Source organism: Lontra canadensis, unplaced genomic scaffold (genome assembly GCF_010015895.1).
Source record: "Lontra canadensis isolate GAN:19392208 unplaced genomic scaffold, GSC_riverotter_1.0 scaffold110, whole genome shotgun sequence".
Classification (NCBI taxonomy): domain Eukaryota; kingdom Metazoa; phylum Chordata; class Mammalia; order Carnivora; family Mustelidae; genus Lontra; species Lontra canadensis.
In genome coordinates this window covers 2,987,722-3,270,359 of record NW_022631104.1, presented here as the reverse complement: position 1 = coordinate 3,270,359, position 282,638 = coordinate 2,987,722, and the positions used below count along the sequence as shown (strand labels likewise).

The window sequence follows — 282,638 nt, the reverse complement described above, 5'->3', positions numbered from 1 at the left end:
AGAAACAAGGATCCGGGAAAGTGAAAGTTACAACCGAAGGTCCAGGAACCAGAGAGAAACACGGACGGCAGATTGGAGTATAAAGGAGCCCGAGAGGGTCAGTCATTGGTTCTGCGCCCCCTGATGACAAGAAGGAAAAGCAACACGTAGTTCTGGTACCAAAATGAGAAGACGTAGTTGTGCTCAGAGCAAACATTTTCTGGTGCTTCACTCCAATTGAAATTTCCCAAGGAGGCTACAGAGCGTCCCAGGGCACTGACGTCCCAACGACATCCCTGACCCATCCATGCACGGGCTCTGGAAGGCAGCCACTTATCTAGAATTTAGGAGCATGGTCCCACGGTACACCTTAAGAAACATGATTCTGCAAAAGGCTGAATCTGAATTCAACGGTACTGTGTTGTGGAAGGTCCAGAGTGTTCCTTGAACGAAACCCAAGCTTTCTGGAGTGCCATTTTCCTAATAGCGCTTGGCAAATCCTAGGACCCCAAGAGGTGGGTAAGTTTCCTGTGGGGGAACCAAAGGAGTTCATGGGCTAATGGGTTTGGGAAACTTTCAGGGAAGCAAAGTCAAATGGTCTTTGCTGTGGTCCTGCCCTGAGACTCTCCACGCAGATAACGTTTCTAAAGCTAACTTGACACAGAACCCTTTCTGGGGGCGTGTGTGATGACTGGTTAAAAGAACACAGTTTGGGAAATTCTAGGCTCGTCTCCTCTGTAACCCTGGGGAAGATAGTTTAATTCACTGACTCTTTCCTTCCTCTTTTGCAAAAGCAGGAATTGTATCCATAATAGCAACAGTATTCCCGGGTTTGTTAAGAGTTTGGGACGGTCTGTGTAGTCCCATCTCCAGGAACATTCTCGAAAAGAAGAGACAGAACGGAGGTCTTAGAGGTCATCAAGGCCAGCCCTTCTCAAGATAAAGAAGCTGAGTCGCAGAACAATGAACTGATTTCCCCAGAGCCGCGTCACGAGACCAGGTCCCCACGTGGCGCCTAGAGCCCATGTTCTTTGAAACCGAAGCTGGTGAACAGAATTCTGGCTTCCCTCCGTGACTCAGGATTGTCATGATGGGCATCAGTTCTGGGTTCCAAGTACATGCCTTGCTTGAAGGCTATTACATTGTGGGGAGCTGTTTCCCCCAACACTGCTGGCCCCCACCTTCCAGAGGCTTCTAGGCTTCTAGTGCCTGGGTCAGCTCAGCGTCCCCTCACCTCTCCCCTCCACCAGACTGTCCACGGTTCTTTTTCCTGCTGTCACCGTGTCAGTCCCCAGGAGCTCCCTGTCTGTGCCTACTGGTCTGCTAGGCCCGTTGCTTCAACTAAAATGATTGTCAAGTTAGGGAAGGTTAAAGCCTCAAGAAGTCAGTCCCAGGAGGGCAGTGGCTCCTTCCAGGTTATGTCCAGATGTGCTACGTGTGAGGACAGGGTGGCCTGGTGCTAGGTGGGCTAACTCGGGTCCCTTGGCCTTGTTAGATCCAGCAGTTCATTCAGGATCTGACGGACATCTGGGCAGAGGTGAGGAAGAAGGAACAGCAGCAAGTCCGGGTTTAAGAAGCAGCCGCGGTTCCAGAACGTTCTGAGGCGGAGACTGAGAGAGGATAGGTTTCCGGTGAGCTCGCAGTCCCGTCAGCCCAGTTCAGCCATCTGGGACCCCTGTGCCTTTGTGCTGTTGAACATCCTGCCATTTCCCCACCTCGGGCCTCAGTCCCTCCCCTCCCTGAAAACATTAAATTCTGTAAGGTGTTTCTAAGTTCTGCCTCTTTTTTCGCTTATTCACGGAGAAGATGGCCCACTGCGGGGGGAGAAAAACATCCCCTCTTGAAGCTGGTCACTTGGGCGGCCCAGGGACTAGAAAACAAGTCTCAGGCCTGACATGTCGGAGGCTTTGGACTTGCACAGAGAAACAGACCAGCAGTGGGGTGAGTACCCAGGACCCTTCTTTCCTCTATCACTTCAAAAAAAATTTTTTTAAGTTGGGGGTTCCTAAGTGGGGTTCAAAGACTCACACTGGGGCAGCTTCCCAAGTCAGAGTTCCGTAGGTGGTGAGTCAAGGACTGTCCCCAACCTAGGGGCCAAGCCCTGCTCCCCTGCCTGCTGGGACCCTACAACACGCATTGTGGTACCAGCCACGCTAACATGGGACTAGGCAGCAGGCCGGGAAGGACGCATCTCTCAGCCGGCGGGAATGATGGTTGGAAACCAGCAGAACTCGGGGCACCTGGGTGGTCCGGTCATTAAGCCTTAAGCGTCTGCTGGCTCAGGTCGTGATCCCAAGATCTTGGGATCCACCCAGGTCAGACTTGCTGCTCAGCGGGAAGTCTGCTTCTCCCTCTCCTCCCCCACCTCGGAATCTCTGTCTCTCTCAAATAAACAAATAAAATCTTAAAGGAAAAAAGAAACTAGCAGAACTGAGTAGAGATAAATGGAAAGTTTCACACTCAGGGTCAAATGCTCCAAATTATCAGGTCGGATCAGAGACCAGACCAAAAAAACAAAAAAACAAAACAAAGAAAAAACCAAACAAACAAACAAAAAAACACCACAAACAAAAAAAAAGAACAAACGAGCATTTCTTAAACGTATATTCGCGCACACATCATCCGGGTGCAAACCCCACGGGGCTCCACTGTCCCTGTCTCCGGGAGCAGCGTGCCTGCTCAGGGGCGCTGGCTACAGATGACGAGGTCAGGATGCACAGTAGGTCTGCCAGCCCTGGGCCGGGGCTCCCTCTGCCAGGCGGGAGCACGGTTGCTTCCCCTCCAAAGCCTGTGGCGGAGCAGGACGGAATGAGGAATCCAGGGGGCCTGCGGGATTCCCGCCGGGAGCACTGGGGCAGCCTCCCTGCGGGGGTTGGGGGGGATCCCGCTGGGGGCGGCAGGTAGCCCTGGCTTTGTCTGCACCAACTTAAAGGGGCAGGTGCGCTCCCGGACCAGCCGCAGCCACGGCAGGTGGAGCTGATTAGAAATGCAAATTTCCAGGCCCCGCCCCAGGGTGGGGCCCAGACCCCCCCCCCCCGTTTTTTTAATCAGCCCTACAGGTGCTTCCGGTGGCCCAGGCTCGGGTGGGCGAGGCTGGAGGGCCCCCCCCCCAGGGTGCCTCAGTCCCAGCCTCACGTGGCTGGGTGTGGGCTTCACTCCAGGGCCCCCCAAACGTCCCACAGAGTCTCGCCAGGACCCCCCGCGCCCCCTCACCTGAAACACCCAAAAAAGAAACTCGGAACTACAGGGCAGTCCTACCTCAAGCCGCCCCTGCGGCACAGGTGAGGGCCGCGGAGGTGGCGTTCCTGGCCCAAGGGACTTCTCTCTGGAAGGGGCCAGAGGCAGGGGCCATCCTGGAAAGCCGGGAGGGCAGGAGGGCGAGGTCCCCGAGTGCTGCTCTGGGGAAGGGGGGTGTCGAGACTCTCACTGGAAGGAGATGGAAGTCAGGGCAGCCAGAAACAGGTTTGGTGGGGGGGGAAGGGTGTGTCTCTAAACTACCTCCCCTCCCCTTCGAGGGTCCTGGGGTGGGAGAGGGTGTGGGACACAGGGTTCCCCAACACACAAACCCCCTTTCTGCTGTGTCCCTAAGGTGGGGGTTGAGATGTCCAGACTTCCAGCACTGAACCGGCTTCCTGGGCGGGCTTCCTGGGCGGGCCTGGAAGCCCTCAGTCCTGGCCAAGGCCCTCCTTCTCCCTGCCCCTCCAGCCCTCCCTACCTCTTTATCTTCCCTCTTCCCCCCATCCCTCTCCATCCCCTCCCCCTCACCTCCCTCTCACCTTCCTCTCACCTCCCTTTCACCTCCCTTCCCCTCTATCCCCCTCCTCCCCTCTCTTCTTCTCTCTCCGTCCCCTACCCCCTCCATCCCCCCACCCTCTCCTCTCCTCCCCTTCCCCCCCTCCCCTCCCTTTTGCCCCCTCTCTGCTTCATTTCTCCCACTCCCCTCCCTCTCCCCCTTCCTTTCTCCTCCTCCCTCTCCCCCTTCCTTTCTCCTCCTCCCTCTCCTCCTCCCTCTCCCTCCCTCTCCCCTTATACTCCCCTCCCTCCTCCTCTCCCTCCCTCCTGGCCCTCCCACTCCTTACCCTTGGAGTGTCAGATTTCCTGCTTGACTGACAAGGTGGGGGGGCTGTAAATAGAGTCACACTTAGAATCCCTGAGATCACACACAGGCTTTATCTCACCCCACACGTGTTCACACATGTGTGGCTAAGTCACTCTGATACTGCGGCACTTTTCAAGGGTTCCAAAGGGGCCCAGCCCTCGCCGGGAAGAAGAAATTCTGTGAGTCTAGGCAGATTTCTTGATTCCAGGCAAAGCCACAAATCCGCAGACTCCTTCCCCAGCCCACAGACAGGGGCAGAAATGCCCCGGGTTCCCCCAGAACCTCTCACTGAGGAGCAGCAGAGAGCAGCGGCCGCAGACAGACCCCCACGCCTTCCCCCAGCCCGTCAGCACATCCACCCTGTGCCCAGGACCCACAGAAAGAAGCCCGAGACTGTGGTTAGGGCAGATTTGGGCTCCCAGACGCAGGAGGCCACCTTCCAAGAAAAAGATGGAGTGAAGGGCCCGATTAGAGCGTTTGCAGCAAGAAAAGACAAGAGCTCGTTGAGGCAGAAAGAACGGATTTGTTCCCGAGATGAGTGGTTCTCGTCAGCAAAGGCAGGAAGTAGGGTTCTGGGTGTTTTATGGGTAAAGGGAGGCAAGAGGAAGGGAGACCTTCGAAGACTCCCTCTCTGGGTTAGAACACACCATTCCTGTGGGACCTGTTAGCTCTTCCAGATGGAAAGGAGGGGAGGAGGGGAACAAGAAGGAGCCCAGCCTGCACACAGCCAGGCAGACGGACATCCTCACGTCTGTCATGTGTAAGGCCACACCACACACACAGCCCCTGATGGCCCAAAAGCTGAGGACGGGATTCGAACAGAAAGTTGAAGGATTCTCGGAGCGACTTCTCTCTCTCTCAAGTAGCTGGACAGTCCATGCTTCTGTGGGATTAGTTGTTGGCCCTTGAGATCAGGACACCCCCCCTCATCCACCCACCTGATCTTACCCTCCCTGTCCCTTCCCAGACTCCAGGCCGGGGTCCCACATCTTCTGTGCAAGCTGGAGGCGCTCTGGACCCTTCCAGGCTTCTCTCCCCCTTCTCCCACACTGAGGGCCATGTGCTTTCCCTCTCTGGAACTTCTAACATTTGGACGTTGAGATAGCTCCCACCACAGACCAGGACTGATAAGAGGGCGAGTGGTCATTTGAGGAATTTTATCCAGACGATCTCCATTTTACCACAGAACATGGGAGTAACGCCAGGGAGTGAAGGTTGCGGGCGCCATCTTGAAACGCTGCCTTCCACCCTTGATCAAGAAAGGAGTCAAAACAGCTTGAGAAGGGAGGGGGAGGGGACAAGAGGGACTGTGGCAAGGGAGGGGTCAAAGGCCAAGATGAGGTGTGGAGGGAAGGAAATATTTGAGCTGTGCACCTGACCCACTATCTGTGTATTAGTGATAGTCTCGTACAGCATTCCCCTGGGGCTTCTTGCCCTCTGAGGGGCTGATGAGTGGACAGGAATCTGTCTGGGACTCTCCTGATGTCTGATGAAGCTTTTATGTACTCGCATCTAGGGATTTTTCATGAGTGAGGGACAGGGGGACGGAAGCAAGAGAAAGTCCACATCCATCGGTAGGTTCTTCTCAGATTCCTGACGTGACAATGTGAGGACGTACTGCTTTTATTTATTTTTTTTTAAAGATTTTTTTTTTTAAATTTATTTGACAGATCACAAGTAGGCAGAAAGGCAGGCAGAGAGATACAGGAGGAGGAGGCAGGCTCCCTGCTGAGCAGAGAGCCCGATGCGGGACTCGATCCCAGGACCCTGAGATCATGACCTGAGCCGAAGGCAGAGGCTTTAACCACTGAGGCACCCAGGCGCCCCGGACATACTGCTTTTTAAAAAATTGAACAGCCTTATTGAGGTAGAACTCCTACACCGTATAACTCGTTCATTTAAAGTATACATTGCAGTGGTCTTTAGCAGGTTGACAGAATCCTCCCAGTCAGTTCCAGATGTTTCCATCCCTGCTCCCCCAAAAACCCACCATACCCATTACCCATTTCCTCCCAAACCCCCAGCACTAAGCAACTAATAACTTACTTTCTATTTCTCTGGATTTGCCTCTTCTGGGCATTTTGTATAAGTGGAGTACACTGTTGTTTCTTGCATTTGGCTTCATGTACTTAGTACGTGTCCAAGGTTCATCTGTGCTGTCGTGTGAATCAATGCGTCGTTCCTTTTTATGGCTGAGTAATATTCTGCTGTATTGGTATACCACATTTTACATACCCAGTCATCACCGAGGGACATTTGCGTTGACTCTCCTTTTTGGCTGCTGTGAGCGGTGCTGCTGTGCACACTCCCAGGCAAGCGTTTCTGTGGATGTCGGTTGTCCTCTGTCTTGGGTTGTGCTCACAGGGGTAGACTTGCTGGTTTGGACGGTAACTCTGTTTCCCCTTTTTAGGAAGTGCCGAACTGTCTGGAACGGCTGCATGTCGAGGTACTCGGGGGACACGCACTTTCATGTCAAGGATTAATGGCCAATTCGCAGAAAGAAAGGTCAGCGGGGGAGGAAGAGTCCAAAAGAAAACCCAGACTTGATGAAAAAATGACCCAGGAGCGCACTTGGAGATCAAAGAATAAAACACCCGATTATGGGCTGTCCAGGCTCCGGGGAAGGAGGCTGGACCACAAGGTAGGGACCAGGCAGCCACCCAGCCCTACCCATAGTTCCCTTCGCAGCCCCCATGTGTGCCGTCCATCCTCCCCACGTGCTACCCTCACATCTGGGCTTCAGAACCCTCCTGCCGATCGGCAAAGAGTCGAACCCCTCCTGTACACCAAACGCAGAGGGAAGCGAAGGTGACAGATTCGGAAACAGTTGGTGTGGGTTCCGCCTCTTGGGGCTTATGGTCTCTTGGGAGAGACATTAAACCAGTAGTGATAAATAGTTACATAACTAAATAATGATGGCTCCACAGCTGTCAAGAAGTGGCGGGTGCCAGGATCACGTAAGGGGGCAAAGAACCAGCCAGACACTCTGAAGGTGCTGTGTAATGTTTGGGATGAGACTTAAGGGATGGATATCGGGGTTTTTTGCAGACGGTGGTGAGAACAGAGTCAGACTGTCCTGATGCAAAATGGGAACACCCCGGGTCTGGAAGGTGTGACTCGCTCAGGAGGCCGGTGTTGCGGTACCAGAGAGAGGGAGGGCAGAAGGTAGGCAGTCCCGGATCTCGCCGGGGCCTTTGGGAAGGTCCTTCCAAGGACCCTGTGCTTTCTTCTAGCCTGAAGAGTACACAGAGGGCTGTATTAAAGGAAGAAATTCGACACAAAAGGCCAGCGGTTGACCTCGGAGTCAAAGTTTACTTGGTTTTGGTTTTATAGCGAGAAGCTTAAAAGCTCAGTTTGGGGGATGCCTCAGTGGCTCAGTTGGGTACACATCCGGTTCGGCTCAGGTCATGATCCCAGCGTCCTGGGATTGAGTCCTGCATCGGACTCTCTGCTCAGCAGAGAGTCTGCTTCTCCCTCTCCCTCTTCCCCCCACAACCCTTGCTCATGCTTGCACTTTCTCTTTCTCTCTCAAATAAACAAAATCTTAAAAAAAAAAAAAAAAAAGCCCAGTTTGGCACCAAACCAAGGATCTGGGGAATGAGGTTTAAGGGAGTAGACCTTTAGATCTGAAAAGCAAAACAAAACCCGCGAACCTTCTCTGTCCTGTGCTAGAAAGGCAAGTCTGGCGAAATCTGAGCTTCATGGTCGGGGGGGGCCTGCAGGGTCTCATCCTGGCAGGTGGGACACCTTCCCTGGCGACTGCCCCACTGTTTGATGCCAGGCACGGTGCCCGGCTCAGCATAGCGGCTCCCACTGCTGTCCACGGTCTACACAGCGTGTCAGTCTTAAGCCGGGCAGAGCACAGTCAGATGTGCCTTCAGAAAAGCGGTCTCTGCCTCCTGTGGGTGCAGAATGGACTGGGTGGGGGCCAAAAGGAGGGTGACCAGAGTGGCTGCAAGGAGACTATATTCATAAAGGAACCTTTATTTTTTTTAACTTAAAAAAAATATGACTGCCATTTAGATATGCAATGCACGCATCTTCAAGATTGTGTTGAACTCCTCCATTGAAGGACCCAGTATGACCCGGTTCAAAGGAGAATGTCAAAAACAGACACAGAGACAGACGGTCTGGAAAGCTGCCGCTACTTTGCTCGCAGACGCCAAGAATGGTCTCCGCTGCAGGACGGAAGTCAGTTGCTTCTTCCCTGCACAAAACTCACCCGAGTTTCAATGACCAGAAATCCTCCGCCTCCCCTCTGTAAGTGCCCTTCTGCCTCTAGGGGGTCTCAGGAACATATGCAGCCTATTCCTGGTTTGGAAGCCGGCCACCAGTGTCGCTGGCAGCCTGGGCCAGCTGTGGTGGCCTTTGCAAACCTGGATGTCGGCAGAGGAACAACATGTGATAGACCCCCGTGGGGTCTTGTAGTGGGACGGGGGGTGGTGGAGAGCCCACAGACCTCCCCGCTCCCCACAGCAGATCCTGGGACACCTCGGGAATCCAGTGTGAAACTGGTGCCCCAGTGTCTCCTGTGTTCTTGCCTGCTTAGCGTTGTATGCTGTGTGGGCTTTCTAGTTTCCTAAATCTTAATGCTCAATTATTTATAGGTGATTTATAGGTGATTTCAGTGCCGCCTCCTCCTTGCAATTTACATTAAAGACGAACCGTGCAAGTTTGTTTAAAGTTTATTTTATTTATTTTGTTAGTAATCTTGATACCCAATGTGGGGCTCGAACTCATGACCCTGAGATCAAGCGTCCCAGGCTCTTCTGACGGGCTCAGCCAGGTGTCCCTGTGACCTGTGCAATTTTTAAGAGGCAATCTAGCGTGATGGTTTTGCACACAGATTCTTGGATCAGGCTCTGAACGCCATGGCGTTCGGCATTTTTTTTTTTAAGATTTTATTTATTCATTTGAGAGAGAGAGCACAAGCAAGGGGAGAGGCAGAGGCAGAGGAAGAAGCAGGCTCCCCACTGAGCTGGGAGCCCCACATGGGGCTCCATCCCAGGACCTGGAAATCATGACCCCAGCTAAAGGCAGGCGCTCAGCCCTCCGAGCCACAGGCACCCTCGGGCATGTTTCTCAATCTCCGTGAGCCTGTGTCCTCCTCTGCAAATGGAGATCACAGCAAGCAGCACCCAGGGTCGCTCTGAGGATTATTTCCATTATGTACGTACATTACCTCGCACCGAACCTGGGACACGGCAAGTGTGGGGTGTTTTCTGTCCCTGTGATTCCGGTGACTGGGTGAATTCAGGAGCATCATTCTGTTTCACTCTGCTGGTGAGGAGGGGTCCGTGATGCCTGTCTCCAGCAACACTGGGGTCCTTAACGGAAGAGCGAGCCTCAGGAGTGAACACAAGAAGGGTTCAGCCATGTGCACAGATGGCAAGCGTGAGAACCTACAGCACAGCCCCCACCACATACCTACTGATACCCCCAAGTGCGAGCGCGAGTGCAAGGTGCCAGAGAGCAGATGCTGGAGACAACGGGGTCCCACCCCACTGGGCAGCCCCGGCCATCCCAGGGAGAAGCAGTCACCAAAAATGTCACGGTGGCCTCTTCCTTCTTGGAAGTGATGACAACAGAGGGTAATGGTTGTTTCTAGGCCAAGTTTTGGCCCTTTCTTCTGTCCTTCCCTCACAATCTTCTCCTGCGGATGTTGTCAGGATCCCCTGGGCTAGCTGAAGGTCTAAGCGGTACCCCTCCTCCTGGGAGGTACCAGCGGTGTAAAACACTCATGCTAATAATTATCAAAATCACAAATCTTGTATAGGACTTCCCAAGAGTATTATTGAATCTCTGCTCATTCCTCATAGACATGGCTTGAGCCCCCCGTCCCTCGAGTATGGGCTGGACTCAGCAGCTCGCTCTGGAAGAACGAAACGTGGCAGAAGGGATGGTTTTAGACCTCCAAGACCAGGTCATAAAAAGCATCATGGCTTCCTCCTTTCTGTCCCTCTGGGTTCATTCAGTCCCCAGGGAAGCCAACTGTCGCACCGTGAAGACACTCCAGGGACCCCGCAGAGAGGACCACAGGGTGAAGATCCAAGGTCTCCCACCGATAGCCATGCCGCAGGTGTTGGAAGTGGGTCCTCCTGCCTCCGACGAGTCACCCCGTACCTGTAGCCCTGGTCAACACCTTGACTGCACTTCAGGAGAGACCCGGGCCAGATCCCCCTGCTAAGCGGCTCCAGATTCCAGCCCCTCCGAAATCAGGTGAGATAATAACATTTTGGGGGAGCGAAGGAGGGTTGGCATTTTTTTTTCTTTTTTCTTTTTTGTGACCTTCCTGTTCAGCCCTTTCTTGGCTAACAGCCTAATCTAAAGCAGCTATCTGCTCACTCTCTAGGATTTAAGTGCATCGTATTTTTTTATACAGCCTATCACGACGTAATGTCCTTATTTGTTCATAATTTAGCTAGCTCGGCTGTAAGTTAAGCTCCGTGAGAGCGGACAATGGTTGTCTTAATGAATCAAAGGAATGAGGTGTATATTCTTTCATGGAAGGACCTATGATGCTCTTTGGATCTCCACAATTCTGCGTGCAGGAGCTCGAACATGACCACGGCTCGATTCACAGTCCAGGCCAAAAATACTCTTTGTTCGTTTTTCGCCTCTTTGCTGTTTTACAGTGGGAATCCCAGAATTCCTCATACGACATGTGCGATCTTACTGTTTTATGCCTCTGAGTCTGAGCTCATTGCGCAGTAGTAGACCACTGTTACGTGTAACTAGGGTTTTTTTTTCCCCTGTTATTCCTAATAATTTGAAAATTGTTGCAGACATCAGGACCCTTAGGTCTAAATACTTCGGCATGTTTTTCTGAGAACAATAACACTGAAGAATTTTACTGCAATTTATTAGGAATTATCAATTCCTAATTCAATTAGGAATTGAATTAATTAACAATTAATTCAATTAATTAATTGAATTCAATTAATTAATAATTAAATAATATCTAAATTAAATTTAGATTTAGATTAAATAATATCTAAAATACAGTTTACGAATTTGTCCACTTCTCCCCCAAATATCCCAACGGTCCCCCCGTTCATTTATTTTTTTTTTAAGATTTTATTTATTTATTTGACAGAGAGAGATCACAAGTAGGCAGAGAGGCAGGTGCGGGGAGGGGGAGGGGAGCAGACCCCCTGCTGAGCAGAAAGCTCAATGCAGGGCTGGATCCCAGGACCCTGAGATCCTGACCTGAGCTGAGGGCAGAGGCTTAACCCACTGAGCCACTGAGCCACCCAGGCACCCTCCCCCCCCCTTCATTTAAAGTAAAAGACCAAGTCCTGGCTGAGGCATGAAGCCCTCCACGGTCAGCTCTCACTGCCCCCCAATCACCTCTCTGACCTCCTCTCCTACCCTCCCCTTGTCCATGCCTCTCCAGCCTCACCACCACCTTCCACAACCACCCAACGCACACTCCCCCCTCCCAGCCTGTGCCATTGCTCTTCCCTGTGTGCACGATTCCCTCCCACCCCCTTAAAGTCTTGGCTCAAATGGTTCAGATGTCTCCTCTTCCAGGGAGCCCACGATGGTTACCCATTCTCTAATTGCCATCCCCACCCCTGGCGCTCCCATCCCCCGGCCTCGCAGATTTTTCTCCATAAAGAACCCTCTCAAAACATACTGTGGGATTTGCCTGTTGATTTTGAGTAGTGTGCGTCTCCTCTACCAGAACGTGAGCCCCATGATGACGGGGGTTGTCAGCCGAGTTGGCTGCAATGTTCCACTGCCTAGACCTGTGCTTGGTTGCAAGCATCAGGGGACATTTGTAGGATCGGTGAGCAAGGGAATGAAGGAACAAGCCCAGAGCAATGCCTCCTGTGAGCACTGGCAAAGGGGACGCTGGGACGGGGGTGTAATGATAATGAGTGGAACGCTACCCCTGCTGGAGAGTTTGGCTATAATTGGGGGGACCCCCAGACACAGTGAGGGTGAGCCTTGCTGGCCAGAGAGGGACCAAGGGCCAACGGTGTGTGGTGGACATCTTACTCTGGCCACCGTGACATTCTGTCTCATATCCTGCGTCTCCGAACATCCCTCTTACCTCTGAACATTGTTAGACTGTCCTTTAAGAAAGGGTTAATAATCCCTGGCGTGCCATATAGAGTGTTCTCCGTGTAATGGTCATGATGCCAAACCCTTTAAACCCAGTGTCTTGGATGTAATCCTCTCCATAATCCTACGAGGTGGGTTTTACCATAAATCACATTTTCTGGACAAAGATGATTCAGAGGTTTAACTGACTTTAAAAATTCATATTTAATTTGCTGACCTTACAATTCAAAACATCTAAGTTCTTCCTTAAGCTTCGGCTTACAACTCTATTTCTGTCCAACATATTTTAACTCTCACTTCTGAAAGGAGTTTGAATGGGTGATCCAGGGACAAAGTTAAACTCCCTCAAACGTTTTGAATTGCATGTAAACATTTATTGTGTCCGGTTTCCTCCGATGTGCTTTCGCATCTGACAAGACAAACGAAATCTTTCCAAGTATATAAATGTAAATTATTCGTCCAAAAAAAAACACCGAACTTAAAAATATGGTGAACTTCACGTTCTCATAAACACTCTGATATTAGATGTAAAGTCTAAGATATTTTCAGTTTAAAATTGTGAATCTGAACCAATGACATACTTACTTGTCCACTGGAATTCCAAGGATGTTTTTCAAGTTTATTTATGAATAGTTTCCACGCCTGAAGTGGGGTTCAGACTGATGACCCCAAAATCGAGAGTCGCGTGCTCTTCTGATAGAATCAGCTGGTGTCCCGGAATTCCAAGATTTTTACTCTAAATAGGCCAAATCCTACTGGGCCCTAAATACAGAAAGACCAAATGTGCAGAGATCCTTTTACCAAAAAATATTAATGCTGTGATTTGGAATCCCTTAAACTATCTATACTTATATTTTAAAATCTTTAAAGATCTCACTCACCAAGGAAACTCTCATCTTCGTTTTGGGTGCCATTTTGGGTGTTGCCTTCTTGACTCTCCTAAGATCCTAGAACTTCTCCTCTGCCCTATCACTGCTCTGTTGGTGACCCCACGACCCAAGGGAGGTGCCGCGTGACCTAGGGGGCTGACCTCTGAGTTCGATGGTACACCCCTCCCCAACCCGGGAAACTCCACCGTCCCATCTGATTCTGCATGTTTTGGCTTTTCAGGTAAGTCATTTCTGTCTTTGAACCAGACAGAATCCTACATTCTCTCATACTCCATCAGATTCTTTAGACCAGGCAAACCTTAGAGATGAGAAACTGGTATCTGGTTGAACCACAGTTTATGAATCCATTGTTTTTCACTTTGCGGTGAAACGTCAGGCATCCGTCAACGATGGGAAGGGACTTGGGGTGGGTCATCAGCTCCTTCCCAGGTCTGTGACATCACACCCCATCCTTCTGTGGCCTGGGAGGTCAGCCAGCTCTCGGGGCAGGAAATAGGGAGGCTTCCTTCAAGAGTCCTGAGTTGGCTTCTCTCCTGCCCTAGAGGATAAAGTTCATACAGATGGGACCAGAAGACCTAGAAGCTGCAGGATTGCAGCTAGAAAGAGGAAGCTCAGAGGGGCCCTAATCCGCCTTTCTTGATCTCCTTTCCTTTTTTTTTTTTTAAGATTTTATTTATTTGACAGAGATCACAAGTAGACAGAGAGGCGGGGGAGGGGGTGAAGCAGGCTCCCTGCTGAGCAGAAACACCCCCCCCCCCGCCACAATGCGGGGCTCGATCCCAGGACCCTGATATCATGACCTGAGCCAAAGGCAGAGGCTTAACCCACTGAGCCACCCACGCACCCCTTGATCTCCTTTTCAATGCCAGTAAGTCTGCTGAGGCTGCAAGGGCAGCTGGCTCTGCTCCCGGTTCTCATTCACTGGACAAATATTTCTTGGTCCTGTATGATGGGCAAGGTCCTGCCTTCAAGGAGCTCATGGTCTCCAGAGGAAACCGACAGCCAGAGCTGGGGTTGAATGTAATCTGCACCCCAGGAGGGACATTGACAGAGGCAGTGGTCATGGGGATGGAGAGTGATCTCCCTCTGGAGGAAGGAGATCGGAGAAAGCTTCCTAAAGGAGAGGACATTTGATATTCAGCTGTGTTTACTGGGCACCTACTACGTGCTGGGGTCAGGGGGGCTTGGGGATGTACAAGAAAGGTCTAAGCAAGATAATTGGAGGTTACAGGGAGCTAACATTCACTGTGACCTTACGATGTGCTGACAGTGCTCTCGTGCTTTACCCGGATGGACCAGTTTAATCCTCCCAGCCCCTGTGTCGCAGGAAACCATCAATAACCCCACCTTTGTCATGCTGCCATCCTTACACAGAAACGGGGTTCACATCACTTTGCTCAAGGTCATCCTGCTAAGAACAAGGCCGTGGGCATCAGCAAGGTGTAGGTGAGACCAGAAACATGGAGGAGGACAGGGAAGGACAAGGAAGCATGTGTGTTCAAGCCCAGAGACGTGACCTCTGGAGGGTCATTGTTCTGGCTGCTGGTAGATAAGAACAGGGTGAAAAAGCGAGACTGGGGTTAGACCATGGGGGATCCTGGGCACCAGGCTGGGCGAGCTGCACTTGACTCTGTAGGCAGTGGGAAGCTACGAAAATGTCCAGAGCAGGAGAGTGACTCGTCCTGGACTGCGCTCTCGGGAGACTGGGAGGTTGGCCTCCCATTAAATGCAGACTGTCTGGGGGCATGATGCTCTTGGACCTGGAGAGCATAGGATGGGAGGAGAGGGGCAGGTACGAAGGCAGGAAACATCATGGGGTGGGTCTGACCTAACCCAGCAACCCGGTATTTTACAGGTGAGGAAGATCCACGCTCTTCTGGGAAGCTCACTTAGCAAAGCAGCTAGCAACGGCGGAAGGTAAGAGGCCAACAGGTGGAAGTGTAAGTTAGGGGTGGGGCCCCTGTGTCGAGATCTTTGGACCCTGAGTCCATTCAGACACCATGGCATGTTCGTGGTGGGAAGCAGGAAGGTTGGGGCTCCATTGACTTCTCTGAAGGGTACATTGGCATCAGCCTCGTATGGGTGTCAGTGCGGGGCACTGTGCAATGAGGGGATGACCCATCTTGAACCAACAGAAAGAGCCTGCCCCGGTGGGTGACAGGCACTCTTCCCTCCCCAAGGAGTGGGGCTTGGGCCAGCGGGGGCTGGATGGGGGCTGGGTGTGGACGGGGACATGGAGGCTTCCATTTTGCCATTTCCACACATACCCAGAGTTGCTCTGAGAGTCTCTCTGCATAATAAACACTTTTTAAAGCAGTGGGAAAGAGAGAAGGGTGGGGGGATGAGATAGGCAGCTGTTTCAGAGCTCCTACTTTGAAAACACAGAGTTTAAAAAAAAATCAAAACAAAACAGGAAAGAGCCTGGTTGATCTCATTCTTAGCATCTCTGGCTGAAAGGGGCCTCCCCACCCCCTCCGTCCTAGTCGCTGCCCGGGATCTGTATCTTCTGTTCTTCTGACACACTTTGTGTGGGGAGAGCGCATTTTGGCTCCCTCCAAAATTGGACTCTAAATTTAGAACTGGCCTCAAAACTTCTGATCTTTGAGCTCTACTTGTCTGGCTTGGCCTGGCCCGCGGCAGCCTCCTCTTATCACCATTCATGTCCTTCCTATCTGGTTCTCCGGTTGTCTTGGAAACGGGAGTTGGTATGATGGGTCATGGCCAAGAAGCCGCAGCCAGAGCCCACCAGTCTCCCCGGGGAAGGACCTGGTCCCTGTTCTCCTTTTAAATAACGCTCACTCAGAGCAGAAATTGTTTCTCCCTCACAGCCTCCGAGCTGGGCCCCTTGGGCACGTTCCAAATTCCTCTGGTCTCTCTCCCTTCTGTGTCAAGTTCCTTCCCTGTCTTCTCATCTCTGCAATCACCAGAAAGGGGAGGAAGCCCTCTTGGTTTGTGGCCCGGCCAGCTGCTTGCCATCTGGACTCAGGCCTATTAACCCCCGACCTCCAGCCCTAACCCTTCCTGTCACCTCCTTCCACGTGGCCACTTTGGGGGATGAAGCCAAGGGACCTCCTAGTCCCCACCCGGTGGCCTTTCACTTGGCCCATTCTAGCAGAAGAAACGCCATCTTCCTCAGAGCCCAGCACTCTGTGACACCCATGATGGGACTGTACCATGTTCCGTGTATCCTTTCATCCACCCGTGATCTGTGATATGCGGCAGGCAGCTGGGTCTACACTCTGGGCTCTGCCCCTTACCTCCACGCATCTTTGGGCAAGTCACTTGACTTTGTAGCAGTTTTCCCTGTTTAAAATGCATAGTGCACAGTGCGCCCCACTTAAAAACAACCCATGCCTCGATGAATGGGGCCATCTTTACCAGAGAAGCGGTCCCTTTGGCATTAAAGAGAGGACGGTCATACAGTGTCATCCAAACAACCCTGAGAACAACAGTTGTGGGACACGTTAGAGTTCCAGTACCCCTCAACAAAGCCCAGAGGTGCAACCCCCCAAACTCAACTCGGAATGGTTCCGCAGGAGGCCAAGCCCGTCTGGATCTCATCTGCGATCATTCTGAAGGGCCACGGCATTCCAGAGATGAGAGCTAACCCCTCTACAGCAGTGTTTCCCGCAGTGCTCTCCATGGGACGTAGGATCACATGTGGACTTGGCCCGCATCGACCTGTTGTCCATTAAGTTTGGGGGAAGCTGGATTTCTTTTCTGCAGGATTGCTCAGAGCCTTTCGAAGACTGATGAGCCCCAACTAGAGAGCCACAGACATTCTGCTTACCCTTCATAATGGCGTTTGTTTCTGCCATTTTGCTATTTCCATGAGGCTCAGAGAGGTTAACTGACTTGCCCATGGTCCTGCAGCTCGGGAGTGGAGTTGGGATCTGAGTCTAGAGCCTACATTCTTAACACGCAGCTACGTTTCATCCCATGTTCATAAGTTCCAGAAAGAAGTTACTGACCCTGAGAGGCTGCCTTTGTCCCAGCTGACACAGCTCAGAGAGCAGAACAAAAGGCGGGTTTGGGGGGAAGGAGCGGGGATAGTAAGGGGACACATTATGTGTATATAAAATCAGGTATAAGGGCCTGTGGCTGGTTCCGGCCGATGGGGACTCACAGACATCTACACTGTTTCCCACAACGGGGACCAGGCTCTGGAGCCAGTCCGATGGAGGTCCCCTTTACAAGGAAGACACACAAGGTCTCATGGAGGTTCCGAGATATCCATTCTAGAAATACCCATGTGCATGCAAATTTGTACTGTAGAGCTCCCCTCCCCGACGTAGCCTCCTCGGGGAGTCTGAGAGACTGAACTGTCACCTGTTCACGCTTCCATTTCCCTCCCAGGCGCTGTTTGAAGACAGTGCCCTGCATGGGAGACACAGTGGCTAGGGAATCTAGTGCCCTTGTTCTCAAGGAGAGACAAACTTTAAACACAAATCATGCTCGCAGGTGGTTTTGTGGCGACCAAAGTAAGTTCCCTGAAGGGAAAAACGTGGTTCTATGGCAGTGTGGTCAAAGGAACATGATTCTAGCCAAACTGCGGAGATCCCAGATTTCTATCGGCAGATGAATGGATAAAGAAGGTGAGGTGTGTGTACACGACGGAATATTATGCAGCCATCCAAAAACCAAAATCTTGCCATTTGCAACAATGTGGAGGGAACTAGAGGGTGTTACGCTAAGCGATTAAGTCCATCAGAGAAAGACCATTATATGATCTCACTCCTGTATGGAATTTGAGAAACAAAACAAGAGCATAGGGGAAGGGAGGGAAAAATAAAATCAGAAGAAATCAGAGAAAGAGAAACCATAAGACACTCTTAACTCTAGGAAACAAACTGAGGGTTGCTGCAGGGGATGGGGTGGGGGGCTGGGTAACTGGGTGACGCGCACGAAGGAGGGCACGTGATAGAAGGAGCACTAGGTGTTCTATAAGACTGATCACTCACCGACCTCTACCTCTAAAACTAATGTCACACTGTATGTTAATTTACTGAACTTACATAAAATTAACTTAAATTTAAAAATGGAAAAACAAAGGACTGTGATCCAGTTTAGGAAGGCATGTGTCCCTGGAGGGTGACTGGTCACTTGTCCCTTCAAGAGGCCCTCCTGGCAAGAACGTAGTTGGCCGAGAGCCCCCAACTGCCCCAACTTCAGATCAACCCCAGTGTTCACACCAAGGCTACTCCCTCCCCGAGTAGCTTCTCGCCAGTGACTGAGCATAGTGGGCCACCCTGCTGGCGGGGGCACTCTTGAGGCTTTAGTGTGGCTCGAAGCTTGTCCTGCCCTCTCTCCTTTCACGGGCTCCCACCCTCCCCCTGACCCCCTTCACATCATTTGGACACCTGCTTCTTGTAGAAAACATAATTCAACCGAGTACATTTCAAAGATCTTATGGGCTTTGGTCAACAATTTGTGAACCGGACAGCATCCCATTTCCCAGATAGAAGGAGCTCTGAGTTGCCATACATAAGAAAGGACTTTCATATGCAGAGCAGAAGAAAGGAAATTCTACTTGAAAAAAGCGGGCTGGTCATTACAAGATCACTTTCCTTTAACGGATGCCTGGGGACCTACCAGGCAGTTGACCCAGCTAGTGCCATCAGGGGATTCTTGACTGGATCAAGATTCCATTTCTGGGAGAACCAAGACTGTAATTAAGTTAAATCTCAGTTTGGTGGCGTGGGGCTTAGCATAAGTGACTCCACTTGGAGCGTCTTTTTTTCCTAAGACAAGGAAAATTAGGAAATAAATATTTTGAGCTGAATGATAAATGAACATAGAATCCATCAGAATTTGTAGTATATAGCTCGAGGGGTGCTCAAGAGAGAATATCTAGCTTTATTAGAAAAGACGAAAGATGTATGAGCAATGGTCTGAGATTCCATTTCAAGCTAAAGGAAGAACAAAGTCAACCCACAGTACATAGAAGGAAGGAAGGAAGGACATAACAAAGGTAGCAAATATTGGTGACACAGAAAACAGAGAAACAAAAAAGGAACAAAGGCCAAAGTCGAGTCTTTGAAAACATCAAGAAAACTGCAAATTCCTAACTAGATTGACCAAAGAGTGAGAGGGACAATAAATTATGAATACAAGAAATAAAAGGGAAGATACCACCCCAGAGCCTATAATAAAAATGAGACAACAGAACAGGAAGAAAGCCTTGTGAACAACTTCATGCCAATAAACTTGACAACACAGATAAGGGGACACATTGCTTAACCATTTACAACTGACCAAAAATGATACAAGATGAAACTGAAAATCCAAATGGTTTTTTCTGTTAATTGTCAAAACACTTCCCACAAAAACAAAACAAAACAAACAAACGAAAAACACCTTTAAGCCCAGACAGTTTTACTGGTGAATTCTATCAAATATTTAAGGAAGAAATCACACTAAACTACTCTGTCAGAAAAAAAAAAAAAACCAACACAAAAAACAAAAAACAGGAGGGGACACTTTCCAATTCATTCTATGAGGCCATCAATACCCCACACCAAAGCTTAATGAAGACATTATAAGTAGACAAATGGACGGACGGATGGGTGGACAGTTGGACGGCTGGATAGAATTCAGATCTCCGTATCTCAGTTCAGTAAGATTTATTTCCTACTATCCTATATATCCAAAATAGGTCATCAGGAAGGCTTTGCTTGTCATAGACCCTCACACCCAGACTGATGAAACACCCATCTTAACACATGCTTTCACTAGGATCAAGAAAGAAATGGTAAATTGCCTGACGATTCTTTTTTCTTTTTTTTTTAAGAGAGAGAGAGTGTGTGTGTGTGAGCAGTTGGGGTGGGGAGAGGCCAAGGGAGCAGGAGAGAGAATCTTAAGCATGTTCCACACCCAGCATGGAGCCCAGTGTGAGGCTTGATCTCATAACCCTGAGATCACGACCTGAGCCAGAATCAGGAGTCAGACGCTCAGTGTCTGCATACTGATTCTTAAACCTTCTGCCCTGAAATGACGTATTTCGCTCATGCTCAAGTTCACGACCATGTCCCGAGGAGATGGAGAAGTCCTAACATGTTCTCAGCAAGGGGAGGAGAAGGGACAGTGACCATCCTTGTGACAGACATAGTAATAGAAGAGCCTTAATACCTAATGCAGATGATCTGACCGGTGAGAGAGGACGGAGGGGACAACACGGGGACTCGGGGGCCTGGCTTTGAGAAATGCCGCCAGCCTGAGAGAAGGGAAGAGCCTGGGAAGGAGGCTGAGATGGAGGGATGGGAGAGGGACCAGATGACTTCATGAACAGATGGTTCCGCCACGTCTAACGCAATTGAGGGTTTGTGTAAGATGGGGATGTGGGCAACTAGGGCGTTGCTGGGATTCCAGTGGGGTGGCAGAGGGGGAGGCCAGAGCGAAACGAAAAAGGACTGAGTGTGAGGTGGGGAAGAGAACACAGAATATCTTGGGACACCCTTTGAAGACTCAGATTGGGAAGGGGAGGTGGGTGGTGCCTGGAACGGGACGTGTATTCAGAGAGGACCTGTTTGTTATGTCAGCAGGAGAACCCAGGGAATGTTCAGATGTCGATGGGAAGAGGCTAGTTTGGAAGAAGTGGTTAAATACGTAAGAGAAGGGGGTCAGGGACGCTATGGGGCTCCTGGAAGGTGGGGCCTTAGAATTGGGAGTGGGGGAGACAAGCCAGCAGAGGAAGCAGGGGAGAGGCTGTAGGATGGCGGGAACCTAGAGTGAGCCGCGGTAGGAGGGAGGAAGGCTGTAACACCGCCTTAGTGGTCCCTGGGGTTGCTTCCGTTCTGCCTTCCTGTTCTAGCTCTGGACCTACTGTGTCCTCCCAACTCCATTTTTCTTGAAAATATTTTATTCATTCAACAAATATTTATGGAGCATCTGCTGTGTGCCAAGCCCAGTCCTGAGCACCGCACAGAGCACGGTCAACGGGACAGACGTCATGCTTGTGCTCAGAATCTGTTCCCGCATCCAAAGAAGCCAAGTGGCCCAAGCTCTTCGGCAAGGCAGATGACCTCAATCGAAACCGATTATTGGGTAGCAGCAGACAGACAGAACAGATATGGGGGTCAGAGGGAAATGGACATAGGGCTGGTCATCAGGAAAGTCTTGGGGACTCTGGGGAAAGAGGGCATGTGTCCAGTTATGTTTCTAGGGCAACGATGCCCAGAATCTCTCTGTGCTTTGAGAGTACTGTGTGCACATGACTGTGGTTGACCATGAGTGTGCAAAAAAAGACCCACAAAGTGACACCCTCCTAGAGGCATCCCCAATCTGACTTTTGGGGGCCGGTTTTCACTCCGTTGTAGACATTTGAACACATCCATGCAGAAATGGACAGAATAGCGCAGTGAAGCTCCAAGATCCAGCATTCTGTCTCTCGGACGGACCTCTTCCTCCTCCAAACACTTCTGACCTGCCAGTGCCTGCCCTTTGGCAATTTATGGTGTGATTTCTCCTAAAATCTTTATTTAGGCTATTCCTGAAACCAGGACTATTTCTCTGGGCTTTTCTGTTACGTGAGCCAACAAATTTCCTTCTATTCTTCATCTCAAAGTGAATTTTTTTTCCCTCTGGCAATGGGAAGAATCCCCTCTAATATAGAGACCCAGAGTTTAGTCCCACCCAACCTTATCTGCCTGTCACCCTGGGCACAAGTCCCCTTGCGAGGGCATTCACCGTTTTGTTATCTATGGCTGCTTAACAAATTACCCCAGACTTGGTGACTCTGGTAACCCGCCTCCAAGATGGCCCTTAAAGATTCTCACTTCCTGGTAACTGTGCCTGTATGTAGTCCCCTCCCTTATCCTATCACAGTGGTTCCGCGAGGCCAACGGGATATAGTGGAGGCGATGATGTGTGACTTCCGGTCTGGGTCATAAGAGATCCTGAGCTTTGCCCCTTGTAACCGCTGGGCACATCCCACTGTGCTGTGGTGTCTGAATGAGCCCAGAGGAGGGGGTAGGGCCTAGCCCTGGGAAGCCAAGGAGGGCTTCCTGGAAGAAGCAGCAATTGAACCATACCCTAAAATATTATCCTTCTCTCTGAATGCTCAGGGGACATGAGTCTCTAAAGGCTCGGTCAGTGATGACACTCACCCCTCAGGACAGGCTCTCATGCCTTCAATAATGTCCAAGGACACATCTGGTCAGTGTAGGCACCCTGGTGGGCAGAAAGCCAGGCAGGGCCCCCAGACCCTATTTTCCTGTGGGGCTACACACAACAGCTTCTCAGGGACCTCCTGCGTCCAGTGTCCCAGCCTCTGTCATAGCTCAGAGAAGGCGAGCTGTAGGAGGCGCCAGGAGTGGCGGCTATCAGAAATTGGGTGTTGACCCCCCCCACCACCACCACCCTGCACACACACAGACACACACATCCTGAGCTGAGCTGGTCAGTGGTGGGAGGCTGGGCTACAAGCCTCTGCTTAGGCCCCGCACCCCACCTCTGCTGATCAGCTGTCTCCATTCCCGTCTGTGCCTTCCTCAAAGGGGGAGCCCGAGGAGCCTGCCAGAATGTAGGTCCCCTTCCAACCTCGGCTCTCCTGCCCACGCGCCCGGCTTCCGGGCAGAGCGCCTTCCCCAGGCCCGCCTTCTCTCCTGGGTTCTCATTTGTACTTCATTGTGCCCTTCGTCCTTCTGCTACATTTCCTTGTTCACGGGACGACGGGGCACTGGGTGGCCATGAGCACGCGTCTCGGCGCACAGTCCTGTGTCGTGCGCGCCCGCATGCACGCGTGTGCAGGTGCTGGCCGCTGGCCGTGGGTGCTTGCCTGTGCTCGAGGGCGTGGGCTCAGGGGCCACAGCAGGCTGGGGAGTAGGCAGAGGTCCAGCCCCTTTAGTGCGTCCTGGAGAAGTTTCCCAGCTCGGGCCTCTGCCCGCATCTCCCCACACTCACCGGACTCTTGCTCTTTCTCCTTAGCCTGGAGACCAGTGCCTGTCCTGTATCCCCTCCTCTCAGGACCCTCCTCGGCCCCCGTGTCTGGGCTCCATGTCCCTTGACAGCAATGGTCAGGGACTCATCTCTGCCCCAGGGCGAGCTGCTGGAGAGGGCCAGGCCCTCCTCTGCGCTGGTCACCTTCCCCCAGCACCCAGCAGTAGCGCCCGGCCCAGAGTGGGGACTCAGGGCGCCGGGGTGAGCCCAGCGGTGAGATTTGGCTGTTGCAGACAGGGCAGAGGGGAAGAAAGAATTAGAGAAGGTTAAAATTTTTTTTTTCTTTAAGCAATCTAGCGTAAACGTTCTCCTGGTGGGTTAAGGTCACGGGGATTGCAGAGATGTCCGAGGAATGAGGGTTCATGATATCCTTGGATTTGGGGGTGACTGTGCCCCGTCACCCATTACCCACATACGCAGACCCCACACTAGGCTGTTTTCCGGAAAGAATGTGGGTTCATCACCCAACTTCTAATCTTCCTGGTTTAGGGCCAGGATCAAACACACCGCCGCAGCGTGGGGCCTCCCCTAACCACCGTCTCCACCCAAACACGCGGCTGAAGTCTGTCCCGGCCTGAGCTGGCCGGGCTGGGCGAGGGGTGGAGGCCCCGCCCCCCGCCCCCTCCCTCGCATCCCCAGCCAATCGCTGAGCCGCTGGGGTTTCCGGAGCCAGGCTCGGGGGCGGGAGGCGGGGAGCCGGCCCGGGAGGGGTTCGAGCCAGGCAGCCTGCGTGCTCCGGGGGCTGACGCAATTGGAGAATTTGGCTTCTATTTTATCACATATATCATTTTGCCATATATGGTCACCGAAAGCTACTGGCTGCGAGGCTCGGGCCCAGATGGTGGGCTCCCAGAGCGAAGTGAGCCACATACCAGCCCAGAACAAACAGACCATCGCTCACTCCGCTGGACAGGTGGGTGGGCAGAGAGAGGGGTTATATATAGTTCTGGTCACATTCCTCCACTAACGCACGTTGGCCCCCAAACACGCAAACAATCTCCATTTCTGGCTCTTTTTACTGAATTTGCTAATTGCTATTCTTCTATAACCAAGGGAACGAAAAAAATTCTGGGAGGAATGTGGGGGAAGAGATCTGCTGGCCAGTTCCCTTCGTGGATCCTGTGACCCTCCCTCCTCCCGCCTCCTCTCCCCTTCTTCCCTCGGAGCCCCCTGAAATCCTTCCCAACCCGCCGCCGCCCCCAAGGGCCGCCTCTGCTGGCTCTCCTCATTTGTGCCCCGGCCAGAAGACGCTTCTTCCCCGCACCCCTCCAGCCCAGGTGAGGCTGGCCAGGTGCCGATGAGCCCGAGGCTGGGCAGGATTCGAAGTGGGGAGCCACCGCAGACGCCATCCCCCAGCTCCCAGAACCTGTCCTGGCCAGAGGTTGGGGGCTCAGCCTCCCAAGAATCAGGTAGCCACAAGGGCAGGACAAGAAGCCAAGCCCTGGGATTTTGAGAGACCCACGTAAATATTGTAAAGATCAGCGATCCCCCAGAGCCACCGCAGGGGGATCTCACTGTCTCCTTCCAGCCCGAGGTGGCAGGATTTCTGAGGAGCCCTCTGGAGCCCCAGACTCAGGTGTCCAGAGGCCAGCCTCAGAGCACACTCAGGATGAAGGGTGGCTTTGGTGCCCCTTGTCTTCTATTTACTCCAGACAATAAGGACTGCCTCTTGCAGGACCGCACTCCCTATGCCTCGGGTACACAGGGAGTGCCCCGTCCTGCTGACTTGAGAAACCCAAGACAAGCATTATAAACTGCGGGTGTCCAGCTCTGGCACCTTCTGGCATAATGGCCTGGGGTAGGTCTCGGTCCTGTGCTGTCATCTACAGCTACACCCCCAGCTTCCCCGGTGATCTGCTGTGTGCACAGCTGTAAAGCAAGCTGGCTCTTCCTGGGGCATCTGACTCAAGCCCACCAGCTCCTGATCCCCCAGCCTGGACCAGCCTCAGGTCCCCCAAGTGAAGCCAGGAAGGTTGAGCCCTGGACTCCCACCCGTTTCTGCCCTGAATTCCCAGAGGCACCTACTCGATGCTCCTCATTTCTTAAAACCTCAGTCTCTTTGACCACAGACTCTGGAGCTAGAGCAGTTCTCTGAAGACCAGTGAGATGACTTCCATTGTGGTAACGCTACTGAACAATTACCATGCCCCCCCCCAATACCGGGGGCTGAAGACATGTCATGACATGTTCTACTAATCTGCCCACTTTAAAGATGAGAGAACTGAGGCTGAGAGGAGCTAAATCACTTGGCCGAGGTCCCACCAACACTACTTAATGCTACTTAATGTGCGGTAGCAGGAACATAATTCCAGAGCTTACGCGCCTAAACATAATTGGTGGGTACACCCCAGACTTATTGCTGGTTGTCTTTTCGGGGATGTCAAGGTTGACCCAGGCAGGACCAGCTCGGGGAGGATGCTTGAGGTCGTGGAGAGAAAAGCTTTCGTTACACTGCTCGATTTTGGTACAAACCACATGGTGCCTCCCCCTTGCCCTCCGCCGCTGTGCGCTGCCAGACAAGGGGTTTCAAAGCTTGCTTCTCCACAGGATCAGCGCATGAAACAATGGTTGGCCCAAAGGTGAGATGATGTCAGCCAGTTGAGAGAAGACCGCAGCCCCTCTCTGCCCAACAGAAAGAAAAGAAAAAAAAAACAAACCAAAGGAGGATGGCCAAGTGGAGAGGGGGCCTGTCGCCAACCCAGAAAGTCGGGGGCCTATAGGTTCAGCCTCCCTGAGTCCTGCCACTCCCCGTTCTACCTGCTTTTGAGCAAAATCAGAAGGCGGAGGAATCTGAGCTTGGAAGAGGGTTGGAGGTGAGGGTAGTGTTGCGAGGGAGTGCGGGCAGATGCAGCAAGCCGGGGCGTGGGCACCGGAATGAGCAAGTCCAGGAAAAGGCAAGCGGTCAGGTGAGGGAGGCCAGGGGAACGGGTTCTCCCGAGTGTGATCTGTCGACCCAATGGACTTGGACGTGAGAGGTGAGAGTTCAAGAGGCGGATGATGGCCTCTGATGCACTCTGCCTGCAAGGAGTACGGGCAGCCTCAGCGGGACCCGTGTCGGGGTGTTCGAACAGTCGCTGCAAATCCAACACCCTCCCCTCTCGTCATTTTTAGGAAGCATTCACACGTACGATGCACAAGTTAAATCAAGAAACCCGACTTTGAGAAACAAGATCCCTACAAGGCAAGACACAGACGCCCCTGGTTCCCGGTGCACAAAGGCTACACTCCCACGTTCCTGTCCTTCCCCACCTCGGTGATTCCAGCACGAGGCAACTCTGCTTTTTTGCTTCACTGACTTGATCTGTTGGCCACACTCCTCCTTCCCTTCCGAGAGATCTGTGGCTCAGTTCTTTGGCCACCCTTGGAACTCATTTCCCTGTTGTTGCATTCCAGCACTTTCTGCAGCACTGCGAAAGGAGCCAGTGGAGGGGGCCATGGAGGCAGCACTGGGGACACCATAGGCTAGGTCTGAAGGTCAGGTCTGAAGGTCAAAGGGGCCAATGCTTGCCATGGTTCTGACCATGAAGCTTCTTGCTCCAGGGCAGACGAGGGTCTCAGTACGTTATGGAGGATGGGAAATGTCAGCCACGAGACACTTCTCTGGGTGGAGGAGGAAGAAATAGGTAAGGGAACCTTGGGAGGAACTCCTTTAAAGCTTCAGGAACCAGGTTCACCCAGAGAATGGAGGTACTGGCGAGGCCCAGGTGAGGTGCGGTCAGGAATGCCAGGCGTGGGATCAGCTCTGGTCTCCAGATCCTCATGGATACGATGGTCCATCCTTTTTTTTTTTTTTTTTTGTAAGATTTTATTTATTTGTTTGAAGGAGAGAGCACATGGCAGTGGGGTGGGGGCAAGGGGCAGAGGGAGAGGGAGAAGCAGACTCCCAGCTTGAGCAGGGAGCCTCATTCAGGGCTCCATCGCAGGACCCTGGTATCTTGACTTGAGCCAAAGGCAGATGCTTAACCGACTGAGCCACCCAGGTGTCCCCCACCTTTCCACCCACCCCCACCGCCCCAATCGTCCTTTTAAAACGTTTTCACATGGCACCTAGCTGGCTCGGTCAGGGGAGCCTGCAACTTTTGATCTCACGGCTGTGAGTTCAAGCCCCATGTGGAGTTTCGAGATTACTTAAATAAATAAAACTGAAAAAAAAATAACAAGCAAAAAAAACTAAAAACGTTTTCATTATTGAAATTTTCAAACCTCTAGGAAAGTTGAGAAAATAGTACAGAGAACCCCCTTGTACATGCCGTCCCATTTCAATAGTTAACAACATTCTGGGCTCTTGCCTCATCACACACGCTTTCTTTTTCCCCCCCTGGAATATTTAAAGGAAATTTCAGATGTATTATTTCATCCATAAATACGTCAGTATTTATCTTTAGCAGATAAGGACTTTTTTTTTTAAACAACCGTCATACCCATATCACATCCAACAAAACTAACAATAATTCCTTATTATGAAATAATCCATGCTGTTTCCTCTAGTCGTCTCAGGAAATGTCTATTTGGGGTTTGTTTGAATCAGGGCCCAAGCAAGGTCTGCACAGAGCATCAAACTGACATGTTTCAAGTCTTTTCACTTATCACACTTTCCACTCCCCTGTTCTGGTTTTCATGTCATTTTGCTGCTGAAGAAACTGGGTCATCCGTCCTGGAGAATTTGTCACATTGGCTGGTTGTATCCCCACTGGGTGATTTAACCGCTCTTCAAGGAGAGTATCATACATTCAAATTCAAGTACTGGGTCTTCTCAACCCTGGCTGCACAGCGCTTGTCACCTGGGGACATGTTAAACATTCCAGAATTCATGCCTTTGTCCCTGGTGGTTCTGTTTCAGCAAATGTAGGGTAGAGCCCAGGAGCTTCTTTTTTCTTTTCTTTTCTTTCTTTCGTTTGTTTGTTTGTTTGTTTGTTTTACCTGCTCAGTTGAATCTGTGGTGCATCCTCTGGTTCAGAACCACTGCCTTTCCTCAAAAGGGCTGCTCATTATCTGGAAGGAGGAGAGAGAGGAGGGGAGGGAGGAGGAGGAAATGGAAGGGGAGGGGAAAGAAGGGGGAGGAGAAGTTGTTTTTCCATTTTTTATTTTGTCTTTTTTCAAAGATTTTATTTATTTGACAGAGAGAGAAGCAAAAGAGGGAACACAAGCAGGAGGAGTGGGAGAGGGAGAGGGAGAAGCAGGCTTCCCAACAAGCAGGGAGCCGGATGCAGGGCTTGATCCCAGGACCCTGGGGTCATGACCTGAGCCCAAGGCAGATGGTTAACTGAGCCCCCCAGGTGCCCCAGGAGTTGTTGCCAGATAGCTACTGAGCATCTAGCGCTAACTTAAATTGGGATGGCATTGTCAAGAGAGAAATAAAAGAAGTTCAATTTACTGGCTTAGAAGTTTAGACAATGGAACCCAAACTCTGACTGTAATAAACAAACAAACTTCAAGTCCAACACCTAATCCATGTTTTAGTGCCTTGTCCCCCAAACAAACGTAGTTGGGAGATACCAGGTTATGGTGCGAATAAGGAAGAGTGGGGAGCTACAATTTCCACCCACATTGGTAGTCTGTGCTCCCATGGGCCCTGTGGGTGCCCATTTTCCTCGGAGTCCTGAGCCCCCTTGCCTTGAAGCTGGCTTTTATATAATCCTGTAGGTCATGTTCATCCTTTGTGAGTCTGTGAGCAAAAGAAGACTAACAGACAGATAATGCTTATATGCTAAGATGCTCTGTGACAGGCAGCACATGGGCTAAATCCCTTATGTGGTATATGAAGAAAGCTGTGTTCCACTATAATGAGAAGAAAAGAAAAATAACTTCTTTCTGTCTTCTTAATAAAAGTCCAATAAGTATTTAAAGAATAGCACTTTGGAAGGGCCCTCTTGATGACTGAATATGAAAATTTCTCATTATTCGTAGAGGTGGGTCTGATAGTAGGCATTCAAATTAGGGGGAAAAAGCATAAAGGAAAAACTCACAAGTTTGACTCATTAAAATATAATGGATTTCATGCAGACTCAAAACACAATTAAGGGAAAGGCAACAGGTTAGGAGAAAATATTGGCCACAATTTTTTCCAAAGCAAAAGAAAATCTCCAACAAACCAATAAGAAAAGAATGAGCAGCTAAGTGGGCAATGGGAGAAAAATGGGGACAAGTAATTCACAGATAAGGATTTCCACGTGGCCAACACATAAACACATGATTGGCTGTAGGAAGAAGTGCAAATTAGAACAGCAAGAAGATGCAATTCTTTCACTCCTAAACTGAGCAAAAACTTACATGTATTCATGGCAGATGCTGGCCAGAGAGGAAGTGAATTTTCTCGGGTATTACTCATGGAAGTAGTTCCAACCCACTTGAGTGTCCTTCAAATGGGAAATAGTTTTAAATATGCCCATACTATAAACTTTACATAGAATTTTAAAAGGATGAAATAGGTCTATATGGACTGACTTGATGGTGAGTTCTCCAAGATGTGAAGTTATAAAGTAAAAAAAAAAAAAAAAAAACCACACACACACACAAGAAAACATAAAACTCAAAAATTTGCAATTCAGTATGTAGAACTTAATCCCATTTACATAAATAAATAAATAAATAAATAAAAGTACCATGTTATATATAGATACATGAATGTATGGAAACAAAGAGAACACACAGTGAATCGATAATGGGTCACTTCTCAGCAGGGGCAGGTATGAAAGGAGAGCCGAGGAGAATTTTTTGCTTTTTCTGTATGGTTTGAATTTTTTACAGTGGGTATGTTTTTTTATAAATGCCTAGCATATTAGAAGGAACAAAATAACTGTTACAGAACACAGAAGAAGATGGAAAGCTTCCCAATTCAATTAACAAAACTGGCATATCCCTGATATCAAAACCCAACAACGTTAGCACAAATAAAGAAGACGGGAGATCAATGTCACTTATGAATATGGATGGAAAATTCCTATGTAGAACATTAGCAAATAGAATCCAGCAGCATATCAAAAACCATGACTAAGCAGGGTTCATTCCAGAATCACCAGGATGGATGGATATCAGAAGCCTATTCATACAATCTCTCAAGATAATCAGTACTGCCCTCGGACCACGACATCAGAGCCCCCAACCCTGACCGCCAGGTTATGGTGGGAATAAGGAAGCCCTGCTCCCTTCTCAGCCAAGAAGACCTGTCCTGTGTTCCTCCTTCCTATTAGACCACACTTTCGGTATCGGGGCTCCAAAAGTACCTGCCCAGATGGCCCTAAGTCCATTTCCAGGGTCTACGCCAGTCTCTTCCCTGGTTCTGTGCCCTCAAGGGTGGATCTGGTCACCAGGGTGCTGTGTGGCCCAAGGTCTGAGGGCTGGCCAAGGTGAGGTTGTTTGTAGGGATGGCAGTGTAATAAAGTGGAGCTTGGGTGTGAAGGTGGGGCTGTCCGCAGCTATGTACATGAGGCGCCTCATGGTGTAGGATGGAGCTGGGGGTAGGAAGAGAAGAACAGTGTGGGGGGACCTGCAGCTTGGTCCTTGATATATGCTTGGCCATCGCCTTCCCTCTGCAGGATGGAGTGAGGAGTACGGGCGGAAGGAGGGGTGGAGGAGAGACTCTATGAATTTAGAAACTTTGAGGGGGTGGGAGTGGGGACTGCAATTTAAAAATTAGGAACAACTTTTCTGTTCCTGAAGAGGGAGCTTGCAGTTTCTCTTTGAGGCCAACTGCATTTTGTCATTGTTTGTCTTGGAAAAACACACTAGAATTGACCCCATGTCATGCAAGTATAAAGCAGGTACCCCATCCATTCTCACACCAACTGAGCAGTTCGCACAACCTGAATGCTTTGCTAATTGTGGTGGTTTCCTCGTGCCACATTCTGTGTCCGCTGAGTCAGACTGCATAAGGATGTGCCACTACTCTGGCCTTTCTACGGAGAGGTGGTTTCGTATTTATTTTTAAAGGAGCTTGACTTCTGAAGATGAGAGTTGAAGGAACAAACACCAGAGAAGGTACTCTGAGTTTTCTAAATAGTCTTCTGTCTTCAACCTTGCCCCCAGTGAATGACTTTTCTCTTTTTAAATAGCTTTATTAAGGGGCGCCTGAGTGGCACAGTCAGTTAAGCATCTGACTCTTGGTTTCAGCTTAGGTTATGATCTCAGCGTTCTGGGTGCAAGCCCCATGTCGGGCTGTTCCATGCTCAGTGAGGACTTTGAGATTCTCTGTCTCTCGCTGTGACACTTCCTCTCCTGCTTTCTCTCTCCCTTTCTCTCTCTCTCTCTAAAACAAATGTATAGAATCTTTAAAAATAAACAAACAGCTTTATTAAGGCATAAGTTACATACCATAGAATTCACACAGTTTAAAGGTACAGTCAGACAATTTGAGTAAAATTTATACAATAGTACAACCATCACCAGAGCCCTGTTTTCAAATTTTTCCATCACCCCAAGGTTTATTTTGTGCCTACTTACCGTCAGCCCTTGTTCCCACTGCCAGCCCCAGGCAACCACTGATCTGCTTTCTGGCTCTGTAGTTTTGTCTTTCTTAGAAACTTCATATCAGTGTAATCAAACTCTATGTAATCCTATATAATGGGGCTTCTTTTAATTGCCATAATATTTCTGCAGTCCTTCGGTGTCGTAGAATACATCAGTACTTCACACTGATGTTGTGTTCATACTATTAATGAGTAGTTCTTCACGGTGTGGACATAACCACATTTTGTTTATTCATTCATCAGCTGATGAATATCTGGGTGGTTTCCAGGTTTTGGCTGTTAGGAAAATCATTGCTCTTAACTTCCGGTACAAATCTTGGCACCAACACATGCTTTAATTTCTCTTGGGTGTACACCTGAGAGTGGAATTGTTGAGTCATCTGGGGAGTTTATGTTATGATGTTTAAGAATCTACCAAACTGCTTTCTCAAGTGGCTGTGTCGTTTTGATTCCCACAAGCAATGGCTGAGGGTTCCGGTTCCTTCACGTCCTTGTCAACACTTGGTATCATCAGTCAAATTTTTGACCATAGCCATTCTGATGGAACATGTCATCGTGGCTTCAAGGTGTGTTTTCCTAACATCTAATGATGTTGAGCATCTTTTCTTATGCTCATTTTCCATCCAAATATCTTCTTCAGGGATGTGTCTACTGAAGTCTCCTGCTCATTTTTAAAATTGGGTTATCTTCTTTTTTTTTAGGATTTTATTTACTTATTTGACAGAGAGAGAGAGATCACAAGTAGGCAAAGAGGCAGACAGAGAGAGAGGGGGAAGCAGGCTCCCCCGGAGCAGGGAGCCCGATGCGGGGCTTGATACCAGGACCCTGAGATCATGACCTGAGCCGAAGGCAGAGGCTTAACCCACTGAGCCACGCAGGTGCCCCAGGGTTATCTTCTTATTAAGAATGATCTGTTAGGGCACCTGGGTGGTGCGGTGGGTTAAGCATGCAACTCTTGGTTTCAGTTCAGGTCATGATCTCAGGGTCGTGGGATCGAGCCCATGTCAGGCTCCAATTCTCTCCCTCCTTCTGCCCCCACCCCTCTCTAATAATAATAATAATAATAATAAATAATAAAAAAATAAAAACACAAATTGTGTCATGATGGGAGAGATGGTGCCCACGAGGAATTCCTTCCTGAGGAACAGTCATCCAGCTCTTGAAGTGAGTGTCCATGAGGAATTATCACAGATGAGATATGGAGAAAGCTCTGTTGTGGGAGAGGCTGTGGGAAAAGCCTCTGAGAGATCCCCTCTCCCCACACCCCAGGTCATGCATGAAGAATTAGCTAGAAGCCAGCATTGTCAGGAGAGCCCAGCAGAGCTCCCACCTGGGCATGTGTGGAAAATAGTCTCTCAACCTCTTTCTCTCTCAGCCTTGTGTCCTTGTCTCTATCATCACTTAGAGGGAAAACATCTTGTTGGTGATTTTACTTGTTTGCAGTAACCTAACGTTAGGCAAAGTCTGGAATCAGTTGATGCGTTGGGTACGATACAAACTTTTTGAAATGTCAGTCTCAAAAAAAAAAAAAAATCGAAATGTCCTTCCATGTCCCCAAAGGAGATTCTCCCATATTATATGTTTCCCATGGGTTGGTGGTCTTGGACAGAAGAACTCTTTGAGTGGGAATCTCTTTTATTTCTACAAGCCTGTATGACTTTGGATGACAGAAGAGAGCAAGAGGACTGAAGAAGAGTACAGTGTGACCTGGGTGGGGTCAGCTGTAAGCTGGGTGCTCCACACTCCACACCGGAAGTCCCCAAAGGCCACGGGGATGAGGGACAAGGTCCCCCAACCAGGTCTTGATCTCTGGCCAAGCTTTAAGATCTCCAGCAGATCGCAATTAGGAGACCCTGGTAGTGAATAGTGCCTCTTAAGTTGTGGGAATTGGCTTCTCCATTCTTAAATGCCCAGGGGAAAGAGAATTGCTAAAGGACACACCAGCATCTATGGTTACCTATTATTAGGAACGGGAAGAGGGTTCAGGGATCAGAGGCAAAATTTTTACTAGGTAATTTTAAAGGTCTCAATTTTGCAACAATCTCAAATGTATAAAAAAGCTGCAAGTAGGTTTTAAAAAATTGGTTTTTTTTTTGAGACTATGCTGTTGATAAGATGCTCTTCATTCCCGGACACTTTGGTGTGGATGCCCTATAACTAAGACCTCCTCTGACACAGCCACACACCATCAACATAATCAAGAAATCGACATTACACACATTTCAACCACTCATGTCTCACCCAACAGTGTCCTTCCTAAAAATCAAAGAATCCGGTTCATAATCATGTGTGGCTTTGAGTTGTCCTGTGTCTTTGGTCTCCTTCAGTCTGGAGCAGTCTGCTCATGTCTCCTCAGCTCTCGTAGTCATAAAGATGACAGTCAGTTATCCTACAGAAGGTCTACAGATGTGGGTGCCTCTGATGTTCCCCATGCACGGATCTGGGTTCTGCATCTTGCGTAGGACTATCAACCAAAGGGATATGTGATCGTCTCATCATTGTGTTCTACCGGGAGGCCCATGTTGATGTGATTCTCCGTCGTTAACCTGAACCACTTCATTAAGGTGCCATCTGCCAGGATTCTCCACCGTAGACTTACTCTTTATCCCTTTTTAATGAATATTTTGTGGGGACATCCTCTGAGACCATGTAAATGTCCTGTGCCATCTCACATTTTCAATGTATTCATTTATTCACGTACAGATTCATAGTTTCCTATTTCATTACTATTTAGTGTCTTAAGCATTACTTTTTTTGGAACCAGGTGAATGTATTGACTATTTTCAAAGCTAACTTTTGGGGCATCTAGGTGGCTCGGTTGGTCAAGTGTCTGCCTTCAGCTCAGGTCATAATCCTAGGATCCTGGGATCGGGTCATGCGTCGGGCTCCCTCATCAGCGGGGAGTCTGCTTCTCCCTCTCTCTCTGCCCCTCCCCTGGCTTGTGTTCTCTCTCTCAAATAAATAAATAAAATATTTAAAAAGAAAAAAAAAAGAAAAGCTAACTTTTTTAAAAGAAAGGATCTTACGTCTTAAACCTCCTGATCATATGACTTCATCAAATCTATCCCTATCCTTTGGCCAGGGTTAGGACATGTGCCACCCCTACCCCACAAAGTGCCTGGGCATGTGTATGGGTTAGGGATGGGTGTTACCGACCCCAGTGGGACCCAGGGCTGAGAGCGGGGAGGGAGGATCAGCTCCTGGGAAAGGCGGACAGTGTCTTAAAAAAAAAAAAAATAAGCAAACCCGTGTCTTGGTACAAGACTTTCTCTGATGGAACAACCCCCAGAACTTGCTAGTCATGCTTCCCGGAGGTGGCCATCAGCCCAGCGTTTGACCTTGGCAGAGAGGCTGGTGTGGAGAATGTTGTCAGCCGCGGGGCTCTTTGGAGACCCCGTTTTTTAAACACAGGAAGTATCTGCCACATTACATGAATTATGCTTAATGCCACTTACTCTGTGCCTCTCCCCCAGGCTTTTCCCTCCCCACCTCTCAGCCACAAATCCATGGAGTCTGCTTATCATTTCTGCGTGCACGGATATTTTGGGAAACCGTTCGCATGTTGGCAGCTGTCCCTAGCCTGACCAGAGCACACCTCCGCAGACAGACACATTCTGCAGATTTCTAACAAAGAAAATATGTTGGTTTTGGCGTAGGTTAGCCCCAACTTATCAGACTATATTGCTTGGTTGACTAGGAGAAAATATCTAGGGAAAACACATTTTATGATTTTAATTGTTATTATAGGTACTCTCAAAAAATAAATCTGTGACCTGCAATATATTTCAGTGAAAGTACTCACATCTGGTTCCAATTAGCTGTGGAGTCTGTTGGCTGACTGAGCACGGGAGCCTTTTCTGGAAGTCAGCTCTCTGTCTCAGGGATTTTGTTTTCACCCAGAGAGGCACAGTGGAGACCTTGTTCCAACACAAAGGCATTAACTGTGAGTGTGACCCCTCGCAAACATGGCAGCGCCAACCAAAGACCTTAACGCGTCAGAATCCCCATCCTGGAGAACTGAGGCTAGCAAGTCTGAAGGCAAGGGCAGAATGGATGGAGAGAGATTTCCAGAAGAGCTCGGCAGACTCATTGCCACTTCAGCCTCCATTCACAGGGAGGACCAGTGGAAGCTTGGATGCAGACCATGGGGCACTTCTCACTCTTGATCTGGGCAAGAGGACCAGAATCCAAACACGGAGCCATGTTCACTTCTGTTATGAGCAAGATGGTGGAATCTCTAATAGACGTCTACTGGGATGGTTTGCATTTTTCTCACGAGATGATGAGAGCTAATACACACGGTGCTACATCTCACTTTCTCTATGGACAAGATGGCAGGATGAATGATAGAAATGGGTAGCATGAACCCAACACAGCCAATGTTACACCAGTTCTGAGGAGTCCACAGAGCACCTGTGACCTGAACCCTGGTGATGATAAAATCTGCTGGTACCAGCAGTTTCTAAATAACATGGTATCGTGGCTCCTCCCACACCCTTCTCCACGGGTAGGAAGAGCAAGCGAGCTATGGGTTCCCATGCCTCCCATTCAACACACGTTCTCCCCATTGACATGCGGAGCCATGTGGGAAAATAGCTTCCCGTTCCACTCCTGGGACATGAGTGGGTCTTGCTTGGGGACCTCCCCTCCCTCTTCGTCTATGTGGCCCTTAGTCCCCCTAATCACACCCTTCAGAAAGCTTTTGATGAGTTGCCCCACATGAGGCTCCATGAGCCATTGGATGACTACTTGCTTTTGTCACAAGTAGGGAGCTACTTAGGTGCAGGGATGGAAAGGTACGAATAATCACTTTTTAATGGCCAACACTTATGGAGTGCTTACTGTGTGCAAGGCATTGCTCCAAGGCCATCCTTGTAGGGGAGGTGCCATGAGGATTCCATTTCACAGGCCAGGAAGCAGTTCCAAAGACTTGGTGGAGGCAACCCCACTGGTTCCAGAACCATCATTGGTAACATTATAATAATTAACTTATATTTTATAGGAAAACTTGTTGTAATGTTTGCAAATGACATAAAATTCTTAAAAGCACTGAAAATTCCGTGAGAATTTTCAGCTCCTGGTCATAGTTTTGGCCCTGCCCGTCCTCAGTCTCCTGGTAATTCTAACTGCGTCATTTCTAAACAATGTCCCTTCCTTTCCAAGCCCCAGCCACCCACCCTTATTCAGGCCTGACTCCGTCTGCCCTGAAATCTTGTAATGGGCCCTTCACGGGTCTCCTGGCTTTCTCTTGCTTCTGTTCTCCAATTAAGTCACTGCCTCTCTGCCAGATGGAATTAACACAGTACAGCTCTGGCCTGGCCCAGGCCAGCTCACAGCCCACCGATCTCTATGTTCTAATGCCTTCCACGGCATGCGCCAGCCAATTTTTCCAGCACTGCCCTTGTGATGCTCTTTGATTCCATATATATATTTTTTGAGGAAAGACCATGAGCCAAAATGCAGTGGTAGGTGATGGCAATTCAAAGTTGAAAGGTTATAGTGCTTGTCCTCAAATTGTTTTTCACAGTGAGATGACGAATTTGTAGACAGATGCACAATCATAATCATAGGAATGTATAAAACACATTTGCCCATGGCCATCACAGAGGGCTTCCCAGGCAGGGAGCTTTGAGCTGGGAAAACGAGCCAGGAGAGCAACTTCCAGGTGGAGGACACAGCACACAGGGACGGGGAACAGAGTGTGAGTGTGTTTGTGGGAGGACACATAGCTAAGGCTAGTGAGAGCATAGGGTTTGGTGAGAGACGAAGTTGAGAAAACAGAAGTCCGATAAGAACCTTTCGTGATTGTGAGGACATAAATCCAGCTGAAAACTATGAAGCGACTCCAGAGTTCGCCGGGAAAAATAAGTGTGAGGATTGCCAACCTTTCTGAAGGAGAAGAACGAGGAAAGAAGAAATATTGCTTCGCTAAATATTACAATATAGAATCGCAGTGGTTGGGAATCGTGTGGTCCTGGCGAAGATTAGGAAGATGAAGGAATAGAACAAGAAATACAGAAATGGGCCCAAATATTCATTCCCAGACGTCCAGATAGTGTGAATGTGATGGCTCAAATCAGGAGCAAAGCAAGGAGTTATTAGGACATGTTGGGACAACCACCTGAACTGTTTTGAAAGAAAGTTGGATTTCCTACCATTCTCCATCCTTCACAAAATAAATTCTAGATCTGACCTGTCCAGTCGAACTTTCTGTGATAACAGAGATAATCTGTATCTGTAGTAGCCACTGACCACCTAGGTATCGAGCACTTCAAGTGGGGTTAGTGCACCGAGGACCTGAACTACCTATTCTATTCTGTTCTATTCTATTCTAATTAATTTTTTTAAAGATTTTATTTTTAAGTCATCTCTGCACCCAACATGGGGCTTGAACTCACAACCCCGAGATCGAGAGTCGCTTGCTCGACCGACTGAGCCAGCCAGGCACCCCCCTGAACTGCTCATTTTAATTGTTGGAAATTTAAATAGTTGTTTGTGGTTGAGGCCCCCATACTGAACAATGCAGTTCTAGACAGGCTAAACGTATAAAACTGGAATAAAATATAAGTAAAATATACTCTTGGGGTATAATCTTCGTTGGTATCATATCAGAAGCAGAAATCATAAAAGAAAACCTGGCACTACCTAAAAACATTGAGCCACAATACATGAAATATACTAGGACAAGTTAAAAGACAAAGAACATAATTTACCTCACATATGACAGATAAAGGGTTCATTTTTTATTTTTTATTTTTTTTAAAGATTATATTTATTTATTTGACAGAGATCACAAGTAGGCAGAGAGGCAGAGAGAGAGAGGAGGAAGCAGGCTCCCTGCTGAGCAGAGAGCCCGATGTGGGGCTCGATCCCAGGACCCTGGGATCATGACCTGAGCAGAAGGCAGAGGCTTCAGCCCACTGAGCCACCCAGCTGCCCAAAGGGTTCATTTTTTAATATATGATGATTATACATTAAGAAATCAATTGGAAATTAATATTGTAAAAATTTTTAGATTTTTTAAAAAGATTTTATTCATTCATTTGAGAGACAGAGAGCATGGAGAGAGTACAAGAAGGGGAAACAGCAGAGGCAGAGGGAGAAGCAAACTCCCCGCTGAGCGGAGAGCCCGATGTGGGGCTCGATCCCGGGACCTCGGGATCATGACCTGAGCCGAAGGCAGCTGCTTAACTGACTGAGCCACCCAGGCACTCCAATATGGTAATTTGATAATAAGTGAAAAAGCCTCAGAAAACCAAACAAAGGATATGAATAAAAAAAGTCACACGTGAAGAAATACGAAAGTCTGGTCAATTTGAAAAACCTTCAGCCACACCAATAATCGCAGGTTCGGCAATCAGGGCAGCTGATATTTTGTCAAACCCGTGATGCCTTTAAAAATGTTGCTGTAGGCATTATTTTTTTAAGGTTTTTTTTTATTATTATTTTTAAGTAACCTCCACAGCCAGCATGGGGCTCGAACTCATGACCTCACGATCAAGAGTGGAACTGACGAGCCAGCCGAGCGGTCCTCCTATAAGCAACACTGAAGAAGGAGAAGGGACACAGGCACTTTCCCAGGTTTATGCCCGAGTGTAAATGGATGCAGCCTTTCTGGAAAGTGATTCAGCAATACAAATCAAATGGCACATTCTTGGGTCAAATTCTAGGTATTCTTATATTCTCCGTGTTTATTTTATGGGAAACCCCACACATTAAGACCCCCTGGATGGGGCGCCTGGATGGTTCAGTGGGTTAAGCCACTGCCTTAAGCCACTGCCTTCGCCTCAGGTCATAATCTCAGGGTCCTGGGATCGAGCCCCACTGCTTCCTCCTCTCTCTGCCTGCCTCTCTGCCTGCTTGTGATCTCTCTGTCAAATAAATAAAATCTTTAAAAAAGAAAAAGACCCCCTGGATGGCCTGCGTGTGTGTGTGTGTGTGCAGTAAATTTTTAGTTAAATGAATTGAGTATTTCTTGAAGGCCAATATTTAGACTCTGTGATGCCTGTAGTCAAGGGCCCATCTTGGCGTATTTGGTGGCATTCCTTGTGGCAAAGTGGAGCCGTGGAGAAGTGAGATATGTCCTGAGAGCTCAGGGAAACTTGTCATCACTACCATCCCGGGAACATTCAGCGGGGCACCAAGCTCTGGACACAGCCTCTCATTTAATACTCTCCTCCTGAACCAGATACTGTTATCCCCATTTTACAGACGGGAAAACAGCCCTAGCTGGGTTCAGCGCTCTCCCCAGGCAGCCAGAAAGCCAGGGTTGGAAGCCAGGTCTGTGGCTCCCAGCCATGTTCCTCCTCCTGGCAAGGACTCCAGGACCCAGTGCAGCATCGAGGCCCCCGTGGGACAAGCTCTGAGCCTGGGCTCTTCCGATCTGCGGCAGGAACCCCACCGGCAAAGACAGGCAGGCAGCACACCCAGTGATCTATGGATCTCTGGGCTGCCCCTGTCCTGGGAGCCGAAGGATAGAAAACTCATGTCAATATGGGTGGGGAGGCGCAGGGTTGAAATGCACTAACTTGTTGAGGCTGAGCCGGGGTAGAGCTCTCAGAAAAGGAATTTGGAGAATTGAGTGTCCTCAGACTTTTCCATCTGCTCTTTGAGGAGGCTCTGCCAAGTGACCACGGAATGCTGTGCGTGTGCCCAGCCTCGTCGCGGCTCATCTGTCTCCGGCGTCCTGCGTCGGCCTGGGGCTCAGGTTCTGCAGCCGGGCTGGGTGGGGGTGAGCTCCTGAGAGAGGGGGAGCTCCAGGCTGCCAGCTCCCTCTTGCAGCATAGTTCCAGCCTGACATAGTTGTGTGCTCAGAAGGAAGTAGGGTGGGCAAGCAGAGCCAAACACCATGTGGTCTCCATCAGAGTGCAGGAAGAGCGCTGGGTCAACGCTGCAGGGAGAACTGGGTCTGCAGCGAGGACGATGGCAGCCGGGACATTTCCTGGGGTGGCTGGACCTCCCAGGGGAACCTAGAGAGAAAGATGGTCTCCCCTGGGCGGGGAGGGAAGGAACGGGGTCGGTTTGCTGGGTCGGATGGAGAGAACCCTACAGATGGATTTGTATCCAGAAACTGACAAGCCTGTATCTTTCCTCAAGGAAAAACATATTCTGCTTCTGTGTCTGTTTTAAAAGCAGCTAGAAAAAGTAGCTGTGTGGATCTGGACGATCACTTTAGCTCTGTGGAAATTCATATCTGAGAACTAAACAGAGGAAATCCTTTCAGTCTATGGTCTGGGATGCTCAAACCTTCCCAAGTCCCACCCCAGACTTACGGAGTCAGAGTCTCCAGGGAAGGGGCCTGAGAATCTGTGTCTTATTTTATCACATATCTAACTTTTTAGCAGAAAGGGGTACTGGAGCTCTATTTATTTACTGACCCCACTTTATGGAGGTATAATTGATACACAGCATCGTGTAAGTTCAAGGGGCACAGCGGAAGGACGCGATGTATATACATGTTACAAAGTGATGATCACAGTAGGTTAACACCCATCACCTTGAATAGTTACCAAAAAAACTTCTGTTTTCCCTGTGATGAGAAATTTTAGGATCTACTGTGTACGATATAGTTAGCTACAGTCCTGCTGTCGATGACATCCCCCAGAACTCATCCGTCTTCTAGCTGGAAGTATGTACCTTTGGACACTTCAACCCAGTCCCTCCACCTCCCACCCCAGCCTCTGGCAGCCCCAAATCTGATCTCTGTTCCTAGGAATTTGGTGGGTTTTAGATTCCACATGTAAGGGAGATCGTGCAATGTTTTTCGGTTTGTCTTAGTTCCCTGGACTCTGTTTTAGTCGGGACCCCCATGAGTCTTACTCGGGAAAATTCAGGAATTACCAGAAGGGATGGGGCATCTCCAAACTCCCCCTGCCTTGTTTTAGAGAAAGAAAGAGAGGAGGAAAGGCTGGGAGCACCAGCCTTGCGGGGCTCCGTGATGTCAGGAACAGGGAGCCTGCCATGCTGGGGTCTTTCTGTCCCCCGTGGGGTCTCCCATTGGCTGATCAGCAGCCCAGGGGCTCTGAGTCTCTTTGATGAACTTGCTCACAGATCCGGGAACCCAGAAGGGGCAGCAGGTGATCAGCACAGGGTCTGGGGGACATACTCCAGACCAGGGTCTAAGAAACGGGTTCTGACTCATCTCTGCCACTGATCTTGGCAGAGTCGCTCTGGGGAGGTTCAAGGCAGAGTGGGACTTTTCTGAGCCCTATTTCTTCAGCGGGAAAGTGGGGGCGATTCCCAAGCTCACCGACTGTACTGTAACCAGTAAATATTACTGAGGTCTGACTGTTAGGGACTATCTTTAGGGCTTGCTGGCAGTGATAGAAGTACTTGGAACGGCTATGAAGCTCTTTACCAGCATTTCCCAGAGCGTGGCCCATCATGCAGGCTATGAATAGCGTCCCGTGAAAATAAAAGGGTCTGTATTCAGTTGAGGAAATGCTTGATTAAATTGAATTAAACAGTCTTTGATTTAGGATCTGAGTCCTTTATGAATGCACTGTGCTTGGCCAGGGCAGAGGCTGTGGGGGAGGGGACCATAGTGGGGGAGGATGCAGAGCTCCTCCGGCTGGGTCATTCTGTGATACCCCTAAGTAGGAGAGCGTCTCTTTCTGTATGTGTGCGGTAAGGCAGACACAGCCGGGGAAAAAATCACATTGTATAACGATCACCACCATCCCTTTCCAGAACTGTTTCATCTTCCCAGACGGAAACTCCGCTCATGAAACAGTAACTCCCCTTCCCCCTCCCAGCCGCTGGCAACACTGTTCTTTCTGTGTCTATAAATCTGTAGTTGTCTAGGAACCGCCTGTAAGCGGAATCCTATAGTATCTGTCCTTTGGTGACTGGCTGCTTTCACTCAGCAGAATGTCCCCGACATTGATCTGTGTGTGAATTTTTCCTCCTTTTTAAGGAGGAACGCATCATATCCATTACACACACAAAACACATTTCCTGTGTCCGTTCATCCATCCTCGGCTTGTTTCCACCTTTCTGGCCATGGTGTATGACACTGCTGTGATCACCGGTGACCAAGGGTCTGTCTGAGTCCCGGCTTTCAATCCTTTGGGGGCGTATGTCCAGAAGTGATTGCTGGAACATCTCTTGAGCTAGTGTTCCGTGGAACACACTTTGGAATCGGGGCTCTTTATAACTCTGAGGGAGCGCTAGGAAGCGAGAACATTCTCCAGGAACATTCATGCCTTAAATGCTTCAGAGAAAAAGCATCCCAGGTTAGGAGCTAGAACTCACATTCCTCCCTGATGAGGACCTCTGTGGTCCTAGTTTCTGCAGCAACTAATTAAGAGTGATAAACCAGATGACCTCTTGCAAGCCGAGATTCTCGGACTCAGTGGGGTCCCCCTCCCATGTGATGGGGCATCTGGATAGAGCATGGGGGGAGGGGGGAAAGGGGCAAGTCTGGGTCGGAGACACAAGCATGCAAGTAGGGGCAACTTACTGTTGTTTTCCTTCCGTCTCAATATCTTTTTTTAAGACCTATTTCCTTGGGGCGCCTGGGTGGCTCAGTGGGTTAACCTCTGCCTTCAGCACAGGTCATGATCCCAGCGTACTGGGATCGAGCCCCACATCAGGCTTTCTGCTCCGCAGGGAGCCTGCTTCCTCCTCTCTCTCTCTGCTTCCTCCTCTCTCTCTCTCTGCTTCCTCCTCTCTCTCTCTGCCTGCCTCTTTGCCTACTTGTGATCTCTGTCTGTCAAATAAATAAATAAAATCTTAAAAAAAAAAAAAAGGCCTATTTCCTTTTAAGGGGGAAAACGATAGTTAGCTTTTTCCCTGACCTTCATGCTTCAGGATCCAAAGGCTCCGGGACAGTTCTCCCTTTCTTAGAGTGGCCCAGTCTCCAGAGTTGGTGTCTAACTTGCAGACTGCCTCTCCCTCCCCAATCAGGAAGGCAGGGATGCTGGTATCCCCTCTTCCTGGTCCCTCCTGGAAGGGTGGCTTGCCTTTCAGTCCTGTCCTCCTTAGAAACAAAAGAAAGAGTGGTCTCCTACATTTGCCTTCAGGCCACCAATGATGAGCCTCAGGGACTGTCCTGTCCTCTGAGACAGGAGTGATTTCCCACTTTCTTCTTCAAAAGCAGAGTTTTCCCTCATCTGGTTAGGACTCTCTGGCTGCTACTTGAATTTTAAATATAATAACCAGGTTTATACATGAAGCAAGCTTTCCCTGGTTCCCTTGGCAACGGCTCTAACTTTTATAGCCTGCCCGAGCTCATTCTAAAGGAACTTGAAGATTTCATGATAATAACATCTCCCTGATCCAGAAGGGAAGAAATGTTAGCCTTTCAAAATGATGGAAATGTAAAACTAAGCCACAAAGCCAAACAAAACCCCGAGAGCCCCTAGATAACCTTAACCAAGTCCCGTACTAAAGACCAGAGCTTCATTTGTGAGAAAAGTGTTTAAGAGCCCTGGAAATTCTATTTACCTCCTTTATTTTTTTTTTTCCCAAAAAACACATCTTTCTCAACAGAGTGACAGGGAGAGGACTTGATAGAGAGAGTGCTAAACCATCTGGTTGCCCTGGGGAATAGGGGACACAGAAAAACTACTAAAAAGCCACGTAGTACTGTGCTGTGACATGTTTGACAGACCCCAATCAAAACGAAATTAAAATGAACGGTGTTGGTTTTTGTAAAGATGAGCCTCAGTTACCTGGAAAACTTAACCTGTTTTTGAAGAATTGAGTGCCAGAAGAACTATATGAGAGAAGCGCTGTTATGTTTTGAATCAAAAAACCTAGCAAGACGTTCAAAGATTAAAAAAAAAAATCTATCAAACGGATGAATGCCCAGGGGTGTCTACAGGGGCAGGGGAGAGGTGACGTCTTGGGGAAGACTAACTCCTAGATTTGAAGAAATTTCGATGGTTCTGTGCAGGGGAAACCAACATTTCAAAGCACAGGCCATCCTCTGGTGTAGGCTGAAACTGAGATTTTAACCCCAGGGCAACTTGCTGCATTGGTGTAAGGAAAACGCTCTAATTGGGTCTTTGATTCTGTGAACATGTCACCTGCCAGGGAATGGGGAGTTTTAATTCCCTGCATGAGACAATGTGAACCAGTGTCTTCCCCCGGGGACAGAGCTGTGGATAGGCAGGTCTGAAATTGTGTCTTCTGGGGAGATGCCTGGTACGTTCTTGTCCAAGACTGGGAACAGTTATCAGACAGTCCAAGAGGGATGCCCAGAGGCTTATCTTCAGTGTCAGGTGACAGAGGTCCCTTAAAGGCAATGAGACAGGCATGACCTGAGGCACCCCTTACAATTCCTTATAAGTTAGATTATTCTAGAACAATTGTGGCATCTAGACATCAGGAAATGTGCTGACTCCAGAACCCTTGGGAACAAAGGACAAGACCCCATTCTTCTGGGTGTGGATGGGGTTTCCCCTAAAATGAACAGATGTCCCAGTGATCAGTCATGGTCCTGGGGGCCCCCAAAATAGGAACTTGGAAGGAGAGCCTTAGGCTTTCCAAGGGGAAAACGTTTCTTGTTCTTGGAGCCTTGTGAACTGAAATGCCTGAACCCGGGGGAAGGAGGGTTTCTCCCATTCACTCCCACTGTGGGAGGTTGAGTGGAAATCTGCCATGGGGGATAGGAATAAGGCCCACAGAAAAACACCAGGAGGGGACAGAGTTCCCAGCTAAAGTGCTGGGAGGACAGGGTTCCCTGTCCTGGATGCTCCGCTAAATTAGAATTTCAGGTGGTTCCTAATATTGCATAGGACGTACTTACACCAAGAGAAATTATCTGTTTTTTATTTGAAGTTGAAATTTGACTGGGGGTCCTGCAATTTTATTTGCTAAAGGTCTACGCCACACTTTGGGTCAAGCTGTACTAAGGGAGGGGCGGTCCTGGAGGGAGGGGAGTGAAGGAGTCACCCCGAGTCATAGGGCTGGCTGGGATGAAATTGGGGATCAGGACAGATTTGTAGTTCTTGTGAGGAATGCTTCTGGAGTCCTAGAAAACTTGCAGAGGGGAACCTCGTAAAAGTCTGCGGCCGGGGAGGCAGGGGCCCTGGGCTATTGGAATTTGGGGATTGAAGTGCCATGTGACCTCCTGAGCAGGTGGCATCTGCCATACTTGGGGTTCAAGTCAAGCTCGAGGCATCACGGTTAAAGGCTGTGATATTGTGACTTATAATAAAATAGATGTTTGGTCTCTAGGAATATCCTAATTAAAGAGAGCCATAAAAAGGTGTCTTTGGTTTTAATGAGGCAACTCCGGGGAGTACACCTGTGAGGGGGGCGGTTGTCAGGACAACCAGCCCTAAGATTGGGGGGTTGGAACTTCCATTCCCACCCCCACGTCTGGGGAGGAAAGAAGGGCTGGGGCTTGAATCAATAGCCAAAGGTCAATAATTTAATCAAGCGTGACTCTGTAATGAAGCCTCTGTAAAATCCCAAAAGGATGGGCTTCAGAGAGCTTCTCAGTTGGTGAACAGGTGAAGGAGATTTGGGGAGAGGGAGGTGCCCGGAGAGGACGGGGAAGCTCTGAGCCCCATCCCACACAACTTACCTCCCCCACCACTGCCACCTCTTCCATTAGGCTGTTCCTGAGTTCTGTCCTTTTACAATAAACCGGTAATTTAGTAAATAAAAATGTTTCTCCGAGTTCTATGAGCTGCCCTAGCCAATTCATCGAACCCAAGGAGGGGGTCACTGGAACCTCCGATCTCCTGCAGGTTGGTCAGAAGCACAGAGGATAACTTGGACTTGCCGTTGGTATCTCAAGTCACGGGGGAGGGGACTGTCTTGTGGCTAGTGTCTGAACTGAGTTGCATTGTAGGATACCCAGTTGGTGTCTGAAAATTACTTGTTAGTGTGGGGTCCCCCTCCCCCACCACATACACACCAACGTCAGAATCAGGTGCAGAACGCTTAGATGGACATTGCTACACAAGAGCGTCCTTTAACCTCCAAGTTGTCACACGGGACATTAACATGCAACTTCTCCTGTCGTCTCTGAGCCCCCCAAGCTGAGAACATAGGATGTCAGGTGCCCACATCCTCTAAAGAAAGGCTCCAAACCATCATGTAGAACTCACTAAAGGGATCTGAGAAACTGGTCGGGGGACCCTCAGAGCATCAGCCCTTGCAGGTCGTGCAGGGGGAGCTAAGTTATGCATGGGACACTGGATGGGGAATGTTCCACCAGAGTCATTAGGATCAGATGCAACCATGAGCCAAGCAAAATGGATCTTCAAGTACTTCAAGAGCCTGGCCGTGTCCCCAGGGCGGCCTCACCCCAGAGCCTGCCACACCTCGAAAATGAAGGTGGGACAATGGCTCAGATGCCTGGGAGGGGCCGCTCTTGGACCGTGTGACAGGACACTGGTGAGTGGGCTTTCCCTTGGAAAGTGGCCAGGCTTACATGACTTGAAATGGGCCTCCCTAAAGAACCTAAAAAGAATCATGGTGAGTTGGGGCACCTGGGTGGCTCAGTGGGTTAAAGCTTCGGCCTTGGGCTCAGGTCATGATCTCAGGGTCCTGGGATTGAGCCCCACATCGGGCTCTCTGCTCAGCAGGGAGCCTGATTCACTTCCTTTCTCTCTCTCTGCCTGCCTCTCTGCCTACTACATCCCGATAAAGCTGTTTAACCGAAAAAGGACTCTGGGTAGGAGGGTCTTCTGTGGAGAGCTCTGCCTCAGCAGACAGAGGCAGGAGCAAGAAGCTGGTGGAGAAGAGGGCTAAGTCCTCAGCGGTTAACCAGGTGGATCCTTATCCAGGCCAAAAAGTCTCGCTGTGGGCTGTCCCCAGTGGGAGACTAGGGAACTCATGCAAGAGACCGGTGTCACAAAAAGCTGGCATTTGACCACCTGCCACAAGCTGAGGACACTAAAGCCAAGAAAGACACCTCCCCCCACCACCTCTCATTCCCCATGCCACCCCAAAAGCTATTCTACAAGAGCCTGAGGAAATCAGGGGGACTCCTACCCCTACCCCGTGACCCCTTTCCCTGTTACAGATTCCCAAACCTGGGGCAGGAGACAAGCTTTTAAATGGATCAGAATTCTTACGCAAAATTTGATTTCAGATGCTCAATCTCCAATGATGAAATCGTTTCTTGATTCCTGAGTGTGGAAAAAATTAAGTTCTTTCCTGTTTCTGTACCAATGAGTCTGGCTCACTCAAGAACCACTTGTGTTTTATTGCTCAGAGTCTGTATCTCCCTAGTCTGCTGTCAACCCCCAAGGACCAAATGATCTGCTGGTTAGTCTTCATCACCTCCCTGGGAAATGAAGAAAAACAGAGTGTGCACGGGGATCCTGGCAGCTAAAGGAGTCTTGCAGGAAACCGACAAGACGTTTTCAGAGGTGACGATGTGGGGAAGTGGTCAAGAGCGTGGACTCCACCGGGCTGTCTGGATTTCAGTGCGGGTTGCATGACTTCGGGCAAATCGCACAGTCTCCGGGCACCTTCATTCTCTCCTCTGTGGAGTGGGCACGAGACTAAAACCTTAGGCTCAGCTGCACTACAGTAACAAACAGCTCTGAACACTCTGTGGCTTACAAAAGAAATAAAGGTTTATTTCTTGCTCGTATCACATTTGCATTACAGGCTGGCTTGGGCTCTTCCCCTGGGACGAGACTGGAGGAGCAGCTCTTATCCGGAAGGTTGCTGGTGTTAGGGCAGCGGGGGATGGGGGTCGATAGTCTGTCAGCGCAATAGCTCTTAACACCTGTCCTTGAAAATGACCTGTGTTGCTTCTGTTTGCATTTCCTTGGCTGAGCTTGATGTCAACGTAGTGGGGGAGATAGAATTCTCCCACAAGGAGGGACAGAGAATATCTGGGGCGATCCTACCAGTCTGCCACAGTACCTACCTATGGAAAATGCTTGAAATAGTTCTTGATAAGGCCATGCCAGTGCTATATTAGGATTGCTATTAATATTTCCTTTTCCTCTTGAATATTTTGGTAGTTTTCCTAGGGAGGCCTGGGGCTCTCAGACCCTGATTTAGGATCAGTCCGTACATCAACGGTCCAACTGAGCATGAGCCACCAAAACACCGGAGAGAAACCCTGAGAGATTGGTGGAACTGAGCATCCCCCCTCTCCGCCCCATCCCTACCCCTCCACTCTACACCCCCCCCACCAGCCTGATTCGAGGTCTAATTGAAACATTCTAATGAAGAGGAGTAAACGAAGCTGTGTTTTCCTGGACCACTCTCTGCAAGTCTCCCCCCTCCCCCCAAAAGACAGGCATCAAGGAACTGGGTGACAATTTCTTAGCTATTTCAGGATGAGTATGTCTCCGCGGTGTTATTCTTGTCTGAGGCAGACAGCAATAGCTCCACCTCCCTTCAAGCTGAAGACCACGGGGGCCGGAGAACGGGGCTCGGTGCTGGGAGCAGCCCTGTGTGGGCCCTGTCACCTGCCCCAGGTTCCCTGTGAAGCATGTGGGCTCCACACCGCCCCATCCGGGTTTTACGACACACGGGTCTTCCTGCTGTGTTCTTGATCTTGGGTTTTCAACTGGGCTGTCAGAGACTGGGACTGAAGGCTGTCACAGAGTCATAGGGAGGGGGGATTTTTCACTGTCCTTGAGCCTCCGCACCCGGAGAAGGGCCCCTCTTGGGTCTCAAAGACTCTTCCCAGGTCCTCAGGGCATTCCAAAGCCCTCCGACCCAGAGGATGCAAGTGGGGAACAGGGGTCGGTGAGCGGCAGGCAAAAGAGGGTAAGAGAAACGGACATTTCAGTTATTAGGACCGACTTAACTTTATTCCCTTCTGACGGCTTCAAAACTGCCCTAGCCCGCCCGGTACAGCCACTCTCTCGTCTCTCATCTTACCGCTGTTCTCCTTATCAGCTCAACTCGAAATGACAAACACTTCTCGATTATTTGCTGACTTGTAGAAGAAGTACTCGCCGAGGGCTCTGGAGCATTGAGCCGAGGTTTAAATGCCGGTCCTGAGGCTCACGAGTGAGAGGGTGTTCACAAGTGCCTGTACTGCGGGGGCGGCGAGACAAGGCTGCAACGGGGCTTCTCAGCAGCCCCAGATGTTTGAGCCCCAGGTAGGTGCTGAGAACTTCTGCAGGACGTAGCATGGCCCCCCAAAAAACTTTCCTCAAGTCCTCACCACCATACCTGCCAATGTGACCTTGGGTGAACATCGGGTCTCTGCAGATGTATGATCAAGTTAAGAGAGGGGATCACATGGAATTAGGCTGGGCCCCCATCCAATGACTGGGAAATCCGGACACCGACACAGACATGCAGGGGAAATACCATGTGACAACGGAGGCCAAAGTTGGAGTGACATGTGTACCAGCCAAGGAACTCCAACAATTACCGGCAGCCGTCAGAAGCTAGGAAGAAGGACAGAAGGATTGTCCCCTGGAGTATTCAGGGTGATAGAGCACAGACCTACTGAAACCCCGGGTCCAGATGTGCAGCCTCCATAACCACGAGAGGACAAATTTCTGTCCATGCAAGCCCCCCTGGCTCGTGGTAATTGATCAGCAGTCCTAGGAAACCAGTGTGGTTGGGTAGGACCATGAGAGGCAGGAAAGAGACATCACTCTGCAGACAGAGTGGCTGGGAGCAAATGTAGGGACTTTTGAACGCAGAAGGGGTCCTTGTGGAATAATTATTAATTGGTTGTGGCTGGAACAAAGGCAACGGGGTAGAGGCAGCCAAGTGTAGTAGGAGATGGTGGAAATACAGCCTGGGGCTTTGAGTGCCAGGATGCAAAGTTTGGCCTTTGTCTTGCATGGGACAGGAAGCTATTAACATTTTTGATCGGAGTCTGAGCTGTCCCTGGTGAATTACTGTCATTAATCAGGGGTAAGATATGGCCTTCCAGTACTATATGGGATTTTTTTTTTTTTTTTTTTTTTTTTTTTTTGGTCCTCCTCACTAGTTTTGGCCCCAGTGATGTTAGATGGTGCTTAGCTGAGAGCCACGGGGTGGATGGCTGAAAGGTAGGGACAGAGCCTAATTTGTCCCTGTATCTCCAAAACAAAGTGTAGGTAATACGGTGTATTATTTAGGACGTTAGCGGTAAGTAACAGAAACCAGGGAATTCACTGGCTCACAGGACAGGGGAGGAAACGAGAGGTGTATTAGTTTGCTAGGGCTGCTGTGAAATTATGACTTACAATAAGAATTATATATGTGGTCTCCGTCCCAGGTCCTGGCACAAAGCTCCTAAAACGCTGGGAATTACCTAAGTGATGAGAGCCATAAACAGTGTCTTGTTACGTTTTTTTGAAAAGCCCCTAGGTCACCTAAGGAAGAGGGGCGGTTTCCAGGACAACACGTGATTAGAGGGTTGGAACTTTGCACCCCCCCCCAGCCGCACCCCCCACCCCCCGCCGACCCCACCGCGGACTTCTGGGGAGGAGAGAGGACCTGGAGGTTGAATCAACTGTGAGAGACCCAGGATTTAATCAGTCCTGCCTGTAATGACACCTCTGTAAAGACCAGGAAAGAGGGGCTTCCAGAGAGCTTCCCAGTTGGTGAACACATGGAGATTTGGGGAGCAGGAGGGGTCTGGAGAGGTCATGGAAGGTCTGAGCCCCTTCCCGCACACCGGCCCTCTGTGTCTCTTCCATCTGGCTGTTTCTGAGTTCTGTCCTTTTATAATGAACCGGTAATCGAGTAAATAAAAGGTTTCTCTAGTTCTCTGAGCCTCCCTAGCAAAGTGCTCAAACCCAAGGAGGGGTCGCTGGAGCCTCCACTCTCCAGCAGGTGCATCGGAAGCAGAGTCTGCAGGGTAGACTTGGGGGGCTGAGCCCTTACCCCTTAGCTCGGGGGTCTGATGTGGTCTTCGCGTGGATAAGTGCCAGAACTGAGCTGAATTGTGAGATGCCCAGGTGGTCCCTGAGAATCCCTAGGTGTGCGAGAACCCCCACATCTGGTGTCAGGGAGTGTGTGCTGGTCGTGAGAGGCGAAAAGAGAAACACAGGAGTGGTGTAGGTTTCCTCCGAGGAAGCCTGAAGGAATGACCGCACATTGGGTTGTCACATGGCGTTCTCCCTAAGTATCTGTCTCTGCTTCTTACGAGGACCCTGGATGGCTTCCGATGAGCTCGATCCAACCTGCAAAGATCTTAATGTCCAAGTCAAGTCACACAGGTGCCAGGAGTTAGGGCTTCACTGTGTCTTCATGGAGAACGCCAAGTCCACCCACCATGGGGCTATGGCTACCTTGAGGGGCTCAGCAATATCACTGGGGGTCTCCTGACTGCTCAGAGAGGCTCTCTGCCCCAGGGCGTGAGCGTACCGGGATGGGACGTGGAGGCTTGGGCAGGGAGGCCCAGTGTTACCTGCTCATAGATGTTAAGAGCCAGGAAAGGTGAGATCAAAGCATGTCAGGTGCACCGAGGTAAATCAGAGACAAAGTCAAGTTAGTCTGGACGAGGAGCAGGGATGGAGGAGGTGGGAAGCGCCAGTGCAGAGCTTTCACGGCCCCGACACCCTGTCCCCTGGTCGGGCAGGGCAGCTCTTTTGAAAGGGTCCAGTAAAGAACAGGTGTGGAACATGACCTTGTTACCTATACTTCCGTGATTAAAATAAAGAGCAGGTGCCCAAGGCCAGTCGGAAGGAAGGTTACTCTCTTTCTGTACAGCTTCCCATCTCTTCCCATCTGCTGCTCTCCCTGCCCTGCTTCCAGTGCCCATTCCCTCGGTGACAACCCCATCACCCCCCACTACCGCCTCACTCCGGCTCCGGGCATCCCCTGAAAACCCCAGACCAGGGCCATCCGCGCGGTCCAGCCTCCCCTCGGCCACCGCGATTGGCTCTGGAAAGGCTTCCCGGGTGTCTGCTGGATCCTCATCCGCAGACTTTTTCTGGAACTCCTGGTACAGAGAAGCGTTCTTTTCCGCGGGGGTTGCTAAACCGGGGGGGTGTAAGTGTGAGGCTGCCGGGGACCCATCTGTGGCGCCACCTGGGAGCGCCTGCTTCTGAAAGAAACCAAGACGGAGGAAAAGGGGGCTGAGAAACGGGAGAGAACCCAGGCCCCGCAACAGGCTTGGGGGAAAGTTGGATCTGGCCCCGCCAGGCTGGGGGAGGGGAACCAGTAGTTTACAGGGATGTGACAACAGAATGAGACCCCAGTCATCCCTTTGTCCACCTGTCTGTCCAACAAAGACTTATGCGGGGTCTTCCCAGAGCCAGGTTCTTTGCCAGTTTCTTTTAATCTTTTTATTACTGTTTTTGCTCATTTCGATCATGAGTTTAAAATAAGTAAGAGGGCACCTGGGGGTCTCAGTTCCTTCAGCATCCAACTCTGGGTCATGATCTCAGGGTCCTGGGATCGAGCCCTGTTGGGTTCTACACTAGGTGCGAGCCCGCCTGGGACTCTGCCTCCCCCCACCCCCTGCCTCTCCCCACCCCACTCACACTCCCTCTCTCTCTGTCAAAATAAAATAAAAATTTTAAAATAAAGTAAGTAAATAAGAAGGGGGCCCTGTCTGCTAGTATTCCCTGCTCTATGAGGAAGGCTAAAGGCATGTTTCCAAATTATAATGTTAAATGGAGGCTCGTTCCCAGAGGAGGAACTGCCTGAACAAAATAAAAGCCATAAAGTGACAAAGGGGGCAGGCCAAAAGTTACACGCCGTGAAACATAAGAAATCCAAGGGGAGGAGCGCCTGGGTGGCTCAGTGGGTTAAAGCCTCTGCCTTTGGCTCAGATCATGATCCCAGGGTCCTGGGATCGAGCCCTACATCGGGCTCCCTGCTCCGTGGGAAGCCTGCTTCTTCCTCTCTCTGCCTACCTCTCTGCCTGCTTGTGATCTCTGTCTGTCAAATAAATAAATAAAATCTTAAAAAAAAAAAAAAAAGAAATCTGAGAGGGGAATCAGACAGCCTTGAAAATTGGGCTCAGGGACAGGTCGTGGAAGACCAGTGAGGCCAGCGGAAGGGGTTGGGCTGCATTCTGTTGACAGTAACTTTTTATTTTATTTTATTTTTATATTTTTAAAAAAGATTTTATGTATTTATTTGACAGAGATCACAAGTAGGCAGAGAGGCAGGTGGAGGGGGAGGGGGAAGCAGGCTCTCCACAGAGCAGAGCCTGACTTGGGGCTTGATCCCCCCTGAGACCATGACCTGAGCTGAAGGCAGAGGCTTAACCCTCTGAGCCACCCAGGCGCCCCGACAGTAACTTTTTATTTTAAAGCAGGAGCCTCGCGTGGTGTCCCCAGAAGCAAACACCGAGTAGAGTGTGGTCACAAGGGCAGGGATCAAACACTAAACACTAAACACAGGGAGCAGTGTTGTGGGTAAGAAGCTGTAAGTTCCTGCTCAGGTGGGGGAATGTTCTGGTTATCAGTTGCTGCATTATCAAATCACCCCAACATTTAATGGCTAAAGATAACAGTTTTATTATATCTCATAGTTTTAGAGATCGGGATTTCGGGCTCAGCTACAGGTGCACAGACCCGCCCAGGCTGCCTGTCAGTCCCCATAACGCCAGCCCAAGTCACTCAGGGGGGTTCAGCCAGTGGGCTTGGAAGGTCTGGAGTGTCCCAGAGAGCTTCTCACTTTGCTTTGGCTCTTTGGCAGGAGTGGCTGGACGGCTGATCTCTGTTGGGCTCCTCTCCCTCTCTATGCGTCACAGGGTCTGTCTGCAGCCCACAGCTCTCAGAGAGAGTGTTTTCAGAGACAGAAAGCAGGCATTGCCTAGCTCTTAAATCCTGGGCCTGGAGACAAGCACAACATCCCTTCTACTGTATTCTATTAGCTGAAGTAACTCAGTGTCCTCTCTCGTCTGGGGATCGAGACCTCCTGGTCTCCACCCTGGGTATAGGGTCTGCCTAGGATTCTCTGTCCCCCTCTCTCCATGCCCTGGAGTGGGGGCATGGATTTTGCACCCCAGTGGGAGCATTTCCAGAAATGCAGCCATCTCTGGGGCACCTGGGTGGCTCAGTCGCTTTTGGCTCAGGTCATGATTCAGTGTCGTGAGATCAAGCCACACGTCGGGCTCCCCGCCGAGTGCTGAGTCTGCTTGAGATTCTCTCTCTCCCTTTCCCGCTGTCCCTCCCCCTGCTCATTCTCTCTCTCTCTCTCAAATAAGTCATCTTTAAAAGCAAATTATGGCCATCGTTCATCACCGCAGGTAATAACAGTGGGAATGAGAGATGACGGATTAAAGATATGTCAGAGAGGGAGAAGTCACAGGACCCGGGCAAGTGCCTAGTCTCTCCTCCACCACATGCCGGACAATGTCACAGTCGGGGGGACACAGCAGGAAACAGAGAACCCCTGCTCCCTCGGAGCTCTACGAGCTGCTGGATTGCAGCGCAGACGAGACACCGCGTTTCCCGCTCTGTGTACTGGGCAGGATGGTGTTGCCATCGTCAGACAGAGGGGACTGAGCAGGCCGGTGTCGATCGAGCTTGACAGCATCACTGAGAAGCCGGGTGTCGGGAGTCCCCCGGCTGCAGGCATCACACAGTCACATCTGACTCTAAGCTCTTGCGGAAACCCAGGATTTGGCTCTGACCACAGGCAGTGCCTTCAGTATTACAAAGAGAAAGACGGGCACTGTGTCAGCTCTGTAGGTTTCCAACCTTTGTTGGCCAAGAAAAGCATGTGGAATCTTGTAAATGCAGAGTCTGCTGTTGGCCATACCACGGACACAGAGGCCTCTGATGTCAGATCCCCCCGTCTGACATGCTCAGCTTGCGTTCCCCAGGAGTGTTTACTGGAGAACCTCTCCAATGACCCCTATTTTATTTTATTTTATTTTTTAAAGAGGCTGCATTTTTATTTATTTACTTATTTTAAAATTTTTAATTTATTTTTTACTTAAATTTTTTTTATTTTTTCATTTTTTTTTTTTTCTGAGAGAGAAAGAGAGAGTGCACACACCCAAGCCAGAGGTGGGGGGCACGGAGCGAGAGGGAAGGAGCGAGTCTTAAGCAGGCTCCACACCCAGCGTGGAGCCCGACACGGGGCTCGACCTCACAACCCTGAGATCATGACCTGAAGCAAAATGAAGAATCAGTTGCTTAACTGACAGAGCCACCCAGGCACCCCACTGACCCCTATTTCAAAGAAACAGAAATTGCTGGCATTAAGAAACTGTTTGGGGGCTCTTTGAGAATTCAGATGCGTTTTATTTCCGGGTAGACTCAAATGCCCGTGATACATTATTGAGCTTCAAGAAAAAAAAGCAAACCAGAGAGCAACACTTAGAACATTTGTGGGAAAAGTTTTATGTACGGCTGCATAGCAAAAGGCATGGAAGGAAACTGTATCAACCGGGAGAGGGGAGGATAGATCCCAGTGATGAATCAGTAAAGGTTTACTGTGTATCGCACGCAGTGTATCGTGTGTGGGGTATGGCTCTGTCGTCTTTACTCTGGGATTCAACCTTCTTCTGGAGCATCACTCCTCTCGTGGCAGAGAGAAAAGAGAGCTATGTGCTGGTTCTTCATTGGACTGGTCACTTCTGCTCATAGGTTCATTGGTCAGACGAGTCCAAGTCTAAGCCTGACATGAGTAGGGAGCGGGCGTGGGTCCCCTCCTCAGAGCAGCACAGCGACGATGTGTGGTGGTAATTCAAAACACGACGCCAGAAGCCATTTGAGCCCTGGTCATTCCTCCCGAGGTCGTGGTGCTGGGGAGTGAAGGAAGTGTTGCTTTTCACTTTCTCCACTTCTGTCGTATTTAAATCTTTCCAAAGGCACGCACTATTCATGTAATCAAAAATACCTTTTTGGAACCTTATTTATTTTTGACTGTATTATGGAAAAATTCAAACACAGGCAAAAGCAGAGAGGAATAGTATGGTAAGAACCACCCCCCATTACCTATCAGTCCCCCAGCTTCCAACAATTTTTTTTTTTAAGATTTCATTTATTTATTTGACAGAGAGAGACATAGTGAGAGAGGGAGCACAAGCAGGGCGAGTGGGAGACGGAGAAGCAGGCTTCCTTCTGAGCAAGGAACCCGATGTGGGGCTCGATCTCAGGACTTTGGGATCATGACCTGAGGAGAGGGCAGACACCTAACGACTGAGCCACCCAGGTGCCCCAACAATTCTTAACTCATGGACAAACTTGGTTCAACAGTGACTATCCACTCCTTCTCCCAGATTATTTTGAGTGAGTTCCAATATTGTATTATTTTCTCTTAAATATTTAAGTATGTATCTCTAGATTCTTTGTAAAAATAACCACAATATCAAAATCATACCTAAAAAATTTATGATTCCTTATTATCATCAAATAGCCAATCAGTGTTCAATTTTTCCCAATTTTTTGTATATAATGTAAACACATACATATGTTTTTAACATATATTTATATATAAATTTTTTTTACAGTTCGTTTGACTCAAGTTCCAAATAAGGTCCATACGTTATGATTATTGATAGGTCATCTCTTGACCCTGAACTACAGATCTTACGATCCCTCTTGCTCCCTTCTCCTCAATTTCCTTACAATTTATTGTTGAAGAAACTGTGTCCCCAGTCCTACAAACTTGCACGAATCTTGCAGATTGCTTTCCTGTGGTGATGTTTAACATTCGTGTCTGTTCTTTGTATTTCTGGTAAGCTGATAGTGAGACCCAGAAGCTCAATTGGATTTAGGTTGGTGATGTACATATGACGTTACGGTGTATATTTTATTTGGATCGCACACTTCTACCACGAGACACAAGGTGGGTTGCTTTCCTCTTTGTGACTTCACATCCATTGACGACGATTGCCTCCATCCGATGTCTTCAGGACTCGCAAAGAAGCACCATTCCAGCTCTATCAATCCTTTGTCATTTTTTCACTGCGATACTTCTATAAAGAGAAAACGTCTCGCTCCTCCACTCTTAGGCTGTCTCCCAAGGTGCGGTTCGTACAAGGAAAGGCAAGAGGAACACTTGATTTTTTTTTTACCTCTATTTTACCTCTGTTTTCCAAATCGTGACATTGTTCGCTTACCTAAGTCTTCACAGTTAACCAATGAATTCCCTTTTTTGGTTGTTTTCATCTCTATGAACTCATGTATCTAAATTCGTATTTAACATGTTTCGATGCACTGACATCATTATCAGGACGCCTGGTGAATTAAAATTGTGCCTCCCAATTTAATTCTGAGTCCTTTTGCCGTAGCCTTAGTCTTTGATATTATGTTTCCAAGTTCATCTTGTGTATTCCTGCCTCCGACCTGGAAGGGGTCATTTCTTCAAGGAGCACTGCTTTCTTTAATGGGAAACGGTATGTGTTTACTGCAGTTTGTATCCCCGCCCCCCCGGGTGTGCTCATTGTTTCTCGGCTTTTCTGGCGGGCAGAGCCAGGAAATACAGCTGAGCCTTGAACAATGCAGGGGTTGGGGGCACCCAAGCCCCTTACAGTTGAAAACACACGTACATAACTCTTGACTCCCAAGAAAGGTAATGGAGGCTTAGCCCGAGGCAGACCGGAAGCCTTACCAGTAACAGTCAACTACCGCATACTTTGTATGTCCTACATTTCTCTGCTGTATTCTTACATAAAGTAAGCCAGAGAAAAGGACATGTGAAGAAAATCATAAAGAAGAGAAAATACTTGTACTGAACTGTACTGTGATGATCAAAAAATTCCACCTGTGAGTGGATCCACACATTTCAGACCTCCGTGGTGCTAGGGTCAGCTGTATTTTTTTTTTTAATGACAAGATATTATCATCAATTCTTGCTAAAACTTCTGATTCAAAGTCAATATTGCAATGTTTTTCCTTAGCCTTGTCTGTCTTCTGTTGTGAACCTACACAGATCTCCTACACGGAAATCCTGGTTCGGGATAATGTAACAGAGTTGCCCTTACATCGATGAACCGAGCATCAACACTACCACCGACAGTGTGATTATGGAAATGGTTCAGGATTACTCTCCTTCCCCCTTCTTCCTTCCGTCCTTTCTTCTCCTTCTCCTCTTCCTCCTCCTCCTCCTTCTTCTTCTGACAATCCTTTTGTCCTTGGACTATCCCCCTAGGAGAGTACACTCAAGTTTCTATGCTTTCGAATTACTTCAAATAGCTTTTCTCTATGCGGTTATGCCTTGGACAAAGAGTTAGGTTAATTTCTTTTATCTACTGTAGGTTTTTAGCGATGACTCTTTCCCAAAACTTTCATTTGGTTATAGTTATATCAAGTATTTCCCTGGTTCCAAAGTCATATCTACAAAACAAAGTATATTTAGAAAAGCCCAACTTCTCTCCTTGTCTCTCGACCCCAAGCCCTCTCTCTCCCTCTGGGTACTTAAATATATATAATATAAAAAATACATATTATAAATCTATAAAATATTTATTACATATACATATATATGTATATAGCATACACTTTATGATCAAAATTTTTTAAAAGTTGTCGTGCCTGTGTGGCTCAGTGGGTTAAGCAACTGCCTTCGGCTCAGAGTCCCAGGATTGAGTCCCACATCAGGCTCCCAGCTCCATGGGGAGTCTGCTTCTCCCTCTGAACTCCCCCTGCCATGCTCTCTCTCTCTCTCTGTCTCTCTCAAAAAAATAAATAAAATCTTAAAAAAAAGAAGCTCCTAATAGATTAGAGATATGAACCTTTTTGTCTGCCAACACCTGCCATCCTTCTCTAGACTAGACTCCAGATTCAGTTTGCAGAACTCAACAGAATATAGGCACCATCTGTGCCCCCAAAGGAGCTTAAACAATTCAACAACAACAAAAGATATAAGCAGTTTGATGAAACAGTAAGGAAAGAGAGATCTCGAAGGAGAACAGAATTCATTGCTGGGTATAATGACTCCCTGCCTGCCGCAACATGGGGCTCGAACTTAGGATCTCAAAATCAAGAGTCACATGTCCTACCAGCTGAGTCACGCCCTCCCACCCCCCGCCAAGGACTATTTAAATCCTCAGATCAGACAGAGAGTCCATTGGATTAATTCACTTCACCCCATCACAGGTGAACGGAGCCGGCCAGAGACTTGGGAAGAAGACCAGATTCGTTATAGATAGAATAACACATTTCCGTCTTCTTACACTTCTCAGTTGCAGTAGCGCTAGAAACATCAGCCCAGCTGTCTCCCAATACCACTTGCTAGAGCTGTTGGAAGGATGATAGGGGCTCAGCACAGCGCCCGGCTCGTAATGAGTACCTAGCACGCGCTAGCCGTCATTATTAGGGGATCACAAAGTAGTTGCTGAGGGAGGGAGTGAAAACAGAATCAAAGGACAAAGGGCAAACCCATTGACAACCATCCTCGGCAGTCACGGTAAGCGCCACGAGAGGGTCAGGCAAGCCCAGTGCCCCGTGCCCTCCTGCTGAAAGCCACGAGCATTCCCTGCCTGGACCCACATTCCCCAGCAGGAACCGCTCTGTGCCACTCTGGCCCCCAGAGCCCTTGGCTGTGTTTCTTTGACAATTATAACTGAGGAATTCAGCTTATTTTGGGTAAAATCCCTGGACGTCCAAGTTCAGATCTCCATCGGAGCCACATTTTCCAATGAGTAACCCCATCCAATATAACTCCTGGCAAGCGACCCCATCCGTCGCTGCTGCAAGAATGTGCCGTCATGCGTGGTAAACAGTAAGACCGCTGCATGGGGCTTGACTCATCTGTCAGGGCAGGGGTATTTTGAAACCTTGACCTCACTCGCAAACATGTGTCTGCACATACCTTTTGTCAGATGCAAATTTTCCGTTCCCAGTTTAGCTCCTCCAAATTCTGCCCCCTGCAATGAAAGATGTAGCTATGAAGAGAGATAGAGGAACTTTTAATAGACCTTGACTCCAGGTGTGTCCAGGAGAGCTCATCTGTCTCTCGGCCAACTTCCTGTTGACTCAGGAGCTGGGACGAGGGAGACAAGGGAGCAAGAATGACAATAGCTGTCATCTACTGAGGGGTTACCTGCTTGCCAGGCACCAGGCTTACCCGCCCCTGAACCTACATCGTGACCCTGACGTGCAGGAAGTTGATGCAGACCCAGAGAGGCTGAGGGACTTGTCCAAGTTCAAGTCCCTCCCAAGCTGAGGTTTGAGCTCATGCTGCGTCTCTAAAGCGTCTCTGTTTAACCAGTATGCTAAATGTTCCCTGGATATTACCTGCTTCTAGCACAAACCCAGCATCTGGCCCCCAGCTAGGGATCTGGAAGAAGTTTTAGGCATTTTCACAGGCTGTCAGGCATTGTAGGGAAGATAACTGGAGGTCTCTTTGATTCACGAATAGACACTTTGGGGAGAAGAATGGGCATCCTTCTATTTGAGTCTTCCTCAGGCTTCTCGATGTAGCTCCCACTATCTTAACGCTCTTTGCCCACTTCTCCATACTTCTGTCCAAACTGAGCACCAGCGCCATTTCCCTGCGCTCTTTCCCGACCCTCCCCAACCCCCCACCTAAACACATTAGCAACTCGGGAATTCTGTGACCCTTCCTGAGATGCTCTGCCCTACTTTTTTGCCAATGCCGACGATGCCGACGTGCAGAGAACCCCGGGTGGAGAGTGGGCAAGCGGTTAAGGGAGATTTCTGGCTCAGCCTGACCTGCTGTGAGCTCCCTGGCAAGGCTCTGACTCGGTACCGCATCTGTGAACCCGGGACCGAGGGCCTCCTACAGCCTCCTCTACCCGTAAAGGTCCAGATTCCTTCAACGGAAAGTCGCATTGCTATCAGTGGGCTCACAGCCATTGATGCTCTCAATAGAAGGAAATTAGGAAATCTCCTTTTATGAGCACATCTAAGGGCAGAGCAGGAGCTACCATTTCCTAATGGGCCCAAAATGCTGCACAACGAACTGTGAAAACTTGATTTTAACATTGGCGGGGGGGGGGGGGGGGTAGTGAGGGCGTTCGCGTGAGCTCCCCAGCAGTGTTTCTCACCCAGGAGAGTTTCCGCAAGGCTTCCTGCCACACCATCCCGTGATCCCGTGGATGGCTTCGCAGCCATCTGTGGCCAGACTTCTTTCAAGAAGAAAATGAGTCAGGGGATCTGGAATATTCCTGCTCAGATACAAACGGGATCCCAACAGACATCTTTCAGGCAACCTGCCAGGTGCCTTGGGGATATGAAGTTAAGCAAGGAGTGTTGTTGTTGTTGTTGATTGTCCCCTGAAGATGCTTGTAATCCAGAAAAAAAAAGTCTTGAATAACCTGAGCACTGGAAAGATTATGATCAATGTTATAAGGAAGGGACCCGGGCAGGAACGGAACCTGGGTCCATGAGCCTCCCTCACAAAATTAACTATGACGTCGTGTGTGCACCTGTGCCTTTGAAGGGTGAGGAGAGACTGTCCACAGGTCCCGGGAGAGTCTCAAAGTGTGCGGTGATTTCCTCCCGCCAAAACTCTAGCAGAATTTGAGACTCTAGAAACAAAAAGAAAAAAATAATAATTACATTTGGTTGGGCGGGAGGGGGGATGGGGAGCAGAGGTGAGGCCCATTGGAGGAGGAGGTACAAGAGACAAGCTTCCAAAAATAGACGGAATTTTGGTAGGTACAGATCTGGGGAAGGCCCTGGAAAGAGAGAGAAAGCATTGAGACCAAATCAGGGTGGTTGGTGGCCAAGCCTGAGGGTATGTTCGAGGAATTAGGATTAATCCAGTTTGCTGAGTCATCAGGACAAGGTGGAGATGAGAATACCAGAGCAACTGGGGGGATTTGGGATCACGAGCTGAACCAATTATCGGCTATTGATTACATATTTGGAGGACGGGGCCATACTCTGTGTTCTGCCTTCAGGGAGGGACGATACTGCCCTGAAGAAGCTTGAATTGTAATTTAGAGGAGAGGTGTGAGCAGGCAGGAAACAAAGTAGGCTTAAGGACAACAGGAACCCAAAGAAACTTTGGCTGGAGTGTTGCGTGAAGCTTCGGGGAGGAGGGGAGTTGGCTCAGCCCATACGCTGGGGAGAACCTGACCCGGTGGCTGAGTAGAGAAGGGGCCTCTCCAACTGGAAACAGCACCAGCAAAGGAGAGAAAATGGCCAGAAAGAAGCAAAGTGGGTGGGGAAGACCAAGAAGAGGCCATTATGGGGAAAGCCACCCTGTTGAAAGGGGAGGAGACAAGAATTTGGACAGGTAAGTTGAGACCACCTTGGGCGGGGTTGTGAACATCACGCTGAATAATTTCTTATTTTCTCTAGGATCTCATGTCCTTTCCCCTAAGATCCAGCCCTCCCAGTATAAGTCATATCAACAAAAATGACTTTTGAGGGGTGCCTGGGTGGCTCAGTCGTTGGGCTTCTGCCTTTGGATCGGGTCATGATCCCAGGGTCCTGGGATCGAGTCCCGCATCGGGCTCCTTGCTCGGAAGGACGTCTGCTTCTCCCTCTCCCACTCCCCCTGCTTGTGTTCCCTCTCTCGCTGTGTCTCTCTCTGTCAAATAAATAAATAAAATCTTTTTTAAGAAAGGATCTGTAGATGTTAGTTATGGAGGATTTCAAATATATGCAAACGTAGAGAGACCAGTAGTACAGCAGAATGAATGTTTACGCTCCCCTGCCAAGTTTGTATGTTGAAATCGTAGCCCCTCCTGTGATGGGGCTAGGAAGCAGGCTTCTGGGCGGTGAGTAGGTCCAAAGGGCGGAGCCCTTGGGAATGAGACTGGTACCCTTTTTAAAGACCCCGGAGAGCTCCCTGCCCTTCCAACCATGTGATGACGTCTACAAACCAGGAAGCGGCCCTCACCAGACAGCAAATCTGCTGGCTTGGACTTCCAGCCTCCAGACTGTGCAAAATGAATTTCTGTTGTTTATAAACCACCAATTCCATGGAATCCTTTTAGAGCAGCCTGACTAGACTAAGACAGGTAATCACGAACCCCCTCTGCCCAGCGCCCCACTCAGGAACTCGGGGACAGTCATCTATGCCCTCTCTTCTGTCCCTTTGCCACTTTACTTGTTTTCTTGGATTTTTTAAAATTTATGTTTATTTTTATTTATTTATGTATTTATTTTAAAGATTTTGTTTACTTATTTGACAGAGACACAGCAAGAGAGAGAACACAAGCAGGGGACAAGAGGGGGAGAAGCAGCTCCCCGCTGATCAAGGAGCCTGACTCAGGGCTCGATCCCAGGACCCTGGGATCATGACCTGAGCTGAAGGCAGATGCTTAAACTGAGTGTCTTTTTACTGACGCCACCCATGTGCCCCATAGATTTTTTTTTTTAAAGTTTTTAAGTAATCACTACACTCAATATGGGGCTCGAACTTACATCCCCAAGATCGAAAGCCCCATGCTCTTCCCAACTGAGCCACCAGGTGCCTCCCCACCTTTGTCATCTTAGAGTAAATCCCGGACACCATATTCTTTCATCTGTAAATATTCCCATGCACATCTCTAAAACAAAAGGATTCTTTATTTTTACATGACCATAATACCACCACCACACATAAAAAGTTTAATAATAATTCATAGTCATTCTGTATTCAGTCAACATTAAATTTCCACTCGGATCATAAATTTTATATTATGCACATATGTACATATATATGTCAAATAGAGTTTGTTTGATTGCTTGACTCAGGATGCAGAAAAGGTTTACACATTTTGCATGGTTGATATGCCTTTTAGATCTCTTTTAATCTACAGCAAAGTCTCATTTTTTTGTTGTTGAGTATTTTTTTTCTTTGCAGTTTTTATGCTGAAGAAAACCAGCTGGGTTGTCCTGTGATGTTGCCCACAGTCTGGGTTTTGCTGACTGCATTCTTCTGGTGTGGTTTAACGTGTTCTTCTGTCCCCTGTGTTTTCTGTAAATTGATGGTTGGACCCAGAGACTTGATCAGATCCCAGTTTGAGCACTGCAGGATAGCTAGATTTTTTTTCAAGACTATTTATTTATTTGAGAGGGAGAGCAGGAGCAGCAGGAGAGCTGAGCAGGGAGCCCGATGCAGGACTTGATCCCCAGGACCCCAAGATCATGACCTGAGCCGAAGGCAGACGATTAACTGACTGAGCCACCCAAGCGCCCCGAAAAGCTAGCTTCTATTGAGAAGACTTTCTAGTAGTCAATGCTCAGCCAAGACTTTGCAAACATTGTCTAATTTAATCCTTTGGACAATCCTGTGGGTTTCATGCTATCATCCTCCCCATTTTACAGGTGAAAAGCTGAGGCCTTGAGAGGCCGTGTCACTTGGCCAAGGTCACGTTGTTGTGAGGGGTAGAGCCAACTCAACTGATGGCTGAGTCCAGACAGTCTCCCACTGTGTCACACTACTCGCTGTGAAAGGCCCCATGCATCATCAAGGTGCATTGTGAATGTTGGAGTTATCGTTTACCCCTTCATGTTTCTCTTGTTGAAATATACAGAGCAAATGCTCCTAAGTCTGTAGCAGTATCTTCAGGTCTGTCAGATTGGACCTTTGTGTAGCAGCTGTCTGTGTGATTTGGGTCTGCATATTACTTCCAGTTAGCATGTTTGTCTATCTTACATTCCTCATTTACCTTTTGTAAGAACTTTGATAGCTTTAGATGGTTTTCTTTCTCTGCAGGTTGTGTATTCATCATATATCTTTTTCCCCCCAAGAGAGTGTGCAAGCAGAGTGGGAGGGAGGAGGCGAGAGAGAGAGAGAGAGAGAGAGAGAGAGAGAATCTTTACCAGACTCCCTGCTAAGCGTGGAGCCAGACGCAGGGCTCGATCTCACGACCCTGAGATCATGCTCTGAGCTGAAATCAAGAGTCTGATGTGTAACCAATGAGCCTCCCAGGTGGCTCCCTCATGTATCTTTTTTAATATACATCCGTGGAGAGCCATGGAGGAACGCTGTCAACTCCTGGGGAAAGGTTGTGTATAAGTCCTTTAGAAAGGGAATGATACTGATGACGACTGTGCTTGTAATAATAAGGAGCAATGTTTCTGTCTGCTAATTGGTGCTGAAAGCTTCACATGTGCCACATGTTGTGTTTAACCCTCCTGCAACCCTGTGAAGTGGGTGGTGGTGTCCTTGTTTTGCATACAAGTAAATTAAGGCTCAGAGAGATTAAGGATCCTCCCTGTATCAGAGGGATATATTTTTTTAAAGATTTTTTTATTTATTGGTTGGAGAGAGAGCACAAGCAGGGGGAGCTGCAGGCAGAGGGAGAAGCAGACTCCCTGCTGAGCAGGGAGCCCAATGCGGGACTCGATCCCAGGACCCTGAGATCATAACATGAACCGAAGGCAGACACTTCGCCAACCAAGCTGGCCTTATTTTATTTTTTTAATCTTTAAAAACGATTTATTTATTTATTATTTTAGCGAGAGAAAGAGAGAGGGAGCGAGCATGAGCAGGAGAGGCAGAGGGAGAGGGAGAGAGAATGTCAGGCAGACCCCATGCTGGGCTCCATCTCACGTCCTGAGATCAGGACCTGAGCTGAAACCAAGAATCAGACAATTAACTGACTGTGCCACTCAGGAGCCCCCAGACAGGATATTTTAAACAAAACACGCCTTTGATTAAAAAAAACAGCTTGAGAATCTCCAGATGTGTAGGGTTGGCTGTCAGCTTTCAGCAAACTCCAAGATCACCTCCCACCTTCTTTTCTGGTAAAAAGTACGTGCTGCCCATACTTTAGTCAAATGTTGTTACTTCCCACTGTTTCCCGGTATTGGTTTTCCTTGCCTGTGCTTTGGTCCCTTGCTTCCTGGCTCTGGCAGCCCACCATTCTCAACTGCTGCGATCCTGCACACCTTCTCTGACTCAGCTGAAGTGACATCTGGGAAGCTGGAAGGGATGTCCTCATCCATGCATCCATCCTTCCATCTGTCCATCCATCCATCCATCCACCCATCTGTCCGTCCGTCCATCCATCCATCCATCCATCCATCCTTCCATCCATCCATCCATCCTTCCATCCATCCTTCCATCCATACATCCATCCATCCTTCCATCCATCCATCCATCCATTTTCCATTCATGCCTTCAAACATGCATCCATGCATCCATGCATCCATCCATCCACCCATCTGTCCGTCCATCCATCCATCCATCCATCCATCTTTCCATCCATGCCTTCATCCATGTATCCATGCATCCATCCATCCATCCTTCTGTCCAACAAGCAGTTTCTGGGCATTGACTCTGTATCAAGCCCTGAGCTAGTTCCTGGGAACACCAGCTGAACACACTGGCCTTGCCTGTAAGGAGTTTGCCATCTAGCACTGTGCTCTGTCTTCTATGGTTACCGCTAGCCACAGGTCACTCTTGAGCATTTTATTTTTTAAGATTTTATTTATTTATTTGAATAAGAGACAGAGAGAGCATGAGTTGGGGGAGGGGCGGGAGGGGCAAGCAGATGTGCCACTGAACGTGGAGCCCCACGTGGGGCCCTATCCCAGGACCCGAAGATCATGAACTAAGCCGAAGTCACACACTTAACCGACTGAGCCACCCAGGCTCCCCAACTCTTGAGCATTTAAAGTGTGGCAGGTCGGGAATAAAATATGCTGTAGGTCTAAAACACCCATTGGATTTTGACTCTTAGCACAAGGAAAAGAATGTATAACATCCTGGTAATGATTTTTAATTGACTACATGTGGAGATGTAATAGTCTCTCCACGGTGGGTTAATACTTAATTCCAGGGGCACCTGGCTGGCTCAGTCGGTAGAGCATGAGACTCTTGATTTCAGGGTCATGAGTTCAAGCCCCATGTTGGGCGTGGAGCCTACTTTTAAAAAATTAAACAACTTCAGTTATTTCACATTAGTTTTGGAATACAGCTCCTGGAAAGCTTAAGCTGACATATGTGGTGTGTGTGAATGGCTCACCTTCATTTTCATGGGACAGCACTGGTCTTGGTGGAGGGTACAGGGACGAAGGCAAAAATGCATAAGGAGTTTTAGATAGGTCTTTCTATAAAAATGTGTGTGCAGGATTCAGCAAGGGAGGGTTTTTAGTTCAGGACACGAAAGAGGAAGGGAATCCATTTATGATGCATCAAGCATTGTAAAAGGCACTGTGATCCATCCATTCATGCATTGGCTTGGCATTTAAAATACCTCCCTTAATCCTCGCACCACCAATCCCCACAACCCACCACATCTTTCCAGCCTGCTGGGACCAGGTCACCAGCATCTCTCAGCCTTGGCGCAGCAGCCTCGTACCCTGGTTCAATCTCTGTAACCAGAGTGATCCTTCCAAAACACAGACCCGGTCATGGGTCCTGTTACTCTTCAAATTAAAACTCTGCCGTCATCCCCCTTGCTGTTTTCTCTGAAAGAATTTTCCTCCCCTGTTTGTCTGGCTCACGTCATATTCAGATTATATTTTCAAAAGAAAAAATTTCTCTAGGGAAACTTTCTGGAACTTTCCGCATCCCCACCCCTGCCACCATTCTGAGTTAAGTGTCCCTCTTAGGGGTCCCTGGATTTTGCTGTATTTCCCATAGTATAGTACTTGTCATACCATGTTGCATTCCCACAAAACTCTTTGGACCAGAGGCCTGTCTGAGAATCTGCAAAAGATCTGTAGATCTCCCCAGAAAAAAAGAAAAGACAAAAACGTGCAGTAAACGTTGCATACAATTCAAAGTTTTATAGAATTAAATTCTTTAGGTTTCCATGGACTCCAGATTAAGAACCCCTGCTCTATAATCATATCGTTATCTGTAATTATAATTATCTGCCTATTTGCTCATATTTCCTGCTAGATGGTATGCTCCTTAGGGGTAGGGACTGTGCCTATGTTGACATAGTCATTTCCTTGGTACCTGGCACCATCCCTAGACACAAAAGACACTCAATAGGCATTTGCCAAAAAAAAAAAAAAAAAGTATTTGCCACAGGTGTGACTTGCCCTAAGACATTAGGATGCAGGAACTCTCATGCTTTCATTTTTCTAAATCACATTAGATCTGACTTAGCCTTATCCTGCATGATTGGACAGAAGTCTTACATGAGGAAATTTCAGGCTCGTTTGGTTTTTTTCTTTCCCCTCAAAATTCCAGAGTGTAAGAGGCCCAAGAAAATTCTAGAAGGATTTTTTCTTTCTCAGCTCATGGGAGTCTCTGCAATGGTTTTCCCATTACTCGTGCTGATTGAAGATGTCCACAGGTGAGCACTGAACCCTCGGGTCCGTCCGGCATTATTCCCCAGAAGAGCTGTGTCGTGGTCATTACAATAGTTTGTGCCTCAAGATACTCCTGGCCAAAGAATCGTGTTGAAAAGGGACCCCTATCAGTAACTCTTGTGGACACTCAAATTTAAACCTCTGACTTCTTCACCACCGTCAGGGAAACACTTCTTTTTCTTTTCTTTTCTATTTCCTTTTGGTAGGCTCCTTGCCTAACGTGGGGCTCGAACTCAGGACCAAGAGTCGAGTGCTCCACCCACCTAGCCGGCCAGTGCCCCCAGGGAAACAGCTTTTCAACTCAAAAATACCACTCTTCTATCTCTCTGGAGTGATCTGGCCTGAAATTCCTCAACAGGAATAACAAGGACTGAAAACCTCTTATCGATACTTAAAAAGACCAGGCAAAGAATGTCACTGAGTAAAGCAGGTCAGCTCTGAGGGACCACGGGGTTCGTGGTGGCTGAGGAGCGCTGGGGCCACGTGCTTTGCCTAAGAAGGAGCGGCAGCTCAGGCACCACCCAATTGTCCTCGAATTTCCTGATCTTCCGATTTTTCATGGGAAACCGGAAATGTGGATTTTCATGTGATAGCTCTTTTCCCCCCTATTTTTTAAAAAAGCACTTTAATAAGGTTTATTTTGCAAATCATGTCACTCACAGTATAAAATTCAGTGGGTTGTTTTTTTTTTTGTTTTTTTTTTTAGTAAGCTTACCGAGTTGGGCAACCATCACGAGTCAATTTTAGAACATTTTCATCATCTCAGTAGGAACCCTCATGTCTATTTCCTGCTAATCCCCATGCTGTCCCTCCTTCCCCACCCTGGCCCTCACCCCAGGCAACTACTGTGATGCTATTTCCCAAGTTTAGTTCTTTACAGATATTTCATATAAATGGGATCCTACAAAACATGGTGTCTGTGTCTGAGGGTAATGTTTTCAAGGTTCACGCACACGGTTGCATTCCTTTTATTTTTCTAGGTAGGCTCCATGTCCAGGGCAGAGTCAAGCTTGGGGCTTGGACGATGAGGACATCAAGATCTGAGCCCAAATCAAGAGTCTGACACTTAACTGACTGAGCCACCCAGGTGTCCCTATAGTTAACTTTTTAAGAAAGTGGCAAGTGGGGGTGCCTGGGTGGTTTAGTCATTAAACGTCTACCTTTGGCTCAGATCATAATCCCAGGGTCCTGGGATCAAGCCCCACAGAGCACTGGGCTCCCTGCTCAGCGGGAAGCCTACTTCTTCCTCTCCCACTCCGCCTGCTTGTGTTCCCTCTCTCGCTGTGTCTCTCTCTGTCAAATAAATAAATAGAATCTTTTTTTTTAAGTGGCAAATGATTTCTCAGAGTGCCTACACGATTTTCTATTCCCCCCAGAAACGACTGAGCGTTCCCATGTCTCTGTGTCCTCACCAACATTTGGTATTGTCTGTCTTTTTGATTCTGGTCATTCTGGTGGTTGGGAAGTGGTATCTCCTTATGATTCTGGTTTGTGTTTCCCTGCTGGCTAATGGTGTTGGATAGTTCTTGATTTGCAAATTTTGGAATTCATTCAAATAAAAAAAAAATGCTTCATATCAGCCCTGTGCAGATGGAACAAAACAGTTTAGAACAAAACAGGTTCATGGGCTGGAACCACCCAGAGGGAAAGAGTTTGGACTTATGACCTAGACTGTGCAAAACAATGGTCTGTGAACTTTCTCATTTGGGGGCAAAGCAGCCTAGACTGCCAGGAAAAATTACTATGGAGAAAGACCTCTCTCGCTTGTGAATGAACTTGTAGACTAAGAAACAAGTTTCAACCTATTGCATTTCTCGATGCCTCTTCCCCCCTCCCTCCCACTACATTGTCCTGTTAATATCCATTTGAATGAGTCTTTTAAGTCTCCATTCCTATCCCCCTTTTTATTTATTTTTATTTTTTTTAAGAATTTATTTATTTGACAGAAAGAGACACAGTGAGAGAGGGAACACAAGCAGGGGGAGTGGGAGAGGGAGAAGCAGGCTTCCCGCTGAGCAGGGAGCCAGATGCGGAGGCAGACCCTTAATGACTGAGCCACCCAGGTGCCCCTATCCCCTTTTTAAAGATGACAGTAAGGAATTGGTCTAAGTTTCAACATCTAGTAATGGCAGAGATGAATTCAAAGCCAAGTTTACCTGGTTCAAAAATCCTGTGTCTTCCTCATCCAAATAGCAGCACATTCTGGAATAGATGTCCATGGGGTGAGATACAGAGGAGCCTGGCTGGCTAGATTATGGGGGTTGAGAGGGATAAGATACTGGAGCCATTGGAGACAAAGGAATCAGGGGTTTCAAGGCTGGTTTCATTAACAGACAAAGGGAAGTTGAGGAGAGGGTGAGTTTGGGTGACGGGATGAAGTGGAAATGGGAAGAAAAGGGGCGCCTGGGTGGCTCGGTGGGTTAAAGCCTCTGCCTTCGGCTCAGGTCATGATCTCAGGGTCCTGGGATCGAGCCCCACATTGGGCTCTCTGCTCAGCGGGGAGCCTGCTTCCCTTCCTCTCTCTCTCTCTGCCTGCCTCTCTGCCTACTTGTGATCTCTGTCAAATAAATAAAATCTTAAAAAAAAAAAAATGGGAAGAAAAGAGAGGGCCCAAGTGTTGGGAGTGTCACCAGGACTAGACATACATTCGCGGACATTCTTTTTATGACTGGTTTCTCATTAAGACTAACATCTTTGTGATGTTTAATTCTGGTGAGTTTCCTGCCCTCTCTGATGATCCAGGGTTTGTTTTCAAATTGTGAGCACCCCTGGAGTTGGTGGCTAACAGGGCTGTGTGTGTGTGGATGGATGCTCTTGGCCAGGAACACCGCATGGGGAAATGTCCAGTGGCCGACAAAGCTGAGATGGGTTACAGACAGAGTCTTTGGTCCTCTCTGAACACACTTAAAGATTCAGAAGAGGAATATCACTCCGATATTTTGTACAGTTCACTCATACTCCATGCGTACACAGCATTAAGGGCAGTCCAATTCATGGGGACAAGTCACAAGATGCCTGGACAAGGGGCAGCTTACCCCACAGCATGCTGGTGGGGGTGGGGGTGGCAGACGAGAGTCACTCTACTATACTAGGACAAAGCACAGACACAGGACCTGACTCCGACTTCCCCAGGAAGGACTCTGCACTCAGCTGCCTCTTGGAGCCTTCTCTGAATTCCACCAACCATTCCTTATCATTTCCTGATTTTTTTTTTTTTTCCTTATTCACTTTTTACCAGACTGGAAGTTTCCATGTATCATATCACACGCATTAAAGCGCACCCATTTCCCACATTAAATAACTGCATTTTGTTGTAAAATTTTTTTTGATGATGTGCCGGTTTTATAATTCATTTTGATCTCGTGACTTACACTGTATTGTATTTATATGTCATTATATAAGAGCCCTGTTGCAGCTGACTCGTTTCTGCGGATATTTCATTAACTATTCATTGACTTCAATTTATTTTTCCAGTTTCCTTATTTTGAGCCTGACCCACCCCCCTCCAGCCTCCCTCCAGCCCCCCCAGTTCTCAAACGTTTTCTAAGGCCTCCGAGGGGCTCATAGGCCCCAAGGGTGAGGACAGCTCGGCAAAACCTCCTCACAGGCCCCTCCCGCGTAGGGAGCTCCGCGTGATGAATGAACGAATGAATGAAATAAGGAACGAATGAATGAGGTGAGCGAAGTCCTTTCCCCCACGTCTCCTGTCCTAGGCCGCTCGCCCCTCGTCTGGAATCCCGCCGCAGCCCGCAGCCTGGGGAGGGAGGCCCCGCCCCTCGCAAACCCCGAAACTGCCGCAGCGGAGGAAGGCGTCCCGCGCTCCGCGGCCCAGGCACCGTCACCCCGCGGCCGGAGCGCGGCACGGGCCCCCGCAGAGCCCGCGCGCATGGGCAGAGCCGCCGCGAGCCCCGCCCCCGCCCACTGCAGGTGAGCCGCAGAGCCGCGGCCCCCGCCCCCCGCCCCCCGCGGCTCCGGGGGTGACGTAAGGCCTCTGGACCGCGCTCCGGCCCCGCCCCTGCAGGCAGCGCCGGGGGCCCGCGACTCGGCGGTGGCAGCCGGTGCCGCTGCGGAACACGCCGGCTGCGGCGGGGACAGGGGCCGGCGAGGCGGCCCGACGCCGGCACAGGCGCGTCCGGGGGCGGCTCGGGGCTCCCGCCGCGGGTCACCTGCCGCAGCGGCCGCACGGCCGAGGCCCCCGCGGCGTCCGCAGCCGCTGCCCCGCGGGCTCGCCGGCGCCCGGCCGGCCTCGGCTGTCCATCTCCGCGGGCGCCGGCCAATCGCCCGCCGCCGGCCCGGCCGCACCTCCCGGAGTCCATGACGGGCGCGCGGGGCGGCCTATGAGGTCGGGGCGCCGGCGGCCGGGGCGGGCAGCGGGAGCCAATGAGCGTCCTTCCAGGTGGGTGGAGGGAGCGGCCCTCGGGAAGGTAGCTTCGCTCGGGTTGCTAACGTCTTCCCTTGGAGATGGGCGCGCAAACGGACCAGTGGGTCTGGGGGCGGCGGTGACGGGCGTGGGGCTGGCCCAATGAGGGTGGGAGTGGGTGGGGCGGCGCGGAGCGGCAGTGCTAAAGGAGCCCGGCGGAGGCAGCGGTGGGTTTGGGACTGAGGGGCCGGATCTGTGGTCGCGGCTGGGGACGTGCGCCGGCGCCACCATCTTCGGCTGAAGGTGAGAGGTGCGGCTGCCCGCGTTCGAGCGCCGCGGCCGCCGGCGGGGGGACGGCGGCGGGGGAGGGAAGGGTCCCGGGCTGGGGCGGAGGAGGGAGGGACTCTGGAGCGCAGAGCAGAGCCGAAGCGTGAGCACGGGGACGCCCGGGCGGCTCTGCGTGGAGGGCTCGCACTGCGGGGCGGGAGATTCATGCGGGGATCGACCCTGGGGAGGAAAGCGGGGTAGGTAACCGACCCCAGCGGCTGGAGAGAGCTCTGGAAGGGCGGGGAATGGGGTCCTGAAGCTTGAGACCCCTGCAGGGATCAGGGCCTGGGTGTGCTGGGGGACGACCTCTGGGGGTTGGGGATGTAGATCGAGGTGGGGGGGGGTGGGCATGCAGGGACCTGGCCCTCGGCGTGTCGGGTCCGTGGGGGCGCGGGGGACGGGGAGGCCTAGTGCCCTGGTGGGGGTCTCGGGGCTCCGGGGAGGGGAGGGAGCCCTGGGGCGGGCTGGGAAGAGCGACCCTGCTGTTGGTGGGGGGCGCCGGACAGGAAGGGCCGGCCCCTGGGTGGGTTCCCAGGCGGGTTAGGCCGGCCGGGCAGCCCGGGTGCGGTCGGGGGTTCTCAGGGCTGGCAAGGCGGACGGCGCCTTGGAGTGGGGGGGACCCAAGGGTAGGGGCTCCTCCGCACAGTCCGGCAGCGCGCGGCGGGCGAGGGTCCGAGCCGCGGCCGGCGCGCGGAAGGTGGGCTCTGGAGGAGCTGGGGGCGGGAGGGCGGGCGGGGGCCGCCGGGGCCGGGGCCGGACGCCCGGCGAGGCCCGGGTGGGGTGGGGGGACGGGGCGGGAAATGTGGCGGGGGCGCGCTGCGGCAGGGCGGCCGGGCGGGCGGGGGGGAGGGTCAGCCCTCGCCTCGGGATCCCTTTATTGTGTAAGCGATCCGGGCACGGCTTGCCGCGGACTCCCTTGCTGGCCTTCTGCAGCTGGGGTCACACCCTGATCCCGTGAAATGGGACTGGAATGGGGTTGGGGTGAAGTGGGAGCGGCGGAGTCGTGGCGTTGGCGGGCGCTTTGTGGGCCCGCGGTGGGCGGGTGCGGCCCAGGGACCCGGGAGGCCCCCTGTCTGGCCGGCCTGGGCGCCGGGGCCTGGGAACAGAGGCTGGCGACGCGGCGGGTCTGGGCTCCGCGGGTGAGGCTGGGCTGGCGTGGCCTCCGCCTGTGACCGTTATCTGTGTCTTCGGGCCTCTGCGGCTCCCTGCGAGCCCACTGCGGTGGATGCAAGGGGGTGGGGTGGGGTGGGGTAGGGGAGAGCAGGCGGGGTAGATCCAGCCTGCCAACCGAACAAAGGCTGCTTTTTCGCTGAATAATATAATATACTAAATGTAATACCTCGGCGTTGCCGAGATTTTGATTTTTGGGTTTGGGTATTTTTTTTGTTTTGTTTTGTTTTTAAACGCTGGAAGTGAGGATTCTTTGAGTCGGGCTTCATCGTTCTCCATAGTCGCTCAGTCTGGGAAACTCTCATCTGTTTATTGTTTTATTTCCTTTCTGGGTCTGTCCCGACCGAGTATTCTTGTAGTCCCGCGCTTTTGACGTTGAAGTATGCCCTGTCTGTCTCGGATTCTGGAAAAGTGGCCATTTTATTTGATGCATCGCTTGACATCTTAAATTTGGTTGCATCTTAAATTTGGTTCTTGCCCGTCCTTATCTGGAGACGGCACATGCTGTCATTGTGCGATATGCAGCCCGAGCTTCGGCAGCGAAGGGATGTGACCCCAGAGGCTGGCTTTTTATTTGGGCTCCTTAGGGAAATCATCACAATGAAGACAGACAGACTGGGAGAGCAGATGAACGGAATTCTGAAGGGCACATTGCGGGGGGGGGGGGGGGGGGGGGGGGGAGACCCAGTGCTTCAGAGGGTTGTGTCCTTTCTCATCCTATAGGAGGGAACTGAAATTCCTGGCCTTGCGTCCGCATTTTGGAAATATTTTAACCCAGCCTGCAGATGTTCCCTGAGAGATGGTGCCCTTTAGCGTCTGGGGTGTGTGTGTGTGTGTGCGCGCGTGCGCGTGCGTGCTCTTTTGGCTGAGATGAATTTGGGTAGATGAATAGGTTTGTAGGTCCCTGTCGTCTTGAGTGGCTGCAGTGGTGGTGGTAAACCCAGTGGGACGATTCTGGTGTAGTTCCTCTGTTACAGAGGGCGGTGCTATCGCGGATAATTGATCCATCATTTTCGTTTGGCTAGTTATACACAAGATATTCTCAAAATTGGGTTGTTTGCCCCTCTCTGTACCCATAGTAGATGCTGGGAGGCAGCAGAGATGTTTCCCTGGTGGCATTTCACTGGAAGTAAAAAAATTTGGCTGTGGGGGTGGGGTGGGGAACAGAGCCCCAGGGTGTGTCCAAAACCAATGAAGGGGATGGGCTCTGGCTCTGTAGGGGGCTCTTTCCTAGACACATGAATGACTTAGCTATAAGCAGATGCTCATTTCAGATGACACCAAAAACCTTCAGATTATCTTTCCGTCTGCAGCAAAGATCTTGCTCCTTACTCCCTTTCTTCCAATATAGAGGTGTTTTTTCTATTAAATGTAAAATCCTTGCCAGATGGTGCTGGTGTGTTCAATGCTGAGCCTCCATTCTTGGAACCGTAATCGATAGGATTTTTATTTAGTGGAGAGGCAGCGGGGAGCACTCCACGCCCTGCAAAATCCGCTCCCCGCCTCACCTACCATTGCTGTAGCCTGCATTCCTGCGGGAACTCTGGGGTTAGCCCAGCTCTGCTGCTGGTGAGCTCCGTGACCTTGGGCTGGCTATGGGCTTTCTCTCTACCTTGGGTTCCTCATCTGTAGAATAGAGATATTAATAGTACGTGCCTCACAGGGCTGTTGGGAGGACCGAGTTGGTAAAGGTAAACTGCTTAGAATAGTGCCTGCCCATAATTAATGATACAGAACAGTATTTGCTATTTTTAAAATCGTGGTATTTCCCCCCCCCCCCCCATGGTGTAAAATGAGGCATTTGGGAGTGGCTCACTGTTAAACACTGGCATTATCAAGCTCGGGTACCGCATGTGCAATGGCATAGAAAAAATACCGCATATCGGGCGATCACAGGTGAAGAGTTAAAGTGAAGGAAACCTCTTCACGGGCATCCCAAACTCTGTCAAACCAGACCTGAAAAGAACTTCTCAGGGTGGCATTTGGGGCAGGATGGGAAGGAGGGGGTAGGTGTTTGGTTGTGGAGAAGTTGAAGGCTTACTGTGGGGGTGAGGACCATGCATGCGAGGCTTGCTCAGGAGGTGGAGATCCCCCCAATCCCAAGAGGACCCAGGAGCCATCTAGATGCTCACCAGATAGCCAGGAACAGGAAGCTGTCCTCTCAGTGTCTGATCAGTCATAGAAAGCTCTGGAAAAGTAAAAAGTAAAAGTAATTTGTAATCTCACCATCCAGTGGAGACCCAATGACCGTCTGTTCCTTTTTAAAAATATTATTTAATTAATTAATTAATTAATTAATCTATTCCTTTAAAAAAAAAAAAAGGCACATGCATATGTAATTCTCCCCTCCTCCCCCCAACAAAGGCGGGAGCATTTTGCAGTTACGTTTTTTGCAACCTGTTGGTTTCTTTCCCTGAAATTACCAGAATTTCCTCACCTAGAAAAAAATACCGATAAATTTTAAATGTACCAATTTGGTGAACTAATTTTTAAATGTATCATTTACTTTTTTTTTTTTAAGCCTGCCGCAGAAATGACCTGTTGAGCTGCTCTAATTTACAGCCGTCCACGAAATTTAAGCATATAATTACATGCCCAATGTAAAATTAAAGAAATGTGTGTGCACACGCCTGCTGGCAACAAGACCTCTTCCGAGGTGTCGTGCGAGATAAACAGTTCCTACCTGTTAACGACAAGAGTAACTTGTTACCGTATTTTGTGATCACGGGAAATTTTCTCTTCTAGAAGGCCATCCATCGTAAAGGCGGAATGCGTGTCCTGTTGTCCGTGTCCAGATTTATCTAGGACGATTCCCACCTTAGAGTCATGCCTCCCTTCTCCTGAGCAGTTTTGCAAAGTATAAGTTTGGAAAGACAGAAAGTGTGTTAATAGTCTTACGAAAGCCAGTCCCTAGAGGTAATGATGGGCTTTGGAAACCATTTTCCAGAATGTACATGTGCCCTGGGAATATTTTCTGAATTGCCAGCCCCACCTCCCCAAGCGAATGCCTAAAAAGGCAAATAAAAGTTGAGTTAGAAAACGTGTTAGCCTTTTTATTTGTAGAAGTCTTACTGTTTCCTCTTTATGTGATTTTTGGGGGGTTTTGTTGTGTGATTTTTTTGTTTGTTTTGTTCAAGTCCATCATTTAAAAAACCTGAGCATAGCCCTTAAATCAGGTTAGGAATTAGTCTAGAACATTGGTTTTCAACCCTTTTTTTCCTATTCCAGCATACCTGTTAATGACATTGGCTCACCATGGCAACCGGAAACCATGGAATGATGGTTCTCAAAGTGTGGTCCCAGGACCAGCTTCCTCCACTGCATCTGGGAACTTGTTAGAAATGCAAATTACTAGGCTTTGCCCCAGACCCTGCTGAATTGGAAACTCTGGAGAAGGGGCTCCAGTCCGTGCTTCTGTAAGCCTCCTACATGCCGCCCATGCCCATACCATTGTCTAAGAACCATGACCTAAAAACCATGCCTGTTTATAACACATTACATTACAGCAAATGCTTTCTAAAGTGTCCATTTTTATACCATTTCAGGGACTTTATGGAGCTTGAAGTTTGTGGACTCAAGGCTGAGAGCTTCATAATAACTTTGGGACTACTTTATTTTTTTTAAAGAATTTATTTTTAGGGGATACCTTGGGGGCTTAGTGATTAAGTGTCTACCTTCGGCTTAGGTCATGATCCCAGGATCCTGGGATCAGGCCCCGCATTGGGCTCCCTGCTCAATGGGGAGCCTGCTTCTCCCTCTCCCACTCCCCCTCCTAGTGTTCCCTCTCTCGTTGTGTCTCTGTCTGTCAAATAAATAAATAAAATCTTAAAAAATATATTTTATTTTATAAAATAAAATTTTATTTTTAAGTACCCCACGTGGGGCTCAAACTCACAACCCCAAGATCAAGAGTCCATGCCCTTCTGACTGAGCCAGCCAGCCAGGTGCCCCTGGGCTAGTCCATGATTAGCCTTGCAGCCTTCTGTCTTTTGCCTAGGAAGAATCCTCATCCATTGGGGGAGGGGGGTGGTGGCGGCAAAACCCGGGAAGATGTGAACAGAAGAAAACTAGTTACTCAGTTGGCTTCTTGCCTGGCCTTGCATGAGGTCCTGGAGACCATGCTTCTGAGATTTGTACTACCCTAGAATTTGGGGTGATCACAAAAGTGTTTAATGATGGTATCAGATTCCAAAAAGACATTGTGAGGCAGGAGTCCAGAGTCACCTCGGAAAGGTGAGTGATGACTGTAAAATGCCGTCATTTGATCCAGAAGGTCAGGACCAGAGGTAGCTGAGACTAGCGTGTCTGGGGCCACAGATGAGCGGGCGAATGGCAAACAAGTGCTCAGTAAACCAGTTAGGTCTTGAGACGCATTCATTGTGAACACCCCAGAAACTGTTTCTCGATGGAGCTGAGGTTAGTGGTTCTCTTTCTTCTGCCTGGGTCAGATCATTATCGGGAACACTCCGTGTTTGCTTCTGGGCCCCACGGCCTGCAGGGGCACGCGTGGGCACACCAGAGTCTGTTCCGCGGCGAGAAAGCAGGGTGGTGGAGGGAGTCTTGATGAATGATGGCGCACCGCAGGGGAGCCAGAGAGCGGAGCAGCTGCAAGGAGGGGGAGCAGCTGCAGGGTAGGGGTGAGGCCTGGAGAGCTCCCTTAGCGTGCTCGTGTAGCTGTCCCAGGAAGCCAGGTCACACCGTGGCATCATCTAATGGCATCGAGACTACTCGCACCCCCAGAGAAGCCCCCCGGGGGACGGAGTTGGGGTGTTTGTACGGAGGAGCTCTGAGTCTCCTGTCAGAAGGGGGGCCAGCACAGACCTGAGGCTTTGCTCTCCTTCGCTGGCCGTGCATTTCCTAGCTCCGTCCTCGTGGCCACGCCTGGATCTTTTACTTCGCACCTTTGTTTTCTTTATCCTCCATCCCCTTTGCCTTCTTAACTCCCTGGTTAATTTTGGTTAGGGTGCAAGGCAGGATGAAAGTCCCCATGGAGCCCTGCCTTCCCCCCGGTGGTTTTTCAGCCCTCGGTAACTGAGAGCGCGTCTCACGTGGTCTCTAGCTGACCACGGGCACGATTTGTGGTCAGCCCCGAAATTCCCCCGGGACACTCGGTTAGCGTGGCGGTGGAGCCCATCACTGCCCTGCTCCTCGACAGAAAGGTTCTCTCTTAAAACCCTGCCAAGAGTGAGAATCTGCACATCGTGGTATGTTTTTGAACCTCTAACCTTGTCCTCCTCCTCCTCTTCTCTTAGAGACAATTGTAGTTGACTCCTCCTGTTTACAATGGCCCAGAGAGCTGGACTCGAAGACCCAGAGAGGTACCTCTTTGTGGACAGGGCGGTCATCTACAACCCTGCCACCCAGGCTGACTGGACGGCTAAAAAGCTTGTGTGGATTCCGTCCGAGCGCCATGGTTTTGAGGCAGCGAGTATCAAGGAGGAGCGGGGAGATGAGGTTATGGTGGAACTGGCCGAGAACGGGAAGAAGGCTATGGTCAACAAAGACGATATTCAGAAGATGAACCCGCCCAAGTTCTCCAAGGTGGAGGACATGGCAGAGTTGACGTGCTTGAACGAGGCTTCTGTCCTCCACAACCTGAAGGACCGCTACTATTCGGGACTGATCTACGTGAGTACGCCCGCCAGTCGCGCTCGGGAATGCGTGTAACCGACACGGACGGGCCGGGTCGATGAGAGTGGGGGGCACCCACCCCATTGGGTGCTCTGCCCCGTGTTGCTGTGTGCGTCAGAGACCGATTATCCTGTGCTTACCCGAGTCTTGCCCTGCCTTACGTCGTCACACGTGACTGTGCCTGATCCGATCTGCAGTCGAGTGTATGAATGTGGCAGTTGGAGACCTGTTGGAGGGGTTCGCCGGGACGTGATAGGACAGGGAGAGCCTGCGGCGGAAATATCGGGGGCCGGGGTGAGAGTTGCATGAACAGTAGGATGCAGGTGGCACGTGTGTCCTGGAGTGTGGCGTGAAGCCAGGGCCGGGGGTTCAGCCTGGAGCGCGAGTATGGGGATCCCCGGTGTGGGGAAGTGGGGGACAGGGATGCTGAGGTTTTTCAGAGGAAACCGTTCGGAGCGGGATTGAGACTGGGTCGTCCTGTGGTTAGTGGTTGACACGTGCGTTGTTGTCACGGACGGTGCCGCTGACCGTGTGGAAGAAATTATCGAACATACTGGGGTTGGGGGGGCGGGAGCGCGGAAAGACGCCAGCCAGGTGCCAGAAAGCTCTAGAACAACAAAATGGCTTTGAGGGACTCTTAAACGCAGGTGCAGTGTTTTAAAGGAGGCAATCGAGAACTTCAACGTAGAATGAAAAGCAGAGAGAAGAGGTGGCTTTGTACTGGTCCACATTTGGAGAAGAGCGGTTGGGTTTTGATGAAGGGTGTGCCGCTGGGGCTCGAGGCCCTTCAGAACTTCTGCAGATCGGGCCAGTTTTATTAGCATCGTTAGCGACTATTCCTGAACACCTGTGTTCTAGGTGCTGGGGAGGGTGTGGTGAACAGGACAGGCCAGGTCCCTGCCATCCTGATACACCCTATAAGGAAGGGAAGCCAGGCTGTGGGATAGAATAAGTAGGGGAATGACCCACGAATGGGCCCACGAAGGGCTCTTCGAGAAGGTGGTGTTAGGGCCGGATCTTTCTGCTAGGAGGCAGCTAGCCAGGGGAAGCTCTGAGAACTGGGTAGTTCTTCCCTAACCTTTGCCAAAGTAGGCACGGTCAAGCCTCATGGCCTCTCTTTTTTGTTTTTCCTCCGTGAGGTCAGGCGCAGCGGAGTAAGGCAGCAGGGTTGGGAAGACAGCTTGAGAAAGGAAGAGGTCTGGGGAGGAGAAGCCGCTGGTGAGGACAGCACAGGGGAGCAGCTTTGGGACCAGCCGAGACCACGCCACAAGGTGTGTGCGGCACCACGCCCGGCCGCACCTGCGGAGTGAGGGAGCGCGATGTGTCCAATCAGGAGCTCATGGCTCAGATTTGGTGGGGGGGGGGTGAGTTTTGGGTGCCGCCTGGGGCTGGAAATGCGACCGCACCGGGGTTGGGGGACTGCAGTGTGGAAGGGAGCCGGAGCTCTTTCTGCCAGCCCCTTCCCCATTGACTCCCCGCTTTGGACCTTGAGGCTTCCTGCAAGGCCAATAGAGAGGAGGAAATACAAAAGGGAAGGCGGCTGTGGGCCAAAGAGAAGGAATCAGCGGAAAGACACTTCTGTTCACTTGTGGCCATTCCTCCAGAGGATTCGAAGGCTTTGCAGATGTCTTTTATTGAGTTTGATTTTTTTTTTTTCCCCAGCTGAACTCAGGAACCCCAAATGATGTCTGAGTTTCTTTTCAAAGCATGGCCCCCCTTTACTCTTTACAGAAGGGCGACCCGAGTTCTTCTGGAAGCATTAAGGTCCCAGCAGAGCCAGGAGTTTGGAGCAGTGGTGTGTGCAGTTAGTGGGGGTGGGAGAAGGGGTTCCCACCCAAGACTGGCGTTGGAGCACTTGACTTTAAAGAATCCTGGTAAGAAAGTGGGGCTGCAGGGAACCACGATCGCGAGGGATGTGACCTGGGATCTGACCCCAGTCAGGTCGGGTGGAACAGCAGAGGTGCAGTGATGTAGAGCCCGTAGTAACTTAGGAGGACCTTTTGGACCCCTTTCTAGAGATGAGCTCTGACGTGCGTTCACTTATGTAGCTTACTTTGCTAACAGGTGTACTTTCGTTAAATCCTTATATTTTTTTTGGATGGATTCTTGCTGGCCTCCCAACTTCTCAGGTCATGAATTTTCATCCTCTTTCCTAATGAAAGCATTTGAAAACTGTAAATGTCTCCTCTAATAAGGATTTTAGCTCACCTCACACATTTGGATGTGTGGCGTTTTTATTACTCGGCCTAAATATTTTCTGTTTTCTGTTAGGATTTCTTCTTTAACCTGTGAGCCCTTTAAAAGGATACTGTAAAAATTTCTGAATGTGAGTTTTTAAAGTTATTTTATTACTGATTTTTATTTTTTATTTTTTAAAGATTTTATGTATTTATTTCTGAGAGAGAGCAGAGGGAGAGGCAGAAGGACAAGCAGACTCCCCACCGAGTGTGGAGCCTGACACGGGACTCGATCCCAGGATCCCGAGATCATGACCTGAGCCAAAACCAAGAATCAGGCGCTCAACCAACTGAGCCACCCGGGCGCCCCTTGCTCCTGATTTTTAAATGAATTGCATTGCAGTCAAAGAACATAGTTCACATAATAGCATTCCTTGTTTTTGTTGAGGCTTTAATGTAATGAGTCGTCTCATTTGGTGAGCGTTCGCTGTGTCTGGAAAGAGCATTAATTCTGTTATTGTTGGCTATGGGATTCCATCTGTGGCCATCAGGGTAAGCTCTTAAATTCTGTTTAGATCTTCCTCGCTAATTTTTCTCTGCTTGCTCTCTTAATTACTGAGAAGTGTTTTCAAATCCCCTGGTGTGTTTTATCAACTAAGTATGCATCACCTAACCAATATAGTTTAGTTTTTCCTGTTTATGAACTTTTACAAGAATGAGTCTCATGGTGTATGGCTTTCGTGTCTTCCTTTTCACTCAGTATTAAATTTTTAAGTTTCATGTCTATTGCTTTTCGTTGGTATAATTCAGAAGTTCTCCTGGTGTGGCCTGTGGACCCTCAAGGTTTCCCTAAGACTCTTCCAGGGGGCCCGTGAGGGCACAACTGTTCTCATGATGATTTGAAGACATGATTTGCCCTTTCCACTGGTGGTGATGCAACTGATGGTAGAAAAGTAATGATGGGGAAACCTCATGTATCTTACCACAAAAAGAGGCAGGGACCCTGGGCTATACTAGTGGTCATTTTAATCATTGCACGTGAGAACGACCTTGAGAAAGCAGGAGAGATGATCGATTTTATTAAATGTCAATCCTGGAGTACACTTTTTTTAATACACTGTGTGAGGGGCGCCTGGGTGGCTCAGTTGGTTAAGTATCTGCCTTCCCCTCAGATCATGATTCCAGGATCCTGGGATAGAGTCCCGCATTGGGCTCCCTGCTTGTCTGCTTGTCCCTCCCTCCCTGCCATCCCCCTCTCTCCTGCCATGCACTCTCTCTCTCTAATTTAAAAAAAAAAAAAAAAAAAAAAATCTTAAAAAAAATTAGGATTTAGGGAAATTGTTTTATCACTGTGAACGTGACAGCTTGTCATCACTTGAAACCCTTGCTGATGAGATAGATGGTGATACTAATGACTGATTTTTTTTTTTTTTTAATGTCAAATAGCAAAATGTCATCATTTGGAAGACTTGCCTAGGAATGCCTGGGTGGCTCAGTTGGTTTAGCATCTGTCTTTGGCCTGGGTCATGATCCCAGTATCCTGGGGTCAAGCCCCACATGGGGCGTCTTGCTCGGCAGGAAGCCTGGTTCTCCCTCTCCTCACTCCCCCTGCTTGTGTTCCCTCTCTCCCTGTGTCTCTCTCCGTCAAAAAAATAAATGAAATCTCAAAAAAAAAAAAAAAGAAAGAAAAAGGAAGGCTTGTATAATTCATTGAGCCAATGGTTTTGTTTTTTAGATCTTTTTTAAAAAATTTATTTACTTGACAGAGAGACATAGCGAGAGAGGGAACACAAGCAGGGGGAGTGGGAGAAGCAGGCTTCCCGCCAAGCAGGGAGCCCTACATGGGGCTCGATCCCAGGGCCCTGGAATCATGACCTGAGCCAAAGATGCTTAAGAACTGAGCCACCCAGGCGCCCCTGAGCCAGTGTTTTCCAAATGATGTGTACATTGTTACAAAGTCACAGAGGGGTAAAAGAGTCTTTCCACAGGCAGGGTAAGCCAGTGGATTTTGATGTAGGTAAACAGCATGCAAGTTCATGGTTAGGATTTCAGACGCCACCTTGCCTCAGATCTTGAACCAGTTCTCACTTCTGTGGTTTTGATGCAGCATCAAGGACGTAGCTCCACAATCGCGTGAAAAGGCAGTTAAACTGCACTTTCCTTTTCCAACTAAGTATCTTTGTAAGGCTAATTTTTTCTTCAGACGCTTCAACCAAGACAACATAGCACAACAGGTTGAATGTGAAGACATATGAAAATGGAGCTATTTTTGTGAAGCCCCGTAATAAAAAAGACCGCAAAAACACGAAACACCACCACCTTTCTCGCTCTGATTTCAGAAAACATGGTTATTTTTCATGAGAAATGCTATTGATGTTAACATGTATTGTTATTCTAAATACACAATTGCAAAAACTTGGTAATACATATATAGTTATATAAAGCAGAAGGTTTTCGGAGTCTTTGATTTCTAAGAGGGTCCCAGGGCCCTGAAATTAAGAAGGTTGAGTTATTTCGTTCCCCTTGTTAGAGCGTACTGTACCAAGCTTCTTGACCCACTTTATGCTTTTTTGGGCATCTGTGTTTCCCAGTCCGGGGCTCATCCCTGGGGCACACAGGCACGCCTTTCTGTGGATAAGGAGGGGAAATCCTGCATGCTGGAGTACACGTCTGTCTAACTCACGCATTCAGGTTTTCTGAGTAAAGCCTGATGTGGTCCAATTCCAGCGGGAGACAGAAGGTCCTCGAACCGGGTGTCGTGAGAGCTCAACCAGGGGACAGTTTACCCACACGTGAGCAGAGTTCCGTGGACAGGTGCGGGCCGGGCCTGGTGGGGTCCTCGCCTGGCGATGGCCGGGCCCATGCTACAACCTCCATCTTCAGGGACAAGATGGGCCTGAGCTGCTGCCTCAGCTGGGGGAGGGGGGCTGTGGGGGGAGGCCTTCCCCCTAAGAGCTGGGGCCTCCTGACCGCCCAGAGGGAGGGACCTGGCCGGGTGGGAGGCAAAGGTCCTGACTTCACTCTCCTCCCACCCTTGGTCTGAGAGGGGAAAGTGATGCTGCCTTTCTTGGGGTTAGCCCCGCTTCCACTTGGAGTTGGACTTGGATTCTCCATAGTGGGTGAGATGGGGGCAAGATTCATCTTTCTCCCAGATGGCTGTCCAGGTGACCCAGTGCCATTTCCTGGTAGAGCCCTTTCTCTATGGCATGTGTCATGTGCTCCTAAGTTCATGCTCAGCCCATGGTTCTGTATGTGGTCCATGCGTCCATCTTCTGGCTGAGATCCCGCTGTCTCGGTCATGCCAGCTTTCTGGTAAGTCCTGCTATCCAGCATGGCCTGCGCTCTCATTTTTGTCATTCTTTAGGGTGTCGCTGTAGTTGTCAAAACCTTTGCGTTCGGATATTAATCTTAGAACCCGCTTGTCAGTTTCTTGCCCACTCCCACCCTTTCTGGGATTCTGTTCGGGATTTTGTTGATTCTGCAGATCAACTGAGAGATCTGGGAGAGAACTGAGATATTTGACATTCTGGTTCACGTATACCCACTGACTTTGTTCTTAATTTTTCACAGTGTGTTTGATTGGTTTTCTCTGTAGAGGCCAGTACATCTTTTGTTAGACTTATTTTGGGGTATTTGGGTTTTTGGATGCTATTAAATGGTGGTTTCAGCATTGTTTTCTTTTTTCTTTCTCATTTTTAAGATTTTATTTATTTGAGAGAGAGAGAGCACACGCGTGTGCACACGTGCACGGGGGAGGGGCAGTGGGAGAAGCAGACTCCTCACTGAGCAGGGATCCCAATGTGGGGCTCGATCCCAGGACCCTGAGATCAGGATCTGAGCCGGAGGCAGAGGCTTCACCAGCTGAGCCGCCCAGGCGGCCCAGCATTGTCTCGTGATCGATGCCATTATGTAGAAATACTGTTGTCATGTTTTGTTTTTTAAAGATGTTATTTTTAAGTAATCTGTCTGCCCGTCACAGGGCTCAGACTCAACCCCGAGATCAGGAGTCACTCGGTCCTCCGTACCCCGTTGTCATGTTTTTTACAAACAAAATCTTACCAAGATCACTTAATCGGTTATAACAGTTTAGCTGAAGATTCTTTTGGATTTTCTGTGAACACGCTTATGTTGTCTGCAGATAATGACAGTTTTCTGTTTCCCTTTCCAGTTCTGACACATTTTTTTCCCCTTGCTTTATTGTGCTGTGTAGGACCCTCAGAAAAGTGGTGATCACGGACGGGCATCTTTGTGTCTTTCCGGATCCCAGAGAGAAAGCTTCAACATTTCCCCATTAAGAATGATGGTTGTTTCCATTTTGTATTGTTTTTAGTCTTAATCAGATTAAGGGAAGTTTCCTTCTGTTCCTAGTTTTTATCCTGAATGGGTGAACTTTTTAAAAATCCTGATTGGATGTTAATTTATCAAATGTTTTTCCAGCACCCAGTGAGATGATAGTGTGATTTTCTTTTTTTGTGTGGCTATTTTATTATCATGGTGAATTATATATATTTTTGAGTATCTAAATGACCTGAGAAGGACCAGATAGTCTCTTTATATACTATTAGATTCCTTCTGCTTGCTAATATTTTGTTGAGGATTTTTTTTTGTAATTTTTTTGTAAAGATTTTTATTTATTTATTCTACAGACAGAGATCACAAGTAGGCAGAGAGGCAGGAAGAGAGAGAGGGGGAAGCAGGCTCCCCGACGAGCAGAGAGCACGAACCCAGGACCTTGAGATCATGACCTGAGCTGAAGGCAGAGGCTTTAACCCATTGAGCCACCCAGGTGCCACTTGTTGAGGATTTTTGCATCTATATTCATGAGTGAGATCGACTTAAAATTGCCCTTTGTTGTCATGCCTTGTCATGTTTTGCTGTTTAGATTACGTTGGTTTTAGGAAATTAATCAGGGAATATATCTCAACCTTGTGTGTTCTCAGACACTGGTTAGCTAGGATTCATGTTATTTCTTTTTTTAAATAACACTCTGGTTCTCTCTGTGGGCAGGTTTTTCTTGAATACATGTAGAACTTCTCCGATCTTTAGTTTCTTGTGTCAAGTTTGACAATTTGGGAATTTTTCGGTTTCATCTAACTTTCCAAATTCACAGGCATAAAGTTGTTTGTCATCCTCATTTTCTGTAGGATTTGTAGTGATAATTCTCTTTCATTCCGGACCTGTGGGTGTAGGTTGTAAGCTTTTAGCTGTATTATGCAAGCGTTAGTATGTTGTCTTGTCATGACTGTTCAGTCCAAAATAACGAGGGCGCCTTCATTGTACCTCGTGGGTTATTTAGAAGTAGACTGCTTAATTTCCAAATGTTAGTGATTTTCAGGTTTATTCTGTTATTTCTAATACCGTCCCCTGCCCTGGGTCGCAGACCATATAGCCTGGACGATTTCAAGCCTTTGGAGTTTGCTTGCCGTCCTATGGCCCACCACGTACGTGCTGGGGCTGGTGAGAGGTCAGTGGGGTCCCTCGTGCGCGGTGTCGCTTGGTCTTGTATAGATCACGCTTTCCCATGGTAATCCACTTGTCCTCTATCGGGGACCGTCGCTTTTGCTGTATGTGTGTTGAAGCCATGTTATCGCATGCAGCTGTGGGATTTTTTTCTCTTTCTGGTGAATCCTCATGAAATTTGTTTAACAGCTCTTTGTTTAACAGCGATGCCTCTTGGGGCGCCTGGGTGGCGCAGTGCGTTAAGTGTCTGCCTTTGGCTCAGGTCATGATCTCAGGGTCCTGGGATTGAGCCCCGCATCGGGCTCCCTGCTCAGCGGGAAGCCTGCTTCTCCCTCTGCCACCACCTGCTTGTGCTCTCCCTCTCGCTATCTCTCTCTGACAAATAAAATCTTAAAAACAAACAAATAAAAAACAGTGATGCTTCTTGCAAAGGATTAGCTTTTTTTTCTTAGTGTTTGCTCACTTTGTTGTTTTCCAAACTTTTACGTTCCGATTTCTTATGTCCAGCTCCGTGAGATGGTATGTCTCTTCTAAGCAGCCGGTTGTTGTTATTTTGGTGCCTGATCTGACAATATCAGCATCTTATTTTTTTATTTTTTTAATAAAGATTTTATTTATTTATTTATTTGACACACAGAGAGAGAGAGAGATCACAAGTAAGCAGAGAGGCAGGCAGAGAGAGAGGAGGAAGCAGGCTCCCCGCCGAGCAGAGAGCCCGATGCAGGGCTCGATCCCAGGACCCTGAGATCATGACCTGAGCCGAAGGCAGAGGCTTTAACCCACTGAGCCACCCAGGTGCCCCCAATATCAGCATTTTAATCAGAATATTCAGCTTATGTACATGTACAGTTTGACTGAGATGGACTTTCTGACTCCTGGCTTCCTCCTGGTCCGGCTAGTTCTGTGCCCTCCCCCCATCCTGATGAGGCCACCTTTCTCGTTACTGTTGGAGCTTCTTGCCTCTACCCCCGGGATATGTTTTGGCCCTTCTCTTCGTTGTTCCCTCGACGCCGACCAGAAACATTGTAGGCCCCTGTCGAGACTGAGGGTTGGCTCTGGGCCCCCGGCCCATGTGCTGCCGCTGCTCTCTGTGTCTTCACATACATTTCCGTCTCTCTCTTTTTTGGAGAGAAGGGAGGGAGGAACAGGGTTGGGGGGAGAGAATCGCCAGCAAACTCCCCGCTGAGCGCGGACCCCCGAGGGGGGCTCGATCCCACAACCCCGAGACCACGAGTTGCGTGCCCTGCCACGGGGCCAGCAGGTTCAGCTCCGATGTGCTCGGGCCGAGTTTTCTTCTCTAGATGAGACTTGGAGCTTGGAGCTTGTTGCCTGTGGCTTGATGCCTTTGGTCAGTTTGGGAACATCCAGAGCCGTTGTCTCTTCAGAGACGGCTTTTGCCGCCTGCCTTTGTCGTCCTCCTCGGACACAGATGCTCTCGGGTCACCTTTTCATCGTGCCCCATGGAGTCTCCTGTATTTTTTTTTTTTTTAAGATTTTTATTTATTTATTTGACAGACAGAGATCACAAGTCGGCAGAGAGTCAGGCAGAGAGGAGGAAGCAGGCTCCCTGCTGAGCAGAGAGCCCGATGCGGGGCTCAATCCCAGAACCCTGAGATCATGACCTGAGCCAAAGGCAGAGGCTTCAACCCACTGAGCCACCCAGGCGCCCCTGTGTTGCAGTTTTCATCTGGTGTTTTCTTTTTATGATTTTTTTAAGGCTTTTTACTTATTTCTTTTTACAGCTCCTCTTTTATGATTTTTCTTTTAATGGTTCCCAGTTCTCCAACAGAATTCTCGACCCATTTTTCACTCACCTGAACACATTCGAGATGATAACACAGGGCAACACAGACGGACTCACAGGGGACACGAGGGTAGCCTGAAGTCATAGTCATCAGCGTCGTGTCCTCCGTCGATTGCCAACCGGGACCGTGATTTTGCTGCTCTTGGTGACCCAAAGCCCGTTCTAGAGGTCTGCTCTGGGAGGGCAGTCAGGTGAAGGGGACGGGCACGGGGAGCCCGCCAGGGGTTGGCATCCCCCCCAGCTGGGCTTTGTGCTGTGTGAGGCCTGGTGTTCCTGGGACACCCCTGACTCTCGGGGTGTAGCCGTGAGCAGCCCAGGGGGGTTGGGAGGGAAAGCTGGGGGTGTCCACCCTCCTCCTGGCCCTTGTGCGCTGCTAATCACTCTGCCCGGCCTCTTGCTTCCCTGCCACAGCGTTGGGGTTTGTAACGGCCGTCTGCGGAAGACGGGAAGAATGATTCTGGAGCGTCACACGCTTGGTCGCTGTCACGTGGTCTGTCCTTCTTGTAAACGTGGAGCGTGGTTGGTTTGGTCTGTCTGCAGCCGGGTCCGGGCGTGCTCACCTTACACAGTTAGGCCTTGTGTCTCCTGTAATCCGGACGTTGTCCCTGTCCTGGCGGTAGCCGTGTCCTTGCGTGCCATTACCCTGGGGGTCAGGCCGCCAGTGGGGGGCACTGTCCACGTGCATCATCTCGTCGGAGCCTGCGCCCCCGTGTTGGACGGCTCGATGGCTTCTGTCGGGGTGTGCGTCCACACCACCTTGCACATTTACAGACGCACGCACGCACGGGGCAGTTTCACGTGTGCTTGGGATGATCGCTCTTTTTACAGAATTTTGGCCTTTCTTCCCCCAAGGAAGCAACAGCGGTTCCTGTTTTAGTGACCTCTGCTTTGCTTTCTGTCTTCATCTGTCCTTGAAGTATTTTTGTCGTTTACCCTCGTGCCTCCTTTCTCTGCATTATGCACCTTCTTCCTACTTCTCATTGCAAAGGGAGCTCCCAGGATAAACATGCCGGGTCTGTCGCTGCATTTCCAGATGCCGCTCTGCTCCTTACTTTCCCTGCTGTGGAGTTTTGGTTTTTTATCTCGGATCACTCCCCACAGGTTTTCCCGCATGTGCTTCTGTTCCGGTACGTGGAGTCCCTGCTCTCAGTCTGTTTCTGAAAATATTCTTTTAGCTTATCTTAGTGGTGATTTCCGTAGGTAAATGCTTTCTCTGAAGCCTCTGGTTGATGATGTTTTCCTTCTTTTATCAGGTTTTGGTTCGTTTTTTTTTCCCTAGACACACATGTGAATTTATGTGGGTGCAGTGTTTGCAAACGGTGTGGGTGACCTCTCTCCTTCTGGGTGGTGGCCTGATGTCCCCCTGAGAGCTCTGGCAGGGAGCGGCATGTGTGAGGCCCCCAATTCCGTCCCATGTCTGCTCTGTGCCCCGGCCTTGACCTCTGTGCTCCCTTGTTTCCTGGTTCCGCATCCTTCGAACCTTGAAATAATGTGTACGCACATTCCTGTCTTAAACAGAGGCCTGGCACTCACAGGGTGGGGAGAACCTCCTGATACTGGACGGGAGAAGGCCATTCCAGGCAGAGCGATCTGCGTACATACAAGCCTAGAGGCATAAAGCAGCATAGCATGTTTGAGAAATGGCAGGCTTTTTGTGCAGATGTGTTACTCTGTCTCCCTTAGGTCAGCTCAGCAACAACAGGAGCTGGGGTCTTAAAGGCTGTGCGGACACCCCTCAGGCCTTTGTCGTTCTTCAGAATGTTCTCATAGCTTCGGCAGTCAGTGTGTCCGGCTCTCACTGGGTGTTCTCCTGCGCTTGCCTGCTGTAGTGAATCCCCTTTCAGCATCCTGCCATCTCAGTATGCTCCAAGGGGGTTTGCTCTCTTCCCCACGCATCAGATCATTCTTCCCATCCATCAGTAACATTTCCAGCCTCTCAAGCTTGATAACGTGGGGCTCTCGTTAGCTTATGTCTTCTGTGGCTTTTATACTCAGAGTTTCTGAGTGCCTTTGAGTCTCCCTCCCACCTCAGTGTTCTCAGGACTCTCCGCTTCCCTCTCACTTGCGCCCGGTCACTGTGTTGGGACTGGTGCAGTAGTCTCCACTCCCCACTCCTCGCTTCTTGCCCTTTAGTGTCTTTTCCATGGAGCTGCCCGATCTACACTTTACAGACATGCTTTTTCCCTGCATCTCCCCTGAACCTCTGCTAGCGGATCCCCTGTGCAGGACACATTCTATGTTGTTGAGTCAGCCTTTCTAAGCTCCCGCCGCCGTGCACTTCCATGATACAAACTACTTTCAGCGACGCTGAGCTTCTCACTCTGCCTTGGCTATATCCTGCCACCCAGTTTTATGTTTTAATAGGAATTTCTTCATCCCTTCTTTTGACTTTTAAATAGTCTTTGAAAGAACATCAGAGACCATTGATGTCTGAATTTCATACCTCGTTTTACAGTTTCTGACGAGATGGCCCTGACTTTCAGGGTCTGGGGTTGGTTGTGTGTTCTATTCTGGAGTTTCTGTCCTATTTATAATCCTGTTCACCTTTCTCCTCTTCTTTTCGTACCACTTTCTTTTTTGTGCCTTATTTTCTGTGTTTGTTGTGTGCACATTTACTGTCTTTGTACCTAGAGCGTGTATTTCTTGAAGGTAACGTCTCATGTGTGTGTTCAGGCATTGAATGAGGTCTGATTGGAACGTCAGGGTCTCAGAAACACATTTTAACAACATACCACCCTCCTGCCATGTGCCTTGGGGAAGATAAAGGGACACAGTATCGCTCCCATTATCAGTTCTACAGGAACCCGGTACTGGAGCCAACTCCCAGATAGTTCAAAGGCAGCTCTTGAAACCGTAAGGTTGAATACAGTATTGCATGGAAACATTTTTAACACTCCCTGCTTCACAGGCACAGGGTACCGGTGTGATTTAACCTTGTTTTTAGATGACAGACTCATATTTGTGAGACTGAGTCATCTTTGTAATCCTAGACCTCAGAAGAGCGCCCCCCACGTGGGAGACACATGTGTTGGAATGATTTCTGATTTAAGTGTCGTTAAGACCTGCTACCGCGCCACCCGTGCTGCAAGATGTTAGACCGAACTTCCGCATTTTGACTTTCTTGGGGGTTTTCTGTTTGTGTGTTTGTTTGGTTTGTGGTTTTTTTCTTTCTGGCCAGTCTGTAATTTACCTCTTTTTTTTTTTTTTTTTAAGATTTATTTATTTGACACAGAGAGAGAGAGAGCACAAGCAGGGGGAGAGGCACAGGGAGAGGGAGAAGCAGGGAGCCTGATGTGGGACTCAATCCTGGGACCCTGGGATCCAGACCTGAGCCAAAGGCAGACGCTTAACCGACCAAGCCACCCAGGCGTCCCTGTAATTTACCTCTTATAAAAGTGAAATGTAGGGCGCCTGGGTGGCTCAGTGGGTTAAGCCTCTGCCTTCGGCTCAGGTCATGATCTCAGTGTCCTGGGATTGAGCCCCGCATCAGGCTCTCTGCTCAGCGGGGAGCCTGCTTCCCCCTGCCCCTTTCTCTGCCTGCCTCTCCCCATACTTGTGATATCTCTCTCTCTCTCTCTGTGTCAAGTAAATAAATAAATAAATAAAATCTTAAAAAAGTGAAATGCAGACTGTGTAACTTCGTGACAGCCTGTGATCTCATTTCTGAACAGAACAGTGGTGAGGTACATAGAAAAATTCATTGAGGTAGATCGTGGTGGCTCGTCTACTTGTCTGTATACAAGTTAAATGCAATAAAATGTGAAATCGAGATTGCCTGGCTTTAGTTTCCTCACCCTTACAGAGACCCCTGTGCTTCTTGCCTCCCATTGCCTTTCTGCCTGCAGCAGCACAGGGAGGCTGTCCGGGAGCATGTGCCACGGTGGGGAGGCCCGGAGCCGGCCAGGGTTCTCGGGGGACCTGAGCTGCCCGGACGAGACAGAGCTAGGGTCTGAAGCCCCGATGGTCAGCGAGGGATGGACAGACACTTACTTGGGTCTCAGGCTCAGCGTCAGCTCAGAAGTGAGGCAGGCGCCCTGCTTCCGGTGAATGGGGGGCAGAGCCTTTCGCCTTTTGTCCTTTCTCTGCCCCTCCCCCCAGTGGGAGGCGTGATCCGTGACCATGACTCTGGGGAGGCTGCGGGGGAGCAGCTCGGACGTGGTTCTGACCACTTACCTTCTTCGGGCCGGCCTGCGTTTCCTTGTTCAAGTGTTCAGAGTCCGGTGGTCTCTCGAGAGCTTTCTGGTGGCAGCTGCCCAGGGTTCCCGCCTGTGTGAGCACAGCTGTTGTCTCTGCGGAAGCGGGCCCTGGCGCTGGACACCATCAGTCCCCAGTGTCTGGGGACGTGGTCCCCCAGCTCCCCTTGAATAGAAGGCCTGCATCACGGGGCCATGGGCTGCCCTCTCCCAGATGCCTCGGGCCCACCTGCCACCACCCTGGGGTGAGGGGGACAGTTTTGCGCGCTCTTCTCAGAAGTCGTTCTTAAGGAACTTAAACCCCCAAATCAAAAGTGCGCTTGGTATCCATTCTGAATAGTGATTATTGTGCTGATCAGGAAAGGTTTGTGTGTTCTGGACTAGTAGCTCGGAAAAACCCGGGGACCCACGTGTTCCTGGCTGCCTCAGTGGGTGGAGCACATGACTCTCGATCGCAGGGTTGTGAGTTCGAGCTGGCTATGGGGAGGACTTTAAAGCAAAACCTTAAAAAAAATAACAATTGAGGCTCTCCCCAAAGAGTTTCCGTGTGGGTTATGTTCATCAGTACTCACTGTATTCGAAACGATAGCCAAGTTAAAACGTCTTTACAAATACGCTTAAAATAGTAAACCATTGCTTTCTTTAAGTAAATGCATTTCAAACAAATGTATGACAAAGGTAACATAAGTAATAGATCTTTCATGAAAAAAAAAAAAACTGAAAATACCGAAGCAAAAAATTTAGAAAAGTTTTAACATTTTTGCAAATCTCTCTACCAACCACCTTTTCAGATCATCAAAGGCCCCTGCTCCAGGCGCTGTGTGGTTTCTGGCCGTCTGATCTGTTCAGGGGTTTTGGGTTTTCTTTTTTAACACTATTTTATTTTTCTTCTAGACTTACTCTGGACTCTTCTGCGTAGTCATAAATCCTTACAAGAATCTTCCGATCTACTCTGAGAACATCATTGAGATGTACCGAGGGAAGAAACGCCACGAGATGCCGCCACACATCTATGCAATCTCAGAATCTGCTTACAGGTGCATGCTACAGGGTAAGTGGGAGCCTCCGGGGCCCAGATGCGCACTTTCCGGAGGGCAGGTCGGTGTTTCCGTGTGTGTGTCCATCTGTTCTCCAAAGGGCTTTCAACTTAAAAATAAATAAATAAATAAAAGTGTAACAGATGTTTATTGTAGAAGAATTTTGAATTCTTAAGATTGGAACGGGCAGCATGGTCATTTTCTGGAGGAAGTTAGGATTGCCGCCGTCACTACGCCATGTTCGTCTTTCCACGAAGAAGCGTCTAGCTTTGGGTATATTTGCTCTCCAACCAGCGCAAGCCAGTGTGATTAGAGTCTCTTGCACTGGGAATTAGAACCCACAGGAAGAGCCACGGGAGGAATAACAGAAAAGGTAGAGGCTGCATTGGGGAAAGGAAGGTCATCAACTATTTCTGTCTTAAAACAGCGGAAGTTAGAAAGCACAGGGTAAGTCGGTTGTTCTCGACTGTTCCCCTTTGGATTTAGGATAAAATATGCATGGGAAGAGTCATTCATTTGCATCATGACTTTAGACGCAGTGTTTACGGGGGGACATTTTCCTGGAAGCCAGAACATTGCAGTTTCGAACACATTTCATATCGCTTGAAAAGACTGCATTAAACGTGGGCCTTCCTGGTGTCGTGTGAGTTCTCCTGTAGTAACGCTCCCTCTCCTTTCATCTTTTCAAAAAGAAACTTAATAAAGTGTGATAAGACCTATTGGTTCTTTATTCTTTTTTTTTTTTTTAAGATTTTTTAATTTATTCTTTTGAGAGAGATTGAGAGAGTGGGGTGAGGGGCACTGGGAGAAGCAGGCTCCCCACTGAGCAGGGAACCTGAAGTGGGGCCTCGATCCCAGGACCCAGGGATGGTGACCTGAGCCGAAGGCAGACGCTTCACCGACTGACCCACCCAGGCGTCCCAGATCTATTGGTTCTTACAAAATAGTTGGGTCATCTTCGGGAACGGGATCTGTTGCTTCCGCATGTCACCGTCTTGCGGGTGGCGGAGGCTGGATCTGAATTTGAAGGGCAGCGTGAGGGCGTTCACCAAGTGCACTGCCCATCCCCCACTGCTCGTTTGGCTCAGGTGTGCTTGAGACCAGATTCCCTGGCAAACGGGAAGTACTTCAAACCTAGGAGAGCGTCATCGATGGGTGAGGACAGGGGAATATCCAGAATCTGCTCAGGGTGACAAAAGATGACGTTTAATTGCCCTTTCTTAGCTTCAGGGCCAGAGAGTCCTGAGAAAGGCCCACAGCCGTGGGGAGTTGCTGATCGTGGAGAGAGGACGGTCAGCTGCTTTGCTCTCGGTTCTGTGTCTGCGTGAAGAAGCAGCCTTATATACGCAGAAAAGCATTTGTAGGAATGAGCAACCTTGGCCTTACAGGGGAGAAGAAACTGGAGAAAGTATATTCCTTCTCTCATTGAGTCTGTATTTCCCATTGAAATGAGTCCATTCTCCCGGTCGGGATGGTTGACCCTCTCTGGTCCCTGAAGTGTTTATCAGGAAGGGGAGTTTCCAGAAGGCAGTGGGGGGTGGGGGGGTGGGGTCACGCGATAATTCTAACTTCTCGCAAGGCCAGGAAGTTTCAGGCTGTTAAGCTTCACATACCCACCAGGGAAGGTTCTAGAATCTATTGCGAACAGCCCAAGAACAACACGGAAATATGCCCCACATTCCTTTAGCTCAGCGGGAAGGGAAGTTATAGGGGACAGTGTTAAGAGAGAATCAGGACGTCCCCATGCCATTCCATGGTCTTCTGTGACATCCTCGTGGCTGTTTTGGAAAGGGTGCCCGGAGGTGCTGGTTGGTGATGGACGCCATCTAGTTTGTCAGGGTGTCCGCCGGCGGGATCCCATTGGGACATTTCTATCCGTAATATACTTGACACAGGACGCCTGCCCATAAAATGTATAGATGACGTGAAACTTCAGTGTAGTAAATACAGTTGATGAAAAGAAACAGAATTCTTCAAGTGATCTTGACAGGTTGAATAGGAAAATTGAATCTGACCAAATAGTTAAGAGTGATTAAATGTTAACGTCCCATTACTGGGTTGCCCGACCAGCCACATGCCTACAGAGCAAGGAGAGTGTAGCTTACCAGCATATCACATTATCACTGATACCATCATCAATGCCAGAATGAGCATTTACTGAATATTACTGTGTGCCGGGCCCTGGGCTAAATGTTTTAAGTGTATGATGTAATCTACAACAGCCATCGTCTAAAGTCAAAAGAATTGGCTGTCCCTACTTTACTGAGGCACAGAGAAGTTAAAAACTTGACCCAAGAAAATGTAGGTAGTAAGAGGTTATGAACTAGGATTCAAAACCAAGGCAGTGGGACATCTTCTTTTCCACCATAATAAAATTCCATATGAGAATTAAAAAGAGGCACCTGGGTGGCTCAGTGGGTTAAGCATCTGCCTTTGGCTTAGGTCATGATCTCAGGGTTCTGGGATCGAGTCCTGCATCAGGCTCCCTGCTCAGTGGGGAGTCTCCTTCTCCCTCTCCCGTATGTCCCTCCCTGCTTTTGCATATGCACTGTCTCTCTCTCAGATAAATAAATAAAATCTTTTAAAAAAAGGAATTAGTTGATAGCTTTGATTACATAATAGTTGAAAAGTGTGACACAAAATACAAACAAAAAACCCCCTTCTAAACAATTCCATCGCATTCCACTCTGTAGGTTGGGGCTACGGGCTGATGTCCTACATAACCCAGTTGGGTTGGGACACACGCTACATTCATCAAAGTATGGCTCACGGTACCTACCAAAGCTGCTCACGTAGGTTTCCAGTTACCAATGTGAGCAAAGCTGCTAACCAGGGGAGGATTCAGAGCATAGGGTCCCACCAGTCGGAGTTTGCTGCTTTAATGCACAAAAAAAGAAGAGAGCTTACCTTTTTCCCTAAGTTTGGATTCTCGGGGATTCCGTATTAATAAAATGCAGAGTGTGTCTGGCACATAGTAGGTGCTCAAGAAACAGTCATTGAATGAATAAATGAAAGTCGAGTTCTCGGACACAAAGTTGATGGCAGAAATCACAAACTCCTTTCTCATTAGATTTATACCTACGTAAAATAATACCTTAATGTAAGTCGGCGTTACATGTTTTTTAGGACTAAGTGGAACTTTAAACTTAAAAATTTCCAGTTGCGCACTGCTGATACATAGAAATATTTCTAAGTACATGTATTGGCTTTGTATCTTACAACCTGGCAAAACTCACTTATTCTCGAAGGTTTTCTGGGTCGAGTGTTTGGGATTTTCCGTGGAGACCATCGTGTCCTCTGCCAACAGAGACATCTCCATGTCCTTCCCATCTTACACTTTGGATGTTTTTCTGGCCTCGTGCTGTTGAATAGACGTGGGGACAGCAGACATCCTGAGCTCGTTCCTGGTCTCAGGGACGACATTCCGTTTTCCGCCTTTAAGGAGGGTGTTGCTGCTCTTAACCAGATTCGTGAAAGTCTCTTATATTCCTCGTTTGCTCAGGCGTTTTAAAATCTTGAATGGATATTGAGTTTTGTCCAATGTTTTTCTCTATCTGTTTGGATGACTAGGTGACATTCTTTAGCCTGTGGGTACAGTGAGTAAGAGTGCCTTTGGACACTGAACTAACCTTGCCTTGCGGGACAAATGCCACCCGTTAGTCCTGTGTCCCCCTCTGTATATTGCAGGAATGGATCTGCTAGCACGTTAAGAATTCTTGTGTCCTTGCCGATGACAGATATTTGCCATTTTTGTGTATTATCATGTCTCTGTAGTCACAGTGTCAGGGTGAGGCTTATCTCTGAGAATGGGTTGGGAGCTACTCCTTCCTCTTCAGTTTTCTGAAAAGTTTGATAAGATTTTTTCCTTAAATGTTTTGTTGAATTCACCAGTGAAGTATGTTTTCTTTGTGGGAAGGTTTTTAATTACACATCCTGTTGTTTTTTTTTAACTGAGGTATCATGGACATTTTATGAGTTCCACAGATTAAATTTCTTTAATAGATTTGGGGCCAATCAGGTTATTTCTTCTGGAATGAGCCTTAGCAGTTTTCATCTTTTTAAAAAGTTGTCCCTTTCATCCTGGTTGTCAGGCTGGGATTCGGGGTAGTTATTCTCAGATATTGGTAATTTGTGTCTTTTTCCTGATCCGTTTACCTAGAGGTTTATCAACTGATCAACTGATCACTTATCAACTGATTTTTCTCTAAGACCCAGAATTTAGTTCTTTTTTTTTTTTTTCTTTTTCCTGCTCCCCATTTCATTGATTTCTCTTCTTTCTCATTTCCTGGCTTCTATTTAATTTGAATTCCATTTGCTCTTTTCTGGTTTTTTAAGGTAGGAGCTGAGGTCATTGATTTGAAACTGTTTCCGCTGTTGACATAGGATTTAACTTTTAGCGTGGGTTTATGGAGGTCCTGCGTGTGGGATTCTTGGGGTTGCTTTGGAAAACACTAAGCTAGAAGAGTCTGTAATCTTCAGCAGGCCAGTTGCATTTTTGAAAGTGAAATTGTTCCTGTATATACCAGGGGGAGGCTTTGTTTCCATTTACAGGTTTTTAGAGGTCAAGGTCATTGTGCATTATTATAGTGCTTTCCTTGGCCCTTGAAGGATAACGAGGATTCATGATGCGGAAGAGAGGGATGGTGGGATCACAGTTGGAGAGAATCTTGGAGGTGATCAAGCCCATACCCTTATTGCACAGCTAGGGAAACTGAGGCCCGAAGCCGTACAAGACCAGACCGACAAACACAGAGAGTCGATAAGTGGGGCAGGCAGCGTTGTTCTGGTTTTTGTTGGGCCGTGGGGGTGAGAAGCGCGGGGAGTGAAGGATGCTGCAGAATTGAAGGGTGGGCTGTGGTTGTGCAGGTCTCCAGTTGGAAGGAAGAAAGCCATCTGAACTAATTAGGAGGCAATTAAATTTTGGTTAATTTGTATGCATTTTGATGTTTGTAGTATGAGAACCAGTTTGGAAAGGCCTTAAAAATCATGGCGTCGTGGAGTTCTATGGAAGTTGTTCAGGCAGACCTGGAGAATATAGGGGGCTTGGGGCTCATGTTCGCAGTGAATAAGCAAGGACCTGATAAAATCCCAGTATCTTAGGTCAAGGTGCTGATGCCAGCAGGTGTCGGCGCCACGTTTAGAGATGCAAGGTGAGTTTGCAGCAGATGGGGACCAGCACCCAGGGGTCCAGTGCCCTGTGCTCAGTCACCCTAATCAAGGCTAACTGTCACCGTGGGAATAAGGACAGAAGATAGCCTGACCTCGGGCAGCTCGTTCTAGGGGACAGGCAGCCGGTGGTATCGTCTAATTCCAGAACAGGGTTAAAAGAAGGACGCATTGAGGACCCAGAGGGAGAAGGTCTGGGAAGCTTCCCCAGCGCTCGCCCCTGGCAGCCGCCGGGCGTGGGCGGACTCCCCCACTGGCTCCAGGAACATTTCTCACCTGTTTAGCACACAGGCAGGCTCGGAAGTGATTGGAGGTCCCACGTTCCACACTGTGGCTTCGTCCGTGGGCCGGACGTGGGCTTGAATTTCATCTTTTCCTTTGAAAAAACCCAGCTGAAGACTCAAATCACACCTCACTTTAAAATCACGTTCAGTACCCCCGCCCCCCCGTGGCACGTTCTTTTGTCATTTTGGGGACGAATGCCACTTGGACTGGAGACGGCCGTTAGATCCACCAGTGTTTGTCCCCCTTCCACCTTCTCCACTTAGTGTGTGATGATTTTTTTTCCCCTCCTTTAAGGTCAAGTTAAATCCAGTTCCTCTCTGGTGGTGGGTGTTCTGGAAGCCTTTCTGAAAGACAGTGGTTTGCAAACCTGACCCTGCGTCAGAATCACCTGGGGGGTCCTCTTTATAGAGGGCGAGGGCGGGTCAGCCCCTGCTGGCCTGAAACTGATTCAGTGAGGGAGGGGCCGGGGTCCACGGAGCTAGGCTTGCGCATCAGGCTTGATGAGGGTATAAAGCCCCCGAAGCTGGGGCCACTGTTTACCCCCCGAGCACCTGGCATTACCACGAGCCAGAGACTGGCTTCAGGGCTCTGGAAGGGGCAGGGAAGCTTTACGGGAGAGACGGAGTCCCCAACGCAATGTGGGCCACGTCTGCAACTTTGTTATATCAGGTCTTTAAAAAAACCAGGCAAATGGTCACTTTGTTTTTTTGTGTTCTTTTTTGTTTTCTAGATCGCGAAGACCAGTCAATTCTTTGCACGTAAGTAAATATTGAACGTTCCGACTTGTTTGTGATTCTGTTGGAAACTAAAGCAATTATTTCTTGGTTGTTTGCTTTTTTTTTTTTTTTTTTTGGTCTGGGTGAGGGGGAGAGTAGAGCAGTAATTTTAAGAACTTGATGTAAACTTTACAGTGACCATTTTAAGACTGAGATGGTATAGGTTGTTTAAATCCGGGGTCGCTGTTTGGTGGTCACACCGGGCGTCTCCCACTTTTTGCAGTGTTTATCTGGGAAACTTACGTTTCTAGTTTCCGCGTGCACCTGGTGGGCTCCTGGACATGTCGGCAGTGTGTCCATGTTACCCACGGTCACGTGCCTCGTGTGCTGGATGCTCGAGCGCCAGAAGTGAATGAAGCCTTACCCACGGCAGGACGCCATTAGATTGGCTTAGAAAAGGATGGTTAGTTAGAAAGACCAGCCTGGTTTCAGTGTAGGCAGGAAAGGCATCGGAAGACTGATCGGGAGGCTGGCGGTCGGCGCAGGCAAAAGCTGGAGGTGTGACAGTGCCAAGTGTGCAGGGGAGTCACTGGAGGGGCTGGGGTGTCTGTCTAGCGGCCTGTAGGGCAAGTGCAGGCCCTGAGTGGAGGCAGTGGGTGTGGAGGAGGACCTGGCTGCGGTGCGCGTGGCCTCTTCCACTACCCGCCTGGATGTGGAGCTCAGGAGAGGGCTGCCCCAGGTGCAGGCCTGTGAGAGGGGCTGCCTCCTGAGGAGGGGAGAGAGAAGGCCGAGTGTGGAGCCCCGAGGAAAGGCAGGAGTCAGGCAGAGGTCAGGGAGGCTGAGGAGGCAGGAGGGTGTGTGTCCGTGGCTATGGCCAGTACAGAAGCCTGGAGACAGGGCGAGCCCCACAGAGACAGGGGCCCTGGGTGTGTCCGTCCAGCACTCAGGGACTGAGATGGAGGCAGAGGCCAGATTACACTCAAGAAAGGATGGGAGAGTGGAAAAGTTAAAATCCCAAAGCGCAGGTGTAGGCCTGCTGCTCTCAAACAGCGGGGGAGAGTGAAGGGCAGTGGTTGGAGACTGACCGAATCTTGCTATCCGTGGCCGAGCGTTTACCGTGGGCGAGTTTGAATGAGGGGCTGGAACCTTCTGGTCTCTCACTTCTCTTTTCCCTGATGTCGCAGCTCCGGTATCTGATATAAGCCGGGGGCGGAGGGGGGCTGGTGAAGAGGTGGAGATGGTGGGCATTCTTCTTGTTGCGCACGTTTTCTCCCAGCCTTGTGCAGCCTCTGGGGTTGTGCAAGTGAGCCTTTCCGGAACAGCCAACCAGCCTGGCACATCATGGCTTAAAATACTCTTCCCGGCAACTGGGTCGTCTCAGCTGGTGTTTCCACCATCTGGGGCTGCTCCTGTCTCTGCTATGGGTTCTGGAGGGGGTGCAGACTGCTGGCTGGGGGTGGGGAGCTTGCCTTCACCTCTGCATATCTTCGTGCTCTCCAGCCCGCGGTGCCAGGCTCTGTACCCCAGGGGCAAGGTTGCAGGAGCAGTGAGACAGTGAGCCCTGGTGCATGAGCCTCGTTCAAGTTCCTGCTCCTGTCGCCTTTGCGGTCTTCCCAGCCCCAAGCAAGACACAGGGCCAAGGCAGGGGGAGCAGATAGAGCGAGAGTGGAGATGGTTGGGACCATCGCTGTGGTCCATCCTCCGCGGGAGAGCAGCGGAGTGGAACCAGATCCCGTCCATCAAAAGGTGGAGCGGTTGCAGCAAGTGGGGGACAGCAGAGCGAGGGAACGGAGAACATGGGGCGGAGAAGCTGTCCGGTGCGGTATGGGCAGAGGGGAGCGCACTGTTGGGAGGGAGTAGATGGTTTGGGACAGCGTAGGGGTCTCAATGGAGTAGAACCAATGATGCTGGGGATCCTAAAGACAGAGCAGGAGGAGTGAGCAGGGAGGCGTTGAGGGTGGGAGGACTCACTGGAATTGCTGCACTGAGGGCGGGGTCTGGGATATGTCCCTCACCTGCGGAGAGGAGGGGCTCAGCCGCTCATGCGCACATGCACACACGCGCACACAGACGAGTGCTGAAGCATCATCAGCCCTTCCTAAGGCTAAAGGATTTCACCTAGTGGAGCGTCCTTCGTTCCAAGATCATATCCTTTCCACTCTTTTGGAATAAAATGTGCTTAATTTTTGGAAACAAGAGGAGAGGTTTTGTTCTTAATGATCTCCCTGGGAGAGAATAATCCAGAAGTCAGGACCACTGGAGAGGAGGGGTGGGGCGGGCTGGGGGCTCTTCTCCATGCCAGGGTCTGCAGACACCGTAAGGGCGAGCGAGCAGGACGCCAGGCTCAGGTCTGGGGGCACCGCGGAGGGGAGAGAGGGGATGGTCCTCACCTGGAAGGGGGGGGTCTGTGGACTGCTCAGTGAAGAGGGGGTAGGTGTGGGGGACTTTGCTCCCTCTGGAAGGGGAGTCCGGGGTGTGCAGAGGAAACGGGGGTGTGGTTCGGGATCAGGAGAGAGGACAACGTGGGAGCAGACTGTGAGAATGCCAAACGACCTGCAAGCCGATGTCTTGGGCACCAAGCGGGGTTGAGCATGGCAGGCCGTGAGCCCGGAGGATTCCCAGGAGTCCAGGGTGTGGTGGGGGGCTTGGGCCTCTGTGGGCAGCGGCTGTGCCTGGTACTTCCGGGTCCCGGTGCATTGCTAGCTCAGGTGGGCAGGCTTGCAGCCGGATGAGTTTCTAGACCCTGATTCTTCTCACTCTCCCTGATGGCTTCCTGAAGAATCCGTGTTCTGGGTGGACAAGGGAGGTGCCCTGAAGCCTGCAGGCATGGAGGACATCAGGTGAGGAGTGGCATCAGGCAGTTTTCAAGGATTTGGGTGCAAGCGCAGCATACGGTGTGAAGTAAGGAACACATGTCAGCTTGAACTCAGCATGCGGAAAAATTAACCTACATTGCCACGCATCACCCAGTTTCCTGATTTCTGCCGTCTGCTCCTGTGTTTCAGGACTCCAGCCCCAGCATCTCACTGTGTCCTCTGACCCCTCTGTCTGCAGGCCCCCGTTTCTGGCACCCTGTCGGACATTTCTATCTGGTCCTAGCCGGTCCCACAGCTCTGTTCTGGCTGGCTTTATGGGTCCCGGCTGGCTTCGTGCCTTTACCCTCATCTTCCCTCCGGGGACTGAAATCTCCTCAAATTGAGTCCCCCCTATATGACAGGTTCCAACACACATTGATTTTTGTTCTCCCCGACCCTCTTTTATATCCACTGCCGTCCTTGGTTCCGTGTTTGGGTCGCCCAGACCATGCTTTACAACTAGGCGGAAGGGTGGGGACTGTGACTTACCTCGACTGGTCTTAATAACCTCGGAGACCCCGGCACCCTGCTCTGAACAGGGAACATATTTCAGAAACAGATAAAAGGGCAAACAAATGCACGAATCTCAATGAGGTAGGAACCAAGACAACAGGCTGAAGTATAGATTACTGGTGATACTGTATGTTTTCAAGGGAAAACCTTCCTGATACCATTTTTAAAAGGCATTTTGAGTTTGAAACTTAAAAGCTACACAGAAATAGAATGGTACGTGGGCCGCGTATGCCCATCACCCAGCTTCTGTGATTTCAATTTTTTTTTACCACGTTTTCTTCATTTTTAGCCTTCTAAAAACTTTTGCTGATGCATTTCCCCACATTTTTATTTTTAAAAAATTCAAACCTACTTTAGGTTGACAAAATGATACTTTAAATGGCTGCATACCCTTCACCTTGTCAGTTTTCTATGCGCAAAAGCTTTTTTTTTTTTTTTTTTTTTTTTTTTAAACCATTTGCATCTGGATTGCAGACTTCCTGACACCCTGGGATTCTTCAAGTGACTTCCCAGGACAAGGGCGTCCCCACGTAACTGCGGGCTGTCCTCACGCTGAGAAGGTCCACATCGGTTCTATAGTGTCTGATGTAGGATCCAATTTCCAGTAGTTTTTTCTAACTTTTTTTTTTAAAAGATTTTATTTATTTATTTGACAGAGATCACAAGTAGGCAGAGAGGCAGGCAGAGAAAGAGGGGGAAGCAGGCTCCCCGCTGAGCAGAGAGCCCGATGCAGGGCTTGATCCCAGGACCCTGAGATCATGACCCGAGCCGAAGGCCGAGGCTTAACCCACCGAGCCACCCAGGCGCCCCTCTAACATATTTTTTGTCGTTTTTAAAATCCACGATCCTTGCCTTAGGTCTCTTCATTTCAATTCTGTATTCTAGAGTAGTCTTTAACTTTTTGCTTTCTTTTGTTGTTTATCTCATTGGCTGGTGTTCTTCAAACAAGTTATTGGGGCACCTGGGAAGCTCAGTCGTTAAGCGTCTGCTTTCGGCTCAGGTCATGATGCCAGGATCCTGGATGGAGCCCCACATCAGGCTCCCTGCTCAGCCGGGAGCCTGTTTCTCCCTCTCCCACTCCCCCTGCTTATGTTCTTCTGTCAATTAAATAAAATCTTAAAAAAAAAAAAAAAAGTTTAGAACCTGATCTGCAAGTGTCTTTTTTTTTTTTTTTAAATATTTTATTTATTTATTTGACAGAGAGAGATCACAAGTAGATGGGAGAGGCAGGCAGAGAGAGAGAGAGGGGAGGGGTGGGAAGCAGGCTCCCTGCTGAGCAGAGAGCCCGATGTGGGACTCGATCCCAGGGCCCTGAGATCATGACCTGAGCCGAAGGCAGCGGCTTAACCCACTGAGCCACCTAGGTGCCCCATGATCTGCAAGTGTCTTAAAGATTATGCATTGTGATGCAGTTTTGACCCGGCCCACCCAGGGCCTACTCCTACACAAAGTGCTCATGCTGTGGACCCCAGCCTTGAGCTTATGGGGTCCCGGGCCACCCGCACTTCTGACCAGCCAGCTATGTATTTGGGGGTCACTGCCCTGTTGGGTTTGATAATTCACGAGGATAACGAATCAGATCCAGCCAGAAGCAGAGACAGCGAGGGTGAGGCCTGGGAGCGTCCCCATTGTAAACCTTCCATATCCTCTGGACACTTCCCCGCCCAGCACATGGATGTTTATCCCCAGCCAGGAAGCTCCCCCGAGCTTCAGAGTCTAGAGTCTTTTAGGGGTTTTGATCAAGCAGGAATGAATGATTGAATCATGGGCCGTGGGTTTCAATTCCGTCTCCAGCCCCTCTCCCCTCCTGGGATATTGGGGTGATTTCCTTGACTCAGTGCCCAAACCTCTGATCACTGGACTGGTCTTCCAGTGTGGCCAGTGCCCATCCTGGAACTATCTAGGGGCCTGTCGTGAGTCCCCTCGTTGGCACAAGCTCTCAGGGCCCCCCATAAATGACAGAGACTTTCCGAGGACTTAGAGGCTCCCTCCCAGGAACCAGGGATGAAGACGACCCACGTCCTTCATCGTGCACTATCGGTTAATCGTCACATGGAAATCTAGGCATTGGGACTCTTCGTGAAATGGATAAACGAGCTACGTTCTGCTCATGAGTGAGGGCAAAAGAGAATGTGTGTGTTGCCAGTCTGTGCTGTCTGGCGACAATACCCCACATCCCCACATCCAGTAATCTGGGAGCCAGGGGCAGGACGCGGACCTCTGCAGACCCCTCCTCCCTGAGCAGGTGGTTTTGGAGCTTGGGTGACTATCTAGCTATTGATGTATCTATTTATTTATTTAAGAGAGCGCAGGAGTGTGCGTGTTGAGTATGAGTAGCGGAGGGGGCAGATGGAGGGGGAAAGAGAGCATCTCCCGCAGACTCTGCACTGAGCATGGAGCCTGGTGCGGGGCTGGAACCCACAACCCCGAGATCTTGACCTGAGCTGAAATCAACTGTCAAGATACTCAGCCAACTGAGCCACCCAGGTGCCCTGGGGTGACTATTTTTGTTGAGGACTTTTTGTAAATGTTGGGATGCAGGAAACACTCAGGGAGGGAATGAGTGCTGTTGATAGAATGAAAGGTTAGATAGAGAATGCTAATCTACTTTTGTCACCAGAAGTGACCTCTGCAGGCATTTGTAATTAGGGTAATTTTAGGCTCCTTTGTCCTTAATTAATAGGGTCGGATTTCTGAAGTGAATCTTGGTAGAGTCCGCTTCTGTCTTCTTGAGCACAAAGTCGCAGTCAGCAAGTACCTTCTCTTTCCTTCCGTTTAACTTGTCCGGGCATCTGATTGTGGATATTTCCAAGCATAAAGCACAGTTGAAAGAATTTTGAGTCAAGACTCATATATCCCTCCAGCTAGATTCTACCATTAATATTTCACTGGATTTGCTGTCTGATATATTGCCGTGTTCCTCCTCTGTCCATCCGTCAATCCATTTTATTGTTCATGCTGGGAAGAAATTTTTTCCTTTTCCACCTTGCGTCCTGCACCTGGGGCTTTGCAAATTAACTGGCTGTAGAGTAATAGGAGAAACGACTACGATTATCTGCGCACACACGGGAGTACTCCGTGAGGAGCATTTGCTGAGTATCCAGAAATAAAAGGCTTCTATGCTAAGCTTGACCAAAAAGAAAGAGTAGGGCTTCAAGGAGAAAGCGTGGAGGGTTCTGTCGGGCTGTACCATGCTGATAGATGGCTGACTTTGTAGTTACTGGGTCTGTCTTTTCCCAGTCAGGACACTCCCTGGGATGAATGTCCGCTATATTTTCAGGAGGCTGTGCTTAAGGTTAGGTAATGTTTCCTTCCGTGGCTGCGGATTGATATTTTCAGTTTAAAGTAATTTTTATACCACTTTGATCAGCTGTCAATCCCTTCACTTGATTTATTTCAAGTTCAGGTTTATTGAACTTTATTTCAAGTTCAATTACAGACTTTGGTGCCCTTCCCCTTAAGCACCTCAGTGTACATTACATTAACTGAAGTCCAGTATTTACATCTTTCTCTTTGTAGCTAAAACTTGTGTATAATGAACTACGCAAATCTTAAATACATGTCTGCAGGGCTGTTTGTGTAACCGGAACCTCTGTCACGATGGGGAACATTACGGTCACCCTGGGAGAAAGTTCCCCAGCAGATCTTTTGGCCTCGGCACTCTTTCTTAATTCTTGGATGCTCCTGGTTATGATATTTAATAACATTTTTCTTGTTCATATCTATTAGAAGCTACACTGTGACTTGAGAAGTAGGAAAATGTGAAACAATGTATCTTAGATTTGAGAGAATAGGATTCATTCTGTGGTGTCTTTGAGTAGCCACCAAAGAAGTCCAAGAATGTTATAACTGGGATCTCTTCAACTTTAGCCAACACACAGCCAAGCTGCTTAACTTTCCTGTGTGACATTAACTATTTACTCAATTTTACATAGTAGTTATTTTCTATTAATAGTATTCTTTGTGATACTATTACATAGTGTGATACTATTACATAGTATCACAAAGAAAAATACATATGGAGGCAACAGTTTTTTTTTAAGATTTATTAATTTATTTTGGAGAGAGTGTAAACGGGGCGGGGCAGGGCACAGGGGGAGAGAATCTCACCAGACTCCATGCTGAGTGTAGAGCCCGACACAGGGCTTGATCTCACAACCCTGAGATCACGACCTGAGCTGAAACCAAGAGTCGGATATGCTACCGAGTACTCGCTTCAGCAGCACATATACTAAAACTGGACACTCCACTGACAGCAGCCCAGGCTCCCCAGAAGCAGTGTTTTAAAAAAAAAAAAAAAAAAAAAAAAAAAAAATATATATATATATATATATATATATATATATATATATATATGACACTATTTTAATCACTTACTCTTTACTTTTCCTCCAAAACGATGAACATCTTCATTTCCCCTCTGGCCTCCTCTGCCTGCTACTGCCCACCCAGCTTTTCCCTCTGCAGACCCAGGCCGGGCAGTGTGGGCCCCCACTTATGGGTCCAGCCCCCTGCAGAGTCCTTGACCTCATGTGTTGCCAGAGCCTCTGGTGAGGACATGCAGGGTTTTTCTACACTTAATCCCATGTCATGGGCAGTGAAATCTTATTAAGAATGTATCCTTATGTTGAATTTCCTCTCATTAGAATTGAAATTTACAGAGCAGTCACCCTGGTTAGGAAATGATTCTGTTCTCTAAGCTCCCTTTTTAAAGAATAATCTGTTTACATTTATGACTTTCTAACTGCCGGTTAATGCAAGTCTTTCTCCTTTTAAGTGCATTTAATCATGTAACAGTTGTAAAACAGTGGTTGCCTCACATCAGCCTTCTGTCGGGACATGACGAGATTTTTTTTCTTCAGGAATTTTATCCTATAGAAATCCATTAATTTTAGTGCTGACTGAACTCGCCTGGATTTAGAACCGTTTGCTTTTTTTTTTTTTTTTTTTAAGATTTTATTTATTTATTTGACAGAAACACAGTGAAAGCGGAAACACAAGCAGGGGGAGTGGGAGAGAGGGAAGCAGGCTTCCCTGCTGAGCAGGGAGCCGGATGCGGGGCTTGATCCCAGGACCCCGGGATCATGACTTGAGCCACCCAGGCGCCCCAAAACTAAGCATATTCTTACCATGACCCACCAGTCACACTCCGTAGTATTTACCTACTGGGGTTCAACTTAACGCCGACATGAAGACCTGCTTTGTACACGATTACCCAAACTAGGAGGCAACCAGGATATCCTTCCGGAGGGTGCATAGATAAGCGCTGGTATGTCCAGACGATGGAGTCTTGCTGGGCCCTGAAAACAGTCGAGCTCTCAAGTCATGAAAAGACCCGGAGGATCGCTCAAGGCACACGAGCACGTGAAAGGAGCCCATCTGAGAAGGTTCCAAACTGTCTGACTCCAGCCGTAGAGACAGGGAGCGCAGGGGGTGTGGGAGGTAGGGGAGATGAGCCAGCAGAGGGCAGAAGACTTTAGGGCACTGAAACTATCCCATATGGTGTTATATTTACGCGCCGTTATGTGTTTGTGTTTGTCTAAACCCACAGAACGAACCACACCCGGAGTGAAGCCTAATCAAACTTTGGGTGATCATGACGTAGGGTCCTTGGTAAAAAATGTCCCATTTTAATGATGTTGATAATGAAGGAGACTGTGCCTGTGCCGGCACAGAGAGTAGTTGGGAAACCTCTGCGTTCCTCTCCATCTCTAAAACTGCCTTCAAAAAAAAAAATACTTAAAACACACATCTAAGGCAATAGTGTGGTGTAGGCAAAAAGGCGTCATGGGGTCAGGTAGATGTCTGGTGTTTTCTCGTCCACCCCGAGCTAGCTCCGTGACTCCGGGCCAGACTGTCAGCTTCTCTGGACCACTGTTTGCTTTTCAGATGGTCCTTGCTTTAGAAGTGCTCAAGTCTTAAAACTGGGGGAGCTTTTGGATTCTGGTAGGTGTATCTGAATGATAGCTGAGTTACAGGGGAGAAAGAAGTATTCAGATCAGCCGGGGAAGAGAAGTTTAAAATGTTCTTGGCAAATGTGCCAGGAAAGGGACTCAGCTCTTTGCAAGCATTCCCTCCGTGAATCTTTGCGGTCGTCCTGTTTTCCTGGTAGCCAAGGCTGACCCTAGTGTTCGTGGGATGGAGGACCGACCCCAGGCCCGTCTTGACCACAGAACCTCAGCTCTTGCGAATAAACTGCTTTCTAACAGAGTTTTGAAACTGTCGGCAGTTGTCAGCTAATGTCACGTGTGGCTAGTGTTCAAACAGAGGTCATCTGAAGAGAGACCTTGGGGCAGAGGGCGTTTTTGAAACTAGACTGAAATTGATGTATCCGTAGAAGAAGAAAAGAAGCCATTCAGATCTGGGTGAGGAGTTTCTCATTGGGGAAGGGTATCCAGGGTCCAGAAGGGACTCCAGGAAAGATCCCAGAATCAATCACCCGTCAACGCTCTTCCTCCCCCCTTCTTAGCGCTATTGGTTTTTACGTTGTGTTTTGGATTGTGCACGTCTTTACAAAGCCACCGAGGGCCAAAGACCTCTCTAGAGAACCAGAACACCTCCAGGCCAGAAAACCCTGACCTTCTGTGTCCTGCACGAGACGCAGGCTGCTCGCTGTCCCTCCTCGATGACCTCACACTGGCAGCACGTGGACCAGCACGGACGGAGCAGCCTTCCCATGCAGAGCGCCTCCATCCGTGGGTCTGGTCTCCTCGGTAGAAACCAGATCAGATCCCTTTGTCCTCCTGGCTTCAAGGTCTTGTTCTGTCGCTCTGCTCTCTGAGGATTCTCCTGACCCACTTCCTCGGTGAGACCCCTGCCGAGCTTTCCGATGGGCTCCCTCCCGTCTTTACTTCTGTCCAAGCTGCTTTGATTTCTCTGCCTCTGTCTGGGACAGATGTGCTGTTGCCCTTTTAAAAAATTATTTCCGAGATTTCTAATTCTATGCCTTTGATCCTACCACCTCTTTCATAGACACGTTGGGGATTAGCTTTTTTTTTTTTTTTTTTCTTTTTTACTGCTGTTAATACCTCCATCCTCCTCATACCTACTTATTAGCGTTATTGCCATTCGCCAAGAGCCTTCTGGATGGGGGCAGAGCTAGGCTCCTTACAGGCATGCTCCCAGGCCTGTGAAGTACTTAGTCTCTCACTGAAAGGAGTATAAACTGAAGCCTGGAGAGCTGAGTCACTCACCCAAAGCCCAGAGCTAGAGAGAGATGGACGGGATTTCAATCTAAGCAGGTCATCTGGACACCATAACCCACATTCTTCTTTTTTAAAAGAGTTTATTTATTTGACAGAGAGAGCGACACAGCGACAGAGGGAACACAAGCAGGGGGAGTGGGAGAGGGAGAAGCAGACTCCCTGTCAAGCAGGGAGCCTGATGCGGGGCTCGATCCCAGGACCCTGGGATCATGACCTGAGCAGAAGGCAGATGCTTAACTCACTGAGCCACCCAGGCACCCCCTACCCCATAACCCACTTTCTTAACCATTAATGCAAGCGCTATGGATTTGTAAAATAATTCGGGGCTTGGTAACCTAAGGTGCCCCCTCCCTAAGTGGTAGGCGAGCAGGTGAGTGGACAGTAACTGGGCAGTGATGATGGGCCTCAGACAGCCCGTGTTCTTTCTTCACCACGGGCTCCTGTGTTAGAAGCTACTGGCCACATTTTAAGACGGGTTATGTGCGGCTCCCCATCTCCCCTCTCGGGAGCTTGCTAGTAACCTCTGTCTTTACAGCCATGTCCTCTGTGTCAAAGTCCCCTTAGACCTGAAATGTACAGAAATGTGGCTGAGATCATAAGCATTGTTGAAGCACCGCCCGGTGAGTGTGACAGGGAGGGGGTAGATCGTGTTAAGGACACACTGAAGTGGGTCCAAGGGAGCGGAGCTAGCAGAGAAACCACAGAGACACAACTAAGCAGAAAGGGAACAATCAGAGCTATTTTCCAGACAAGTCATCATCAGTCAAAATGAGAGGCTCATTTCCTCGCCTAACAGAAAAATTATTTGTTTGAAGCCAACCGCCAACATCATGATTAGCTTTGAAACACGGAGTATTTTGAATAAAGTTAACAAAATGGAGAAAAACTACTACACTCGCTCTTGAGAAATTAATGCATAAATAAAATGCGGATCTTCTCCCGGGACTTGGGAAGCTTCTCGCTGCCCCCCAGAGTCCCTGCAGCTCTCTGCGTCGCTGCTGGTTTGCCTCCAGCCCCACATTTATACCTGTGCCCTGGTTCCTGGCAAAGACCTTGGCATTCGTCTCTCCATCTGCCTGATTGTGGTGCCCCCCGATTTCCCTGGCATGTTCTCCCTTTTTGGGAGGCTCTCCCCAGAACATCACGTCTCCGGGAAGATGTCCGGTGTCCTCCGCTTCTGTCTGCCTTCCCCCTGCTCCCCCCAGCCACTTCCTTGATGCCTTAAAGGCATTCCTCATGTCCCACACTCCTCTTGCTTGTTTTTGTGGTTTATCTTCTCTCTTCTCCTGAACTTGAGCTCTGCAAGGATGGAGACAAAGGTTCACAGCTCTGACTCTTGTGCTCAGAAGAATGACCCAACACTGGTCGATTTGTAAGTATTTGTCGAGTGAGTGCAGTTACTACCTTAGCCAGGCACCAGAGGAAGCCAGGTAGAAAATATAAGGATGTTAACAGCAGGAATAAAAAATATAAAAAGAGCCTAGGAATAAACTTGAAATGTGTAGGGCCTGTATTGATTCATTCAGCCCCTGCTGTGCTGGACCCTATGATACCAAAGATCGATGATAAGAAAGATATGCTGCTTGCTTGTCATGAACACAAAATTTACCCGAGAGCTAGAGATGAAGACGTCCTCTCTCCTAAAAAAAAAAAAAAAAAAAAAAAAAAGCATGCATATTAATATTAGTTCAGAATGCCACCTCTTATTTTTTTATTTGTGGGGGAAGAGGTGAGGGACAAAACTTTGAACAAAACTGTTTGAGCAGAACAAAATTATTTGAGGTTTATCTGAAAAAATACACTTCAGAGACTACTTGGGTGTTTTGTTTTGTTTTGTTTTAAAGAAGACCAATGCTGGGGGCAGCTGTGGCTCGTCCTGTTTCAGAACTCTTGAAGTACGTTTCTGGCCTTAGACTAAGCTGTATGTAGAAGTAAATATCAGATAATAGTTCAGGTCACGGGGTAATGAGTGTCTTTGTCAAACCATTGATACTGGGATGTGGGCTGAATCATCTGGGGATAAAATCTGATTATATGTTTACCCCAAACTATAATTTTTTTTTCCAGATGGATTAAAGATTTCATTGTAAAAAGTGAAACCATCAAAGTTCTGGAAGAAAATACAGATGGATTTAATAATAATGTTATAAAAATGAGAACATAGATCGGTATCATTCTGGTGCAAGAAAGGCCTTTTTCAGCACAAACAGCAGACAAAAAACCCTTGAATTCGGTCTATTGAGTACCTACAGTTCAAAACTTGTAGATGGTAAAACACACAAGGGAACTGTTTTTTGTAGAACAATGGACGGTGGTTAAGGAGCTTCATATATTAAATATGCTTATAAACCAGTAAGTGGGTTGTTTATAGAATCAAGTCTTGTAGCTAGAAAGGTTCTAACATGATTCCTGCCTTGTGCAAAGGGTGGCGTGAGAGCCTGAGAAGACGGTTTCCTTACTCAAACCCATGGGACTAGTGGGTCAGTTGGTTCCCTTTGCCCGAACCCTCTGCAATTACGATTGTAGGTATAGGTGCAGAGAATTAAGATAATAATGTAAGCAGTAAACCTGAAAAATTTAAGTTGGGGCCAGTTCATAGTACAATCCTGAGTATACTTCCAGGGAAGGGTGAGAGTTTACTAGAAAAATTAGACTTTCAAGCCTTGGATAAAACAAGCTTAGAGGATTATTAGCTAGCCATGAGTTTAATGATATTTTGAGGTTTCTGGTGCTTTTTTTCTGTTTCTGGGTCCCCCCCCCCGGGGGCTTTTTCTCTTCCTTAATGAAAAATCTAAACACATATGAAAATTTTTCTTTTATTCCAAATTGAGATTTTCTTGATTGTGTAGATAGGTTCGCTTTGAATCCGATCTTAGGAAGCCTTTGATATTTGAACAGAAAGACCATAACTTACGTATCCCTGTGCTTAGCAGCTTACCTGAATTTCAAGATTAGTCCTTGAGTAGAAATAAAAAGCCGCCTTTAAAATGTGCCAGCCTTGTTTTTAAACATGAAGTGGTGACATTTGTCCCGGTTTGTAACAAAACTCATAGTGTTTGTTTTCTCTACAAATTGTGCACTGGCTCTGTGTTGATACTGCCCAAGGTTACATGGATTAAAAAAGCCAACACAAACACAAATGCACAATGATCTCAAACAAACACAAACACATAGTAAACGCTTGCACGGGGTCGGGCTCCCCGTCTCCGGGAGCCCAGGGCACAAAGCCAGCAGTCTGCGAGAGAAGGTTCCACAAGGTGTGTACGAGCTTCCTCACGGGTGGCGCTGGGGAAGGAGCAGTTGGCAGCTGGTTTGGGGGTAGATGCTGAGAAAACCTTGCCTGGACTTGAATTTGAGCATCAGTGGTCATCCCAGAGTCCTTTCCACATCTTCAGATTAAATCATCCTCACTGTTTCAGGAGTCCTATTTCCAGCGTTGGCTGCATTTCTGGGGCTGAGGAATTGTTTCATGAATTTTTTTTTTCAAGATTTTATTTATTTATCTGAGAGAGAGACAGTGAGAGACAGCATGAGAGGTGAGAAGGTCAGAGAGAGAAGCAGACTCCCTGTGGAGCTGGGAGCCTGATGTGGGACTCGATCCCGGGACTCCAGGATTGTGACCTGAGCTGAAGGCAGTTGCTTAACCAACTGAGCCACCCAGGTGCCCTGTTTCGTGAACTTTTATAAAAAAGTGTCATTTCTCTGGTAGAGTCCCCAAACTCCAAGGAAAAAGCCGCATTATGACTCTATCCTTTGTCTTACTGGCACCTTAAAAAAAAAAAAAAAGTTTGGGTTAATTTAATTATTTAAAATTTTTAAAACATTTTCTAACTTCTGCTGGTAGGTTTTCCCCCCCTACTTACACTCTTTTTTACTTTCTACCAATTCTTGTTCCAACTCCGTTAATTGTGCCCATTGTAATTTGGGAATATGTGAGCTCAGCTTTCTTTCAGGTGGCCTGTGCTCTTTCCTCTTCCAGGGGTGAATCGGGTGCCGGGAAGACAGAAAACACGAAGAAGGTCATTCAGTACCTCGCGCACGTCGCTTCTTCGCATAAAGGACGGAAGGACCATAATATTCCTGTAAGTTTGCCTTCTCTGGTTTGTTTGTGTCTCAGGGCTATTCTTTCAGAATTTTAGAAGCCAGCGTCGGGAAGCCCGGCACACTGCTGGGAGAACCCGCTCCCTTGTCTGCTCCCACCACCCCACCCAGAATCTTCCTCCGCTCGGGAGGGAGCAGGTTGACCTGGAAATTGCTATTAACTAGGTCTTTCGCACAGGCCAAGTGGAATTAGCGGTGGTAGCTTGAAGCCTAATCCCTCTCCGAAGCTCCGGGAAGAACTATTAACAATGATGAGTGTTGCTTCCCAAGATGTCTTATTCCACTGAAGGAAGGTCCTCAAGTGTCTTTAACAGTTCTTTCCAAAAGTGGCACGGCAGCCTGTTGCTGCTAACCGTCTGGGGCAGCTGGAGGCGGAGATAGAAATTTGAGGACCGCTGATGATAGAAAAGGGGTACGACCAGGAGAGTCCCGCTACCCTTCATCTGCAGATCCGCAGGAGGGGTCGGTGACGCAGCCACACCTGCTCTCGTGGTTCTGAGCTGCACGTTGACCTGGTTCTGTGGATGTGGCTTCCTGCTCGGAGTGGCCCAGACTCGCTAACGTTTGCATTTATCTGTTTGTAACAAACAGCAGGAGTCACCTAAGCCAGTGAAACATCAGGCAAGTGCTTTTCTTCACGCTTCTGAGTCTTGAATGCTCGCACTGATCTCTGTCTCTAGATTGAGTCTCTGTTAGAAGCAGATACGGTTAGTCCTGAGTGACGTCCCCTGTGAACACCTCATTTTGGAGATCTGTCGCTTAGGGACGTGTTCTTTTGCAAGCAGCATGCCCCCTCGCTTCAAATTTGTCTTCTAGATGAGTTTTGATGTTTATTTACCCCTTTATCATGACATTGAATCACATGTTTATGAAGCCTGAACCCTCAGGGTTTCGAGTATCAGAGACCAGGCGGGATGATTTTGATTCTCCTTAAATACACGGAAGGCCGGCGTTGTGCCGACATTAAATTTCAAGTCTGGGGCTGCAACTTGAAGACTTGTGACTTTGGGGTTAACATGTTTCTAATTAATTAATGTTTTATGGCTCCTATGTGTTTTAGCCTTAAAGGCTTTAATTTAATAGATGAAGGTAGCACTTTCTTTTCTTTTCTTTTCTTTTTCTTTTAAAGATTTTATTTATTTATTTGACAGACAGCAAGAGAAGAAACACAAGCAGGGGGAGAGGGAGAAACAGGCTCCCCACTGAGCAGGGAGCCCAATGCAGGGCTCGATCCCAGGAACCCGGGATCATGACCTAAGCGGAAGGCGGACAGTGAAGGACTGAGCCCCCCAGGAGCCCCCGTTAGCATTTTCTGTATCGGGTCAGGTAGCAGAGGAGTGTTGTTCTTCCCGATTAGAGAACTTGCCCCCTGCTGGTGCCCTGGAGCATAGCAACGGACAGATGGCCCACCAGGGTGTTCCTGCTACTGGGGAAGGTGAGGAGGGCAGCCCCAAGCCAGAAGCCCCAGACGGAAAGGGACGTCTGTCTTGGACTTAACCTTTCCCCGGCACCGGAATAGTTTCGAGCAAATAGGAAGCAAGGAAAGATAATGTTATGGAAATATGGAAATGTTACGGATTTATTAATATAAAGAAATGATCATAGGTATCTACAGGAATAGTCCTAGATACCTGGATTTTCACGTATCTTTCTTAAAATTCTTAAGTTGTCAGACGACAAAGCTGTCCCCTGCCTGTGAAGGCCTGTGATGTCCTTTTGTCCCTTCAGCAAGAGTGGACACTCACCCAAATTGGAAGGGGTAATGAAGTCATCATTATCCTAGAGGACCCTGAAAGGTTCTTTTGCCAGTTACAGAAGGAACCTCTAGCCCTGAAACGACCTTTTCTTGGTGCCCTTGAGGCACAAGCTAACATGACCTTTGAGCGTGTACTTTGGTCCCTCGTGAAACAGTGCGAAGTGATTAACGGGCACACTTGGGTTTTCCAAATCCACGATGTGGAATTTCATGCATCGTTTATCGCTAACATTTTGTTTCGATGTCATTTTAAACTACAGCGCGGATCCCCGTTGTGTGTGAGTCGCATGCCGACCCGGGAGTTTCCCTTTGCGTCGCAGGAGTCCCCGGGAAGCAGGTTTTCCCGCACCTTCTCTGCCGTGCATGTCCTTCTGCATGAACTCCCAGCCCAGAAGCATCCGTGCTGCTTTTCCCCGCGTGTGCTTTCCCACTTGTCTAGCCCAGCACCAGCCGTGCTTCTGTTTCTAGAAACGTGAGAAGAGCGCCGGTTCTCAGCTTTGCTTCCCCAGTGCAAGGAATGGGAGCTACTCCTGTGCGGCAGTGACCCTGGAGGGGGTCGTGTCGGGAGGGTCCATCTCTGCCCTCGATCCCTCCCCTCCCCAGGGACCCCGAACCCCCTTCTGAGAGTGACCTCCACAGAGTAGTCACTCTGTTGCAGGCCTTTACCTGGAGAGGGTCTCCTTTGGTTTGACATCCCTGGGTTGTGTATTTGCGGTGAGCTCAACAGGCAAAGCTTGCTCAGGGTCCCAGGAACCATTTGGATGTGTTTCTGCTGTTTTGTCCCCAGAAAGTAGCATGAAGCGTCAGGACAAAGAGGAAGGTATTTTGAGGCTCCTTTATTTATCTGTCTCTTGGCTCATTCTTTTTTGTTTTTTTTTAAACCGCTCTATTGAGGTTTAATTCATGCCACTTAATTAATTAATTTAATTAACGAATGCCATCAAATTCATGCATTCCTACAGTCCCGCATCGCCATTTTTAGTACATTGAGTTATGCAGTTTTCCCTGCAGTACACTTGAAGACCTTCTCATCACCCCAAAAAGAAACCCGTAGGCATCCCCTTCCACATCCTTCCAGCCCCTGGAAACCATTCATCTACTTTCTGTCCCTATGAATTTGCCCGGCTGTGCGTATTTTATACAAAGGGAACGCTAGAGAACGTGGCGTTCTGGGCTGTTCTTCCCTTCAGCGTGATGTCTGCACAGTTCATCCGTGTCGTAGCATGCATAAACCCTCCCTTCTTCCCCTGCCAGAGTGGCACTCTGTTCTATTAAATCAGTTAAACCGGCCACGTTCCACCGGCTGATGGGCATTCCGATGGGTCCCATTTGGGGACCACTTTGAGTAATGCCTCAGTGAACATTTGTGTACAAGTGCTCATGTGGACCTGTGTTTCCTGCTGTCCGGGGTGTGCGCCTGGGACATTGCTGGGTCGTGGTGGTGGTCTGTTTCACATTTTGAGGGCCCTCCCCGCTGATCTTCAAGTGACGGTGCTGTTTTGCACCCCGCCCTCTGCCCCCACCAGCCATTTACGAGGATGTCCGTTTCCCCATCTTGTCGCCATGTTGGTCCTCATTCTGTTGAGCTGTCCCCACAGGCCTTTGTGCTTGCCTTTAACACTTAATCCTCGTGATGGAAATGCAAACAAATCTAAATCAATTTTCAAAAGGAAGGTCGCAGTATTTAAGCAGTAAGTGGCAAGCATTGACCTATAAACGCAAGGCGTACTTCTTCTAACGGGGTTAAGGCTGGCTTAGCTTTGTCCCCCAGGCAGCTGGAAGTGGTCTGGGGGACACGCTCCCTCCCCATAGATTGCTGTCACAGGCCCTCATAGTCTGACAGAGTCCCAGGCCACTGAACCCAGGCCAAGTTCAGAGCAGATCTGAAAATAGCTGATTTCTAGAACTTGACCGTCCCTGAAAGATGACTGTCTTCAGGCCAGCCCATCTCCCCAGCCCACTTTCGACTCAACCCACATCTGGATGGCAGCTTCGGGGTGACTTCCTAGCTACTGGCCTAAACGACCTTGAACTAAGACCAGGCTGGTGACAGATGGCAAGTAGCACGTATGGAAATGACAGTCTGCCCATGAAGATTAAGTCTGGTTCTTAGGACTGTTGGTGAGGGTCTCCCACCGGTTTTCAGCCCTCTTGTGGGGAGTGGGGACACCTGCAGCTCCACCAGCCTGGCCCGTAAAGCCCAGCACGATCCCAGCCCACGTCCCACTGCTGGCTGAACTGGAGGTTTACCAATGTCAGAGTCCTTTTATGTGTATTACACAGCAAGGACATATATTACCATATCTACAAGGGTATGGTTTTCATTGTGATTGGTAATCCTTTAAAGCATCGTATAATTCTACATACTTAAAACTTCGAAAATAATTTCAGTAGCTAATGCTAATTTCCCCCACCCCCACCCCCACATTCCCAAAAGACTTTTCTCATTGTCCTATAGACTAGAAACAGGGGACATCTCCCATTTGATTCTAGCGGAAAGGTTAACGCTTAGTCATTGTCCCCTGAGGGTTTATAAATGGCTTCATAATTTGGTTGAGTGATGTTAGTGCTGTTTAATCAAAACATGAAATTGTACGATACTGAAATGGTCAAATTTCATGGTAATTTCTCAATGTAAGACCCTTTTGGGGTGTTTACTGATGTTAGCTTTGTGTCAAGCTTTTTGTGATTCATTCTTGAGTTACTGAGATCTCTACTTGGTCTCGGTGATGTCACCGGTCCTTTAGGAGAAAAGTTAGTACCACAACCCTGTCAACCTTGTGGCCCCAACAGCAGAGGCCTAGGTGTGCCCCAGTCTGCAGGTCCTACGGGGAGAGCAAGGATTCCTGCTGCTACCTTGGGCTCACCCCCAGCCCCTCCCTTAACGTTCGCTCCTAGCAGTTTGGGGACCTCTCATTGTGCATTCCTTCAGCAAACACTCATGGGGATCCTTCTGACCTCACACGGACCCACACAGGTCCAGGGGATACAACCAGCTGTTACGAGCCGGCAGGAGAAAGAACAGAGTGTGAGATCGCACACATAAGCACGCCCACGTACACTGACACAAAGAAGAAGAGAGTCCTTGCATCCACGTCTAGGGAGTATTAAAACGGGGTACGCAGGACACATTTTCCCTCCAAGTTAGGAAAACATTTGAAAAGTAAAATAGGCATTTTTGTTATGATGGGACAGGAGGATAGTGTGTGATTTTAGGAACTCTGGTCTCAATCTTTTTTTTTTTTTTTTTTTTTTTTTTTTTATTTGACAGAGATCACAAGTAGGCAGAGAGGCAGGCTAGGGGCGGGGTGGGGAAACAGGCTCCCCGCTGAGCAGAGAGCCCGATGCGGGGCTCGATCCCAGGACCCTGGGATCATGACCTGAGCCGAAGGCAGAGGCTTTAACCCACTGAGCCACCCGGGCGCCCTCTATTCTAGATCTTTGATCTGACAGTGGATGTTTAGTATAAAGATAATGCCCCATTTATGAAAATTCAATGTTTTTCTGACAGGTTATGCATTCTGATCCCACAGACCGAGTGAGGTAAGGAGGATTCTAGAGCCCAGTGTTTGCAGAGCTCAGACACCAAGGGGTTCACAAGGTGTTGGTTATGGCCACACTGATGAAGACAAGTGCTGACCTCCAGGAGAAAAGCCCTCTATTGGATTACAGAATGATAGCTAACTTTTTTTTTTTTTTAAGATTTTATTTATTGGAGAGAGAGGGCGGGGGGCAGGGGGCAGAGGGAGAGAAACTCAAGCAGGCTCCCCGCTGAGCAGAGAGCCCAATGCGGGGCTTGATCCCAGGACCCAGGGATCATGACCTGAGCTAAACTCAGATGCCTGTAACTACTGTTCTTTAATGATGGCTCTCAGTTGTTAAAATTGGTTACCAGGATATCCTGTTTTAAGAAATCTGGGGAGAGGAGCATCTGGGTGGCTCAGTCGGTTAAGCGTCTGCCTTTGGCTCCTGTCACAATCCCGGGGTCCTGGGATCGAGTCCCGTATCAGGCTTCCTGCTCAGTGGGGAGTCTGCTTCTCCCTCTGCCTCTGCCTGCTGCTCTGCCTGCTTGTGCTCTCTGTCAAATAAATAAATACAATCTTAAAAAAAAAATCTGGAGAGCCTCTAATGTTTAGAAGGATCTATATCAGTAATAACCTGGTGTTTTGAAGTCCATGACCGCAAGACTCCCTGTGTGGGGGACATATTGTCTAATGCTGAGAAAGGAAGTTTCTGGCACAGTCGTCGATGGGACTTGAGCCGTGTTGAGATCTGGACAGCTCAGCTAACCACTGGAGGGTGGGGAGCATTCCTCCCCGTGTCCCGTGCCTCCCGAGCGCGTCCCCACCCTTTCCACTGAGTCCTCACCCGCCCCAGCCTGTGTGCATGGCCAACATTTGTCCTTTCTGGGTCTGCCGATACAATGCTCCACTTAGCATCTGGCTGTCCATCTGAGACTCTCACAGGAGGGTCCTTGGGACCCTGTTTTGCTCAGAAAATCACATTTGCTAGTGCGTTGTAATCCTTTCTTCAGGTCTAGAATACCGTGGTATCTGGAAACACCCGGGTAAGAGCCATGTTTGTAAAACACATTTCTCTAAGCCCTGTGGTGCGATTCTAACATGACATCCCGGGAGCACAGCGTCACTTTCTCGTGCTTTTCGTGGCCAGAACTAGCATCAGGCTTTCTCATACAGCTTCCTGTCATGGGTCATGATCAAGGTACCTGTTAATATTCTTAACATCTTTTGTTTGTAAAAATCTGTCGTAGAGCCGGATTTGCACTTAAAGACACAGAGCCAAGCACAGAGCCTATCATAGACTCTATAGTTAGCCTTTTGAAGATTATTTATTTACTTAATTATTTGACAGAGAGACAGTGAGACAGGGAACACAAGCAGGGGGAGTGGGGGAAGGAGAAGCAGGCCTCCCATGGAGCAGGGAGCCCAATGCGGGGCTTGATCCCAGGATTCCAGGATCAGGACCCCAGTTGAAGGCAGACGCTTAACGACTGAGCCCCCAGGCGCCCCTAGTGGTTATTATTAGAATTGGCTGCCTTGCCTCCCTGGAACAAGGCAGAGTAGAAATGAGCAGAAGTGTAAGTATTACTGTCTTCTTCATTGCAGCCACCTGCTAGATTTCATTTCATGAAAACCCATTTTTTTTATTTTCAAAAATTCTCCACCTAGATTATGTGCCCTGCCCTCAGAGTTCTCTCCTGTGCTCCATGTGACCTTTCCTTCTCCTTCTGATCGCTTTATAAACGCTAATTGTTTTCCTTTAGCAGAGCTCATGGGACCAAGAACAAAGCCAAGAAGGTTACAGGTGGCACCCACAATGGAAAGAGAGGAAAAGGGACAAGTTTTTGTTTTGTATTTTCTGCTGAGGATTGGAGTAAAGACACGAGATTAACATACATCTGCTTTGTGTGTCTGTGTATGTGTGTGTATGTGCGTATGTGTAATGTCTTTTAGGGGGAACTTGAACGGCAGCTTTTGCAAGCAAATCCAATTCTGGAATCATTTGGAAACGCGAAGACTGTGAAAAATGATAATTCATCTCGCTTCGTAAGTTTGAAAGCACCAGAAACCTTTCATTTCTCTGACGTCTGGTTAGATATCTGCTGTGATTAAGCAGCTGGAGTACTGTCTCTCCCTGGATTTTAGGGAGAGGCTAACAGACGTAGGCTAGACCAGTACTGCCCCATAGAAACGTGATGAGTCGCGTGGGATTTTCAGTTTTCCAGTAGTGACTGTAGTGATAGATTTACTGTATATAATTATATGTATGGATAATTGCCTTCAGGGCTGATCTGTAATGCTTGTTGCGGGCCCGATGTGGCGGTGAAATGAGAGACGTGTGGAGGACTTAGCGCGCAGCACTGGGGTGTCCATGCGGCCCAGACAGTGTTGGTGTTCAGCGTAGTCACTTGTCCCGTTCATACTCGCTGTTTCTTCAGCATACAGACTCAGAATATTGGGTCAGTACTGTGCCTTCTCTGTGAAAATTCTTCTTAGCTGTTGGGCTCTGTTAGTTCCCGGAGAGCGTCCCTTTCTCCGTCTGTTGGACCATCAGTCCCAGAGTGCCTGAGGCTGTCCTGGGTGATGGCCAGATCGACCTTCCTACAGAGACCCTGCACTCACCCTCCGGCCACTCAGTCAACACATCGGTGTCAGACCCCCCTCCAGAGCCATATATGGCAAAACGGGGCCCACCTGCCATCCATCGTTTACCCTGGATTATAGTCCTCCAGATGCAGTGACTATTTCCACAGTGAGATCGGAGAGGGTCTTCAATTTCAGTTATTTCTGCCTTAATCGTTGAGAGTTAATTCTCTGTTTTTCGTCCTTCCTGATATTAGAAGTATTTGTAGAAGTCCAGAGACTTCTATTCTGATGACTCCTTGATGGGTAGTCTGGGGAGAATCTAGTACCATTGGGATGTACGGTTTAACTCTGAGAATGTAAAGTCATGGTGTTCACGTTGACTTTCTGGCGGCACAGAATGGGTGATTAGTGGAAGCTACCAGATACAGGCTCACAGAGGACCCAGCGAACCCATAGGTAGCCACATAACCCTCTGTCTGAGCCTGCCAGGACCGCCATAAAGAGCACCCCAGAGTGGGGGCCCTGAACCGTAGAACTTGATTTTCTCAGTCTTGAAGGCTGGAAGTCCATGACTGAGGTAGCAGCCGGGTCGGTTTTCTCTGTGGTCTCTTTCCTTGGCTTGGAGATGGTCACACAGGCCTCCCTCTGTGTGCGCCTGTGTCCTGTTCTCTTCTTGTAAGGACACCAGTCATGTGGGACTAGGGCCCTAGTGACCTCGTTTTAACTTAATTAGCTTTCTAAAGACCATGTCTCCAAATATAATCCTGTTCTGAAGCACTGGGGCTTAGGACTTCGAATAAGAATTTGGGGCGGGACGTGACTCAGCCCATGACACCCTCAGAGATAATTTTAAGTACAAGAGGCTCTCCCAAGTTAGGCACAAAATAGGGATCTGTTTGTTTGGAATATCGCATGAGTAAGATAAATTTTGAAGATTCATTCAACCCAAGTTCGTTAGGTAATGATTTTAGCTTTATACGTACAGAGTGAGATGACAAATATACCCGTGTCGGCAGGAAGCGGGTCTGTGACTTTGGGATTCATAAAAGATCTGGGACACCATGCGTCATTGGTAGAGTTTTTATCTCCTGGATCATCAGCACTGAGCCTGAGCCACATTTAAATCCTAAATTCTTGCCCCTGAAAGCCTTGTGTTTGGTGGCCGCATCATGGGATTGAAGATACGGCGAGCTACCAGCTTTGGCATGTGAATCTCTCTGAGGATTTATAAGGATTCTGAGTGGAAAATGTTTTATTTTACCACATAAATCAAGTTACCGATCTATTCTGACCTCCCCTGCCTTGAGCCACTCTTGAAATTCAGGAGAAAGCATTCTGCCTGTCAAAGATAAACTGCAGCCAGCCCTTTGGTAAAGAATGTTGCGAGTCTGTTACTGAGTGGTCGGGATCCACCTAAGTGCCGGCGAAGTCCTGTTTGGGACAGATGGACGAGTAATTCCGTGTTGGTTCTCTGTTGCCATGTAAGAAGTTGCCCTCGGCCCAGTGACTTGAAACCTGTATCACCTCAGTGTGTCTGCGAGATGGTGGTTCTGACTTGGGGGCCCTCATGGAGGTGTCACTAAGGTGGTATTGGCTGGGGCTACAGTTCTCAGAAGGCTTGATGAGGCGGGAGGATCTTCTGCGCTGACTCAGGCGGCTTTTGGCGGGAAGCCTTGGTTCCTCACCTCAAAGGCCTCCCTGGAGGGATGCCCGCTCCTGACATGGCAGCTGGAGTTCCCTCAGAGCAGGTGGTCTAAGAAAGCAAGACAGAAGCTGCACGGTGTTCTTTATGACCTTGGAAGCCACCTACCAGGCCTTTGATGGATTTTACTGGTCACACAGACCAGCCCTGATACACGGTGGGAGGGGACTGCACAAATGCACTCTGACGGCAGCACCAGATGTTGGGGATTACTGGTGCCATCTTGGAAGTTGGCTACCACAGGTCATTAGAGAGATTTCCATATTGACAGAGGCAGGCTGTGAGCTGTAATTTGCCTTACTGTGGATCTGTGGCTCTCAGTGGGAGACCCTTGGGGGACATTTGATAGTGTCCGGAAACATTTTTGTTTCAGTTTGGGTGACGGTAGTGGTACACCTCTGGGATCTAGTGGGTAGAGGCTGGAGTTGCTCAGCATCCAACAGTGGACAGGACAGGCCCCGTGACCAAGAATTATCCAGCCCAAAATGTCATTTCTGTCGAGGTTGAGAAACCCCGGTCCAACTTGTTTCTTTCAATTGGAGTCTAAATCAGCGTCATCACTTTTTGGAATTTATTTGCAAAGTAATTACTATCCACGAGTCTCGTTCAAGGTTATTATTTACGCATCCTATGCCCAAGGTTGATGGAAGTAATTCTAGTAGGAACCTATTTTATGTCCCACTGGCAGGAAGAATTTCTTAGTTTTCTTTTCTTTTTTTTTTTTTTTAATTTCTTAGTTTTCTAGCAGGATCGACTCTGGTGAGGCACTCCCATCTAATCTAGATCCTCGATAAACCCAGTTTCGGCTGGATACCCCCTCCCACAGCACTTGTGCTCCTGGATTACAGTCTCAGCTATACTCAGTCTAATCTGTTAGAAGTCAATCTTCTTTAAGAAAAGAAGATTTTTCACTGAGGCAGTGTTCTCACAGAGCTAGTTGTTCAACGGGAGAAACAAAGGTGTTATTGTGGGCTCTTAGAAAGTCAACTTTATGTCAACTTTAAGTCAACTTTATATCGTTATATAGGATTTTTCTTTTAAGATTCTATTTATTTATCTGACAGAGATCACAAGTAGGCAGAGAGGCCGGCAGAGAGAGAGGAAGCAGGCTCCCTGCTGAGCAGAGAGCCTGATGTGGGGCTCGATCCCAGGACCTCGGGATCATGACCTGAGCCTCAGGCAGAGGCTTTAACCGACTGAGCCACCCAGGCGCCTCGCTATATAGGATTTTTTTTTAAAGAGATAGCAGTAGCTAGCTACTAACCCATCCTGAGGCATTAACTGCACAAAACCACAGCAAGTAGTTGGTTTTAGTGGTTCCATAAAAAATGGTGAGGTAATCGGTTATGCCGGGGGACAGGAACTCAGTTGGCTGCCAAAGCTGCATCCCTTTGGCAAGTCCCAGTGGGTATGGCCAACACTTTGCTTCTCGGGCATTTGAGGGTAGCTGGTGTGGGCTCATCTTTCCGTCACATCTTCTAGAATTTAGATTTTGCTCTTAGGCCCCTCAGTTAACTACTGAGCTCCTGTCCTTTGCCGGGCACTGTGGTTCTCACGTTCTTTCCATTTGGATGTCTTAATGGAGCTCTCAGATTTCACACGTTCCATTGGGACCTTTTCTATTCAAAAATCTGTTCCTTCCATCTTCTGTCAGGACGTGGTCCTAGCAGGTCACCCAGTTGTACATGCGTGAGATGAAATAAAGCCACAGAAACCCAGAGGAATAAAATAGCTAGGAATCCTGGCCTCAGCCTGTCCTTGTGGCCTGTGTCCACACTGGAGCAAATCCTGTTGGCGGCTTCTAGAACGCCTTTCAGATCTGTCCACAGTTCTCCTCCTCTCTCTCCTCAATACCCAGTGGGTCTAAAACCCCATCTGAGGTCATTTCTCTGTCGCTCTGTGCACGGCGTCCTCTTGCCTTTCCTCACAGTCTGTGGGTGAGCTCTACCCTGTCCTGCTGGATGTGATGTGTGATGCCTCTCACAGTTGGGCCCATCTCCCTGCTCTCTGGATCCTTAGTCCCTGGCACTGTGCCTCACACATGTAAGTATACAGTAGGCGCATATTTATGTTACAGTGCGTAAGTATACAGTAAGCGCATATTTATGTTACAGCGTGTAAGTATACAGTAGGTGCATATTTATGTTACCGCATGGTTCCCTCCACTCTTGCTGGTGGAGCCCACCTTCATCCGGGTCTTAACTTCAGTGTGCGGTTGAGCTCGGGGCGTCCTGTGTGGGCCAGACCCTCGGGGAACAGAGGGTTTGGGGCCTTGGAGTGGCGTCCCGCGTCAGGCTGGGAGGGAAAAGTGCCACCGAGAAGCACACGGCGTGTACAGCGGAGCTGGTGGAGTCATTTTGTATAGGACACGGACTTGCGGTGAAAGTATTTGAAACTGTCAACTCTGCAGGCTTTCGGATCCGTTGGCTGCCATTCCTTTGATCTCGTAGAGACAAACCATTTCCTAAAAAAGCTTTTCTTTCAGAGATGCGGGCATCTGGTTCGTGTTAGAGGGGACTCCGAGGAGAGCTTTACCCTCAGGATAGAGCCGTTCCCGGTTAGGCCCGTTGTGTTTCTGGGGAAGCCACACGCGTTCCAGATGGGAGATTTACGTCAAGTGACGCTCTTGTCCTGAAACCCTGAAAGCAGGGGCTCCAGTTTCTGACCGACAGGGGCTGGCCCATCTTCTGCCAGTGAGTCCCTCCCTGCTTTGGCCAGTCTGCATTTTCCCTCCAAGTGGAGTCACTCGGGCGGTCCCCAGTGTCGTGCACTTTTGCGACAGGAGGGCTCGGTCACGCTCCTGTGTCCTCGCTGGCCTTCATTAGCAAGCAGGCCCTCGGAACAGTTTTGTAAGGAAGTCGAACACAGTCCCCACTCGGTCCCGTAAGCCCTCCCCCCTCCACTGAAGACTTGCGGGGGCGGCTGTGACCGTATCAGAGACCAAGTGTGGCCTCCAGCGGGAAACAGGCACGCGGCCATTTCACCTGGAGCTCGAGGCAGCCTTCCCGACACACCCCATGGCCTCTGGGCCTTTCTAGAGTCTTAGCGCCTTGTTCACACCAGTCTGGGGGTGTCCATGTACTTCCAGTCCATCCGCGTCACCCCAGCAATCCTCACATCCATTCTCTAAGGAACGAGACCCCTTCCCTCAACCTGCTTTGCTCATGATAGAAGCTTCTGGAGCAGTTTGGAGACACACACCCACCACCTGCCCTTGGGTGAAAGCCAGCTCGTTGCTCCCAGAATGGGTTTCTCATTTTGGGCAACAGCTGCCCGCAGAGGGGCCGACAGGGGCCACTTCGGGTCGCCGCCAGCCAGAAGATTCTATCTCTCGAAAATCACAGCGTGGTTTCTCTTGTGGCCAAGAGGGCAAATCCCACTGTGCTGTGTCACAGTCTCCTGCCGCTCACAGTGGTTCTGTTTCCAGGAGCTTAAAGAAAACGAGCACAGAACCTCCCTTTAGTTACCATTCAGCTGGCAGCCGGCTCATAAGCTGTCAGGTCCCTCAGCTCAAGTAACACTCCTCCTCCAAGCCTTCCTCTGTGTCCCCGTGTTCCCTGCTGGCCCTCTAGAGGTGCCCTACCGTGGCATCCTTCAGGAGTCGAAAGAGCATGACCTCCTGAGTCTGCTTCCGTTGGGGGCAGGGGGCGTTAGGTCAGCCTCTCTCAAGGCTATGGTCATAGGATTCATGTAAAGTGAGGCTTTCGGGTCACATGAGGTAGGGTACCTCCCCCCTCCCCTTCTCATTGCACCTGGTTTTCCTAGCTCGGTCTGCGGTTTTCGAAATTGGAAAATTGGGTGAGTTCTTCACGAACGCTCATCATCTTGAACAAAAAAATGTAATCAGGTATTGATTTTAATGAATTCTCCCTTTGTTTTTAGTTTCAAAAGTCAACGTTACCTCAGCATTACTTGGCCCATACTGTCCAGAATTTGTGGTGGCATCCCAATACTGACGGCTCCGTTTTTGTACTTAAAGCACGTATTTATGCAGCAAAGTAGGATACGAAGGGGCATAGTGTGTAAGAGGCTGCGGGGGGGGCAGACTGGACACTCAGCAGAGAGTGTAGGCCCATGTGTGTAATCTGTTCATAGGAAATAGGAGGAATGATGTTTAATTATATTTTTTTATTGGTGTTTATCCAAGGGATCCTAAGAGATCCTTATTTATAAAAATTAGGCTGAGTTAAATCTTGCATCCAGTAAAATTCACCCTTTTAAGTGTACAGTTAGAAGAGGTTAGACATGTGTTTTGTAGTGAAGCCAGCCCCGCGGCCCAGGGAGACTATCTCCTTCACTCCAGGAACCTTCCTTTCACCGTCATGTCGTCCGGTCCCTCTGCCTGCCCCAGCCCTGGGAACCCCTGATCACTTTTGGCTGTGTGGTCTTTTTTCTTTAGGACATCCGGTAAATGGAATCCCAGAATACGTAGTGTTTTATGTCTGGTTCCTTTCATACAACATTGTGGGTTTTTTGGACCCATCCACGTTGGTGGGTGTTTCTCTGGTCCCTTTATATCATTCAGTACTGCAGTTTCTTCATCCGTGCACCACCCGGTGGGCATTTTGGGTTGTTGCCTGTGGAGGGCCATCGCGAATAAAGCGGCTTTGGACATTCGCGTGCAAGTCTCGATGTGGACGCGTGCTTTTGCTTCTCTTGGGTGACTCCCCAGGAGGGAGATCGCTGGCACATATGGTAACGTACGGTTCACTTACACAAAACCCGCAGACTTTTCCAAAGTGGCTGTGCCATTTTGTCTTCTTACCGGGGTCGTGGGAGAGTTCTAGCTGTTCCTTCTCATTGCTGGTCTTTCTTCAAAATGTTGCCCTTTTTGGCAGGGTATGTACTAGTGTCTCTTTATGCTCATTTCATTCTGCGTTTCTCTAATAACTCTTGGCACCGAGCATCCTTTCCTGTACGACTGACTGTTTACCTGTCGTCTTTGATGAAATAATCTCTTTGGATATTTTACCCAGTGTTTTTCTTGGCTTGTCTTGTTCTTGAATTGTAAGAGTTTTTTTAATATATTCTGGGAACAAGTCTTTTACCAGGTGGTACTTTGCAGATATTCTCTGCTAGTCCGTGGTTTCCCTGTTCGTTTTCTTCACGATGTCTTCTGAAAACAGAAGCTTGAGGTTCTCATGAAATCCACTTTATCAGATTCTAGTTGATAAACTCTAAATGTTCATCTCTTTGCATTCTTTCTAAGAAGTTTTTTTTTTTTTTTTCTACTTTAAGGTTATAAAGATTCTCTCCTGTTTTCTTTGCAGGTTTTCTGGTTTTAGCTCCTGCTTCTAGGGCTAAAACTCTGAAGAGTTAACTTTTTTATATGGTGTGAGGAAGGGTCTAGGTTCTTTCAATTTCATTTTGTGTATTTTTCAGGCACTGTTTTGTGAAAAGCTTGGTCCTTTTTCTGTTAAATTATCTTGGGACCTTTTGTTGGAGGCGAATTGACCGTGTGTGCGTGGTCTGTTTCTGGACTCCCTTCTGATCCTCTGATCCGTATCTCTATATGGACCTACCACATACCAACCAACCTGTCCTACTGAACTTACAGCTTTTTGAAATCCAGTGGTGTGAGTCCTTGAGGCTCTGCTCCTCTTTCTCAACATCGCTGTGACTTTTTTAGGTCCTTTCCGTTTCCCTATAAATCTTTGAATCAGCTTGTCCAATTGCCCAAGGAAAGCCCTTCAGTCCCTTGACCGTTCCTGTAATGAGCAAGCGTAGAGGCCAGCAAATAAACCATTTGTCGCCATTGTCAGGTTTGTGGTTTTGCAAAACATTTAATTCATGAGATACTTGTATTTATTTGCTTTCTCATTTTTATGATCACTTTACTGGTTTTGGTGTTCAGGATTACGATAACTTTATGAAATCAACAGTGAAATAATCACTGTTTTCTGTTTCTGTAGAACAGTTATATATAGTCAGGCCATTAAATTTTTCTTAGGAATTTGCAAAACTGTTTCATCAGACCAATCCATCATTTTAGAAAAAGTAATTATATTTCATTTTTAATGATTATGATCTATTCAAGTTTTCTCTTTTTTTTTTTTCTTGAATAGATTTCTATTTTCCTAGGAAATTATATTATTCCGATTTTTTTCAAGCCTGTCATGATAGGGCTGGTTACAGTGTTCCTTCAATGCTGTGAACTCTTATCTCAGATTATGTAGAAGAATTTTTTTCTAAGTTCGAAATGATTAGGGTCTCATTTTTATTATATTTTATTATATTTTTATTATATTTTATTATATTTATTTATTATATTTTATTATATTTATTTATTATATTTTATTATTACCAGGAAGGTAACCTGTCCTGTTGCTGCTTTGGGGAAATTTACAGAAATTTGGGGAAATTTTCCTTCCCTTTCTCTTTGGGATGATATTTATGACCCATTTTTGTAAGCAACTCAGGGATACTTGACAGGGCACAGTGGTTTGTCACTTTGTTTGTTTATATCCTCTGTGTCCTTACTTATTTTTAATTGTTGTGGTTTCTTTTCAGGGCAAGTTTATTCGGATCAACTTTGATGTCACTGGGTACATCGTTGGGGCCAACATTGAAACGTGTATCCTTTTCGTAACAGCATCCTCCAAACTCAGGAGTGATGCCCTCTCTGGCCAGCCTTGGGGCGAGCCCCTGTGATGTCCCTCCGGTCACCCAGGTGATTGGACGGAAGCCTGAAGAGGGCGTGACTCGGTCAGGTACTCCGTGTTAACTCCCAGGTGTTGTTTTGCTGGTGGTGGTTGTTTGAACACTGGGTCCTGCCCTGTTCACGTGGCCAGGACCGTGGAGAGTCCCGCTGAGCTGAGGACTTCCTGCTTGTGAACCAGGAAATGTTGCCACGGTGCACTCTAGTGCATGCCATCCTACAGAACCACTCTTCCACTGGGTGTTGGGGTGGCCCCTTTTGACCGTCTGCTCCTGGTATCCGTGGGATGGGCATGAGCCCCCCAAAATAAGCCTCATGAGTGTTCACAGTTAAGTCGTTTGAGTGTTCAGGAGAAAAGCAGAGAAGAAACAAATGTCAACTACGTAGAATCATCCGAGGAAATGTCACAGGCCTAGAGCGGCCTTCAGGAGTGGTAATTCTGTATAGAATTAATTTGAGTAAAGCAATAATACAGATGATTCTGAATGATGATATGCCAGTTAGGAAGGATCCAGGCGACAGTTCTCTGCTCCTCCTGGCAAGTATCAGAGATCCCATGATAGACATACGATGTTTCAATCCCTCAGGTAAGGGAGAGATCAGCATTTTCCCATTAATTCAGAATTGTGGCTTACGTCTCTGAATACACTCAGAGCCCGAAAACAGTAAAATCGCCTGCGAAATGACTGAGATGGATCTGGAGTTTCTTCGCATCGGTCTGCTAAGGCATTCGTGCGAACGTATGTTCCGCCAAATGTGGAGGCTGTGTTTGGGTTGATCTAATTGAAAATCTACAGCTGTGTGGCGTATACAGAGTTAATTCACTTGGTGAAGTCTCAGATCGGCGCCCCGGGTGCCCAGGCAGGTGTGCCGTGGTCCGGTTGGCAGCGGGATGGGGGTGAGCAGGTGCCGAGTGGGAACCCCGGGTGGGGTTGCTCCCAGCCGGCTCTGGAGAAACAGCAAGAGCAGGCCAGTAGCTGATTGGGTCAGGTCTGTCTCTGGTATTTGGAAAGTCCAAGCAACACTGTGGCTGTCAAGGGCCTCCCCCCAACCAACCAGCGTGTGGCTTTCCGAGAGGGGCTCTCAGGGAACGCAGGGTCAATTGCTTGGGTTATGGGGTCCAACCGAGCTCTGATTCCTAACTCTGCCACTGTGTTATTTTAATCCCCTTTGTGCCTTGGTTTCCTTGTTCCTGAGATTGTATAAACTGCTAGAAGACTTTTTCTGCTTTTCGCCGCTTGACTTCCTTTCATAGAAACTTCTTAGAGTTCCTGGTTTGGTGCTGTGTTCTTTGAATATAACCCAGATTAGGGGCCGGTGGGGCAGAGTGGGGCTCAGGCAGCACCCTGACCTTCGAGCTCCCTCCCTCCACGATCCTCGGAGATGAGCGAGGGACGTAAATGCGTCATTTTCCTTTTTCACTCACAAGTTTTAATCGTTCAGAATGGTTCATCGCAGGAGGGCTAATAGATATCCAAGAAAATGTTTTACAACCTAAATTTGTGTAGACACTGAGAGAGGGCTGGCCACCTCTTAAATTCGATCCTTAACCGTCTTCACTCAGACCTTCTGGAAAAATCTCGTGCTGTTCGTCAAGCAAAAGATGAGCGTACTTTTCATATCTTTTACCAGTTACTGTCCGGAGCAGGAGAACACCTAAAGTGTAAGTTACAAAGTTTCTCACTATTTTCTATTTATTGGAATATGGTTTTTTTATATTAAGTTTTTTTGAAAGAGAGCAAACGTTTTTGGGAAACGGTACGGCCCACCCTTGGTCAGTACAGGGCTGGAGGCACCACACCCCCCATCGTCACAAATTCACGAGTAACTTGTGACTCCCCCACAGCCTAACTACCTGTAGCCAACTGTTGAGGAGAAGACTTTCCGACAACCAGCCCGTTAACATGTGTTTTACATGTTACATGCTCTATTCTTACAATAAAGCAAACTAGAGAAGGAAACGCTGAGGAAATCCCACACACCAAAATGGAAATGAGACTGAACTTCCGTGCCATGGGAGAAATACTCGATTTTAAGTGGCAGTTATGTGGGCTGTGTTACCTTAGCTTCTGTATGTTTTTTTTCTTTTCTTTAAAAGAAGTTTTAGGGGCACCTGGGTGGCTCAGTTGGTTAAGCGTCTGCCTTCGGCTCAGGTCATGATCCTAGGGTCCTGGGATCAAGTCCCAAATCGGGCTCCTTACTCAGCGGGGAGCCTGCTTCTCCCTCTCCCTCAGCCCCTCCCCCTGCTTGTGCTCTCTCTTTCTCTCTCAGATGAATAAAGATTCAAAATTAGAAGCTTTAAATTAGACGAAGGGGGCGCCTGGGTGGCTCAGTGGGTTAGAGCCTCTGCCTTTGGCTCAGGTTATGATCCCAGGGTCCTGGGATCGAGTCCCACATTGGGCTCTCTGCTCAGCGGGGAGCCTGCTTCCCCATCTCTCTCTGCTTGCCTCTCTGCCTACTTGTGATCTCTCTGTCAAATAAATAAATAAAATCTAATAAAAAAAATTTAAATTAGACCAAGGATTTTTTTTCGAGTTCTGTTTCAACATTGTAAGCATAAAAAGTAAGAAAAAATAAAATTACGTTCAGTAAATATTTTTATTCCCAGGTTTACAACTGAACACTCACATATGCTTCCACAAGTACTAGAAGGAACTTAGAGTAGACTTTTGTTTATTTTATCTCGAAGCCTGAGGACTGGAAGCTCTGGGACCGGGTGGAGGCCAAGTTCCCAGTCAGAAGTTTGCTGGATCAGAGGTCTTTGAGGGCGAGGGGAGGATGTACAACTTCCTGATTTCTTCTGAGTCTCGAATTCAGGGCTCATTCCATGTGACCATTACGTGTGTTATCCAGGGATCCCAACAGACATGGGCCTCGTACTCCATCTGTCACCCAGGGCCCAGGCTCTTGCTAACCACACACACCTGTGAAAGCATTCAGCCCAGAAATGAGAGTGAGACCTGCAGGGAAAAAATGAGCCACAAAGAGTCTGCTTGGCAGAAAGTCTGCAGGAGAGCACATGGGAACGTGTAGCGTGGGGCTCAGGAGCCCGTGTGTTCCGATCCCCCCTGAGAAACACCTGCCTCTTGAGAAACACACTTCTCGAAAGGGAGCGTTCCATTCTGACCCATGGTCCCTAAAACGCAAATGATCAATGCAGCGGCTGTTAGAATAGTCTGTTGTACACACAGGTTGTGTGGCCCTCGCAGAGGCAAACTTATGCCAGACAGACGGCTTGGAGAAAGGGTTTCGGGGCACTGGCCGGGCCAGTGGTCTGGGTCTGTACCTTCCACGTCTGGACAATAGACAGCCATCACTTCCAGCTGCCGATTTCCTGGAGCCTGTAAACTACCGTCCCCAAAACTCCCAGTTGCAATTTTTAACTGACCCCCTCATTTTCCCTCTCTGACATAGATGATGGAAAACTATGTATTTTGTTTTTAAGATTTTATTTATTTGACAGAGGGAGACACCGTGAGAGAACACAAGCAGTGGGAGTGGGAGAGGGAGAAGCAGGCTTCCCACTGAGCAGGGAGCCCAAGGCAGGACTCAATCCCAGGACCCCAAGACCATAACCTGAGCCAAAGGCAGATGCTTAATGACTGAGTCCCCCGCCCCCCAGGCACCCAACTGTGTGGTTTTGAAATGCATCTACGAAGAGAGCACGGCAGGAAGCATGTGTGTTGGTGGGGAGGACACGAGCCACCGAGCCACTGCACCCTGCGATTGGCCCCAGGCTCCTTGGGGCGGGGAGGACGTACACCACATCCCATTCTCTTTCCTTGCAGCGGATCTGCTCCTCGAAGGGTTTAATAACTACAGATTCCTCTCGAACGGCTATATCCCCATCCCGGGACAGCAAGACAAGGATAACTTCCAGGAGACCATGGAGGCAATGCACATCATGGGTTTCTCTCATGAGGAGATTCTGTGTATGTGCGCTTTCCCTGCCAGGCTGCCGCCCCTTCGATGAGATGTACCCACGGGGGGTGAGGGATGTAGCCCCAAAAACAACCGCGCGAATCACAGGAACCGCCCAGTTCCTACAAATTCCCTACGGGACCCATGTTGCTGAAAGTTCTGTGTAGCTGATTTTTAGCACAAGATAAATGAGGATATGTCTCTGCTACATTTTGAAGCAATTTTTGTTTTTTTCTTTTCACGTCCATATAAAGCAATGCTTAAAGTAGTGTCTTCGGTGCTACAGTTCGGAAATATTTCTTTCAAAAAGGAGCGGAATACGGATCAAGCGTCCATGCCGGAAAATACAGGTACGCGGACCAGTGTGGGTTTTGTTTCTGTTGTGTTGCTGTGGTGACGCCGTGTCGTGTGGTTCCTCGTGCTGTCCTCCGGGCGCGCAGGCGGTGTGCGTGGGAAGGAGCTCATGCAACGCTCCTCGGAGCCGTCTGGAGTGGAGCGTCCGCCAAGTGAGTCCCTGAGTGAGGGATGAGCCGGGGTGGCGGCAGACACGCTGTCCCAGCCCTGGGTGGGGGGCGAGGGGATGTAGGGGACTAGGGCCAGGACAGCATACACCACAGACCCCACACGGCTCATCTGAATGGGACCGTAGGTACAAGTTCTGGCCTATGTTGCCAAATACTGATATTTTTCAAGGAAATCTAGATTTTACAATGAGATTTTCCAGCTTTGACTTGTTAAACACAGTCTTAAGCCTGGGCATCCTCGTGGGTTCCGAGACTCTGGGACTTAGTTAAACGGCCCGGAGTAAGGACCTGCAGCCTGTCTCTGAGTGGGATTCCCTGGAAAGGACGCAGACCCGAACCTTGTCCTTCCTAAAGCCTTGCTCAGCCCGTGTCCAGATAAGGCTTCTTACTGAGCAGGTCATGACTAGGCCCAGGTGAAGGTTTCGTACTTAGGAGACTTGTCACGCCCTAGTTGCACAGAAGCTCTGCCATCTGCTTGGGATGAACGTGATGGAGTTTACCCGGGCCATCCTCACGCCCCGGATCAAGGTCGGCCGAGACTACGTGCAGAAAGCCCAGACCAAGGAGCAGGTGAGCTCCCGCTGTGGGCACGCGTCTGTCTGAATGACGCGCTGTTGCCTGGAGACCTTCCCGATCACGGGTGTTCCTTGGTGCTGTGTATCGTCCTGCTCTCGTACCCTTTCCTCTTTTTCAGAAACATTTTTAAGGGACTGTTTAAAAAGCAAATGTGAAATGTCGCCTTTGGGTTCCCCTGGGGAAACCGGTCGTCCGCCTCGGGGGCCCGGCCGCAGTGGGGGGCACGCGGCTCCCCGGCCCCCGTGCGAGTGGCCCAGTGCCAAGATTTTGGGGGTCAGATGCACCTGTTTCGTGGCCAGCTTCTTTCAGATGGGGGCCGATATGCTGCGCAGACCCCCGTGGGCCTCGAAAGGGCTTTCTTTATTCCCGGGTACCTTCACCCATCCCCAAAGCCGGTTATCGCCAGTTTCATTGTACTGAAACCCCCGGTGCTACGGGAAAGTGACACGGGATTCGGTAGCAAATGCTCTTGGGCTTGGGGAGCCTGTGAAACTCCAGATGACCCTGGTACGGCGTTGTTGAGATCGCTTCCAGAATTAAAGGTCGGTGTCGTCTAATCACAGGCAGATTTTGCAGTAGAGGCCTTGGCAAAAGCGACATACGAGCGGCTCTTCCGCTGGCTCGTTCACCGGATCAACAAAGCTCTGGATAGGACCAAGCGTCAGGGCGCGTCCTTCATCGGAATCCTGGATATCGCTGGATTCGAGATATTTGAGGTATGTCTCTCCGTCTCTCTGTCTCTCCGTCTCTCTCGCTCTTTCCTCCCCACCCCTGCAGTCCTATCTGTTCCTCTTTGAGTCTGTGTTCATGCCGGCCCCTGTGACCCCGGTGCAGTCCCCGCCTTTCTAGTCGAGTCAGCAGGGGTGCTGTGAGGAAGAACTGGGGGGTGGAGGGAGAGGGGGCGCCACTTGAGAAGCAGAGTCCCGGGAGGGGTCTCGGCAGTTAACAGGGGAGGACCCTTGGAGGAGGAGAAGACCCAGTATGATGAGAGCGAGCCCAGTGGTCTTGTAGGAGAGAGAATCGCCGAGTGTTAGAAACTGCTAGAAAGCCAGCGTGGCTCAGACCACAGCTGCCGGGAGGGACGAGGAGGAACAGAAACGGACGAGGAACCGCGGAACGATCATGCTCTGTGTCCCAGAGATCCGGCCACAGCGTCTGACGGTGCTGTTTGTCTCACTGTCGCTCTGACTGGGTTCGTCCACACGGCATCCGTCCCTCCCGGTGTGGAGACCCACGTCTGTGACAGTTTTGCAAGAATGGCGGTAGTTTTGACCTCCTAAAAACGTGTCTCTTGGATGCTCAGGTACAAATACTAAATCACACACTTTGGGGATCCGTGTTGGCCCTTGGCCGCGACTGGGTGGTGAGCCGTCTTGATTGAAAAGGAACTTTAAAATGCTCGGTCTCTCCCGATGAGATCTGACTGTTAGTGGTCCAAGCAGTCTTACCCGCTGAGCTGCCACCGGGAGAGACTGAGCGGATAGGGACTGATCTGTAAAAAAACAAAAACAAAAAAAAAAAACTTGAGAAATCGTGGACAGTGGCCCACTACATGTCACATTAAAAAAAAAAAAAATCTGTCACTTTCCCCTATACAAACAGTCGGGAGATACAATGAAAGAAAAGATCCCCAGTGCCAACTGCAACAAAAACATGAGATTCTGAAGAGCCCATCTAAGAAGAAATAGGCACAGTTTAGCAGAAGGCGCCCTCCCAGTGCTCCCGTGAGAAACAGAAGAACAAACAGGAAATCATGCCTTGTTCTCGGATGGGAAAAGCCTGCACCATAAAGGTGTGAATTTCCCCCACTTTATCTCTGAATATGTGTTCAAAACGCATGGATGGGCATTTTTGACAAATGAATTAATGAAAAATAATGGTAAAATTCTAGAAAATGAGAAGGATATTAAAAAGATAGAAAACACGGTAAAACTGCAGGAGTTGAAAAAGGGCAGTTTTGACCTATGAATAGACAGTAGAAAAATATAAAAAAACTAGAAAGGCAGGATTATTTAGCAAGCGTTCTTTGTCCTGGGGAGAGAATGGAAAAGGCCTCAATGTCCACCGTTAGGAATCTGAGTCACTGAATCCTAGCATCTCCATACAGCAAAGTACCGATCTGTGGAAAGACATCAAGACACAGTGACAAATTTAAAGTCAAGGTGACATGCACACATCTGGGTGCACAGACCTCTCTGGAACGGTCTGGAGAAGCAAGCAATGTGAGACCTCTCAACACAGCTCATCATCCGTCTGTCCTTCTGTGCCGTGCGTTACTACTGTGGGAATGGATGATAGAAAAATGCCATTGGCAGCTCCATGGGAAAGAAGTAGAAACGTCCTTTTTGACTAAGTGCCATGCCACAGAACTGCCCAGGCCAAACCAGGCGGTCAGATTTCCCATCCTCGATGCACGCGCCTCTGCGTGGGTCGGCCCCAGCGAGCCGGCCTCTGTCCCCAGACCCCGCTGCTGTTCGCAGGCCATCCGCCCTCCGAGCACAACCTCATTGGGAAACAGGAGAGCACCCCGAGGAGGGAGGGTTGGAACGGCTTTCGCAGACTCTAAATCCGTTCCTTGGAGATGGATTACACGTTCCCTAACTGAAGATCCCTTTTTCTAATGAAAGACGTTATTCATGGGCACCTGCTACGCGGGGACAGCGTGGAGGAGGGAACGAAGGTTGAGAACTTCTAATATGTAAGGTGATTGCTTGTGAAAGTTAGACCCCTCCAGCCCTCCACCCTTCTGCCTCTCCACCCCTCTACCCCTGCACCCCTCCTCCCTTGCACCCTCCCACCTCTCCAGCCCTCCACCCCTCCACCCTTCCCCATTCCAGCCCTCCACCCCATCAGCAGCCCAGTAGAGAAGTGGGCAGAGTTGACAGGAGGAAACAGCAGTGTCTGTCGCACGGGGAAGCTGCTCGGGCTGAGGGCAGCACCCTAGCATCGTTTCTGCGGAAGTACAGTGAACACAGCAGGCTGAATGGGGAAATGGCGACGTCTCCGGGCTCACCGCCATGAGTGTGGTCATCCTCTGTCACCACCCAGCAGGGACACCGCTAAGGGAAGGGAACGCGTGGAGAGGCAGCCTAGAGCCTCCCACATGCAGAGGGCTCGTGTGGGGCCTGAGCGGGATCTCAGCAGCCACCCCTGAGGCCAAGAGGACTTTCCTGCAGCAGCCGCAGAGCCTGTGGCTGAGGAGAAAGGGGACAGGAAGCGCACCACGGTCTCCCTGCTCCCTGCCAAGGGCTGCATGCCCCACGCGGCCTCTTGCTTTTCCTCCCTTTTCCCTCTTCTTTCCTCGCTTCTTCCTCTGCTTCTGTCCCGAACCATTCAGCAGCAGGCATGGGGCTGTCGTACGTGTAGGTCACGCGCATCGCGCACCGAGCTCAGGGCCTTCGGTTTCCCTCCTCGGCTTGTGTCGCTGACGTCCCCGGCACGTGTCGCTGACGTCCCGGGCCTGGGCCGCGGGGACTGCCAATCGCGCGGGGTGGGTGCCGTGGCCGAGTGCGTGGCGGGCGACCTGCGGGTTCCCCGGAGGCTGACGGGTCCCGTTCTCGCCCTGCCCGGTGGCCGCCCGCAGCTGAACTCGTTCGAGCAGCTGTGCATCAACTACACCAACGAGAAGCTGCAGCAGCTGTTCAACCACACCATGTTCGTGCTGGAGCAGGAGGAGTACCAGCGCGAGGGCATCGAGTGGAGCTTCATCGACTTCGGCCTCGACCTGCAGCCCTGCATCGACCTCATCGAGAGACCCGTAAGGCCGCGGCCCCGCGCGGGGCTTCCGGGCACTGCCGCCGCTCGTTCCCCAAGTGGTCTTGTCTTAAGTAGGCTCCACGCCCAGCGTGGGGCTCGAACCCACAACCCCGAGATTAAGAGTCACTTCCTCTGCCAACAGAGCCGGCCCCCAGCCCCCGCCCTGGCCAAATCAGTCTTAAGACAGCTTTTTAACATAAATGATGTAGGAAGGTGATACATAATAAAAAGAACTATTTAAAAAGCAAGCATGCAGCCAGGCAGGCCCTCCCTCAGCCCTTGTGTGTGGGAGCCTGCTGCTTGCAGACCGCTGGCGAGGCACCCTCCCCGACCCCTCCCTGCTCAGCCCCCCTACTCCCACTACACGCACCTGCCAGGGCTACACAGGCCGCCGCCCTTGGCCAGGAGCAGGACATGGCATCCAGACTCATTTTTTACATCACTATCCTTGGGAGCATAAAGCTGTTCTTATTTTGACAGTGTTTTGGTTTTTTTCTTTCTTTTTTTTTTTTTTTCCTAATTTGAAGTTTTGGGGGTTTTTTGGGCACATGTTTTTTGGTTTTGTTTTGTTTTTAGTTGAGAGAGCGAGAGAGAGCAGGGGGGCAGCACAGGGGGAGGGAGAAGCAGACTCCCCATTGAGCGGGGAGCCCGACTCGGGACTCAATCCCGGGACCCTGAGGTATGACCTGAGCCAAAGGCAGACATTTCACTGGGCAGGTGTACTTTTTACAGCAGTCTTAGCAAGCATCAAGCGTTCTTTCCCCCTTTGGTTTAGTGTTAACGCAAAAATACACAGGACTGAGGAGGCTGGGGGACTCAGTCACTAAGCACCTGCCTTCAGCTACAGGTCATGATCCCAGGGTTCTGGGATCGAGTCCTGCATCAGGCTCCCTGCTCAGTGGGGAGCCTGCTTCCCCCTCTCCCTCTGTTTCTCTCTCTCAAAACCTTGAAAAAAAAAAAAAGGAAAGGAAAGAAAAGAAATACATCGGACCACGTAGAACTTATTCACTTATGATCCCAAGCAAATACTAATGACTTGGCTCTATTTCCTGGAGGTCAGGAAGGGAAGCTCAACAAGGCACTTACAGACCTGTCCCCCACCCCCACCCCCATACAGCCTGCAGCCTCAGATAGACGCCTTGTCCCAGACTTCCAGCTCTGTAGAAATCCCCACCGAAAGGAGACACGGTAACACTGGTTGACATTGAAGGATGAAGTAGCAAAAATACAAAGACCCAGCTGGGGACATTCATAATGATGCTGTCACCGAGCCGTTTAGAAAAGGTTAAATTACATTCGGGATCCTATTTCAGAACTTAAGAATATTTTCATTGGAAGGTATTAAAATGTAAGAACCGTGCTAGAAAGACGGATGAGACCTCATTCGTGTGAGTACGGATCTTCAGAGTCCGGTGAGCGGGGCCCGTTAAGTGACCTACCTCTCTAATCTCAGCGGCTTGGCGGGCACCTAGTCCTGCCCACCTCTGATCATCGCTCTTTGAGCTGCTCTTAGCCCGTGGGTTCTTGTAGGTGGAGGAGCCCTCGAGCAGTTGGCTGCCGGCGGCTCATCGCAGGGACCCCACCCTCACCCCCACCCCCGCAGTTTCTGCCTGCTGGTGTGCAGGGCACCATGGCCTTCTGGCTGATGGTCCTGGTGACTCCTGGGTGTGTTAAGCAACGTTTGTATATAGAGCTGGCCTTTCCCTAGTGGACACCAAGGCCGCATGAGCTCAAGAAGATGGCCGGTTTCATAGGTGCACCCGGAGGCTTGTCCCACTGACTGGCCGTACTTATGGGGTGACCATGAGGGCTGACCCAGATGCAGTGACCTAGTCCTTGACAGTTTAACTGTTTGTGTCGCTGTCACGTGTCCCCCACTTGCCTCCAAGAGGGAAGTCCCTGCACGGGCTCTGTGCTTTTTCTGTATCGAGCCGTAACTCGTGGGCCCTGCGGTCCAGTGGCCTAGGCCCGGTTCACCAGTGTCCGCATGCTCTCAAGTCTGCCACCTGCTCACACGTCCTGGTCCTCCCAGGCAGGGATGTCGGGCCCTCCCCACCACCCGTGGCACAGGTCCACTTTCTCCCATGCTTTCGGGGACTTTCTGCAGGGACCCAGCCCCACAAAACTAAACAGCCTGGCTCGCGAGTGTCGGCCGGAATAAATCCGGACTATCAGCTGATGGATCCTCCCCCCAACTTCCATATTCTCTCCTGGATTGTGGTTCCACTGTTGGCCAAGCGTGAGGGGACGCATCTTATTCTATGGTCCCTTAAACAGGAACTGCCATCACTTAGGGTGTAATGTGTTGGAAGTGTTCCACACAGTTGAGGGGTGCATTTATTCTGGTTTTCTTTCATTTTTAAAAATTCCTCTTTCTCATGCGCACCCCCACCCCCCAGCAACCACACTTTGTTCTGGTGGAGGTTTTAGGGTCCTGTCCCCGGCCAGCCCCTGAATGCAGTCAGCGTCCAGCTCTGTGTCCCCAGCTCCCGGCCCTTGCTGGGGTGCCTCAGTGGCTGCCTCTCGTCACCAGGCGAACCCCCCCGGCGTGCTGGCCCTTCTGGATGAAGAGTGCTGGTTCCCGAAGGCCACGGACAAAACCTTTGTGGAGAAGCTGGTTCAGGAGCAAGGCTCCCATTCCAAGTTCCAGAAGCCGCGGCAGCTGAAGGACAAAGCGGACTTCTGCATCATACACTACGCGGGCAAGGTACGGGCCGCGCCGGCAGATCCTGCCGTGTCCCCGAGGCCGGGGACGGCCGTGCGGAGACGCGTGCGTGCGCGTGCACGATCCCGCCCTGCCGTGTGCGTGCGCGAGCCCTCCGTGCCGTGAGCGTGCCGTGCGCGAGTCCGCCGTGCTGTGCGCATGTCGTGCGTGAGCCCGCCGTGCCGTGCGCGTGCCCGGCGCGTGGCCCCAGTGTCGCCCGGCTGGCCGGCGGGCCGGCGAGCGTTCTGGAGGAAGGCTGAAAGCGTTCCCTGTGTGCGTTTGTGTGTGTGCCCGCCGCCCGCCAGGTGGACTACAAGGCGGACGAGTGGTTGATGAAGAACATGGACCCGCTGAACGACAACGTGGCCACCCTCCTGCACCAGTCATCGGACAGATTCGTGGCGGAGCTTTGGAAGGACGGTAAGGACGCGCCCCAGTCTGCAGTGACGCCTGTCCGGGAGCTTTGCCGGTTACGGCTTCTAGGTGGTTCGTCCACATAGATCTGTGTCCGCAGACTTTACTGGAAAACTCGCTCTCCCTAGAGCAGGGCTGCCGCTAGACCCAGTCCCCACCTGGTACCCCGCCTGGGTCCCCTGACGCTGTCTTCTCGGTCAGATGCTGCCGGAGGTGGGGACCGTTCTAGGGACCATCTAGGGCCCGGCTGGGCTGCGCTCCTGGGCTGCCGGACACGGGGCCAGAGAAGCCCCTCCACGGCTTGCTGTGTGGCTCAACTGAGCCGCGTCTGACCCGGGCAGGCCCTCTGCTCGCACATGGAGCGGCCACTGAATAAATTCGAGAACCCCGCACAGAGATGAGCTTTTCTTTCCACCAGCCCCTGTAGTGGTTTTCTTTACACGAGCCTCAGCTGCAGGATCTGGCCGTTTGGTCACAGACTGGAAGGTTTGCTAGGACCAGAAGAACGACAGCCAGGAGTCCACGCGCAGCGGGAGGCCGTGCCTCCTGGGGTTTGCGCTCTCTACAGCGTCATCCTGGTCACGTCCCCTTCGCATGGCCTCAGGCCACCCGGGCTCTCTGCGTCCACCCCGGGCCAGGCCTCTTTGGGAGCCTGGCTCGCTTCTGCTTTTCCCGTAGCATCTGCGGACCTTGTGACCTAGCCATCTCCTCAGAGGTAGAAAGAAGCCCAGGAAAGGAAAAGAGAAGGGGTGAGGGCTGTGGAGGCGGAAGGACAGAACAGATGGAGTGCTGACAACCTGAGGAGGGCAAAGGGCTGCCCGAGTCAAGAGTGGTCGTGCGCACCTGCTAGGCCTGCAGGAGAGACAGCACAGCACATGGGGGTCCTAGAAAGGATGGTCCGCCTGAGATCCTAGAAGGAGGGACTCGGGGGAAGGCTAGGTAATCTTTGTGCCTTCGGACAAGAGTCTCCAACCAGATGCTGCATGTCCCCTGTCAGCATGCTGAGCCGGGCAGTCAAGAGGGCTGCCAGAGCTCTGGGCAGAGCAGCTGGGGGCAGCTGGATACACGAGGGCCCCCGAGCCCGTCACTAGGAAGCGGTGGCATGGGGACGTGAGACGTGAACCAGAATGGACAAGACCACTCAGCACCGGTTGGCATGGGGCCCACAGTGCCAGACAGTGTGAGGGGGGAGCATGCGAGGGACAGGTCCCCTTCGCCACAATCCTGGCAGGCACCGTGCCACTCACAGAGCCCTGGGCCCTCCGTTCCACCTGGTGCTCCAGTCAGACCTTGGAGCACAGGAAAGAGAAAATACGCACGAGCTGTTGAGTCCCGCAGCGGCTGGGACGGGTGCCCCACGGTGGGGCGGAATGAGCCTTCAGAGATGTGCGTTAGAGGAAGGGTGGCCCTCTGGCCCGGGGAGCTGAAGCAGTTGGTTGTGGACACGGAGTTAGTCGCCCGGTCCTTGAAGGATGACGGTTTGTTGAGTCGCGAAGCCTGGCGTTGACCAAGCACATCCCAGGTGCCAGGCGGGGTCCCGGCGTGGACTTGGGAACGCACGTGGCCAAGGGGGAGCAGACGTCCATGAACGAGCTGCTGCAAAGCGGGGAGGCTTTTCCGAAGTGAGGATGGCTCAGAAGGAGGGCCCGAGCCATAGGATGAGTGAGCCCAGGGTGGCGGCGGGGAGCCCAGCATGGGTTGGGAGCGAGGGAGTCCGGGCAGGCTGGAGAAGCCCGCCTGCTAGTCACGCTGCAGCAGGTGTGCAAGCCATGCCGGTGCCCCAGGTGGCGCGGAAGGTGGACAGGCAGTGGTCGGTGGGCTGGGTTGGGGCGAAGGGCCTAGAAGTGGGGGGCCGAGTGCGAGGTGGCTGAAAGAGAGGCCATGGGTGTGGAAGAAATGCCCACGGAGCAGGGGACAGAGGAAGCCTGAAAAATGGATTCTCTCTTCGTTGTGTGTGAGAGCAGAAGCAGGTACTGGAGGAAAAAAGGGCCATTATTACCAAAGGGATGAGATCCTGGACTAACATGCTGGTTCTGATGTGGTTGAACCACTCTGATTGCTTTTTTAAATTCTTCACCAAAAATGATGCTGTGGGAAGGTCCTGACCCATTGGCATGAGGCCATCTGGCTTCCGTCTCACCATGGTCGTGACATGTGTGGTCCATTGAGGGGCGATGTGGGACGTGCCTCTGCTCCCCCCCGAACTGGCCACCCAGCGGGAGACTCAGGACACCCCAGTAGGACAGGCAAGCCTCTGTCTCGGCCCCCCACTTCCTTCCTGGCCTTCCTCCTTCCATCCCTCTCCGTTGCCGCCATGCCTCACCAGAGGAGCCCGCGACCGCGGCGGGCTGGCAGCCTTCGGAGGATGAGATGGGGTGGGCATGGGCCGCAGGGGTCCATGCCCACCGTGTAGCCCAGGTGAGCTGTCTGACAGGTGGGACCACATCAGGAGCGTCCCTGACCTGCCTTCCCATGCTTTCTGTGTCCACTGAGACCCTACGTTACTGACTCGCTTACAGAACAGCCAGCGGCCTCACAGGCTCCCCTGGTGCTGGCCCGAGCCCCGTGTGTCGGACCCCCACACAGTAGTGCTTGCATGGCCTGGACTTGCTACAGGGAGCCGCTGGGGGGCTAGTGTGGCCCCTTTGTCCGTACCTGTCCCCAGCGTGACTGGGCCATGCTGGCCTCTGCTCTGGAAAAATCCCCTGGGCTTGCTACCACGGGCAGAAGTCCCGTTGGCTTAGGTGGTCTGTTCCCTCGTCTGAGTGACAGGATCGCGGAGAAGGGGGCCCAGGGCAATCTGCCCCGTTTGCGGGACCGCGTGTGCATTTGGAGAGTCAGCGGCAGGCACGGAGTGTGGCCAGGGGTCTAGGGGGAAAGTTCACCGTGGCTCAGTCTTGGGATAAGGCCAGGCCTTAGGAAAAGACAATAACCCGGGAAGAACACCTCTTTATTTTTTGCTCTTTGTAGCCACATCAGTGCAGAAGCAGGAAATGACAGGTTGACCAGGAGAGTAGGCTGCGTGGATATAACTTGCTTGTGAAGGCACAGTCCCCAGGGTATAAAACATTTTGTGTTAAAACAGACTCTGAGGGTTTTGACGGAGTCCTCTCAAGACCCAACCAGGAGTGTTAAGATTTTTGGTGGCAGCCCTGCCCTAGAGATTCATAGTGCCCTACTTTTTGCTAAAAGATGTTCTGGGATTTCTCTACCAACTGCACAGACTCTTTGATGCGCCCTGGGGCTTATCTGGGGGAGGGGAAGCTAACAATTGCATTTTCATGTAAAAGTGCCTCCTCAGGTATATTCACAGGTAAAAGGTATAATCATTCAAGGGTCACCTGATGGTTTACAGTTGTTTTAACATTTTGTTGCAACAGAATTTGAATTTTATTTTCCTTAAAAGTAGTTACCTGTTACTAATTTCTTTTTTTCTTTTTTTTTTTTAATTAACATATAATGTATTATTTCTTTCATGGTTTTGGGTTTTTTTTTTTCAATTAACATATAATGTATTTCTGTTCCTAATTTCTACTTGAAGTACATTACATTGCCACAATTTTTATTGGACGCCCGAGTGGACAGCAGTGTGAGTTTGGACAGTAAAAGCCACCAACGCACGCACTAGAGTGCCCCAGCTTGCTCAGTCTCGTCCTGATGTGCTACTTGCGAGATAATTTTATGAAGGACAAGGCCAGCAGCACCTGAGCACCCTTAAATTTCCTCCTGGGTTTTCGGGGGGGCGGGCGATCACGGAGCGTGGATTCGAACCCATGCTCACACGTGCTGTGGGGAGGGCTCTTCTGAGTCCGCGTAAGACGACTCTGAGGACGTGTGTCCAAGCGACTGCAGAGCTGACTGGTGATGTCCACTGTCTCTCGCACTAACCGACGTGTTTGTGTATCTGCTCTTCTGTCCTGTTTGCTGTGTCTCTGCTGTAGAGATTCAGAACATTCAGAGAGCTTCTTTCTATGACAGTGTTTCTGGTCTTCATGAGCCACCAGGTGAATGTACAAAGCCTGTAGGTCTTCCAAGCACATAAGCCCCCAGGAGGAGCTCGCGGGGAGGGGGGCGGGGGGCTGCAGGGTGGCCGGGAGGGGCCCGGGTTAGGCTGGGCGGGGGGGGGGGGGCTGGTTCCTGGGTTCCTGTTTTGTTTCGCTCATAGACCTGCATGAGCCTTTCATTTCATGCTCACTCCCCTTGTGCTCCGAGGTGGCTGTTTGAGTGCGTCCACAGTCGAATCGCTCCCGCATACACATCGCTTCTTCTCTTCCGCGCTCACAGCACCGCTTACCGAAGGGCAACGTCGCTACCTTTGCCAGTGGCGCCGTTTTGATACACGGGCCTCGAAGGGAATGCTGGGAACGGATGTGCGGAAGGAAGGTCTCCCGTGTCTCTGGGTCTCCTTTACGTTTTCGAGGCCACGGAATTCCAGGGCGGGGTGGTTTCTTGCTTGGGAGAGCAGATAATTCCTCCTCCTCTCCCGCGTGGGCCTCCTCGTGCTAGCTTTGGTTTGGAACGTGGGTGGGTATCGAGTCACGTGGCTTTTTGTTTGGAACTTGAGATCGTGAGTCGATCCGCAAGGCTCAGAGGTGCAGGTGTGGGTCGAATTCGGACCCTGAACCCGAAGTTGAGCCCCACACGACGGAGCCTTGTGGTCTGAGGCCCTAGCCCCGTTGTTAAATACGGCCTGCACGCGGCTAGAGGCCCCCTGAAAGCCCAACCTAAGAAAGAATGTGAGAAAGAATGTATCAGCCAGTTTGATAATCGTGTAGTGAAATTGTCAGGGCGTGACGTTCAGAGACAAAGTCAGATTCATCAGACAAAATTTCCTTTCTGACTTTTGGAACCCAGTAATGCTGAGACTTCAGACCATCCCAAGACTTCTTTAGGAATAAGAGGAACGTGCCCGTCTCCACCCAACTACCCACCCCCCCCCCTCGGTTCTAGGCCTCGTCCTGGGGAAGAAGCGTGTTGGGAGCGTTGGGGGCCAAGATGCAGGTGGGATGACGCCAGGGAGGGTCCCACGAGCTGGAGCGCACGTTGCACAGAAGCCCGAGGAAGAACTCGTGACTCACGCCCCCGTGGCCCTCTGGAGTCTGGCCCGGGTTGAGGATGTGGGGACAGGGACAGACAAGTAGGCAGGAGTTTTCAGCCAAGGGGCTGCCGGAGACATGTGCTTTGTTCCGAGTCCGCGCTGGCTCTGTTCGACTTTCTCCCAGAATAGAATGCCCTGCTTAGACTAATCGCTGGGACTCTTGGAAGTCTGACCTCTTAAGAGCACTCCAGATGGAGCTCTTGGAGAGCAGGGACGGGCCAGTGTGGGCTCGCCGTCAGTTCCCCGGCACTGGCACAAAATCGGTGCCCCAGAAGGAAGCAGCTGAGTGAGGGACCCAGAGGGTGGGCGTCCCACAGCCAGTTCTCAGCTCTGTCCAGCGCCCCCACGGTGGCCCTCGCCTCTCCCGAGGCGCAGGGGCTCTTTCCGCACGACGTGGAGCAGGTGTGTTTCTGCGCCTGCAGCACATGCGAGCCCCTCCTGGATGACGTCATTCGGGCAGGCCACCAGCTTCTTGAGCTCCCTGACCTCATTTCGCCAGAGGTGTCCTCTGTTGAGTGATTTGGCTGAATAAGTGTCCAGGCTCCGTCTCTCCTTCTTACAACGTCTTCCACCTGCCGTGGCTACGTCTGGTCTCCAGCAAACGGTCTTCCTCCCCAGTGTGTGCTTAGGGAGTCCAGCCCCAGAAAGGCGTAGCCAGCGTTAAACGAAGACGTGGGGCTTTAATATGTGCACTGAATTCTCCGAAGACGGCGGAGGAAGGGGTTTCTAGGTGTCCAGACTGTGAACCTGTTGTCTTAGGTGCAGCGATAACTCAGTGCGTGTCCCTCTGGACGTGAGGGCACGGAGCTCGTGTGACCCTATGCTTCCGAGCTCCCGCGGAGTCTTAGGGATGGAGCAGGGAGGCCGTGTAGGCTCTGAGGACAAGGGTGAGAGGCGGGAGGAAAGACGGGCTTCCAGAAGCATCAGAGGACAAGTGTGCGAGAGGAAGGAATCCCCAGAGAGGGAATAGGGAGTCGTTCACATTTCCACTGTAAGCCAGAGGTCTGTTTTCTTCCAGATCTGCTTTGAAAGCCCAGACTTTCTGAACTAAACCAGCAATGAGCCGGCGAGGAGGGATCGTAACCTCAAAATTGTAGGCAGTGTGTTTGGGCCACCAGGGCGTGGGACGACAGGCGCAGTGTATGCACCACAGCGCGGCTGTGTGTCCTTGGCTGTGACCCAGCCCTGCACCTGCCATGTCCTTCTGAACCGCCACAAGTGCGAGGTGGCCCCTGACAGCTCTGGAAGGCTGGGTTCCACCAGAGAAAGCACGAGAAGTACCCGGAGCCAGTCCCAGCAGTTACTGGAGGACGCCCCTCCCACCAGCCCCGCTCCTTTCCAGTCTGCCACGGAAGCGCCCTTGAACGCGGGAGCCCAGTTCACTTGGACAGGCGCAGCTGGGAGGGGCTGGCCCGGCATGCAGGAGGGCTTCGTGTCTGTCACGGGCTCCGGGGGGGGTCTCCCTTCATCTCTTATGTCCACTGAGCTCTTCCCTTCCTCCTTGTCACAGTTCAGGGGGAAGCTTCCCCTTAGCCATGCTTCCGACCGAGAGGACAATGTTCTGGTTTCAAAAATGCTGAACTGGTCCTTTTTGGGTCCAGGAAGTCACGAAAGAAGGTTCCACGTAGAACCGGGTAGCAGAACTGATTAAGATGGCAGTCTTCAATCTTGTAAGTCCTTCCTGCCGGATGAAAGAAGGTTCCACGTACAACCAGGTAGCAGAACTGATAAGATGGCAGTCTTCAATCTTGTAAGTCCTTCCCGCCGGTCATGATCTCTGCTGGTTTAGAACCTGGGGGGCGGTTCGGACGCGGTCTGTGTGCGGAGCTAAACGGCACAGAGGCTTTGCAGCGGGTGGAGTGTTGTGCGGAAAATTCTTGTCCTGGTTTGTTTTTGTCTTTGATCTTGAGTCTTAATGAGAGCTGGGAGCGCCAGGAGAAGCAGACCCCGGGTTTTGCTGCGGGAGTCCCTGAGGTCACGTGGGGACAGTGACACTTGCTGCCAGGGCTGTGAGCGGCACACCTCCCAGTGTGAGTGTGAGCCTGCCTCTGGCTACAGCTGTGTGGCTGCTGCCCTAATAACGAAAACCAGAAAATCAGCAACTGTGTCCTTGGCGGTGAGTTGGTGCAAGTCCCCCGGGTTCCCCGAGCGCCAGGACCAAGCTGATGGGCAGTTGTGCCGAGCTGCCCGGCATCCTCGGGAAGTAAGGAGAAGAGTTCCAGAGCCGAAGGAGGACGCTTAGAATCACATGCTCCCTGTCGACCTGTGGACTTGCTCGAATTTTTCTAAGAATTTCCAGACATTCCAGAACAACGAGCAGGTTGGTCCCCCTGCCCAGGAGTGGAAGCAGCGCCCTCGTGTTATTACCACGCAATGGGGATATATGGAGTCCATAGCGCTTCCGTATTTCCCAACGTGTGCTTACCTGCTGGCGACATTTCTGTACGCCAGAGTAGAACTGTCTTGACTTGTTTACGTGAGTCCTGAAAACGTGCTGCGGGTCTGGCCCAGTGCCAGATCCTAGAGGCCTTTGTAGGAATATTCGATGCAGTTTTCATTCATCATCTGGCTGTTAAAACGAACATTCAGATAAGTCTGTCCCCCTTTTTTGGTTCCTACCAAAAAGTGTCCGAAGAAGCGGCTTAAATACGGCGGTGTGATGCAGTAGCTCTAGTGATTTGGCCCATGCAGATGAGAGGAACATGAAAAATCTCGCAGAGCTCTTGTACCCTGAGCCTAGCCCCTAGATGAGAGCAGCCAAGCGTTCTGGCACTAAACAGTAGCGTTCCTCAGTAAAAAAACAAACACCGTTCGTAGCCGTTTTATGAGACCAGTGATTACAAATTGCATTTTTCTTCTGAATCTAACTGTGCCCTTACGGGGGTTAGGTCTGCGGGGCTCATCTGATTGGTCGCTGTCCGCTTAAGTTTTCCTAGATGAATGACTTGGAGTGAGATACTCAAGTTCTCTCAGGCTCGTGGGCTACCAGATAATGTATCCTGCCCACCAGCAACGCTTGCCCGGCTTCCCTGACACGGCAGATGGGGGAATCGGCAGTGGGGGCAGCAGACCAAGCCCTCAGTTACCCCGAGCCACGGGCTCTGCAGCACTGGGAGGAGGAAGTAGCCGTAGCAGGTCTCATTTCGAGGAGCTGCTAGAATCTCACCTTTGCATTTTCTGCCTTTCTCTGTACCTGCTTTTGCCACTTTCAAGACGAAACTGCTTGTTTTTCTTTTTTTCTTTTTTTTTTTTTTTAATTTATTTGAGTAATCTCTACCCCAGTGTGGGGCTCAAACTCAGGACCTCAAGATGGAGAGTTGCACGCTCCACCGACTGAGCCAGCCAGGTGCCCCTCAACAAGAAAATACTCTTTTTATTTATTTGAGAGAGAGGATGTGTGAGCATGGAGGGAGGGGCAGAGGGAGAGGGGGAAGCAGGCTCCTCGCTGAGCAGGGAGCCCGATGTGGGGCTCTATCCCAGGACCCTGAGATCATGACCTGAGCTGAAGGCAGAGGCTTCACTGGCTAAGCTACCCAGGTGCCCCAAGAAAATATTCTTTTTGAATAGAGGTTTTTCTGGGTCTTGGAGTGAAATCCTATATTACTAGTGTGGCCTCGATCATTTAATGAAGTTCTCAAAGTGTCTTTTACCCACGACATAATTTTGCTCATTGTTAGAACTGAACCCTTGTTTAGATTTTTATTTTTTTAATGAAAGATTTTACTTATTTGACAGAGATCACAAGTAGGCAGAGAGGCAGGCAGAGAGAGAGAAGAAGGGAAGCAGGCTCCCCGCTGAGCAGAGAGCCTGATGCGGGGCTCCATCCCAAGACCCTGAGATCATGACCCTAGCTAAAGGCAGAGGCTTTAACCCACTGAGCCACCCAGGTGCCCTTGTTTAGATTTTTAAACAAAAAACGCTGAAAGTCCAAAGCGTTAATGTTTTCAAAATCCAAATACCTCGTTTTGGGTTCCCTTATTTTGAGGATCAGGTTCCTTGTGATGGGATTTCCATCTTTGGTGTAAACAGCAGCCCAGGCTCGGGGCTACGGGCTGAGTCACCAGCCGACAGCATGGGGAAGGACCACCCTCACACGGCACCCCTCCTTCTTGGCCTTGGGGGTAACTCGTTCTCGTGGGTGACCTCACCGAGGGGAGGTTATCACGTGGCTCCTGCATGCCGGGCACCACGTGGAGGCCAAGGTCGGAAAGCAGAAGACATGGTCTGAGCTGGTGGTTGGAGGAGTCCAGAGACCGCAGGCCGCGGCTCTTAAGGGCCTGTGTGCACGTGCCCGGTGCTGGAGAGCTGTCCCCAGGGGAGCCCCAGGCATCAGGAACACACAGTGCAGGGGGCATTGTCCCCGGGATCTGGCCTTGGCAATCTGAAGCCCAGAGGAGGGAGGGGCCCCCCGAGTCTGGACGCCGGGTGGACACAGGGGCCTCAAAAGAGGTAGCTGGGTCACGGGGTAGGGATTTAAAAGCCAAGACGTGTTTGCCAAGATGGCTGGAAAGAGGGGCGGGTGTTCAGTGCAGGGAGAAAAGGACGAGACCTTAGGGTCTGGTGTCTGAGAAAATGCACCCAGTTTGTAGATGGAGCTGCCGGGGAGGGCAGAGTGGCCGGGGGTCCCTTCATGGAGTTCTAGAATATTCTCCAGGCACCTCACATCTGTCTGAGCTCAGTCACGGTGGCTCCGTTTACCCAGGAAGCGACTGAGACTTGGAGCAGCTCGTGAGGGCAGGGGTCCCTGGCTCAGGACCGAGCTCTGCATCGCCGGCTGCACTCCAGACCGGGGGATGTGGACCACGCCCTACAAGCTGCAGGAGACGTAGAAGGGTCTGGAGTATGGGAATAAAGAACCTGTTCGGTTGGGTCTCCCAGAAAGACCTGTTACTCATGACCCTGGAACCAGAGGTGTCCTTGGAAGGAAGAGCATGGTGGCTCAGGGAGAGGAGGAAGGAGCAGGTTGGACGGCACTGCAGGGGAGGAACATGGGGGACGGCTGAGAGCCCATACGAGGGCCATGGAACCGAGGGACGGATGGAAGACATTTGGGGGCTTGGCTTGACCAGTTTTGGCAAGTGGCTGGTGTAGGGCAGTCAAGGCACTCTTCCCAGTCTCTGGCCTCTATACCCCTTCCGGGGGAGGCACAGGAGGCGGACCCAGGTGGACGGTGAGGCAGAGAACAGGCTCTCCACTGTAGGACTTTGACCTCCTGCCCTTCCTGCTTCCCTCTCCTTCTCCCCCCTTCTCCCGTCTGGCTCTTCCTCTGTCCCCAGCTTGGTCCCAGGCCTCTGTCCCTCGCCATTCACCCTGAGCTGGCCCATCTGGTCCGGTGACTGCTCTCCGAGTCGGCAGCTCCCACATCCGCTTTCCTAGTGCAGTCCTTTCTTCTTAGCAACAGGCTGGAACGTTCTGGTGTGTTACGTGCTCCAAATGTAGAGGATTTGGAGTCTCTCTTCCTGCTCATAAAAATCACTTCTCCCCCATCTGGCAGCGGCACCCCCAGCCATTCTGCTGCTCAAGCCGGCACCCTGGGACTTATTCTTGACGCGTCTGTCGTATTTTACACGTCAGCTTAATCATCAAAGCGAGTCAGTCCTCCCACGGAAAGATGTCTCGCATCTCCTCTCTCCCTCTCCTGTGCAATCACTGCTTCCGCCCCCCTCATCTCACTCTGAGCCTGGACTGGCACAGTGTCCCGTCTCCGGTGATCCCTCCCCAACTGGTCCTGTGCGCCGCAGCTGGCCTGGGTGCCCCATGCCTCCCCGAGTGTCGTGCGTCCTTGGCATGGGCTGCTGTCAGTCCTGCTCTTGCTCTTTCCATGCTGTTTCCGCCGCCTGGAACGATCTTCTCTCCACGGGCTCATTCTCCGTTGGGCAGTAAATAGAGCTTCTCTGGAGAGATCTCTGACCCCGTCTCTTTCACAGCATCTCTTCTCTCCGTCAGGTTCTTGCTGTCGGTAATTGTCACTGTATTCAGCATTTGCTGTGTTGATTCACCAACACACGCGATAGGCCAGATGCAGACGTCACGCTGGGCGCTTAGGAATGTGCAAAGGCAGAGGCACTCTGGTGCTGGGTCGTCAGGTAAAGCTGGTTCAAGTCGCAAAGGAGAGGCCCCCGGACGAGAATGTACCTTGAGAAAAGCAGGGCAAGTAGCATGTGCCTCTCCTCATGGCTGCCTTACCACAGAAGGGTTTCAGGGCCTGGCGGAGTTTGGGGGTCCAGAGGAGAAGCCAGGGGTGGAGAGAGGCTGGCCCCACAAGCAGACGCACCCAGGTCAGGCCGGCACTGGGTGCTGTCTGCTGCTGGCCACGGGCCTGTCCTTGCCTGTGTGGCATCAGGCTGGGGGAGGAGGGCGGACTGGAAGCCAGTCAGGTGCCCAGGGAGCAGGAACTCGTGGAGGGCATGAGGAGTACCAAGTGTGTGAACTTTTCTGGAAGGAAGCTTGGCACAGAGGAGACCGAGAAGTGGGCAAACCCAAGGACAAGGGAAGTTTGCGGTCTGGTGGCGCGTGCAGGGGTGGGGCTGGGCTGTCTTCTGCCGGAACAAGTGAGGAGCGACAGGTTGCAGGCACAGGAAGGAATGGCAAGTGGCAGCCTCTGAGGTAGATGGTGGCCTGCCTTGGGGGCACAGGCAGGAGGAGCCTTGACCCCCCCCCCAAGTCTGGTGGCTCTGCTTCGCCAGCATTGTAGGACAGGGTGTGTGCATGGGGCTGGAGGCGAAGCCCATTGTGTCCCCGGCTTGCATTGAAGGCCTGCCCCATGGGCTCGGGGACCTCCCTCCAGGGTCAGGGTGTCCTGTTGTCTGAGAGCCTCACTGGGAGTGGAGACGCGAGCAAGGTCTTGCTCACAAAGTTCTTCCCCAGGGCTGGATCCCCACGTGCTGCCTGTCCGGGGGACAAACCGCACACACGGAGGTGGCTGTTAGGACTGGCCAGGCATCACCGTGGAGCGTTGAGCAGATACTTGTGTGCTTTTCCTGTCCTTCACGGCTGTTTTAAGCGAGGGCACGTTCCACACGCAATGCCCCACGAGGCAGCTATACGCGTGGTCCCACTCGGAAGGGTCAGGGCCGCGTGGGTCCCGGGCCGCGTCCACGCTGCCCCCAGAGCGAGGTGTCCCGAGCGGTCTCACCACCGCGAGGAGGTCGTCCGCAGTGAGCATCCGTCCTGCCTGGAGGACAGAGCTGGTGCGCGCCCGTCCCTCCTCCAGGCTTTCCTGCCTTTGTTCCTGAAACCTGAGTGATTAGAATGAAAGTCTGGTGACGGAGGAGAGAGGACCCTGGTCCCTCCCCCGGCCCCCACTCCCCACCAGAGCCTCTTCCTTAAGGGGCTCTGCTCGGTGCAGGCGTGTGTGTCCGCAGGCCGCTTCCCACCCTGAGACCTGTCCCCCTGTCCCTTTGTGTATCAATAATGCCCGTGGCGACCCCGCCTTTCCCGCGCGCTGGTACACGACACAGGCAGGCCGTTCCCAGAGCCCGTGTGTCCGCGAGCACAGCGCAGCGGGAGGCCTCTGCTGGCGGGGGGTTTGGAGCGCCCGGTACCCTGTCATGGGGGCGTGTGGCTGTGGGTCCCACGGCTTGTGCGGTGTCTTCGCTGACTGCCTCACCTCCCTGCGGCACCTCCTCTCATCTGCCCCACAAAGCTTGTGCTGCCGCACTATCGCTGTGTCTCCTGCCCCCGCCGGAGAGTCCCGGGGGCCTTACTTCCCGTCCCTTTCATTTTCCCCCCAGTGGACCGCATCGTGGGTCTGGACCAGGTGACAGGCATGACAGAGACGGCCTTCGGCTCTGCCTACAAAACCAAGAAGGGCATGTTCCGGACCGTCGGGCAGCTGTACAAGGAGTCTCTCGCCAAGCTGATGGCGACGCTGCGGAACACGAACCCCAACTTCGTGCGCTGCATCATCCCAAATCACGAGAAGCGGGTGCGTGTCCCACCGGGCGCCTGCGGCTCTTTCCGGCTGACCCGGGTTGGGCCACGGCGACTCAGGGGTCCGACTGTCGTTTGCTTGGTTGTCAGGCTGGAAAACTGGACCCACACCTGGTGCTGGACCAGCTTCGCTGCAATGGGGTCCTGGAGGGGATCCGGATCTGCCGCCAGGGCTTCCCCAACCGGATCGTCTTCCAGGAGTTCCGGCAGAGGTACCGCCGACTTTGACCTTGTTCCTGGGTGTTTTCAGAGCTGCTTCTGCTACCTCCGAACAGGGAGCTGACGGGGAAGACCGTTTCCTCGCTTCCTGGATAGTTCTGGTTGCCTTTTCGCGTAGGAAAGGGATGATGATGATTATCATTATTGTCACTATGACCATGTCGGTGGCCAAGACTGTCAGGTGCCGTCTTTGTACAGAGGCCGCTGAGGGTGCGTGGCCGGGGAGCTCCCGGCAGTGGGAGCTGGACCTCCGAGCCGGCCACACACCCACGCCCACTTGGGATTTACATGTGATTATTTTCTATCTGATTTTTTAAGAATAGGAGTAACGTATGTGTTCCTTCAGAAAGATTTAAAAACTCAAGTCAGAAGTCAATAAAAGTCATTTAGGAGTGACTTTGAAGACATTTGGGGATGTAGGTGTGTTCGTGTGCAAACGTGTATGTACGTTTTCCGCCGTGTGCGTGCCCACGTGGACACTGGCCATCCTTTTACTAACGCGGGGTGGGGAGGGGAATGAGATAGATTAGAAAATGATGAAGGGAAAAAGGCAGAAGATTAGCAAAAGTGGTTGCAATAGAAATGAATGAAGACAGGAGAAATTGATTTTTTTATATGTATTGTGTAATTTATGTATTCTTAGGTATTTGTGCTGTTTGCTTTTTTCCATTTTTCCCCTGGAAATCAGATTTTCAATTCTGATAGCATTGGCTGTTCCATCTTAGAAACAAGTCTGCAGGTCAAGGAAAGGTGCTTTCTGACACCGTTCAGATGGAACCCCTCTGAGAAATGATTCCCTTCTTTAGGGGTTTCGGGAGGCCTTAACCATGGCCTCGCTGTGTGATAAACACGGTAGAATTTCACTTTCTGTTGATAGGAGGAAAAGCACTTTATCTAGCATCCAGAATACGAAGCCGAGTGATACAGCCAGGACTGTATCATGCCTGTATCATACCACGCCTTAAATGCTGTTTTTGGGTTGTTGGGTTTTTTTTTTTGTTTTTTTGTTTTTTTTTGCTAAAATGTGATTTTCTTTTTTTTTTTTTTTTAAGATTTTATTTATTGGGGCGCCTGGGTGGCTCAGTGGGTTAAAGCCTCTGCCTTCGGCTCAGGTCATGATCCCGGGGTCCTGGGATCGAGCCCCGCATCGGGCTCTCTGCTCAGCGGGGAGCCTGCTTCCTTCTCTCTCTCTGCTTCTCTGCCTATTTGTGATCTCTGTCTGTCAAAATAAATAAATAAAATCTTTAAAAAAAAATTTAAAAAAAGATTTTATTTATTTGACAGAGATCACAACTAGTCAGAGAGGCAGGCAGAGAGAGAGAAGGAAGCAGGCTCCCCGCTGAGCAGAGAGCCTGATGCGGGGCTCGATCCCAGGACCCCGGGATCATGACCTGAGCCGAAGGCAGAGGCTTTAACCCACTGAGCCACCCAGGCGCCCCTAAAATGTGATTTTCTTGCGGTACAACCCACCTGAGTGCCCAGATCTTATATGTACACCCCAGCGAGCACACGCACGCGCGGACCAGTTCTGTGCTGAACGTCTCCCTGCTTCCTCCTGCTGTTGGAAGTAGAGGCCTCCGGGCGTTACTCTGTTCCATAGTAAATGCCCACACATGATACAGGGGGCCATGTTCTCCTTGTGTTTTAAAAGGCCTGTGAACATCTGGCGGGAAATGAGAAGTAAGATTTTTTTTCAAACACCATGACTCTGCCACACCTTCTAGAACCCGGTATTTGTCCTTGAGGTCGAGGCACAGGGGAGCCACCAAGACACCAGTTTGCCTCCTGTTGTAAGAAAGAGAAGCCAGACCTGCAGAAAGTCTCAGGCCATCACCCCATCCTCTGGGATCAGGAGCCTGTCCCGTCCTGACTCTTACGTGACATGATGACCCATCCCATCCTCGCCTCTTAGAGAACCTGAACTCATGGTTAACAGGGGGACGTTCCCACAGATTCTTACAGGAGACTTTTGGGCTGGTTTTCCAACAGGTACGAGATCCTCACTCCCAATGCGATTCCTAAGGGTTTCATGGACGGCAAACAGGCGTGTGAGCGGATGGTAAGCTTTTCTGGGCCTGTCTGCTCTGCGGACTGCCGACAGTCTGTCCCGTGGCCAGGAGTAAACGGGCTCTTTCTCTTTCCAGATCCGGGCTTTAGAACTGGACCCAAACTTGTACAGAATCGGACAGAGCAAGATATTTTTCAGAGCTGGCGTTTTGGCCCACTTGGAGGAAGAAAGGGACCTGAAAATTACCGACATCATTATTTTCTTCCAGGCCGTCTGCCGCGGCTACTTGGCCAGGAAGTAAGTGGGGGTCACGAACGAGATGCTCCTCGAGCATGTGCTCCTGCCGAGCGCTGTGGGACACGAGGTTCCCCATCCTGTGGGCATCGTGTCCTCGTGGCACGGGCGTCCAGGTACGTGCCTGGATGTCCCATCCGAGGACACGTTGCCCTGAGGAAAGAAACAAGGGGCCGAGGCAGAAGATCAAGGGCTCGGGTGTTCACTTCAGCACGGGTTCTTGGTGAAAGTTGCTCTGAGGCTGTGAGACCCACAGGACATGAAGGTGCTGGCCCTGTGATGGGGGTGGGGGCAGAGCAGCCTTCCAGTGATGGGAGCGCGGCGCAGTCTGGAACGTGTCGCCATCCTGTGAGCAGGTGCTGTGGCCCAGTGGGGCAGGAGTGTGGGAGCATGGCCGGGTAAGCCAGGATTTCCGGGTCACCCGGCTGGCAGAACGGACTAGAGTGGGGCCATCAGGCGGGCTGCGTGGGCAGCTCTGGGGTGATGCCGGGAAGACGGCCCTCCCTGGCCCAAGGAAGGTGATGGAGACCGAGAGCTGTTGCCGGACTCGAGATCTGATCAGAAGGGCCTAGGCCTGGTGATGGGCTTTTCCTCACCTTTTCCCACAGGGGGCCGGGGCTGGGGAAGGAGGTACGGTCTGCTCTCCGGGACCCTGTGGCTGGCGGTGTCTGCCCAGAGGCTTTGGTCCGCAGCGCAGGGCTTGGCCTGCCCAACAGTGCCGGGAGGGGTTTCTGCCCCACAAGGTGGACACGGGATTGTGAGTCTGTGCCCACACGGAAGGGGACCCCAGCTAAGGAGGAGGTGCGGAAACCCCAAGAAGAATGTGACATTTTCGGTGATTCACGCCAGGAGACGTGGGCAAGGAGGAGCAAAAGCCTTGGGAGACAGCATGGTAACTGTCAGCAGAGCCACGGCCCATGGGTGCCTGCGGGGACGTGAGGGGGCAGCCGGCTGCCTCCAGGTAGCGCTTTGACAGCAACCAGAACCACGGACCTGTCCGAAGCGCGGGGAATGAACTATGTATGTGGTGAAAGCGTGTGCGGCCTTTTCACTGAAATCTAAGCCCTGTGAGATTCACGTGGAGATCGGCGATCGGAACCAGAGATCTCCTCTCACGGACTCAGAACGGGCGCGCCTGTGTGACCGCTGCGGAAGGGGCGGCTCAGTGCCTGCCGCCCGTCGGTCCCACGAAGTGTGTGCTGGGCTGGACCTCGGGTTCGGGTCCAGCAGTGAATGAAGGCATCTCCTCAGAAGAGCCGGCGGAGAGCGGGGAGCCCACAGCATCGTGCTGACAGTAGGCAGAGAGACAGGCATGTGCCGGGAGTCCATGAACTTGAGGTCGAGGTGTGGGGGAGCCACCAGGAGATGTGGGAAGAGACAGGTGGCTTTGACACTTGAGCACCAGACGCGGGTCACCGAACCCTGCTGTGAACAGAGCGGGGTGGCACCCTTTGCCCGGCCAGCGTTCAGGTACAGGTGAGGGTTGTGGGGAAGGAAATCCAGCTGCCTCATTCGGACGAGGGACTGGTGTGTTCTTGGCCTGTTCTGACTGTTTCCTCCCGGAGACGCACGGACACCACCGGGCAGCGGTTGTCAGCAAGGAGGACGCTGGCGGTGTTCTCGGAGAACCGGAAGGCAGAAGCTACTCTGTAGTCCCAAAAAACATACTTTGAAACTATTGCTCTTATAGCAGAAATACTGTGATTCAGGCTCGCCCAAATTTGCCCGGCTGGTGGGCTCCCATGAGAAGGACGAAGGCGGTGTAGGGAGCCGAGCGGCGGGCTGGAGGACATTCTGACCAGCAAGTCGACGACGCGGAAGTTCTGCGACTCCTGCGAGGACACGTGACCCTCAGGCAGCAGAAGCGTGAAAAGTCGCCGTTCGTGCCCTAGACCTGGAACCTTCCGTTCCGAAGACTGTCCTCTGTGACCGCAGTGCATACCGGTCATTGCTGCGGTGAAAGGATGATTGTAAACAATTCTTATCATCTTCTCCATATCTGCCAAGCGCTTCTCTTCACAGGAGAACCATGTCGCCAGTCTTGCGAAGAGTTACGTGAAGGTCGTGAGAGGAACCATCACAGGCCTAGAGGTGTTAGTTCTTTGCCGGCAGCCATACTCTGAGGGGCCCTGAGTATGTTGCTCGAGGTCTTGGAGGCTGGGACCACAGAGCTCCTGGGTTGTGCTCGCTGCGACAGGGGGTGAAGGAGGCCGCAGGGCACCCCAGGGGATCCGAATGTTTTAAGTAGTATGTGGTCCCACAGGGGCAAACCAGACCTGGAGGGGGGACAGCTCAAGTCTAGAAGCCCGCCAGCGGTGTCGGGAACCCAGGTTCCCAAGGTGGTGGGACAGAGCCAAACAGGGAGGGAGCAAGGGGCAGGACGTGGGGAGCCTGTGTTCCCTGGAAGTGCCATTGTGCATAGACAAACTAGTGGCCTCCTAGGAGGAGGGGCAGCCCAGCGAGCTTGGCTGAGCCCTTGGGGGTTGTTTTGGTGAGGCGGGGGGAGGCTTCAGAAACAGCTCTGTTCCCCAAGGCCAGTGAGAAATTGAAAATGCTGGAGTCCGGACAGTTCAACAAGGGGGTCTCAGGTCCCACGGCCTGAGAAGGCAGCATGGGAAGTTGGGAAGATGGGAAATCCCAGACCTGGCGACGAGGAGACCGGGGTTCCAGAAGCATCTGCGTCCTGACTTACTGGGTCCTTGTCCGTAAAGGAGAGGCATTACCCGGACCTAGGCCCTACCATCTGCGGAGCTGCAGAGTCGGGGCAGGAGGAGGGAGAAAGGGGGCGGGGGGTGTGCAGGAAAAGCAGTTACTCCCGAAGGTTACCACCTGCCAGCAAGGGGAGGATGGGAAGGTCAGTCCCGTCCTCACCACGTCCTCACCACCCCCGGGAAGTAGGGGCTTACTGGTGGCCGGGAGCGCCCACTCGCGTGCAAACACGGGTCCGGTGAATGGGTGCCCGGGGCAGCGTCGGGGAAAGGGGCCGTGAGCCACGTGCGCCCCTGCTCGGCTCGCTCTCCGCACTGACTCGCGGGCTCCGCAGGGCCTTCGCCAAGAAGCAGCAGCAGCTGAGCGCCCTGAAGGTCCTGCAGCGGAACTGCGCGGCCTACCTGAAGCTGCGGCACTGGCAGTGGTGGCGCGTCTTCACAAAGGTGGGCCCCGCGCGTGCACTCCTGCCCGGGGCGGCCGGCCGACGCGCGCCCCCGCCGCCCTCACCGCTCGCTTCTGCCGCAGGTGAAGCCGCTCCTGCAGGTGACCCGCCAGGAGGAGGAGCTTCAGGCCAAGGACGAGGAGCTGCTGAAGGTGAAGGAGAGGCAGACGAAGGTGGAGGGCGAGCTGGAGGAGATGGAGCGGAAGCACCAGCAGGTCCGTGCCGCGGCTGCCGCGCCCCAGCCATCCCTCCCCGGCTGTCCCCCACCGTCCCCCGCCCCGGCCATCCCGCCCGGGCCGTCCTCTGCCCCTGCCTCCGACCCTGCTCGGGTCCTCACAGCTCCCGCAAAGCACAGGCATTTGGGAAGGGGGCGGCATATACGTGGCCCCACACAGTTGGGTTTGTAGATGCTGAAGTCAGCCGGCCTCTGCGTTTTTGCCTTGGTCTTTCTTGGTCACATTTGCTATGGGGTGGGTGTCTGACACCTGTCTGCCCAGAGGCTCCCAGCAACGTCCCCTCCCTGGGACTGCTTGCAAGGGACCCCGAGGGAAAAAAGAGAATGAGACCGCCCGCGGCCACCACGGGTCCTGAGTCGCCGTCCCGTCCCCGTGGTTACATCTCCCCAATAAAGCTGGGCCTCAGGCCGCGTGCTGCAGACCAGCACCGAACAGTAGTGTCAGGGCCAGAAAGGTAAGCAGCAGAGGCCGGACTGTCCCTCAGTACCTGCCTGCCTGTTGTCACCGTGAGCACATTTCAATCAAAGTTTCCGTTTCCCCTTTGTCAATTATCTGCACGGAAGAATAAGAGTTTCTGAAATAGCTTGAATTTACTAAGTGTCACTCGGGGTCGCCTGAGACCACAGAAGTGGCCACAGACGCTTTCATCTGGCTCGTTGGGCTGTAGCTACAGATTGTCCGAGAGTTTCGCCAGCGGTGTTACGTATTTTTAACCCTCGGTTTCTTCGGTGTCAAGTGCTGGTCCCCGTTGTCCTGGTGACTGTCTACTGTGGGCCCAGGGGCAGCACGACCGTGCGGGGCGCTCTCTGTGATTGCAGCTCTTGGAGGAGAAGAACATCCTGACGGAGCAGCTTCAGGCCGAGACGGAGCTCTTCGCGGAGGCGGAGGAGATGCGAGCCCGGCTTGCCGCCAAGAAGCAGGAGCTGGAGGAGATTCTCCACGACTTGGAATCCAGGGTCGAAGAAGAAGAGGAGAGAAACCAAATCCTCCAGAACGAAAAGAAGAAAATGCAAGCGCATATTCAGGTGGGTATGTGACGTTTTGGGCTTCCCAGGTGGGTGTGCTGGGTCGATGAGTAGAAGCTGCGGAGTGGGATCGCGGCCGGAGTCCCAGGCCCGGGTCCGGCCCCTCACGGAGCACGAGGAATAGAGTGTCTTCGAGTGCGGATCTGTGATTTTACGGGGTAACCTCTTACGGCGCTCACAGTGACTCAAGAGTAGGCATATCGCGGGGTCTGTAGCACGCCGGGACCTCGCTTGGCCTGTGTTATCGTTACTCATGGACCATGCCGGGCTCTGACCCAGGAGGCGGCTGGGAATCGGAATAAACACTTAGCTCTTCCCAGACTGTCTCTCCGGGACGCGGGCTGTCCTCGCATGAATCACAGCCGTGCTTGAACGCCTGGACACGCGGTGCGGGCCCTTCTTCCCCTGCCAGCCCCCGGGATGCACCCCCATCCTGGTCTCCCACCCCCCACCTCCCAACTACGTTCTTGGGTGTCCAGGTGTCCCGACGGCCACCACCCTTTCCTGGGTCCCACACCGAACTTCCTTCCAGGTCTCTGCTTGAACTTTTTCTCACCCCGTAGCTTATGTTGGCAACGGGCGGGCGATCCAGATCTTTCTCAAAAGCACAAAAGGTACCACCTTACTCCCTGGGCAAATACCCCAGCATTAAGCCAGCGGGAGACCTGCCACTCCCCAGCACACCTCCCGCTGGGTGGGCCATAGCCCGGAGCCGTAAAAAGTGCTCGTTCATCCGGCAAGTCTAGTTCTGGGGCTTCATGCTAAGCATAAGTCGATGGGAGCCATTTAATAGCTAGGAATTGGTAAGCCACGGTAGGACCGGCCGGTTATAATCGGAATAAAGAGGTTTATTTCCATGGTGAGCCCTTAACTCACTTCTGGAGCCCTTAACTCGCAAAGGAGCAGACACAGAGTAAGATCCAAGTAGAAGTACATTCCTGTAATGTAGAAGTTCGTGTGCGTGACTGCGTATCCGAGCACACACGGACCCAGAATGTTCACCGCCACTTCTTAGGGCATGATCCACAGTTTTAATTTTCTTTCCTCTTTAAGGGCATGTGCTCGTCTCAGAAATAACCTTTGACTCGTGTGGCACAAGGGCACCCAAGTCCCCTCCAGTGTCCTCAGCCTCGTTTCTTACACTCCAGGTTTCAGTACCCTCACGGGAAGTACTTGCATCTTGTTTTTGTTTTTAAAATTTATTTATTTGAGGGAGAGAACGAACGGGTAGGAGGGAGAGAGAGGACCTCCAGCAGACTCCAGGCTAACCGTGGAGCCTGACCCGGGGCTCGATCTCCCGACCCTGAGATCATGACCTGGGCCAAAATTAAGAGTGAGATGTTCAACCGACTGAGCCCCCCCAGGCGCCCCCACAGGCTTGCATTTTTCTAGTCTATTTAGGGGAACAAATACGTCCTCGTAGACCAGCAGAATTTGTGTTGGGTTTTGCCTTTCCAGTACTTTCTGTCTCGTTCCTTACCAGACTCTTTTAACTTCTTATTTTTGGCACTGCTGTCTGAATTTATTATCTCCTTCTGTGACATGTAAACTCATTCAGACACATTCTAAAAATAGGTGATTTTTTTTTTCCTTTTTCCTCAATCTGAGGAAACCAGATGTATCAGAAGTCAGGCTCCCCTAAGCCCTACAGTCCCCAGACAGCCCCTGGGATAACTCGGCCTCATTGGTCCCTCTTCTATCCTTTCTCTGACCTGTGCAGCTTTGAGGGGCTTCTGATCTATACCCTTTGCAGCCAGACTAGTGGAGCTGGTCTTGGTGCGATTTTGTTTTTAAGATGAACTCTCTAATTATAGTATCGGTAAACGATTATTGTAGAAAACCTAGTGAACACGGCACTCCCCATCTCCTCACTCTCATCACCACCGTTACTGCTGTTCTGTCTGCTTATGTAGATTTCCAAGCAGAGTACGTGGATTTATTTATTAATGGAAATTACAGGGCACCCGGGTGCCTCAGGGAAGCGTCTGACTCTTGATTGTGGCTCAGGTCGTGATCTCAGGGTCATGAGATCGAGCCTCCCCTCTCCAGCTCTGTGCTCAACAGGATTCTGCTGGGATTCTCCTTCTCCCTCTGACCCTTGCTCGTCCTCTCTTTTTCTCTCTTACATCTTTACAAAGAACAGACATTATACTAAACACGCTGTTACATTCACTGCTTTTGTGAAATTAGGAGCGTGTGCTGCGGGGGGCCACCTGACAGCAGACTGTGGGAAACTGTAGGACAAAGGACCTGTTTGGGTTTTTTTCAAAAACAACCAAACAGCAGGGGAGGGAGGGACATTGGGGAGCCTAGAGAATGAAGGCATCTCGGGAGGATTTTCCGTCGCTGTCTGTGGACCTTATTTGGGCTCCCGCACAGGTGAACAGATGTATTTGCAGGGGGTCTGTGTCATTTAGAGAGACAGCTGGAAGGTTTTACAGAGAAAGTAGGAGGTCTGGGATTTGCTTCAAGATGACCCGGCAGTTGGGGGCGGGGGGAGCTGGGGGCACGTGGAGGGAGTCGGCGCTCCTCCGGGCAGAGCCCCTGGCCGCATCCATGCCAGGCTCTGCATGGTACTCTGCACTCTGGCTCGTCTGACAGGGCTTTTCACAGTAACGTTGATCACTTACACGGGTCTCGTTCCGGAATCAGCCGGATGAATTTCTGGAATTGGCCATACGTTGATCTCTGTATAGAAAGAACCCCGTTCCATTGCGTCTGGTTATTGCGGGACACGAGGCAGGGTGGGAACTCGAAGGGGTGTTACTACCACGTGGGCTCCAAACCCTGAACCCCCATCCGGCAGGAGTGGGCTCACTCCGTGATGTGTCAGGACGTCCTTGCTGCTTTGAAAAGCAAAAGTCGGCATGTGACGGTGTGCGCGCGTCCGACGCGGGCGGGGGGCACTGACTGCGTGTTCTCCGCTCCCCAAGGACCTGGAAGAGCAGCTGGACGAGGAGGAAGGCGCGCGCCAGAAGCTCCAGCTGGAAAAGGTGACCGCGGAGGCCAAAATCAAGAAGATGGAAGAGGAGATCCTGCTCCTCGAGGACCAGAATTCCAAATTTATCAAAGTAAGTACATGTTTCCGTGATGGAGCTGATGCACTCCGTGGAAGGGGCGTCCAGAGGGCAATTCTCAAGAATTTGGATTCACTTACGTACTTTACTCTCCTAAGGCTCTACATGTGTAGATCTCTAAAGACAGAAACTGTGTCATGATTGAAATCCACCAAACAGCCTTCCGATCCTACAGATGTTTGGTGTGCGCATCTCGCACGCTCTGATCCCCCGCTCAGTGACCGGGACCCATCCGTGCAGGCCCGCTGTCCCCCTGGGGGGCCCGGGGGATAGGGGCACAAGCGCCTGTGCTCAGAGCAAGACCGGGGCCCCGGTGTGCTTTGGAAGCCTCCTCTGAAGCCACGGTTCTTTCTCCTCAGGAAAAGAAACTCATGGAAGACCGCATTGCAGAATGCTCCTCCCAGCTGGCTGAGGAGGAAGAAAAGGCCAAAAACTTGGCCAAAATCCGGAATAAGCAGGAAGTGATGATCTCGGATCTAGAAGGTTAGTGTTTGGGGTCAGAGAAACATGCGCCGGGCACCCGTGGGTGTTGGCATGCCGTCGCCGTCAGAGCGGACAGGTAGGAGGTGCGCCGCCAGCTAAGCTGCTTGGGTCCCGGTGTGACAACAGGCCTGTTTGCGGTTCTCGTGTCCTGCTTTGTCTGCAAGCTTTCGCGACGGGCTGGCATTGGCAGGATCGTACTTAAGTTGGCTCCCGGGGTGAGGCACGCTCCAGGGTGGACCCAGCCGGGCCCTCCGTGGCGTGAGCCGTAGCAGCCGCTGGACCTCGTGAGCCCAGGATCTCAGAGCAGCATGAGTGACGGGAAGTCACAAAGGGACCGCTACTGCCGCCAAGCGTGGTGGGGACTGGCGCGACCGCTGAGGGCAGCCATAGCGCATGGGACGGCGAACGGGTGTCGGGAAATCCTGGGAGGTTTACAAAACGGAGGCCAGCTTTGCGCAGAAGAGACAGGGAGAGGGTGGCTCTCAGGGAGAGCATGTAGCCTCTCCTGGGACGGGCAGCCAGACCCCAGCGTCTGCACTGCAGGGGGAGAGGCACAGCCCTCAACGCCCAGGCGCTGCGTGAGGGTCTGTTTGGCCCATGTGGGGTTCTTCTGCTGGGGGGGATGGCCCAGGGCACACACACCCCGTCTTCACACCCGCATGATCAGCCTGTGACACTCCATCCCCGCGTCTCCACGTGCCAGTCGTGTGGGAGAACCCAAGGCGCACAGGGCACAGTGTCATGAGGGCCGCTGTGGGAAGGGGAAGGGGAGTCCCTGGGGGGCTGTTGCAGGGAGGGCGGGAATCCCAGGACCCTCTGCCCGTCCCCTCCCCCGCTGCCTGGGAGCTGGTCCTGGTTCCAACCAGGGATTCCCGGGAAGGGGCATGGGGTGACAGGCAGTGACACACGCAGCCCTCGCCTCTGCCGAGCCCTTTGCACACAAGTCCTCTGCCCGGTGATGGGCACAGTGAGAGGGGCCGGGTCACTTCCACTCTAGGAGTGCGGACTAACTTCTCGCAAAGGGACATCATTAGAAACCACCCCCCCATCTCTTCCGTGAAATTCCATCCTCCCGCTGATTTTTCTCACCTTCGATTTGACGTTCACGGGTGACTGAGCCGTTGGCCCCGGGCTGTCGAGGCGGTGGTGTGCTGCTGAGTCAAGTGGCGGGTGTTCGACCTCCGCCCGTTCACACGTTGGGTTTGTTCGTCCGGCGCCCGCTCGTGGGTGTTGAAGCACTTCTCTGGTCTCTTCCCCTGCAGAACGCCTAAAGAAGGAAGAAAAGACGCGTCAGGAGCTGGAAAAGGCCAAGAGAAAGCTGGACGGGGAGACCACTGACCTGCAGGATCAGATCGCTGAGCTCCAGGCGCAGATCGACGAGCTCAAGGTCCAGCTGGCCAAGAAGGAGGAGGAGCTGCAGGGCGCGCTGGCCAGGTCTGCCTCCTGCCGCTGCGGGCCGCGTGCTCACCCAGGGTCTGGGGCTGGACAGGAACCCGGGGCGAGGCCACGTCGTCTCCTTGCTGGGGGTGTGATGAGGCACCTGGAGCAGCCGGGAGTCCCTGGTTTGCGTCAGGTTAGCAAGAAGCTCACGTAAACCAACCTGGGCCTTCGCACGCCAGGATCCCGAGTCGTGACCCGAGGTCCCTGGAAATCCATCCCAGGAGAAATTAGTTTCCCATATGACACGTGTTGGTTTCTGTGCAGCAGAGATGAATTTCAGAAGTTGAGCAGAAATTTCAGAGATGACCCCCACACCTAGAGCGTGATTTGCTTTTAGGTCCTAAAGTGTCACTTTTGATAGGACAGAGGTTTATAACTGTTCGGCTGCATGGTCAGGGATCTTCGAGTTTTATTTATAATTTATTACAAGAGCGTACGTCTCCTAACAAGTTGCGTACGTCTCCTAACAAGTTCTTTCTAGTCCTCTGTCCCAGTTGGTCTTTGGCCAGACGATCTGTTTTCTCTCAGAGCTGAGAGCTAGAATCTAGGAGGACAGCTGTCCACGCAGGCTGTCCCGTCCCCCGGCGCCCCTTCCCTCTCCGCAGACACCCCCGCCCCTCCGGTCAGAAGGTCCACGGGCACGGAGCGCAGGGACGTGCCGCATCAGGGAGCGAGGGGACTGCAGGTGTGACGGTGGCCTCCCCCTGCATTCCAGGTGCGTCCCTGGAATCACAGGAGGCGGACAGTTTGGGCTGGAGGCCACCTTGAGCGGTGGCCTCAATCTGACACTTCGCTTGAGAGGAGATTGTTTCTGTCCCGATCGTGAAAACGAGCCTGTCCGTCCTTTTAACGGAGAATCGTCACCCTTTGGCGAGGGGGCTGGCTCGGTTCCGGTGCGGGCTCTGCTGCTCCTGGCTCTGGGGGGCGGGGGGCGCTGCCCAGACGCAGTCCCTCGGGTGTCTCCGCAGGGGCGACGACGAGACGCTGCACAAGAACAATGCCCTGAAGGCGGTGCGGGAGCTGCAGGCCCAGATCGCTGAGCTGCAGGAGGACTTCGAGTCGGAGAAGGCTTCGCGGAACAAGGCGGAGAAGCAGAAGCGGGACCTGAGCGAGGAGCTGGAAGCGCTGAAGACGGAGCTGGAGGACACCCTGGATACCACGGCTGCCCAGCAGGAGCTCCGGTGAGCGGCGGGCGGAAGCGCTCTGGACGGGCTGGGGGCCTGCCTTTCTGCTGGCATTTTGGGTGTTTCTTGCTCTCCGGGAAACACCGGCAGGTGGACGGGGAACAAAACAGCCGCGGTCAGAAACAAAGCCGCGTCCGGGCTGCGGCGGGATCGCAGGGGGCAGGTGCACCCCGCAGAGAGCTGGGGCGGCCCGGCGTGGGACCGGGGAGCATGGGTGGGATCAGGCGTGCTCAGGCTGCGGCCGGTGATGGCAGCGGGTGTGAACCACGGGAGCAGACAGATGAGAAGCGAGCTGCGCACTCACCTCGCAAAGACGGAGAAGGGCGAGGGCAGGACCCGGACGGGAGTGCGCGTCGGCCAGAGGCATGTGCCGTGGGACTGGTGAGCCGACAGGCAGGCACAGGCGCATGCGGCCGGAGAGGATTCCCGCGCCGAAGCCTCAGCTCAGAGGCCCCGCGGAGGTCACAGGAGAGCTAGAGCCCCAGGCTGGGGAGCAGGCTGGGCAGAGGGGCTCCTCTGAGCCCTGAATTGGAAATCTCCCACGTGGCCGCCGGGGCCGCCTCTTGTCTGCTGCCTCCTCGTGCCAGGGCAGGAGGGCCCCCCCAGGTGCCGTGGCTGCGAGATGTGGCTGGCTGCGTGTGTGCACACACACACACGCGCGCGCGCTCCCGCACACCTATCCGGGCTGCTGCAGGCTGTCCTCGCTCTGAGGTGGCAGCTTAGGAAAGGCCTGGAGTAAAGCAGGTAGGGCAGAAAGGGAATCACTTAGGAAGACAGGTGTGGGCAGAGAGGAAATGACACAGAGCCACCAGGACAGAAATGTGGGGGTGCCCTTCTCTGGAGAACAAGGGTGGGCTCCTCCCGGGGCGTGGCTGGAGAGTGACCTCACAGTTCTGCCCGGGAGGTGGAGGTCGGATTGCAGGCATCAGGGGGGCGATCGGTGGTGAAGAAGCAGAGGTGGGGGGTCCTAATGGTGTGTTGGGCTTTGCCCGTGAATGCACGCGGCTGCGGCTGCGTGTGGAGGTCCTGTCCCCCGAGACACCGGGGGGCCTCTGCTGCAGCCCATCAGCCAGGCAGGCCCGCCTCCCCCGTCCCCCAGCAGCAGAGCAGCTGTGCTTCCGGCAACGTTAAGTCCTGGCCTTCCCCGTGAAACGTCTAAATTCCAGAACCTGGAAACCACGGAGCTAGACTTTGTTGAAATAGCCATTCTCAGCTGGACTTTTGGCCACAATAGGGAAAAAGGCCTTGATCATTTTTTCCATTCAGTCTTCGAAAAGAAAAAGGAAAAAGCACACGTGCGTCTTTATTGAACCACGTCTGTGCTCAAACAGGCGGGGAGGGGACTCCGCTCCTGGGGGGCCGCTGTGCAGAGACTCACAGTGGCCCCCGCCACACTGAGCTAGCGCCCAGGCCCGCCGCTCTCGCCGAGGACCCCCTGCCTGCCCGCCTGCTGGTTCTTCCCCGGGCAGTGAGTGCCGGGGTCCACGTGAAAGTGGCCGGCCTCGGCTCGGCCAGCGCCTCCCGCACACTCGGCACGAAACTCCCTGTAGGACTTGCCCGGAGAGCCGGGGGCGATTGGGTCGATGAGCCTGGAGGAGGGAAGGAAGGGCTCCTGGACGGGGTGTCACGTAGGAGTTAGGAGCAGATGTTTTCCCCGGACACGACGTGCGGGGGGAGAGCTGCTGTTGCTGTCGCATCCTTGGAAGTGCTGGTCGTTCGCTGGGGTGAGCTGAAGTCACCAGACGGAAGGTGTCCGTCTGTCTGGGCCAGCGCTTGCATCCGGCGTCTGCTTCCTCTGCTGGTCCCTTTCTCTCGAGGAGACTCTGGGGACGGGGCCCCACCGGCCTAAACCCACAGAATCTTCACTGATGCCTTCTGTCCAGCTGCCCTGTGAGCCCAGAGCCTGCGCTGGGCCACTTGGCACAGCTGACCTCAGCCCCCGGGCCCACCTGGTCCACTGGGAAAGGGAGGCGGATGTGGCCACAGGGTCCACCCCCGAGTCAGCGTCCTGCTCTGACTCCTGACGTCCTGCGGCCCTGAGCAAGCGGGGGTTCGCCTGGCCGGTTTCGGGCTCCGCCAAGCCGTGTGCCCACACGGACAGATTGTGACGTCTCCGCAGAGCCTCCTGGTCTCCCCGCTCACTGTGTGTGCGTTACTGCAAAGCGTGAAAGTCCTGGAAAGCCGCGCAGAGACAGAGTACTCTCGCATGACCTTTGCTCCCCAGGTTCAGGCTAGAGGAGCCCTCAATTCACCTTGGGACGTTGAGAGCCCGGCTCGCGTCCCTCTGAAGTGTGGACACCCTCTGAGCCAGGGGTGCGGCCTCTCCGCCTGCCTTGAACTCCGCGTCCCTCCGCCCCCAGCCTCAGCCGCCTCCGGAGGAGGTCTCGGGACGGCGCGCCCCAGCTGTCCCCACTTCCCAGGCTGGGTGCGGTCCCACCTTTGTCGGGACCAGCGTCCTGACTCCTGGGGCCCTCACCATCCCCTTGGCTTTTGAAACCTCTTCGGGACTCCCCTTTTCCAGTTCCGCTGCGGTGTCGGCTGGTGCTGGGGCAGCCTGTGTGGCATCTCGTGGTAAGCGAGTCCCGGCCTACAGGCCGCCGGGCTGCCTAGAATGGTCTAAAGGCCCATAGAGGTGTCACACTGTGACTGTCGTCGCACAGGGAACTGGAGCCACGCTTGGCTCATTCTGGAAGGATTTCTGCTCTCACAGTAGTGGGCATGCGGCCTTCTGGAACGTAACAGGCCAAATAATTCTCTCAAAGGAATTCACGTAATCTGTTTTCTGTGACCCTAACTACGTCCCAGATGTACCAAGGGCTGTGAGGGGCCAGACCGTGGTGCTTCCCTTGGGCGAGCCGCACAGCGGCCCCAAGACCCGTGCTCTGGTGACCCTCGTGTGCAGACGGACACACCGAGGTGGAGAGCTCGGGTGTTCAAGGTCCCGGAGTTGGCACCATGAGAGCCGTAACTGAGCCCACGTCCCTCAGCTCTGGGGCGAGCAGAGCACATTTAAAACCAAAGCAGCACCTTAATAGACGTACTTTTCTAATTCAGGGGCACCTGGGCGGCTCAGTGGATTAAGCATCTCCTTTTGGCTCAGGTCATGGGCTCAGGTCCTGAGATGGAGCCCCGCGTCGGGCTCTCTGCTCAGCGGGCAGCTGCTTCTCCCTTCCCCCCGCTCCTGCTCATTCTCTCTCACTGTCTCTCTTTCGAGTAAATAAAATCTCCTAAAAAGTACGTGGTCCAGCCGGCCCGCTGGTCCTGAGCTGCTCTCTCTGAAAATGCCTTCGTGCAGCACCAAACGGGAGCAGGAGGTCGCGGAGCTGAAGAAGGCCCTGGAGGAGGAGACAAGGAACCACGAGGCTCAGATCCAGGACATGCGACAGCGGCACGCCACGGCGCTGGAGGAGCTCTCCGAGCAGCTGGAACAGGCCAAGCGGGTGAGCGCGCCCTGCGGGGCCGCCCCTCCCGGAGCCACGCGCCCTGCGCTTGGGGTGTGCCGAGGAACTGGGCCGCCCGGCCGCCGTCCACATCCCACGGTCCTCCCCGGGCGTTCCTCCGGCAGCGTCCCCTCCTGACGACTGAGCTGGAGACCCCCAGCAGCCCGAAGTCTCTTGTGCTGCCAGTCCCCGAGTCCTGCTGTCTTTCCCCAGGCCGCTTAGCCACCCTTCCTCACCCCGCTCGCCCCTGCTGTCTCAGGCCACTGTGCACGGGGTCCCCATGCCTGTCGCCGTGCCCTCTGTCTCACGTCAGCTTCTGTCCTGACCACGCTGCATCTCCTCCACCCTCGGACCCCCCGCCCTCCTCCTCCCCCACCCGGCCACCTGCTGATCTGTGAGCTCACGGCAGCAGTGACAGCGTCAACGTCCACATGCATCCGTCGCCACACTGAGTACTGGCCACACGGTGCCTTTGCCACCTTGTGGGGTAGCCTCTGTCCGCGGGGTGCAGAGATTACCAGGGGGTCGCACAGCCAGTAAGCGGCAAGGGGGAGGGAAGCCAGGGAGTCTGGTCCCGGAGCCCCCATGGAACCCTGGAGTGTGGCCTCGAAGTCCCGGTCCCCAGTCCCAGGTCATGAACAGTGGCACGTGGGACAGGAGGCACCCCGTGTCGATCCCCCAACACCAATAAGGATAAAGTCTGCGGTGCAGTGAGCCTCTAGGTATCTGGGTCTCCTCCCCTAGGCAGCGTGCCCGGGGGGTCCCTGCTCTAGAAACCTCACCCTCTGAGGAGAAGGGAGGTTTCCGTTGAGACGCCGACGGCAGACCACGCAGCGGGCGCGACCCCACCGAGAGGAAAAGCAGCGCCTTGTATGGAATGTTCTAAAAATAGCACATTTCTCTTCCCTTGCCTCCTAGTTCAAAGCGAATCTGGAGAAGAACAAGCAGGGCCTGGAGACAGACAACAAGGAGCTGGCGTGCGAGGTCAAGGTGCTGCAGCAGGTCAAGGCCGAGTCCGAGCACAAGAGGAAGAAGCTGGACGCGCAGGTGCAGGAGCTCCACGCCAAGGTGTCGGAGGGGGACCGGCTCCGCGTGGAGCTGGCCGAGAAAGCCAGCAAGCTCCAGGTAAGCCCAGGGCAGGCCCCCGTGGCGGGCACGCGCCCCGGAACCCCGGCCCGGCTGGGCCACTGCAAGGTCACGAGTACTTGAGTAGACGGCAGGAGGGCACGCGGCGGCTCGCACAAGGGGCACGTGACTCTGGTCTCGGGGGTCGTGAGTTCAAGCCCCACATTGGGTGTGGAGAGGACTTAAAATCAATAAATACTATTTTTAAAGACGATCAAAATCAAAATCAGGCGCCTGGTGGCTCAGCGGGGTAAGCTCGGGTCAGGACGGACTCCTGTGCAGTCGGGAAAAACCATCCGGCAGCTGGACGTTGTCGTTGGCGGGGGGGATGTACACTCTCTGTTGCTGTAAACCAGTCCCAGAGCTGCAGCCATCAGACGCCGGGACCGCCCACAGGTCCTCGACTCACCGGGCCGACTCCCGGGATGCCATGCGTGGTCCTGCTCACAGCCACAGTTCTTACAGTGGCAGGATACAGAGCAAATGAGTAAAGGGGAGAGGTGGGAGGCCCTGAGGACACCGAGGGCGAGCTCCCAGCAGTCCCCTCGCAGACAGCGCCCCCCCCCCCAGCGCCCCGTTCCTCCAGCAGCGAGCCAGGACCGTGTGCAGGGAGTGCTGTCTCCGGGGAAGCTCGTGGAGACTCTGCCCAGCGGCTTGTTGGGGGGCCGGTTCCATGGGCCCCTCTGCCTGCCAGCGCTTCAGATCCCAGGGGAGCCGGTGCCCCGTGTAACGCAGTGTTTACACCCGCCTGCTTGGCACAGTGAGCCTATTTTAGGGAATGGTAGGCACTTTCTGGAAGTCGCCAGCCACGGGCCCTGGTAAAGGCCACAGTCTGCAGCCTCCTCGGTGAACTCTTCCCTGTATGAGTGTGTCCTCCCGCATGGTGTGTGCTCGAGACACAAGATGGTAAACCATGTTAGTGACTGTCGTCACATGTTCCCGGCTGTGGCAGGGAGGCGAGCCGGGCATACCTCCGGCTTCCTGTGAGGGCGCTCCCCTCCCATGCTCACGCCGCCCCGGGGCCTCTGGGAGCCTCAGAGACGCTAGGGGCGGGCCACCCTCTGGGAACCCCCTGACAGCTCACAGAGCCAGAGCTGAAGGCTGGTGGTCTCTCTTGAGTCCAGAGCCCTCCACCACCACACTGTCGCCAAGACTGCAGACGCGTGGGCCCTCCAGAGGAACAGAAATGTCATTGGCCTGAGTCACGTGTATTGATGTGTCCTCTGCACGCCTCCCTTTTGCTAATATGACCAAGGGACAAACCCAAGCGAAGGGGGCCCCGCTGCCCCTGAGGAAAGATTTCATGGGGACTGGAGGGGGGTGGTTAGTCAGGAAATCTGACCATAAGAGATAGCTGAATAGACGTGATAAATATGTACAGCCAGATTTTTAAGCCTAAAAAGTACTAAAGACTAAATACTAGGAGTTGAATTTTTTTAATCTCTGTAGTAAAGTTGCCAAGTTCTGTAGGAACGTGAACGTACCGGGCCCTCCGACACAGGGTTAATGCACCTTCGCGTGAAGAAGGACCAAAAGTACAGCATCTGCTGATCTCCGGGCCTCTTCCCACGGCAAAGCAAAACCCAGGGGATTTAGTGTTCCCTCTGCCCCTTCAGGATAAAATGACAAGGGGGCACACCGGAGTCAGGAGAACCCCACTCCGTGTGTGGCCTCCGCCATTACGCGCCTCCCCATCTGTCCAGTAGAGACTCGGACGTTGTCTCGCGGCGGCCGGTGCTGGTGGTGGGGCAGCAGACCCCCATGAGGGAAGCCTGCCTTAACGGGGCTTGGCAGTTGCAGGGTCACCCCTCCCCCCACCGATACTGCTCTGTTTGTGAGCATGTACGGGCAGAGAGTCTGGGCCCTTCCAGTCCGCTCACTGGTGGACTGACGCACGGAATCTCGTACTCCTCGCAGAATGAACTGGACAACGTGTCGGGTCTCCTGGAAGAAGCAGAGAAGAAGGGCATTAAATTTGCTAAGGACGCAGCCGGTCTCGAGTCCCAGCTACAGGACACGCAGGTAATCTGGGGGTCAGGGCCCCCAACGGTAGCTGTGCCGTGTCTGGCGTCTGTGGGCCGGTCCCAGGGCGGCTTTCCGATCACCTCTGGCTTGCGCTCCACTTCTATCCGGAGCCATCGTCCTGCTCAGGAAATCGCAGACGCTCGCACCTGGACGCAGAGCCCTCGGTCCCTGTCTGGCGGCCGCGAGGGCAGCCTGGGTGGGGACCCGGACTTGCACACGGGTCCTGCCTGGGAAGTGGTTCAGGTAGGTGGTTGTCTGCGCGCGCAAGCGCCGCTGGCCGTTTGCACCAGGACTGTTTCGTTGTGGCTGAAATTCCGTGACCCTGACCTCACAGAGTCCCTACCATAAAAGGAGAGGTTGAAGCTCACCGAATCCTACCATTAAATCTTGTATCAGAACATTCCTCAGGAACGTCTTCAAGCCCGAGAGGAGTCAGGATAATGACACTGATGGGAAAATAACGCAGCACTTTTTCCTCAGAGTTTTCCATCTTCTTTGGATTCAATTTTCTAACTTCCTAGTTTACTCGCTAGGTGCTGCGGATACAGGGTAAAAACCTCAGACAAGCAGCATTGGCATGATTGGGGCTCATGCTGTGCCAAGACACATCCTGGTCAGAGCAGAAAGCCTCCGTGCGTGCCTTTGAGAACTTCCTAGTCTGAAAGTCAAGGGAAAGACACATTTGCATTGACATTTGAGAAAAAGGAGTCTGGCAGAAAGGGCAGACAGTGGAGGGGCAGCCCGATCCTACGGGTGATCCTAGTGAGAAATGCCCAGTGCTTGATCCTGGGGGCCAGGCAGGGGAACAGAGCAGAGGGTTTGCAGTAGCTGCGGTGGCGGCATTTATAAAACCACCACATGCGTTTCCGAGTCCTTTCCGTGTCCTAGTGTCCCCAGGTGTTGCTCCTCCAGGGAGGGGCTCTGGCGTTCGTGACCTGCAGCCGTTTTTGTGGCGGCGCCTGACGTGACTTCGCTCTTGACCTCTTCCCGCCGACAGGAGCTTCTGCAGGAGGAGACCCGCCAGAAGCTGCACCTGAGCAGCCGCATCCGGCAGCTGGAGGAGGAGAAGAACAGCCTCCAGGAGCAGCAGGAAGAGGAGGAGGAGGCCAGGAAGAACCTGGAGAAACAAGTGCTGGCCTTGCAGTCCCAGGTGCGCGTCCCCCCGGGAGGCCGCGCCGGCCCCGTGTCCCTGCCGTGCCGCGTCCTTCCCTCGGCGTTCAGGACAGTTAATTAGGCTGAACTAGATGAAGGCCAAGAGGGGTCCTTCCCTTGACCCAGCCATGGCGGTACCACGCTGGTGGTTACAGTGCCGCGAGCATGTAAAAGAGAGCCCCAGGGCCGTGTCCGTGCTTGCCCCCAGTCATCCCTGTGTGGGTTTCCAGCTCAGAAAGTCAGTGACGGGCAAAGGTTCGTTTGCTCAGAGCCACACACACTATTGATCTGGAACTCGCTTTCTCCCCGTGCCTCACCTGTAAAAACCAGCGCGGTGGTCTGACGTGGACCTCTCTTCCCGTAAAACCTAGCTCGCGGACACCAAGAAGAAAGTAGATGACGACTTGGGGACAATCGAGAGTCTGGAAGAAGCCAGAAAGAAGCTTCTGAAAGACGTGGAGGCGCTGGGCCAGCGCCTGGAGGAGAAGGCTCTGGCCTACGACAAGCTGGAGAAGACCAAGAACCGGCTGCAGCAGGAGCTCGACGACCTGACCGTGGACCTGGACCACCAGCGCCAGATCGCCTCCAGCCTGGAGAAGAAGCAGAAGAAGTTTGACCAGGTGGGTCCCCCGCACGCCGCGTCCCAGGCGCAGCCCCAGCCGCCCACACGGTCTCCTCCGGGCAGCGCCCTGCCGTTGGCAGCTTATGGTTTACAATGAAATAATTAGCAGTTAAAGTAATTTTAGTCGAAAACCACACTCACCTGTAGAGAGTTGGAAAAGGAGAAAGGCAGAAATGAGGGGACACCCGTCCCTCCTGGGGCTGCGCTCGGCTCGAAGTCCGAGCCATGGAGAAGGAACAGTGCCCCCGTGACTCTTGAAACCTCGTCCGCCCCCCGCACAGCTGCTCGCGGAGGAGAAGAACATCTCCGCTCGCTACGCGGAGGAGCGGGACCGCGCTGAAGCCGAGGCCAGAGAGAAGGAGACCAAGGCCCTGTCCCTGGCCCGGGCCCTCGAGGAGGCGCTGGAGGCCAAGGAGGAGTTCGAGAGGCAGAACAGGCAGCTGCGGGCAGACATGGAAGACGTCATGAGCTCCAAGGACGACGTGGGGAAGAGCGTGAGTAGCGCCCGGGAGCGGTCCTCGGGGCGGGGCAGGGCAGGCCACCCCACAAGCGCCTGAAGGATGCCGGGAAGCCTCGCCCAGCCACGAAGTGGTCCGGTGGGGCGGTGTTCCGGCCGGTGCGTAAGGAGAGGGTGACATGCCTAGAGAGAAGCTGTCAGAGGCTCTGCAGGGTCCTCGTGGCAGTGCTCGTAGATGGGGAGGCCTCAATTATTGGCGTCCCTCCCGCAGGCCCTCCCAGCCTTCCCCTGCGTCGTGGTGGGGGATGCTGAACGGGCGATGTCCTCGGCCCCGAGTCACAGGTAGTAGTCACCAAACACAAGTACCGCGAGGGCCCCTCAGACCGGGGGCAACGGGACCCTGGCAGGGGGCCAGAGGCACCTGCTCTCCCTGACTAAGGCCTTCCCAGTTGAGACCCTTGGTCTTCCCAGAAGGCTTCAAAAGCTCTGGGAACTCGTTCATGGTCTGGAAATTTCTGCGATACTGTCCTTTTACCACATGCACACAGCACGAGAACAATGATTTGCACGTGTCCCGTGCCTGCCCCCCAGTGCAAGAGGTGCAGAGGATGGCAGCCAGGCCAGGCGTGGGGGTCGGCTCTGCCCCAGCTTCTGTTCTCCGCTGGAGAAGCCTCTTTCCTCTTGAGCCCAAGTTCCGTCATGGACAGGACACATCTCCCATTTCATGAGGCTACGGCACGTGCTTTGAAAAGCTAAAGTCTCATTTATCGTGGGATGTGGGCGCCCGGCCCCATCATGGAGGAGGGAAGGCCCTCCCACCTTCCTGCTGGGTGTCCGACAGCCTCTGAACCCTAGGGGTTCAGCCCCAGCAGCAAGAGACCTCTTAGAGCTGAAGCGGCCGCGGTCACACAGTAGAGTGTAGAGCAAGGACCCCGCAGTTGCTTTCATTTTCTTTTTTTTTTTTTCTAATCAAATAAGCTCTCCGCCCAGCATGGGGCTGTAGCTCCTAGCCCTGAGATCAGGAGTCAACCCGGGCGCCTCGTCCGCTTGTTCACGTTAGTCGTTCGCTAGAACAGTCAACAGCCCCACATCCGTTCCGCACACCCCGCTTCTGAGCCTGAGAAGCACCAGGCGCTGTGGAGACCCCGGGGCCGCCTCACACCCGGCCTCCCGCTGTCCCGGGGCACCCCAGAGGGGAGGCATGGCACCTGCGGGGTGTCTCAGGGGAGAGCACAGGGGCCGTGGGGTGGACACACTTGGCCTGAGAATGAGGTGGATGTTTGGGACGGGACCTCTGTCCAGAGAGAAGTCGGGCCTGTCCCCCAGCAGCCCGCTTCCCAGCCCCAGCACGCCATCGGACGCACCAGGTGCCACATGCAGTTGGGGCCCCAGACCAGCTCTCTGATGCTGAGCTCGCTCCCCTGCTCTTGGGCTCACAAAGCTCGCTCGGCTTCACGGTCACTGGAGAATAACTTGGTGACTCCGGGGCACTCGTCAGGGAGGAGCTCCATCCCGTGTAGATGGCGCGCTCCGGAGTGAGGGGGGCGGCCGGGCGGGTGGGGGCGTCACGGGAAGCTGACCCGGGGCGGGGAACCGGGGGACCTTCGTGCCACACGGGGGCCTCTTCCCGCCACTTCCTGTGCTGCAGGTGCACGAACTTGAGAAGTCGAAGCGGGCGCTGGAGCAGCAGGTGGAGGAGATGCGGACGCAGCTGGACGAGCTGGAGGACGAGCTGCAGGCCACGGAGGATGCCAAGCTGCGGCTGGAGGTCAACATGCAGGCCATGAAGGCCCAGTTCGAGCGGGACCTGCAGACCAGGGATGAGCAGAACGAGGAGAAGCGGCGGCTCCTGGTGAAGCAGGTGGGTGGGAGGCCGCCTGGTCTGGGGGGCAGGAGCCCCCCGCTCTCCGAGCGCGGTGCTGGGTCGGAGCGCGTGAGCGGCGGCGAGCCAGCTCCAGGGGTCATTTGCTGTCTGAGGTTCGTGTCCCTGTTTGACTCCTGCTCCCCCGCACCACCGCTGCTGGTCACGAGCCGGGACGCTGCGCGGTGACGACGCAGCCGTCGGCGGGCGGCTTCGGGTTCAGCGGGGCTTAAACGTGTGGGAAGGAGAGGAGCCGTCCGCAGGGGCCGAGGGCCCTCGTGGCACCAGGCTTGAAAGGGCAGAAAGCCAGCGGATTCTGTTTGGTTTTAAAAAGCCAATCGTGTACGATTCGTACACTTTTCTGAGCGTATGTCGGATTTCTAACTTACAGGTCCACTTTCAAAACGAACTGTGTTTTGACAGTCCCTCGGAGTTGACGGGGTCGTCTCGGATGGGGCCCATTCTGTTCGGTTACTCCCAGGGCCGTAACACTTAGCGTATCTGCCGTTTCTTGCTACGTGACTGATGACCTCAGACTCCGTGACTGAGAACAGCACCTACTTAGCTCCCAGTCTCTGTGGGTCCCAATTCTGAACCGACCTGTGGCACTGCACCTTCTGAAAGCCAGACTTGGGCTGGCTGCCCCCGCTGCCCAGGGTCCTGGCGGGAGACCTCGGCTCCTTGCCGCGGGGCCCCTCCATGAGCCCTTGAGTGTCCCTGCAAGAAAATGTCTCCCGGTTGTCCCCTGTGTCCATCATCTTGGCTAGAAGCTCGAGGTCAAGGACTCCGCCTTCCCTTGGGCCCTCACGGTAGTCTGGGGGAGTGAAGGGGCCTGCAGGGCATTACGGTCAAAGACCTCCCTGGACACACTTGGGCTCCAGAGAGCTGCCAGCGTCCCCGGCTCCGACGGCAGCCCGCCGGGCCCTGCGAGGGGACATGTGGGTCTGGCCGGGCCTAACCCGGTGCCGTCCGCCAGGTACGGGAGCTGGAGGCGGAGCTGGAGGACGAGCGGAAGCAGCGGGCGCTGGCAGTGGCCTCCAAGAAGAAACTGGAAATCGACCTGAAGGACCTCGAAGCCCAGATCGAGGCGGCGAACAAAGCAAGGGATGAAGTGATTAAGCAGCTCCGGAAGCTTCAGGTGGGTGACCTCTGGCCCCGCGGACAGCGGCCTGGGGCTGCGGGGCTGTCGCCAGGCCGGGCTCTGGTCGGGCAGAACGATGTCCCACGCGCGTCTTCTGTGTGTGCAGGACGCACGCATCCCAGACGGTGCTGGCGTGGTCAGCAGGGGAGCATCTGCCAGGGCCACCGCGCTCTCCGGGCTCTGACAGTCTCTGGGGATACTTGGCTTAGCCCGGAGCCACCCACGAGGAGGGGGGCGTTGGGTCCCCCAGTGCAGGGCCGGGTTTTTGTCCTCTTGAGTCTGATTTAATCAGTACTTGTTCCCAGATGATGTGCTGGCCGTCACTATCACCGCGTCAAGGGGATTTCTAGAATAACTTGTAGTTGGTGGCAGGACGCCGTGGGCCCTCTCCATGTAGGCACAACTTCACGGGGGAAATCGGTTGGTTGTGACAAAAGCTTTCAGCAAAGGTCCATTCCCTGGACCGTGGTGATTCCGTACCTTAAGAATGTGTTCGAACAAAATACAGAGAGGAAGAGAAATACCGACGCACGAAATCAGAGCTGCAGGGTGGCTTGCCCGCCGGCCGGTGACGCTGGGGGTGAGACGACAGGGCCTGAGGGAGGAAGACCGTGCGGGCGGCTGAGGTAGCCTGACGTACTCAAGAGAAAAGGTAAAAGGAAAGTCAGCTCTGCAGGATAGGGTTAGGAGTAATTTATATTTGCTCCCTTACATTTTTTTTTTAAGGTTTTATTATTTATTAGGCAGAGAGAGGGAAGCAGACTCCCGGCTGAGCAGAGAGCCCGACATGGGGCTCGATCCCAGGACCTGAGATCATGACCTGAGCCGAAGGCAGAGGCTTAACCCACTGAGCCATCCAGGCACCGCCCCCCCCTTACACTTTTTTAAAAAGCTAAGGACAAAGCTTTTGTTTTTGATGAGCTAATTAGAAAGGTCACGCGGCACGTTGTGGAGAAGGTCCAGGACACCGGTTTTGTCTATGTCCCGGCTTTATGGAGACACAGTTCACAAGCCACACAACCTACTGCTTTAAAGCATTTCCAGTGTTTCGTGCAGCCACAGGGTGTACAGACATCACCACTGTCCAAGCTGGGACACTGTGGTTCCCTCTACAAAAATCCATGCTCGTTCGCTGTCACCACCCCCTCCCCTGCTCCGTCCAGCGTGAATCACCCGCGATCTGCTTTCGGGGTCTGGAGCGCTGCCTCTGCCGACCGTGTCGGGTACGGGGAGCAGCCAGAGCGGGCTTCCTCCCCGTCCGTGTTTGCAGGGCTCCTCCACGCTGCAGCATGACCCGGTGCTCAACAGCCCCTGGGGGTCTTGCTGCGAGAGCTCCCGGACGCCTGTGCGGACGCATGCTTTCAGCTCCGAGGTCCACGCGGACCCGCTGGTGAGATGCCAGGTTCGTCGCTCACTCTGGTTCACAGGGAGGACCTGCCATACCGTCCCACCGTGACGGTCCCGTTTTGCATTCCCACCAGCCAGGCGTGCGGATTCCGGTGTCTCCGCATCTTCACCAGTATTCGCTGCTATCCTCTTCTGTAGTCACCCGCAGTGTGACGTCCTAGTTTGCTGTAGTTCTGCCGGAGCCCCTGATGACCAGTGACGAACGTCTTTTCAAAATGCGCTCATTGGCCATCGTCTCAGCTGGGGAACCTCTCCCTCCTCGGCTCACCTCCTCAACTGCCGTAGCTTTCATAACGGAGTTGTGACATTTCTTTGTGCGTTCCGGGTGCTTCTTGTGAGACAGGTTTCCAGGTATCTTTTCCATCCTCTAGTCTGGTCTGGCCACATGCTTGATGGTATTGTGTGCAGTACAGATTTTTTAATTTTGATGGAGTCCAGCTTATTTCCTGTTTTTGTTTCTTGTGCTTTGGTGATCAGATCTGTGTGAACTATGGCCCAGTCCAAAGTCATGGAGATTTATTCCTATGTAGTCTAAATTTTATACTTTCAGATTTGTTTAAGTCCATGGAGTCCATTTTTATGGTGTGGTTTTTTTGGTGTGTAAATCCAGCCTCGTTCTTCCAGACAAGGACATCTAGTTGTCCCAGCGCCGGCTGTAAAGACCGTTCTATCCCCCGTTGACTTTCTGGACTCGCCTGTCAAGAATCTGCGGACTGTGGGTTTGTGTGTGTCCAGACTCCATCTGTTCCATTGGTCTCTATGCCTTTCCTTGCGCCCGTATCACACGGTCTTGATCGCTGTGGCTTTGTACGTTTTGAAACTGGGAAGTGTGACATCTCTAGCTTTCTTCTTCTTCAAGATTGTTTAGCTATTCTGGGTTCCCTGCAATTTCGTATGAATTTTAGGATCAACTGGTCAATTTCTGTCATGAGGGGGAGGGGCGGCCGGTTTGAGTCTCGATAGTCTTGATTTGGGGAGACCAGTGTGGAGGGGACCACCATCTTGACGGTGTTTCCTCCCGGCTCCCAAACACGACAGTCTTTCTGCTTAATTAGCAATTCTTTTTTCAGTGATATTTTATTTTATAGCTTCGGTGTTCAAGTCATATAGTACTTAAGCTAAATTTGTGCCTAAATATTTTATTGCTTTTGATGCTCACAAGGGTGATTGCTTTCCTAGTTTTTGGAATGTCCATCGTGCACGGAAGTGCAGTTCACTTTGTGTGTTGATCTCGCGTCTTACAGCCTGCGGAAATCATTTATCCTTAGGGTGGGTTCCCCACGATGCGCAGCACATCGGATCACGCTGTCGGCAGAGCCGCCGGTTGTCTTTGCTTAAAGCCTTTCCGATCCGGATGTTGTTTTGCTGTTGCTCTTGTCCTGGTGTAACTGCTTTGACTAGAATCACTGGGACAGTGTTAAACAGAGGGGACAAAACCAGACATTCCTGCTTCGCCGGTCGCCTCAGGGGAAGGCGGCCCATCTCTGGACCGTGAAGCATGGTATCCGCTGTGGTTTTCACCGCCGCCGCCTACCAGAGTGGAGGCATCTCTTTCTGTTCATTTTCTGAATGTTTTTATAATGAAAGCGTGTCAGATTCGGTCCATTGCTGCGTCTGCTTTTATCGTGATGTCCCTCGGCCATAGCCCTTCATTTGGAGTTTCCAGTCAGCCCTGCCTTCCGCAGGTGAATCCCACCGGGGTGTTGGGATCTACCGGTGTCTAATCCTTGTTACGCACCGCTGGACTCAGTTTGCCGCTATGTTCCTGATTCGTCGTTGGGGTTGTCGGGGATTTCTGCATCTGTGTTCACGAGGGACATCGTCCTAAATGCTTTCGTGTGGCAGCTTGTGTCACTTCCGTACAGTTTTACATTTTCGGTGGCTGGATAGGAATTTTCTGATCTGGAAAAAATGCATGTTTGAAGAACTAATAATGCAAACCACTCTAAAACTTTTTCGTATTCTTGATCTTAGGCTCAGATGAAGGACTACCAGCGTGAACTAGAAGAAGCGCGTGCGTCCCGGGATGAAATTTTTGCTCAGTCCAAGGAGAGTGAAAAGAAACTGAAGAGTCTAGAAGCCGAAGTCCTTCAGCTGCAGGAGGTCTGTTTACTCAGCCGTTTGTTCAGTGTTCGCCCCTGAAATCTCTCCAAGGTCAAAGTGGCATGCTGCCACCGGGGTAGCCAGCGTAAGTTCCTAGCCATGTCCAGTAAGGCGACGGCCCGCCCCCGACCTCAGCGCAGCAAGCAGGCCGGTTGCACTCCGCTATGGCTCGTGGGTCCAGTCCCCCAGCTGGCCGGAGGCCGAGGGGCGGTTAGTAATTCTCCAGGCGACTTTCCAGCCTTCGTTTCCTACGTCAGAAAAGGCAGTAGGTTCCAGTGTTGCTAAGCGCGAGGGTCATTTAACCCTACTGTGCTAAGGCTGCCTGGTCTTCCACAGGAGCAAGCAGGGGACACCTCCCAGGGGACAAGTAGGTCTCATGAGCTCCTCGGGGAATCCGCTTGTGGGCGATGCTTCCAGTCCCTCTAGTGAGTTCTCAGAGCAGGGACTGACGAAGGATCTGGGGTTCCGTCCGTGGTGGGCACGCCCGCACACACACACGGTAACAGTGTCACTGCCTGTACAGAGACGTGACTGTGCACTCAGTGTGTCCGCGTTTCTGCATACGTGATCGCGGAGTTTCTTCCAACCTCGAAAGACAGCAGCAACCTCAGCTGAAACGCTGTTACCAGCTAATAAGAAAGAAAGAAATCCCTACATACTGCCCCCTAGAAAGGCGGGCTTCAGTGATGGTGAAGGCCGCCGTAGGTGTGGGGTCAGGCTGGCCGGAGAGAGAAGGGACGCCCTTGGCATCGGGGCGGCGGAGGGCTGGGGGCTGGGTAACACCAAGCACCGAGCGGACCCTGAGCTTCCTCCGAGGGGCCACTCCTGCTGCTAAGCCTTCTCTGGTCTCCGTTTTACTGACTTCTTTTGCTCTGGTCTTTATTTCCTGTGGATTTCTTTTCCTGACTTCTTGAGTTGCGCAGTCACTGATTTTTCACGCTTTTCTCTTGTCTGATTCTGCTTCTAGAAAACCAAATTCCCCTCAAAGTCCTGTGTTCGCTGGGTCCTGCAAAATCTGGGCTCTCGTTGCCATTTAAATTCTAATTTTTCTTGAAAAGATGGATTTATTCTCGAGAGCACGCCAGATTGGGGAGGGCCAGAGGGGGAGAATTGTGATTAGCCAACTCCCCACCGAGCCGGACCCAGGGCTCCGTCTCAGGACCCCAAGACCACGAGCTACGGTGAAACCAGGAGTTGCTGCTCAACTAACTGAGCCCCCGCCCGGGCCCCCTGGTTCTTAGTTTTTCTCATCTCAGTGATGGTTTTCTTCTTCATTCCATGAATAATTTAGAAGTGTGGTTTAAGTTTCCAAATGTGTGACTCTTGGTTTGGGGGTGGTGGGGGGCCTTGTTTTTTGCCGTTGATTTCAGTCTTGCTGCGTCGTGGCTAGGACTTCTGGGCTGCAGGGCCGGGCATGGGCAGTCTTCCAGAACGTTCCAGGTGTGCTTAAAAGAACGTGCACGTGGTTCTCAGGGACGCAGCTGTTCAAGACCTATGTGGTGTGTCGTGCAGCTGACGGGGCTCGGACCAAAGGTGTTGGGGCTCCAGGATCCAGGCCCCGGGGCACGACCCACATGTGCACCTGCCGCCCAGCGTTCTCCCAGGCTTGTCACAAAGTGTGTGTTTCAGGCCCTCAGACAAGGGCCCATGGCGTTAGGGAGAAGAGGTCCTGCCCTGCCCTTCCCTCCCGCTCTTTTTCCTCTCCTCACACCCCTTTTGTTCTTCGGCTTCTAGGCCTCAGGCTCCTCCCCTTTCTCCCATGGGTCCCCCAGCCTGTGCGCAGCGCACCCAGCCGGCAGACAGGAAGGGCCCCGGCTGGGCCCAGGACGCAGGGGCAGCAGAGGCCAGTGCTGGATCGGATGCTGACCCGGTGCTTGTGAACCAGAGGCCCTTGGGTCCGGCCCAGAGCATTCTGCCGGCCGCCCTCGCGGCGGGGCTCGCCCTGTCCCATGTGTGAGGGTGGTGTGTGCTCGAACCTGGGCTTCACTTGCCTCCTGTGTACTAGTAACATGAGAGGCGCACACACGTGCCAGGCGCACGGGCAGACTTCTTTGTAGCAGCCCTGCTCCGCCGGCAGCGTGGTTTCTGTCAACCAGCCTTAGGACTTGGCAGCTCCCTTCCCCCACACCCTGAGGACAGCAGCGCGACTGTCCTCTCCGTCTTTACCCATGTGGGGTAAGAAATGCACCTAAGCTGCTTCCTGCAGCAAGTCCTCCTTCCAGAGAAACGTACGGAAGAGTTGCCACGAGGCAATTCTGCAGAGGACTGGCCGGCCCGGTGCTGTCCCTTGCCCTGCCCTGGTCTGCCGGGAGCCGCCTGGATGGCTGTGCTCCCTGTCCTTTCGAGGAAGAGCCCTGCTTCCCGCCCAAGCACTCTCCCTCCCTGCGTCTCCCCCAGACCCCACCGGACGGCACAGCCCAGCTGCCGCGCACCCTGGGGCCCGGATGCTCCCGGGTCTCCGGCCTGTCTGTGGGACAGCAGGGCAGTCCGAGGTCACCGCGGGGGAAATGGTTAATGGCCTGCAACCTCCCACAGGAACTGGCCTCGTCCGAGCGAGCGCGCCGCCACGCCGAGCAGGAGCGAGACGAGCTGGCGGACGAGATCGCCAACAGCGCCTCTGGCAAGTGAGTCCCCCGGAGGCAGGCGGCCCGGCTGGGCTAGAGACCCACAGCAGCGCCCCCGCCGCCCTGATCCTCTCAGGCACCCGTGGCCCATCCCCCGTTGGGGCCCAGCCCCGTCCCCAGGGAAGGCCGCGTCGTCCGGCCCCTGGCAGTCGGGCTGATCTGCTCCTGTTCCGAGTCTGGGAAGCAAACCGCCGGGGCCTCCGCCCTGCCTCGCCGCCCGGCGGCCGCACCACGCAGCCTGTGCCACCCCCCGCGTCGGTCACTCCCACCCTCGGCGTGGAAGAGCGTGTGGAAGGCTCCGATTTCTGCAGGCTGTGGGGTACCTTGCCGCTTGTGTCCTCACTTCTGGAGCAAACCTGCAGATTAAGACCTGCCCTTCTCTGAGCGCGTTTTTCAGGAAGCCCCTTTTCCCAGTTACGGTGCTTTCTGCGCCTCGTGTCAGGTCCTGGTGCGCACTGGGCATCTGCCCGCAGTGCGCCGGCAAACCCGCGCCACCCGAGCTAGGGCGCGCGTGGTCATCTCGCCCTTCCAGGAGGGAATCCCGGCCGCCGCCTGTGCGGCCGGCAGGCAGGGGCACCGCAGTCCGGCGAGGGCCAGGGAGGGGCGGGGGGCGAGGGTGCAGGTGTGAAGTGTGCCGGGCCGGACTTGCTGGTGGACTGGGGCGCGGCAGCCGGGCAAAGCCGGCAGAGGACGGCGCGGCTGGGTGGGGAGCCGTCCCCTGGCCCGCGTGTCCCGGGGCCGTGCAGCCCCGAGCTGAGCCGTCGCCTCTCCTCCCCGGCCCGGCCAGGTCTGCGCTGCTGGACGAGAAGCGGCGTCTGGAGGCGCGGATCGCGCAGCTGGAGGAGGAGCTGGAAGAGGAGCAGAGCAACATGGAGCTGCTCAACGACCGCTTCCGCAAGACCACGCTGCAGGTGGCCGCGTGCGGCCGCAGGGAGGGACCGCGCCACCCCGCGGGCCGAGGCACTGAACCCGGCTCTCCCCTCCCCTCCAGGTGGACACGCTCAACGCGGAGCTGGCGGCCGAGCGCAGCGCCGCACAGAAGAGCGACAACGCACGCCAGCAGCTGGAGCGGCAGAACAAGGAGCTGAAGGCCAAGCTGCAGGAGCTGGAGGGCGCCGTCAAGTCCAAGTTCAAGGCCACCATCTCCGCCCTGGAGGCCAAGATCGGGCAGCTGGAGGAGCAGCTTGAGCAGGAAGCCAAGTAAGGGGGGTTTGCTGCCACGGACCCCAGCGGCCCACATCTCCCCTGCAGGCCTGGGCCGGGCCGGGCCCGCCCCGCGAGGGCTCCCAGGCGCGGAAGGCGAGGACCGCGCACGCGTGACCTGAGCAGGACAGGGAGGTGCTGCGGGCCCCGGGGACAGCTGGGCTCGCCTGCTGCCCCTTCCCAGACTCAAGTGTCCTCTCATCCCCACGATTTCCCAGGTACCGTAGCTGATGTCCCAAGTTGCCGGCGTCCCATGAAACACTAGTTTGTTGTCCAAGAACAAATGCGGTTTGACAAAAGCTCTCCTCCCATAGCAGAGGACAGCCCAGCATCTTCCGTCGTGCTGGAGGCAGCGGGCCGGGCGCCGGGGGACTGCGCGATGCAGACGCAGCTCTCCGCGTCCCAGACCACCCCGGGCCAGCGCGCGCCTCCACCCTCGGAGCCTGGGCTCAGAGCGCAGCCTCCCCGAACCTCCTGCCCGTCAGCCTCCGCTGCACTCAAAGCGAAGGGCTTGTTCGCAGTCGCTGTAGTTAACATGACTTGCTCTTCTCGGGGAAGAACTCCCTCGATGCCCATTTTTGCATAACATTTATGAAGGAACAAAAACATTTTCTGTTCTCAATGAGGCTCAGCTCCCCGTCTGTCAGCAGGGCCAGTGTTGGCCTGTGACGAGAAGCGGGGTGACGTGCTTGGCTCTAACTGAAGGGGGGAGTGTGGGGTTTCTTTTTGTCTGTTTCACCGGTAACTGCAATAGCCCCCAGCATCTTGGTGGGTAGTCAGTAAATTTTACATCGAAAACAGTCACTTATTGGTAAATTAGGTCTTGGTTTTATTTTCCCAGCTAAAAAGTTAGCCAATCAAAGTAACCAGCTGAGGTTTTTGTCTTCAAAAAGTCTGAACTCAATATATACGGAAAGTGGTTTAAAAAAAAAAATTTTTTTTTTTTTAACTTGAGAGTCAATGCAAGCTGGGTGGGGAGGGGCAGGAGGAGAAGCAGGCTTCCCGCAGAGTAGGGAGCCCAGTGTGGGGCTCGATCCCAGGACCCCAAGAGCATGACCTGAGCAGCCAGTTGACCGACTGAGCCACCCAGTGTCCCTGGGGCAGGTAGCTCTGATCAGAAGATCACCAGAGTGCTCACCATCTGTGTGGGGAAAAATGATGAATGTACTTTTCCTGTCTGTCCGCATCAGACGACGGGTAATCTGTATTTTAGTCACAAGGGAAAAGCTTCTGGGCCGTGTTAATTCTATGACTCCGGTCAGGTCTTGGGAGGCACTCGAGCACGTGTCCTCTTCCGGAGAAAAAGGACTTATGAAATCCTGTCTCCGTTCCACGATCATTCCCAGAGTTGCACAAACTCATGCACGGGTCGTCTTAACAGGGAACGAGCAGCCGCCAACAAACTAGTCCGTCGCACCGAGAAGAAGCTGAAAGAGATCTTCATGCAGGTTGAAGACGAACGTCGACACGCGGACCAGTATAAGGAACAGGTAAGGGGCGCAGCCCGAGCAGGGCGACCGCGCCTCCCGCCCCGGAAACGCTTTGCTTAGCAAGGACACTGGGGCAGGAGGAGCCCAGGGCGACCACTGGAGCAGCGAGACTAAGAAAATGCTACCTGAGGTGTTCACTCTCGTGTTCCTGGGGCACATCAGACACTGAGGTTCTGGGGACACAGAGGTCACTCAGACGCGTGCCCGCTCTCCCGACCTGGCGCCCCCGACGGCGGTTCTGGGCGGCTGTGAGCCGGACCCACGAGGCGCGGGCTGGCCAGTGTCCACTCTTTGAATCAGAGCGTCACACCCAAACCAGCCATGCTGCGTGGGGGCACAAAACCACCCGTACCGGCGCCTGGGGCTAGAGACGGCCCCCGTCCTTGGCTCCTGTTTCTGCAGGAATCGCCGTTCCTCTTCGTGCTCCCTGGGTCACTCGGGAAGCTGCTGAGTGTGTCGTTTCTCCTACAGAAAACTTGGGTGAAAACAGAATTTGACCATTCGGTCTCCTTTAGCAGAGTTGGCTTTGTAGACACGGGCTTCGTTAGAGGGGCAGGGTGACTGACGGGCCGCCGCGCGGGCGGGCGGGCGTGCGCACACAGATACATGCGCGAGTGTGTGCCCGCGTGGGTGCGCTCGCTCGCGTGGCCGTCGGGGCCCCAAGCCACAGTACACTGGGGACACGGCCGTGCTGAAACCGAGTCGGCCAGGCTGGCGTTGATGGGCTCGGTGCCGTCCCCCAGATGGAAAAGGCCACCGCCAGGATGAAGCAGCTCAAGCGGCAGCTGGAGGAGGCCGAGGAGGAGGCCACACGTGCCAACGCGTCTCGGCGCAAGCTCCAGCGGGAACTGGACGATGCCACGGAGGCCAACGAGGGCCTGAGCCGCGAGGTCAGCACGCTCAAGAACCGGCTGAGGTGAGCGACCCAGGGCTGCCGGCACGAGGCGTGGGGGCTCGGCATCTGGTCCAGAGGGAGCGTCCCGTTCGGGCAGCGGCAGTCACTCTGCAGTTGCGCGTTCGGGGTTTTGGGCCGTGGTCGTCCTCCAGCAGGACGGAGGAGGGGCGCTCGCTCCCTGCTGGCCCTCCCTGGTGTGGAGGCGCCGGCCGCCCAGAGAAGCAGGGCGGGAGCTCCTGGGGCCCCGGTGCCCTCCACCGTCCGCCCGCCCCCGGCTGCCCACGGGATGTGGCTGGCGCCAGGGAGAGGCCGAGCAGGTGGGGGCAACAGCTACGCTCCCTCCCGCAGAGCAGGTCAGCTGGGGCGTGGGGGATGGCGGCCCGGGGGGCCACTCCGCGTATGCCCGCTCCTTGTTCAGTGTGCCATGTGGCTTGTGACGTTTACGAAGTGTGTGATGAAGTCCACGTTCCACAAGGAATGTGCCCCAGAGACCTCACGTGTCCGGCCCAGCCACCGTCCCGTAAGGACCTGCTGCCCCTCGGGCACAGGGGAACCTGGCCTCCACCCGCTGCCCTGCCTGTTCCTATGGCAACGGTCGTGGCTGCACCAGGCCTGCCGAGCGGGGCTGGAGGACAGGGTGGTGAAGCGCAGAGGATTGCGCATCACGTCCACCTCTGCCCCAAGCCGCGCGCAAGAAGGGTGTGAGGGTGCGGTCCTCGGCGGCTGCAGAGCTGGAGAGCCGCGCGTGCTCCCGGCCTCACCCCCGCGCGTCCTCCCCCTTCTCCCCAGGCGAGGCGGCCCCATCAGCTTCTCGTCCAGCCGATCAGGCCGGCGCCAGCTGCACATCGAGGGGGCCTCCCTGGAGCTGTCAGACGACGACACGGAGAGCAAGACCAGCGACGTCAATGAGACACAGCCGCCCCAGTCCGAGTAGAGCCCAGGAGGCCTGGGAGGTGATACAGTGGGACGCGCAGGAGCCCCCCGCGCCCGTGACTCCTTCCTGGACGATCAACCGTGTCTTAAGGCTTCCGGCCGACCCTACTGTATCCCTCGTCACATCCGAGTACAACCGCGCCCCTTTTCTATATACACACCCGAGACACACGCCCGTTAAACAGAGTCTCCTCATTGCATCTGTTTTCCATATAGTCTTCACGAGACCATTTCGAACTCACGGTGAGAAGAGAACCATTCGTCAGACCAGTCGCCGGTGGCGGGGGTCCCGGGGCCGCCGCATCGCTCTGCATGCTCTCTCTACAGACAGGTAACTCCGTTCTGTGTCCGTGTGGCCCCCGACGACTCAGCCACATCGAGTCTCCTAGAACATTGTGGAACCTAAACTGCACTTGTGACCCCGTCTTTCCTCCGAGAACGAGCAGCACGACCTAGTGCGCAAACTGTGAAAGGGGCTGTGGCAAGATGAGGGGGGGCGGCCGTGGTGGAGGCCACGTCCTTTGGGATCCCCCCCCACTCCCTCGAGCTGCTGGTGCCCCCGCGTCTCTCCCGGTGAACTGTCCTCCGCCGGGGCCGGTCCGTGTGCCCCCTGGCTCGGCTGACACTCGCGTCGGTCCGCGGGGGACCCTCCCTCGCCAGCCAGGCTCGCATGCTGACCTTGCAAACCAGCCACTGCTTTGAGCCCAAAATGGAAATCTCGGTTTTGTGTCCCAGATTTATTCCAAGTTTGTGCGGGAGGCTCGTGTAGCCTCCCCAACCAACGCCATCTGCCTGAATGTTGACATGCCAGTGGATGTGAATCCTTGTTCCTTTCTCCTCCCGTCCCCGCCGGACAGTGTTACAGTGACCATCTAGCATTCTGGTTTTGGTTGATAGTTAAGCAAACTGACATTACAGAAAGTGCCTTAGACACTACAGTACTAAGACAATGTTAAACCTATGATTTGCTTCTGTAACAATCTAACGTATAAGTTCTGACCGTGCTTCGTATCATGTACCTCTCCAGTCAAAGTGGTATTAGAGACATTCAGCGACAGCGAATCAGTGTTAATTCTAAATCCCTGATCCTCTGCGACGTGCTTGAAAACACAAACCTTTTGGGTTAAAAGCTTTAACATCTGTTAGGAAGAACTTGTCACGTGGGTTTGGAATCTTTGCTTTTCCCCTTGATGAACTGTACTGGCTGTTACCACCAGACACCTGACTGCAAATATCTTTTTTCTTGTATTCCCATATTTCTAGACAATGATTTTTGTAAGACAATAAATTTATTCATTATAGATATTCACGCCTGCTCTGTTTACTGGGAGGAGAAAGCACCCGTTGACAGTAAACACACCTCAATAAACACGAAGTCACGTCAACATGGAATCTGTCTTCTCACCTTCTGTTCTCCGTGTCCCGCCTGTGGCCTGTCTGGAGGCTTGGGGGGGGCGGCCCAGACTGGAAACGCGGCCGGCCAGGCCCACAGTTTCCAGGGGATGCTGTGCTCCCAGGAACCGGCGGACGACGGGGTAGCCCTCGGGCGGCCCTGGCTCTGTGTCCTGCTTGCGCGCTGGCCTCTGCATGCACGTGCGGGGAGGGAAAGGGCCGCTGGGGCTGGAGACCCAAACACTAGTGGCCAAGGGAGCGGGTCAGGGAGGCAGAATGAACCCTCTGGGAGGGCTCTGCTCACCAGCCAGCGCAGCTCGGGACGGTCCTAGAGGGCCTGGGTTTGTCCTCCCCTCTCGGGCAGGACGCACATTGAAATGCTGTTGGGAGGGCTCGGGGAGCTCCAATGGCAGCCTCTCTAGTGTCGGCCATTTCGGACAGGCTGGACTGAAACGCCAGGAGAATGCACAATCCCGCTGACGATGCGGATTCATATGTACACGTTACTCCGCGATACTCTCGGGCCAGGGCGGTTCTGCTTGGCCAAGCAAAAACCGGCAGAAGTGCCGGATCACGTTTCACATGTCCGCACCCCAGCATTCAGCAAGTTACCCAGGGATCTAGAAGTCAGAGGCGCTTCTCAAAAAGAAAGAATTCCTCCCTGTCGGCTGGTTTCACTGGCGTTAACGCCCACGCAGTCTCCCCACAGCCCAGCTGTCCCAGGCCAGCCTCATCGGGAGAAACCTAAATTTCGTGGGCTGCCTGCGGTTCTGATGCCACAAAGACACCGATCAGAAGGAAGCTTCTTCCACTCGACAAACCACTGCTTCACCGTCCAAGGAAAGGCGGTTCCTAAAACCTCTGCCGGGCACAGACAGCCCTAGGAAGAGGGTTCATGGGCGCTGGGTTCTCAGCGCATCAGCGACTCGGAGGAGCGGGCCGGCTTCCGCCCAGCAGCACTCTGGCTCCTCATCAGGGAGGGCTCCGGCCAGATGCGGGGAAGCCCTGTCCTCTGCGGAAAACTAGTGGACACGTGGTGAGGCTCTGCTAGGTGTGGGTCCCTCCGTGGCCCACACCAAACCACCTGCCCCTGCACAGAAGTGTTTGTCTGACGCAGACAACCCGGGGATGATTTTCATTTGCTCTAGTGGGGTAACGCACATTCCTAGCAGGGCTAGAAGGGTCTTACTTCTGAAGCCCGGCCATCAGAAACACTACAGCCCTGTCACCAGTCGTCCCCATCCCTGGAAACGGCCCCTGGCTCTGGGGCCCCTGGGTCTCTCCTGTCATGCCTTCGTCCTGAAGCTGGTGTTGGCGGGACACAGGTGTCTGGGTCAAGACCGGGGAAGGAAAGTGCTCCTGGGTGTCCCACTCCAGGAAACACCACGCCCTGTCCCAGTGGAAACTGACACATCCCAAAACCAAAAGCCATGCTGGTACAGGCCATGGGATGGGGCCTTTCGGAACGCACAGAGGCAGACGTATCTCTGAGAGTTCCAGGCAGGGCTGAGACCGGAGGGGAGTCCCTACACACACAGGCTTTCTCGTCACTCTGGGAGGGACAACGCCGCACCGAGCGCCCTCCCACGTTTCTGGGATGCTGTGTCCTGCGCCAGCTCCGAGGACCAGGCAGGGGCTCCGCTTCCGGGGGCAGCCGGCTGCCATTTGGGAAACTAGCCAAGCATGCGACGTGTCCCTGTGCCTCTTGTTGGAAATCAAAGATCAAATTCTCAATAAGGGTGTACTGACACGACGATGCCAGCGTTCAAGGCCAACATTAACTGTAATGACGGTGCCTGCATGCCGTCCGCAAAAAATGGGACCACGTCCTTCTACCCTTACTGAAACTAGAAATTCGTATCTGATCCGTTATGCCAGTGACATCTGTCTGTTTTCTCAAAGGAGCCTAATGGCTCTGCCCCTGCCAAGTGACATCAAGGAACCACACGCAATGATGTCCTGGGACGCCACCAGACTAGGACACACCAGGTCTGACAGAAACCGCCCAGCACAGCACAACCTCCCTCCACGCACCACCCCGGTTCTAAGACGCCCGTGTTCATGCAGGTGTAAAATCTCACCCCCCCCCCCCCGGCCCCAGTTGCCGTCAGCAGGAGACAACAGTGACATAGGTGTCATTGCCAGACTCCTCCCGGAAAGGTCAAGAGCCCAATGTGAGATCCTACAGAATGGGTATCAGCAGCTTAGAAGCAGCTTCTGGAACCAACAGCGGGAGCCGCTTTTCAGAAGTTCTCCGGCCCCAAGCGCTCACCTCGGCACGGAAGAGTTTTGGAAAACACGGACAACTCCGGGTCAAGACCGGCCAGAGCTTCGAATCATGGTGCCAAGTCGTACGAATCTCTCTTACATTTTATTTATTTTTGGAGTGTGATATGGAAATCTGTCTAAAGTCTAAAAAAGTTCTTTCAGTAAATATGGAATGTCTCACGAGAAGCGTTCCGTAGTTCTGATGGGCACATTTTTCTTAATGGTTCGCGAGTGTTTTGAAGTGTCTTGAAGTGCTGGGTCTGAGTCTCGGAAATGTGGCCCTCACTGGGCCAGTACAGGGCGGACCTGGGGGGACCCAGCTTTTAACTTGCGCAAGGGTGACCGCCAGTCATCCCGCAGCTCGGAGAGACCCTGCTCTATCCTACTGGCTCGAACTTCCGAGCCTCTCGGCCCAGGTTTGGGCAAACTGGGACAGGAAAGGAAGGAAAGCTGCAATGGGGAAAAGGCCTGAGATCTTCCTGGACCCATTCCCGTCGCTGGCCTTCCATGTTAAACAGTGAATTTGGGGGAAAAAAATTAATTTGGGCAACTTTATAGAAAAATTTAGAGAACCCACAAACTTATCTGCATCTTAATTGTTTTTAACAAAGTTGTTCACCTGTGCCCATTTCCCACCGGCCGCTCCCATTCGCACGTGTTAGCGCGTCCGCGCCACAGTGGCTTGGCGGCGAAGTCATCCCACCGCTCCCCAGCCACGAGACCCTTGCATTCCTCTCTCGAGATTATTTCATTTGCCTTATTACCAGGGGCTCTTCTACCCAAAGGAGAAAGAGAAGAGTTTTCAAAGCTTATCACATTGTCAGGCTGAGCAAAGACTCCCGAGAATCATCCAGCAACACCATAACGTAACAGTGTACCTATTCCCCTAAATTCTAGGTGACAGTTTGATTTTTTTCCCTAGCGAAGGCAATATTTTTGCAAATAAACAACAGTGCTTAAGCCCACCGTCTTCTTACAGGGTGCAGTGGGGCTCTGGGCTCATCCAGACCTCTGTCACCTGACCGTTAATCCAAGCACCACTACTGCCCAGGCCTGCCACCTGCAGATCATGACCCAGGCAGGATGGCGCCAGCAAACCCATCTCTTAGAAAACACCCGCTATACGAGCAAGTTACATCTCAGTTCAATCTGCGTCTTGTCTCCCTCGGGGAAGGCTTCAGGGCTGACAGGAAACCCCAATTTAACTCCTGTGGGCACAGACGGACAGACGGATGAAGGGTGAGACAGATGCACCATCTCACCAAGGAAGTCGCTACGTTCCCATTCACTCAAGAGGACTGTTCTTCCTTAAAATTAGAGAAGGGCTACAATATGCGCACAGAGCACATCTGTAATAGTCACGGACCAGTTTTCAGAGAAGATGCTCCTTGTCATAGCAAAGTGATTTACAAAGATGCCTCCTCGGCTGGCCCCCATTTTTAGGACAGACCCCAGGAACATGCCTCCGTCTGGACCGTGACGCTAGCGCCCGCCGTCCGCTCCCAACTCCGGGGCAGATGCAGATGGGAGAGCCGCCAGGAAGGAAAGCTGCAATGGGGAAAAGGCCTGAGATCTTCCTGGACCCATTCCCGTCGCTGGCCTGGCAGGACAGACGTGGCTGCAGGTCACCCCCGGGGGAAGCCTGCCACTGCGCCCCGGACACCCCGCCCTTCCCCGGAGACTCCAGTTTCCACACGGCTCTCAGGAGAGGCTAAGGGCGCCCCGGGGGACAGCTGAGAGCAGCAGAGTCAAGGCCGGGAGACAGAGGCAGACGAAGCCTGTCCCTCCTGCTACAGAGGGACGACCCTGCCCCAGCCCCCGCAGCCCGTCACTTCTAAGGGTCCCAAAGCAGTTCATCTGCTGAGGCAGGAAACAGAGTCCAGGCCAGCGAGGCCTCAGGTTTGGAGAAGTGGAGCATAACGCAGGAAATGAACCCAAACTGGTTTCCGATCCTGGTTCGTCTGTCCGTTCGCCGGGGGAGCTCAGGCCACCTTAAACTCTGGGCCCACCTTCCCTCCCGTAAACGGGTGAGCAGGCTCTTCCTGCTCCCAGGCCCCCCGAGTCCCGTCCTCCCGTGAGACTTGACATCCAACCTCGGCTTCTGCTCCTGAGCCGAGGGGCACGATTTCTGGCTACTCTGGGCTGAAAGGAAGTGGATCGCTGGCTCCTACCCTCCTACGGGAAGATTCGGGAGCTGGGGGGTGGGGCAGGGGCGAGGTGGAAACACTTGGAGGCAACAGGCGGTCCTTCATCTGCAAGAGCAGACCCTCCACCAGGGGAGAGCACAGCGGGGACTCCGCTGAGGGACAGGCGCGTTCCTGGAGGTTTCCATGAGCGCCGGGCTAACCTGGGCACCGGGCAGCCCAGCAGGGAGCACATGCTTGAAGGCAGGAAGCTGCACCCGCAAACAGCCTGCGGCCACTTTCACACCAGGTGGCCCAGCGCCCTACCTGAGCCAAGTACAAAGCAACGTCTTGAACCACAGGATCGCAAATGCTGAAAATGAGGCCAGGAAGTAGCCAGCTTCCTCGGGGGCTCATAACAGGCCAGGGCCTGCTGCAGCTACAGAAGACCCCCCCAAACCTGTGGGGTCTCCGCACCCAAGGAGCCTGGGAATAAGCCCGCAGCACGCTGCCGCCCTCGCATGGACCTGGCCCGCGGTGTCCTGGGCCCAAAGAGGCGGCGACAGCTGGTGAACCACGCTCGGGCTCCCGCAGCCACGGCCCCGGCCCGGGCATTGGCTGACACACGCGTCCACGAGCCGATCGCAGCAGCGCTCAGCGGGGGAGGAACTGAGGAGTCGTCGGGGGCCAGGGCCAAGCAGTCAGGCCCAGAACTCGTCCTGCGTCCACGGCAGCAGCTCCACTCCCACGACAGAGCCGAGGCTCAGACACAGAGAGGTCTCCGGGCCAAATCTGATGCACTTTTCATTTACTTCCAGTTTTAAAATGACAGACCACACTCTAGAAGCGGGGTGCGGAATCTGATGCACCCGTACAGGTCCCCAGTGTAGCCGCTCCTGCGTCCGGTCACTCGGTGCCTTTGCGACCACACACCCGGCACCTTCCCGCACTTGCCAACACCAACCTGAGGGAGGACAGAAGCCCAGACCCAAGGGATGGCCGGTCCCGACGTGCAGACACGCATGGGGAAAGGCGGCACAGCCAGGCCCCAGACCCACGACCTAACACACGGCGCCCCTCCACAGCCGAGCCCCTCCTCCCCGCTCGCCCCGCAGGGCCCTCCCGGGCATCACGGCTACGGGCAGAGACCAGCCCCAGGAGTCAGGCCAAGAACGCCCGTTTGGGCTGTGAGACGACTCCTCACGAGGCCGCCAGGCTTTTCCTTGCCCCGGCTCGCGGCCACCGAGCACCCACTCCTCCAGTGCGGGAGCACAGACGCCAGCTCCGAACCCAGCTCGGGAACTCCGCGTCTTCCGCAGGCGGGCGGGAACCCAAGAAAGCAGCCTCGATCCTTTGTTTTCTGTGAAATTTATTGTTTCCACATTAAAAGATTTTTTTGAGGGGAAGTATTTTCTTCTCTTTTAACCACATGATGATCCTATACAGCCGCCCGAGTCGGACAGCGTCAGTCGTTAACATGCCATATGAATTCTGAATAAATAAAAGCTACAAAGCCCAGGTTATATACAAATACCTCGGGCGGTAATGTTTACAAACCTATGTACAGTAACACAAATGTAAACAGTAATGCAGCATGAGAGGAACCAAAGGACGCACAGAACCACCACGGCGGCCGGTCTGCCCCAACTCAGGCGCGCAACCTTTCCTAACACGACCGCGCGGGCCCTCAGAGGACAAAACAAAACACTCTGGAAGATGTCACTTAACTGAAGGACCAGAAAGCTGGCCAGGAGGTTGCCCCCGCCCTCACCCGGAGCCACGCGGAGGAGGAGACCGCGTGGAGACCCCGCGCCATGGGCGCCCTGGCCCAGAGGCTCCTGCTCCCTGCAGATCAGACAGGCGTCTCGCTCTCCGGGAGGCAAGTCTATGGAATGGTAACTGCTAAAGTAAAATCAGAAGGTGCAGAAAATGTTCCCGAATTCAGTGACCTTCCTGACTCTGTGCCAGCAACAGGCCAAACTGTGGGGAGTGGGGCTGGGGGACACATGATCGTGAGCACTGAAGATGCTTGGGCAGGAGCTCAGGAGGAGGGCACGTGTTGACCTGATCTGGGGGAGAACTTCTAGAAGGTCTGCCATGTCTTAAACACAACTAAATCCTATCGGTACAGCAGGGTGGGAGCTATGAGGCAGGTGTGACGAATGGGTACTTCTGCATCCAGTGACCAAGGAATACATGTACCTATCACCTTGTGACCCACAAAAGTGCAATCATGTGAAACCAACGGCACCACGGCGAGAAGAGAAAATAGCCAGCATTGATAGCGCGCAGAGTCCTGGGGCTGGGCGGGGCCCGGCAGCCGCCACCCCATGCAGCCTGCCCTCTGCCGGCCACGGGGAGGCGGACGCAGGGGCCCAGGCTGGGCCCAGGCACCGAGGGGTGAGGCGTGGGTGTCCTGGGCTGCTGGAGGAGGGCAGGAGCCCCCACCTGGAGGCCGGGCACTCACACACTGAGAGGCAGCATACCCGGTGCTGACGACGGGCGCGAGGAGCCCAGACCAGGAGGCGGCGGTGCTGGGTCAAAGCCGTTTACTGCCCTGTGGGGGTGACCAGAGCAGAGAGGGGAAGGGAGGGGAGAAAAGAGAGAAAGAGAGACGGTCATTGAAAATCACTCAACACACAACAAGAAATGCACCCGCTCTCTATAACCAGCCCTCTTCCTGCCCAGGGTGGAATCGCGGCGGCCCCGGGAACGGTGGCGCCTGGAAGGCATCAGCGGGTCAGAGACTTTGGAATCCGAGGACGGAGAGCAACGCGCTCACGTGCTTCCTCCTCGACGACTCCGTCCTGCCGGCCGCCGCCACCACAGCCCCGACTTGGCCGCAGAGCTAGCCCGAGTGTCTGTCTGAAGGAAGCTGTCTGAACAGATACTGGTACAACTAAACGAGAAGTTTACAGTTTACACAGCCTCAACACACTCCAGAGTTCTTTAACCGCTCGGGAAAACACTCAGAACGTAACTGATGCTCCGTGGGAAAAGCAGCAAGTCACCAAACTGTAAAGGTTCAATGCCGGGCAGGAAGAGAGTAAGTGACAGACATTCTAGACTCTAACATACAAGCTCTTTTATGGACCGACCTTCTGTGTAGCTGAATCCAGAATGTGGGGGCTACCCACACACATGCACATACATGTGTATAAAATCATTTATGTTCTAGAAAGAAAATTTAACGATGATAACTTTTCCTCCATCTGGGTGGTGGATAACTTTGTTTACTACTTTCCACTTTTTTAGTGTTTTCCAAATCTCCTACAATGTACATGAATATCTTAGGGGAGAAAAATAACTCTGTTAAGTTGTTTGGCAATATGGGCAGGTGTGTCTGTGGACATGAGGGGCCCGCCCCGCCGGCCCCCACCCAGCCCAGAGCCCGCAACCCGGCCCCAGCGTGCAGGAGTGAGGATGAGCATCCCGGCTGCCCTCGGGCCCCGGCCACCCCCCCAGACCCGCCCACCAGCCCCCGCCCCAGCACCCCCGCCCCCCGGCCAGCCCGCACAGCCACCAGAAGCAGAGAGGGGGAAAGCCAGTGTTGAACCCTCTCTCAGGAAGCCACTCCAGCCTTCCATGCATCACGCTTCCCAGGAAGGTTCGTCCTGGCAGCAATACAGGAGGTGCGGGCAACTGTGGGGGCTGTGCCGAACCCACAGGCCATCGCTGTCCCCCAACCTGCTCAGCAGCAGGGGCCAGGACCTTGAGTATAGGCTCAAGGAGAGAGGTTCTCTTAAAAGACAAACCAAACCAAACAGGGGACAGGGGTGCAGACACACATTTCCCACAAAGACAATGCTTTCACGCGCTGCGGAAGTAAGTGTGACCTCAGAGAACCGGCATGCAGGGAGACGAAGAACCAGCTGACGACGTCGAAGGGCTAACGTCCAAAGTAAATGACCCCGGAGTACAGAAGTGAGTCTGAAAACAAGCCACCCCGTGCAGGCCAAGAGCAACTGGACAGCCCGCAGGCACGTGACTTCTTGCTGCACAACTTCCTCCCCCAGATGTGCACCCGGGACCCTCCCTTTTCTTTCTGGGCCTTTCAATCACCTGCTCCCTGTCCTCCCACAGCCGCCTGGGCCTCTTCCCAGGGCCGGCCCGTGCCCGCACCCCCCTGCAGCCTTCACAGCACCAGCCCCCTGCCACCATGTGTCTGGCCAGTCCCAGAACCTCAGCGAGAACCAGGCGGGCCTCACGCACAGCCTCGGCCTCAGACACATGGACGTCACACTCCGGCCGGCAGGACGAGCCCCACTGGCACCAGGAAGCGGCCGGCACCCGTCCACAGGGGATGCGAGAGCCCCACGAGAAGGACCCATGCACGCAGATTTTGGGGCTGGGACCCCCGCAGTCTCGAGCCGGACAGACTTGAACACACGGTAAGCTCACCCCTATCGCTCTGCGGCCAAAGAGAGCAAAGCAAGCAAATGCCAGCCTGGGCTCACCTCCGAGCGAGTCAGTGGGCGCCCAGGCCCCACTATCCCTTCCCAAGCTCCTCTCGCAGGAGGGCACCTGACAGCCCTCCACAAGCCGCAACTCCTGCGGCAACTCTGACGCGGCTCGGCTCTAAGGGGACAAACAGCAGTGCAGACCAGCAGAGAAAAGGAGAAAAGAAACTCAACGGGCCATTTCCCCGCGTGGACCGAAATGAGAATTCCCAAAGTGAATGCCAGATGCAGCCCAGGGAGCAAAACCCACCAGGCTCGCACCCAGCACCTCTCTCCTGAGGCGAGGAGTGAGACGGGAAAGGCCAGAGGGAGAAGCTGTCTGGTGAGGTCCCTTCCCGCGAAAGCCAAGCTGTGCCACGGGGATAGGGTTCCAGAGGAGCAACACCACCACGCTCCCCCCATGTGCTGCAGGGGATAGCAAGAGAGCCACAGGGAAATGTCCCGGTGGACGACATGGGACTGAGTGGAGGGGGGGACATGCAGGAAGGGAGAGACAGATCTGGGGAATCATCTATGCAGGAAGCTTCCAGAAATGTCATGATCTTACCACCAAAATCTACCTCAAGAATCTGAAAAGTAGCAGATCTAGCCACGCACAGGGCCTGCGGTCTATGTGATACGGCAGATGACGTGGAGAGCGGGACAGAGCTGTCAGCGGGACGGGAAGCCTCAGTGCCGGAGCAGGGCACGGAGACGAGATCCCGCCCGGCAGCAAGGGCCAGTGCAGCCGTGTGCGGCCCGGACAGGACACAAGAAGGTCAGAGCAGGCATGGGGAGCGCCGGCAGAGCCCCTCCCGGCCCGCCGGCCTAGGGAGATGGAGCAGCAGATGCTCAGACAAGCTCCAGCCCGTGCTGCAGATGGAAATGGCGCGCTCTTGGAAGGGCAGATCTCACACACACACGTGCACACACACACGTGCACACACGTTTCCCTCTACCGTCCCGCTGTACGCAGGGCATCCGAGAGTGAGCAGGAGGGCAGAGTCCCCGGGGGGCAGTGAGGCTCCATTACCACCAGCGCCCACCTTGACCAAACAGAAGACTCTGGGCAGCAGGAAGAAGCCCCGTCTCCCGGGATGTCAAGCCAAATGGGATTCCAGGGCCTGACAGCAACGCACGACCCCCACACCAGTACCCCCGGCAGTGTCACCGCTACAGCGCTGACCCCGGACCAGGAGCACTGCCAGGCCGGCTAGCTACCCCACCCCCCACCCCGACCCTGCCCGGGGCCCGAGACCACGAGCTGCCTCCGCGGTGAGCAGCAGCAAGGGCAGGGAGGCGGCTCGGACCGGAGCCTGAGCGCTCACTCTGGGGCTGTAAGTCGGTTAGAGCAGAGTCAGCCCCATGCGTTAGTGAACCGAGTGTGTTAGTGGGTCCTGCACCACACACCGGGATGGAGAGAGAAGCAGAAAGAGCACAGCAAACAAATTCAGTTACCCATGAACAACGTGGGAAATATGACCTTTTCTTGCCTAATAAAAAAAAGGAAAAAACATTAAACAGTAATACAAGTCCTATTTTCACAGCCCTAAAATTGGTCTACGCCCCCACTACACACAGCCCCACCGAGACCTCACTTGCTTACAAAATCAGGGTAAGGGACACTTAAGAGGCTGAATGAAAATGACAGCGAAAACAGACGGGGTCTGAGAGAAGTCCAGTGACCACATCACACGTGGGGCTCAGATGACGAGCACGAGAGGCTGTTGGTGGTTGGAGGACATGGAGCAACGCCAAGAAGGAGGTCCAGAACCTGGCAGAAGCCAGCACAGACTAGAGGAAACCCTGTTTGCAAGAAACCCTCAAACCACCAGAACATCCAGAGTGTTTTTGGGCCACACGTGCGGACACCTACCGAGGGGCAGCATCTGGTGGGCGTGGTCTGGCCTCAGGGCGTCACAGGACCTGGGGGGGCGCATCTCCCCCAAGGAGCACCCCACCCCAGGTCTTTAGGACAGCTGGGGAAGACACAGGGACTGCAGACACACTCCTCGGGAGCAGGAGGCAGGGCAGGCAAGTTCCCGCTGGAGGCTTTTGAAAATGGAGTTTTAGTTTTCTCTCACGCTACAACTCCAAGCTACATGCTTGGACACTTGGAAATGGTGTTTTGACTTCTACCTGCCAGACTCCATAAGGGAGGTGGGGGCTGGGACGCTCCCCCGCTTCCTGTCACAGCTGGTGCACGCCGCCGTGACTACCTAGTCAGCAGGCCACTGGAGAAAGGCCAGAGTTCAAAGCCAGGCCAGAAGGAAGCCAGAATCAAAGCAAAGCGGCAAGGAGTCACAGACACGCGAAGCCACTAGCCAGCCTCGGGCACGTGGCAACCAGACACGTGGCTCACGAAGCAGGTCAATGGTGGAGTGTGGACGTACGATCCGCTCCGCTGTGACCCGAACCCGTGAGAAGAGGCCAACCCACAAAAGCATATTTAATCCTTAACAGAAACAGTACAGTTGAAAACTTGTACTACTTCAAGCGAAACTAGATGTATCATCTGCAACTGTTTCTCTCAGGAAGCCCATCTCCAGGCCTGGTTCAGGAAATAAAGCCTGCGCGTGCATCTAGAATGTTCCTCAGAGGACAGGCACTCCGTGACAGAGGCCAAAGCTCCTGGTTCCGGGCGATGCTGAGCCCTCCGCAGCCCCCTGAGATGGGGTCCAACTCTGGGCCTGGCGCGCCCCCGTGCCCCGCACTGGGGCCACGTGGAAGCCAGGAGCAGGGACCTGCCCGGAGAGCGGTCCCTCCCCGCCATGACTGCTCTGAGGACTGCGGGAGAGGCATCGGCCAGGCCCCCCGTTTCTGGTTCCTGCCCATTCTCACGTTACAGAGCACCCGAGGCAAGAAACAGGGTTCCAGAAACAGACCCGTAACTGCCCCACTGGAGGTGAGTTAGACGTCACACAAAGTACAAGTTGGACAAAATAATTAGGTACTGTTTTCAATGGTCGTCTGCCCCTCAACTTTCCCTGTGTTATTCGGGAGAAATGGCAACTTGAATGTGAAATATCTATTTATTCCACTTGCCATTATGATATAAAGATGGGGACTCCTCAAGGTTTCCTGAAACTCCTAAACCTAAGGAAAACTGATTTTATGCTGACTCCCCCGAGGAAACCCAGTGGTTAGAATGAAGCTCTGACTTACTTATCGCCAGTTCGGAACATGCTCCTTAATGAAGCATGTGCCCTTCAGGGTAGAAGTCCCCGAAGGGAGAGAGGGAAACCAGAACACCGCACTCCACAAGGGTGGACATAAAGAAGCTTTTCAGAGCGGCCTGTGTGCCGGGTCAAGTCCTCCAGAAATGTGCCACGGTTACAGAGGAAAGCAGAAAATACAAGCTCCCTTAAGAAACTGAAACTTCTCTAGACTCGTATCTGTCCTGCGTGCAGAGAACAGGACCAGATGGGCTCTACCACTCAAAACAGAGACCAGAGCAAGGGAGCTCAGTGCCTCGATGCTGTTCCAAGAACAGCCACCTCGTGGAACCTGGTCAGCAGAGCCAAACCACGGGTCCTGACCGCTCGTTAGCTACAGGACAGCTTTCAATCAAGTATAACCATGCAGTGTCATTTTTGGACTTGAGGGAGAATGCTGCACGGACAGGAAGATACTGGCCTGTAAGTCATGATGGGGGCTGGGTTGCAGGGTCGTATTTAAAGTCTAATCCCGTAAATTTTTAAAAGCGTACAGCAGATGCATAAAAATATAATTTTACCTGCCTGAGAGAGTAAGTGTAAGGATGTAGCAGTGTGAAAACAGAAAACATCTACTCTTCACTTCTACACAGCGGCACCAACTGAAATTTTTTTGCATTAAGGACGTACCAGTGCTTCAATCTTATGCCATTTTCTTTTACACTCTCAACTCCCCAGAAAACATCTTCACATCATACAAAACTTGTGTCCCCTAAACTGTTATCTGATCCAGTGGTTTCATATTTTTCCAAAATCCTCAGACAGCAGGTGCCTTGCAGAGTCTACACACACACGGTGTTTTCTACCCTTACAAATATCAGCCAGGCAAGTCCACCAGCCTTCAAGTGCCTTGAGAACAAGAACTATTACCACGTCGTATTTAATTCCCAGAGCCTAGCACAGCTACCTTGCAAGAGTGTTTCCCAAGACAGAAGCATGAGAGTTCTCGGGGCAACCGACTCCACGGGGACCAGAAGACAACAGATTTATGTCCCCTAAGACCTGAATGAAACTGCTTCAGGTAGGCTTATCAAACTGAGTTTACCTTTTCAAAGTAAAATAAGCTCACTTAATAAAGTGCAACTTTACTAACTCAAAAAAAAAAAAAAATCATTTAAAATGTCCAAGATTGGGGCGCCTGGGTGGCTCAGTGGATTAAAGCCTCTGCCTTCAGCTCAGGTCATGATCTCAGGGTCCTGGGACCAAGCCCCGCATAGGGCTCTCTGCTCAGCGGGGAGCTTGCTTTCCCCTCTCTCTCTGCCTGCCTCTCTGCCTACTTGTGATCTCCGTCTGTCAAATAAATAAAATCTTAAAAATAAATAAAAAATAATAAATAAATGTCCAAGATTTACTTACCCTTTGTCAAAGAAAGACGTATGTCCTGATCGAGAGAACTTCGTGCCGTTACTATTCATGACCCCACAGTTAACATTCCCTGAAATATAGGATTTCCGCGATGCTTGGTCCTTTGCAAAATTCCTGCAAGCTGCTAATTTGGATTCTAAAGCCTACAGAAAGAAGGAGGAATGATTTGGTTGTCAAAACAGTAGCTGTACATAAAAATCTGCATTTCAAACCATTTCTATTTCAAGATTAAAATTACAGTCTCTCTGTTGATCATGGTAGCCGTTCAAGCCACAATCGATCACCTCTCTGATGGAAAGGGAGAATTTTATGCTGACGGCTATCTAATGACCTCAGAATAATGCACTTATTCCTCTCAGTATTACTGGTGGACACAGATATAAGCCTGACCTTACAACTAAGCAAAATGTGGTACAAGTAGACAAATCCCAGGTCTCTTGACCCTCTCTGAGTTGGGGACTATTAGAAAGCCCCTAATATCCTTATTCACGACATTCATTCATTCAAATACTTGCTGAGTGTGATCACAGAGCAGGCCCAAACTGCGTCTGAGGCCTCGGTGGGACAGACGCACAAGGGCAAGTCCTGGGTCTGGCACCGGGGAAAAGAGTGAGAGTGGTCTAGAAATGAAAACTTAGAAGATGTCACACCAGGTAGCAGACAAAGTCAGGCTGTGAATGGGGAATTCAAGGACAGAATTCTGAATAAAATCATCCCAGGAAGGGTGCGGCAGTTGAAGACCCAATCAGATGACACAGGAATGGGCAGAAAGGCATGAGGCAGACGTGACACAGCATCAGAGAGGCAAAGGAAAGAAAGCATTTAAAAAAAAAAAAAAAAAGCCAGTGTTCAATGTTCCAAGCAAAAGTAGGGCAGAACAGCGTCCACTGGATTCGACGGTGCTGAGCTCATCGATGAGCGATTCTGGGGGAGGGAGCAGGAATCAGAGTCCGGACCAGGAAGTCTGGGGAGGGGGCACGCCATCACCCACGCTAACAATAAACGGAGGCCTGCTTTCGAAAAGCTTGGCTGTGAAGGGAAGAGAGAACGAGGGTGACAGCTAAAGACAGACGTAGGGTAAAAAAAAAAAAAAAAATGGCTGCTTTTTACTTTTGCTTTTTAAGATTAAAATATTATGCAGTTTGTAATACACAGATATTACATGTGACACGTGGCAATCCATGAAGATTACACACAGATACTGAAACACAGTAAGAGGCTAAAAGCACAGGAGACACTGATGAGAGGGTGGGGAGGGAAGGGATCCAAGGCACAGAGGGACAAAGTCAGCCGTGGGCAGGAACATAGTCCTTGGAGCACGGCGGTAACGAGGAAGAATGACTACAAACAGGTACTAACAGAGTAATAACAGAAGTCAAAGAGAATAGACAGGTGGAGATCAGGTGGCCTTGATTTCTCAGTGCAAGAGGATACGGGGCGGGGGCTGGAGCCTCCAGTTTGAGGCAGCGGACGGAGGACAGAGAAGCAGGGAGGGAAACTCCGAAGAGCGCACGGGGCTGGCGGGGAACCACACGCCCAAGGTCCCAGCGGCCTCTAGGAAGGTGGACCATCAGCCAGACGGGGACTCCCAAGGTCACCTTTCTGCACCATTTCTGAACAAATTATGTAAATTATGTAACGTCATAAGCAAAACAAACAAGGACCAGAGAAAGCTGCTGCGGACATGAAGCCCGTGAACAGGCAGAAGAAGCCCAGGAAGAGAACTGGGGCAGCGCCCCTCAGGGCACCCAGCAAAGAGGGCATCGGTAAGAAGCTACAGACACAAGACGTAGCCGAGAAAGGACAGGCTTCTTCTACCCCCCAAGAAAAAGAAGGTAAGTAACAACGCCAGGAGAAGGAAAAAACATACAAGTCAGCTCTGATACAAAAATGAAAACACGTGGTATGGTTCTGAGTGAGTAAATGATTAAAAAAATCCCTGAAACATCTGTCGAGTGACAGAGATAAACAACCCAGGAACCCAGGCTCTCCTCTGTGATTCTGCAGCGTACAACCCACACACGGGCGGAGTACAGTAGAAGCAGCTCACTGATTTTCAATTTTCAGAACCAACTAATGGAGCGTTCATGACAGGACGGAGAGAAAGACACATGCAGCAAGGAGCTGAGATAGGGTCTAATAAACTCAGAAACAGGATTAAGCATGCCATTTAAAGTTTCAAAATTACCAAAAGAACAAAGTTAAAAAGTGGGAGATGGGAGTTAAATTCTTCATCTTACTGCTTGAAGCTGGTAAGATACCAAAAAATAAGCACATTATTTTGATTTCTGGAGCCAAATACCACAACTCTTACAACAAATAGGTTTTTAAAAATGGTTGTGCTAGGAGGGACAATTACTCTATAGACTTTGTGCATGTTGCTTTTTACAGCAAATTTGAAACACAGATTCAGAATTAATGTGATGGTCAGAAAATAATGTTGTAAGCCAGAAAGAGCCTCCCGTTTCTTCATTATGTAAAGTAAAATCCAATTTCTGCTTTTGTCAGAAAATGTCTCTCACAAACAAGTAAGTGAAGGGGCGGTGGACAGCGGGCAGTTTCAGGGGAAGATTACTGAAAAGAGAGGTAAAAGTTGCCCAGGGAAACAGGAAAAGGAGCCCACGCATGAGATGCTAACTTCACGGTGGCATGAATCCCCAGTTATCTAACTGCTTCCTGAGATCCAGATTCAGGGAAGGTGACCGCCGATGGCCAGACTGACCCGGACCGTAGGTCTCCTCCTCGGCCAAAAAGACCATGAGTCGGCAGTGACAGAGGAAGCCATCTGTGGGGTCACCAACGAGCAGGAAGAAATGAAAGCAAGAATGGCTTTCACTCATTCACCCAGAGTCCCACTGCTGATGGGGTCAAAGAGCAGGCATTCTACCAAGCAAAAACTGAATAAGCAGAAAAACAAGTGGAAGACTTCAAAAGCTCAGTTGGAAGCCAAGGTCAGAGCCAAGGAGATAGCACAGAAGCTGAAGCGGCCGAGAGCGAGGAGATGGGCGTGACCAAGAGCACAAAGTCCTGTCCGAGGGCCAGTGCTGAAGTCCTCCGGGGACAGAGCTCATGGGGAGGCCACGCAGAGGGCGACCTGCGGCAAGAACAGGACCCAAGAATGGGATAAGACACACAGCAGGCGGGAGAACAGTTACCTTGGGAAAAGACGGAGGAGTCATGAGGCAGAAAGAGCCAAGGGGAAACCAAAGAAAGCCCCGGGGATCTCCAGAGCGCAGCGCACCGGGCCTCCCGCAGGCGCCCCGGCGTGTTTGTCTGCCTCCATCTCAGCAGATCCCTGCACGCTCCTGCCTCTCTGAATCATCACAGCCTTCCCCACACGCAGGAATCCTTTTTCGCCTTCTCTCGCCCCAAATTCAGAATTCAACACCAGGGCAGTACCTCGGGCTAAAGGGCTGAATACTCACCCCGACTTTCCGTAAGAGGTCCCCCACGATGTTGAGCGCGGAGATCCGAGCAGAAGGAGTGAGCGGACTGGCACCAAAGCCGTTTGGTATAGCTAGAGGGAAAAGAAAGGGGGGTGATTACACTTGCAGGCGTCTTTCCCTTTTGTGGTCAGGTGTCCCTGAGCAGGATACACTCAGTGACAGGTCAATACGGTGTTCCAAACTGGGGACACGAGCTATAAAACGGAGACACCATACACTGTCTCCTTCAGCTGATGGCTATTGAGACGATCTCCAATTTTACATCACAAATAACGCTAAAAGGGCACATATCGTTAAAACATCTAGACGGATATTTCCAGAGAAGAGATTCCTAAAAATAGAACTGCTGGACCAGAGGACATGGCCCTTTCATCCACCTTAAGAGATCCTGCCAAAACGCTGATAAGGTCATGCCAATGTCAGTGATCTGTACGGTGATGCCCTCAATAATATTAGATGTGATCTTTTTTTTTCCTTTGGTCAATTTGACAGTCATTTTGTTTTCTCTTTTGTTTCCTTAATAACTAGACATTTGAATCTCTTCTGGAAGTCATGTTTATGATTTATGATTTGATACTGGGTTGTCTTTCCTTCAATCGATGGGCTAGGGCGCTGGACACCACAGATGGCCCCCCTTTCTCTCCTCGATCTTGAATTTCTCAGCGTGGCATTTACCTTTCAAACTTTCTGCTCTAGAAGTGGGGGAAGTTTTGGCTTCTTCACCTCAATATTATAAAATGTTGCTCCTATCTCCTCCTAATGCTTTCTTAGTTTTTTTTTTTTTTACATTTAGATCCTTTTAATTCAACAAATACCTAATTCTTTTTTCACCCAGAAGGATAACCAATTGTACTAATACCATGTCGTGAACACTCTTCTCAGCTGAAATGACACTTTACCTACATGAATTCCCATTATACTTTAGTTCCATTAATCTATTAGTTTGTCCCACCGGAAATAGGCTGCTTTCATTGCTACAATGTTAAAATAGCCTGTGGTATCCTAAAGGAGAAAGCTTCTTGTTATTAAGCTAATCCAAACTTTCCTTGGCACATTTATTCTTCAGTGTAACTTTAAAACTTGCCAACTTAAAAAACCCTGTGTTGACTTTTATTAGAAATTTAAATTGCTAAAAACAAATAAATAAAAATTAAATTAAAAGGAAATTTAAATTGCTGACTGATTCGGGGACTGATTCGGCTGCTGCAAGAGGCTTCCCGTTCAAAATCGGGGTTCTCCAGTGTGACAGTCACATCTTTTTGAACGCCCCTCAGCAAAGGTTCTCGGTCACGCACATTTTTCAATTTACTTTTGAGGTACTGTACACGATGGGTAAGGGCTCTTGAGCTAAACTTCGAGAGGCAAATCCATCGCTGATGGCTACAGACTGTGGAAGCCTTAGTAAGTGGCCCACACTTCGAAGAGGGCTGGTAACAGCACTTATGAAGTCGTTGTGAAGTTTAAATTAGTTAATACACTCGTTAAATGCCTAGCACACTGTAAGTACTCAGGCCCTCACGCAGCTGTTACTCTCTCATCCACTGTCCAGAGTCTCATCAGCTCGTAGTTGCTTTGCTGTGCGGCCGTTCGCTGTCCCTGGCCTCCAGAGTGTCATCACCCTGAAGGCAGCGCCTTCGCCGATTTACCAGGAGCCCCTCGGCATCCAGAATAACATGCGGCATCCGACCGGCGCTCGACGAGATAGAAAGAAGCTGCCGTACTTTTCTCAGCAGGGACTTCCAGATCTCTTCTTCCCTTATTCTCCTCAAATTATGAAATCTGTGCTTTTATGGTGAGTTGTCTTAAATGCTTTTTGGCAACAGGCGCTGTTACCAATAAAACACAGTTACAGGCAGACCACCGAGCTCAGCCCCTCAGTCTCGCACTGACCTCTCTCATCTCCTGCTTCTCCTTAGCTGTGTGCCGCCTTCTCCATCACGCAGTTGCTGGGAGTCAACGCACAGCAGCTCTCAGGTTAGTGAAAGTCCTTGCCACCAGCTAAAACTGCGTGGGCCCGGACCAAGATTCCGGCCTTAGGGCTGACGTATCTTAATCCTGTGCCACAGCGAGCAAGCTCTGCGTCCCACTGACCTCGCCCAGCTCAGCGCAACCAAGTCCCTGAATTAAACCTCTAATGAGCTATTACAGGATGTACACGTCTCTGGGATTTAACCTCGAATGAAGCTCCACACTATCCTGATTCGTGCTTAACTAACGCATTTTCAGAACTTACCTGCAGAATTCTAATTAGCGCCTAAAAGCAAACCTTTGTTAAATCTCAAATGTTAGGAATTCTGAGATCCTCAAATGCCCAAGGAGCCATTCTGAAACATGGACAGTGAGGGCTGCTGGTGACTGCCGTCATCTACACCCGACCTGCTCTAGGTCCTCAGCAACAAACAGCACAAGGACACCCAGCAACACCCAGCACTATACAGCATTGCCACACTTCTCACCGAATGAGACCTTATGACTAGGAGAAGGCAGGGTGAGTTATCTATTCAAGGGCTACAGAGCACCAGAAATCCAGCTAATGCAATTGAGAAACTGAATTTCCAATTTTAACTCGATTACATTAATAAAAATGTAAAGAGTCGCATGTGGCTAGTGGCTACGGGGTGGGCTGGCACAGACATGGAAGGTCACTATCTGCCTGGAGACAAAACCTTTTCCTATCATTCTGCAAGATAAAATCCTTTATTAAAAAAAGAGGGTGGGGTGTCTAGGTGGTTCAGTGGGTTAAAGCCTCTGCCTTCGGCTCAGGTCATGGTCTCGGGGTCCTGGGATCAAGCCCCACATCGGGCTCTCTGCTCAGCGGGGAGCCTGCTTCCCCCACTCCCTCTCTGCCTGTGATCTCTCTGTCAAATAAACAAATTAAAATCTCTTAAAAAAAAAGGGGGGGGGAGAGAGCTTCATTTTGGGAAGAAAAAAGTATGAAGGAGTGGGAGTGGCTGAAACATCTATAAGCTGGAAAAATGAAATAAATCTGAATTAAGTGCTTCCGGGTTCCTCTCTAGGGTTCTATGCAGTGTCTGCTAAATGGCTTTTCTGCTTATCTAGATTTTTAAAAAACACCTTTGCTGATGGCAAAAGAACATTCTTTATGTACTAGTCATCAGTGACTCCAAATGTCACCTCTGAAAAGGGCAGCCACGGGGGCATGTAGGAGGACGGCCTAGTCTGCCTGGGCCAGTCTTACGAGCGTGAAGGGCAGCTTGACCGGTCTTGGTAGGCTGCGTGTGAAGGCGTCTAGTCTCCAAGATCGGTTCGTTCTCATGGCAGGGAGAGTCAGGGTTAACAGTAGTCAGCTTCCAGAGTAAGACAGCAGAAAGGCCACTTTCTTTCTTCTTTTTCCATTTTCCGACATGAGTGTGGATGACTGCTAGCATCAAAAGATCAACTTTGCCTGAAAACCTTCAACTTTTTAACATCGCAACTGACTGAGGCACTCATGTTACACGGGGCCACTGTCGCCCTGCTCCCCGTGTGGTTGTGGCCCCGGAAACCAACCTCTCTTTCCACCTCACAGCGTGCATGACCTCACCAACTCTACCCTGAAACCTCACATGCACCTCACCCCGCCTCCCCAGCAAACCCTCCCCAGCTGGACAACCTCCCGCAGGTTCAGAAAGAAAAGACATCACAAACCTTTTGGTGAAGGAAAACTGTTCTCCGTGCCCTTGCCAACAGGAGTGGCTGGCAAAGAAAGTGACGCCTGGACCGCAGAGTCCATCTTTTCGCAATCAAGGGTCGGAGAACTGGGGGCCGACTTTCTGGTTACCTCCTGTTGTCTTTCCCGGACTGCCAGTTCTTGTCTTAAATCTGCAAAACGGCACAGATAACAAAACTCACCAGAGGAAGCAAATCCATCCAGCAAAGTCACCTCTGAAATGCCATAAAGACGTCCTTCCTAAATTACGATTTCCTGAAAGTGGTTTCCTATGTAACACTTTTTATTTGTTGGGGTATAAAAATGGTAACTCTACTGCCTAAATGATCATTGAGAGAGCTAGGATCAAATACAAATGCTCTTACCTAGAACAGTTAACTATGCTCATATGTTTAAAAAAAAAAAAAAGAGCAGAGTCCAAAGAACTCGCAGTGAGCCTGCACAACACAAAACTAAATACTCTTTCCACCGCATTTGTTTTTATTTTGAAATGATATCCACTTTGGGAACTACTGCAAAATCAATGAAGTTCATTTTTGTAATTTTAAACGGGTTGGTTTTTTTTTTAATAAAAGATTTTATTTATTTATTTATTTGACAGACAGAGATCACAAGTAGGCAGAGAGGCAGGCAGAGAGAGGGAAGCAGGCTCCCTGCTGAGCAGAGAACCTGATGTGGGACTTGATCCCAGGACCCTGAGATCATGACCTGAGCTGAAGGCAGCGGCTTAACCCACTGAGCCACCCAGGCGCCCAGGTTGGTATTTTTTATTATCAAAATGCACTATATTGTTTTAGAAAGGAAGTATTCAAAACAGCTGCAATTTTTTTCTTACTTTCAAATACTGAATTTTTAAGCTAAAATTAACATTTTCTTTTCCAGTTACACAACTGATGTACAGAACACTCATGTTAAAAAAGGATACAAACTTGCCCCATTTCTGGGTATGTATCCAAATGTCTACCATGGATAAATAAAGAAAATGCAATACATGCATGTAATGGGAACTTATTCAGCCTCAAACAGGAAGGACATTGTGGCCCCAGCTACTGCACGGATGAGCCGCGGGGATACTACACTAAGTGAAAATGAGCCAGTCACAAGAGACCAGATACTGTGTGACTCCACATCTGCGAGGTTCCTAGAGCCGTCAGATTCAGACAAAGAAAGGGGAATGGTGTTTCCAGGGGTTGGAGGAGGGGAGGAGAGATGGACTGCTGCACACTATTATGCCTATGATGATTATACACCTTCCTTTAAAATTCTTCTTCCTGGGACACCTGGGTGGCTCAGATGATTAAGCATCTGCCTTCGTCTCAGGTCATGATCTCCAGGCCCTGGGATTGAGCCCCAGGTTGGGCTCCCAGCTCGGCAGGGATTCTGTTTCTCCCTCTCCCTCTCGATCTCTCTCAACTGAATAAACAAAATCTTTAATAAATAAATGAATAAAATTCTTCTTCCCTCCCTCTTTTATTCGTATGTGGTAAAATGCAGATTATAAAGAAGAAAATGGTTTCTACGATAAGTGCACAGACACAATGTTACTATTATGTGCCTAACACAAAATTATTTACATAGAAGCGAAAAGGAAAAAGCTAAACAAACCAGTCAAGATACACACAATGGTAGCAGTTAAAAAGGTTTTGGAAAACAGACCAGGGTCTGAATTCCAACTGAAAAGTTCCTTTTTTCTTTTTCATTTTTTTTTTTAGTGTTTGTTTGTTTGTTTTTTAAATTTGGGGGCGGTGGGAGAGAGCACGAGCAGAGGAAGAAGCAAAGAAGGAGAGGGAAAAACAGACTCTGTAGTAAGCAGGGAGCCCAATGTGGGACTCAATCCCAGCACCCCAAAATCATGACCTGAGCTGAAGGCAGACACTTACTGACTGAGCCACCCAGGCGTCCCCCACAACCGAAAAGTTCTAAGACTTTGGACAAAACTCAAACTCTCCATGCCTCAATTTTCTGACCTATAAAATGGTGATAACACTACCTACCTCTTACAGTTGACGCTGTAGACATTAAGAGACTAAAAAGCACTTAGCCGTAGTGCTTGACGAAAGTAGATAACGTACATAGCTTTAAAGGCGGTTCCTGAAGCTAGCATAGTCCTTGGGCTTAGGGATGGTAAGGTAAAGGATAAACATTCAGTTGTCAATTTTACCTCTTGCTTCATCCTTTAACCGTTGGACGGACACCAACAAGGATTCCTTTTCGTCAAGCTCACTCTCTAAAAATGCATTGCGTTCGATGGCCTGATTTAGCCTTTGTTCAAAGTCTTCCAGTGAAACTATTGTTGCCCTAAAATAAAATAAAATAAAATAAACTGAAGTCCACAAATTACATAAATAGCATGCAAAGAGCTAATACAAAAGGAAACTGTCAGTTTCCCTCATGGCATTTCCTGACCTGGAAAGCCTGGCCCGGCTGAACGAGAAGGGATCCCAGTCCCTTCCAGACTCTGGCAGCATTTCGTATCTCTGCCACTACTCTGGGCCATTCAATATATTCTCTTAAATTCCCACCAAAATTCATCGCAGTTCCTTAAAAGGAAGGCGTTTATTACACACTGTATCTCCCCACTGGATTTTAAACACAGAACAATTGAAGTTTACGTGTTTTCAGGAAGAAAACTTTTCAACGATTTTAGAGAACATTAAGAATTAACTAAGAATCTGTTTAAAACACGAAGTCCTAGGTCCCTATCAACTCGTCCTTCTGCATCCCTCAGCTTACTCATTTACAACAGACGGTGCCGGGCACCAACTATGCACCCCACCCCACTACGTGCTACTTGCTACAGAAACATCATTCCCTGACCTCCAGCTCGAACTCAAGGCTCTGGCCAACTTTACCAAATGCTTTCAACTGTCGAAAGGTCTCTCAACTCCACCTGCTCTCCTCCAACCTCCTGCCCTGGCTTAGTTCCTCAACTGCCCCCCCCCCGCCCCCGATCCTGGATCACTCCTAAATGGTCCTCTTCCCTCCAATGCCTCAGCATGACCCTCTCGAAACTCAGAATCTGATGCTACTCCCAGGCTTAACAAATTCTTCAAAGAGCCCTTCCTTGCCTCCAGAATGGAGAGAACACACAAGGCTCTCCCCACCCTGGCCCGACCACCCTCCGGCCTCATCCTGGTCAGCCACACCGTCTCCATGCGCTGCAAAGTGAAATACGCCCAGCTCCCGAGCCTTCCTGCCTCCTGGCCTTCACATCCCTCTCTCTACCCGCCTGGCCTCCTTCCTCCTTGCCTACTCTGCGGCAGCTGCAACGCCAGCGGCCGACGTGTCCCGCCCCCGGCTCCGTCCTCCAGTCCTCCACGCCCCGCAGCCGCCTGCACGCACTCCCTGCTGGAGCAGTTGTCATGAGAAACGTCCCCACATGTCACACCCAAGGCAGCCTCCCCTCTAGCACCGGGCCAGGCACTGAAGAGTCACCCACGTATCAATAATCGTACAGTGAAAGGATCTCAGTTTGGATGGTTAAGAAACAACGAATTCCAACCCCAAGGGAGCCGCTCCGGCCACACCACGCCGCACAACCGTGAGGGAAGCGGCACCCGCAAAAAACCCATGTGCTGGTGTGAAAGGCCAAGAGAAGGGAGAGGAGTAGGGATGGACAGACAGATGGGTGAGGAAGAAACTAGACTTCAGGTAGCAGACGCAGGGCGGACGAGAAACATGGGAGGACTGAGAACACGGAGGGAAAGACGGAGGAACGGAGGACACAGGCTTCAGAGGAAAACCAATAGGAACGACAGGGGGCGGGGCAGTGAGGAAGAAAGCCCTCGAAGGATCCAATCTGGGGACATGAGGATTTGCAGAGAGCGCTGACATGATGGGGCGTGAAACCGCGAAAGGCGATGTTCTAGAACCGAGACCCAGGGGACAGGCCGAGCGCAGAGACCCAGACCTGCCTCGCAGCCGCCAGCCGGACACCCGGCCCCGCTCACCGCTTGGCGCGCTCCAGGTCGTCGTTGGCCTGTTCCAGCTCCCGCACGTACTTGTGCAGCTGCTCCTTTATGGCCCGGGTCTGACTCAGGTCATCCTCCAGCACCGACACCTGCTTGTAGCTCTGCGCGTACTGGTGCTCTAGCTTCTCCTGGATGTGCAGGCACAGGAAGGCGAGGGTGTCACTAACACAGCTCTCCTTAGCAAAGAAGTAACCCAAGACATGGACATGGGGGAGACCCAAGGAACTCACCCGCCATCTGAGCTGATGGGAGAAGTAGCCCTCTCCTCCTTATAACATATAAAACTAAAAAAACAAAACAAAACAAAAACCCAAAAACCCACATTCATTCCAAGTATCTTAACTCAAATCTCGAGAGTCAACAACTCTCCTCTCAGAAAGAAATCGAGTAACGGTGTCTGAAAAGACGTACAACCACGAGACTGCTGCCTCAGAACCCCGCGAGCTAACTACGGCTCCGAGGTCCCCGCCTTCCCCCAGACCGCGCTCCCCCGGGCCCAGAGACGGCTCAAGCGCTGGGCAAAGGCCGGTGCTGAACAGCAGCAAACGGGCCTGATTTTTTTACTCGTGGAAATCCCTTTTTTAAAAGGAATTTTTTTTAACCCCAACTGAACTTCAAAACTAGAGAGACTATGAACAATAATGAAACAAACGTGTATTTCATACAAATACAATGTTAAAGCGACCTGGAATGAGGCCATCTGTGAAGCCGAGCCACTTCTGAAAACGATGGGAATTACAATACAATACTACAGCAGCAGTGTAGCTAAAAAACGGACAGCTACAGAGCTTCTAAGTGAACGCCTCAACACCAAGCCACCTGTCTCTGGTCCCATGAAAGGAAAGTTTATTTCAAAACTTGACTTTGAGCCTCTGCTACTTTCCCGCCGCCGGCCGCTTGGAGGCTCCGCCGAGAAAAGAGCTCTATTTCCCAGGTTGCCGCGAGCGGCCCGCGAGACCCCAGCTCCCCACGCCGGTTACCTTCAACGCTTCCACTTCGTACTTCAGTCTTTGGTTGTCAGCTTGCAGGTCTCTGTTCCTCTGCTCGGCCTGTACTAACTGTGCCTCCAGCTCTGCTTCCAGCTCCCTGCTCCCCTCCTGGAATTCCACTAGCTCATCCCGAGCCTCCTGGAAGCTGATCAGAGACCACGTGGGAACGAGGAGTCAAAGCAGGAAGCAGAGTCAGCCCGAAGATGATCACCGCCAGTTCAAGAATGCGGCCTGGGCGCTGGCACCACCGTAAACTACACTACAGAGTAAAGACAACCAGTTCTGCAGCTCTGACTCTGTATTCGGGGGTTCAGTGAAAGTGAGTTAAAAGGCCCAAAGGGGGCCCCTGGGGACCTCAGTCGGTTAAGTGTCTGCTTTCAGCTCAGGTCACAGTCCTGGAACCAAGCCCCACGCTGGGCTCCCTGCTCAGCCAGGCGGTCTGCTGGTCCTGCTCCCTCTGCCCAGCTCCTGCTCGCTCTCTCGGGTTCTCTCTCAAATAAATAAAGGCTTTTTAGAAAATTTAAAAATTTTAAAAAACTTTTTAAAGGCCCAGAGGACTCACACTTTATATACTCACGACTAGATCCTTCTTATTTAAGGTATAAATAAAGCAGCACATACACTACACCACAAAGTATTTTAATATTTAGGTAATGTTTTTCAATACAGTTGTTCTCCTTTGTAATTTTTTTTTTTTTAAGATTCTTCTCTATTTGAGAGAGAGAGAGAAAGAGAAAGAGTGCCCACAGTGAGGAGGGGAGGAGCAGAGAGAGGAAGGGAGAGAGTCCCAGGCAGACTCCCCGCTGAGCACAGAGCCCAACGCGGGGCTCACTCCCATGACCCGATCATGACCAGAGCAGAAACCAAGAGTGGCTGAGCTGCCCAGGAGCCCCTCTATTATTTAATTTTATCCATTTGAAAGTGTTATTCTGAGAAGGGGTCCACAGGTTTCCCCAGCCTACTAAGGCACCTATGGCATAAAAAAGATTAAGAACTCCTGCCGCAGACAGAGCCTTCTAGATCCATGGGCACAATACAGAACAGCCTTCACCAATAACAATGAAACAGTGGTAAAAGTTTGATAACAAGCTCTGTAAACAAAAGCAGGGAAACGTGTGCGTATGTTAGAGGATGTTTTAAAAAGAAATCTAAGACAAATGTTGGTGCTCAAAGGTCATTATGTAAAGCTTCCCCAACTAATTAAAATAAGTGAGACTTTATAAAACGCTCCATACCCCGGAAACTCTTCTCTCCCCCTTCCCAGCTCTGCTGGCTCCCGACACTGACAACACTTGCCTGGAGAGAACTAGACTCTGCTGTGCGAGCCCCACACAGCCCACTGGCATCTCCAAGGACCGCACAAGGCGGCGGAATCAGGGCACACACAGCAGGCCCAGGATGGCCAAATGCAGTAAGCACAAAAGGAGGTTAACGACCGGAAGAAATCACAAACGTGAAGTTTTCTTATTGTTTTAATAATCTGAGTAATAGGGGCGCCTGGGTGGCTCAGTGGGTTAAGCCTCTGCCTTCTGTTCAGGTCATGATCTCAGGGTCCTGGGATCGAGTCCTGCATCAGGCTCTCTGCTCGGCAGGGGGCCTGCTTCCTCCTTTCTCTCTCTCTCTCTGTGTGCCTGCATCACTGCCTACTTGTGATCTCTATCTGCCAGATAAATAAATAAAATATTTTAAAAAATAATAACAATAATTTGAGTAATAAAGATTTATGGCATTTTCATACTATTTCAATACAGCAATGCTATGACTATTTCCAGAATCCCAAACCTAAATCTGAAACTCTAAATTCAGCTTTATGCTTAAATAAATAAATAAATAAAATACATTGGCTAGAAATGGAATATTCTAAATGCCCTCCCCTATTTTCAGGATGCTTTCCAATATTACCTTTGTTTATACTTCAAGGAAAGTTCCTTCCAGTAAGCAGTTTCCTCCTTTAAACTTGAAAAATCTGGTATATCTTCACCATCCATGATCAAGAAAGCCTGTGAAATATCAAAGACAACCTATGACATTAAACAGAGAACAGGGGCACCTGGCTCTCGGGTGGCGGAGGGGGCAGCTCTTGACCTCTGGGGCGTGTCAAGCCCCACACTGCGAGGAGAGCTTACGATCAACCAGTCAATAAATGACAGCTGTTAAAAATGAAATCCTACGAAATAAGAAAAAATTTCCAAACAAAGAGAGAACACAGGAATCTAAAAGTCTAAAATCTGGGACATTAAATCAGCATTCTGGAGGGAGGTAAACATGACAGGTTCTGAGAGAGAATAACGACTCCAAGTCACATAAATCACTTTACTGCCCCAACCTCAGGGCCCACCAGGCCCACGGACAGGACAGGAGATCCACAGCATGGTCGGGTGGAAAGGCACGTGGGGCACTCTGGGTAGAGGCACCAGCTCCCAGTGAACCGGCCCCACAGGACCATCCCGCACCCCAGGCCCCAGCAGCCGGTCTTCCGGGAATCACGTGACAGAAACAAGGTCACTGTCCAAGCTGACACTCCTCCTGCGTGTCCCTCCCTGCCGCACAACCGCTCAGGAGACCTAGCAGAGCCTGCGCCCAGTGACGCACTAGCAAGTCAGGGACCACGTTCTCAGTAATTCACTATTATTACAGTTCTAAAAACTTAATTATCTGAAGTCCAAAGCTTCCTCCACGAGCTCACTTATCCCCAACTTTAATGCTCTCTCATCTTGGTTGCTCTCCCGAAGCACGGGGGGCAGGGGGGAGGTGTGGAATATCTGTGACGTCACATTTGGACTGACCACCTAAAAACCCCGATTGGCTGGCCAGAAAATGAAACGCCACGGACCCTGGGCTCACTCTACATTCATACCTGGAGCAAAATGCCTGCCCTCCCTCCTACAACCCCCTTCCCACGCATCGCACTTTGTGTTCCAACAACACTGATCAAAATGGTCTGAACGTGACACTGTTTCAGGCCTGGCTGTTTCCTCCACCTGGAACGACTCTCCCTTCCTAGTGCATTTGGAAAGCTCCTATGTGTCCTTGAAAACCTAGCTGTCGTCTTTTCCAGAAAGCCTTTCTTGCCCTCGGACAGCACTGAAATCTGCCACGCTCTTGTTACATCACACCCTACAACTGCTTTCCTGGACAGACTTACCACACGGTAAAGCACTTGCTGAAACCTGTGTCCCCGTCAGGCTGTGCATCATTCTTATTTCGACCCAGGGCTGGGTCTGCACAATAGATTTTCAGTGACATCAGCTAAACGAAACCAAAATTAAATCCACCTAATGCACACTCGGCAGCAAGAACTAACAAGCGGCTTTAAAAGTAAATTAAGAGAAGCCCAGAGTTCACACTGCACAAGCTACTCATACAGGCTGAGCAAGAAGCCACAGACCAGAAACTCCCGCTTCTGGGCGAGTGTGCCAAGAGGTACGAGAGTGATGTCTCGCTGAGTGATATAAACGCGTAACTCGACACACTTAGCTGGAGGCTGACCGGCGCGTTCTGTCGGAGCCGAGTCTTTCCGGACCACGCCACCTTCTCTGACTTTCGGCATCTTTGCCGACCTTCCAATTACCCGAAATGACCAAGCCATCTGAGTTCTCTGAAAAGAGATGGATTCTTGACCATGCTTTGCGCGCCTCATGGCACCAGGCGTAATGCCTGGCGCAGAGACGTACAAGTACTTCCAAGCATTTACTGAGTTACTGCTACGTGTCAGGTGAGGTACTGGAGAGGTACCTGGCACCCCAGGCGGGCCCCCTCCAGTGCCGTCAGCCCTCCCTTGGCTGGACCACTCCACTCTTGGACATGCGCTGAGGGCCCACAGCACATGAAAATGGAAACCTCACGGAGGGGGAGGCCTGCCTGGACTGGGCTCTCGGGTTCCAATTCTTCCATTCATCTCCTTAAGCCATCCGCTTAACCCCTCAAGGTCTCCGTTTTCTCCTCTCATGAGAGTCTGGAGCAGATGACCGGTCTCTTCAAGTCTGCACAGTGACTACTAAATATTACGGATCGATTTTACATCATCAGAGATCCCCATTCGCACTCCATGTCCCCGGTTGTAGAGTGATCTTATTTATAGCTACAGTTCGTAGCCAGGGGTTAATGAGGGTGAGGCTGGTCGAACAAAAGTATTTGTACTTCAAAAGAATATCCAAAACCCTGAAGGTATCACCCCGTGGTTTCAACAACTCTTGAGAACTCCTGCCTCCTGTCTCATGGAGGTAAGGGGCAGATTTCATATTAACAATCCAGATCAAGACACAATCACTACACGAAGCGGCACCCCAAGGTGAGGCAACAATCAGTGTGTCCCTTGAATGCTCTCCGTAAGGTCTTTCCCAAAATTGAAATCCATCTGAAATCTATGAATCCAGCCCTGAAGAACCTCATGGGTACAGGTCTTCCACTCATCCTTCCAACACTGGCAACCATGTATCAAACACTGGCAACCACATATCGATGAGCAATTCAAATATTCAGATGCTGATACACACACTCCAATAAATTATGGCTTTGTAAAATGTTACAAAGATCATAGGCACGCAAGAAGCAAAGTTCGTTGCTACTTATTTTCCCTCAAATAAGAAATATTTTTTTTAAATGAAAGGGAAGTCTCTCCAGCTGGTTCCTTGAGGGCAGAACCAGTGTCTTATTTAAGGGAACATGGGAGAAATTCAACAAATGTTTGAAATTACTTATACTCTTCCTCTCATTAGTCCCTCTCTACTTTCTAAAGTACTGCTTTCCTTTATGAAGACGTAAATTTCTATTTCGGGAATAGTGGAAGCAAAAAAACACTTGTGAGCAGGTTATTTCTGCCTCACAGGGCACCACCACGTACTCCATCAGGCCTGTAAGACCCACCACTGCCTGCTAGACATGGCCAGTCTGACACACGCCAGGCCATGTCCACAGCCCCGTACAAGCTCCAAACAGGCTCCGCCCCGAAGAACAGGGGTAGAGGGAACTCGCTGGGCAGAGCCTGGGAGCCACAGCCACACGCTTGCTATCTAAAATAATCACCGTCCAGCCCTTCGGTCTCTAACAGAAATGGACAACCAAGAAGCACCAGACAAATGAGAAGACCCAGGAACACAAGAAAATCCTAGGAGCTACTGAACTGAGTGGAAACAGGTAATCCAGACAATGAGAGAATTTTTTTCTCCTGCAAGAACTCAGGAGGATGACCTCCCACACACTTCCTGAGACAGTTACAGAAGGCGGAGAAAACCACGCCCAGGCAGCACCGGGTGCAAGGAACAGCGGCTCCGACTCAGGACTGCGAGGAAGAGAAGGCCCCAGATGAAGCCTGGCCCCCGCTCAGCCACATGGGTGGCTCCAGGGGAAACGAGGAGTCCCGTGTCACGGGCAGCCTGGGAAGTGAGATCCATCTGAGCTTGTGATGAAAGCACAAGGGGGACACCTGGCTGGCTCAGTCAGGAGGCTGTGTGATTGCTGATCTCAGGGTGGTGAGTTCAAGCCCCTGTTAGGGATAGAGATTACTTAAAAATGAAATCTTGAAAAAAAGCAAGTGAAAACTCCAGAGAAATGAAAACACAGTATAAGAAGGTCCTGACCTTTACATACAAAATTTTTAAATTAAGTATCTTAAGTCGAAAATTCTTAATTTGCTGATTATATACTTTGTAGCTTACAGTCACCTGGCAGCCATCTTGGTCCCACAGGGATGTCACTGTCATGCTTTGCACCTTGTCTAGGTGACATGTATGCCTTTCTGGAATTGGGTGACTGGTGCCTCTTCGGTATTTCAACATTTTCTTCACAGGTAGGATACTTGTGAAGTTTTCAGGGCTCTTCCTGTTACTAGGCAGCAACTGCTCCTGGGGGATCGTGTGGTCCATTGCCCAGAGTCCTTACGGAAGTTCATAATGACTATCAGATGCCGTCCTTGCACCTAATATTTATTTGAATGTATTTAACATGGAGCCAATCCTTCTACAAACAAACTCTATCTGTAGCAGGAGTGCCTCCAGCTTATCATTCACATGCCCAGTGTGAAACTTTCCTGGGTGAGGCCGCTCTAAGTTGTGTTCCCCAAGGAAACTGTTTACACTTCTGGGTGTCCTATAAAGTATCCATTTATTCCTGATTTTTGTTGCTTAAATGGGGCCACATTCTTAACACAATCACCAATATTGCCATCAGCATTCCCTGATGACTTGGGTTATAAACAGAGTTTCCTGAGAGGCTTTTTCAGTATCTAACTCCATTTCTTATATCCTGCCTATCCAACTCCTTAGTTCAGTGCCAAGTAACAGTAGCAAAACCACTTATTAGTGTGTTTTTATTTCACACGTGCATCTCCTATTTTCTTGCTGAATCTACGCAAACTGAATGTTGACGCCAATTTTTCCAATTAACAGGCTACTTTTACAACCTGTTTATTGGTCCCGTAAACAGTATAATTTACAACTGAAACCTTTTACTAGTAAATGACCATCTTTTCCAGAAGAAACTAACTAAAGACATTCAGCCTGGAGACAAGGGGGTAGAAGCAACACAGCGTAGCAATGGAGAGCCCTGACCCTGAAGCCAGACTCTTCTATTCACTAGCTGGATAACCTTGGGCAGGTTACTCAACCACTCTGTGCCCCCCCCCTTCCTCACCTGCCCAATGGGGATAATAATTAAAATAGGGCTGTTATGAAGATTAAGGGAAGATTAGGGGAATAAGTATTTGTAAAGTACTTAGTACAGAGCCTGGCACATAGTATATGCAGCATAAATTTTATTAAATTGTGAAAAAAAAAATAGTTCAGCAGGGAATCTCTTAAGTATGACTGCAAAATAAACGTGCTTCGGAATTTATAACCTACAAACGATCCCTCAATCTCTTCCAGAAGCTACACACGTAGTCCCGTGATACCACCATTCCTGAAAACACTTTTTAAAACCCCTTTTGGAACAGCCCTGAAGAACAAAATTAAAAACGGGGGAAAAAAGTTATTTCTTTGTGGTCACACCTCATTCTTACTGCTTCCTGACTGCTTTATCCAACTTTATCACTCTTATTTTATTCATCAGAAATACCCTTTCCAGGGGCGCCAGGGTGGCTCCATGAGTTAAACCTCTGCCTTCCGCTCAGGTCATGATCCCGGAGTGCTGCGATTGAGCCCCGCATCGGGCTCCCTGCTCAGCGGGAAGCCTGCTTCCCCTCTCTCCGCCTGCCTCTCTGCCTACTTGTGATCTCTCTCTCTCTGTCAAATAAATAAATAAATAATCTTTAAAAATAATAATAATTAAAAAGGAATACCCTTGGGGTACCTGGGTGGCTCAGTCAGTTAGGCCGCTGCCCTCGGCTCAGTTCGTGGTCCCAGGGTCCTGGGATCGAGTCCCACATCGGGCTCTCTGCTCAGCAGGAAGCCTGCTTCTGCATCCCCCCCCACCGCCTGCCTCTCTGCCTACTTGTAATCTCTGTCAAATAAATAAATAAAATCTTTAAAAATAATAATAATAAATAAATAAATAAAGGAATACCCTTTCCAAATATCAGAATTTTTACAAATGACCAAAATTTGCCACCACTGCAGATATTCAAAAGACCTTCTCTGGCCTGTAAAGACAGTCTGTTCAGTTTGCTTCAGGTTACAGTGGGAGGATGTGTTTACTGTGTTATTTGAAACTATGTAACTGGAGATACTAAGGCTACAGAAAGTTAGCTAATATGGAATAATTCACTGCTCAAAATTTTTTTTAAAAAGCTTCAATGATACATCGATAATCTTATGAGGCTGAAATAAAAGCAGATAATTATGTACTCTCCCCTGCTACCCAAACCTTCCCTCCATCCTGTGTCTCATACAGATGGGAGGATGGATCTCAAAAGTACAACTTCTACATGGGGCATTGTCACACTGTACGTGACCTTCAGATGGTCAGCAACTGACAAAACAACTCATCTGGATGTAAAACAGCCTGTCCAAAATGCTACACTTACCCAGAAGCTACTTTTAGTGCAATGGTAAAAAAATATATATATATCCATCTCCTATGATATTGCCATCCTACTAAAAGTTGTAGTATCGACTAATGAGACTGAGAGAGTTCTTCTGGAACTCACTGTAGGTGATACGTGCCTTTGAACCAAAATCTCCTTCTCCCAAAGGTGACATTTACAGAATTCTTTCCTTTTCAAAGCTGATCACAAATACGATCTCCCGGGGCACCTGGGTGGCTCAGTGAGTTAAAGCCTCTGCCTTCAGCTCAGGTCACAATCCCAGGGTCTCAGGAGAGCCCCGCATCAGGCTCCCTGCTCAGCAGAGAGCCTGCTTCCCCCTCTCTCTGCCTGCCTCTCTGCCTCCTTGTGATCTCTGTCAAATAAATAAAATCTTAAAAAAAAATTTTTTGAGAATAAAAACAAGTTTTGCAGATATCATGAAAGGCAGATCTAAGTTTTTACTGAGGTCTCCATTTATTCTGAATGTCCCTTATCCAACTTCAATTTATTTAACAAGTCTACACCGAATTGCAAAAGAATAGCTTCGTAAGATTTAGCAACTGCTGTGCGGACCAGGTCAACCTCTAACCAGGGCCAGCCCAAGGTTTTCTTTTTTACTTCTAATCTCTCAGTTTTAAATATTAGTTTTAATAAAAATTCAGAAGAGCTGGGGCGCCTGGGTGGCTCAGTGGGTTGAGCCTCTGCTTCGGCTCAGGTCGTGATCTCAGGGTCCTGGGACAGAGCCTCGCATCCAGCTCTCTGCTTGGTGGGAAGCCTGCTTCCCTCTCTCTCTCTGCCTGCCTCTCTGCCTACTTAGGATCTCTGTCAAATAAATAAATAAAATCTTAAAAAAAAAAATTCAGAAGAGCTACCTTCCTCCTCTCCCCTTTACTTCTCTTCAACCCATGACTTAGTGCTGCACGATTTAGCAAAACCATTACCCTATTTCAGAAGTGGATTAAGAGCAACACAGTTCATCAGACAGAACAATTAGCCAGCGACCCATGAACGTTTCAGACAGAGAACGATTTTCTTAACGACCCAGTATCAGTTTTTTGTTTTTTTGTTTTAGATATTTATTTATTTGAGAGAGAGAGAGAGAGAGCACAAGCAGGGGGAGTGGCAGAGGGAGAAGCAGAGTCTCGGATGAGCAGGAAGCCCAATGCGGGATTTGATTCCAGGACTCTGGGATCACGACCTGAGCCAAAGGCAGACACTTAACCGTCTGAGCCACCCAGGCATTCCCCCCACCCCACCCCCGCCCCTGTAGCAGTTCTTATCCTGAGTAAGTCTGCTCAAAAATACTCGAATGCATCTTCTTCCTACTAGCTTCTGGCATATTTTCAGCAAGCCAAATTTTCTGCTGTGCTTTCTAGCTGAGAAGGGTATAAAAATCACACACACACACACACACACACACACACCCGTAACGTCGAGGCTAGAGCCATAAATTCTGATCCAAACGAAGCCACTCACCAACTAGTGGAATCCAAACTTCGGCGTAGATCACTTCCTCCCCCCACCCACCCCAGCTGGGCTCAACTTCCCCATCCGTGCAATGGAGGTAACAGAATCAGGCACCACCCAGGGAGATGAAGCTCCCGAGACAGCAAGCAGCGTTCTGAGACGCGTCAAGGCGCTGCCGAATTAGAATGTAATTATCAACACCGAAGGAACACGCACCGCCTCGGCAAAACTTAAAAGGTGACTTCGTTGCTTACCAGCCAAAAAAAAAAAAGGAAGGAAAGAAAAAAAAAAAAAAAAAAAGGCGAGCAGACAGGCAACCCGAACCCGTCTGGGGACACTTCTGCGAACTCCAGGAGGGACGGGGAGTCACGGGGATGCCACCGAAGCCCGACGTGGGCTGCTGCTGCCCCCCGCGCGGAGAGGCCCCGGGACCTGGGAATCCGAGCCGGCCGACAGCCCTGCCCGCCCAGGGCGCTCGGGGGGAGGCGGGGGAGGGCTGGGCGCGCCGCGGCCACCAGTGCCCCGGCTCGCGGTGCCACGTCCCGGCCTGCGTCCGCGCACCCCTCGCCTCGGCCCCGGCCACCCCCTCCCTGGACCACACCTCGGACCGGGGCGGGCAGGGGTTGCGGGGGGCAGTTAGAGCGGTTGGAACAGTCGCCCGGGGCCGGCCGCCCCCAGAGCCCGGGCCCGACTCGGCCCGGTGGGGCCTCGCACCCGGCCCCGCGGGCGCGGCGGGCTCCCCCGGGGACAGGCCTCGGCGCCGCCACTCGGCCCGGCCCCCTCGGGAGCGGCCCCGCACCGCCCGCTCACCTTCAATGTGTCAAAAGCGCATGTTCGCCGCCGCTCGACCGACGTCTCCGCTCCGCTGGCCTGCCCAGGCCCGCCCAGCCACTCGGCTCGGCTCCCCTCCGCAGCCCAGAGCTCCACTCCGCGCACCTCGGCGCCCGGCTCCTCCCAGACACGTCAGGGGCCGCCTCGGTGTCCGAGGCCATTCTGTGACGCACGGGGGCGGGGCCCGGAGCATGCGCGCGAGCGCGCGCGCGGCCGGGGCGGGGCTGAGGCGGGGATGGCGTCACGCGGGGGGGGCGGGCCGGGCCCAGCGCGCTGACGTCAGGCTGGCGGCGGCCTCTGCGCACGCGCCCTCAGTCGCCGCGGCTCCCCACAAACAGCTGAGCGGGTCCGGGAACTGACGCCCCAGGGAGCGGGGCGCGGGAGTGACACCCTCTAGCCTCCGCGTTTTTCAGCCACCGAGGTCCTTCGAGTGTCCGTGTGTCCGGGCGCCCGTTCGTAACGTGACTCTCGGGTCTGATCTCACCCCGTAGCACACCCCCGAGCACCCTGCAGAGTAACAGGGGTGTCCCCGTCCCCCTCGTCACTCCCACGGGGATCTGCGTGCTGTTCGCGCTCTCTCTCCGCCTGGCACTGTGTGCCCGGACTTGTCTTCCCCCGCAGACTGTAAATGCCCGGAGAGCAGGACCCCCCTCCCCAGGTCTTTCTCGTTCCCACCGGCGAGCTTGCACACTAAGTGGGCGCTCAAGTACTTGTTGATCAGAATGAATGGATTCGCTGGGGGGAATACAAGTAACATCCACTTACGTATTTTGCATATCTGAGCGTACATTTATTTGGGGGTGTATAGCCCTGGGGCCCCTGAAGCCTGGCCTCCTAGGTGACTTGGGAGGGAAGAGGGCCAAGGGGTGCTCAGCTCAGAAAGGGGGGAGATGAGGCTGAGCAACGGCTTGGGGAGCGGAAGCTAGAACGGAGCTGTTTTAAAAAACAACTCTGGGCACTTTGAGTGCACAATGTGCCGTGTAATTACCCCTGATGTCAGCGCTCTCGGGATTGGGTCTGGGGGTGGTTTGGACACGATAATCATGTGAAATACAGGCTTCAAGGTGAAAACAAGGTGAGGTTGGGAGGTTCAGTCACGTTTTTGAGGAAATAGACCTATATGGGAACAATGCAAAATGAATTGTAATAGGTGTCCGAATCAATAAAAATTGGAGACATGATGAACGGTGTTTGCGGGAAGGATGGCACCTTGAGCTAGACTCCAAAAGACAGAGGGTTGGAAAGATCATGATAATGACAGTAAGAGAAGTGCCCTTTTGTTGTGCCATCTGTAGGCACTGGCAATTATGAGAAATGCTCGGTTTGCATAATTTAATCTATGAAACGACCCTGGGAAATAGGTGCTGTTAAAATTCCCATTTCACCAGTGAGGAAACTGAGTCAGCAAAATAATGTTGCCCAAGGTCAATCAACTAGAAAAAAGGACTCAAGATCCAAATCCAGCTAGTCTGGATGGTTTAATTCCAGAAACCACGCTATTCACCACTACTATACTGTCACTCAGGGGGTCTATTAATAATTTTATTTAATTTAATTAATATTAACAATATTTGGGGGCTAGAGCACCATGCTAAGTGCATTAAATAAATTACCTCCCTCAGTCCTCACAAGCAGTTTGGGAGACAATTATTACCTCGAGTAATACACTTTTGCAAAACGGGGGCCCCGAGGAGCTGGAATTTTAACCCAAGCAGGTCTTTGTCCAAGCCCAGTGACCTGGGGGACACTGCAGAAGCTCTTTCCGGATCTGGGGCTCTGCTTCCCTGGCAGGAAGCTGTGCTCTGTTAGATGAGATCACAGACAGAGAGGTAATTAGGCAGGGAGGTCTTCCTGTGGACCTCCTGCCAAGACCCAGCAGTCCCAGCCCAAAGGAAAAAAACAAAGTCTGCAACTCTTGTCCCCGCCTCCTGGCTGAAGTCCTGGGAAATACACTGAGTCACCTAATGGCAGGGCAAGCCCTGCACAAAATGCTGGCGTCATCTTCCAGGCCCCACCACACCCCCTACCCAGTCTGGACTCCATGCGTTGACCCCATCTCAATGAATGGGCTTTGCCTGGCAAGGCTGTTAATAATAGCAAAGCCCTTGACTGATCTCCTTCCTCTGCACTGTTGTGCTTTCTCCCAAGTAACAGTGAACAAACAGCCTTTGCCCTGCTCCCTGCCCGTCTGCTGGGAGTAAAGTGGAAGTGGGACCTGAAAGCAGCCTCTAAGGGAAACAAAAGTTGCAAAATCGGCTTTGCGAACTTAACAAAGATGAGAGAGGTTGCTACACCCTCTGCTTCCATGAGGAATGGATCTAGCCAAAGCGGTCAATATCACAGTCCCTGAGAGCAGGCACAAGCATCCCACCTTTCCTGGCACGAACTCAGAGACTTGGGAAACAGAGGCCAGTCTCCACTGGGAGGTAGGGGTTGACCAGCTGCCTTACGAGAAGTCTGGACACTAATGTAAATGCAAGCTAATAAGAATGCAAGACTCCAGCCACATTACACATGGAAGGTGACACGGTGCACACGGGCCTGCCTCGAAAACTCCAAGGGGATGTGGGGTCCATGGAACCCTCTGTTGAAACAGGCGAGCAGAGACCTCATAAGCAAAGGTTTGATTCAGCCTTGCATCTTTTGTGGCCAGTATTTTCTGCCGATCTCTAGGGGCATAGAACTCCTGTACCCAGGCTAGCCAAGGGACCCCCCCAAAGGCTGGCTGGTCACTAGAGTCTTGCTGGATACCTCCACCAAGGGTCCCACCACCACCTCCAACTCATGTATGAACCCCAAACAAATCTTCCTTTTGCCCCAGTTGAAATTTCCAAAATGACTTCCATGTTTCTGGCAAAGATGTTGTCACTCCCTTGGTTACTAAGGCACAAAAGCCTCCTCAAGTCACCCTTAATTATCTCCTTCCCCCAGCTTTCATTTCACTCTAGAAGGTCACCAAACCCAAGAGACCCTTCCATCATAAACTCTCTCAAATCCATTTTCCCAGTATTTTCCTCCTGGATCTCCCCAGTTCAGAGTCTCCTATCTCTCTGTCCCTCCCTTTCCGAACTTCTCTCCCTGAATTTCCTCCTGGTCCCAGCCCAGCAGACCACACCACCATCAGGATAACCTTTCCAAAATCCCTCTGTGTACAGAGCATCGCTGGCTCCAAAAGTTGTTTCGGCATCTTGTTGCCTTTGTGATAACGTACAAACTACAAAACCTAGCATTCGAGGCCCTGCCAAAGCAACTCCAACACATTTCCACAGTCTACTTCCTACAGTTCACCGATCTGGGTCCGGCTGGACCTTCCACTGTGTCCCCTACACAGTTCCCTTCCTCTCTGGACCTCTTACTGACTCTCACACCTGTTCCCTGCGCCCGGCCAGCCCACCTTCCTCTCTGCCTTTTGAAATCTCATTCATATGCTACCTCCTCCAGGAAGCCTTCCCTGATACCTAACGCCCCCAAATGAGTACTCCTTCCTCTGAGTTCAAGCAGAAGCCCACATAGTTCACAGGAGACTTACTGAACATGGCCTTTTGGTACTGAACATGGCCTTTTGATCGTGGAGGTGTCTAGGCTCCCCACAAAGAAACCAAATCTCGGGGCGCCTGGGTGGCTCAGTGGGTTGAAGCCTCTGCTTTCGGCTCAGGTCATGATCCCGGGGTCCTGGGATCGAGCCCCGCATTGGGCTCTCTGTTCAGCGGGGAGCCTGCTTCCTCCTCTCTCTCTGCCTGCCTCTCTGCCTACTTGTGATCTGTCAGGTAAATAAACAGAATCTTTAAAAAAAAAAAAAAAATATATATATATATATATATATATATATAAAGAAACCAAATCTCACTGAGCACTGGGATAATATTGACTGTCCCACTATTCCCCAGCAACGGGCCTTCAGCAAACGGTCAGTTAAACGTGTTTCAGGGGTGCCTGGGTGGCTCAGTGGGTTAAAGCCTCTGCCTTCGGCTCAGGTCATGGTTTCAGGGTCCTGGGATTGAGCCCCAAGTTGGGTTCTCTGCTCAGCAGGGAGCCTGCTTCCCTCTCTCTCTGCCTACCTCTCTGCCTACTTGTAATCTCTCTCTCTCTGTTAAATAAATAAATAAATAAATAAATAAAATCCTTAAAAAATAATAATAATAAATAAATGTGCTTCAATTAAAAGTGAAAGAATCCGTCATTTGGTGGCTATGACTCCAAACGCAAGACTAGCAGTACTTTTTGGAAAATGCCCCAAATGATGAGGAAAAATACAATATAGAGAGATCTTCACTAGTCTGAAAGTCTGAACTTAGGTGATGCTGGGTGACAAAGGACCTGGAATTCAGGTCATAGAGAATTATGGCTTTTCTGTATCCGAAATCTTAAACCTCGATTATACCATCCACGATCCCCAATGCAACATCTTTTGCTTTGTATTAAAAAAGCATAGTCATGAGACGTCTGGGTGGCTCAGTCAGTGAAGCATCTGCCTTTGGCTTGGGTTATGAGCCCAGGGTCCAGGCATTGAGCCCTGCGTCGGCCTCCCTGCTCAGCGGGGAGACTGCTTTTGCCCCTCCCCCTGCTTGTGTGCTCTCTCTCACTCGCTCTCTCTCTAATAAATAAATAAAATTTTTAAAATAAAAAAGAATAGTTATAATAAAATAGGAATTTTAATTTAAAAATTATTCTAGGCAGGGATAAAATTATGCTCTGGGAACTTGAGGTGAGAAGTGGTTTTCTAGAGAGAAGGAAGTCTTTCATTCACCAGCTGTGAGTTTAGCGCTTACTTGGTTCTAGGCACCGTTCTTGAACTTGGGGATTCAAGTGCGTCACAGTCACAGCACCCCACCTCTGTAGAGCTTATCTTCTAATGGGGGAAGACAGATGATAAGCCAATAGACAAATAAATGTCTTTCTGTCCAATCTTGACAGATGTTAGGAAGAAACCTGCCCAGAGGGACACCTGGATGGCTCAGTGGGTTAAGCAGTTACCTTCGGCTCAGGTCGTGATCCCAGGGTCCTAGAATCGAGCCCCACATCGGGCTCCCTGCTCGGCAGAGAGCCTGCTTCTCCCTCCCTCTCTGGCTGCCGCTCTGCCTGCTTGTGCTCTCTGTCTGTCGAATAAATAAATAAAATCTTAGAAAGGAAGGAAGGAAGGAATCTGCCCAGAGCAAGAGGATAAGATATGGCAAGAGCTTTCCCTGAGTATCAGGCTTTGTCGTGGGAGTGACTGTCTTCCTCCATAAAATTGTCAGGACTCTTATGATAAAGGCTGCAACGTAAAATGCAAGAGAGATGTGAAATTAAGAACATGATCATACGTACCAGTGCCTCACACAGAGAAGCTCATCCTACTTCCCATCACAGTGCCCGGCATAGAGTGGGTGTTCGATAAATCAGTTGGGTAAAGGGCTTGCTGCATGGTCTACAGAATGCCTAGCCTCCAACCAGATGATAAAATCCCCCCTTCTAGGATAAAGAATGGTAGCCAGTTCGTGTCTGATTCCAAAACACCCACAGTATAATACACTATATGTTAATAAGAAAATAAAAATTATATTTAAAAAAATGCCCCCTGCTGCTTGGTCCCCGACCCCTGAGCCAGATAGCCGTGAACAGCTGAGCGGGGGTAACCCAGCGCCACCCCAAAGAGATGGTGAGCTCCATTCGATGTCTGTGTTGCCTGCTCAGTGGCTCTTCGATCAAACCGAGAGCGGCAAACTGCTCAAAGCTATTCGATGCCTTCTAAACCCCGCTCTCCTGTCAGATTCTCTGTCCCCTCCATCCCCAAACTCCCGCGGTCTGCAAGTCAACAGAAAGCCAGGAGCCAGATATGATGACCCAGAAGGGTCCAGACCTCCTTGCTGTCCCTTCCCTTCCCGCCGTGTCTATCTGAGAACACTGCCGGCTTCTGGATCCTTCCATGGCAGGACTGGGGTGTAGCTTGCTGAGAAGTAGCCCTCACAGGTGAGAACGAGGACAAGTCAAGCTGAAGCCATCACAGGCCTCCCTGTCAGAGTGCTGCTCTCGTACCTGGGAGGAAAGGGCCCCCCCTTGTCCTTATCCGGGGGGTAAACTGAGGCTTAAGACTCTTTGCTCAGCCTTTGCCCCCTCCCTATTAATGGAAACTGACACCCGGCCTCGCTCCCATGAATCTTGGAGTTGCCCCAATTTCCTCCCCAGCAACCCACCTCAGCTGTGGGCTTCCTCCCGTTCTGGAACTATCTGTAGCCTTGTGGTGTTCCTGGCTTCAGAGCCTCCACTCCCCCAAGCTTCTGTCTTCCCTGTGAGCCCTGGCTCCCAGCCAGCCCCTTGTGTCACTACCCACACCCCGGAGTGACAGCCGCCTCCCCAGGAAAGGAAGGCTCCGCACTGTTAATTGTTGGCTTGGTTAACACCTGGCAACCTCACGGGCTGTTGCCATCACACCTACATCAACAGCGTGACTGTCCCCAGACCAAAGCAAGATCTGCTCCATACCTTCACGGAGACAAGGTGACACCGGTTTTACTCACCCCCAAACCCTTCTGATGAAATGACAAGGCTGGAAAGAGATGGAGCGTTTCTTCCAAGCTGAGCTGGGCATATTGGGCAATTTCAGGCAAAATCCCATTACCAGACATATAGGACTGAACGACCATTCATGCAGGCGTTCAACAAATCGCCTTGAGTGCCCACCCTGTTCTAGGCTCCAGGAACAGAGCAGTTAATGACACGAGCTCGCAGAGAAGAAAGGAAACAGAAAAGAAAGAAATGTTAGCCCGTCCAGTAGTGTTAACTACTGAGAAGAAACAAAGAGGCCAGGACGTTTCAATATTTTGTATTTTGGGGAGCACGGAGGGCAGCACCCGACATGGAGAATGAACAAATGCCTTGCATTGAATGTTTTTAAGTTCTGAGATATTTCCCTGGCTCTCAGCTGCTCCTTCCTCTTTTTAAAATATTTTTAGAAGATTTTATTTATTTGAGAGAGAGCACGTGCACAAGCGGCAGGAGGAGCAGAGGGACAAGAAGAGAGGGAATCTCAAGCAAACTCCTTGCTGAGCGTGGAGCCCTTCATGGGGCTCGATCTCGACGCCGAGATCACAACCCAAGCCGAAATCAAGAGTCGGATGCTTAACCCACTGAGCCACCTGGCGCCCCCTCGTTTTCCTTCCTTTCATCAAATCGCTTTTATCGTTCAGAACTCCAGTAAAGACCTCTCCAATGAAACAGAATGAGCAAGCAGCAGCCGCTGACAAATTTTAAAATTACAAGGTGACGAACACACGTCATAGCTCGCTCCTAATCAAAAGCGTTCTCCAAAGAGAACAGCAAGAAAGTGGGCGTGGGGGGCTGGGTGTCACTACCTTGGACATCAACTATAGCTAACTTGGAAAGTGGGGATTGCTTTTCGGTGCGAGGGGTCCACACATGTGGAGACCATTGATTCATTAAGGGGCATCGTACCCTGACCATTTATAATCATAACCTAATAGGGGCTCACAAACTTAGCCCGAGTCCAGGGGATCTTGGAGGAAATTGCCCATAAGCCTTGGCCAATTCCTACACCGTATAATACAGCATGGGTCCCAACGTCCACTTGGAAAATGACAGAGGAGGGTTTTGTGGGCTGTGCATGAGAAACAATTTCTGCTCGAAATTGGATCGGGCTTTTTCTAGGACTGTATGTTCCACGGAGGCCAATTTTGACTCCTAAAAGGCTGAAGTGCAGAAACGAAAAACAGCCCAGGGTTCATGTCAATCACGGTAGAAATGCCCCTTCCATACAAAGGAAATACGCATCCCTTTGGAGGGGAGCAGGCATTGATTTAAGTGCCGGTGGCAGGACCCCAGGGAGGACTGAGGGGAAGGGGAGCAGGAAAGCCCTTTCTCCAAGCCTGTTGCTGTTTCAACGATTTTCAAAAGTCCTTTGTTGGCAGCACAGTTGTGAAGACCATGATAGAAAGATATTAAAGGCAGCCCTGTGAGAGCAGGAGGCCCAGACACACAGATGAGGTGATCAAAGGGAGGCAGGACCCACCCTCCACCCCCAGCCAGAGCCACGCCCCTTCTCAGGGCTCCCCACCCTGGTGTGAGGGCGCAGTCAGCCTCCGCCCCAGGGAGCCCTTCCCTCCCACTGCCTTAGGAATTTCTTCTCTGCCACATTGGGCCCCATCAACAGGCGATTTTGCCCATCACTTCCCTTCTCTGCATCTCCTTTTCTTCCTCTGTAAAAAGAGCAGCTTGTTAGCAGCTCCTATGAGTCCGGACCCGTCCTGCCCTCTGGGTGCCGAGCACCCTTGCGGGGAGAGCTGAGGTCCCGGTCTCTACAGGGCCAGCTTGCCCTATAGTCATGGCAAGGTCAGGCCCCTCCTCGGTGGGTGGGTGAGGGCAGGTGACAGAGGACTGTCTTACCCTTGGCCGAGCTGCTTTGCTCTGCCCTGGGGAATCCCTGAGCTTGCAGAATGGACCACTTCCAAGGGCATCTAAAATCCCACGTGTTCGTCTGCTGGGGCCGCTGTAAGCACATCACCACACCCTGAGTGGCTTAAGACAATACCAGGGTATCCTCCTCCGGTTCTAGAGGTCAGGTGTCCAAAATAAGACTCACAGGGACCCAACCAAGGTGTTGGCAGGGCTGGTTCCTGCAGGAGGCTCCTCGCCCCTTCCAGCTGCTAGTGGCTTCAGGGCTCCTAGCTCTCGAGCCGCCTCTCTCCAGCAGGCTTCTGGTGTCAGATTGCTCCATCTGACTTTGACACCCTGCCTTCCTCTCAGGAGGACCCTTTCCATACATGAAGCCCACCCTGATATCCCAGAATAATCTCCCCATTTCAAATGCCTTAACCAGGGGTGCCTGGGTGGCTCAGTGGGTTAAAGCCTCTGCCTTTGGCTCAGGTTGTGATCCCAGGGTCCTGGGATCAAGCCCTGTGTAGGGCTCTCTGCTCAGCAGGGAGGCTGCTTGCTTCCCTCTCTCTCTCTGTCTACTTGTGATCTCTGTCAAATAAATAAAATTTAAAAAAAAAAAAGCCTGATCCACCTCTGCAAAGCCATTTTTGCCACGTAAGGGGACACACTCATGGCTCTGGGCATTACGGTGTGGACATCTTCCGGGGCTTATCATTCTGCCAAACGTATCTGATGTTCTCATTCTACCCTCGTCACAATATTTGCCACTTCTCCTTATCATCTTTGAGCTTTTCTTTAAATTGACTCCCTCCCTTTTTCTGAAGCAGGCTCCACACCCAGTGTGGAGCCAAGCCGGGGGTCGAACTCATGACCCTGAGATCCAGACCTGAGCCGGGATCAAGAATTGGACGCTCGACCACCTAAGCCACCCAGGCGCCCCTGAATTGGTTTGCTTTTTTTCTTTTTTTTTTTAATAGACTTACGTCCTTCATTAGCTTCATCCTAAACGATCATATCCATGAACTCCCGGAATGAACCACCAGTTTTAGTTTCCCTAATATTCCGTCAAGTAAATCCGTAACTATTAAGATGGCAAGTGTTCATGCCTGTCCCGGGTAATATCACTGCATGCCTCCAGGAGTACCAAGGCCAGCATTTGGGGGACAAAAATAGAATCCAGCCTGCTGGTTTTACAGAAGAGGGTAATTTGGCCAAGAATGCACAGGGGCAAAGAGCAAAACTGCAGCCCCGGCTCCGTCCTCACTGGGCACAGCTTGACAGCATGTCAGTTTCTCTTCCTGGCATCGTTACACCGGCGACTCGTACCAGCTGGTGCTCAGGTCCCCTCTGCTACGCTCACAGATATTTTATATTTAGAAAGTGGTGTTTCCTATTGCTTCCCCCGTCGGACCCACACTCGTGCCTCCCACTTATCTGTGTTAAACAGTCGCATGTTTACTTGGCCCGCATCTAGACAGCATCCAAGCCCCAGGGAAGAATGAACCAAAAGGGAAGGTCAGTGGCCAGTGGTGACTTTGTCCTGGGCTCTTCTTGGCATCTGTCCCAGCTGCAGGCTGAGCTTTGAAAACCACTTTTGAGAAGGCAGAGTCCTTTTCCGCGCACACGGTGTGGGATGCTATCATTATCCTTGTCTTACATAACAATCGGCACGCAATAAAAAAAGCTTTCATTTATTGGATTCTTAGTGTGGGTCAGGGCTCAGGCAAGTGCTTGCCAAACACCCGTTCACGACAACACTATGAAGTAGCTCTTCGTGTCCCCACTTTACAGATGAGAAAACCAAGTCTCAGAGAAGTCAAGCAGCTTGTCCAGGTCACAAGGCAGGGGTGATAAAGTCTGTATTCAGAGCGCCTTGGAAGACACGAGGGAACTTAGAAATTCCCCTGACCTGAGGAAGGAGGGTGGGGACCCCTGCCAGAGGACACCCAGTCAATGGTAGACTCAGGGACAATTCATTCTTTCTGATTTTTGTACTTAAGCTAGTATTTCTGGGGTGACTTCTTTGGACGCCTGCCCGATCTGCTTCTGTTTCCTCCTCTTTACAAACATCCCTCTGCTCTGATGCTCTGGCCCTCCATCCTTTCAACCCGGGGTTGAAAGCCGTGGAGGAATCTAGGGAGAACCCCAGAGTGACCTTTCTCCATCTTCCTCCAAACCACAGAGGGGGAAAAAAGAAAGACAGAAAGTGCTAGAAAATTTCTGAGAGTCTGTTTTCGCTAATTTGGAATTAGTAACAATTTAACCAGAAACGGATTAAAGTGTGACTTTTGTCCTTTCCCCTCCCCCAAAAAAAGAGATTGCTAAGCAGATAACAGAGTGGAAACAAGGTTACATGGGGTCGTGATCCGAAGGGGAACTTGTTAATGAAGATTTTAATCCCAAAGAACCAAGATGTCGGTCTGTAGGGTATGACCTCAATAAATGATCGCATAGCCACGCAACAGAATACCATGTTACGGCGAATAATGATGTCATGCAACAGTGTATAATAATAGGAGGACGAACTACGATTAGTAAATCGAAAGCACGAATACAAATTAAAATGACTCTTATTGTCACAGGTACATAACGATTGAAAAGGTGATTTATATTTTCTTTTTTCTGCTTGTTTGTGTCTTCCAAACATGCTGCGGTGAACAAAGATTACTTTCTTTTTTTTTCTTTTCTTTTTTTTTTTTTAAGTAGAGCTGCTTAAATTTATTGCCTTGAGATCAGGACCTTATTATTGCCCTGAGATCAAGACCTGAGCTGAGATCAAGAGTTGGACGCTTAATTAACTGAGCCACCTAGGCACCCCTACAGATTATTTTCTTAATCCAAGGGAGGGAATAAAAAATCATGCAAAAATGTAGACATAGTTATTAAGATCCACTGTTCTCTGAAGCCTGTGCTCTGAGACTGAATATACAAGAAAATAAGAGATCGACCCTATGCCTCATTACAGACCTGGCCACATATCTCAATGTAGCACTTTTCCTACCCCACTCGAAAAATGAGCAATGGATAAAAATAAGTCGTTTGCAGAAAAAAAAAAAAAAATGGCCCATAAACATGTAGGAAGATATTCGGCCGTATCATTAATGAGTTTTGAACACGTCAATTAGAATAACAATGCCGTACAACTTGTCTATCAGATTAGCCACGTTTAAAATAAATGATGCTGCTCGGTGCTATGAGCAGTATGAGGAAGTCAGTGCGTTTGTACACGCTGGTCAGAGGACCGGCATGACAACCACCGCAGCTATGGTTGAGTGATGGGTTGAGTACTTGTATCCTCACTTCCTCTTGAAACACTACTAAAAAGACGGGACCAAAAAAAAAGATGGGACAAAAATTCTAAAAGGCACGGAGCACCTGGGTGGCTCAGTGGGTTAAGCCTCTGCCTTCGGCTCAGGTAATGATCCCAGGGTCCTGGGATCGAGCCCCGCATCCGGCTCTCTGCTCAGCAGAGAGCCTGCTTCCCCCTCTCTCTCTGCCTGCCTCTCTGCCTACTTGTGATCTCTGTCTGTCAAATAAATAAATAAAATCTTAAAAAAAAAAAAATTCTAAAAGGCAGAACTCCAGGAGGACAGAATGCAGGAAAGACAACAATGACATGAGATGTCAACAGAATCTTGTAAAATGAAGAGTAGATCGCTGAGCGGCCGCTGATGGGGTGATCAGAGAAGGCTGGAAGGGAGACTCAGGGTCCCCCAGAAGCAAGCAGCGCGGCGTCTCCACCCGCAGACCAGAAGGGCTCAGGAGTCAGAGGTGCTGGGTGCGACATGGACATGTCGAAGGCAGGGCAGGGCGGGGCCAAACACAGGAAGATCTGTTGAAACTACCCTATATTTACAAAACATTTTAGAGGCTGACTTCACAGCTCAGGCAAATGACAAGCCAAGGTCTTTACCTCTCTCCCACCCCAGCAGGAGGAGGGTGTTTAGAAAAGCTCCAGACTAAGGCACACTGGGCCACCCCAGAGGACAAGGCTAAGTCACCACACTACGAAAAGAAGGGGAATGGAGGGAGGGCAGATCCTTCAAAGGCTGTGTATGGAATGAAGAGATCCTACCTTCTTTCTCCTGACAGCCTCCCAGAATGCCTACAGCCTGACGTGTACCCTCCAGGCAGGAGATCAGAGAGTTTTTCTCAGCAGAACCCAACTGGATCTAGAGAGTCTCCCAACCACTGGCCTGATCTGGAGTAGTCACAGAAAAGCCCAACAGCCAGTGAGACCCTCCGCCTGCCCCCTCCAGAGCCTCCAATCAGCTTCTAGTTCCTTGATCATAAAAATGAACATTAAGGGGTGCCTGGGTGGCTCAGTGGGTTAAAGCCTCTGACTTCAGCTCAGGTCATGATCTCAGGATCCTGGGATAGAGCCCTGAATTGGGCTCTCTGCTCAGCGGGGAGCCTGCTTCCCCCTCTCTGCCTGCCTCTCTGCCTACTTGTGATCTCTGTCTGTCAAATAAATAAATAAAATCTTTTTAAAAATAAAATAAAATATATAGATGAAATAAAGATGGGAACTGGGAAATCATCTGATGTGTCTGATCCTATTGAGAGAAATTTAAAAGCCCTGTTGGAGAGGAAACAGTGATATGTGTGTGAAAGCTAAGAAAATGAAAACCTGAGGCAACCATCAACTCTGGGGGAAAAAATTAGACAAAAGGAAGGAAAGAATAATAAAGTGGAGAGCTCAGAGAGCAATACTTACATAGTTACAGCTCAACATACTTTTGTAACACAAACATGAACACTGATTTAACCAAAATTTGTTATCAGGAAGGTATCAGGAAGATGGGGGGGGCATTACTATAGATAGGGTGATGTATCCTTCCTTCCTTTTCATAAAAAGTCAATAGATAATGACTAAAATAGAAAAAAAAAACAGCCATCCAGTCACTTTAGAAACAACTAAAATAATTAAAAGTGTTTGTGTCTGGTAAAGAAAACTTGGCAGTGGGAAGATGGGATGGGGAATTGGTATTTTTCTTTGTGTTGCTTTGTTTTGCTTTAATAAAAGTGGATGTGAAATTTGAAATACATAAAAAGTATGATACTTACTGGAGGAGTTGAAACAAAAGGACCAAAACTGTAAACAGATGTATAACTTTTCACCCAGCAATAAACTTGTAAGGATTTATACTAAGGAAATAATAGGGCTAGTATGCAAAGACGTGCATTCAGTGATGTTTACTGGAGCATTGTTTATTACAGCAATATGTTGAAAACAGCCTAAACACCTAAACACAGTAGGAGACTGGTTCAATAAATTCTGTATACCTATACACTGAAATACTACCCAGCTGTTAAGAAAGACAAGGTAAGGATACCCAGGTGGTGAAGCATCTACCTCTGGCTCAAGTCATGATCCCGGGGTCCTGGGATCAAGCCCTGTGTCAGGCTCCCTGCTCAGAGAGGAGCCCACTTCTCCCTCTCCCTCTGTTCCTCCTCCCACTATGCTCTTACACACACAAGTACTCTCTCTCTCAAATAAATAAGTAAATAAAATCTTTTAAAAAGGAAAGACAAGGGAGATATTTATAAATTAACCAGAGATGATACTCAAATGATATTATCAAGTAAAAAAGGGTTAAAAGATAGAGTTTTACATAGGAAATATTTGTTTTAAAGGTCTAGTTGATTTCCAGAATATATAAAGAACGCCTACAACTCAACAACAACAAACAACTCGATTGAAAAATGCATGAAGGACTCGATTAGATGTTTCTCCAAAGAAGTATACAAATGGCCAATAAGCCTCACAGAATGATGTTCCGCGCCACTGATTACTAGGAAAATGCAGGTCAAAATTGCAATAAGATACCAGGGCACGCCCATCAGGATGGCTGCGATCAGAAACACAGAAGGTAGCAAGTGTCGGCAAGAATGTAGAGAAATCGGACCTCTCGCACACTACCATAGGGTTGTCAAATGACACAGTTGCTATGTACGAAGTAAGACAATTCCACAAAAAATTAAAAATAGAATCGCCATATGATCCCGGTGATTCCACTTGTGGACATATACTCAAAAGAACTGAGAGCAGGGGCTCACACAGATATTGCTGAACTCAGGGTCGTAATAGCCAGAAGGTGGAGAAAATTCAAGTGTTCAACCCACGTGCAGACAGCAGTACAGAACGTGGTCTATTCACGCAACAGAATCGTGTTCAGCCTTAAAAAGGAAGGCAGTTGTGACAACAGGGACGAACCCTGAGACCTTTATGCCGAGTGAAATAAGCCAGCCACGAAAGGGCAAATACCATGTGATTCTACCTATATGAGGTGTCTAGAGTCGCCAAACTCAGAGACAGAAAGCAGAATGGTGGCTTCCAGAAGCTGGGGAAAAGGAGAGTGGGGACGCAGTATTTAGTGGGGACAGAGTTTCAGTTTTGCAAGACGATAAGAGTTCTAGAACCGGAGGGCGATGATGGGTGTCCAACAACGTGAACGCACTTGGTGTCCCTGAACTGTGGACCTAAGAAAGGTAAATTTTATGTATATTTTACTGCAATACATTTTAAAAAATTTTTTGAGGTCTAGAAATCTATATACCAAAGGGTCCATGGTAATTTTCGCAGATGGAATCATGCAAAAACTTGAACTTTCTCTGTATTGGGGCGGTTTCTATCAACTATCGTACCAGGAAAAAAAAAAGTGGAGTTCCATTTAGAAAATGAAATAAAAGTAACCTCAAATTCTGAAAGATACCATCTTATAGTTTACAAAACACTTTCATAATCACTGTCTTGCTTAAGCATCACAAAAAGTCCCTCAAAATAGAGACACAGTGCCGTTTTCTAGACGAGAAAATAGGTTCAGAGGGGAGTGACTTGCCCATGAACGAGACAAGGAGCTGGGACTCCTGGTGGCAATCTCCTAACTTGGTCAGCTCAGCTCGATGTTAAGCATCACATGAGATAAACCTGTTTGAACCCAAGAGACCCTGTCTGCAAGCCTGGAAAATGCTATCAGGTACCCAGGAAAGACAAATCAGGGTGATGGGATCTTGGGGAGATGGGGATAGACCACAGGGTTTCGGGACGACACCACCAATGCAAATGTCTGGTGTTCCCCCCACAGGGGCATAACCAACTTCACAAAACTGACCTCAGCCTTTGACGATGCCCCCAGTCACATGGACAGAGAGAGGGTCCGCAGACCACCGGGAGCCTTCCCGCTCTGGGGCGCCTCGGGCTGGCCCTCACCTGGCCCAGACGTCCAATCAAACACCCACCCCCAACCCCAGCCACCATCCCATTGTACCTGCTCCTGTGTCCCGGGTTTCGCTGATCAGACCAACAGCAGCCCCCACAGTTGCTGGCCCTGAACCAGCTGAAACCAAGCAGAAGTCAACAGGAAATGTGAGAATCACCATATGACAAAAGAGGTACAAGGACAGGAAGTGGGTTTGGCTGCGAAGGCGGAGGGGACCCCGTGATCTAGAGGTGAGGCAACCCCGCTAGCCTCCTCGCTCTGCTAGAGTGGAGAAACGATTCCTTCAGTGCCGAGCAAGGGAAAAGAGAAATCCGGTCCTGTCCTGGCTCCTGAGCCAGGCGTTCAAGGCTCCCCACTGTCACTGCGTGCGGGTACGCCCCTGTCCTTGTATTCGGAGGGGAAGGGCAAGGGCAAAGCTGTCACCAGGGCCGGGAGCTGCCTAGAATCTGGCATTGCACGTGAACTGAAGGCAGAGGGCCACCACCCACCCCTTTTATGGCTGGGAGACCTGGAACGAGCTGCTTGGGGTCTCCTTTTCCCCCTCGATGAAATGGAGGTGATACCTGCCTCGCAGGTCTGTGGATGCTTCAGTGAGTTCCTGCACGAACCATTCCTTTCCAGTGGTGACATGAGACCTCCCCAGGGTCACCCAGGGAGGGTGGAGGCTGCGTGGCTGTGTCTCTGTGTCCCCAGAACGTTCAGCGGCACACTGGAAGTTAGTCCATAAATGTGCTTGGGCCTTCAAGAAGCTGGGGAAACACTACCCTGTTTAGAGCATGCAGGCAAACACGGGAGCCTGGGCTGAGGACCCCATCGCAGTGGGGGGAGGCTAAGCGGGCTTTGGCAAAGCCTGGCACGAGGGCAGGGCCAGGGTGAGCCTTGGCTCCTCTTAGCTCCGATCACAACCTCCTAAGATCCCTAAAGATGTGAAATGCAGCAACAAGCCACACTTGATATGCTTAGCAGCCCAGATCCCACCCACTCTCACCATTTCCAGAAAGATCCATGCTTAGCCTGCTGCAAACTCAAATCTCCCTCAAAAGCAATCCTTAGTCTTGGCACCTGATCAGGAGACCTGCCCTCCTCCTGGCTCTCTGCCCTCACCTCCCTGACTGCCTCCTTTTCAGAGGATGGCACCTTCTTCGAGACTGTTCTGTCCACTTCTCCGGGGTGCCCTCCTGGCTTCTCCTTTAAGCGCGCCCCAAGCCTTGTTGAGGCCTACTATGTGCCAGGCACCGTATTAAATGTTGCTTTAACCTTCAAACCACTCTCTAAGGTAGAGGCTATAACTCTCCTCATTTTTCTTAAGTTGTTGCTTTTAAGTAATCTCTACACACAACGTGGGGCTTGAACTCACAACCTCGAGATCGAGAATTGCACATTCTTCCCACTGAGCCAGCCTGGCACCCCCTTCCCATTTTGCAGATCAGGAAACTGAGACCCCAAGAGGTCACACAGCTTGCCCAAGGTCCCCCAGCGAGGGGACCCACGCTCTGTCTAACTTATACCGGAGACAGTTCGGTGAAAGTTTACTCCAGGAAGCTGGCAAGCTCTTGGGGGCAGAGCCCTCCCCCTGCTCCTAGAAATGGGACTGAGAGCCGCTGGGCGCGAGTCATCACCAGGGAGCTGGTTAGAAATGCAGAAGCTCGGGCAACTGCAGTCCTGCTGAATCAGAACTTGCATTTTCACAAAAGACCCAAATCATTGTTTTGCTCATCAAAGTTTTGGACGCACAGTGGTCCAAAGTGAAGTGAATAGATGTGCTATACAGGCACCCAGAGGGAGAGCAATCATAGGAAAAACAAAACCCACGGGGCTCTTGATCTTGGCGATTTCACCTCTGGAGGAAGCGCGGAGCAAAAAAGTTAGGGCTTAAAGTTCCCTATACCTCACTTTCCACTTCTAGGTGCTTGATCAAGATCTTGGCCCCCTGCACGTCTGGAGGGCAACGGAGCGTCTTTAGAGCGCCACCTGCTGGCTTCACTTAGGTATGAGCCCACGTTTCTGCTCCAAGCATCCTGGCCAAGAGCCCCAGCCCTGGCTGAGCTCTCTCTCCGGGGTTCTCTCAGTTCTTGCCCGCCTGGGGTATCCACTGTTCACTACTCACTCGTCACTACTCCTGTCACTGGTTCAGATAACTCCTCACTCTGTACATGGCAATAACGCAGTACCCCATGTTTGACCAATAGACATTTCTTGAGCTCCTACTGGGTGCAAACCATGACTTCAACCGGCCAGTCCTCTTCTCCCCAACATCAGAACAAGTGGTCCAAGCAGGTGCTTAGTGTTCTGACGTCAAGGTTTAAAACTTGACTTAAAGCAAGACTTAAAGATTTAAAACAGAAAGTATTCACAATATTCACAGGCACATGTTTCTATTTGCCTGTATTTATATCCGTCTAAAATCAGTAAGAAAAGGAAAGCGTCCAGCTAGAAAACTGGGCAAAAGATATAGATAAGATCATAGCAGAAGAAATACAAATAGGTAAGGGCATTTTTAAGAAATGTCCCTATTTTAAACCTCTCTTACATTCTCTCTTCTTTTTTTTTTTTAAGTTTATTTGCTTATTTAAGTAAACTCTGTACCCAAGGTGGGACTCCAACTCATGACTCCTAGATCAAGAGTCACACGCTCTTCCAACTGAACCACCCAGGTGCCCCAAGCTTTTCTTTCCTTTTTTTTTTTTTTCCAAAGAGTTTATCTATTCCTTTGACACAGAGAGAGAGACAGAGAGAGAGAGAGACATCAAGAGAGGGAACACAAACAGGGGAAGTGGGAGAGGGAGAAGCAGGCTTCCTGCTGAGCAGGGAACCCGATGCGGGGCTCCATCCCAGGACTCTGGGATAATGACCTGAGCCGAAGGCAGACAACTTACAACTCAGCCACCCAGGCGCTCCACCCCAAGCTTTTCTTACATCATTTTAAATTTGATTTTTTAAAAAGATTTTATTTATTTGACAAAGAGAGATACAGCGAGAGAAGGAACACAATCAGGGGAAGTGGGAGAGGGAGAAGCAGGCTTCCCACCGAGCAGGGAGCCCAATACGGGGATTGATCCCCGGACCCCAGGATCATGACCTGAGCCAAAGGCAGACACTTACAACTGAGCCACCCAGGCACCCCTTGAATTTGATTTTTTAAATTATTCTCTTTTCCCCATTAGTTTCATAATTATACATTCTTTTACTATTCTTTTAATGGCTATCAAGAAATTATGGGCATCTTTGAATTATTAATCCACTATAACTTCTGCTTTTCGCACTCCCCAGACAATCTGAGAATCTTACAATTTTACTCTACTTATTGCTCTCCTGCCTTATGGTTATTATTGTCAGGTATTTTAACATTTCACATATTTTTTAACTCCTAAGATATTGTTTTTCCACACAGTCAATATTCATGTATTTTTTCTACACGTTTATCTCTTGTCATTCATTCATTCCTTCATTCTTTGCTCCCACTGGGATCATTTTTATTCTGCATAAAGAGTGTCCTTTAGTAATTTTTATTTCAGTTCTCTTGGCAAAGAGTTCTCTGTTTTCATTTGTAAACCTCTTTGTTCCCCCCCCTTCATTTTTGAAGAATATTTTTTCTATATAAAATTCTAGATAGGCAGTTGTTTTCCTTCACTCATTTAAAGCTTATAACACATAGCCTTGACTTCCATTGTCTCCTGGATCCCATCACCTGTCTTGCAAATGAGCTATCAATAGTGTTATTACTCCCCTAAAAGTGATGTGTCTTTTTCTCTCAGCCAATTTTTTAAAATTCTCTTCATCTTTGGTTTTCAGAAGTTTTACCACAATGTGCCTATGTGGGGATTTTTTTGTATTTATTTTGCTTGAGATGTGTCATTTGTTGAACTTGTGATTTAATGTCTTTCATTAAGATTGTAGAATCTGTAATCAGTAACCCTTCGACTGTTGCTTCTGAACTGGTCACTCACTCTCCTTTACTTGACTGACTCCAGTTAAATGTATTTAGAACTTTACACCACATTGCATATTCTCTGATGCTCTTTTCTTACTTTCCATCTTTTTTCCCCCCACACCATGCGCCAGACTATTTTCTACTGACCTTTCAGTTTACTAATCCTCTCTGCTGTTGTATCTAACCTGCTGTTAAACTCATCTATAGTTTTTTTTTTAATTTCAGTAATTGTATATCTCAGTTTTAGAATTTCCATTCAGTTTTCCATTCAATTTAAAAATTGCTCGTAGGGGTAGGGGAATGTGCAAAATGGGTGAAGGGGGTGGGAGGTCCAGGCTTCTGGTTATGGAGTGAATAAGTCATGAGAATAAAAAGCGTAGCATGGGAAATAAATAGTCAATGACATTGTAACAACATTGTATGGTGACAGGTGGTAGCTACACTTGTGCTGAGTAGCATACCACATAAAGAAGTTGAGTCATTATGTTGTACACCTGAAATTAATGCAGCGTTGTGTGTCAACTATACTCAGATTAAGACAAAATTTTTAGGTGCATCTCAGTGGTTCAGTCGGTTGAATGTCTGACTCTTGATTCCGGCTCAGGCCATGGTCTCAGGGTGGTAAGTTTGGGCCCCATGGTGGGCACCACACTGGGCATGGAGACTGCTTGGGATTCTCTCTCCCTCTGCCTCTCTCTTTCTCAAACTACACACATACATACATATAAATGGGACTACCGAAACCTTTAAAATTTTTTTAACTATTTCTAGTTAATCTTCTACTTTCTTGAATACATCAGAGTCCATGTACAATAATACTAACTTTTTCTCCTTCGGGTCTGCCTCTACCATCTTATTTTTTCCCTTGGTTTTTGTTTATATAGTCTTGTCTTCTAGTGTATCTGTTAGTTTTTGTTAAATGCTGGATGCTGGGTAGAATGAAAAATTGCAAAGTCTCTGAATGATGTTATTTTTCCAGAAGATGTACATTTCTGGTTGACATTTTTTTCAGGCAGCTAGAGTAGGGTCAAATTGTTTGATCTGATCAGGATTGAGACTTCCAGACTCTGTATGGACTGGCTGATGTCTGTATTGTCCTTAGTTCTAGGTCATAGCCCTGCAGACATCTCAACTGAAACCCCAGGGTGTCAACCAGATTCTTCTTCTTGCCAGTTCCTGAACTCCAAATTTTGAGCACTGTGATCATGCCAAGACATTAGACCACCATTTTCTGCTCATCCATGATGCCTCCCAAGCAAATCAGCAAATTCCTTAAGGAATTTCTTTAAGAAGAGCAGTAGAGACGATGCCCCTCACCTCAAAGTGTTTTCTTGCTCTACAGGATCCTGATTACTTAAGTTTTGTCCACGTTGGCTACTTTCTGAAGTCCTAAAACAACTGTGTGTGTCAGTGTGGGTTAGCGTGGGTGCTTATGCATGTGATCTAATTTTTACATTGTTCTCTAAAGGAATTCTGGTCTGATACAAGTCAGCCTGCCTTGATCAGAACCAAAAGTCAACTAGTACACATTTTTTTAAAGAATAATTCGGGGGTATGGGGGTGGCTTAGTTGAGCATCTGACTCTTGATCTCGGCTTAGGTCTCGATCTCAGGGTCGTGGGTTCAGAGCTCCATGTTGGGCATGAAGCCTACTTTAAAAAAAAAGGATAATTGGGACTATTCTGTGGAACAAAGACCATGTGGAGCTAGGTGAGGGAGGGCAGGGGAAGCAGGAAGGAAATGAAGAGGCTATTTTTCAGGGTTCTGAACAAGTTACTGATAGTGTCATGAGGTAGGATGTTGACAGTGGCAACAGAGAGGTGGAAAATTTCAAGATTTTTCATTTTTTGGTAAAGATAAAGTTATAGTAGGCAAGGCAAGGTGAGTGAGGGTGACAAGTCAATTCTATGTGCTGCTGGAGGGAGTCTAAACTGGTACATTTACAGAATGAAATTTGACAATATTTATCAGAAATGTTTAAAATTATATTATACTGGGGCACCTGGGTGGCTCAGTGGGTGAAGCCTCTGCCTTCAGCTCATGTCATGATCTCAGGGTCCTGGGATTGAGCCCCACATCTGGGCTCTCTGCTCAGCAGAGAGCCTGCTTCCTCCCAAACCCCTGCTGACCTCTCTGCCTACTTGTGATCTTTTTGTCAAATAAATAAATAAAATAAATAAAATCTTTTTAAAAATCATATTATACTTTGACTCATCAATCCCACTTCAATAACTATTTTAAGGAAACAACACCAAGATTTCGCAATAAAACAGGTGCCTGGAGCACCTGGTTGGCTCAGTCTGTCGAGTGACCACTCCTGGTTTCAGCTCAGGTCATGATCTTAGGGTGGTGGGATCGAGCCCTGGTGATGGGCTCCACACCCACTGAGGAGTCTGCTTCCCCATTCCCTCTCCCTCTGCCCCACCCCTGCTCACGCACACACACTCTCCCTCTCAAATAAATAAATCTTGAAAAGAAAAATCTTGAAAAGAAAAATCTTTGAAAGAAAAATTTTTCCTGCAGAAATTTTTTATAGTAAGGGAAATTGAAAACAACTTAAATGTCAATCAATAAATTAAATAAATGACTACATCTATTAAAAACGAGGACATAGTGGCATCTGGGTGGCTCAGTCAGTCAAGCATCCAACTTTTGATTTCCTCTCAGGTCATGATCTCAGGGTGGTGAGTTCAAGCGTCGCCTCAGGCTCCAGACTGGATGTGGAGTCTGCTTAAGATTCTCTCTCTCCCGGGACGCCTGGGTGGCTCAGTGGGTTAAGCTGCTGCCTTCGGCTCAGGTCATGATCTCGGGATCCTGGGATCGAGTCCCGCATCGGGCTCTCTGCTCGGTGGGGAGCCTGCTTCCCTCTCTCTCTCTCTCTGCCTGTCTCTGTCTATTGTGATCTCTCTCTGTCAAATAAATAAAATCTTTAAAAAAAAAAAAAAAGATTCTCCCTCTCCTTCTGTCCCTCCACCCTCCCTTCCTCTCTTAAAAAAAAAAAAAGAAAGAAAGAAAAGAAAAAAGGGGGCATAAAAGACTGTTTATTGGAGACCACAAGGTAACCACCAAAGAAAATCAGGTCCTAAAAGTATACAATGTGATCCCACTTATTATCTTATGATAATCATATATTATATAATACATCATTATTTCAACATCACCATATATGGTAAATATTACATACAAATACTCTGGAAGAACAAACCCCAAAACATTTATGGGTGCTCCCCGGAGAAGTGGCGTAGACTTTATGTTTTTCTTTTTCATGTGTGCTTTTATGAATTTTCTACATTTTTCCCCCAATGGCAAGTTTTGTTTTTTTTATAATCAGAAAAAAATGTAAAATTTTTTCACTCCCGACTCTGTCCCTGACTCTGGCCTTAACCTTTCTCAAGTCCTGAAGACTCCCAACTCTCAGGGAGGCTTTAAGTTCTGAGATAAAGTGCGAAGGCTCAGCAGATCCTCCATCAAAGCCTCCCTTTGAGCTTTCTTTCTCCTGCCACCGCCCCCAGGAAGTGGGGAGAGGTTTCTCTTCCACTTAGGGCTCCCTTCCCGCACCTGTACCAGACCGCCTGCGAACCTGCGGTGGGGGCCCCGCAAGGCAGCTGTGTCAGTTTCGTGCCCCGCAAGGCAGTTGTGTCAGTTTCACATCTGCAAGAGGCAAGGGAGCGGGAGCGCTCGCAGACCAGGTTCCCGGCAGGTGCACAGCCTCGTGCGCAGGCGCAGCCTGCTGGGGCCCGCCTTCCCGCCTTCCTGCTCTCCTCGTCCGCTTCCCCACCCCTGTTTCTCCTCCGCAGGCACCTCTCACCCCGCACCCCTGTCCTTGCCAGTTTCATCCTCTCGTCCAAGGTGTCTCCTTCTCTCAGGATTCTTTTCGTTGATCCCATTCTGTGGCTTCCGGGCCAAAGGGCTCCCAAGCATTTAAACCCGGCCCTGGGCTCAGCCTGAGGCGGCCTCTTTCCTGCTCGGAGATCTCAGGCCTCTGTCTCCTGCCCCTCTCCTCCCCCCCCATCCCTGCCGGCCAGGCCACCATCCCTCATTCCCCCGCCCCGTCTCAGGGCATCATTATCTATGTGCATGACTTCAGGCGGTGTGCAAGGAGAAACTTGTGGGCCCCCCCCCATTGTCTCAGTCCTTGAAACGTTCGACTCTGGACCTTTGGGTCATGAGTTTGAGCCCCATGCTGGGTATAGAAATTACTTAAAAAAACAAAACAAAAGAACTTTTTTCCAAAAGAAAAAAGAAGGATAGAGTGTCAGAAGTATGATTTCATGGGTATGGGTGCTTAGGAGGCAAGAGTCAATATTTAAGTTTAAAATGTGATTCTAGGGGCGCCTGGGTGGCTCAGTGGGTTAAGTGTCTGCCTTCTGCTGAGGTCTTGATCCCAGGGTCCTGGGCGAAAGCCCCACATAGGGCTCCTTGCTCAGTGGGGAGCTTGCTTCTCCCTTTTCTTCTGCCTGTCACTACCCCGTGCTTGTGCTCCCTCTATCAAATAAATAAAATCTTTTTAAAAATGTGATTCTCTTTTTTCAAGACAAATCAAGTAAACGGCTGTCCATGGGGCACTCTGGTACGGCAAAAATCACTGACGACAAGCTGCTAGGTAGCGAAGCCTTCCTCCCTCATCCCCGGACCATCTTCCCTCCCCTTCCCAGACTCACCTCCTGCAAAACCTGCTCAAGACCATGCTTTTTCAAAGACAGCATTGGCGAACAGTGGCTAAAGTAAGGCTCTGACCCCCTGTGGTGGTCTCAGTCACCTGTCTCCAGCCAGATGGGAGGGTCTCAGCCCATCATGACTTCGAGGAGGGGACTTCCATGTGGATTCCAAAGGAGTGTCGAGCAGAAGTTTCCCATGTTTGGGAAACTGAATTTGCCAATTCCAGGCTGATTTTGCCTTGAACACTGTCCCAGCCCCCAGCCCCACGCCCTTGAGCCAGGCTTGTGAAAATAGATTTATTCATTAACAAACGTTGATTTATTGGGCTTGAAGGATATGAGGCCCTGGGCTACAGAGAGGAGCCAACACCCCCTCCTTCAAGGTCTTAAAAGAGAGATGCAGGTGGGAGCGGCAGGTGATGAAGGAGAAAGACATTCACCCTGGGAAGGAAAAAAAGCATGAAAAAAATCACAGAGCCCCAAAGGCCCAAGGCCCTTAAGGAATCTGAACTGAAAGCCGCCTCGTGGCCATGCTGCATGGTGTGAGACAGCCAAGGAGAAAAGCAGTGTGGGCCTTGTGGGCTGGCTGAGCGAGGGCTTTGCACGGAGGGCAGTGGGGAGCCATGGAAGACCTCAGAGGGAGGGTGGGAAGGAGGGATGGGGAGAGACCTGTGAAAACGCTCAGTGCCTGCTGCCTACTGTGCTGCAGTGGGGCTAAGGTGGCTGAGGGCCCACGGGGGAGCTGGGAATGCAAAACAGCCCCTATTCCACCTACCCAGCCTGGGGCCCTGGCAGGGGACTGGACAAGGGCATCTTTGTTTTCTGTTCAAAGGCCCCAGGTTTCACCTGCACTAGCAGCAGGCCCAGACTATGTAGTAAATGGGGAAAGTCGAAGGGGTGCGATGAAGGGAAAAGGGGAAATAGAGATTTCAGAGGTTCCGGGTGGGCTTGGGGGGAGGAGGTGAGCCCTGGAAATGTACAGGAGCAAGAATAAATGGAAACCCCAAAGCAGGTTCCAGAGCTGGCCGGCACGAAGCAGGGCCAGGGTCCCACCATTGCACAGGGGTGGGGAGACCATCAGGGCTGCACCCCATTCTGGGTCCTCCCCAGGCTGCATGGTGGGGGTGTGACTTCACCGAGGAGCCCTATGTGGCCGGACTCTGCTGGCTGGTGGTGGGGAGCGGAGCAGGGCACCCTCGGGGATCACTAACGCCTTGGTCTCTGTGTGGGCTTCCCGGGGGACCAGAGGCTCCTCTGCTCCATACTTTGGGGGTCTTCTACCCTCCCTGGCTGGGCTTTGATGAGTGGAGGCAGAGCGGGAGGAGGATCCAAGGTCCTACACACACACACACACACTCTCAAGCAAAGCAAGGAGATACCTACCCCCTTCCTGGCCCACAGGCATCATTTAATTGCAACCCCCATGAGCATGCACAGGGCACAGCCTGCTTGCCCCCCCCCCAGCCTCCACCCTGCCCCAGCCTCACCCAGAGCCTCCACTGCCAGAATATGGCAAGTTCAAGGGCCCCCGCAGGAGCATGGTCAGCGGAGGACGATCATTGTCAGGCGTCTTCTCTCAGGACAGCAGTGCTAGCAAGACCAAGAGCCTCTGCCCCAGCACAGATTGCCTGGATCACCTCCTTCCTTCCCCTCCCCCACCCACTCCATCCCCCCAGGCCTCAGGGTGCAGCCTGCAGTTTCTGGCTCCAAGTTTGTCCCCCCACTGCCCACCCCCCGTCCCTTTTGGTTTTCAATATTTGGGATGACTCACTTTTACTCTTCTTATCAAAGTTTTGGCCCCAGCACAAGGTTCTGAATGGCAGGAGTGACCCCATCCTCTTAGAGTGGGCCCTGCCTCGCGCCCCCCAACCCCATCCCCACATCGGGTGGAGAGATTGTGCGCACCCCTGCTGCTGGACACCTGGCATCTCTCTGGGGAGCAAGAGAGCCAGGACCTGCGGGAATCCCACTCCCCTGGGGATGCTCCGGAGGGATGATGGGGACGGAGGAGCGTCTCTGTCTGAAAGAGCCACCCCTGCTCCCGGTCCCAGTCCATCCAGCCTGGAGGAAGGAGGGAGCCCAACTCCAAGCTGCCCAGGACCCCGGCCTCCCTCTCCCAAGCCAGAGGGCCCCCGACATTCCTCGGGGAAGTTGCTAAACCCTTGGATGCCAAAAGCACACTGTCCGCCCACGTATGATTGTGGAGCTGCAGATTCAAGTTAGATGTAGATCCAGGTAAGACAGGCACAAGGCAGAAGCCTGTGTGCGGTGCGCTATGTTTTGGCGGGGGGGGGGGGGCGGGGGGACAGAGAAGGGATACAAGTCAATTTCTGTATTTGCTCACGAAGGCATAAAGAGGATTCGCAAGAATAACCACTAACAACAGGGGTTATCTCCTCTAAGACATAAAACTCACCATCTTAACCATTTCTGAGCGGCATTAAGCACGTTCACACTGCTGTGCCACCGACCGTCCCCACAGTCCGTGGGCAGAACATTTTTCTTCTCCCCACACTGAGACTCTGGACGCGTTAAGAAATGACACTCCATTCCCCCTCCTCTAGTCTCCGGCCGCCACCGTTCTACTTTCTGTCTCTGTGCATCTGACGATCCTGAGAACCTCCTATAAATGGAATCCTGCGGTATTTGTCCTTTAGTGACTGGCTTATTAGTCATGTCCTCAAGGTGCATCCACGAGCGTGGGGCAGAATGTGCTGCTTGCTGAAGACTGATACCATATTTCATGTATGCATCACGCTGTGTATAACCACTCATCTGCTAGGGGACACGGGTTGATTTCACATTCCAGCTCTTGTGAACTCTAAAGATTTTATTTTATTTATTTATTTATTTATTTATTTGACAGAGAGATCACAAGTAGGCAGAGAGGCAGGCAGAGAGAGAGAAGGAAGCAGGCTCCCTGCTGAGCAGAGAGCCCGATGCGGGGCTCGATCCCAGAACCCTGAGATCATGACCTGAGCTGAAGGTAGAGGCTCTAACCCACTGAGCCACCCAGGCACCCCTCTTGTGAACTCTAAACGCAGGTGTGCAAACATCTGTTTGAGTCCCTGCTTTCAATTATTCGGGGGTATAGACCTGCAAGTGGGATTGCGAGCTCCCATGATAAGTCGACATTTAATTTTTTGAGAAACCATCATAATGTCTTCCGTGGTGGCTGCCCCACTTTATATACCCCCGCCAGCAGGGTGGAAAGGTTTAAATTTCTCCACATTCTCGACAACACTGGTTATCTTCTGGGTTTTCTGTTTTGTTTTGTTTTTTAAAACAGCCTCCCTAACGGGTAGGAATTAGTGGTTACCTTTTGGGATATGCAGAACGTGGGCAGTCAGATAAGGAAAAAGGAGGGGAGGGAATCTCTACGGCAGGACTTTAAACTTTTTCTTTCCTTTTTGTTTTTTGATTTTTTAAATATGTATTTATTTATTCTAGAGAGACAGGGAGGGCAAGAGAGAGCAAGCAAGCGGGGGGCGGGATAGGCGGAGGGAGAGGATCTTCAGGCGGACTCCCCACTGAGCATGGAGTCTGACGTGGGGCTTGATCCCAAGACCCATGAGACAATGACCCAGACTAAAACCAAGAGCCGGATGCTTTAACCGACTGAGCCACACAGGCGCCCCACATTTTTTTAAATCATCTGAATGTATTACTTAAGAAATTAAATACTTTTTCCAGCATTTATTATGACAATTTCCAAATGTATGGCAGAGTTTAGGGTTTTACGGAGAACCCATACACACAATACCTAGATCCCACCATCAGCATGCACTATCCGCACATTCTATCTATCCACTCATTTATCCATCCAATTTATTTTTTTGAAAGATTTCATTTATTTATTTTGACAGAGAGAGACACAGCGAGAGAGGGAACCCAAGCAAGCGGAATGAGAGAGGGAGAAACAGGCTTCTGCTAAGGAAGGAGCCTGATGTGGGGCTCAATCCCAGAACCCTGGGATCATGACCTGAGCTGAAGGCAGCTGCCTAATGGCTGATCTTCCACCCTATCCATCCAATTTAAAAATTAAGATAGACTATTGGGGCTGGGTGGCTCAGCTGGTTAAGCATCTGCCTTCAGCTCAGGTCATGATCCCAGGGTCCTGGGATCGAGTTCCGCGTCAGGCTCTCTACTCAGCGGGGAGACTGCTTCCCCCTCTCCCACTCCCCTGGCTTGTGTTCCCTCTCTCACTGTGTCTCTCTCTGCCAAATAAACAAATAAAATCTTCTAAAAAAATTAATTATAGACTCTATTTTCCTAGGCCCCTCCCAAGACCTGCTGCATCTCAAGGCAGGACCCTGGAATCTGTATCTTTTTTTTTCTTTTTTTTAATTTCTTTTCAGCATAACAGAATTCATTGTTTTTGCACCACACCCAGTGCTCCATGCAATACGTGCCCTCCTTAATACCCTCCACCTGGATCCCCCAACCTCCCACCCCCTGCCCCTTCAAAACCCTCAGATTGTTTTTGGAATCTGTATCTTTAATCAGTTCTCCAGGTGATTCTGCCCCTGGAGACCCTCTGTCCTGGACCAGCCATTTATCTTCCGCAAGAACTATACCTCCAGTCATTCATGGGGCCACCGTGGTCTCCAGACCCATCCCCCCCATCCAGGGGGCTCTTCCCCGGAACACGTTTCAGTCCCCCAGCACCCCCCCCCCACAGTGTGGCCCCAGACTTAGACACAACTCTCCAGTGTGGCCTGACTGGAGTGGAGGCCACCGGTCCCGTCCCTCCCTGAGCCGAAAACTAGCCTTCCAGCCTTTTGTCTCCATTTGTCCTCTCTGCTGAGAAGGACAGGACACTATAAATTGGGGTGGCGAGACTGGCAGGACCGGATTGACCAGGCCCCTTGAAGTAGGAAGTCTTCACGTCGTTTCACCCCTCGTCAGCCTTCTCCTTTTGCTAAGACGATGACAGTGATGCTAGTGGGAGGTAACATACAAGAGGCACATCACTTGCCCCCATTCACTGATCACCGCAATCCTACAGAATCGGTACTATTACCCCCATTTTTCAGATGAAGCAACTGAAGCACCAAAGGATTAAGTAACTTACCCAAAGGTACACAGCGCATGCTCTCTAGGTGGACCCAGAGCAAGCGTGAATGCTCGTGGAGGGAGTGGTCTTTATTTCCCAGAGGTCCTGCTATCAAATCCTACGGTGTAGATACTTCTGGTTCATGCACCTGTGATCTCAGTCTTTCCTGATGGCTAACTCCCCCATCCCCGTCAACACTTAACAGTCCTATGTCCCACGATCTCGGGGCAAGACAGCTGGAGCCAACCTAAGAAAGTAGAGCTAAGGTTTCTCTGGTTGATACATGTACTCTCCCGGATGCGTGTGTGTGTACGTGCGTGCATGTACACATTTATGCATACATAGGTGTATGGAATTTTTAAAGCTGAATTCTTATTTTGGAACACAAAACCATGAGAGACTATGGTCATAAATATCTATTGAATTAAATATATATAATAAAATATATTGAATATAAACATTCAAAGTAACCTTCAAAGCCAAGCTTCATGGCAGATCCGGTGGAAGAGATCCGGGTGCCACGGGAACTAAACGTTACCCAAGGGTTACATCACATTAGTCTAAAGACGGCCCAGCCTGGGTCAGTCCCCTCCCCCGGGGACACCCAGGGTATGGAGGACACGTATTTGGGTCCCCTTTTTGGGAACCCCCAAAAGCCATAGGCAGAGTCATGAGCCAAGCTACTGAACGGCTCCTCGAAGTGCTGATGGAAAGAGAGAGAAATCCGGGGAGCCCTCTGAGACTGGAGGGGCAGAATGAACTATCTAGAATGTCCAGCTCAATTTGGGTTTTAGATAAAGAACGAATCATTTTTTAGTATAAGTCAGTCCCCATTACTGGATGGAGCATACTTATACTCAAAGTCTTTGTTATTTATCTGAAATACAAATTTTCCCCCCGGGCAGTCTACATTTCCATCTGTTAAATCTGGGACTGCCTGGAACTCCTCCCCTTCAGCTCCTGGGGAAAGAACATGAGAGACTGTCATGACAGTTGGCACTCAGCCGTGCCCGTGTCCCTGGGTGAGGTGGCGGGGTGCACCACCTTGACTGCCCTCCCCAGTCAGCCTCAGGGTGCCCCTGGAGCCAGGCCATGATGGGAGAGGTCAAAGAGGGGCCATCCTGGGGCACCCTACTGAGTCACACTCAGGCCCGACTGTGCCTTGGATCAGGAAGCTCCTTTTTTCAGAAGAAAACCAACTTCTTGAGAACTGGCCCTCCGGTCCTGAGAAAACTGGGACGGGAATCCCTCAAATGGTTTCCCATTGTCCCCACCGCCGTCCCCCTCTTTGTTCCTGCCTTATTCTTGATTATTTTTTTCTGATCATAAAGAAGCACGCAGGGGTACCTGGGTGGCTCAATTGGTTAAGCGTCTGCCTTGGGTTCAGGTCATGATCTCAGGGTCCTGGGATCAAGCCCCGCACCGGGCGGGGGGGGGGGGGCTCCCTGCTCAGCGGGGAGCCTGCTTCCCCCTCTCCCTCTGCCCCTCCCCCATGCTTGGGCACTCTCTCTCTTTCTCTCTCAAATAAACAAATAAAATCTTTAAAAAAAATAAAGACACACACATCCAGAGTGAAAACTCAAATACCGCAGAAATGTCTAAGTTAGAAAGTCCCACCAGAGATAACTACCAGTTTGATGTGTCTTATTCCAGATTTTTCTCTTGCAAAAGACTGTGTAATTTCCATAGATAGGATTGTATTTTACAGACTGTTTGGAATATATCCCATGATGTCAGGGATTTCTTTCCAGGCAGGTCTGTGCTTCTAATTCATTGGTTTAACTCGGCCCCGTTCTTTATCTGCATGGTGTTTGGTCTTTGGGAGCTCTAAGCCCCTCTGGGTGTTCGATGAATGGCAAATGCACGCCAACACAGCACCCAAATATTGGTATACAACGTTGGGTGCCGTAGCCTCGCTGAGGGTGATGTGACCCCTCCCCCCGGGCATGGCAGGGGAACAGGGGTGTAGGGGGAGAATCCCTGAAATGAGTCCCGGAGGGTTAAGGATGTGAGGCTAGCTTTCTTCTTGCTGGAATGCAGAGACCCACCTGCGGGGAGCCTCGGTCAGAGGGGTCCTGGGTCACAGCCTCCATTGAGGGACCCATCCCTGGGCTCCCCCTCAGGCAGGGGGCTCCGCTCTGAGCATCCCCAGTCAAGATCACCTGACTCCAGCACCCGCCAAACCCCTGGGCAACGCCAAGAGCCTCCTGACCTCAAACGGGTTGGGCGACATTCACTTCCCTTCGCTGTCCTCCCGACCAGCTCAGTCATTAGGAAATGCCTCGGCGGCGGCTGTCGCGGTGACAGCAGCAGGAAGACGGTGCTGTCTGCCCAGCGCCCGTGGGCGGTTCAGACCTGCTCTGTGGAGGACGCGGCGGCCGGGTGGATGCTTCTCTCCCTGGTCCCAGCCAAAGTGAGTCTGGGGGCCTGGCTGGGGGCGGGGAAGGAGCGGGATCCCGCCAGCCTTTGGCTGAAACCAGAGTGGCACAGGGTGTCTGTGTGTGTGTGTGTGTGTGTGTGTGTGGTGTCTAGGGGAGTGGTCACAACCGAGGCTATGGGGCCTTGCTTTGGGAACCCAGGAGGGAAGGCCAGCTGCCTAGAAGTGTCCCTGCCCCATGGGGCTCGCTGTCCCCGGGGGTGGGGGGAGGGGGGAGGAGGTGGGAACCGCCTGGGCTGCGGATACCCCCCAGCCAGTCCTCACGGTGGGCTGCTGCTCTGGGGGGGGCCCTGGGGGCTTCATGAGGTCAGGCCCCCACCTTGGGCCAGTCTGGTTGTCCCCCTGCCTCCCAGGTGGCTGTAGTCACAACCCTGTTTGGTGTCACTCTGAAGAGGGACACGACCAGGGTGAAGCAAGTTTCACGTAGTCCTTTTTTTATATACATGTATAAACCCCTTCACAAGGCAAGCTGTACAAATTTAACATATCTAGTTGGATTCTGGAGCTCCCATAAGGTATTTTCCCCCATGGATGCTTGTTGAATCGGTGTCTCCACACAGGTATGGGGGCTGGGATCTCCTATGCCAGCGTCCTGCTCTCAGTGACCAAGGTCTGGACCGCCCTCCATGCAGACACATCCAAACCCTCACCAGAGGCGGCGGCCCCAACTCCCTAGGTCGCCCCTGTCCCAGCCGTGCAGCTTTGAACGAGTTACTTAAGCCCCGAGCCTCAGTTCCCTCATCTGTAAAATGGGGATAATATCTACCTCCCAGAGTTGTTGTCAGGGTTTCATGACGAAGGATGCCAACCACATAATTAGTGTTCAATAAATGGTTGCTGTTATAATCATTTATTATTAGCTCGACTCTGGTCCCACCTCAGCTAGGAAGGCTTTCCAGACCTCCTCTCCCAGTTTCCCAAGGCACCAGGGGGGGTGTACCTTTCAGCACATAATGTCCACGTTGTCACTGAGCTAGAGTGAGCCCGAGACCGAGCACGTTCCTTGCATTTCTCCTGCTGCCCCCAGCACCCCAGACAGAGGCCGGCCCCTGAGAAGATCTCAAGGATCAAGAACGAAATGGAATCAAGAGAAAGAGAGGAACACGAGGAGGGAGAGGGCAGGGAAAGCCCGAGAAAGGGAGGCGAGAGAGGGAGGTGAGTGGAAGGTGTGGGAGGGTGACACTGTCCAGGCATGAGTGACATGCTGCTCCCAAAGCACAGAGGAAGAAAGGATTGCCCAGGGAGGCCACCAGGAGGGACCTGGGATGTCCTCTGCATGCCTGGATCGCTTTTACTTTTCTGCCACCTCCAGAATTAGAGGCTCTGCTCCCCCCTCCCCTGCTCATCCCAACTAAATAGCTACCCACAACTCTTCTAATATTCTCTGCATCACCTATGGAATCTCCTCTCTCCCTCTCTCTCTGCCGTCCCCCTCTCTGTCACCCTCCCAGGTGACCTCAATCAAGTCTTCTCTGGACCCGGTGGGTCTGCTCCCCTATAAAACTAGATTTAACTAAATGACCTCCAAAGTCCTTCCTTCCCCTAGCATTCTGTTAATTATCTGCTTTAATTCTCTTGTCTACCTTGATACCTATTTCTCAATTACCCAAAAGACTTCAGCTACTAACCACCATTCCTCCTTAAAAAAAAAAAAAAAAAAAAAAAAAAGTCTTTTTCGAAAACAGTTATGCATGTCCACTAGGGTCTAAAGCTGCTTGTCTCCAATGCCAAAGCTTAGTAGCTAGTATACAGCAGGAGCTCAATAACTATTTGTTGAATAATTGGATGTGTGGATGATGGATGGGTGGATGGATGGATGATGGATGGATGGATGGACAGGAGGATGGGTGGATGGACAGATGGACGGATGGACAGATAGATGGATGGGTGGATGGATGATGGATGGAAGGATGGATGGACGGACAGATGGATGGGTGGATAGACGGACGGATGGATGGATGGACGGACGGACGGATGGACGGATGATGGATAGATGGATGGACGGACGGATGGATGGATGGATGGAAGGGTGGATGATGGATGGACGGATGGATGGACAGATGGATGGATGGATGGAAGGATGGATGGACGGACGGATGGACAGACGGATGGATGGATGGACGGATGGATGGATGGATGGACGGATGGATGGACGGATGGAATTGCTGCCATATGCCTGTGGGGCACTGTGAAATGCAGGGGGACATGTTAGCCATTGACTTAAGAGAATCATGGTCTCCTTGAGAAAATCCCTGTTTAGCTGAGACACTTGCCAGTGTGTTATGAAACAGAAATGACAGAAACCTTGGAATCACCATCTTAATTGTTATCTATTGCCCATCGCTTACCTAATCTCTCCTTGGAACTCTTGCCCAGTCTGCCCCAGGAGCCACAGATCTTCATCATCTTGTACAGTTATTCTAATACGAGGGGAGCTGCCCTCTGTCGGTGTGTGTGTGTGTGTGTGTGTGTGTGTGTGTGTTTATTTATCTACATAATAAGGAACAACTGGGAAGGAGAGGGAGGGAGAGGAGGGTAAATGCTAGGAGGGGAGAGGCTTCGGCTGGTCTTAACAGTGATACCTACCATTTGTCAAGCATGTACTGTGTGCCAGACTCTTCCTTCATTAAATTAAATTAAATTAGCTCATTTAATAGTCTGAACAACCCCAGGGCCCCCTGATGGCTCAGTCGGTTAAGCACCCACCTTCGGCTCAGATCGTGAACTCAGGGTCTTGGGATGGAGCCCCGTGTCGGGCTCCCTACTCAGCGGGGAGCCTGCTTCTCCCTCTCCCTCTCTGTCTGCCCCTCCCCCTACTCGTGCTAACTGTCTCTCTCAAATAAATAACAAAATCTTTTTAAAAATACCCTGAACAACTCTGAGAGGAAAATGATATTATTAACCCCACCTGTAAGGTGGGAAACAGGCTCAGGTTAAATAATTTGCCTGAGGTTATACAAACGATAATGGGTATATCTAGGATTTGAACTCATTTCCAGAGTCTGAACCCTTGAAACCCCCACCCCCAGCCTGGAGGGCCACACGGATCACCCAGAGACCAAAGCTTGAAAAGCTCTTGGTGTTGCCTCCAAGGTCCCAGGTCCCCTATCCCCACCTTTCCATATTTTTGTTCCTTATCCCTTAAGGGACATTTTCAACTTGGCAAAATGCATTGAGAACCAAGCCAAGAGGAGAGAGAGATTCCAGGAAATTTATGATTTGAGAAGCTGTGGTCTTTTCTAGTAACTGCTCCTGTTCCCATCGGGTCATCTCTTGGGTCTGGAGGCTGGCCCAGATTTCTGCTTGTGTTCAGGGGTCTTTTGTCTACCTCCTTGATGGAAGAGAATATCAGTGACAGGTGATCATGGTTCCTTTTAAAGAGGCTGATCTAGAGGAGTTGAGGCCACACAGTTGTGATACGGGGGACTTTTTAAATTTTACTTATTTGAGAGAGAGAGAGAGAGCACAAGCAGGAGAAGCAGCAGGAAGAGGGAGAGGAAGAAGCAGGCTCCCCGCTGAGCAATGTGGGACTCGATCTCAGGACCCCAGGATCATGAACTGAGCCGAAGGCAGATGCTTAACAACTGAGCCACCCAGGCACCCAGATACGGGGGACTTTTCAGCGAGGACACTTGGACCTCCCAAGCGGGTGTCTGCCTTCAAAGTCAACTCCTTGGGAAACTGTTGGACTTAATTCAACCATTCTGCCCTTGCTGAGAAAATCTTTGGGGGTCACTCATTTGCTCCCTGATCATGTTTAACACACCCAGTAACCTTCTCACCAGGCTTGGCTCCCAGTGACCTGGGCCATTTCCAGCACACCAGACATCTCCTCGAAGGATGAAAATCTGCCTTTACCAAGGTTAATCAGCCTTGGGCGCCCAGTAAGAATCTGAAGAATGAGCGAGCTGGGGCAGGTGGAGGTCCGAGCCCACAGCTCCTGGCTGTGACTGCACAGAGGGCCAGCAGGCATTTGGATGTGTAAGTTCTGAGTTTTGTTTTCAAAGGAGTCATTGCTTTATGGCCACGCTTAGCACAGAGGAATGTGATCCATGGCTGGATACCATCCAATGGACCAGCCAGTCCCTGAGTCAGGATTGGGTGGGGGGGGAGTTGGATAGAGGAGGATCGGAGAATCTCCTGGAAAATGACTACTCCAGGGCACCTGGATGGCTCGGTGGGTTAAGCGACTGCCTCCTGCTCAGGTCATGATTCTGGAGTTCCAGGCTCGAGTCCCGCATCGGGCTCCCAGCTCAGCAGGGAGTCTGCTTCTCCCTCCAACCCTCCCCTTCTTGTGCTCTCTCTCTCTCTCTCAAAACAAACAAACAAACAGACCCACACTGGAAACCAGGCTGAATATGGGGGAGCATTGCTTAGCTGTCTGCTTCCCAGGGTGGGGTGGGTGGGGACACCTGGGTCCTCCCGCCTTCACTTCGGGCATCAAAGCAGGAAGAGGCGAGGTGGTGACCTCACCCAGCGGCGCCTGTCACGGCTGAGGGGAGGGTATCCAGCAGGCTACACCTGCAGCACATTCCATGCGCCTCAATCTAGAGTCTCAGAGGGGCTGGGGTTTCTCCTTGTCGGTCTCCCAACCCCCCTTCCAGAAGCGCCCCCTCATCTCCTCCCCAGGGGCCCGGGCCCAGGGGCCCCGTCTTGGTGTAAGTCAGGGAGGCCCCCCAGAGAAGACGAAGGGAGGCAGGAGACGGGAGGTGTAGGAGGCCCTGGGAAGGAGGGAACGGCCTGGCCATGGCTCACCGCCCTTGTCTCCCGCAGCGGAAGGGCCTTCGTGGGGTGGCCATGTCCGAAGGGGAGAGCAAGGACAGCTCCGGCAGCGAGTGCCCAGTGTGCTACGAGAAGTTCCGCGACCTGGAGGGCGCCAGCCGCACGCTGAGCTGCGGCCATGTGTTCTGCCACGACTGCCTGGTCAAGTACCTGCTCTCCACCCGCGTGGACGGCCAAGTGCAGCGGACCATTGTCTGCCCGATCTGCCGCTACGTCACCTTCCTCAGCAAGAAGAGCTCCCGCTGGCCCTCGGTGCTGGACCGCAGCTCGCAGACCCTGGCCGTGCCCGTGGGCCCGCCCGACACCCTGGGCCACACGAACCCCCTGGCCGCCGCCCAGCAGGTGAGGAGGCCGGCCCCGAGCCAGGGCGCCCCGCTGCCCTTGGACCTGCCGTCGGGCCTGGCCCGGGAGCCGCAGATCTTTGTCATCAGCCGCCACGGGATGCCCCTGGGGGAGCAGGACAGCGTGCTGCCACGGCGCAGCCTGGCCGAGCTGTCAGAGGCCTCCCCGGCCCCCAGCTCCGGCAGGGCCTTCTGCTGCCGCTCGCGGGCCCTGCTGCTCATCACCCTTGTCGCCGTGGTGGCCATGGTGGCTGCCATCCTGCCCTGGGTGCTGCTGGTGAGGAAGCAGGCCTGAGCGCCGCCCTGGGCTGAACTGGGGTACGGGGGGGCGCCTGGGAGGGGTGAGGCCCCCGGGGATGGGTGGCCTGGACAGCGTCCTCACTCCCCACTCCGCCTGCCAGCTCCCGTCAGGTCAGGGAGGCTGGGGGCTGATGATCCCTGTGATGGAGCTGAGCTCAGGGCCCAAACGCCAACTCTACACTCCAGGCCAGGGTAGAAAATGGGGTGCCCTCCCCCGCTCAGAAGCAACAGCTGTGCCCCTGCCCCAGAGGGGCTGGTATCTTCTGCAGATACTCTCCCTTCCTCCAGGCAGGAACTGAGCAAGGTGGGAAGCTGGGTGGTCCCTTCCTTCCTGTGGGGTCACCAGCCCTGAGGCACCGTCCCTATCTGCTGGGTGACCTGCCTGAAGCCAGGTGGGGCTCTGTTGTGGCTGGAGGGGGGCCCAACGGCAGGACTCATCCAGGTCAGAATTCTCACCCAGGCCTCTCTAGCTGCCTTTCCAGAACCAATAAAAGGGGTGGCTCAGGAGCCAAAAGCACCTTGCCCATGATTTCAGCAACCATCCATGACCCTCACCGTTGGGACAGCATATGTCTTCCCAAGTCACCAGCCTGGAAGGTCTTCACTGGAGGAGAAGCTGATCTCAGAGGCTGTGGTCCAGGATCTGTGGGGGACGTAATGGAAAAGGGTCATCCTGGGGAACGGGGGGCCGAGGCTAGCAAAGTGGCCCACAGAGCCAGAGGTCTCCCCCAACCTCAAGGAATGGTCGAGAATTTGAGTCCTGGGGTTCTCAAGGATGCACCAGCAGGCAGGGCATCAGGGGGGAGCCCAATGGCCGAGACTTGAGTCAGTGGAGAACTATGTGGGCACAATTAAGCCCTGGGGGCTCCCACCTCCCTCCCAGCCCAGGTCCTCCTCCTCTTCATGACCCAACCACTCATTAGAGGTCACACCAGCTGGGCCAGTTTCCCCGGGGTGGATTCCCAGCTGGGCTGGGCGAGGACGGGTGGGGAGGGAAACAGCTGAACATGTCAGGGACGCCACTGTCACCGCACAGGCTGAACCCCAGATCCTGCCGACCCCGCCCTGGACGGTGCTGGGGCTAGGCAAGGAGGGCCACTCAAAGAGCCTCGGATCGGGTCTTACCTGGGGGTCGAGTACTTGCCAACAGCTGTTTTCTGTTCGCGAAGGCCCATAATCTTTATTTGGGGATTAAAAAAACAACAAAAACGTCCAACTCCTCTCTCAGGTGGTTTCTCACCACCTCCCTGGTGGGGGGGGCTTGCCTCTTAGCTGTTTCCCAAACCCCCGTAGTGGTGCACGTTTGGGGACCCCTGGGGGAGGGGATATTTGGGACCCAAGGAGGGCTGATTTAAAACACTTAACTTCTGGACTTCTTTATGCTCTTTTGAAGACCAGAGAAGACCATCGGTGCTATTTGGGCGGGGTGGGGGGGGGTGAATACAGGTGGATTCGTGGAAAACGTATTTATTACAGGACTAAAATGTTACACTTACAAAGGACTAAAAATGTTACACTTACAAAGACTCGAATGAGTCCTGCAGCGTTTTCATATTGTCCTGAGGTGACCTGTAGATGGTACTTCTTTTATTTTCAAAGGATGCCAAGCGGCTATTTTTTAAATAAAGGTATCTATTTTCTCAAAGCTTCCAGAGACATCGCCAAAACACATGGGAAGCCCTGAGCTCTGACATTCTGGATAATTCACACTCGATGGGAGAGACAGCTCCCAAAGACACAGGCAAATGGGTCTTAAACATTTCGCCAGTCACGCTTGTGAAAGAAATGCAAATTAAAACTTCTGCGGGTATACCGTTTTTCACCTCTTTTCACCTCAAACACTGAAAGATTCAAAACCCACTCTGGTGCCAAAGCTGAGGGAAAGTAGGGGAGGTGGTGGGGATGTATACGGGGAAGACCCCACAAAGGGAAATTTGACATTAGCGATCAAAACTTCCACTTTGATCCAGCAAGTCCTGTCCTAAAAATGTATCATCTAGATAGACGTGCATGTATCTCCATAGAACGTCTCCAAGAGACAATGGCCAATGGGATAAATGTGGTGTGGAACATTGTGGGAGGGAGGGGGAATAAAAATTCACGTTCTTATGTGCTTATGTATGCATTAAGAAATTGGGTAGAGCACGCAAAAAATTAGAAACAGTGATTAACCGGGTAAGGGGACGAGAAACTGATGGGACAGAACGGGGATGATTTTCCCTTTCCCTTTGAAACTTTTTTTAAAAAATTCATTTGAGAGTGCGGGAGAGCACTAGATGGGGGAGGGTCAGAGGGAGAGGGAGAAACAGACTTCCCACTGAGCAGGGAGCCCAACTTGAAGCTTGATCCTAGCACCCTGGGATCATGACCTGGGCAGAAGGCAGACCCGCAACCCACCGAGCCACCCAGGCACCCCTTCCCCTTGATACTTTTTGAAACAAGCAAATGTCCTACTTATTCAAAAATTAAAATGAAGGGGCTCCTGGTTGGCTCAGTCAGTTAAGCGTCTGCCTTTGGCTCAGGTCATGATCTCGGGGTCCTGGGATTGAGCCCCACATCGGGCTCTCTGCTCAGCAGGGAGTCTGCTTCTCCCTCTCACTCTCCCTCTGTGCTCGCTCTCTCTCGAAAATAAATAAATAAGATCTTTAAAAAATTAAACTGAAAAATGCCATTAGATGCTAAAGAGATCTTCAGTGAACACACCTGTTGCCCTGTGAGGCTCTGGGCCCGAGAACATTCGGGAGCTGCCCGCCTACCCATCGTGCTGCCTGAGAGTGTCAGCTCCTGGCTCGGTGGGGCTGGTTTGTCTGGTTAGTGGTGTGACATCGTCTGCTGAAAAGGCACACCAGGAAGGAAGGTAGAAAGCTTAATACTTGACTCAGGGTTTCTCAGTTCCTCTGGACTTCTCTTTAGGCCGGATCATTTAATGTGATAGTTTTGGTTTTTCTCTACCCTTCCTTTCCTTCATCAGGTAAATGCTTTTACTTTAAACAAGCCCCCTGACATCATGATAGTGCAGGAAGACACCATTTATGAAGAGACAAACAGGGGCGCCTGGGTGGCTCAGTGGGTTAAAGCCTCTGCCTTTGGCTCAGATCATGATCTCAGGGTCCTGGGATCGAGCCCTGCACCGGGCTCTCTGCTCAGCAGGGAGCCTGCTTCTTCCTCTCTCTGCCTGCCTCTCTGCCTACTTGTGATCTCTGTCAAATAAATAAAATTTAGAAGAGGGAGAGACAGACAGATGGAAGCCTGGGATTAAACACAAACTGTTGCTCCTCTCTTCTGCCCCTTGTCCAAGGGCATGCCCCTTACGCACACACACTTTGCTACCTCCCCTCACAATAACCTTTTTTTTAAAAAATTAATTTATTTATTTGTCAGAGAGAGAAAGAGAGAGAAAGCACAAGCAGGGGGAGCGGCAGGCAGAGGGAGATGGGGGTCCCCCATTTGGAACTCGATCCCAGGACCCTGGGATCATGACCTGAGCCAAAGGCAGATGCCCAACCAACTGAGCCACCCAGGTGTCCCGCTGCGGCACAAAATACCCAGGTCCCATCCTCACTTTCCTGCATCCTCCTTTCACCTGGTATGAAATAATTCTCAACACAAACTCTTTGTAGATCCAACAGGTGGTGCTGGTACAGACCTCTGGGCCTTGGCTTGGGTGGATCTCTGCCTGGAGAACTCCTCCCTAGCTTTCCAGAAGCAGTTCAAGGCTTACCCGTGAAGAGCTCCCCACGCCCCACAGCTGTCAGAGTTGACCCATCCCGCCGTCTTCCCAGGGACACTTTGCAATCCCTATTTGTCCACGGGGCCATTTCTCCCTTCTAGACACTGTGCTCCTTCAGGGGGAGAATAGATCTTCCTGATCTCTGGATCTCAGTGCCTGGCCTAGGATTTGGTAACGGGTAAGAGTTGGAGAGATATTTCCAGAACGCCTGCGTGAAGGCGGGCAAGCAGGAATTAAGAAGAAATAAATGGGATGGTTTGGTGGCCGGGAACAAAGTTGTGTCCAAGGGACTTAGGCTGTGGAACAGCTGGTTTGAATTAGGGCTTCACAAAGACCAGCCTTGAGACAACCCCGAGGAGTCCAGTTAAAAAGACATGTTTCAAATCATGTAGGAGGCACGGAAGGAAGAGAGAGGGAGCAGCCTGGTTAGGTGGCCCGAGGGTCGCGCAGGGCAGAGACGAGACATTTTATGCCGGTAAAAACTCCACAACGAGGCTACTCATACTTTGCACCTGTGCGTACAACCTGTACCCTGGCAATCTTCACACCATATAAAGTGGTTGTGCTCTCCAAATGGTGGTCTGGAGGTTTAATTTCAATGACTCAGTGTTGCATGGGGGAGGGAGCTCAGGATTCCTCCGGAGGGAAGGGTGACAACAGAGAATGATGGGCAGGATGAGGGAACAGAGCAGGCCTTTGTGGGAAGAGAGGAAGAGGATAGGGGAGACCTAGAAGAGGGCGTTAACTGGCACCTGGCTGGCTCGGTCGGAAGAACCCTTGACTCTTGATCTCAGGGTTGTGAGTTTGAGCCCCATGTAGGATGTAGAGATTACTTAAAACTTTAAAAAAAAAAAAAAAAGGCAAGCAAGAAAAGAGGGGGTTGAGGGAACTAATAAGAACAAGAAAAGAGAGGATGAGTCTGCGAGGACCAGAAAGGAAGGCAAGGTTAGGAAGGCAGGGAGGCAGGGGCATTCAGCGGCTCCCTGGAACTTCTAGCAACCCAAGCGAATTCAGCTCAGCCCGGAGCCCCACGGGCTTCTCCCTGAAGGTTCTTCCCTCCAGCTGCAAGGACCTGGCTCCGAGAGACACTACATCAAGCTGCTTCCCATCTCCAAGCCCTCCCTCCAGCGATTCCCACTGCCTCATGGAGCTAATTTTAACATTCTTCCAAACTCAGCCAAGGGTGATCTCACCCCAGAAGTCTTCCCTGACCCCAAAGCTCTCTGCTATTCCTGCCACAGAAGCACCAAGGTCGGGGCGCCTGGGGGGCTCGGTCCGTTGAGTGGCTACCTCTTGGTTTCAGCTCGGGTCATGATCTCAGGATGATGAGATCCCGCCCAGCAATGGGCTCAGCATGGAGCCTGCGTAAGATTCTCTCTCTGCCTCTCCGTCTGTGCTCTCTCTTTTTAAAAAAAAAAAAAAAAAAAGCCCCAGCAACCCCACCAAGGGCTGCTGCTCATCAAGCACTTTTCCTGGGGGTGGGGGGAGCGGATTGTCAGTTTCACTGCTTATCTCTCCTCTTAGACAATGAACTTCCTGCAGGCAGAAGCTTTGACTAATTTCACTTTGCAATTCCAGGGTCCAGATCAATCACGGCTTGCAAAAGAGGCATAAACATTTGTTGAAAAGAATTACAGGGGCACCTGGGCCACTCAGTCCAAGAGCATGTGGCTCTTGAACTCAGGGTCGTGAGTCTGAGCCCCACGTTGGGTGTAGAGTTTACAAAAATAGCAATAATGATAAGCTTAAAAAAAATTGCATTAGAGGTATGCTCACTGAATTTTTTAAAGGATTTTACTTATTTGAGAGAGAGATCGAGAGCATAAGCAGGGTGAGAGGCAGAGGGAGAAGCAGCCTCCCCCTTGAGCAGGGAGCCCAAGGTGGGGCCTGATCCTGCAACTCCAGGATCATGACCTGAGCATAAGGCAGACGCTTAAACGACTGAGCCACCCAGGCGCCCCTCACTGAATTTTTCAGTTACGAATAAAATCTAGGGCTGTTTACAGCATATTTAAAACACAACTTTTTTAAACCATGAAAACCCATTTTCTTTAGTGACTCTACTCTGGCTCCTCAAGGACATGGCTTCTTACTCTTTGACTTGACCCAGGGGAGTCCTAGAAATTAGGACCACATAGGGAAGGGACTGGGAAGAGCCTGAGTGGGTTCATCTGCAACCCGAAGGTTCTACGTAACTTGCAAGAGCTCCTCTCACTTCTCCGTGGGTCAACGACCCCATCTGTATAATGGGAACAATAACACGGTACCGGCCTCACAAGGCCATCTGATGGGCTAAAGGAGCTAACAACATAAAGTGAGAAGAGTGTTCCCAGGACTCAGCAAGCTGCCCACGTCTTACGAATTACAGCGACGCGCGTGTCTTTGTCTGCAGGACGCCGCATCGCTCCGTCAAGGTCAAGGCATTATTCATCCGACAGAAACGGATCCCCCACCAGGTGCGCGGCCAGGCAAGCCGCGGGAGCTCACCCCCTCCCGCACTCCCCGCCCCGCCCTGCAGCCTGCCCCTGCGTCCGTTTGCGGGCGACCCCGGCCCGCGCCCCTGCTCCCCAGCCCCGGACCGCAGGGCAGCGGGCAGTAACGATCGGAAAGGGGCGCAGCTCTCTGCTTGCAAAGGCCTCCCTCCGAGTGTGGGCTCGGACCCGGACCCGGGGCATCAACCGCGAGCTCGTTAGACACGCAGGTACGGACCTCCTGGCGCGGGGCGGGGACGATCTTGGGTCCCCGCCCCCGCAAGGCGGGTGGCCGCCGCGGGGCGGGGCGGTGGAGCGCATCAAAAGACCCGCGCAAACCGGGGTGACCGGCGGACGCAGGCCCAGCGCCACCTGGCGGCCGCAAGTAAGACCTGCCCTTTCCCGGCGAATGAGGCGCCGGCTCCTTCACCACGCACCGGAACAGCCACACCCTGAGCAGCCCCCGCCACCACCCGCCCAGGAACGACCCTTTCCGGAGCACCCGCCTGCAGAACCCAGACTTCCCAAGGGAGGCACCAGGCCCTGGAGAAGGCGGTTTTGCTGTTCCCTGCAGTTCCCCTCCAAGCCGCGGGGGTGCACTAGTCATCAGTTTCTTTCCCAGTTTCCTCCTCCAGTTCAAACCCCGCGCCTCTCTCGCGCCAAGAGATGATCGGTCTCGCGAGATCTCTCGGCAACTTACAGAACCGGAAGTAACGTGTGGATCTCTTCCCTTCTGCGGCCATCGCTGAGGCTCCTGTGGGTGAGTTTTGGCCGTGCAAGCGCGAGAAAATCCACGGCCATCCGTTGGCGGGCGCGATGTCTTTTGACCCCGGGGGTCCGATACTCTCCCGGCGGACGAATAGCACCCAGGGAAAGGGGCCGGGATGGTCTCCATCTGTTTTCCCGCAAGCCTGAGGGCCGCCGAGCTCGGGAAGGGAGGAGGAGAGGGGGTTTGGGAACCCCGCATATCGACTCCTGGAGGGGAAGCGTTCTCTGGGGATGGAGACAAGTCTACTCGGTGTAGTTCCTTAGAGGTGGTCTCGAAGTAATTACCTGGTAAAGCCAGGGAACTTGGCAGGCCGCGCTCGCCCAGGAGAAGGCTTTTTGGACCCGAGATGCGCAGCCCTGCCCAGGCTTGGGGACCGAGGAGCCGATGCGTTTTGTGGGGACTAAACGCGCTCGCGCCTGGGCCTGTAGTGGGTGGACGGTGGTCGGTCTCTGCAGAGTGGGATGTTGAATGAGTGAGTTGTGGGTCTGCGCTGCCTTCACGCATCAGGGGTGCGAGTCCCGTCTTGACTTCTTACCCGGTGATGCAGGAGTTGGAGGGTGTGCGCTGAAGCAGGTGTGTTACTGATGGGGAATTACTATCGTTATTATTATTATTTTTTAAAGATTTTATTTATTTATTTGACAGATCACAAGTAGGCAGAGGCAGGCAGAGAGAGAGGAAGGGAAGCAGGCTCCCTGCTGAGCAGAGAGCCCGATGCGGGGCTCGATCCCAGGACCCTGGGACCATGACCTGAGCCGAAGGCAGAGGCTTTAACCCACTGAGCCACCCAGGCGCCCCTATCGTTATTATTATTTTTAAACTTTATTTATTAGCACACGCAGAGGGAGAAGCAGGGAGCGCTCCGCGGGGCTCCATCCCAGGACCCTGGGATATGACCTGAGCCGAAGGCGGATGCTTAAGGGACGGAGCCCCCCGGGCCCTCGGGAATTCTTTATCGCATCAACAAATACAGAAAGTCCCGCGGCAGACTAGGATCGTTCCCGGGGCTTTCTGACCTGCCCAGCCGGCAGTGGTGCCGTTACCTGTTTGGAAACTGGACTCGACTGTGGTCACTTAAGGGCTGACGCGGCTTCTGACTTTCCTCTTCAGCCGAGATGAAGTTCAATCCCTTCGTGACTTCCGACCGGAGCAAGAACCGGAAGCGGCACTTCAACGCGCCGTCCCACATTCGCAGGAAGATCATGTCCTCCCCTCTTTCCAAGGAGCTGAGGCAGAAGTACAACGTGCGCTCCATGCCCATCCGGAAGGATGACGAAGTGCAGGTCTGGAGCGCGCGGGGGTCCCGGCGCAGCCCGAACGCCGGGCCGGGAGAGGGATTGCGCTCTGGCCACCAGGCGCCTGAGACGTGGCTCCCAGAGCAGGAGTGCAGGAGGGAGCCGTAAAGTCAAACGGGAAACCGTGTCAGTCGTCCCAAGCCCCACAGTTTGGGCCTAACTGGGGAGAGGGAGGTGGTTCAGAACCAACGCACTACTTTGTGATGCGCTTTTTCTCGGTGCGGTGGGTCACAGAGATGCGTGTGAGGACCAGTTCGGGTTCTGTCTGAGTTAAAGTCCTGATAGGGGAGCCCTCCCTGGACCGTAGTTTTATGTGGTGGTTTTGTTTACCGGCGGACACCTTGTCACGTGGATTTAAGTGAAAATCTCTGTATGTGTTTGCTTAGCTGTAACCTGCAGCTGGTGAGGACTGAATGGAGGCCCCGCTCTAGAGCAGCCTGTGCCTGTCGCCAGTATTGATGGGGTTAGCGGCCGTTTACGTGAAAGGCCAGTCTCCAGATGGCCCTGTGGGTTGACACCCGCCGTTGGTTGCCACTGTACTGGTGCGGGATTTGTCGGTGCTTTCAGGAGGTGGTCTTGGCTTTCAAGGTCTTTTTTTTTTTTTTTTTTTTTAAGATCTTATTTATTTATTTGACGGACAGAGATCACAAGTAGGCAGAGAGGGGGAAGCAGGCTTCCTACTGAGCGGAGAGCCCAATACGGGGCTCCATCCAGGACTCCAGGATCACGACCCAAGCCAAAGGCAGAGGCCTTAACCCACTGAGCCACCCAGGCGCCCCTCAAGGTCTCTTAATGTGAGAAAATCTGCAGCTGGAAGGATGTTTCTTTCAGAAACATCTGTGCAGAAGCACTTTGGGTTGCTTCCAGACTGGCTGAGCATCACTGGGACTCAGGGGTGGGAAACTGGCCTTTGGGAAAGAATTGGTTCCCACACATCCTTGCTGCTGCCGGCCCTGGCACTGGCTTGGACACGTTAATGGGTTGTGAATTTAGTCTTGTGGCCTCTTGCCTCCTTTGATGCGGAGTAAAGTTCCTTGTTGTCCATCTGCTATGAAAGCCAAAGTGGGGTCGTGTTTTAACCTTTTACCAAGCCCGCGGCTGCTCGTGGACCACCAGTTGGTGGATGTGCTGTCCATCACTGGATTTATATGGGGACATAATTTATTTGCAGGATCAAGCCAGAGAGAATTATTGGGACGTTTCCGCTAGCCATCCTGTCTTTGAAAATTGAAAGGTCTCATAGATCTGGTCGAGTCAGTGACGTTTACATGATCCATAGCTTTCCTGGTTCCCAAGGTTGATTTTTTTTTTTTTTTTAAGATTTTATTTATTTACTTGACAGTTCACAAGTAGGCAGAGGGGTGGGGCGGGGTGGGGGGAGCAGGCTCCCTGCTGAGCTGAGAGCCTGATGTGGGGCTCCATCCCAGGACCCTGAGATCATGACCTGAGCCAAAGGCAGAGGCTTAACAGACTGAACCACCCAGATGGCCCCCAAAGGTTAATCTTAATATTTCTGTTATTTTTGAACTTCGTTTAGGTTGTGCGAGGACACTACAAAGGTCAGCAGATTGGCAAGGTCGTCCAGGTTTACAGGAAGAAGTACGTCATCTACATTGAACGAGTGCAGCGAGAAAAGGCGAATGGCACAACCGTCCATGTGGGCATCCACCCTAGCAAGGTAGGTGTTGCTGAGAATGCCCGAGAGAAGAGAAGGAATTTACAGGAGGTGTTGGCAAATGTGGTTCCTTGTTCGCAGCGCCCTCCCAGAGAGAATCCCTGATTTTAGAGGTTCTAGAAACCAGTCTTAAAAGCCAACACAGTATTTGAATGGAGTTCTAGAAACCAGACTGAAATTTTTTATGAGACCAGGGCACCTTGACGAGTCATTATGTATATTTAATGTATCTTCTCCTTAAAAAGCTATGGTGAACAAATCTTAAAATCTAGGAAATAGGGTCATTTTTCTATTAAATGGAGCGGATAGCCTGTTCATTCTCAGTATTAAAGCTGAGTAAGCAAGGGCGCCTGGGGGATTCAGTCAGTTAAGTGTCCCTTTTGGTTTTGGCTCAGGTCATGACCTCAGTGTCCTGGGATTGACGCCCTCAAGTGGGGCTCTCCACTCAGCGTAGAGCTTGCTTGAGATTCCCTCTTCCTTTGCCCCTCCCACTAATGCACTGTCTCACTCCTGCTCGCACTCTCCCTCTCCCTCTAAAATAAATAAATAAATCTTAAAAAGTAAATAAAGCTGGGTAAGCAGGATGTCCGTTCTACAACCCTGTGAAGTATTTACAAATGGGGAAAAAACCGAAGCCCGAAAGCTAAGATCTCATGGATAGTGGTAGTGTCTGAGCCAGCATAGAAAATCTGGTCTGTTTCCCATGCAGGTGCCTGTCTGGAACTTGGATGTGAATTCTCAGATACTGTCATTTCTTGCTTCTGGTTTTTAAAAGATCTTACGATGCTGCCATAAATCTGTTTCCAAACTACAGGAAAGTTGGAAGGATTGCTGTGGCAATACTCCTGCATCTCTTTCACCTCGAATTCACTATTAATGTTTTCCTGTGTTTTCTTTACCTCTCTTCCCTACCCCCAGTGCATTACCAGCGTGGTGACACTTCCCTCTAATTCCTTTAGTATGTGTCTTCTGGGAGCAAGGACTTTGCTGTTCTCTGGCCTTCGCCAGTCCTGTGTCTGTCCCACCAGTCCAGGTCACCAACTAGTGATTGCTTCTTGGTCTTTTCCAGGTAGCACAGTGTAGGATGTAAGTTTCCTTCACTGTGGCTCAGTGATTGTTTTCATCTCTTTATTTCAGTCTAAGGACTTCAGACCTCTAAAGGCAGAGGACTCTGGCCCGGACCTCAACACCCAGTTACCTGTTTTGCATTTTAGCTTGAATTTCTGATGGGTAACATCAAACCTAATGTGTTCAGACTTCTGATTCTGTCCACAGTTTGCCACCATCACAGTGTATGGCAGCTCTGTCCTCCCAATTGCTCATTTTAGTAGTGGGAGTAACAAAGTTGTAGTCTTTTAGCAAGATTGGTGATTATGATGCAATATTGTGTATATATCACTACTGCTGATCATATCTGTAGAACTTAAAAGTTTCTAAGTTGCTTTTTCTTTTTTTTTAATTTTAAGATTTTTTTTTTTTTTTTAAAGATTTTATTTATTTGACAGACAGAGATCACAAGTAGGCAGAGGCAGGCAGAGAGAGAGGAAGGGAAGCAGACTCCCTGCTGAGTGGAGAGTCCGATGCGGGACTCGATCCCAGCACCCTGGGACCATGACCTGAGCCAAAGGCAGAGGCTTTAATCCACTGAGCCACTCAGGTGCCCCTAAGATTATTTATTTATTTATTTGACACACAAAGTGAGATCACAAGTAGGCAGAGAGGCAGGCGGGAGGCGGGGGAAGCAGGCTCCCCACTGAGCAGAGAGCCCGATGGGGGGCTCGATCCCAGGACCCTGAGATCATGACCTGAGCCGAAGGCAGAGGCTTAACCCACTGAGCCACACAGGCGCCCCAGTTTGTAAGTTTATACCTTAACATCTGTACTGTCTGCCATCCCTTGCTGACCATTTTAATCTTGTCACAAGTTTGACTTTTTACAGTAGTACCTGTCCCCGCCATCATAACAGTGTTTGTCCATCTGACGTCTCTCACCATAATGTGCTCAAGGTTTCAGGTGTCTGAGTGTAGCCTTAACTGTAGGGCCTTGTTTGATCACCCTATAGGATTTAGCCCCTGCTCACCAGTGTCCTTAGTCTCCCCCATATTACCTGTTTTTCTGTATATCAGAGTCTGACATATATCCACGTCCTTTGTTTTCTCTCTTCCCATACCAAAGTACAGGCTCCGTGATAGCAGAGATTTCTTTTTGGTGGTTTTGCTGTGTTCCCAAACCTGGTTCAGTGCTCTTTGCCCCTGTTCCTCGCCTTCCTTCGTAAGACCTAAATTTACCATCACCTGGAGACCTTTAACTATTAGATTTGTCTCAAGAAGAATCTATACTCTGGTTTTGTGGGTCGAAGCTACATTTATACTCCAACTTGATGATTCTCAAGTTTCGGTAGAAACAACAATGTGTATGACTTGCTTAGCTTGTGAAGCTGGTAACTCTAGAAGTGTTTTGTTTCTCTGCAGGTGGTTATCACTAGACTAAAACTGGACAAAGACCGCAAAAAGATCCTCGAACGGAAAGCCAAATCTCGCCAAGTAGGAAAGGAAAAGGGCAAATACAAGGAAGAAACAATTGAGAAGATGCAGGAGTGAAGTAGTCTTCTCTGTGACTTGAAATAAAAACTGTTAAAATGAAGAGCATTTGTTTTCTGTGTGGGGCTTGGGGAAAACGCCCCCCTGCCAGCCGGTGGGTTTTCCGGGAAGTCGGGTGGCATTTGCTGCTGGAGGCAGGGCCCCCATCCTGGGCCTGACTGTGCTAAAGAAAAATACTATCTGGGTAGAGGGGGTTTTCCCATTTGAGCACCAACTCTTTAGTCACCGAGAGTAATGAGATTCTGATAACATAGTGGGGGTGTCCCCCTTATTAGAGCAGGCAGTTTTGGGGGGGGGCGTCATGGCTCACTGAGAGGAAAGCCCAGATGAAGAGACCTGTGGGCTACCGCCCCAACCTGCTGTCTGCTGCCAGGTGACAACTATGTAGGTGTGCACGTGGCGTGCCAAGCGAGGAGCCACTGCCCCCAGCTGTGCTCATCCTTTACCCTAATCTCGCAGGCGCTGGTGCCACTCGGAGGAGTGCCATAGCGCCAAAATCTCAGCGCAAATGCTTACGTTGCAGTTCGAAGTAAACGTTCCTTTGAAACGTGGGTTCCCGGGGCTCCGTGAAGAGGCGCCAGCCTCTCCTTTACCAGGAAGCTTCTAGATGCAGAATGAGGGATGCAGCTCACTTTCCTCACTTCCTGATCGCGGGCTTTGCAACAGCGTGAGGGACGGGGTCAGCGGCTCGCTCTGCCAAGGTCACGCACAGGCCGGCCGCAGGTACCCCCAACCCCAGCGACAGCCGAAGGACAGGCGGCGAAAACCCCTAGCAGGACCCCGTCGGGGATTTAAAAAGATGCCCGGCGGGGGCGGGGCTTCCGGCCGGCGCCGAGCGGCTTCCGGTGCGGGGGGCGGCGGCGGCGGCGGGAGGTGTGGCGGCAGCAGGACTGGGGCCCGCGGCGGCGGGGGAGGGGAAGACGGGCCCCCGACGCCGTGACCCCCGGCGCATCCCCCTCACAGCCCAGGCCTCTGGCCTCGGTTCGGCAGCCATCGGTCCTCCCCGCGTCTCCCGGCCTCGCTCATTGGTTCACCCCCGAACTCGCCGTCCTTGCGGGGGTCGGGGGCGGCGATCGGCGGGCGGAGCGGGGGTTGCGGACGGGCGTGCAGGGAGGAAGACCACGCACTCAGGGGAGGTGGCGCCCGCAGCCGGTCTCCAGGAGCGGGCGGGACGTCTGTCGGAGGATGAGGGGAGGCTCTGCTAAGTGCTTCACCTGCGTTATCCCCGCGTCTGCATCAGGAAACCAGTCCCTCTGTTGTGGCTGAGGGAGCTGAAGCCCAGTAACTCCGCCCGGGGCAGGGACACACCCCTCAGCCCTCCCCTTGCCAGCCTCGCCCCTGCACCTGCACGGGGAGCGTCTGCCTACCGTCCTCCGAGCATCTTTTGTCTCGCCGGATCCTTGGCCGTCTGAGGGAATACCGCCCGGTAGAGGGCTCAGCGCCTACCTTCGAGGTTGTGTACGCCCGGACCAGTCGACGACGAACACAAGATCAAGTGCTCCAGAGACCGGGCTGTCCAGAGGCCGGAGCGGTGGCAATCGGCTGGAGTCGCTGGACGCATCAGGAAGGCGGCTGAGTTCACAGGACCAACGAAAGGGCCTTCCAGGTCTGGGACGCCAAAGCAAAGACTCACAGGTGGGTGAGGGCGGGAGATGGCTCCAGCTTTCTCTAACCAAGGTCATGTATCCGTAGTTACCCCGCCGTCGCAGACCGCGTGAGGAAGCTCGACACAGTTCTTTCCTGCTGCTGTGGAACAGGTGCTGAAAACCCAGACGACCGCAGGGAGGGGCAGATAAGGTGGACACGTTAGTAGGGCGCTTAGGGACGCTGGGAAACGGGAGAGTGCGGGCTCTTCTAACCCGATCTGCGGCCAGTTGTTGCCAAGCCGCCAAGCTCCCAGGATGGCCAGATTGTCCCCTTTTCCAAGAAGGGCAGCCAAGATTCCTCTATGAAATCCCATCTGTACCTATAGGTAAATCGTTCCTATAGGTAAATACCTATAGGTAAAAAACAAACACTGATGGACTAACCAAAATAGGCCCGTTAGCTAAATGTGGCTTTTCCTAGCATATTGTGAGGACTGTGTCTCAGATTAAAGGCTGAGATTTTGCATCTTTTCACTATAAATTATTCCCAACCTGTCTTCATTCTTTTATAGGATGAAGATGAAGCTTTTGCTTCCCTTACAGTCCCCTGAAGGGCCTCAAATAGCAGCCAGGGCAGCCACTCAATTAGAGCTGCTGGTTTCAGGGAGGAGTCTGGAAGGTGCTTTCCTGGATCCTGCTGAATATCTCGTGGTCTCTTCTGAGGACCTTTGGCTGTGGGATGATAACATATTCCTTTTAAACGTGATTAAATGATTAAATGTGACTGGTAGGGGCGCCTGGGTGGCTCACTCCATTAAGCATCTGCCTCCAGCTCGGGTTATGATCCCAGGGTCCTGGGATAGAGCCCCACGTTGGGTTCCCTGCTCAGTGGGAATCCTGCTTCTCCCTCTGCAGCTCCCCCTGCTGTGCTCTCCCTGTCAAATAAATACATTCTTATAAATAAGTGTGACTAGTAGATGAAACAAACTGGTTTATTTACTGCAGAACTTCTCAGAGCCTTTAAAAAAAAAAAAGATTTGAGAGACAGTGGGCGCTCATCAGCAGGGAGAGGGGCAAACGTAAAGAATCTCAAACAGACTCTGCTGCGGAGACCCACGTGATGGACCCTGAGATCACGACCTGAGTTCAAAACCAAGAGTCAGACGTTTAACCAACTGAGCCACCCAGGTGCCCCCTCTGAACCTTTAAAATGTCCATTTACACTAAGGATCTTAAGCTCACACTTAAACAGCATTTGCAAACATTTTATTTCTTCAACACTGAAATGTATGTTTTCCACATATATTAATCTGGATGTGTTCATTTAACGTAGTTCCTTTGTTTTTTCCCCTCAAAAAAAGTCATCAGAAAGTCAGCAGTTTTATAGTCAGCAGAGTCTTAGAATCAGAACTGTTCTGTGGTCAGCCAGTGATGCTCAGCACGAGAATTTGAAGCCTTTTTAGGGGAGAACCTTCCAGACCTCAGCCTAACTGAGATGTTGCTCAGAGCTTTGAAGCCTTTTCATCTTTCTCTGCTTTCCAGGGTTCTGCCCTGCCTCTTGGCTCTCCCTCTGAGGGTGGCATCCCAGGGATCTTGTTTTCTCCCCGATTGCCGTTACTCCTGTTATCACAAGAACTCTCCCCCTGGCCGCATCACCATCCTACAACCCGGAGTGGTTCTAAGGAACCTCAGTTGACTGTCAAGTTCTCTCCCTGAGGAATTCTCCTCTCTTGGTGGGGTGTGGACCAACGGGACTACCGCTTTTTGGCATAACAAGCTCCTGACAGCTCTGTCTGCACATAGGTGGTTTTTTTCCATCTCTGGAAACAGACAGAGCTGCCGCCTCTAGTCAGAGCTGTCAAGCCCGTATTGGAAGGGGTCTTCAGTCTTGGAATACCCAAGTTCACTTGGACTCTCTGCTTTGTTCTGGAAATATGTGGGCCTCAGCTCAGGCAGAATCAAAACAGTCTAGGCCTGCAGACCTCCCAGGAGGGCAGAACTTGTTTCCTCACCCATGAAGCTGGACTCCTCTGGTTGGATAGGAGACCATTTATTCCTTCTCCTGCCTTCCTTGTAACAGTCACATGATCACATTCTGAGTCACTGATGCTGGCGTGCCTTCATTCCTG

The 282,638-nt window shown here is 51.3% G+C and overlaps 6 protein-coding genes across 18 annotated transcripts in view; 5 read left to right on the top strand and 1 right to left on the bottom strand.

Moving 5' to 3' along the window:
* The window catches only part of CCDC42 (coiled-coil domain containing 42), a 10,639-nt gene extending 9,025 nt beyond the window's left edge, over window positions 1–1,614 (top strand). For both annotated transcript variants that reach the window (XM_032839892.1, XM_032839891.1), the window contains one exon: window positions 1,475–1,614. In XM_032839892.1, the coding sequence (XP_032695783.1) occupies window positions 1,475–1,552 (78 nt within the window). In that variant the 3' untranslated portion in view covers window positions 1,553–1,614. The remainder of the gene's footprint in view (window positions 1–1,474) is intronic.
* A 71,064-nt stretch (window positions 1,615–72,678) lies between these two features.
* Window positions 72,679–192,193, top strand: MYH10 (myosin heavy chain 10). 8 transcript variants are annotated; one of them, XM_032840003.1, is made up of 43 exons: window positions 72,679–72,803; window positions 79,517–79,892; window positions 94,424–94,580; window positions 100,748–100,775; window positions 115,286–115,388; window positions 115,999–116,028; window positions 122,638–122,730; window positions 131,483–131,546; window positions 133,195–133,293; window positions 135,419–135,562; window positions 135,806–135,901; window positions 136,527–136,645; window positions 137,215–137,367; window positions 140,235–140,408; window positions 142,941–143,114; window positions 143,417–143,531; window positions 147,467–147,529; window positions 156,357–156,550; window positions 156,646–156,767; window positions 158,764–158,833; window positions 158,919–159,079; window positions 162,120–162,228; window positions 162,311–162,442; window positions 163,282–163,488; window positions 166,422–166,559; window positions 166,925–167,048; window positions 168,311–168,482; window positions 169,457–169,669; window positions 172,968–173,112; window positions 174,031–174,237; window positions 176,155–176,259; window positions 177,260–177,412; window positions 177,786–178,034; window positions 178,318–178,530; window positions 180,142–180,354; window positions 181,331–181,492; window positions 184,877–185,005; window positions 187,541–187,629; window positions 188,417–188,540; window positions 188,621–188,829; window positions 190,214–190,322; window positions 191,066–191,238; window positions 192,007–192,151. In XM_032840003.1, exons 2-43 carry the CDS (start codon window positions 79,548–79,550, stop codon window positions 192,149–192,151), a joined length of 6,024 nt encoding a protein of 2,007 aa, XP_032695894.1. In that variant the 5' UTR covers window positions 72,679–72,803; window positions 79,517–79,547. The 8 variants fall into 8 exon arrangements, with proteins under 8 accessions (XP_032695894.1, XP_032695896.1, XP_032695893.1 ...); XM_032840005.1 differs by lacking the exon at window positions 72,679–72,803 and adding an exon at window positions 72,883–73,070 and having other exon boundaries at window positions 116,002–116,028; window positions 192,007–192,193; XM_032840002.1 differs by lacking the exon at window positions 72,679–72,803 and adding an exon at window positions 72,883–73,070 and having other exon boundaries at window positions 192,007–192,193.
* A 7,563-nt stretch (window positions 192,194–199,756) lies between these two features.
* Window positions 199,757–244,984, bottom strand: NDEL1 (nudE neurodevelopment protein 1 like 1). 4 transcript variants are annotated; one of them, XM_032840110.1, is made up of 10 exons: window positions 224,692–224,868; window positions 220,931–221,028; window positions 219,020–219,173; window positions 218,019–218,167; window positions 216,230–216,366; window positions 214,047–214,220; window positions 210,378–210,469; window positions 206,944–207,095; window positions 203,831–203,865; window positions 199,757–200,490 (listed from the first exon to the last, which is right to left on the bottom strand). In XM_032840110.1, the coding sequence occupies exons 1-10, from the start codon at window positions 224,803–224,805 to the stop codon at window positions 200,483–200,485; spliced, it is 1,113 nt and encodes a 370-aa protein (XP_032696001.1). In that variant the 5' UTR covers window positions 224,806–224,868; the 3' UTR covers window positions 199,757–200,482. The 4 variants fall into 4 exon arrangements, with proteins under 4 accessions (XP_032696001.1, XP_032696004.1, XP_032696002.1 ...); XM_032840113.1 differs by lacking the exons at window positions 203,831–203,865; window positions 224,692–224,868 and adding an exon at window positions 244,928–244,984; XM_032840111.1 differs by lacking the exons at window positions 203,831–203,865; window positions 224,692–224,868 and adding an exon at window positions 229,266–229,434.
* Window positions 244,985–265,740: 20,756 nt separating this feature from the next.
* On the top strand, window positions 265,741–266,378 carry RNF222 (ring finger protein 222). The gene has a single exon (XM_032840095.1). It carries the CDS (start codon window positions 265,758–265,760, stop codon window positions 266,376–266,378), a length of 621 nt encoding a protein of 206 aa, XP_032695986.1. The 5' UTR covers window positions 265,741–265,757.
* Window positions 266,379–273,222: 6,844 nt separating this feature from the next.
* Window positions 273,223–278,966, top strand: RPL26 (ribosomal protein L26). Its single transcript, XM_032839946.1, has 4 exons — window positions 273,223–273,344; window positions 274,464–274,636; window positions 276,186–276,326; window positions 278,795–278,966. Exons 2-4 carry the CDS (start codon window positions 274,469–274,471, stop codon window positions 278,921–278,923), a joined length of 438 nt encoding a protein of 145 aa, XP_032695837.1. The 5' UTR covers window positions 273,223–273,344; window positions 274,464–274,468; the 3' UTR covers window positions 278,924–278,966.
* A 1,082-nt stretch (window positions 278,967–280,048) lies between these two features.
* The window catches only part of KRBA2 (KRAB-A domain containing 2), a 6,274-nt gene continuing 3,684 nt past the window's right edge, over window positions 280,049–282,638 (top strand). The window contains exon 1 of one of the 2 annotated variants that reach the window (XM_032839955.1): window positions 280,049–280,558. The gene's annotated coding sequence lies outside the window, so the exon portion shown is untranslated. Of the gene's footprint in view, window positions 280,559–282,381 lie in introns of those variants that run through there. The other variant, XM_032839954.1, reaches the window with a different exon arrangement.

Excerpts from the sequence above, each read along its gene's own strand:
- RPL26 (XM_032839946.1), top strand. The coding sequence starts at position 274,469 with ATGAAGTTCAATCCCTTCGTGACTTCCGACCGGAGCAAGAACCGGAAG. Across the intron at positions 274,637-276,185 it reads GGAAGGATGACGAAGTGCAG|GTTGTGCGAGGACACTACAA; the intron begins GTCTGGAGCGCG and ends AACTTCGTTTAG. Across the intron at positions 276,327-278,794 it reads TGGGCATCCACCCTAGCAAG|GTGGTTATCACTAGACTAAA; the intron begins GTAGGTGTTGCT and ends GTTTCTCTGCAG.
- MYH10 (XM_032840002.1), top strand. The coding sequence starts at position 79,548 with ATGGCCCAGAGAGCTGGACTCGAAGACCCAGAGAGGTACCTCTTTGTG. Across the intron at positions 159,080-162,119 it reads CGCGGCTACTTGGCCAGGAA|GGCCTTCGCCAAGAAGCAGC; the intron begins GTAAGTGGGGGT and ends CGGGCTCCGCAG. Across the intron at positions 178,531-180,141 it reads AGGACGACGTGGGGAAGAGC|GTGCACGAACTTGAGAAGTC; the intron begins GTGAGTAGCGCC and ends CCTGTGCTGCAG.
- RNF222 (XM_032840095.1), top strand. The coding sequence starts at position 265,758 with ATGTCCGAAGGGGAGAGCAAGGACAGCTCCGGCAGCGAGTGCCCAGTG.
- NDEL1 (XM_032840109.1), bottom strand. The coding sequence starts at position 224,805 with ATGTTGAAATACCGAAGAGGCACCAGTCACCCAATTCCAGAAAGGCAT. Across the intron at positions 214,221-216,229 it reads GTTAAAGGATGAAGCAAGAG|ATTTAAGACAAGAACTGGCA; the intron begins GTAAAATTGACA and ends GCCGTTTTGCAG. Across the intron at positions 207,096-210,377 it reads ACCTCTTACGGAAAGTCGGG|GCTTTAGAATCCAAATTAGC; the intron begins GTGAGTATTCAG and ends TTCTTTCTGTAG.